General features: G+C 33.1%; 3 protein-coding genes and 1 long non-coding RNA gene across 5 annotated transcripts; 3 read left to right on the top strand and 1 right to left on the bottom strand.

The window, feature by feature from the left end:
- Positions 1-101,193: 101,193 nt before the first annotated feature.
- Positions 101,194-172,659, top strand: LOC132745332 (uncharacterized). Its single transcript, XM_060734225.1, has 5 exons — positions 101,194-101,230; positions 101,450-101,533; positions 131,419-131,597; positions 153,873-154,119; positions 164,941-172,659. Exons 1-5 carry the CDS (start codon positions 101,194-101,196, stop codon positions 166,617-166,619), a joined length of 2,226 nt encoding a protein of 741 aa, XP_060590208.1. The 3' UTR covers positions 166,620-172,659.
- Positions 172,660-176,219: 3,560 nt separating this feature from the next.
- On the top strand, positions 176,220-181,715 carry LOC132745331 (uncharacterized). The gene is made up of 2 exons (XR_009627825.1): positions 176,220-179,887; positions 179,939-181,715. It is a non-coding gene; the product is annotated as an uncharacterized LOC132745331 (long non-coding RNA).
- Positions 181,716-184,403: 2,688 nt separating this feature from the next.
- Positions 184,404-209,997, bottom strand: LOC132745329 (prostamide/prostaglandin F synthase-like). Its single transcript, XM_060734221.1, has 6 exons — positions 209,944-209,997; positions 206,922-207,057; positions 201,308-201,359; positions 197,985-198,048; positions 197,152-197,227; positions 184,404-188,965 (listed from the first exon to the last, which is right to left on the bottom strand). Exons 1-6 carry the CDS (start codon positions 209,995-209,997, stop codon positions 188,754-188,756), a joined length of 594 nt encoding a protein of 197 aa, XP_060590204.1. The 3' UTR covers positions 184,404-188,753.
- Positions 209,998-213,034: 3,037 nt separating this feature from the next.
- LOC132745330 (uncharacterized) lies at positions 213,035-226,496 on the top strand. Of its 2 annotated transcripts, none has more exons than XM_060734223.1 (11): positions 213,035-213,174; positions 213,882-214,006; positions 214,514-214,613; positions 218,786-218,891; positions 219,430-219,552; positions 219,818-219,925; positions 220,733-220,827; positions 222,014-222,098; positions 222,935-223,034; positions 225,819-225,893; positions 226,161-226,496. In XM_060734223.1, the coding sequence occupies exons 1-11, from the start codon at positions 213,122-213,124 to the stop codon at positions 226,319-226,321; spliced, it is 1,131 nt and encodes a 376-aa protein (XP_060590206.1). In that variant the 5' UTR covers positions 213,035-213,121; the 3' UTR covers positions 226,322-226,496. The 2 variants fall into 2 exon arrangements, with proteins under 2 accessions (XP_060590206.1, XP_060590205.1); XM_060734222.1 differs by having other exon boundaries at positions 222,935-223,085.
- The last annotated feature ends 2,288 nt before the right edge of the window (positions 226,497-228,784 follow it).

Raw genomic sequence — 228,784 nt, 5'->3', positions numbered from 1 at the left:
AACTTTGGGTTTACTTTAAAGATTAAGTGAGGCGATTTTGATCATGACTTGTGCATCGACCCATACTCGATTTGGAGGTCAGTTGGTCAAAGGTCAAGGTCACTGACCTTTACCTAAAAAAGCTTGTCTTGACAAATAACTAGAAAATGCTTCGGGTTTCACTTTAAAAGAGATTGATCATGACTAGTACATTACCCCTACTGATTCTGAGGTCAGTTGTACAAAGGTCAAGGTCACTATGACATTAACCCTTAAAAAGCTTGTCTGACAAATAACTAGAAAATGCTCGGGTTTCACTTTTAAGGAGATTGATCATGACTAGTACATTACCCCTACTGATTCTGAGGTCAAGTTGTACAAAGGGTCAAGGTCACTATGACATTTAACCTTAAAAAGCTTGTCTGACCAATAACTAGAGAATGCTTTGGTCTACAGTTCTTATATTTGATGCTGATCATGAGATGACCCCTATCGATGTTGAAAATCAACTGGTTAAAGGTGAAGGTTATTAACTGTAACCACCTAAATCATTAAATATTGGATATAATAGTGATTGTTATGACATTGGATTGAGAGTGATGTTATGATATTGGATTGAGAGTGATCTTATGACATTGGATTGATGATGTTATGATATTGGATTGAGAGTGATCTATGACATTGGATTGAGGTGATGTTATGATATTGGATTGAGAGTGATGTTATGACATTAGATTGAGTGATGTTATGACATTGGATTGAGAGTGATGTTATGACATTGGATTGAGAGTGATGTTATGACATTGATTGAGAGTGATGTTGTGACATTGGATTGAGAGTGATGTTGTGGCATTGGATTGAGAGTGATGTTATGACATTGGGATTGAGAGTGATGTTATGACATTAGATTGAGTGATGTTACTGATATTGGATTTGAGAGTGATGTTATGACATTGGATTGAGAGTGATGTTATGACATTGGATTGAGAGTGATGTTTATGACATTAGATTGAGTGATGTTATGATATTGGATAATGTTGAGAGTGATGTTATGACATTGGATTGAGAGTGATGTTATGACATTAGATTGAGAGTGATGTTATGATATTGGATTGAGAGTGATGTAATGACATTAGATTGAAGAGTGATGTAATGACATTAGATTGAGTGATGTTATGAACATTGATTGAGAGTGATGTTATGATATTGGATTGAGAGTGATGTAATGATATTGGATTGAGAGTGATGTTATTGACATTGATTGAGAGTGATGTTTATGATATTGGATTGAGAGTGATGTTATGGCATTGATTTGAGAGTGATGTTATGATATTGGATTGAGAGTGATGTTATGGCATTGATTGAGAGAGTGATTGTTATGATATTTGATTTGAGAGTGATGTAATGACATTAGATTTGAGAGTGATGTTATGACATTGATTGAATGTGCTGTTATGGCAATTGGATTGGATGTGATGTTATGATATTGGATTGAGAGTGATGTAATGATATTGGATTGAGAGTGTGTTATGACATTGATTGAGAGTGATGTTGTGACATTGGATTGAGAGTGATGTTATGACATTGATTGAGAGTGATGTTATGACATTGGATTGAGAGTGATGTTATGATATTGATTGAGAGTGATGTAATGACATTTAGATTGAGAGTATGTTTATGATATTGATTGAGAGTGATGTTATGACATTAGATTGAGTGATGTGATGATATTGGATTGAGAGTGATGTTATGACATTGATTGAGAGTGATGTTGTGACATTGGATTGAGAGTGATGTTATGACATTGATTGAGAGTGATGTTATGACATTGGATTGAGAGTGATGTTATGATATTGATTGAGAGTGATGTAATGACATTAGATTGAGAGTGATGTTATGATATTGGATTGAGAAGAGATGTTATGACATTAGATTGAGTGATGTTATGATATTGGATTGAGAGTGATGTTATGATATTGGATTGAGTGATGTTATGATATTGGATTGAGACTGATGTTATGACATTGATTGAGAGTGATGTTATGACATTGGATTGAGAGTGATGTTATGATATTGATTGAGAGTGATGTAATGACATTGGATTGAGAGTGATGTTATGACATTGATTGAGAGTGATGTTATGACATTGGATTGAGACTGATGTTATGACATTGATTGAGAGTGATGTTATGACATTGGATTGAGAGTGATGTTATGATATTGATTGAGAGTGATGTAATGACATTAGATTGAGTGATGTTATGACATTGGATTGAGAGTGATGTTATGAAACATTAGATTGAGTTGATGTTATGATATTGGATTGAGAGTGATGTTATTTGATATTGGATTGAGAGTGAATGTTATGACATTGATTTGCAGAGTGATGTAATGACATTAGATTGAGTGATGTTATGACATTAGATTGAGTGATGTTATGAACATAAGATTGAGAGTGATGTAATGACATTAGATTGAGTTGATGTTATTTGACATTAGATTTGAGTGATGTTATGAATTGGATTGGAGAGTGATGTTATGACATTGGATTTGAGAGTGATGTTATGACATTGGATTGAGAGTGATGTTATGACATTGATTGAGAGTGATGTTATGACATTGATTGAGAGTGATGTTATGATATTGGATTGAGAGTGATGTTATGATATTGGATTGAGAGTGATGTTATGACATTGATTGAGAGTGATGTTATGACATTGATTGAATGTGCTGTTATGGCATTGGATTGAGAGTGATGTTATGATATTGGATTGAGAGTGATGTTATGATATTGGATTGAGAGTGATATTATGACATTGATTGAGAATGACGTAATGACATTAGATTGAGTGATGTTATGACATTGATTGAGAGTGATGTTATGATATTGGATTGAGAGTGATGTTTATGACATTAGATTGATTGATGTTATGATATTTGATTTGAGAGTGATGTTATGACTTGGATTGAGAGTGATTTTATGACATTGGATTGAGAGTGATGTTATGATATTGATTGAGAGTGATGTAATGACATTAGATTGAGTGATGTTATGACATTGGATTGAGAGGTGATGTTATGACATTAGATTGAGTGACTGTTATGATATTGGATTGAGAGTGATGTTATGATAATTGGTATTTGAGCAGTGATGTTATGACATTGATTGAGACAGTGATGTAATGACATTAGATTGAGTGATGTTATGACATTAGATTGAGTGATGTTATGACATAAGATTGAGAGTGATGTAATGACATTAGATTGAGTGATGTTATGACATTAGATTGAGTGATTTATGACATTGGATTGAGAGTGATGTTATGACAATTGGATTGAGAGTGATGTTATGACATTGGATTGAAGAGTGATGTTATGACATTGATTGAGAGTGATTGTTATGACATTGATTGAGAGTGATGTTATGATATTGGATTGAGAGGTGGATGTTATGATATTGGATTGAGAGTGATTGTTATGACATTGATTGAGAGTGATGTTATGACATTGATTGAATGTGCTGTTATGGCATTGGATTGAGAGTGATGTTATGATATTGGATTGAGAGTGATGTTATGATATTGGATTGAGAGTGATATTATGACATTGATTGAGAATGACGTAATGACATTAGATTGAGTGATGTTATGACATTGATTGAGAGTGATGTTATGATATTGGATTGAGAGTGATGTTATGACATTAGATTGATTGATGTTATGATATTTGATTGAGAGTGATGTTATGACATTGATTGAGAGTGATGTTATGACATTGGATTGAGAGTGATGTTATTACATTGGATTGAGAGTGATGTTATGACATTTGAGTGATGTTATGACATTGATTGAGAGTGATGTTATGACATTGGATTGAGAGTGATGTTATGACATTAGATTGAGAGTGATGTTATGACATTGGATTGAGAGTGATGTTATGACATTGGATTGAGAGTGATGTTATGACATTGGATTGAGAGAGATGTTGTGATATGTGACTGAGAGGAATGTTATGACATTAGATTGAGTGATGTTATGATATTGGATTGAGAGTGATGTTATGACATTGATTGAGAGTGATGTAATGATATTGGATTGAGTGATGTTATGACATTAGATTGAGTGATGTTATGACATTAGATTGAGTGATGTTATGACATTGGATTGAGAGTGATGTTATGACATTTTGAGATTGAAGTGATGTTATGAACATTGGCATTGAGGAGTGATGTTATGATATTGGATTGAGAGTGATGTTATGACATTGGATTGAGAGTGATGTTATGACATTAGATTGAGTGATGTTATGATATTGGACATTGAGAGTGATGTTGTGGCATTGGATTGGAGTGATGTTATGATATTGGATTGAGAGTGATGTTATGACATTAGATTGAGAGTGATGTTGTGGCATTGATTGAGTGATGTAATGATATTGGATTGAGAGTGAATGTTATGACATTGGATTGAGAGAGATGTTATGACATTAGATTGAGTGATGTTATGATATTGGATTGAGAGTGATTGTTATGATATTGGATTGAGAGTGATGTTATGACATTGGATTGAGAGTGATGCTAATGACGGCATTAGATTGAGTGATGTTATGATATTGGATTGAGAGTGATGTTATGACATTAGATTGAGAGTGATGTTGTGGCATTGGATTGAGTGATGTAATGATATTGGATTGAGAGTGATGTTATGACATTGGATTGAGAGAGATGTTGTGATATGTGATTGAGAGGAATGTTATGACATTAGATTGAGTGATGTTATGATATTGGATTGAGAGTGATGTTATGACATTGGATTGAGAGTGATGTTATGACATTGGATTGAGAGAGATGTTAATGACATTAGATTGAGTGATGTGTTATGATATTGGATTGAGAGTGATGTTATGATATTGGATGAGAGTGATGTTATTGATATGGTGATTGAGAGTGATGTTATGACATTGGATTTGAGAGTGATGTTATGAAATTGGATTGAGAGAGATGTAATGACATTGGATTGAGAGTGATGTTATTGACATTGGATTGAGAGTGATGTTGTGACATTGGATTGAGAGTGATGTTATGGCATTGGGATTTATTGACTGTTATGATATTGGATTGAGAGTTGATGTTATGACATTGGATTGAGAGTGATGTTATGACATTGGATTGAGAGAGATGTTATGACATTGGATTGAAGAGAGATGTTATGACATTGGATTGAGAGTGATGTTATGGCATTTGGATTGGTGATCTGTTATGATATTGGATTGAGAGTGATGTTATGGCATTGGATTGAAGAAAAGTGATTTTATGACATTGGATTGAGAGTGATGTTATGACATTGGATTGAGAGTGATGTTGTGACATTGGACTTGAGAGTGATGTTATGGCATTGTTATTGAGTGATGTTATGATATTGGATTGAGTGATGTTATGACATTAGATTGAGTGATGTTATGATATTGGATTGAGAGTGATGTTATGACATTGGATTGAGAGTGATGTTATGACATTGTTGAGTGATGTTATGATATTGGATTGAGAGTGATGTTATGATATTGGATTGAGAGTGATGTTATGAATATTGGATTGAGGGTGATGTTTATGATATTGGATTGAGAGTGATGTTATGACATTAGATTGATGATGATTATGACATTGGATTGAGAGTGATGTTATGATATTGGATTTGAGAGTGATGTAATGATATTGGATTGAGAGTGATGTTATGACATTGGATTGAGAGAGATGTTATGACATTAGATTGAGTGGATGTTATGATATTGGATTGAGAGTGATGTTTATGATATTGGATTGAGAGTGATGTATTGATATTGGATTGAGAGTGATGTTATGAATATCTGGATTGAGAGTGATGATTATGATATTGGATTGAGAGTGATGTTTATGACAATTGGATTGAGAGAGATGTTATGACATTAGATTGAGTGATGTTTATGATATTGGATTGAGAGAGTGATGTTATGATATTGGATTGAGAGTGATGTTATGATATTGGATTGAGGGTGAATGTTTATGGATATTGGATTGAGAGTGATGTTATATGACATTAGATTGAGTGATGTTGTGACATTAGATTGAGTGATGTTATGACATTGGATTGAGAGTGATGTTATGATATTGGATTGAGAGTGATGTAATGATATTGGATTGAGAGTGATGTTATGACATTGGATTGAGAGAGATGTTGTGATATGTGATTGAGAGGAATGTTATGACATTGAATTGATAGTGATGTTATGACATTGATTGAATGTGCTGTTATGGCATTGGATTGAGAGTGATGTTATGACATTGGATTAATAGTGATGTTATGACATTAGATTGAGAGTGATGTTGAGACAGTAGATTGAGAGAGATGTTGGGACATTGGATTGAGAGTGATGTTATGATGTAGGATTCAGGGAGATGTTGGGACAGATGTTGGGAAATTTTCAAGCAATGATAGACATAGAGTGATGTAAAATTGCAGACATTAGAAGGAAATTGTTTTTCACAATTTGAGATAAGAGTTCACTGATAAAGAATGAAGTGACACCAGAGAAATGATGTTTGCAGCATGAGATGAGAGTATATGACTGTTGTTGTTGTGGCATATACTACAGACATGTCCCAGATTTCATCCAAAAAGGAAAGGACATGATGTGAAGATTGTATACAATTTATATAAGGTACAGTACTTTTATAATTAATTAATTATAATAATTTCTTCTGGATTGCAGTTAATTGTTTTTATTAGTTTACCTGAGCACAACATACTCATGTTGAACTATTTTGATTCCCCTGTGTCTGTCATTGTGGGTCTTTCTTCGTCAACAATTTCTTAAAACAACATTTCCTTAAAACTTGTATGGTAACTTCTACAGGTACAGGAAAATTACAAGAACCTCCCTACTAATATATTTGATCCCTTTTAACATACAATCCTTTCAGATGAACTTGTCAGAAAGAACTGTTTCAATTAGGTAACAATTAAGGTATCTAATAATTGTGAAACTTTGTTAAGGGATCTGATTTCATCTTATTTATGATGTTTTAACCACAAAGTTTTTTTGAGATAAAATAAAAACTTTAATTATTAACAGTTTATAGTTTAGACCTTGAAATTTGAAGAAAAAATAAGTTTCTTTGTTTCAATAACCATTACTTGATATATATTCGTTTTGGGCATCTCTTTTAAAAGAAATTTGTCTATTTGCTGTGATGTTGAATATTTGAAAATTATCATGAAATGGTCTTTACCTCATTAAATGGCCGATATTATCAATGTAGTAAAAAAAATGTACATTTTTTTGCCACAATTTTTATCTGGATTTATCAGTAATTTAATAGGGTAAAATTTGTACAAGCTTATATTTTTGCAAGCTTAGAGTATTATTTCACCTAAACCATTGAGATTTTTTATCCTTATCTTTAATAAAATTTTGACAAATAAATTATTACCAATAATAAGATTGACTTTGACAGTATTCAAACACTACAAGGCATTTACTATATTGTACAAGAATCTATGCTGATTATCTATATTTAAAGATATTTCTTGTTTTCCAGTTACATGAACATTGTGAATTCATGAAAGTAAAGTGCAGAAATATTCAGCTAAATAAATGAAAGATCAAGCAATGCATAGATGGGTACTTTGTGGTAAGTTTTATATCTTTTCCGAATTCTCATTTGGCATAAATTGGTACACCTAATGCCTTGCTTATTGATTAACCCTAATTTCATCTCTGCAGACTGGTAATGGTCTACATTGTTCACTATTCAGTCAGTTTATTTTGAAATTTTCCCTAAAATATGGTGAATGATTCTCTTTTTTTCACACAATATTACTACATGTATCATATTATAGAAAAAGAAAGTTTAGAAAATGTATTTGTATGTGATGGAAATATGATAATTAAATTAACTTTACTTGATTTTTTTTCATGACAGATTGCTAACAAATTTGTACATAAATTGTTCATTTCAGAAAAGAAGGAGTACAAATACAAATATCTCGATCTGAAGGATCAAGGTAAACAAGAGTATTGTCATACTGTATGGAAATGTTGATGCCTTATCACCTATGTTTGTGACATAAGCTGGCCTTTTATTTTCAGAGAACTACTTTACTGGATAGCAGGTACTTCTTGTTTACTTTACAATTTAAGACCGATTTTATTTGTAGCTCACCTGATTGCAATATGCTAAAGTTGATATAATGTGTTGATCATACAGTGTCTATTGTCCTTCGTACACATTCTCTCTGCTATAGATAAAGTTTGTCTTAAATGATAATTTGGGCAAGTGTGACATTGTAAAAAATTAAATTCATTGTTGTTTTTAGCTTCACTATATCAAGTATATCGAGAGCTGTCCTACTCGCCCTGGTGTCCACGTCTGCGTCCAGAATTCAGATTAAAATTTTGGTTCAGAAAAATATTTTTCACTATAACTTTTTCATTTCTTAAGGTATTAACTTTAAACTTCAAATATATGTTCCTTATCATCAACCACATCTTATGTGACAAGGTTCATAACTCTAGCACTTATATTTTATGATTTAAATCCCCTTGAACTTAAAATATTCCTTGAAAAAAAATTTTTTTTTTCTGTTACTTCTTTATTAGTCCCCCTACGGTGTACCGAGTCTACCGGTGTCCGTCGTTGTCCGAGCTCACTGAAATGACGATGTGGGGTGAATATCCATGTTAAAATCGTATAGAAGGTACTTGTGAGGAAAAAAGGTTTACTTATGGGGTGCAAATTACGTTGCTTATTGGGGTTTTAGAGATCAAGGAGATCAAAGAAAAAACCCCCATAATGTCGATCAGTAGGACGTCCGTCCGTCAGTCCCGTCCCGTCCAAAAAACTGGATCCCGGATAAACGCAAAAGTACTGAAATATTTTAATGAAACTTGATATATGGATTAGATGGCAGTATGGAGATTATGCACGTCTTTTTCTTTTCTTCCTATGTTGAAAATTCTGGTTGCTATGGCAACAAATAGACTGAAATATGGCAAATTCTACACATACCTGGATCCCAGCAGATAACGCAAAAAGTACTGAAAAAAATTTTTTAATGAAACTTGATATATGGATAGATGGCAGTAAGGAGATTATGCACGTCGTTTTTTTTTCTTCCTTATGTTGAAAATTCTGGTTGCTATGGCAACAAATAGACCGAAAATATGGCAAATTTTACACATAACCTGGATCCAGTTGATAAGCAAAAAAGTACTGAAATTTTTTATGAAACTTGACATATGGGTAGATGGCAGTATGGAAATTATGCACATCCTTTTCTTTATTTCCTATGTTGAAAATTCTGGTTGCTATGGAACAATAGACTGAATTTCAAGATTTCTGATTCTAGTTTTGACGTTTTTTTCACTATACGTTCTTTATTTCTTAAGGTATTTTCTTAAACTTTAAATGTAAGTTGCTTGTCATCAACGCACATCATATGTGACAAGGTTTGACAACTCTAGCACAAAATATATCAGAATTACTCCCTTGAACTTAAAATTTTCATGAAAAAAACATTTTTTTTATGCCCCCACAATGTTGGAGCATATAACGTTGCACTTGTCTGTCCGTCTGTCAGTCAGTCCGCACTACCGAATTGGGATAGAGGGCCATCTAACTGTAAACAGAATAAAAGAGAACATAGAGTTCATTCCGTAACAATAGAGTAAGGGGCCATTGGCCCTCTATTAAACAATATAAAATAAAAAAGAAATGGCCCATTTATTTCATTTCGGGCGGGACGTTCCGTCTGTCAGTCCGTCCGTCCGTCACTGTCAGTCCGTCCCGAATCTCTTTGTGAACGCAACTCCTCTTAAACCGGATGGAGATTTTTGCTTAAACTTACAGGGATGAACAACTTAATGTGTAGATGGTAGTAAAGGAGGAATTTTTGCTGGACCAAATTTAACAGAATTATGGCCCTTTGTTTGATTTTTTCACAAAGTACTATGTAAGAAATTTTGTGAACGCAACTCTCTTAAAACGCATGGAGATTTTGCTTAAAACTTACAGGGATGAACAACCTTAAGGTGTAGCATGGTAGTCAAAGGAAGGAATTTTTGCTGCAAACAAATTTAACAGAATTATGGCCTTTGTTGATATTTTTCATATATACTATGTAGAATTTTTGTGAACGCAACTCTCTTAAACCGCATGGCAGATTTTGCTTAAACTTACAGGGTGATGATAACCTTAATGTGTAGATGGTAGTAAAAGGAAGGAATTTTTGCTGCGTCCAAATTTAACAGAATTATGGCCTTTGTTGATTTTTTCACTATATAACTATGTAGAAAATTTTGTGAATGCAACTCCTCTTAAACCGCATGGGGCAGTTTTTGCTTAAAACTTACAGAGATGAACAACCTAAGGTGAAGATGGTAGTAAAGGAAGGAATTTTCGCTTTGACACAATTTAAAAGAATATGGCCCTTGTTTGATTTTTTCACTAATATACTATATAGAAATTTTGTGAATGCAACTCCTCTTAATACGGATGGCAGATTTTTGCTTAAACTTCCAAGGATGAACAACCTTTATGTGTTAGATGGCAGTAAAGGAAGGATTTTCTCTGGCAACCAATTTAACAGAATTATGGCCTTTGTTGTTTTTTTTCATTTTATTACTATGTAGAAATTTTGTGAACGGCAACTCCTCTTAAAACCGGATGGCAGATTTCCTTAAACTTCCAGGGATTAACAACCTTAATGTGTAGATGGTAGGAAAGGTAGGAATTTTTGCTGCGACCAAATTTTTAAAAGAGGAATTATGGCCCTTTGTTGATTTTTAGTTTTCACTTGTGGCAAACATGTAGTCCCAAAAAATATTTGACCTAGATTTCATTAAGATTTGACAGAACAGTGGCATCATGTGGAATTTTTTTGATGATCAAGTGGGAGATTTTACTTCAAAAAGAGGGAGATTTTAGAATTTGCAATAGACAAAGAAGGAAGTTCTGACTTCAAAAATAGGGAGATTTCTTTAATTTGTGAAAATACCGCTTATTTTAAAAAAAATCTTTGAAAATATTGCTGCAGAAAGTGGGAGTCTCCTGCTAAAAAAGTGGGAAGAGTTACATGTAGTGCAGTGGCGTGTGGGGGCATCCGTGTCCTATGGACAGATTTCTAGTTTTTTAGCTCGACTATTCGAAGAATATGAGAGCTATTGTAGTTGCCCCGGCGTCGGCGTCGGCGTCGCGTCGGCGTCTGCGTTGGTTAAAGTTTTTTGTAAGTCAAATATCTCAATTATTGCTTGAGATGTTCAATTGAAAACTTACAATACATTATTTATTAGTAACAAGGTACATCAGATTGACAAGTTGGATACTCTGTCTACAATATTGAACAGAATTTTGCCCCTTTTTACTTAGAAATTTTGGGTTAAAGTTTTTTGTAAAGTCAAATATCTCAATTATTGCTTGAGATATTAATTGAAACTTACAATACTTATTTATAGTAACAGGTACATCAGATTGACAAGTTGGATAACTCTGTCTACAATATTGACAGAATTATGCCCCTTTTTAACTTAGAAATTTTGGTTAAAGTTTTTTGTAAAGTCCAAATATCTCAATTATTGCTTGAGATATCCAATTGAACTTACCATACTTATTTATAGTAACAAGGTACATCAGATTGACAAAGTTGGATAAATGTGCCTACAATATTGACAGAATTATGCCCCTTTGGACTTAGAAATTTTTGGTTAAAGTTTTTTTTGTAAAGTCAAATATCTCAATTATTGCTTGAGATATTCAATTGAAATTTAAATACTTTTTATAGTAACAATGTACAAATCAGTTTGGCAAAAATTGCATAACTCTGCCTGCAATATTTGCAGAATTATTTGCCCCTTTGAAACTTAGAATTTTGGTTAAGGTTAAAGGTCTTCAAAGATATTTTACTTGAAACTTTACACATGCACTTAGGGTCATAATTGGAGGGTCATAATTGTATGTCACGACCAAGTTCATAATACTCTATCTTGCATTAAGGCTGATTCATATCCCCTTTTCTACTTAGTCTCTTGGTTATTTTTTACATGCAAGTTTTACATATCTCATAACTTATTAAAGGTATTTATTTAAAACTTCACATATGCATTTAGGGTCATAATTGTAGGTCACTGACAAAGATCCATAATTCTATCATTGCATTTAGGCTGATTTTTTTCCTTTTTCAAACTTAAAGAAAATTCATGGTATTTTGCTTGTAAGCTGTGTTATCTCATAATCTACTGAAGGGCTTTGTGCTGTTTTTGGGACAATTTTTATGCATTCATAATAATAAGCAGTGATTTAAACTTGATAAAACATCTTAAAGTAACAGGCCTTTTTACCTTTTTCTGATCAATTTAATGTATTCATGGTATTAGTATTATTATACTACAATAAAACACCTTGGGGATTGGAAAAAAAAACATTACTTTCCGAATTATAAAGTCAGCAATACTGTATAATTAGATTCTCTAAGGCTATAACTGAATTTATCAAAAAAATTAGCCCTTTTTGTGAACTTAAAAAGTTTAACATTATCAGGCTCTTTTTACTATCAAGCACTTAGAATAGTCCGAGCGTGCTGTCCTACAGACAGCTCTTGTTTTAATAAATTATTTTCTGAATGTATCTTACTTCATACTTCATTAAATAAATGTTTCATATTATACACTGCAACATTTGTGAGTGTTAATATCTTAGCAAGACTATTTCAGAATTATGCCCTTTTGAACTTAGACTTTTTTTTTGAGAAATTGGTATTTTTACTCCAAAATTCTTTCAATCATGGATAGGATTTTAAAAAATGTTATATTTTGATAACAGGGGATGTTTAAAAAAATATTTAGAGTGTCCTTCAGTCCCGGTCTGTCTGTTCTGTACATAAAAACTGTTTCCTGTGATCACTTTTAAAGAACTTTTTCAACAAATTTACTTAAAATAGGAACATAAGTGAATGGCCAATGGCCTTCAGAATGTTGCTTGGGCTCTAACCAGTAGCGGACTTATGGATTGCTTGCAATACTATGATAATTGCTTGTTTAATAAGGGATCAACTTCATACTTCAAATATATGTTCCTTATCATCAACCACATCTTATGTGACAAGGTTCATAACTCTAACACCGCTGAAAGATTTATCTCCCTTTGAACTTAGAATTTTCCTTAAAAAATACTATTGTTTACTGGTTACTTCTTTATTTCTTAAAGGATCAACTTTATACTTCAAATATATGTTCCTTATTAACCACATCTTATGTGACAAGGTTAACAATTCTAGCACCAATATTGCAAGAATTATCTCCCCATAAACTTAGATTTTTTACTTGAAAAATGTTATTTATTACTATAACTTATTAAGCTTTAAAGGTACCTACCTCAAACTTTAAATATATACCGTAAAATTCCTAATAAACGCCCCTCCCTGGAAAAAAATCTGCTCATGAGTGGTGAACTCTTTAATAAATCCGTAATCTTATTCAAATCCTTCAGAATCTATTTTATTTCATAGTAAACACAAAAATGTATCACACGAACTTTAAAATCTTAACACATTTTAATGTTATTACCAACCCATGTTACACTAAATGTATTTTCAATGGTTTTTGGATTTATGAAAAACATGTTGTTATAATAGCCCCCCTTTTGGAAAATGTTTAGCCCCCGGGGGCGTTCAATAGGAATTTTACGGTTTCCTATATAACCAGATCTTATGTGATAAAGTTCATAACTCTCGAAGCAATATTTTCAAATTTATCCTCCTGTGAACTTAGAATTTTCTTTAAGAAATATTATAACTTCTTTATTTTTCAAGGTATCAACTTCAAACTTCAAATATATATTTCTTATTATTACACACATGTTGTGTGACAAGGTATATAACTTTAGTGTGACTATTTCCAAAAATTTTCCCCCTTTAAATTGGAATTTATGTTTACAACTTTAACTTCTTGTCATAAGAAGAAATATAATTATGTCAGAATTGATTTTTCTTTCATAGTTTTATCTTTCTTACTGCATCCAGTATTTAATTAGTCGAGCTTCGCTGTCTCCTGTGACAGCTCTTGTTTTGTCATATATTTCTATGTCTTATTCTTATACTGTGATATTGATTGCGTTTTGATGAATTTTTATTCCATTTCATTCAATATTACAACTTTTATATCTAGAAAGCAATAAAATTATTGAACATTAACTCTGGGCATAATAAAAAATAGAATTATCAGCAGTTATGTCCCTTTTACATTGAATCACATTTTATATAGAATGTTTTCAAGTTTATCCAATCTTTATTTAGCTAAGAAGGCAGCTTTTTCTTCAAGGTAGGTGGTGATAAGTTGTGAAGGCAGGGTGTTGGGAGGAGTCAAAATTCAAGTAATCTTACAGTTTTTGTACAATTTCATCAAATCATGAACACCAATCAAGGACCAGTGCCTATTTTCCTTGGTATGTTCCATGAACATTTCCCGGCTCTTTGTTGTTATTTTGTAATGAATGCAAGATTTGTGTATAATCTTCTCTAAAGGTTTAGCCAAGGGAGGTAATCCATGTTAACTTCATTACCCCCCCCCCCCCCAAAAAAAAAAAAATAATAAATAAATAAAAAATAGTGAAATAAACAAACAATTTTTTAGTAAAAATATATAAGAATATATAAATGATAATGTTAATCAAAATAAGATTAATAATATATTCTATAAATAAAAGATATTATGACTTAGAACAAAATTAAGCTCTTTAAATATTAACCTCAGACAAGAAAGTTTGAATTAGAGGACAATTGTTGAGTACCGAGAACAATAGGTAACAGTTAATTCCTTTTATTATTTATGTACTATTGGGAACTTTTATGGCCTTATTGGGTAATAATTACTTAAAAAATAAGAATTTGGGCGAAATTCCGTACAAGACTGCAGGTTTCACAAAAATAATAGAGCAGAGGACTTGGTAACTGCAAACGAATCAAAAGAATACGATGACATTGATTATGTAACAATAGAATAATGGGTTTTAGCCTTTCTACAATTTGTCAAAAGAAAGAGAAAAGAAAGGATTGACCCCTTGTTTCAATTTCTTGGCATGTCCAAGGATTGTTGTATAGCAATCAGAATTTGCTTGTGCCAAGTAAATTAATAAAAAAGTATTGATGAAATCTGTTTGATACTTCATAGGAGGTAGATAAATTTCATCAAGAAGAATTGGTCGTTCCCATTACAAACCATAATTCAGTTTTACATAATTTTGTTATATTCACAGTCTGTAGTGTTTCACATTTATTTTTTGCCCATGGCATAACTCACAAACTATCAGGAGGTATGAAACTTAATGTTTTTAGGCAAATAAATTTGATTGTTGAGATTTCAATGCCTAGGAACCGTAACTGCTTATTGGATGTTAAGTTATTGCCCTTTGTAACTCTGTCAAGAAATAATTTTCCATTTTAGCAAGCTATTATGATTGCTGTGTTGTTGTGCAAAAACTTTATATAGCCCATTATTCAAGCAGTTTAAAAGTTATCAATATGAATATACTGGCTTATCATGACAAGACGCAGTTGTTAGACAAGGGGCATATATTATTATTATTTTTGTTTACGCCCCTGTGTGGCGGGCTGGCGAGTGGACAGTGTCCAATTTTGTCCGGAGCATATCTCCTACATGCATGGAAGAATTTTAATGAAATTTTAATGTCCACTCTGTAAAGTTAAAGGTGTGGGGTTTTGTCCACTCTGTAAAATTCATGTGTGGGGTTTTGTCCACTCTATAAAATTTCTAGGTGGGGGGTTTTGACATGTGGGGTTTTATCTGTCTTTCAAATTGTGTTAGTGCACTGGTAAAACCAAACAAAACAGACAAATCAACAGGTTCAGTGTTGTGTCTTTGATGAGAATAATTTAAACAAAAAAAAAACAGACAGGCAAATATAGCATTCCAAGCAAAGAACTTTTAAATATTCCCATGTAAGAATGAAGTGTGGTACTATCATTAACAGAAATGTTTAAAAAGGCTGTTCTATAGAAGACTGTATATTGCCTCTCTACTGCAATTATGCATTAACGTTGTTGCAATATTTGAAAGTAATTTTGTCTAGACTTTCAATAACCCACCAGTATATTACATCTACATCATAACCTTAGGGATTTACTACTATCATATTTGGATAATTAACCACATTTTCAAGGTAACATTAGCTTGACTATTTGAGAAAAAAGTGACGATATCCAACTCAACTATTTTGTTTAGTGTCAGCTTGTTGTGACACTTGGTTAAAGTTTTTATGTGCAACTTCTTGTATGACATTCTTATCTCATCAACCAACTGACGACTTTTACTTAAAATTTACACATGTCTATGGTCTTTGAACTCAAAGTTAGGCTGTCACTTTCCAAAATTTCTAGCATGGATTTTTGACTGAATTGTGGCCCTTTGTAAACTTAAAAAAAGATCTTGGTAAATGTTTTGCATGGAACATCAATTGTCAAACAACTTAAGGTATTCACTTGAATCTTAAAATATGTCTTCATGAATGTCTTCATAAAGATTATAAATGGAGGTTACTGTGTCCAAGAGCACATAATCTGTCAAGGATTTAATTGATCTACCCACCCTATCTGGATTAAAAAATTTGGTTAAAGTTTCTGGTTAAAATTTTGCAATTGCAACATCACTCTTCAAAACTTCTGATACTTAACAGTTGCATCAACTGTTTTGAGGATCATAATTGGAGGTAACTGTCAAAGACCCATAACTCTAGTATAGATTTTGACTGATGTCTATGGCACTTTGTTAAATATGAAAAATTCTTTAGCTATTATCGCAAAACTCATCAACAAGGAGTCATTATTATGTCATGTATTTTGGAATAAAATCTTCCTGTTTGTTAATTCCGACATTATCTAGGCTATTATTTTATTGTCAAGCACTTAGAATAGTCCAGGGCTATGTCCAGCTGACTGCTCTTGTTTTGCTAAGAAATCTCAATTTATTATGATGAATATTTCATTAAATTAACTAAAAAGTTGTTTTTCAAGTGGTCAGCTTTATTATGAGATTACAGGGCAATTATTTATGTAAAAAAAATATCTTTAATATTACACTTTCATATCCTTATCCACAGTTTATTGCCAAATAACATTTCATTCATGCATTCATAAGCAAACTCAAGTGAAATATATGTCAAAGTTTATTGGTACATGATAGTCAGTCACTTTTTTCTGTAGTTGACCATTTTGTAACTACATGTATATAAGCATTGGTCTTGGTGGTTTTTTTTTACCATTTTGTTAATGCGCATTTAAACCAAAAATTGATCAGACTCTATTGAAACATGGTCTGGTAGTTGACTATATAGTTGTAGCCTTTTGTCCAGTCCTCATAATGTAAGCACAGTTTTTGCTGCACATTATCTGTAGTATTTTCTGTTCATTGAGACCGCCTCCGTGGTCGAGGGGTAACAGTTAGAGTCGAGTTACCTCTCTGGCGTGGGTTCGATCCCCTGGAGATGCTTTGGTAGTTTAGCGCGGAGGAAGGTAGTCTAGTACTGGTGTTACTCTCCAGGAATGATGGTTAGGAAACTACCCGCCTATATGACTGAAATACTGTTAGAGAAAGGCGTAAAATGAAACAAACAAACAAACTTCTGTTCATTGACCAGTTGATTGCAATGATCTAAGGGAAGGCTATTTTCAGACCACCTAAATCCACTCTTGCTTGTTTTAAATTCTTTTATTTTAGTATCTAAAGGTTCAAAAGAAAGAGCAACCTGTTACGAAAGTCCCATCATGCCAAAGAATGCTTTTATTTTGTTTTTCAAAGTCTTTAATTTTGGTGTCCTGTTTGAGTTTCCAAATCATTACCCATAGGCCAATTACCTGAACCTCTTTTAGTGCTGGCGCAATTTTTTGGCAATAATAGTAAAGTTATAGTGATTAAGTATATTGTATGGAAGTCAAAATTCTTCTTTGCTTACATTTTGCTACTTAAATAACAAATAATTTCTCATTCAGTTTTACTTTTCAGTTCTAAAACCATTATTTAATTGTTATAACGCTTGTATGTGCACTTTGTAAAGAAGGAAAAATTTATTCATTTCTGAGTTAAGATTTTCAAAACAAATAAATATGCATTGTTTATTAACCAGGTTTTCAATTTTGAAAATCCTGGTTATTAGATTGGGGTATGGCGGGCGGATGGGCGGATGGGCGGATGGGCGGCTGGGCGGATGGGCGGCTGGGCGGATGGGCGGGCGTCAAACGAAATTGTGTCCGCTCTGTAACTCTTCAACCCTTTGAAGAATTTTGATGAAACTTCAGACAAATGTTTACCACATCAAGATGACGTGGCAGAACGCATGTTCCGCATGGCTGGCTCCAAGGTCAAGGTCACAGTGACATTAACATTGAAAATCCTGTCCGCTCTGTAACTCTTCAACCCTTTGAAGAATTTTGATGAAACTTCAGACAAATGTTTACCACATCAAGATGACGTGCAGAACGCATGTTCCGCATGGCTGGCTCCAAGGTCAAGGTCACAGTGACATTAACATTGAAAATCCTGTTTACATGATTTTAACTTCGGGCGTCAAACGAAATTGTGTCCGCTCTGTAACTCTTCAACCCTTTGAAGAATTTTGATGAAACTTCAGACAAATGTTTACCACATCAAGATGACGTGCAGAACGACATGTTCCGCATGGCTGGCTCCAAGGTCAAAAGGTCACAGTGACATTAACATTGAAAATCCTGTCCCGCTCTGTAACTCTTCAACCCTTTGAAGAATTTTGATGAAACTTCAGACAAATGTTTACCACATCAAGATGACGTGCAGAAAGCATGTTCCGCATGGCTGGCTCCAAGGTCAAGGTCACAGTGACATTAACATTGAAAATCCTGTTTACAATGATTTTAACTTCGGAGCGTCAAACGAAATTGTGTCCGCTCTGTAACTCTTCAACCCTTTGAAAGAATTTTGATGAAATTTCAGACAAAAAAATGTTTACCACATCAAAGATGACGTGCAGAACGCATGTTCCGCATTGGCTGGCTCCAAGGTCAAGGTCACAGTGACATTAAACATTGAAAATCCTGTCCGCTCTGTAACTCTTCAACCCTTTGAAGAATTTTGATGAAACTTCAGACAAATGTTTACACATCCAAGATGACGTGGCAGAACGCATGTTCCGCATGGCTGGCTCCAAGGTCAAGGTCACAGTGACATTAACATTGAAAATCCTGTTTACATGATTTTAACTTGATTTGGCAGTCAAGAGGTCATATCATCTTTGGAGGTAATTAAAAAAGATATGATATATTATTTCATGTCTACTTTGTAACTTGTTTTTCATTATACAGAATTATCAATATAATATATAGTGAACAAATTCTTCTGTGCTGAACTCGTCCTACATTTCTCAACGGATTTTGTTCAAACTTTCACAGAAGCTTTGTCATCAAGCACCCTGGCACATATTGTCGGGTTTTGTGATTGGATAGTTTTGACCTAATTATGGCCCTTTGTTTTTTTTCCTTATACATAATATTATAGTGAACACTTCTTCAGTGGCAATTCCTCCTACATTATTCATGTTTTACATTGCACATAGTTACATTGTTTGTTGCTTGTATTTGTATTTCAAATACAACATATTTATCTACAATGGTGATAATTGAAAACCTGGTTTCATGGCATTGCCATGTTTCTTGTGTTTAGATCTCTTTTGAGAGATTGAGAAAGGGAAGCAACTCAAACAAAAAGTGTATGTATGTGTTGCTTCCCTTGTTTTATTGTATCACTGAAATGATACAGGAAAAGTTATAATATGGAAAAAAAAGTAAATGTGATTTAAAAAAGGTGCATAATGATATATAACCAACTTTCAAGGTGCATTCCTCCAGAGTTGGTTTTTTATTAGCTCACCTGAGCTTGCTCAGGGTGAGCTTTTAGGATCGGTGAATGTCCGTCGTCCGTCCGTCCGTCGTACGTCCACAATTGCTTGTGAACACTCTAGCGGTCGCATTTTTGCCTCAATCATCATCAAACTTGGTCAGGATGCTTATCTAGTTGAAAGCTTGGATGAGTTCGAACATGGCTCATCTCGGATGAAAAACTAGGTCACAAGCGCTAAAAATAGAAAAACCTTGTGAACACTCTAGAGGTCACATTTTTGACCCAATCATCATCAAACTTGGTCAGGATGTTGGTCTAGGTGATAGCTCGGATGAGTTTGAACATGGGTCATCTCGGATGAAAAAGTAGGTCACAGGAGCTATAAATAGAAAAACCTTGTGAACACTCTAGTGGTCACATTTTTGAACCAATCTTCATCAAACTTGGTCAGAATGCTTGTCTAGTCAATTGCTTGGATGAGTTTGAACATGGGTCATCTCGGATGAAAAACTAGGTCACAGGAGCTAAAAATAGAAAAACCTTGTGAACACTCTAGTGGTCACATTTTTGACCCAATCATCATCAAATTTTGTCAGGATGCTTGTTTAGATAATAGCTCGGATGAGTTCGAATATGGGTCATCTCGGATGAAAAACTAGGTCACCGGAGCTATAAATAAAAAAACCTTGTTAACACTCTAGCGGTCACATTTTTGCATCAATCATCATCAAACTTGGTCAGGATGCTTATCTACTTAATAGCTTGAATGATTTCAAACATGTGTCATCTCGGATGAAAAAGTAGGTCTTAGGAGCAAAAAATAGAAAAATCTTGTTAACGCTCTAGCGGTCACATTTTTGCATCAATCATCATCAAACTTGGTCAAGATGCTTGTCTAGGTGATTGCTCCGATGAGTTCGAAGATGGGTCATCTCGGATGAAAAAGTAGGTCACCGGAGCAAAAAATAGAAAAATCTTGTTAACGCTCTAGCGGTCACATTTTTGCATCAATCATCATCAAACTTGGTCAAGGTGCTTGTCTAGGTGATTGCTCCGATGAGTTCGAAGATGGGTCATCTCGGATGAAAAAGTAGGTCACCGGAGCAAAAAATAGAAAAATCTTGTTAACGCTCTAGCGGTCACATTTTTGCATCAGTCATCATCAAACTTTGTCAAGATGTTTGTCTAGGTGATAGCTCGGATGAGTTCGAACATGGGTCATCTCGGATGAAAAAGTAGGTCACCGGAGCTAAAAATAGAAAAAACCTTGTTAATACTCTAGCGGTCACATTTTTGCATCAATCGTCATCAAATTTGATCAAGATGCTTGTCTAGGTGATAGCTAGTATTCAGTCCCAAAAATAAATCATGTTTGATCCATAATTCACGGAATACAGCCCCAAAAATAAATAATTTTTGAGCCATATTTCATGCAACACAGACCCAGAAATAAATACACAGCCCCAAAAATAAATCATTTTTGATCCATATTTCACGGAACTTAGCCCCAAAAAAATAAATCATGTTTGAGCCATATTACATGGAACACTGCCCCTAGAAATAAATCATATGTGAGCCATATTTCACTGAACACGGCCCCAACAGTAAATCATGTTTGAGCCATATTTCATGGAACACAACCATAAAACAAATCATGTTTGAGCCATATTTCACTGAACAAACCCCCCCCCCCCAAAAAAAAAATCATGTTATATAGAAAAACACTTTTCAATCTTATTGTGTGAAACTACAAAGCCCAGAGCTTAAATTTTTGACATTTAGCATCAATTTGTAGATTTTTACAAAAGTTATATTAATCATTAGATCTACCCACAGATCAAAACTGGCCCTGTCTCTCGAGTCACTTGCTTTGTGTAGACTTATGTATATGAAAACACATCTAATCTTTTTTGGATACTGTATGTGTATTTAAATTCGCGGAAGCAAATTTTCGCGGAAAGGTCCACTTTGGGGGTCTATACAAATATTCGCGCTATTTTGAATTCGCGGAGTTGACAACCGAAAACCATAAATTCGCGTAGACCACTCAGGTTAAAAAAGGAAAATAACTGTTATCATCATGGGAGTTCACAGTTATTTTCAATACCAGGTGTCAAACAATACTCTATTGTATAGAAACAAAGACATTATCTAACGGACAGATTATAGCAAACAAAAGAATGCCCGTTAACGTGCATAATTTTTCACAGTTTGCGTCATAAACGTCTTGACATCTGATCAGATCATGTTTTGGTTTTTCTGACCAAACAATTAAAAAACACAAACATAAACGATTTTAAATAATGAATAACTTGGAAAACAAAACACAATTACTCATAAAGATTTAAATGAAAAATGTGAAAGCATATCACACACTGATATACATTATTCTATAGAAGCGCGAAAATATGACTATTAAGAAATTATTGGTGTAGAAATATTCGCGCTAAACATGAATTCGCGGATCGAATGTCACCGCGAAGATCGCGAAAATTTGAAGCCCGCGAATATTTCTACACATACAGTAACTAAGCCTCTATTTTGGGCATATAGTAGAAATTGCCTTATTAGAACTCTATAAAAGTTTTATGAATCATGCATGTACACCTAGTGTAAAAATGCCCCAAACTTGGAGGTCATATAGTAACATAAGGATAATTAAGATAAAACAATTTTCAAACAAGTTTCTTAATTGGGTCTCTAATTGAATGATTAATTTTGATTACTCAAATTTGCATTTAAGCATATAGTGCCCCGCCATTATGGAACTCTTGTTTATATTAGTCACGATACTTTTGTTTACACTTTGCACATTGTCAGAAATATCTATGTTTACATTTGATGATTTAAATTTGTTGTTCTAGTGACAGTTTCAGTGTTCATCAACACTATATTAATTTAGTAGTCTCCCCAGGTTTATTCTTTCATCAACAGTTCATTAATTTATATTCTCCTCTGATGTATTCTGTCATCAACAATTCATTAACATATATTCTCCTCTGATGTATTCTGGCATCAACAATTCATTAACATATATTCTCCTCTGATGTATTCTGGTATCAACAATTCATTAACATATATTCTCCTCTGATGTATTCTGTCATCAACAATTCATTAACATATATTCTCCTCTGATGTATTCTGGCATCAACAATTCATTAACATATATTCTCCTCTGATGTATTCTGGTATCAACAATTCATTAACATATATTCTCCTCTGATGTATTCTGTCATCAACAATTCATTAACATATATTCTCCTCTGATGTATTCTGGCATCAACAATTCATTAACATATATTCTCCTCTGATGTATTTCTGGTATCAACAATTCATTAACATATATTCTCCTCTGATGTATTCTGGCATCAACAATTCATTAACATATATTCTCCTCTGATGTATTCTGGTATCAACAATTCATTAACATATATTCTCCTCTGATGTATTCTGGCATCAACAATTCATTAACATATATTCTCCTCTGATGTATTCTGTCATCAACAATTCATTAACATATATTCTCCTATGATGTATTCTGGCATCAACAATTCATTAACATATATTCTCCTCTGATGTATTCAGGCATCAACAATTCATTAACATATATTCTCCTCTGATGTATTCTGTCATCAACAATTCATTAACATATATTCTCCTCTGATGTATTCTGGCATCAACAATTCATTGACATATATTCTCCTCTGATGTATTCTTGTATCAACAATTCATTAACATATATTCTCCTCTGATGTGTTCTGGTATCAAACAATTCATTAACATATATTCTCCTCTGATGTGTTCTGGTATCAACAATTCATTAACATATATTCTCCTCTGATGTGTTCTGGTATCAACAATTCATTAACATATATTCTCCTCTGATGTATTCTGGCATCAACAATTCATTAACATATATTCTCCTCTGATGTGTTCTGGTATCAACAATTCATTAACATATATTCTCCTCTGATGTGTTCTGGCATCAACAATTCATTTACATATACTTTCCTCTGATGTATTCTGGTAGCAACAATTCATTAACATATATTCTCCTCTGATGTATTCTGGCATCAACAATTCATTAACATATATTCTCCTCTGATGTATTCTGGTATTAACAATTCATTAACATATATTCTTCCCTGTTGTGTTCTGGTATTAACAATTCATTAACATATATTCTCCTCTTTTTTGTTCGGGTATCAACTATTCATTAACATATATTCTCTGTTGTGTTCTGGTATTAACAATTCATTAACATATATTCTTCCCTGTTGTGTTCTGGTATTAACAATTCATTAACATATATTCTTCCCTGTTGTGTTCTGGTATTAACAATTCATTAACATAATTATATTCTCCTCTGATGTATTCTGGTATTAACAATTCATTAACATATATTCTTCCCTTTTGTGTTCTGGTATTAACAATTCATTAACATATATTCTTCTCTGATATATTCTGGCATCAACAATTCATTAACATAAAAATATTAAAAAAAAAAACCTGAAGGTCAAGTGGGTTTTTGTTTATTTTTGTAAAGGCATCAATATGAAATTAAAATATAAAGCAAAATTAAAGAGGTTATTTTAATTTTAACTCCCCATTTAAACTTGGATGAGCATGTCAATTAAAACTTGCATTTTATTATCATTGCATTGAGTTTTTTATAGGTCCTTTTAAGATAATCGAGGGCTATAATTAGAACAACTTCTTCTCATATATCTTTATAGTAGATTTATTACTTGAGTTGTCTCAAAAGATAACAGTTATGTACATTTAAAATATTTAAATAAAAATTATCTTATATCTTCAACAAACCATATTTAAATACTACATATATGTAACACAAAGAAAACACAATCAAAGAAAAGACAAACAAGTAAAGATAGCATTTTGAAACAACTGATGATATTTTTTGGGGAACCTGGATTAAAAGACTCCCTGTCATATGTGACCTTTTTGATATGGTCCCATGGAAAGTCACACATGACAAGTTTTACTGTACTCTAGGAATGTAATGAATCATTCAGTACCAACAATATTTATAGATATACCTGACCTTCTGTTAGCACATGAAAACGTTCTGTCAATGCCTATTTTGGGATTGAAATATAAAGTGATCAGCATAAGTACATCATAGTCTCTGAAGGTAATTGGACAATAATTCAACAAGTGCACAAGCTGTTAACAATATCAGGGAATTTTTTGGGGGAAATTCTTTTGTCTAGACTTCCTTTAATCAGCAATTTATGTACAAAAATATTTATATGAAGATTATTTCCTGGTATTTGTGTAAAATCCTATTCTATCCAAAAAGCATACACTGGTAGTGACAAAATAATCAGAATGTATATCATGTACAAATTTTGCCTTTGCGACTAGTACAGAATTTCAATAGAAAAGTTAGTTATAATTACCTATTGATGTCACCAATGAAAGACCAACAGTAATAATTACTAAATAATGTCACCAGTATAGAGCCATATGTGATAATGACTTGATGATGTCACTAGTGTATTGCCAGCAGTGATAATGACTTGATGATGTCACCAATGTAGAGCCAGCAGTGATAATGCCTTGATAATGTCACCAGTGTAGAACCAGCAGTGATAATGCCTTGATAATGTCACCAGTGTAGAACCAGCAGTGATAATGACTTGATGATGTCACCAGTGTAGAGCCAGCAGTGATAATGACTTGATAATGTCACCAGTGTAGAACCAGCAGTGATAATGACTTGATGATGTCACCAGTGTAGAGCCAGCAGTGATAAATGACTTGATGATGTCACCAGTGTAGAGCCAGCAGTGATAATGGCCTTGATAATGTCACCAGTGTAGAACCAGCAGTGATAATGACTTGATGATGTCACCAGTGTAGAGCCAGCAGTGATAATGACTTGATAATGTCACCAGTGTAGAGCCAGCATTGATAATGACTTGATGATGTCACCAGTGTAGAGCCAGCAGTGATAATGACTTGATAATGTCACTAGTGTAGAGCCAACAGTGATAATGACTTGATGATGTCACCAGTGTAGGGCCAGCAGTGATAATGACTTGATGATGTCACCAGTGTAGAGCCAGCAGTGATAATGACTTGATAATGTCACCAGTGTAGAGCCAGCAGTGATAATGCCTTGATAATGTCACCAATGTAGAACCAAGCAGTGATAATGCCTTGATAATGTCACCAGTGTAGAGCCAGCAGTGATAATGCCTTGATAATGTCACCAATGTAGAACCAGCAGTGATAATGCCTTGATAATGTCACCAGTGTAGAGCCAGCAGTGATAATGACTTGATGATGTCACCAGTGTAGAGCCAACAGTGATAATGCCTTGATAATGACACCAATGTAGGGCCAGCAGTGATAATGACTTGATAATGTCACCAATGTAGGGCCAGCAGTGATAATGACTCGATAATGTCACCAGTGTAGAGCCAGCAGTGATAATGACTTGATAATGTCACCAGTGTAGAGCCAGCAGTGATAATGACTTGATAATGTCACCAGTGTATAGCCAGTAGTGATAATGTCTTGATAATGTCACCAGTGTAGAGCCAACAGTGATAATGACTTGATAATGTCACCAGTGTAGAGCCAGCAGTGATAATGACTTGATAATGTCACCAGTGTATAGCCAGTAGTGATAATGTCTTGATGATGTCACCAGTGTAGAGCCAACAGTGATAATGACTTGATAATGTCACCAGTGTAGAGCCAGCAGTGATAATGACTTGATGATGTCACCAGTGTAGAGCCAGCAGTGATAATGACTTGATAATGTCACCAGTGAATGGCCAGCAGTGATAATGTCTTGATGATGTCACCAGTGTAGAGCCAACAGTGATAATGTCTTGATGATGTCACCAGTGTAGAGCCAGCAGTGATAATGACTTGATAATGTCACCAGTGTAGAGCCAGCAGTGATAATGACTTGATAATGTCACCAGTGAATGGCCAGCAGTGATAATGTCTTGATGATGTCACCAGTGTAGAGCCAACAGTGATAATGACTTGATGATGTCACCAGTGTAGAGCCAGCAGTGATAATAACTTGATAATGTCACCAATGTAGAGTCAGCAGTGATAATGACTTGATAATGTCACCAGTGTAGGGCCAGCAGTGATAATAACTTGATAATGTCACCAGTGTAGAGCCAACAGTGATAATGACTTGATAATGTCACCAGTGGTAGAGCCATATGTGATAATGACTTGATAATGTCACCAGTGTAGAGCCAGCAGTGATAATGCCTTGATGATGTCACCAGTGTAGAGCCAGCAGTGATAATGACTTGATGATGTCACCAATGTAGAACCAGTAGTGATAATGACTTGATGATGTTGTAAGTGTAGAGCTAGCAGGTATGTTGCCTTGCCTCTGACACTTTTGGGCACCTGAGAAAAAAACCTTATTCTTTAAATAAGCTGGATTCTTTCTTTAAATGCAAGATTATAATATATTATAGTCCCAGAGCCATGCAAATGGTTATTTTGAAAAGTAAAGAAAAAAACTTATTAAATTTGTTGTAACTTTGTTGACTTTTTAAGAATACAGAGCTAGGTACATGTTCATAGAAGAGAAAGCATAATATGTCCAAAGTCTGGTTCAGTAGCAATGTCTCATTCAATGTTTCGTTTAAAGTTATTTTTATTATTGCCATTATTTTATTTTATGTACATTAGTAGTTACATAAATTCAGTCTGGTGCACTTTTATATGCAAATGGTTTACATTATGTGTAATGATTTTATAAAACAATCCCTCTTATAATTTTATGCAGTTGAGTTTCGAAAAGGAACATATTGCTGACAAGTTAGTAATCTTGTTTTGTAATATAGGTAGAATTGCTATTTTAGCAATGTTGGTTCATATATATTTAGCTCTTCTGTTTTAAAGAAAAAGTGGAGCTTTTATAATAATGGCACCGTCACTATTGCTGAAGTCAAAGTACAAAAACTTTAATAAATCTTATTTCTCAAACAGTTTTAAAAGTGTCAACAGGAAGCTATAAAAACTCAATAATCATGATAAGATGTAATTGTAAGACAAAAAAAGAAATATATTTAGAGCTACGCATCTTTTTAAACAAGTATTTTCATCAAAATTATCTATTAAGTAGGATAATCAGAAATTATCAAAGGTGTCTATATGATAATTTGAACACTTGATTATCATGACAAAAAGGAATAGTTGTTAAAACAAAGGGCATGTTATGTTGTTAGGAGTTATGCCCCTTTTCAGCTTGGAATATTTATGGCAATTTGAAATCTACAGATGAGCGTGCATTAACACCTCTTGCGATGTTCTTGTTGGAGTTTCCATTTGGTTAAGTTAAAATGTCCTCACTCATGGGCACTTTAAACTTAATACCCTGTTGTTCTTGAAATATATTATAATTGTTCTTTTAACCAAATTAGAGAAATTTTTATATAACAGAGATACTGAACTTACTATTTTGTTATTGTTCCCATAGCCACTTTTGTAACAGCCATTACTTATAAGGGCTGGCTTTTTATTCACTTTTTATTCACCATGCTTCCAGTCTCAATAATTGAGAGGACTTGATGCCTTTGTATCAATCTGTAAAGACATCAGAAACCTGATACATTTCAAACATTACGAGAGGAGGATATTATACTTGTTTTTTTATATAATATTTCCTGATGTTTTCCACTGGGGGTTGTAGAAATTGAAAAGATATTCATTTCATAAATTTACACCATATGCAGAAAAACTCAAAATTGGAATTTTGTTCATATAAACCGTGTCTTGTTAACAATAGATGCAGAATTGCATGTGGAAGTTGTTGCTTGTATGTAATTATCTGATATTTTACAAAAAAGAGAATTGAAATTGTATTCAGGTTAAATTTCCTTTGTAAGTTGATCAATGTTATAACAAAATGAGTATTCAAGATTTATATGTTCATTAAAATACTGATTATATTGTTTTTACACTCTGTGAAAGTGCCAATATAGCTGAAATTTTAATAGACCTTTCATTTTGAATCTATGTCAAACATACAAATAAGGTATTAAATTGTTAAATAGTTTTGGCCAAGCAGGAATATGCATTATGAAAAATTAGTTACACTTTTTTCTTGCAGCTTAATTACCTTAGAAAAAACAATATTGACAGTGTTACAAATTAAACTTTTTATCTTCTTTACTGATACCATAATGTAAAATCATTTCCTGAAATAGAAATAATTTACACCTAGCAAAAACAACAACTCTGATAATAGTGTTTAATAAATTAAAGTCCAGATATTAAACAAATATTAGTACTATCAAACATATCTTTGCCACAGGTTTAGGTTGTGACGTAAACAAAAGAAAATTAAAAAATTCAAATCTTCATTTTATTGTTTAATACACCTATAAAATAATGATTTGATCCTTTTAACATAAGAAGAACCAATAGTAATATTAACAAATGTGCTAGTATAGTCAATGATTTTGAAAATTTATGGAATGAAACAAAATTAGATATAATTATAATAACCTGAGGAGCATTGAACTTCAGTCTGTAACACAATTTTAACAAGGACAATGGTCTTTTGATAATTACTGATGCTAACACTTATACAATACTAATGCTAACACTGGTACATTACTAATGCTTACACTTATACAATACTAATGCTAACACTGGTACATTACTAATGCTTACACGGTACATTACTAATGCTTACACTGATACATAATTAATGCTAACACTTGTACATTACTAATGCTGACCCTGGTACATGACTAATGCTTACACTGGCACATGACTAACACTGATACATTACTAATACTAACACTTGTATTATGCTAATCATGATACAATACTTACGCTAACACTTGTACATTACTAATGCTTACATCGGTACTTTGTAAGGCTAACACTTGTACATCACTAATGCTTACACAGGTACATTTTTAATGCTTACACTGGTACATTACTAATGCTTACACTGGTACATTACTAATGCTTACACAGGTACTTTACTAGTGCTAATACTGATACATTACTAATGCTAACACAGGTACTTTACTAATGCTAATACTGATACATTACTAATGCTAACACTGGTACATCACTAATGCTTACACTGGTTCATTACTTATGCTTACACTGTTACATTACTAATGCTAACACTGGTACATCACTAATGCTTACACTGGTACATTTCTAATGCTTACACTGTTACATTACTAATGCTTACACTGGTACATTACTAATGCTAACACAGGTACATTACTAATGCTAACACAGGTACATTACTAATGCTAACACAGGTACATTACTAATGCTAACACAGGTACATCACTAATGCTTACACTGGTACATTCCAAATGCTTACACTGTTACATCACTAATGCTAACACTGATACATTACTAATACTAACACTTGTATTATGCTAATCATGATACAATACTTATGCTAACACTTACACATTACTAATGCTTACATCGGTACATAGTAAGGCGGCTAACACTTGTACATTACTAATGCTTACACTGAAACATTACTAATGCTTACACAGGTACATTGCTAATGCTAACACTGGTACATCACTAATGCTTACACTGGTACATTGTTAATGCTAACACTGGTACATCACTAATGCTTACACTGGTTCATTTCTAATGCTTACACTGGTAAATTTCTAATGCCTACACAGGTACATTCCTAATTCTTACACTGGTACATTTCTAATGCTTACACTGGTAATTTCTAATTCTTACACAGGTACATTACTAATGCTTACACTGGTACATTACTTATGCTAACACAGTTACATTACTAATGCTTACACAGGTACATAACTTATGCTTACACTCATACATCACTAATTCTTACACTGGTACATTACTAATGCCAACACTGATACATTACTAATGCTTACACAGATACATTACTAATGTTTACACTGGTACATTACTAATGCTTACACTGGTATATAACTAATCCTTACAATGATACATTACTAATGCTTACACTGGTACATTACTTATGCTTTTACTGGTACATTACTTATGTTTTTACTGTTTCATAACTAACACTAACACTGTTACATTACAAATGATAATACTGATACATTACTAATGCCAACACAGATACATTACTAATAATTACACTGGTACATTACTAATCCTTACAATGATACATTACTTATGCTTACACTGATACATAACTTATGTTTTTACTGTTTCATTTCTAACACTAACACTGTTACATTACAAATGCTAACTCTGGTACATTACTAATGCTAATACTGATACATAACTAATGCTAACACTGGTACATTACTAATGTTTACACTGGTACATTTAATGCTTACACAGGTACATTACTAATTCTTACACCAGTTCATTACTAAATCTAACACTGATACATTACTAATGTTTACACTGTTATATTACTTATGCTTAAACTGGTTCATTACTAATTATTACACTGGTACATAACTAATGCTAGCACTAATACCTTATTTGTATTGTTTGTGGTACATTACTAAAACTAACGTTGTTATCAGTTTTTAAATGCAGATGTTCTCTGCTCACAGGTAATTTTAAACAGAGGTTTGCATGTTGGAAGATTGTCTTAAATTATTATTTAGTGACACACATATACATACCAGAATAATGCTGTATAATTATAATTATAAGTTATTTCATTGCATGTTCTTCATAGAGTTGTTTCCCCTGGACAATGTTTACATTATATTGTCTATATACTCTTCATGCCCTGTTTGTGAATATATATAATTATAATGATAAAATATTTAACCCTTTTAAAAATGAATGTTGACCAAAATAAAATAAGGGATTATGCTTGTCAAGGTCAAACAGTAACTGAAACAGGCTGTAATACAGTTACAGAAAAAAAGAAAATCAGCAATTTTAACAATAACAAAATAATTATACAGCTACTATTACTCTTTGATATATAATTCTGTTTCATATTTAACTTGTTATATTGATGAACTAAAGGTGCTGGGGTTATTGTCTTCCAAACCATAACTTGTAGGCCTCCACAGGTACTTTTTAGTATACTACACAGAACCTACCTGTGTAAAAAGGTACTCATTGGTACCCAAAAATACTGAACTGAGAATTAAAACCTGCAAAAATTGATGTTGTAAAGCCGAGTTTCTATCTCGATTGCATTTTTTCCCATTCCCGGACCCCTTCCTTGTTGCTGTAAAGTTTAAGGCCATACAAATAAGAATACAAGTCAGTGTGTTTGACTTTAGACTTAATTTAGTTTCAGTGCTTGATTTATCTTCTTTCTATTTTATGACATCTCAAAAATATATGCACAAGGCTCAAAATTGTTGATTATAAAATATTGTAAAAACGGCGGTGATAAAGTTTGAGAGTCTTTTAGTGTTACTTAGTACCAAAAGGTATTCGCAGTTAATGGGAGTGTCGCGGTATATTTCTATGTACAAAAATGAAAAATTATTTCTGTTTGATGAATGAAATTTTGAAAGTCTTCCAGAATGATGAGTCCTAATAATTGGTAACAACTTAACTTGCTTAAACCAAGTGACCAGCCTTAGTCACACATATAATGCCAGGCTAGTTTTTGTCACAAATATACAGCCAGACCAGGCCAGCCTTTGTCACACATATACCGCCAGGCCAGCCTTAGTCACACATAATGCCAGGCTAGTTTTTGTCACACATATACCGCCAGACCAGCCTTAATCACACATATAATGCCAGGCTAGTTTTTGTCACAAATATACCGCCAAGCCAGCCTTAGTCACACATAATGCCAGGCTAGTTTTTGTCACACATATACCGCCAAGCCAGCCTTAGTCACACATATAATGCCAGGCTAGTTTTTGTCACAAATATACTGCCAGGCCAGCCTTAGTCACACATAATGCCAGGCTAGTTTTTGTCACACATATACCGCCAAGCCAGCCTTAGTCACACATATAATGCCAGGCTAGTTTTTGTCACAAATTATACCGCCAAGCCAGCCTTAGTCACACATATAATGCCAGGCTAGTTTTTGTCACAAATATACCGCCAGACCAGCCTTAGTCACACATATAATGCCAGGCTAGTTTTTGTCACAAATATACCGCCAGGCCAGCCTTAGTCACACATAATGCCAGGCTAGTTTTTGTCACACATATACTGCCAGGCCAGCCTAAGTCACACATATAATGCCAGGCTAGTTTTTGTCACAAATATACAGCCAGACCAGGCCAGCCTTTGTCACACATGTACCACCAGGCCAGCCTTTGTCACACATAATCATACAGCCAGGCTAGCCTTTGCCACACATATACTGCCAGGCCAGCCTTTGTCACACATATGGCCAGGCCACCCTGTGAGTCCGTGTAATCTGACTAGGCTCTATTTCTAATTTCAACTGGTATTTTCATTTTTGTATTTTGATAGTTACTGGAATTCCATAAACTTCAGTAGGTTTTTTATGAAATACAGGATTGTTGATGTTTTTTTGGTATTTTTTTTCTTTATCCTGTTTTTTTATTACTTATATATGGATTAAGTATGATCATATGTAACTGTTTCTCATGAATAAAAAAAACTTTTGAAAAGTTAAGATTGGTCAGGATTGAATTTCATTTATACAGAAACTTAGTAATCTGAGAATGTTATGAAGCAGACGGCTAAAAAAATCATTGACATAGAACTTCCTTCATTCTATTTTACTACAAAAATGAAGCAAAAGGAAACGTTTTCATGATTTTTTTTCCAATGTAACACAGACAAAGTTTGGCCTTATTTTTCAAACCCTCCATATTAAAACAGTTTTGCCTCCGTGCCCTGTGTTACATCCCAAGATGTGAAATTAAAGAATGAAAAATATCACTTTCAGTGAAAGCAATACAGACTATATAATTATCCCTTTTTATTTCCTTATTTTAATGGTGCTTCAAGTTTTTATATCTCAAACATGCATCTTGACCTAATGACCCTGTTTTTTGGCTCGTTTGTTATTTGGAGTCTGCCATGAATAGATGTCTGTTGCACATGCACCCAATATTTCTTGCATTTTAAAAAATCAATTGTCGTCTGCTAGTGAACAGAAAAGTCGTCTGCTGTGGAGAGCAGATGCAGTTTTCTGCAGAAAAAAAAACATTTGGCACTAATCCAAGATAACAAATTTTGTCACAAAAGTGTAGAGTGGGCTTTTATTATTTTCTGTGCATGCTTTATGCATACATGCATTTAATATCAGTTAAGACCAGATTTAATACATGCTATCATATGACACAGTTGTATTAAAAAAATTGATGCAGAAAAAATAACCCTTCATGAGAAAAATTGTAAACTCTGCATTGATATTGTAAAAACATTAGACCAGTCTAGACACCACTTAATGAGAGACTCACTTTAATTGGTGAATCTCTTCTTTTCTTTTTTCTTCTTTTTAATTTTTAATTTTTTAGCTGAGGATGTTAAATGCATGAAAAAGAAAATTGACTGACAGGTTTAAAGTGTGTTATATATTTTTTAGACAGAATACATAAGGAAAGGGTGTGAAATGGCTTAATTACCTTCAATTATGAACTTGATTTTTTACAGGTAAGTTTTATTTGTAGCATGTTTAAATAGTTTAAAACTTATTTTGTGAGGATGAATTTAATTTAGGTGTATAAGTTAATCCAATTTTCTCCCATACCTGCCTGTCATTCAAGTTATAATGCATCCACGTTCTCTATATGTTTGTTTTTTTACTTTCTGTCTATCTGTCTTTTTATATTGTTCTTATGTTGTTTCTCTGTTTTCATTCTTTCTCTCTATTGATATATCTATCTCTGTTTGTTTGTTTTCATTCTTTCTTTCTATCTTTCTGTATGTCTGTGCTGTTGTTGTGTTATTTCTCTGTTTGTTTTCATTCTTTCTTTCTATCTATCTGTTTGTCTATGTTGTTTTTGTTATTTCGCTGTTTGTTTTCATTCTTTCTTTCTATCTTTCTGTATATCTATGTTGTTTTTGTTATTTCTCTGTTTGTTTTCATTCTTTCTTTCTATCTGTATGTCTATGTTGTTTTTGTTATTTCTCTGTTTGTTTTCATTCTTTCTTTCTATCTTTCTGTATGTCTATGCTGTTTTTGTGTTATTTCTCTGTTTGTTTTCATTCTTTCTTTCTATCTTTCTGTATGTCTATGCTGTTTTTGTGTTATTTCTCTGTTTGTTTTCATTCTTTCTTTCTATCTTTCTGTATATCTATGTTGTTTTTGTTATTTCTCTGTTTGTTTTCATTCTTTCTTTCTATCTGTCTGTATGTCCATGCTGTTGGTGTATGATTTCTCTGTTTGTTTTCATTCTTTCTTTCTATCTTTCTGTATATGTCTATGCTGTTTTTGTGTTTTTTTCTGTTTGTTTTCATTCTTTCTTTCTATCTTTCTGTATGTCTATGCAGTTTTTGTGGTATTTTTTCTCTGATTGTTTTCATTCTGTTTCTCTGTCTTTATGTCTTTGTTGTTTTTGTTTTATTTCTCAGTTTGCATTTGTTCTCTATCAAATCTGTATGTTTATGTTATTTTTATGTTGTTGTTCTATTTTCATTCTTTTTTCTCTATCTGCATATTATTGTTGTTTTGTGTTGTTTATCTGTTTTCATTCTTTTTTGTCTTTCTGTATAGTTTTCTATTTTTTGAGCTCACCTGAGCTCAGCACAAAGTGCATAGAGGTGAGCATTTATGATGGCAATGTGTCCCTTGTTTGTTGACCATCTAAAATTGACCCCATCTCCTAACTTCACAAAACTTTACAGATGTCTGACTACAAAAGTAATATCAATGGTTCAAGACTGATGCAAAAGTAGGTCATAAACTTTGAAAAACTTTCTTCTCAGAAACTACAACACCTAGAGCTTAGATATTTGGCATGGTAGCATCATCTTGTGGTCCTCTACAAAATTTGTATAAATTATGCTCTTAGGGTAAAAAAAATGGCCGCACCCTATGGGTCACTTAACATACATTTATGACTTCTTTTATGAAACTGCAATGCCCATTGCTTAGATATTTGACCAGTAGCATAGAAGTGGATATCAACAAAAGTTAAGTAAATCATGTCAAGGGTCAGTCACAATTGGCACCCAGGGGTCACTTAGTTTATATAGACATGTATAGGAAACTACATTTATGTCTTCTTTTGTGAAACAGCAATACCCAGAGTTTAGATATTTTGCATGTATAGCATTGCCTAGAGGAATACTTGAAAACATCACACAAAGTCTAGCCCCTTGGGTCAAAAATGGACCAAACTTTTACATAGTTTACATAGACTTGTATAGTAAATAATTGTCTTAGAAAGTCTTCTTTTTTGAAAGTTTAGATATTTTGCATGTATCATCATCACCTTGTGGTCCTCTACAAAAGTTGTATATATCATGGTCCTGTTTCATTGGCGTCCGCGCCGAAGCGCGGCGCCCTTATGGAATGAAATCAGATTTTGTGAAAGGGCGACAGCAACTTCTCGAGCCTTTTAGTCGGTCATGATAAAAGCCGATCATTCCGATCGGTATGAGGGTGCTTGATTATTAATTAAGAATGAAATGTCGCGATATGTTACAATGAATAGCGAACTGGAGAATTTCGCAATGCAAACATTTTCAAATGAAATAACCTTTTCCGTCAATAAATCGCGCTCTTCGGGTTTTTTTATTTATCATTTTGTAGTACACAGTGGGTTATCATGGTCTGTTATTGTTGTACATGTATCTTAGAATGATCAGTTGATGACCTAAATATTCCAAAAATCTATTTATAGATATATCTATTTATCACTCCTATCGGTAATTACCGGTCTCTCCCGGTCTATTTTGACCGGTATTTACTAGTGACCGGCGAATAGTACCACACGTTTATTGTCCAGTCTCTCCCGGTTTTGGAGTAGATGTTTGATATCGTTACAATTAGAAAAAAAACAAAACAATAGCATGTTTCATTTTATCTATATGCGATAAAAACAATAAATATGTACACGGATTTATATGTAATATAAATCCGTGATATGAAAAAGGTACATTTTTATGGTATTAAAATGACATTATCAACTTTGAAACATTTTATTTAATATGTTATCCGTGTTTAGTAAAGATATCGAGGAATTATTCAAAGTAACAAATTAGATTTTATGAATTATTCAATTGATTGATAATTAAAAAAAAATGATAAAGAACAAATACAAATGTACATGTACATGGTTTAAGAATAAACAATATAATATATTGAAAGATAAACCATAATTTACTGACTTTTTCCAGTTTAGCTTTGACTTTTAATGGTCGGTCAATATGAAAATTGAATTCTTAAAATTTATTTTACAATTTAATAAAAAAATGAGTAGTAAAAACTCAGTATTAGAATAGCACATAAAACACAAAAAAGAAAAGAAAACAATATTCATAAAATTTGTATTTTTTTCATTAAAATTAATAGATATTACAATTATTGTATAATAAACAATTAAGCTCAACATGATCAACATGGTAATTATAATAATAACCAGTGTCATATTTTTACTAACTTAAAGTGTGAACAGATACCTTAAGAAGGGGTCTTCGCTAATAGCGAAAACATAATAAGGGACAATTACAAAGGTGTGGAACGTGTTGATCATGCATATGGATTATAAATTATTCCATACATGTATCTCCGTTGCTATTAATAACCACAATCATAAAGAAATGACAAGTAATATTCTAATCTCTAGCATGCCAATCAAAGTTCATAATGAACAATGTCTTTCGTCTGCTCATTCATTTATTAAGTGATATACATTTCTGGTATAAGAATATCTTGTCATCATATGTCTACTAGTTCATCTTCACTTGCTGCATTTCTTGCTTGGACGCCCTTTGATGCTTTGCATCAAATCAGTGCTTTTCTTGTTTAGTTTATATAATGTTGTATAGATTTGTGGCATGTATCATTGCCTATTGGACATCTAGAAAAAGTTGTATATATTATGACCCTTGGGTCAAAAATAACACAACCCCGTTATAAGTTAGTTCATGCAGACTTGTATATCTATGTTGTTTTTCTGTGTTGTTTCTCTATTTACATTTTTTCTCTCTATCTATCTATATATCTATGTCATTTGTTTTTTTGTGTTGTTTCTCTGAATGTTGTAATTCTTTCTCTTGGTCTGTCTATGTATCTGTAGTGTTCTTCTCTTGCCACCCAGGGTCATATTTGCACATTTCATAAATTTGTTTAGTTAAAAACTTTTAAATATTTTCCTTAAAAACTACAATGATCAAAGCTTTGATATAATTATGCCACATAGCTTGTGGAACTCCTCAAAAATAAAATAAATCATTAAAGAATTGTGTTTTATAAAAACCTGAAAAGGCTCCATGCCAGGTGACTTTACTTTTTTTAGCTCACTTGAGCAGTGCCCAGAGGTGAGATCTTATCTTTTTCTAGCATTGAATCTCAGGTGAGCAATGTAAGGCCATCATTGTTCTCTTGTCCTCTAATGTTATGTTACCATAATACCAGGAATTTTCAGAAGAAAGACAATATCATTTGTTTTATATTAAAAAAAAAACTTTCATAGAAAACAAAAAAAATTTATAAATTAGTGGAATACAGTGGTGCAATTTTTTGTATTAAAAACGCATTACTTCATAGCATGTGAAAATAAAAAAAGATATTTTACATAATGGCTTTCATAGGAGGTAGAACAATTGTGTTATATTATTTTGACAAATAGCACCATTTATTAGGTGTCAAAACATAATGAAACATTTATTGTTGATTTGATATGGTTTTAAAGAAAAATATTTAAAAATTTTTGACATGGGTTCAACAAGGTTATTTGAATAAATAAAAAAATATTCTTAACCAGCATCTTTATATATACATGAACATGATAATAAATATCATTCATTGAGTCTCATCTGCATCTATTTCATAATCATTAAAATGTTCTGAAATTCTGATCCAGGAAGTTGAATTTGTGATGTTAGTTTTGCTATCTATCCAGTATGGTGATAATGTCCTCCTGGTAATAATATATTATATGTGCTGATAGTGACAGGACTATGACATCAGTGCTGATAGTGACAGGACTATGACACCAGTGCTGATAGTGACAGGACTATGACACCAGTGCTGATAGTGACAGGACTATGACACCAGTACTGATAGTGACAGAACTATGACACCAGTGCTGATAGTGACAGGACTATGACACCAGTGCTGATAGTGACAGAACTATGACACCAGTGCTGATAGTGACAGGACTATGACACCAGTGCTGATAGTGACAGGACTATGACACCAGTACTGATAGTGACAGGACTATGACACCAGTGCTGATAGTGACAGGACTATGACACCAGTACTGATAGTGACAGGACTATGACACCAGTACTGATAGTGACAGAACTATGACACCAGTGCTGATAGTGACAGGACTATGACACCAGTGCTAATAGTGACAGGACTATGACATCAGTGCTGATAGTGACAGAATTATGACATCAGTGCTGATAGTGACAGAACTATGACATCAGTGCTGATAGTGACAGGACTATGACACCAGTACTGATAGTGACAGAACTATGACACCAGTGCTAATAGTGACAGAACTATGACATCAGTGCTGATAGTGACAGAACTATGACACCAGTGCTGATAGTGACAAGACTATGACACCAGTACTGACAGTGACAGAACTATGACACCAGTTCTTATAGTGACAGGGCTATGACACCAGTGCTGATAGTGACAGAACTATGACACCAGTGCTGATAGTGACAGAAACTATGACACCAGTGCTGATAGTGACAGGACTATGACACCAGTACTGATAGTGACAGAACTATGACACCAGTTCTGATAGTGACAGGGCTATGACACCAGTGCTGATAGTGACAGGACTATGACACCAGTGCTGATAGTGACAGGACTATGACATCAGTGCTGATAGTGACAGAACTATGACACCAGTGCTGATAGTGACAGAACTATGACACCAGTGCTAATAGTGACAGGACTATGACACCAGTGCTGAAAGTGACAGGACTATGACACCAGTGCTAATAGTGACAGGAATATGACACCAGTGCTTATAGTGACAAGACTATGACCACCAGTACTGATAGTGACAGAACTATGACACCAGTGCTGATAGTGACAGAACTATGACACCAGTGCTAATAGTGACAGGACTATGACACCAGTGCTTATAGTGACAAGACTATGACACCAGCTATGATAGTGACAGGACTATGACACCAGTGCTGAAAGTGACAAGACTATGACACCAGTGCTAATAGTGACAGGAATATGACACCAGTGCTTATAGTGACAAGACTATGACACCAGTGCTAATAGTGACAGGACTATGACACCAGTGCTGATAGTGACAGAACTATGACACCAGTGCTAATAGTGACAGGACTATGACACCAGTGCTTATAGTGACAAGACTATGACACCAGCTATGATAGTGACAGGACTATGACACCAGTGCTGAAAGTGACAAGACTATGACACCAGTGCTGATAGTGACAGAACTATGACACCAGTGCTAATAGTGACAGGACTATGACACCAGTGCTGATAGTGACAGGACTATGACACCAGTACTGATAGTGACAGAACTATGACACCAGTGCTAATAGTGACAGGACTATGACACCAGTGCTGATAGTGACAGGACTATGACACCAGTGCTTATAGTGACAAGACTATGACACCAGTGCTGATAGTGACAGAACTATGACACCAGTGCTAATAGTGACAGGACTATGACACCAGTGCTTATAGTGACAAGACTTTGACACCAGTACTGATAGTGACAGAACTATGACACCAGTGCTAATAGTGACAGGACTATGACACCAGTGCTTATAGTGACAAGACTATGACACCAGTACTGATAGTGACAGAACTATGACACCAGTGCTAATAGTGACAGGACTATGACACCAGTGCTGATAGTGACAGGACTATGACACCAGTGCTGATAGTGACAGGACTATGACACCAGTGCTTATAGTGACAGGACTATGACATCAGTGCTGATAGTGACAAGACTATGACACCAGTGCTGATAGTGACAGGGCTATGACACCAGTGCTGATAGTGACAGGACTATGACACCAGTGCTGATAGTGACAATACTATGACACCAGTGCTGATAGTGACAAGACTATGACACCAGTGCTGATAGTGACAAGACTATGACACCAGTGCTGATAGTGACAAGACTATGACACCAGTGCTGATAGTGACAGGGCTATGACACCAGTGCTGATAGTGACAAGACTATGACACCAGTGCTGATAGTGACAGGACTATGACACCAGTACTGATAGTGACAGGGCTATGACACCAGTGCTGATAGTGACAATACTATGATACCAGTGCTGATAGTGACAGGGCTATGACACCAGTGCTGATAGTGACAGGACTATGACACCAGTGCTGATAGTGACAGGACTATGACATGAGTGCTGATAGTGAGAGGACTATGACACCAGTTCTGATAGTGACAAGACTATGACACCAGTAGTGATAGTGACAGGACTATGACACCAGTACTGATAGTGACAGGGCTCTGACACCAGTACTGATAGTGACAAGACTATGACACCAGTACTGATAGTGACAGGGCTCTGACACCAGTACTGATAGTGACAAGACTATGACACCAGTACTGATAGTGACAGGACTATGACACCAGTACTGATAGTGACATGACTATGACACCAGTTCTGATAGTGACAAAACTATGACACCAGTACTGATAGTGACAAGACTATGACACCAGTACTGATAGTGACAAGACTATGACACCAGTACTGATAGTGACAGGACTATGACACCAGTGCTGATAGTGACTTGACTATGACACCAGTTCTGATAGTGACAAGACTATGACACCAGTACTGATAGTGACAGGACTATGACACCAGTTCTGATAGTGACAAGACTATGACACCAGTTCTGATAGTGACAAGACTATGACACCAGTACTGATAGTGACAAGACTATGACACCAGTACTGATAGTGACAAGACTATGACACCAGTTCTGATAGTGACAAGACTATGACACCAGTACTGATAGTGACAAGACTATGACACCAGTGCTGATAGTGACAGGACTATGACACCAGTGCTGATAGTGACAGGACTATGACATCAGTACTGATAGTGACAAGACTATGACACCAGTACTGATAGTGACAAGACTATGACACCAGTACTGATAGTGACAAGACTATGACACCAGTACTGATAGTGACAGGACTATGACACCAGTAAAATCTAATACCTAGTTTCTTGAACTCAATTATCATGTACTTTGAATGTTATTGCAAGTCCATTGAGGGCAATTATCATGATGGTATAAACATCCAGTCATTTGCCTTTAATTTTTATTTATGTGTTCTACTATGTAGATCAAAAGTAAAACCAATGTTTAAAAGTTACATGCAAGCTACTTTTAGAAAGTGGTTTTAAAAATGCATATTGTACAGTTAATGCACAGTGAGCATCAGAATGACGGATCATTTTAGTGAAATATTTGATGGTAATTGTAATTCTATAAAAGGCTTTAATGTGTTCCATTGTCACCAGGGACTTTGAATTCTGTCAGGTGATTAACCTATCCAGTCACCTATCCAGGTATGGCAGTTCACAGACAAGTCACTGGTTTTTATACTTGGGTGCTTGCTTGTGTATATTGCAATACCTGATGTATTCCTTCATTAGTGTAACATGACTTTATCATTGCGTATGCTAAATATGTACATGTAAATAAATAAATAAATAAAATTTTTTTTTTTTGCTAGTTCATATTTTAATAGTTCATAGAAACCATCCAATTATTATTAATTGTTATTATTTTGAAATTTTCCCCTTCATTGATGAATGATTTATTCATTTGAGATAATTAGCATGGTTTTGTTTATTTGTTTTGGGTTTAACGTCACATTGACACAGTATAGGTCATATCCCAACATTCCGAGTGCACTTCCATGCATTGTTTCAGGCACAAATGGGCACCTGAGTAGAACCACCTACGTTCCGTCAGCTAGCTGGATAGCTTCCCCACATGAAAGTATCCAAAGTCCCTGTAGGGATTCGAACCCACAGCGGTGAGGGGCAAGTGGTTTGAAGTCAACCACCTTATTTAGCATGGTATGGGTTAGAGCTGGAGTTGGGGGGGTGGGGAGGTTGCCCTCTTAATTTTTTCATTATTCTAGTAGGTCATCTGTGTTGTTGTATAATATTCCCAAAAGAGACATTCAATTATTTTACCAGAATAAATCTTAATTATTTATAATGATAATCAAATTAAAATATTTTTGTGAAATAAGCAAAGTTGTGATAGGCTGAAAAAAAGTGGTCATAAATATTTTCAATGGAACATTTCTGGTGAAATACATTAGGAGACTTTTACTGTTTGTCAATGATAGTTTGAGGGTGACATTTAGGAATATAACATGTTTGCTTCTTCTTTCAAAAAATGCATGCAAGAGGTCTTTTGGCAGCTGTGAAAGATTTTTTTAATTGTTCAAACGGGCGGTAAAGTAAGAATTTATGATTGGTCAAATTGAATCTTCAAACAATAGCAACATATATTGGCCTTTTCCGCTAGTTTCCTGATAAGCTCTAATGAGGGATAATCTGTGAGGTGTTCCAATTTAGTAAATGAAGCAGAAAATTTCGGTACACATACAATAGTACTTGGTGATAATTTGTAGCTATAGCATTTACTGTTACTTATAATTTTTGAAATAGTAGAACGCTATTCAGAAAGCAATAATCCATTTATACAGTTTAAAGGATTAAAAATGGAATGAACCAGTAGATGTAACATAAATGATATTTTCTGATTTTTCCTTCACTTTGTTTAAGTAAAGAAGTATTTTGAAGCAAAGCATAATTATGCATAACAATTTATGTAGAGTGGTTCTAATGATTTGAAGCAGAAAATGAGATTCATTAACTTCAATTTGATACACAAAAATGGATTAGGAATAAAATATTTGTATTGTCCTCACCAAATTAGGAATAAAATATTTGTATTGTTATTATCAAAATGGGGATGTAATATTTATATTGTCCTCACTAAGTTAGGAATATTTATTTGTATTGTCCTCACTTATATTAGGAATATTTAATTGAATTGTCTTCACTTAAAATAGGAATATTTCATTTGTACTGTCCTCATTTATATTAGGAATATTTAATTGAATTGTCCTCACTTATATTAGGAATATTTAATTGAATTGTCCTCACTTAAATTAGGAATATTTTATTTGTATTGTACTCACTTAAATTAGGAATATTTCATTTGTATTGTCTGTACTAAATTAGGAATAATATAAAGTTATTATGTATGCATTGTTGAGACAATACTGAGTTATGTTGAAATAGCCAAATAGGTTTTGCAGCTCACGGTCTACAAGTCCTTTAGAATCAGTAACGTTCTCAAAGGTTTACTATGACCTCTTTATTTCACCCCAAATATTGTATTACATTTTGACAGAACTTTGTTCACATTATAAAACATTCATTGTAAGATAACATCCAATCATTTATCATTAAGCATTTGATGATACAGAATTTTTTAAAGAGAGATAACTCATACAAGAATAATTAACAATGACATACAGAGTTACTTCAAGTACAATATGGATTTGAATATAATTTTTTTGGACAATGAAAATGAAAACAAGAATTAATTGATTAGATTGGAACCTATAATGATATATATTGGAAGGTCACATGAAGCGTATGCTGGCAGTTCATTGGTTACATTTAATGTAGGGAAGACCTGTTGCTAATGTTGAGAGAACTTGTGGGTCAACCCTTTTGCCAAATATGTCATGTCATTGTATTGTAACTGTCTACATGTATGTATATGTCTTATTTTTGGCAATAAAATATGTTTAAATGTGAAATAATTCATACTTTTGCTGGTAATTTGTAATTAAGTTATTAAAGGGACTCCACTGAGGTTTTTTTGACATGATGGGACTGAAAATATTTTTTCCAGATAAATGTACCATTTGATGTAGGTTTAGATCACTAATTTTTGTGCAAAATTTCAGATCATTCGCGCACTTCGTTTTTCCAGAATTATTATTCAAATTGTAAAAAAATTACCCAAAATAAAAAGCGTTTAAACGCATTTCACTTAAATCGGGCTAAGGAAAGCATAAAAATACAATTTTCAATTTATTTCAAAGTATATTTCTTAACATTTTTTGCATATATTTCTGTTTAAAGTGCCCCAGCTTATTTATGTAAGAAATTCAAATTTTATGTTTTAAGGCTTTCAACCCTCAGTGGAGTCCCTTTAACAAAAAAAAAGAAAAACAGATTTAAAGTGAAGGCATTAACATGCATCATTTTTGGCATGAAAAATTGTTCAGTACTTCTAACATTACGAGGGATCTTCCTTCACCAAAACCAGTGGAGATGAAAAGTCACCATATGTCTTAAAACAGTGTCATTTTGACTTAGACAATGTTTTTTGTAGATTTGTATATAACTCTCTTTTATATCAGAAAAACAATGCAGTTAGAATTTGTTTTGTGACACCTCATGCATGGAGAGATATTTAGAATAGTTAATTATCAAGCACTAATATCTGTTTTCTGATTGTTTGATTGGGAAAAAGTCCTGTTGCATAATACTTGCCTCAAGTGATGAGACAGCTGTTACCTAAACTAGGAAAAATGTTCGAAAATACACAAAAAACAACAACAACAAAAAGCCATGTACAGATATAGATATACCCATGAGTGTTTTAGGTGACTGATATAATATGATACAGAATGCATATCACCGGTATCCTTTTTGACTGCTATAGTCGCGATAATTTACTATCCCATATCACATTTATACAGACACACCAGACTAAACCTCACTCAGTTTCACATTGTATACAGCCAGCTGCTAGCCTTTTTGACATTGTATTTTACAGTATGTTCTATAGATAAGCAGATAATCACTTTCACTGATTAAAACCATTTTGATTTTGTTTTTCATTTTTAGCTCGACTATTCGAAGAATATGAGAGCTATTGTAGTCGCCCCGGCGTCGGCGTCGGCGTCCGCGTCGGCGTCTGCATTGGTTAAAGTTTTTTGTAAATTCAAATATCTCAATTATTGCTTGAGATATTCAATTGAAACTTACAATACTTATTTATAGTAACAATATACATCAGATTGACAAGTTGGATAACTCTGCCTACAATATTGACAGAATTATGCCCCTTTTTAACTTAGAAATTTTGGTTAAAGTTTTTTGTAAACTCAAATATCTCAATTATTGCTTGAGATATTCAATTGAAACTTACAATACTTATTTATAGTAACAATGTACATCAGATTGACAAGTTGGATAACTCTGCCTACAATATTTACAGAATTATGCCCCTTTTTAACTTAGAAATTTTGGTTAAAGTTTTTGTAAGTTCAAATATCTCAATTATTGCTTGAGGTATTCTATTGAAACTTACAATACTTATTTATAGTAACAATGTACATCATATTGACAAGTTGAATAACTCTGCCTATAATATTTACAGAATTATGCCCCTTTATAACTTAGAAATTTTGGTTAAAGTTTTTTTTTGTAAAGTTAAATATCTCAATTATTGCTTGAGATATTCAATTGAAATTTACAATACTTTTTTATAGTAACAATGTACATCAGTTTGCAAAATTGCATAACTCTGACTGCAATATTTGCAGAATTATTTGCCCCTTTGAAACTCTAAGAAATTTTGGTTAAAGGTTAAAGTTCTTCAAAGATATTTACTTGAAACTTTACACATGTGCTTAGGGTCATAATTGGAGAGTCATAATTGTATGTCACTGACCAAGTTCCATAACTCTACTCGCATTTAGGCTGATTCATCTCCCCTTTTCAACTTAGTCTATTGGTTAATGTTTACATGCAAGTATTACATATCTCAATAACTATTAAAGATATTTATTTAAAACTTCACATATGCATTTAGAATCATAATTGTAGGTCACTCACCAAGATCCATAATTCTATCTTGCAAAATTCATAGTAAAGTTTTGCTTGTAAGCTGTTATCTCCATAACTACTGAAGAGTTTGTGCCTTTTTTGGGACATTTTTATGCATTTATAATAATAAAGCTGTGATTTACTTGATAAAACATCTTTATAACAAGCCTTTGTACCTTTTCAGTCAATTTTATGTATTCATAGGTAACTAGCATTATTATACTCAATAAAACACCCTTGTGACAACATTTTGAATAGTCGAGCCAATACTGTCCTCCGACAGTTCTTGTTAAGAAAATGCATGTGAGACTGGAGGGATGTTGCTGTAACTTGTAACCCCTGCCCCGGTACATTTGTATTTATTAAATGAGTTAAAGTTAAATTATAGACAGCAAAATGTTCATAGATTACCACAGTCTTTAAACTGGTTCAATCAGATTTTAAATTGCTGCATTTTTTTGCCACATGGGTTGACATGTGGAAGGTTTCTATTTCAATGTTTTTTTTTGAATATAAGTTAGACACTCAAATATAATGCACATCTGTGATAGTATCATGTAGCAGTAATGTGGAAACTATTTTTCTTCATAATTGGTTTGACTAGATGTTAAAGGAGCGTGCCACCAGATTTGGGTTTGTTTTTTTCAAAAATGATATAATGATCAGTGATCACATATGTGGCCTGATTATAGCCAATAAAACAGTGGTATTGAGGGGCGATTGGACAGTTTGAACTGTGTAGCAAGAAACACAAAAAACATTTACTTGCCAAATCACTGTCTTATTCAAGGGCCATAACTCTTTTTAAAAGTTTAGTGGTAAGATTTTTTCTTTGTTTGCAATTAAGTAAGTTATTCTAAGACTTAATCACCTGCATTGCAGATATTTACTATCACCTGTTCATACCACCACTAAACTGTTTGTGGTAAGGGGGGGGGGGGCTAAATAGGAATTAATCATCCCGTCCCATTTTGGAAATCAGTAGAGATATTAATTTGAAACTTAGTACATCAAAGTCATATTACAATGCAAGTTTCATAACCCTGATAGTTACTTTTAGTTTGACAGAATATACCCCTTTTTATTAACTTGGAAAATATCCAAAAAATGTACCAAAGTGGATATTGCTTTGTTGTCTTCAGTCCTTTGATATGACCAGATTGACCTTGACCTTGAGTCATAAATGACCTCGACCTTCAAGGTCAAATTTTGCTAAAAAAATTTATTAAACTGGCTAAAATTTAGTTATTTATAAATACATTGTCTTCATATGAAGATTATACTATTAACATCCTTAAGAACAAGACATTTATGAAGATCCAACTAAATTTGTGTTTTAATTTTGATATCACTGATAATTTAATTATTTGTACACAGATGAAACATCATTAAATATAGGTCCAGTTAAATTTTGCCTCTTACAACTTAATTTTCAATTAGTTAATGTTCTTGTCCACTGAACAACATTTACTACCATTGTTGAAAATAGATAAATAAAGGTTTAAATGATTTTTTTTTATTAAACTGATGGGCACATTTTGGTCTACACAGAATTTATTTTAGTTAGATTGTGTAGGAAGCTATATGCTTATAGACACACTTTCAAATCCGTTACTGGAACCAACCAGTACTGAGCAATGAGTGTAAAGTTTCTTCCTCAAGGAAACAACGACTTGCCCCTGACGGGGGTTGAACCCAATTGTGGCTAGCGATCATGAGATTACTAGTCCGACGCGTTAACCATTCAGCCATGGCACATTTCGATGAATTAAAATAGAAATAATCCTTTGAATGGTACTTGAATAGACTAAACTAAAATTGTTCCAGTCTGCTGAACAAGCAGTCAGTTCTAGAGGTAAAAACTACAAATTAAATTATAATTTACTTCTCATGAACCTGTTGGCTCAAATTGATCTATATAATTATGATTTTTATGACATTTTATGCTTTTAGAGCTTTTGGACATCAGTGGATCTATTTTGACATTTTATGCTTTTAGAGCTTTTGGACATCAGTGGAGCTTTTTTGACATTTTATGCTTTTAGAGCTTTTGGACATCAGTGGATCTATTTTGACATTTTATGCTTTTAGAGCTTTTGGACATCAGTGGAGCTTTTTTGACATTTTATGCTTTTAGAGCTTTTGGACATCAGTGGAGCTATTTTGACATTTTATGCTTTTAGAGCTTTTGGACATCAGTGGAGCTTTTTTGACATTTTATGCTTTTAGAGCTTTTGGACATCAGTGGAGCTTTTTTGACATTTTATGCTTTTAGAGCTTTTGGACATCAGTGGAGCTTTTTTGACATTTTATGCTTTTAGAGCTTTTAAACATCAGTGGAGCTATTTTGACATTTTATGCTTTTAGAGCCTTTGGACATAATCAGTGAAGCTGAGCTTCTTTAAGTTTATACTGATTGCTTGTTTTTCTCTCCAATCCTCAGATTCTTTATATTCCATTTTTTCCTGCCAATATAAGAGATAGCAAAGATTCTCGATTATGTATTTTGTTAGTATTATTGTTTTTTTTTCTTTCTTATTGATGTATAAGAAGTCACATAAAATAGTGCTTTTAACAATAACTATTTTTATTTTGTTAATTCTCTTTGAACTTTTAAAAAGTAATAGGATAAAAACAACTGGTCCATTACGTTTTAAATGTTAACTATTTCATATTGAAGTTCAAAAACTTAGAATTGTAAAACAATATGTTTTGAATGGTATGTTTTTTGTTAGATCTTCCAAATTGATTTTATTATTGATACCATTTATGAAAAAAAAAATTGAAATGTTTAATACATGTAATTTTTGTTTATTGTTTTTTTGTCAAAGTAAAACAAAACAAAAAAGAGCAGAAGACTGAATGTTTATGACGGATGGCTTTTTTTAGTTGTATCCTTGGAAATTTAATAAGTATACATAAAGATATATGATAAACACCTGTCATCACTTAATGTGTAAATGTTTTTATGTTTTGTTGTCACGGTTTGTTTTATTTCTGTATCTTGTTGTTGTTTTTTTCTTTTAAAGAAAAACAATTTATGATTTTCTATCAACTTTTCAATACCATGATACCAGAAATCTTTTTATACGATTAGTTCATACTGGTTGCCAGAATGTACCGTAATTGGGCCTGACCTGCACGTGACGGTCAAGTACTGCACTTCACCCGTAATAGTGTATTCTCAAACTGTTGTTTGGCTACCGTTCAGCCCTTCCTGTATTCATCAACCGACGCAGTGTGTCCTTCAGAATGGCTCTATTTTAAGAGCAACCCTCCTGAGTTAGTTATGACAGGTTTCAAATCATCCCTGGTACATATGATGAATTGACCATGACCTGCCACGTGCCAAACTGCGACAAACATGCCTAGAGAGTGATTTAGTGAAGACCCTTACTTGTAAATTTTATTCAAATTGCTAACAACTTGTTTGTTTTCCATGGAACAAAATTTTAAATTAGTTTTGTACAAACTGTATAAGATAGATGACAAAAGTTCTTTTTTGATTCAACACATGAACAAAAAAGCCCTAGAAATGTTTTTTTATTTCCTATTTGTTTACTGTCTCATTTCTCTTGCCCATATCTGTGATACCACCTGGAGAGTAATTATTGTTTCTGTTATGGGGTTGCTTGGTGTAGATTAGCAAATGGGTGCAGCATTTACCCCGGGCATTCCAGATTTGACCCTGGATTTCTAACATGCAGTGTGTAATACCATAAGTACTGTAAGTCATGGAGCAAGAGAACTTAAATCTGCCTCCCTGTGATCACAAGACTAGCACATTGTGACCACTGAACCGAAAATCCATTTCAAGATGGAAAAGAAACTTGCACCCAAGTGATTAGTCAAAAGTTTCACTGACTCTCCTCAGTGATTGGTCAAAAGTTTCACTGACTCTCCTCAGTGATTGGTCAAAAAGTTTCACTGACCCTCCACAGTGATTGTTCAAAAATTTCACTGACCCTCCACAGTGATTGGTCAAAAAGTTCACTGACTCTCCTCAGTGTTTGGTCAAAAAGTTCACTGACTCTCCACAATGATTGGTCAAAAGTTTCACTGACACTCCACAGTGATTGGTCAAAAGTTTCACTGACTCTCCACAGTGTTTGGTCAAAAGTTTCACTGACTTTCCTCAGTGATTGGTCAAAAAGTTTCACTGACTCTCCACAATGATTGGTCAAAAAGTTCACTGACTCTCCACAATGATTGGTCAAAAGTTTCACTGACTCTCCACAGTGTTTGGTCAAAAGTTTCACTGACTCTCCTCAGTGTTTGGTCAAAAAGTTTCACTGACTCTCCACAATGATTGGTCAAAAGTTTCACTGACTCTCCTCAGTGATTGGTCAAAAGTTCACTGACTCTCCACAGTGTTTGGTCAAAAAGTTCACTGACTCTCCTCAATGATTGGTCAAAAAGTTCTCTGACTCTCCTCAAGTGATTGGTCAAAAAGTTCACTGACTCTCCTCAGTGTTTGGTCAAAAAGTTTCACTGACTCTCCGCAGTGATTGGTCAAAAATTTCACTGACTCTCCACAGTGTTTGGTCAAAAAGTTCACTGACTCTCCTCAATGATTGGTCAAAAAGTTCACTGACTCTCCTCAGTGATTGGTCAAAAAGTTCACTGACTCTCCTCAGTGTTTGGTCAAAAAGTTTCACTGACTCTCCTCAGTGATTAGTCAAAAATTTCACTGACCCTCCTCAGTGATTGGTCAAGGCTTACATTGACTATACACAATCATTGGCCAGTAGTGCCATTGCTACTCCCAAGTGATTAGTCAATACATGTAGTTACACCCCCTTTTTCCTGTGATTGGTCAATAATTATTCTGACACTCCCTTTCCTTGTCATAATCTTGTAGTATGTAGTGATTTGAATTTGAGGTGAGAACATCTGTGTATCTATAGCAAAAATAAAACTTTCTCTAAAATATACAGTTGAATTGTTTTCTAGGAAACATCAATTTTGTGCACAGCTTGTCATGGTAAGTTGGCAAATTAAAATAGAATCAACAACCGTATTAAACATATATCCTACCTAAAAATGTACGCTTTTCATAAAAATAAGGGATAATTTATACTAGATGAATTTTTGTTCTGTCTGTAATTTAAGATGGCATGACTTACACAAATCTAATATTTATTTAATTTTTTTTTAACCAAAGAACTTTTATAACAAAATATGATTTAATATAAATATAATTTATATCATATTAAAATGATATAGATGTATTTATTTTTTCCAGCCATCCTGGTATATGCTGCAAATGGCCACCTGGGGTCTTTAAAACCATATCACCATTTATACAGCATTGTGTCACTGAAATCCAATAAAAGAAACAATATAATGTAATTAACTTAACACCTAAGATTTAAGTGGTTGGTTATTAACTTTTTTACCGTGCTGGTGTGACCTCTGAACCTACAAATATGATGAGTGCTGATCAAAATCAAGGGTTATGGTCTGAATTGTTTGCTTAATTAAGTCAGTAATTGAAATTTGAAATTTTCCCTAAATATGATAAATGGTTTTGTTCAGATCAAAAGATGGAGTCTTTAAGTTCACTTTAGATATTTTGCATGGTAAAGGTTAAAAATATAATTGAGCCGCGTCATGACAAAACCAACATAAAGGGTTTGTGACCAGCATGGATCCAGACCCTGATCAGGATCCATGCTGTTCCCTTTCCAACTCTATTAAAAGTGGAGAAACTGACAGCAAACAGCATGGATCCTGATCAGACTGCGAGGATGCGCAGGCTGGTCTGGATTCATGCTGGTCGCAAACGCACTTATGTTGGTTTGTCATGACACAACTCATATATGATAATCTGTACTGATCAGTGAGTGCTCAAGTACTTTTAAAGATTACTTCTGGTATGATTCTACGGGGTGGAGGCTCAGAAGTTATCTGGGAGGTAATGTTTAAAGCCCTCCTCTTTGTGGGCACACAATTTTATCTTACTGATGGTTTAGCACATTAGGGTTTCCACAACGAATGAGCTTCTAAATAGATTAGTGTGGGTATAGGTATTACATAAGAACAAAAGAACAAGAGTAATTACAGCTATGACGATCTAAAATGTTCAATGTTGAAAAGTCAGTGTAAGATTTCACTTTGATGGTATGTCTTTCATGTTTAGGTGTCAGGTAAGCAGTTGGGTCCACTGTTGGCACATTACTGCCTGCTATCTTGTAGAGCATCACCAACAGGTTGTACACATGGCCTTCTTGAAGAGAGTTAAGTTTCAATGTAGAAAGCATATGAATGACACTTCCTTCTTCTTTGGACATGTAGTTTTCATAATAAAACAAGCACCGAGGCGTTGAACTTTTTCTATTTTTCCAATACCCTTATTAAGGTATGGGTCATAGAACCATATTCTAGTTGAGATCTCACTTAATTGTGCTATGAAAGCTTATGACATTCAAGTGGACTGCCCTGAGTGCTTGATAAGTTCCTTCTAAGGAAATTGAGTTTTGAGTTGGCCTTTTTGCAAATGTTTGTAATATAATTTGACCAATTGTTAGGTATAAGTAAACTGAGGTAGGGATTTAAGTCCACATGTTTTAATAATTGGTTTTATTCAATTCATAACAAATACTTTTGCTTTTGACACTAAGAATGTAACACTTCTTCGCATTAAACTTCATAAATATATGACCCGTCCCTAGATTTGCCACTAAAATGCCACCCTTTTCAATGGTGGAGTATTTAGACAATTTTCCACCAATAATGCCACCAAAACGCCACCAAAACGCCACCCAAATCATGAAAATGGTGAAAAATTTGAGCAGGACTGATGTTATATAATTTTCCAGTTAATTCCACCTTTTTTACACTAAATGCCACCAATGAGTGGAAAATTGGTGGAGTATTTAGACAAACTTTCACCATAATGCCACCATTATGCCACCTTAGGGTGGCAAACTCATTTTCCACTAGATGCCACTTGTTTCCACTTATTGCCACCATAATGGTGGAAAATTGGTGGAGTATTTAGACAAATTTCCACCATTATGCCACCATTGAGTGGCAAACTTATTTCCACCAAAATGCCACTTATTTCCACCTTTTGCCACCATAAGGGTGGAAAATTGGTGGAGTATTTAGACACTTTTCCACCATTTTGCCACCAGATAGTGGCAAATTCAGTTTCCACTAAATGCCACCTATTTTACACCCTTTCAGAAATTTTCCACCTTGTGGGTGGCAATAGCTGGAAACTGCTTGAAAGTCACCCTGTACCCTAAATTTGAAAAACAAACTAAATTTAAAAATAATCCTTTTTAATGTTTCCATATGAAATTATATATTGTCTCAAAAGATAGCAAAGACATTAGTCCATTTATTTTCTTCAGTTTATCTTGCTATTCCTGGACGGTTTGAGTTCAGTCCTTTAGGTTGTCGGCAACTTTCGAGCGCACAATCTAAAACAAAAAAAATTATGAATGATTAATACAATAATTAAAAACATAAGCTTACATTTTTATATGACTATTGGATATTTCTATATTCAATTTGAGTGCATAGATATGATTAAAACACTTTAAAAAACAGCACTGCAGACGTGGAAGAATCAGACTTTTCTTATTTACTCCAAGGCAGAAAATATACGCAGAATCAAAACTGATATTTTCATTCAGTTCATTAGTTACCTTCCAAGAACTTAAGTTTTGCCTTGTCTGCACAAGAAGGTCTGGCGTCAGACTCTCTGTTCCCTTTCTCATACCAAACAATGAGCGGCCTTTAATCTCTTCTATATTGAATAGCATTCTGAAGAGCTTTGCTGTACCTTTCTTACTTTTGAGGCATATGGCATCAGTTCTGCCATTCACTTGGTCCTAAAATATGATTAACAATATCAAATAAGTAAAGACAGAAAATGATTATCAATATCTAATATGTAAAGACAGAAAATGAAACACTTTTATAAGACCTTGGTATATGTATACAACTCTAAAATTTTAAAATAAGAAAAATAAAGAAAAACAACACATCAACACCAGTTGCAGGTTGAGTAATTAATAATCTTCCCAGTTTCAGTTCTTACGAACCTTCATCAGGATAAATATTTGAATAAAATTTTCAAGCTAAAATGTACAAAAACTCTAAAATTTGTAAAACAAAATGTAAATGCAAATTAAAGTGTCATAAAGAGTTTGAATTAAAGTAGGTTTGTAAAAAAGTGACTAATAGCTATATTTATCAAGAACTGAAAAGTGTCTTATTGGGTACTGTGACACTTCTTTCCTATTAATTCTAAAATAACTTTGAATTAACAAGATACCTTTGTAAAGCCACTGAAGATCAAATGTGTTGCTCCAGGCTGCTCCTCATTGCTTTGTGTCTGCAAATAATAATTCTTATTTAATGCTGTTTCTGTTATGAACTGTCATTCTCCTAATAGCATGTTACTCTAGACTGTCTAGTTATGGTTATATAATTATCTACTGCACCATGAAAGCTGAATTACAACAATGAAGGAATGAAAATCTTACTAATAAATCAGTTACTGTTAATCTGCTCCACATGTGACACACAAGGAAAATTGTTTATAGCATGAAAGTTTGTAGTAATAGGTACCCAGGTTATCTATAGTTGATTGATGTAATATTGTACATAATGATATTGTACTTACTGATTAATTTCTATAATTTTTTTCTCAAACTTAAAATTTCTAACATATTGTATTTAAGAAATGATGAAGATCTTCCTACATTCTTTATATTCCTACATTCTTTATATGTACATTGTACATGCAGCTTTCTTTTTAGTCAAGTTACAAACAAAACAAATATAAAACACAATTTTATACAATACCACTTCATATTTTTACTGTCAAAAAACTAAACAGTTTCTGCATAAATAACAATAATTATTGTATGTAAAAGTTGTTTACCTGAAACTTTGACTGGGAATGATTCTGCTGTTTATCTTCTTGTCTACACATTCACACTTCAGTTAAAACTTCTCATTTCTATTTACCACACTAATAAGACTTTAAATGTTTTCTTTGAGAAATCAAAAATATGCACCCTTACATTTTAAACAAAATATCTCCAGAATTGCTACAATATCAATAATTTCCTTTGTGTTTGCAAGCTTTAACTGACCTCAATTCCTTTGAATTCAAACTTTACAACGGTGTAACTGCATGGACAGTCCATTATAATTTTAAATTGTGAGGGATTTTCCAAAAACCATAGCACCCATCATTTTATTTTTTACATTCATTTGAATGTATAACTATATCTAATACCTAAATAGATTGAGTAGAAATAAGCTTTTGAAAGATAATTTAGCATGCTATTTTAAGACAAATTCTACATAAAAACATGCATAATGTTGCCTCTCCCAAAATAATCAAATGGAACATTCTGGTCAGCATGAGTAAACTATTAGCCCCCATTCATAGATTACTAGATAAGAGGGCAGTAGTTTTATCAGATCTGAAATGTATGCTGTGTTAGAGGATGCAGTATTTACTAGCTAGTATTTACTTATCCTGATTGTAAGAAATTTATCAGACATTATGACTTATTTACTTTTCACACATTAATTTTTACAATAGATTTAAAGCCTCTGAAAGCATAGCACAAAAGATGTTAGAGACAATAATTTTAAACTCCACATATAACTAAATCTCATTTATGAGCAGTTACAATGCCAAGGAACCATAACTTTTTATTGCATGATTTGGGGTTTATTGCCATTTTTTACTTCTCTATGCTTAATTTTTGTCTTGATCATTAAGCTTAAAAAGTACTAGAGATATTAATTTGAAACTTCACAGATATAGATATTTTTGAGTAATGTGCTGTGTTTAAGAACCATAACTCTTTGCATACTTTTGGAGTTATTGCCCTTTGCATTTTTCACTTTTAATTATTGTTAGCATTACATGAAAAGTGTTAGTACTCACCAGATATCAGTTTAAAGTAATATTGAAGAGACAATTTATTATGTCAATTAGAAGAAAAGACAAAAGTCAAACTTATTCAAGATTGACATTAAATATCATAGAAGAAGCAACAAACTTTATGCAGAGATATGCATTTTCTGGGCATAGAAGAACATTTCAACTATTTAATTAATGTACAGATTATAACTAAAGAACAAAGTACACTTTAAAAGCTGTAATTTTATTTTACAAGCATAGAATGGAACATAAACATTTTGACTTGAAAGTCAAATTTTACATCCCTAAAGAAAAGTACTGCCATAAAAAATGGGAAGTTAAGTAACCCCATACTTTCTAATTTTCCTGATCATAATTATATGTGTTTAACGCCTGGAAAGTGATTTTACGTCCAATTTCTGTGTTCTTTTCCTGCTACTTTACAGCTGGAATTATCATACAGTTACTGTGAGGCAGTGACTTTGTATCAGAATTGTGTTCATGGTATTCTAGTATGTTTAAGAAATATGAGTTTCTGATAAAATTTTCTAACTGTTCAACTTCAATAAATTATATTTTTGATAAAAAGTTCACTTGATGCTTTGTAGAGTACAAAACTATAAACCGATTTATTTCAGTTTGGAGCTTTGACTTAAATAAATCTTAAACCCTGCAATGCCACAATTATTAGATTTCTCAGTTTTTTCCACCAATTTTTATACAACCCAGAAAATAGTTAAGAGTTTCCCTTTTTGACTAAAAGTTATTCACAAAAATTTTCTAAGTTTTTTCCCACTATTTGCCACCCAGAAAATAGTTAGAGTTTCACTTTTCCACTAAAAGCACTCATTTTCCACCTTCAAAAATAAACTAAGTTTCATTTTTCACCAATTTCCACCCTTTTGCCACCATAAAAAAAGTCTATGTTCAAATTTCCACTCAATGCCACCTAAATGCCACCAAAGGATAGTGGCATTTGGTGGCAATTTTGCCACTACAGTGGAAAAAGAGTGGAATTTTGTCATTTTCCAGTTAATGCCACCTTTTTTACACTTAATGCCACCCTTTTCAGTGGAAATAGCTGGCAAGTAGTGGCAAATCTAGGGACGGGTACTTCCTTTTGCCTAGAGTCTGAAGGTTACTTAAAGGTTATAAGACCAAAACCACAAAATATCTATCATGTTAACATTAGAGGTTTAAGAATTAAAAAAAAAAAAGAAAATAGATAAAAAAAGGTTTATTTCATTTCATTAAAAGCAGTATGCATGCATATTTATGATAGATTTTATGAAAATTAGAATTTGTTATCATGAGGGGTACAAATGAAGTGATTTAACTAAGTGTAAGGCAGTAAGTATAAAAAATATACTTCCAACATTTATAGAATGATATGCAGAAATAGATCCGAAAATTTGGGTTTTTCCCATCTAATCCTGGGGTACAAACAAACTTTTACAGTTATAGCTTTATGATGTACTACAAAACACAAAACAATTGTTCATAACCCGGTATTAGATTGGAAAGACCCACATTTGTCGAGTTCCGGCTTTTGTTTGTACCTTGGTATTAGATTGGAAAAACCCACATTTGTTGAGTAAATCCGGCTTTTGTTTGTGCCCTGGTATAAGATGGGAAAAACCTACATTTGTTGAGTTCTGGCTTTTGTTTGTACCTTGGAATAAGATGGGAAAAACCCACATTTGTTGAGTTCCAGCTTTTGTTTGTACCCTGGTATAAGATGTGAAAAACCCACATTTGTTGAGTAATTCCGGCTTTTGTTTGTACCCTGGTATAAGATGGGAAAAACCTACATTTGCCAAGTTCTGATGTTTGTTTGTACCCTGGTAAAAGCTGGGAAAAACCCACATTTGCTATGTTCCGACGTTTATTTGTACCCCCTTATTAGATTGGAAAAACCCATAATTTGCCAAGTTCTGGAGATTGTTTGTACGAGAAAAACCCTTATTTGCTGAGTTCCAGAGTATTGCTGTTACCCTTACTAAGTAAGAATAATATCATATATTGTATAATCCATTAAGAAAGTCACTTGTATTGTAAATATTTATACCTTCTTTAACTATCAATATATTTTGTTACTGTTGAGTGCACACCTGACTTCATTATTTTAAGTACAACCTCCGAGAATGGATTTTTTGGCTTAGAGGTCTAGAGTGTTGTTATATTTACTTGTTAGTGATTGCTCACAAGTTTGAATCCCAGTCACAGCAGAATCTATTCTAAAGCAGTTACATCTTTCTGCTACAAAATTTAAATGTTGATACAAATTTTTACTCCTACCACATAAAATATCAGGATCTCAGTACAGCTGATATCAGAATTGTAGTTAATATCAGGAGCAGTGTGTGATATCAGGAGTTGTGTAGGTGATATCAGGAGTTGTGTAGGGATATCAGGAGTTGTGTATGTGATATCAGGAGTTGTATAGGTGATATCAGGGGTCGTGTATGTGATATCAGGTGTGTAGGTGATATCAGGAGTTGTGTTGGTGATATCAAGAGTTATGTAGATGATATCAGGAGTTGTGTAGGTGATATCAGGAGCTATGTAGGTGATATCAGGAGTTGTGTAGGTGATATCAGGAGTTGTGTAGGTGATATCAGGAATTGTGTTGGTGATATAAGGAGTTGTGTAAGTGATATCAGGGGTTGTGTAGGTGATATCAGGAGTTGTGTAGGTGATATCAGGAATTGTGTTGGTGATATAAGGAGTTGTGTAAGTGATATCAGGGGTTGTGTAGGTGATATCAGGAGTTGTGTAGGTGATATCAGGAGTTGTGTAGGTGATATCAGGAGCTATGTAGGTGATATCAGGAGTTATGTAGGTGATATCAGGAGTTATGTAGTTGATATCAGGAGTTGTGTAGGTGATATCAGGAGTTGTGTAGATGATATCAGGAGTTATGTAGATGATATCAGGAGTTGTGTAGATGATATCAGGAGTTATGTAGATGATATCAGGAGTTATGTAGATGATATCAGGAGTTGTGTAGATATCAGGAGTTATGTAGGTGATATCAGGAGTTATGTAGGTGATATCAGGAGTTATGTAGATGATATCAGGAGTTGTGTAGGTGATATCAGGAGTTGTGTAGGTGATATCAGGAGTTGTGTAGGTGATATCAGGAGTTATGTAGGTGATATCAGTGTAGGTGATATCAGGAATTGTGTGGTGATATAAGGAGTTGTGTAAGTGATATCAGGGTTGTGTAGGTGATATCAAGAGTTGTGTAGGTGATATCAGGAATTATGTAGATGATGTCAGGGGTTGTGTAGGTGATATCAGGAGTTGTGTAGGTGATATCAGGAATTGTGTTGGTGACATAAGGAGTTGTGTAGGTGATATCAGGAGTTGTATATAGGTGATATCAGGAGTTATGTAGGTGATATCAGGAGTTGTGTAGGTGATATCAGGAGTTGTGTAGGTGATATCAGGAGTTGTGTAGATGATATCAGGAGTTGTGTAGATGATATCAGGAGTTATGTAGGTGATATCAGGAGTTATGTAGGTGATATCAGGAGTTATGTAGGTGATATCAGGAGTTATGTAGGTGATATAAGGGTTGTGTAGGTGATATCAGGAGTTTATGTAGGTGATATCAGGAGTTGTGTATGTGATATCAGTAGTTGTGTATGTGATATCAGGAGTTGTGTTGGTGATATCAGGAGTTATGTAGGTGATATCAGGAGTTATGTAGGTGATATCAGGAGTTATGTAGGTGATATCAGGAGTTATGTATGTGATATCAGGAGTTATGTAGGTGATATAAGGGTTGTGTAGGTGATATCAGGAGTTATGTAGGTGATATCAGGAGTTGTGTATGTGATATCAGGAGTTGTGTAGGTGATATCAGGAGTTGTGTTGGTGATATCAGGAGTTATGTAGGTGATATCAGGAGTTGTGTGTATGTGATATCAGGAGTTGTGTAGATGATATAAGGGTTGTGTAGGTGATATCAGGAGTTATGTAGGTGATATCAGGAGTTGTGTAGATGATATCAGGAGTTGTGTAGGTGATATCAGGAGTTGTGTAGATGATATCAGGAGTTATGTAGGTGATATCAGGAGTTGTGTATGTGATATCAGGAGTTGTGTAGGTGATATCAGGAGTTGTGTTGGTGATATCAGGAGTTATGTAGGTGATATCAGGAGTTGTGTATGTGATATCAGGAGTTGTGTAGGTGATATCAGGAGTTGTGTTGGTGATATCAGGAGTTATGTAGGTGATATCAGGAGTTGTGTATGTGATATCAGGAGTTGTGTAGGTGATATAAGGGGTTGTGTAGGTGATATCATGAGTTGTGTAGGTGATATGACCTGGATTCTATTTATTTTATGATACATTTTATCACCTTTTAATGCCCTTGTTTAAAATATTAATTTTTTGTCCATCTACAAGTTGATGCAGCTGAATAACTTTGTTGCAACTGTTAATGTTACAATATCTCAATATAGTATATTAAATATGTTTGTTATAGTTTGTTACATGCTAAAAACACTGTAATGTTTAAGTAGAATTTATTGGTCAAATCCTGGGTTAAAGTGTGATCAAGAGATGTAAACCAAACTTGTCCCTTTAAATATCTACACTATATATATATTATGATGCAAATAAACATATAATTCTACTGGCCTTTAAAATAAATTTGTGCATTGGCTTGTAAATGAGATGCAGACATTTTTTTTTCCTTTTCATCTTAAAAAGTAACTGATGCATTAAAAATGTACATTAACAGTGAAATTAATGCATGAAAAAAATGCACATTGGTAAGAAAAATGCAACTTTAAAACCAGTCTAAAAAATATTTCTTGAATAACGAAAAAGAATAGGAATTAACTTTTTTTAAATATTTATTCTTTAAAAAGAAAGAAAAAAATTGTTCAGAAAACATCAGGTGCATTAAATAGTCTTTAGCCAAGCTAACTGAAATATGATTACTTTACTGGAAGGCTCTTTTAATTTAGCTAAAGAAGTTTTATTTTCCTATTACTAAAAGTCCTCCTACTTGTTCCTCAGTTCCTGGTTTCCTGTTTGTTGCTTTGGAATCCTGTTTGTTCCTCAATCCTGGGAAGTTCTGGTTGTTTCCGGGAAGTTGTGGTTGCTTCTTGGAAGTTCCGGTTGTTTCTGGGAAGTTCTGTTTGTTCCTCAACCCTGGGATGTTCTGTTTGTTTCTTTGAAGTCCTTTCTGGAAGTTCTGTTTCTTTCTGGGAAATTCTGTATTGTTCCTTGGGAGTTCTGTCATCATTAAAAACCACTTTTGTTCTTGTATGACTGAAAATTCAACTGTATATGTTAGAAATATATCTACCTCTAAGAATGAAGAGTGAGTTTATATTCATGGTATAATCTAGGCACTATACTCATAACACAGGCTGGCCATTTACTCATGGCATATGTCTGGGTTTATACTCATGGCACAGGTGTGGCCCTATACTCATGGCATAGACCTAGCCGTTTACTCATGGCACAGACCTTGCTCTACACTCATGGCATAGGCATTGAAATTTACTCATAGCATAGGCATGGCCTGATTTCCTCTTGGCATAGGCCTGGCTTATAGCAGGTTGCACTCATAAACACATTAGAATTATCTGTGATGTGATTTTCTATATTATATAACTACATCAATACTTTAATACCATAGTTTTCAAGATTTGTTTTTTTTTTTACAAATATCAATTTGAATAATAAAAAAAAAAGTCAAAGGAAAATTGCCCTTAAAAATGTGGCATTTATGTAACACAAAACAGGCAGGTGTTCCCTTCAAGTGGGTTTTCTCATGCACTTTTTTATTTGTTCTTCTTTTTCGATGTAATTCATTATCACCATCTTAAAGCATGCTGCAGAATAAAAACCAACCTGTACAATAGCTTTTACTTGCCAAATGCAACAAAAAAATCCACCAACTTGATTTATCTATTTTTATGTTAATAACACAGAACTGCGCAGTAACCTATACTTGCATGTGAAATTATACAAGGCTGGGTTTTTATGTCGAGCGGCTAATTTTTATGATGCAAAAGTTTAAAATTATAAATTACATAAAAATGGAGCCTTACAGTATCTGTAGGGGGAACGAATATGGAGTTTTAACACCTGTCCTATTTCTATTTTATTTTTTTATATTTTTTTTTAAAGATTGAAGAAAATTTTAATTAAAAAAGTGTTTAAAATGTGAAAAAAATGTGAAAAAATAAGAAAAGCAAATTTAGATTTAAATGAGATAATGCTTTTTAATTCAGTGTATTTTTTGTCAAGTTCAAGTTACATAATATGATTTAAGGCAAAATAAATCTGTTAAACCAAATTTACTAATAGTGAAAAAATTAGGCCAATAAAATAAATTCATTTTTTCTTCTTTTTTTTTAAAGACAATTTTTTATGCCTCAGAAATAGATAATTTTTTCCTTCTCTAGAAAGGGCACACATGAGTTTTATAATGTTTCAAAAATGGTTAAGAGCATGTTAGATGCTTATCACATGCAGAAAGTAGCAATAAATGTGAAATAATTTGTCATAATTTGTGAAAATGTAAATAAGCTAGTATTTTGGTGTCCATACAAAATAAAAAAATCACCATTAACTGTACTAATTCAATATTGCCAAAAGCAGCCAGAAGAAAAAGATGGTTCAGGTAATTGGCCAATGATTAACTTTTTGGAAACTAATTTACAGGAAACCAAACATAAAAATTTAAGCTTTAAAGAAATAAAAGTAAAAGTATTTCTGGGGCAAAATGGGCCTTTTAAAGTGCAAGTATAAGGCCCATTGGCCTTAAATCTTTTACATAAACTTTATCAAAAGTGGAAATGTATAGCAAATGAAAAATAAATCTTACTAAAAGTGCAAAGTATAAGGCCAATGAAATAAAATCATGATGTTAAATTTATTAAATTATTTAATATGCAGGTATTTAAACCAATTAAGTGCATTTAGGATGTTAGATTAATTAAAAGTGCCGGTATCACAGTAATAGAATGCATTCATAAATGATTTGTTTAAGGCTGATAAAATTTGTCCCTAAAAGGTTTGAGTTTTCTTGTTTACAATGAAAATATAAAGTGGATAGTGAATGTGGGTTCAGAACTAAATAAGATCGTGTTGAATAGAACAAATAATGCAAGTCTCTAACGAGCAAAACATTGTTTTATTCAACAAGTAGCAAAACATTGTTTTAGTCAACAAGTAGTTAAACATTGTTTTATTCAACAAGTAGCAAAACATTGTTTTAGTCAACAAGTAGCAAAACATTGTTTTAGTCAACAAGACTAGTAGCAAAACATTGTTTTATTCAACAAGTAGCAAAACATTGTTTTAGTCAACAAGTAGCAAAACATTGTTTTATTCAGCAAGTAGCAAAACATTGTTTTATTCAACAAGTAGCAAAACATTGTTTTATTCAACAAGTAGCAAAACATTGTTTTATTCAACAAGTAGCAAAACATTGTTTTATTCAACAAGTAGCAAAATATTGTTTTATTCAACAAGTAGCAAAATATTGTTTTATTCAACAAGTAGCAAAATATTGTTTTATTCAACAAGTAGCAAAACATTGTTTTATTCAACAAGTAGCAAAACATTGTTTTATTCAACAAGTAGCAAAACATTGTTTTAGTCAACAAGTAACAAAACATTGTTTTATTCAACAAGTAGCAAAACATTGTTTTATTCAACAAGTAGCAAAACATTGTTTTTCAACAAGTAGCAAAACATTGTTTTATTCAACAAGTAACAAAACATTGTTTTATTCAACGAGTAGCAAAACATTGTTTTATTCAACGAGTAGCAAAACTTTGTTTTAGTCAATGAGTAGCAAAACATTGTTTTATTCAATGAGTAACAAATCATTGTTTTATTCAACGAGTAGCAAAACATTGTTTTATTCAATGAGTAGCAAAACATTGTTTTAGTCAATGAGTAGCAAAACATTGTTTTATTCAACGAGTAGCAAATCATTGTTTTATTCAATGAGTAGCTAAACATTGTTTTATTCAACGAGTAGCTAAACATTGTTTTATTCAACGAGTAGCTAAACATTGTTTAATTCAACAAGTTGCAAATTATTGTTTTATTCAACGAGTAGCAAAACATTGTTTAAATCAATGGGTTAAATAAATTTGGTATAAAAAATTTTTTTTTAATTTTTTTTTTATAAAATATTTTAATATTTTTCTATTCAACTTGTAATAAAAATTGAAAATTTGAGTTGTACAGTGAACAATATGTACATATTGTTTACTGGGTACATATTGTTCACTAAGTACATATTGTTCACTGGAGAATTCAAAATTTCTATTTTGTCATGTTCCCCACAGAAATATGTTTTTAGCTGGACATAGCAGTGGACATCCAGGTTAATGGCAAGTATATGTATCAATTTTGGGGCAGCATCTAAGTTTTGGACATAAATAATTATGGAGTCAACAGAAACAAAAAGAAACTTGTACTGTATTCATTTTCCTGCTATGCTAGGTGTGAAACTTGTACTGTATTCATTTTCCTGCTATGCTAGGTGTGAAACTTGTACTGTATTCATTTTCCTGCTATGCTAGGTGTGAAACTTGTACTGTATTAATTTTCCTGCCATGCCAGGTGTGAAACTTGTACTGTATTAATTTTCCTGCTATGCTAGGTGTGAAACTTGTACTGTATTAATTTTCCTGCCATGCCAGGTGTGAAACTTGTACTGTATTCATTTTCTTGCTATGCTAGGTGTGAAACCTGTACTTTATTCATTTCCCTGCTATGCTCAGTGTGAAACTTGTACTGTATTCATTTTCCTGCTATGCTAGGTGTGAAACTTGTACTGTATTCATTTTCCTGCTATGCCAAGTGTGAAATTTGTACTGTATTCTTTTTCCTGCTATGCTAGGTTTGAAACTTGTACTGTATTCATTTTCTTGCTATGCTAGGTGTGAAACTTGTACTGTATTAATTTTCCTGCTATGCTAGGTGTGAAACTTATACTGTATTCATTTTCCTGCTATGCTAGGTGTGAAACTTATACTGTATTCATTTTCTTGCTATGCTAGGTGTGAAACTTGTACTGTATTCATTTTCCTGCTATGCTAGGTATGAAACTTGTTCTGTATTAATTTTCCTGCTATGCTAGGTGTGAAACTTATACTGTATTCATTTTCTTGCAATGCTAGGTATGAATCTTGTACTGTCATTTTCCTGCTATGCTAGGTGTGAAACTTGTACTGTATTCATTTTCCTGCTATTCTAGGTGTGAAACTTGTACTGTATTCATTTTCCTGCTATGCTAGGTGTGAAACTTGTACTATATTCATTTCACTGCTATGCTAATTGTGAAACGTGTACTGTATTCATTTTCTTGCTATTCTAGGTGTAAAACTTGTACCGTATTCACTTTCTTGCTATGCTAGGTGTGAAACTTGTACTATATTCATTTTCCTGCTATGCTAGGTGTGAAACTTGTACTGTATTCATTTTCTTGCTATGCTAGGTGTGAAACTTGTACTGTATTCATTTTCCTGCTATGCTAGGTGTGAAACTTGTACTGTATTCATTTTCCTGCTATGCTAGGTGTGAAACGTGTACTGTATTCATTTTCTTGCTATGCTAGGTGTTAAACTTGTTCTGTATTCATTTTCTTGCTATGCTAGGTGTGAAACTTGTACTGTATTCATTTTCCTGCTATGCTAGGTGTTAAAACTTGTACTGTATTAATTTTCCTGCCATGCCAGGTGTGAAACTTGTACTGTATTAATTTTCCTGCCATGCCAGGTGTGAAACTTGTACTGTATTAATTTTCCTGCTATGCTAGGTGTGAAACTTGTACTGTATTCATTTTCCTGCTATGCTAGGTGTGAAACTTGTACTGTATTCATTTTCCTGCTATGCTAGGTGTGAAACTTATACTGTATTCATTTTCTTGCTATGCTAGGTGTGAAACTTGTACTGTATTTATTTTCTTGTTATGCTACGTGTGAAACTTGTTCTGTATTTATTTTTCTGCTATGCTAGGTGTGAAACTTGTACTGTATTCATTTTCTTGCTATGCTAGGTGTGAAACTTGTACTGTATTCATTTTCCTGCTATGCTACAATCTGTTTGCAAATGATGTTGATATTTGTTATGGTATATGGAGAAAGGCCATGAATTTATGGAAAAATGGAATGTACATGTATTGGTGCAGAATTTTCAACATATTTTTAAAAACAGGTAGTACTACAACTTGCAAAGTATATGATAACAAGAGCAGGAAGGAAACAGCTATTTTTTTTTTTTTTTTTTTTTTTTTTTTTTTTTTTTTTTTTTTTTTTTTTTTTTTTTTTTTTTTTTTTTTTTTTTTTTTTTTTTTTTTTTTTTTTTTTTTTTTTTTTTTTTTTTTTTTTTTTTTTTTTTTTTTTTTTTTTTTTTTTTTTTATATTTTTAAAAACAGGTACAGAACAGGAAAACTATTATCAGGTACAAAGCTAGTTAACTACAACTGGGAAAGTATAAGACAGTACTTTATGACTTTTAGAATATTTTTTCTCCCCATGTCACTTTGACTATTAAAGATACAGTTATGTCTCTTTAGTAACAGGTTTCTATCTGTTAACACCAGTCATTTATTTGTTCCAGAGTTACAATGCAACTGACTTGACGACTGCCTTTAATGTAAGCATTGCGAAGATATTGGAAATTATTTTACATCTGAAGACGCAGGTATGATCTTTTAAATCTATTCATTATTTTATAATTATTTTCTCTTTTACAAACTAATTTTAAAATGAATATGATAAAAAATTACATATTAAATGTAAGTAAGATTTTTAAATGAAAAAATATTTATTCAATTGTATAATAAAGTTACGAGGGATGGTCCGAAATAACGTAGATATTAATTTTTCTGTTGCTTAAACACAGGTGGATTAAATCTTAGGTAAACTATATATTGAAATCAATTTAATATTTAAATTATAAGATTTGATGAAAATAATATATTTAGAATAAAGTTAAGTGCAAACCCGCCATGCAATTCTATATCCATAGTAACATGTATGCAGCGCACACAGATTATGCGTTACGTTACAAACTGGAAATATTTTTTAAACAGTTAATTATCTCAACAGTGAAAACTATGATTAGTTGTGTTGTTAAGTGTCAAAATAGGTACATACATGTGAACTCTCCAACATTTAGCGGGAGACTCCCACTTTCTGCAGCCATATTTTCAAAGATTTTTCTTAAAATAAGGGGTTACTTTATTTTCACAAATTAAAGAAATCTCCCTATTTTTTAATGTCAGAATTTCCTTCTTTGTTTATTGCCAATTCTAAAATCTCCCTCTTTTTGAAAAAAAAATCTCCAACTTGATCATCAACAAAGATCATCAACAAAATGATTTTAATATCATGCTTGTTTTTAAAAATAAAATTTAAAAAAAAAAGAATATTTTTATGGGTATAAGTTGTTTTCATTTTAAGTTACACTCACTTACTGAATAAGTTTTGTTTGTAAGTTTTGATATCATGGAGTACAGAAGTGGTAAAAATAAAAACTTATTTGGTTTTTGCAATCATAGTATTTTAGCCATACCATTTTAGCACAAATTACTGTTTAAATAAACAAATTTTATATGAAGATTGAAGTCTGCTTCAAAATATTATCACTGCAATTTCTCTAATAATTCTTTAATAATTGTCAATATATAATTGACATTAAATAATTGAAATTATTAGAGTTATCTCCCATGTCCTAATGCTAGTTTTTTCTTTCCTATAGTTTTTTTTTCAAAATAATTTTATTTCATCTTTCATTTTCTGGCTTGTCTGTTTTCCAAAACAGAGTTGAGCTCTAATGGTCCCTGTGTCCTTGCTGTCATTGTACAAACACTGGAATATACCCCCCATTATTAAAACAATTAAAATCTTATCAACTAATTGCTAATCAGGACAAAACACTGTGCTCAGACAAGGGGCGTTATTCTGACAGCATTATATTTGGAGTTATGCCCCTTTTTAACTTATTTTTTGTGAAAATTGCTTAATATATAGGAAGATAGGTATTAAAAGGAAATTTGGAATACTTTCAAATGCACCCTTTTTAACTTTGTCAAGGTTTTTTTTTTTGCATATTAGAAGACTAATTTGAGAACTATAATGAAAGTTATTGATAGAAAACTTGGAATTCATGATAACAAGGCACTGTGGCTTATAAGACAAGGGACATTATCCTGTATGAGTAATCCCCTTGTTTAGTTTAGCATTTTTGTTAAGTGAAATGATTTCAAAACTTTCAAAGAAAATTTCTTTTCAGAATATAAAATAGAGCTCGTACATTGAGAAATATGAAGCATTGTTGTTGATTTCTACAAAATTTGTTGGATAAAAACTAACAAGTATTCCCAGGGTTGATATTGTTATGGAATTTTGTTTTGTAAAAAAAAGAAAGGCTCCATGTCAACTATTTTTTTTTGTATTTCTAGCTCACCTGAGCAAAAGGTGATCTGAGGTGAGCTTATTTGTGATAGCATGTTGTCTTCTCTATAGATATAAATCTCAGATGAACAATATAAGGCCATCATGTTCTTCTTGTTCTATGTTTTCTTAAATCTGTTAAATATAAATTTATATTATACCTCATTTGCATACGCCCTTCTATATTTAATATGGCGTCATCCGGTCCATAAACCGCATACAGAACGGGGCGGTCCATAATTCTTATATGGACTGGATGACGTCATACTAAAAATAGAAGGGCGTATGCAAATGAGGTATAATATTTTATTTTGTTGTAGTTATATGAATGTTTTTACTGAATTTATTGTTTTGTTTCACATAAATTTATTACAAGTTGATCAAAAGTCATGAAATGTCTTTCAATTGATTATAAATTTTTAATTTTATTTATACAGTTTGTGAAAATATTAAAGTTCGTTTTTTTTGCCTGTCTAATTTGATTAACAAAAATTTAATCACAAAAGAAGAGCATGATTTTTTGCTGTATTGCTTGAAAATAATAATAAAAAATCTGACTAGGGTTTGAGATATTTCACACACTGAACAAATAAATTATTATTTAAAAGCAAATTATAGTAAAAATGACAGCAACAAAAGGGATGAAAGGATTTAGATTCGATATAATATAACAAATAAAACATGGCCTTTCATGCACAGCTGAGGGCCATATACCTTTCAAGGTCTGACCAACCAGTCCGTAAACTTGCATTTTGCCCAAAAGGCCATTTTTTATTTGTTAAATATTTATATTATGGAGAACCATTTATGTAAGGTTTTAAACATTTATTATATTATAAATGACTATCTCACATAATATTGATGTCTTGAACAAAATAATGTTATGCATGTATTTATTTCTGAACCTTTTGGATAATATTCCAAGCATTCAATACACTTTAGTGTTAAATAGGTATTCACCATGAAATTTTCTTAGATGGATCTAAGTTCAACCCTCATGTAAATTAAAAGCTTATGAAATGACATAAATTTAATTGTTAAATATTCTTTGTTTTAAATTTCATTCAAGAGAAAAAAACAACAACCTTGTTAACACTCTGAAGATCACAATTTTGATTTTATAATAATCTCTACTTTAGTAAATCAGACCATGTCTTGAAATAATTTAGCAAAATTAGCGCAATTATTTCACATATATTTATTATATATGAAATTAGAAATGAAAATAGAATAAAATAGTAAGGTACAAAATAAGTAGTTTTATGTTATATAGCCATGATTTCTTGCATGTATCACACAATTTACTTGAAATGTACAATTATTGTTCTATCAATTTATGTACTTTGGTATAATTTTCATATTTAAAAAATAAAATACCATGCTTAGACAATTATCCCAATATAGCCTTACAGCCTAAGTTTGTTCTTACTGTGTAATTTAGTCCTGTTAAATTAATTGTAAGGTGCTAACCAGTTACTGCACTAAGGTGTCAATATATGTATCTGATGAGGTCATCATGTCCATGAAACTAGAAATATTTAGTGGCAGGGTAATAATATATGATGGACACTTTTGTCACTTTTTGTGGCAAGTTGTTTTAGTTATTATAGTATAACTCGTGCAAAACAACACCTTTTATTGAGGGAAACATTTTGTTTGTTCTTCAGAGGTTTTGCTCAACAGAGGTAGAGTATAGTGGAAAACATGGAAATGTAAATCTTAACTTTGGGGATGAATGATAGTATTGTTGTACCTGTATACAGGTACGCTCTAGAGTATTGTTGTAAACAGGTATGTCTGCAGTTTTGTTGTAAACAGGTGCGCTCTGAAGCGTTGTTGTAAACAAGTATGCTCTGAAGCATTGTTGAAAACAGGTACGCTCTGGTGTATTGTTGTAAACAGGTACACTCTGCAGTATTGTTGTAAACAGGTGCGCTCTGAAGCGTTGTTGTAAACAGGTTCGCTCTGAAGCGTCGTTGTAAACAGGTGCTCTCTGAAGTATTGTTGTAAACAGGTACGCTCTGAAGTATTGTTGTAAACAGGTACGCTCTGAAGCATTGTTGTAAACAGGTACGCTCTGCAGTATTGTTGTAAACAGGTACGCTCTGAAGTGTTGTTGTAAACAGGTACGCTCTGAAGTATTGTTGTAAACAGGTACGCTCTGCAGTATTGTTGTAAACAGGTATGCTCTGAAGTATTGTTGTAAACAGGTGCCCTCTGAAGTGTTGTTGTAAACAGGTACACTATGCGGTATTGTTGTAAACAGGTAAGCTCTGAAGTGTTGTAAACAGGTGCGCTCTGCAGTATTGTTATAAACAGGTATGCTCTGCAGTATTGCTGTAAACAGGTACACTCTGAAGTATTCTTGTAAACAGGGACGCTCTGCAGTATTGCTGTAAACAGCTACACTCTGAAGTATTGTTGTAAACAGGTACGCTCTGCAGTATTGTTGTAAACAGGTACGCTCTGAAGTATTGTTGTAAACAGGTGCACTCTGAAGTATTGTTGTAAACAGGTATGCCTCTGAAGTGTTGTTGTAAACAGGTGCACTCTGAAGCATTGTTGTAAACAGGTGCTCCTACTGTATGTTGTTTCTGTAAACAGGTAAGCTCTGAAGTGTTTGTAAACAGGTACCACTCTGAAGTGTTGTTGTAAACAGGTACACTCTGCAGTATTGTTGTAAACAGGTATGCTCTGCAGTATTGCAGGTGTAAACAGGTACACTCTGAAGTATTCTTGTAAACAGGTGACGCTCTGCAGTATTGCTGTAAACAGCTACACTCTGAAGTATTGTTTGTAAACAGGTAAGCTCTGCAGTAATTGTTGTGCACAGGTGCCCTCTGAAGTATTTTTATAAACAGTATTCTCTGAAGCATTTGTGTAAACAGGTGCGCTCTGAAGTATTGTTGTAAACAGGTACGCTCTGAAGTATTGAGGTATGCTCTGAAGTATTGTTGTAAACAGGTATGCCATGAAGTATTGTTGAAAAAAGGTATGCTCTGAAGTATTGTTGTAAACAGGTACGCTCTGCAGTATTGTTGTAAATAGGTATACTCTGAAGTGTTGATGTAAACAGGTGCCCTCTGCAGTATTTTTGCAAACAGGTGCCCTCTGCAGTATTTTTGCAAACAGGTACACTCTGCAGTATTGTTGTAAACAGATGCCCTCTGCAGTATTTTTGCAAACAGGTGCCCTCTGCAGTATTTTTGCAAACAGGTGCCCTCTGCAGTATTTTTGCAAACAGGTGCCCTCTGCAGTATTTTTGCAAACAGGTGCGCTCTGCAAGTATTTTTGCAAACAGGTATGCTCTACAGTATTTTTGCAAACAGGTGCCCTCTGCAGTATTTTGCAAACAGGTGCCCTCTGCAGTATTTTTGCAAACAGGTACACTCTGCAGTATTGTTATAAACAGGTACACTCTGCAGTATTGTTGTAAACAGGTACACTCTGCAGTATTGTTGTAACCAGGTATGCTCTGCCAAAAACATTTTAAGGGTCTAAAATATGAATATGTCAATCAAAGTTATAAAAGTCTTTGAAGACTGAATAGCTGAGCATAGTATATAATTGGTAAGTTTAATTACCAAAATGCACAACAACTACCAATATTCTTCACAAATCTTATACACTGGTTATATACCTTCAACTTTTATCTGTTTTATAAAAATTAGATTTTATAAATGATATATAATGATGTGCTCTTCAACATTATGCTTATGAGAGGGAAAATATGACACTTCTGTACTAGTATTTTTAACCCTTTTGTACTCAATACTTTGTAACCAATTAGGACAAAACTACAACATTTTTAAATAAAAAAAAAGGCCTTGATTATGTTAAATTGTCATTTTCAGTAGATCGAATCTAATATTAATTTGAAGATCTAGACTCTGTGAAGTAAGATTGGTGGTTTTTGCTGCTGTAAACACTTTTTAAATGCTCTGAACTGTTTGCTTGAAAACTAATAGAAATATTACAGGGCTGTAACAATAACTTGGATATTTGGATATTCACAAAACAGATCTAATCTTAATACAGATCCGGTATTCGTTAGTCTTAAGATAGCTGGATCGTGATTCGCAACTATATAAGGTTACCCGACTGGGTAATGAAAAACTCTTTGAATTATTGCATAAACCCATCATTTTACTGTTAAATTTTCCTCACTTGTATTTACCCTTTTCCCCAAACATTTATTTTCAGCAAAACTTCAATTCCAAAATTTGTTATAGGAACCATGTGAAACTCTTTTATATGTATTTCTTTTTTTTTCATTTAAAATGTTTTTAAACAGGATTGTTTTTCTTTCGGTATTAGAACAAGTAGAAAGTAGAATTGATTCCTGATACGAATTTGTGTCTCATCAGGTCTGAATTGTGGATCAGATAGCCACCTCAAAATACGACAGCCCTAAATATTTCACTAATATAACTCACTCTCTCAATTATGGTATGTTTTTGTTTTTTTTGTTTTTTTTTTTAATATAGCAAGATTGCGTTTTTTAGAGGAACCTATCTCCAGGTTGAATACTACCAAAAACTTACCTTCTTTATGAGAAACAGATTTACTACTGCAGTGTTTAAGTACACCCTGGCACTTCTCATGTAGACTGTTCAATAGAATTTTTTTAAACTTATTATTAATGCTTTTAAGGGGATTTTAATATTGAGCAGTCGGCAGTATAGAGTCATAGAGACCTCACAGATGTAACAGGCTAGCCTGACCTTCTATACAGGTGGCAAAGGTTAAATCACTTCCTGTTCCATCATGTTTTATTATGCTCCCCGAAAAAATTTCGGGGGAGCATATAGTCGCCGCCTTGTCCGTCCGTCCGTCCATCCGTCCGTCCGTCCGTCTTTCCGTCCGTCCGTCCGTCCGTCCGTCCCCTTTTCTTGTCCGGGACATAACTTTGAAACAACAAGAGGTATCAACATGAAACTTTGTAGGTAGATAGATCTCATTGAGTAGAAGTGCAGTGCACAAGAACCGTAACTCTGCCTTGCCTAATTTTGAATTATTCCCCTTTGTTTATTTTTACAATTTGAACTTTGTCCGGGACATAACTCTAAAAGTATAAGAGGTATCAACATGAAACTTTGTAGGTAGATAGATCTCATTGAGTAGAAGTGCAGTGCACAAGAACCTTAACTCTGCCTTGCCTAATTTTTGAATTATCCCCCTTTGTTTATTTTACACTTTGAACTTTGTCCGGGACATAACTCTAAAAGTATAAGAGGTATCAACATGAAACTTTGTAGGTAGATAAATCTCATTGAGTAAGTGTGCAGTGCACAAAAATCGTAACTCTGCCTTGCCTAATTTTTGAATTACCCCCCTTTGTTTATTTTACACTTTGAAATTTGTCCGGGACATAACTCTAAAAGTATAAGAGGTATCAACATGAAACTTTGTAGGTTGATAGATCTCATTGAGTAGAAGTGCAGTGCACAAGAACCGTAACTCTGCCTTGCCTAATTTTTGAATTATTCCCCTTTGTTTATTTTACACTTTGAACTTTGTCCGGGACATAACTCTAAAAGTATAAGAGGTATCAACATGAAACTTTGTAGGTAGATAGATCTCATTGAGTAGGTGTGCAGTGCACAAGAACCGTAACTCTGCCTTGCCTAATTTTTGAATTATCCCCCTTTGTTTATTTTACACTTTGAAATTTGTCCGGGACATAACTCTAAAAGTATAAGAGGTATCAACATGAAACTTTGTAGTTAGATAGATCTTATTGAGTAGGTGTGCAGTGCACAAGAACCGTAACTCTGCCTTGCCTAATTTTTGAATTATCCCCCTTTGTTTATTTTACACTTTGAACTTTGTCCGGGACATAACTCTGTATAAGAGGTATCAACATGAAACTTTGTAGGTAGTTAGATCTCATTTAGTAGGTGTGCAGTGCACAAGAACCGTAACTCTGCCTTGTCTAATTTTTAAATTATCCCCCTTTGTTTATTTTACACTTTGAACTTTGTCCGGGACATAACTCTAAAAGTATAAGAGGTATCAACATGAAACTTTGTAGGTAGATAGATCTCATTGAGTAGGTGTGCAGTGAACAAGAACCTTAACTCTGCCTTACCTAATTTTTGAATTATCCTCCTTTGTTTATTTTTACACTTTGAACTTTGTCCGGGACATAACTCTTAATGTATAAGAGATATCAACATGAAACTTTGTAGGTAGATATATCTCATTGAGTAAGTTTGCAGTGCACAAGAACTGTTACACTGTCTTGCCTACTTTTGGAGTTATTGCCCTTTGTTCATTTTAACACTTTGAACTTTGTCTGGGACATTACTCTAAAATTATAAGAGATATCAACATGAAACTTTGTAGATAGATAGGTCTCATTGGGTGGAAGTGCAGTGCTTAAGAATCATTACTCTGCCTTGCCTTATTTTGAAGTAATTGCCCTTTGTTTATTTTTACTTTTTGACTTTTGTCCTGGACATTACTTTAAAACTATTAGAGATATCAACATGAAACTTTGTAGGTAGCTAGGTATAATTGGATAGAACTGCAACGCTTAAAGAACCTAAACAAAGCCTGGTCTAATTTTGGAGTTATTGCCCTTTGTTCATTTTTTTTATACTTTCCTGTGTCCAGAACCTTCTCGGGGAGCATCACCCGGTTCAACCGGTTCTTGTAATACTGCATGTTTGTAACATCACTTTTCGATAAATAATCATTGGTGTTTACATATATAGCTTTATATACACGGCCACTGTCAATTTTCTCAGAAATCTCACTTTTTAAAAGAAAAGAAAAAGAAAAGGAAGTTTGCTGTATTATTAATTTGTTATAAATATTCCTGACAGGTTATATGACCGTATATAAATGGTTCTATGCATTATATAGTCCTCCCCTAGGGGTTTCATCTGGTGACTTTAATATAGTTCTGGTGACTTTTTTGTTCTCAACAAATGTTGCAACATGCACTATAACAAGCAAATCAAAAATTCACCCGGCAGTATAATTATTGTTTTATATAAATGGTATATTTCTGAACAGCTGTTTGAGTGAAATTTACAGTTTTCTGTAAACATAAAGCCTTAAATGGATATAAAATCTGGTAATAACTGCATAGAAATGTATGCACAAATTCATTTTTGAAATAATAAAATTACAAGATCAAGAGATAATTTGCTCACAACTTTGAATAAAATATCCCATTATAATAATGACTGTGTTCAGTTTTTACATGCATATATAATGGATTGCGGCAATTCTGCTTTTATTTTATCAAAGGGATTTTCTACTAAAAAAACTCCTCATAGATATTTCTTCTAAATGACTTTGTTAAAGCTGGAGTTAAATCTCCTGGATTGAATAGTTGAACAATATTATAATGTACTGATTGTACTACTACTAGACCACACTATAGGTAATTTACTGTCTTTAAACTTAAGTTAATTAAGATATTGTTGCCCAAAATGGTCACTCCAAAGTGTTTTCATAGTAATAGAAAGAGCATCCAAACACAAGGCTATCTGATTTGTACGAGGGGGCATAGCCCCCAAGTATTAATCAGATTGCCAAGTGTTTTGATATTCTTTCTCTTTTGTATCATAGTCAAACATAAAAACACGTCCTGTTGTCACAATATGAAACCCCAGAAAAAGGAGGAAGCTATCCAGCTAGCTTACGGAACGTCGGTGGCTCTACTCCGGTGCCTGTTCATGCCTGAAATAATGCACGGAAAGGCACCTGAGGTCTTCCTCCACCAGTAAAGCTGGAACATCGCGATTTGACCTATACTGTGTCAATGTGATGTAAAACCCAAAACAAACAAATGGTCGATCTAAAGTGTTTCTATAATGAGATGTTAATGGTCGGTCCAAAGTGTTTGCATGAGACTCCAAAGTGTATTTTTTTTTATTTTGAGACCTAAACGGTCAATCCAAAGTCTTTTACATAATGATTTCACGTCAAGGCTGTATATAAATTTAAATAAGTTAATAAAATTAGGTAGCTAGAAACAGAAAACAACATTGTATCACCACAACAATGTTAACAATAATGAAGCTATCATGATGAAGTAAAACGTAATATACCTGCAGTATTTAAATCTTTTCATTATTGTTATTCTTTGCAAACATTTAATAACTCATGTATACTATATTTATATGTCATTATGAAGTTTCCAAGTAATTTTTAATACTTTGACATTGGAGAATATAAATTTACTGCAGCATAAGGGGTAGAGCAGAATTAAGAATCAAGAAGCTTTAGTGAATGACTTCATTCCAACTTATTACCCCTCTAAAAATGTTTATTCAAATGCAAACTTAAACTTACCATGAATAATTTTTTAAAGCTCAAAAATCACCTTCCATCAGTGCTTTAAAGTACTTTTGAGCCGCATCACGACAAAACCAACATAGTGTGTTTGCGACCAGCATGGATCCAGACCAGCCTGTGCATCCGCGCAGTCTGATCAGGATCCATGCTGTTTGCTATCAGTTTCTCTACTTGTTATAGGGTCTATAAGTGAACAGCATGGATCCTGATCAGTCTGTGCTGATGCGTAGGCTGGTCTGGATCCATGCTGGTTGCAAATCCATTATGTTGGTTTTGTCGTGACGCTTCTCAAAAGTACATTAAATGTAGAATCTGAACAGATGCTCATCATTATAAAAACAGGATGTGGCTTAAAAGAGACAAGTTAAACTAGCAAGAAAATTAAGGTCATAGTTAATATTTGACCTTAGTCATCAGTATTTCTATATATAAGATAAAGATATGATAGAACATAATGTGCAGGTCATGAATTAATAAAAATGCATAAGATTTGGCAAACTATCCTGGTTACAAATTTGCTTTAAGAAATGTACCATTACCTAGAATGTGGTCTTCCATAGTTGCCTTATCTACAAAAGTGACTTCCCTGACATTTTGCTTTTGTAGCATCATCTACAAAGGTGACTTCCCTGACATTTTGCTTTTGTAACCTCATCTACAAAGGTTACTTCCCTGATATTTTGCCTCATCTAGCCTTATCTACAAAGGTGACTTCCCTGACATTTTTCCTCATCTAGCCTTATCTACAAAGGTGACTTCCCTGACAGTTTGCCTCATCTAGCCTTATCTACAAAGGTGACTTCCCTAACATTTTGCTTTTGTAACCTCATCTACAAAGGTTACTTCCCTGATATTTTGCCTCATCTAGCCTTATCTACAAAGGTGACTTCCCTGACATTTTTCCTCATCTAGCCTTATCTACAAAGGTGACTTCCCTGACAGTTTGCCTCATCTAGCCTTATCTACAAAAGTGACTTCCCTAACATTTTGCTTTTGTAACCTCATCTACAAAGGTTACTTCCCTGATATTTTGCCTAATCTAGCCTTATCTACAAAGGTGACTTCCCTGACATTTTTCCTCATCTAGCCTTATCTACAAAGGTGACTTCCCTGACAGTTTGCCTCATCTAGCCTCATCTACAAAGATGACTTCCCTGACTTTTTGCTTTCTAGCCTCATCTACAAAGGTGACTTCCCTGACATTTTGCTTTCTAACCTCATATATAAAGGTGACTTCCCTGATGTTTTGCTTTTCTAGCCTCATCTACAAAGGTGACTTCCCTGACATTTTGTTTTCTAGCTACACGTACAAAGGTGACTTCCCTGATATTTTGTTTTTCTAGCCTCATCTACAAAGGTGACTTCCCTGATGTTTTGCTTTTCTAGCCTCATCTACAAAGGTGACTTCCCTGATGTTTTGCTTTTCTAGCCTCATCTAGACATCTTGCCTCATCCAGGAAAAAGACTTCCCTAACATGTTGCCTTAGCTAGAAAGGTGTTTTCCCTGGCTTTTTTACTTACCCCAAAAGAAGGTGACTTCCCTAACACTTTGATTTAAATAAAATGGTGACTTGTTAATTTATAAGGAAGCGGACTTCCCTGATTTGATGACTTACCCAGAAATATGACTTTATACGGTCACGGATGGTGTCCAAACGAAAAATATAGCTCCAAGTCACATGACAATTAGACCTTGTCATTGACATTGACAATGTCATGGAAAAAAGAAAGTGCAGAAAACGAAAGAGGAGACATGAAAATAAAGAAGTGAAAGAAACTTCTTATGAGTTTTCTGAAAATGAAAATGTCTTACCCAGAAATATGACTTCCCCGACTTGTTGTCATGCTTCATACCTTTACTGCATTTTCATTAATTCCCTCTGAAAGTTTAACAATATGGACATTAAAATCAATTCTATTTCATTGTGTATAGAAAAATGTCCATAGGAAACACAAAAAAAAAAGATAAGAACAATTTTTACAACAGCTTAATTACAGCAAAAATAGATAAGCAACATTTTTTGACGAGAAAGAAAATCGATATTTATTTATGAGGCAGTTAAAAAGTTTTGGGAAAGTTCTATGATAATAGTTCTTTATCAGTATGTGTGAGCCCTTCGCTGAATGGTTTTGAATCCTGCCAACAACTTTGAATTATTTTGTTGCCAAACCTAACAGTAGATGATAGGAACAGGGATACCTGATCTGAAAGTTATATAAATTGTCACAGTGAATCATGTACAAGGTCACTTGGGCTAAAAATATATTTTAAAAAATCAAAACTTTTAGTTTAGTGTTGTTGTTTTTTTTGTTTTGTTTTTTCAGAAACTCATGCATGCATCAGATAATTATGTTGTTGTTTTGTTTAGGTGGTCTAGTGAGTGTTGTTTTTATTTTTATTTGTTGACAGATGCCTAAAATAGTAAAAGAACCTGTTTTTAATTCCTGAGATTAAAGGAACTCCACTGAGGTTTATAAGCCTTAAAACATAAAATATTGATTTTTCATATAGATAAACATGAGCATTTAAAACAGAAATATAAATGAAATATAACCAAGAAATATACTAGAAATAAATTGAAAATCATATGTTTGTGCTATTCTCAGTCCGATTTGAGTGAAAACTGTTTAAACGCTTTTCAATTTTTGGTCATTTTTCACTATAATAAAATAATTATTCTGGAAAAACGGAGCGAGCTATTGATCTGAAATTTTGCACATAAGTATAGATTTACATCAAATGGAGTAATAATCTCAAAAAATTATTTCCAGTCCCGTCATGTCAAAAAACCTCAGTGAAGTCCCTTTAATAAAGTCATAGCTTTTCACCTTATCTTGTAATTGAAATCAGGCACAGAATTAAACCATGCAACACTTAAAGGTCGAAAAATAACAGAAAAGTTAAGCCTACTAACCAATACAGTTGGTCTGAAAAACCAATAAACTAAAATTTTAAAAACCAATTTACTAAGGCCAAATTTAAAGGCAATTCACTCAGGTAAAAAAAGGCTATTTTCACTTTGTGCTTATAACCAAAACACAAAGACAAAAAAAAATGTTGAGCCATAAAACCAATAATTTCTTAATATTATACTATTAGATAATATTAACTTAGAATAATATGAAACACAAATATTAACTTATTATTTCCTCGACCCTTAGTCTTAGGTACCAATGATTAAATTTTTTAACTATCTTATATATGGTCTACTCATAAACCACTCCCCCCTCACTGTTGTAGGTTCAAATCCCGACAGGGACGTTGGATTCTTTCATTTGAGGAAGCTTAGATCCAGCTAGCTTACGAAATCATCATCCTAAACCTTTAAATTATCTAATTTCTATCATAGATTAAAAAAAATTCAAACATTTCAATTCTCTAATAATTACCATTTTGTATGTGTAAATTTAATAGATTAAAAAAAAAAAGGCTGAGAGAATTTACACCTCTTGATATTGTTAGGCCTAACATATTTTATAATTAGATTTACATATTTTCTGTAGCTTTATTTTATTTGGGGTATTTTTCTAATTTTTGTCAAGTGACAGGTAAAAATAACCGGAGAACAGAAGTAAATAACTGGAGAACTAGAGTTAAAACAGGTAAAATAACTGGAGAACTAGTATTAAGACAGCTAAAAATAACTGGAGAAGTAGTATTAAGACAGGTAAAATAACTGGAGAACTAGTATTAAGACAGTTAAAAAACTGTAGAACTAGTATAAGGATAGTATTAAGACAGCGAAAAATAACTGGAGAAGTAGTATTAAGACAGGTAAAAAAAGTAACTGGTGAACCAGTATGAAGACAGGTAAGAATAACTGGAGATCGAGCATTAAGATAGGTAAAATAACTAGAGAACTAGTATTAAGACAGGTCAAAAAACTGGAGAACTAGCATCTAGATAGGTAAAATAACTGGTGAACCAGTATGAAGACAGGTAAAAATAACTGGAGAACTAGTATTTAGACAGGTGAAAATAAGTGGAGAACTAGTGTTAAGACAGCGAAAAATAACTGGAGAACTAGTGTTAAGACAGTTAAAATAACTGGAGAACTTAAGTATTAAGACAGTTAAAAAACTGTAGAACTAGTATAAGGATAGTATTAAGACAGCAAAAAATAACTGGAGAACTAGTGTTAAGACAGTTAAAATAACTGGAGAACTAGTGTTAAGACAGTTAAAATAACTGGAGAACTAGTTTAAGGATAGGTAAAATAAGTGGAGAACTAGCATTAAGAGAGGTAAACTAACTGGAGAACTAGTATTAAGACAGCTAAAAATTACTGGAGAACTAGTTTTAAGATAGGTAAAATAACTGGAGAAATAGTGTTAAGACAGTTAAAATAACTGTAGAACTAGTAAAAGGATAGGTAAAATAAGTGGAGAACTAGCATTAAGGCAGGTAAAATAACTGTAGAACTAGTATAAGGGTAGGTAAAATAAGTGGAGAACTAGCTTTAAGACAGGTTAACTAACTGGAGAACTAGTATAAAGACAGCTAAAAATTACTGGAGAACTAGTTTTAAGATAGGTAAAATAACTGGAGAACTAGTATAAACATAGAAGTAAATAACTGGATAAATAGTATTAAGACTCATAAAGATAACTGGAGTCCAGTTTTAATGCAGGAATAAATAACAGCAGAATTAGTATTAAGACAGGTAAAAAATAACAGTAGAACTAGTATTAAAAAAATAACTGGAGAATGAATTTAAATATAAAAAAAACTAAAAAAACTGCAGTCAAATTGTACATATTAACTCAGAGAGGTTTAAATAAATGGAGAACTATTTTTAAGAAAATAAAAATAAAAGCAACTGCAGAACTAATATTAAAACAGGATTAAATAACTGAAGAAAAAAAGTTTTTGAAAAAGGAAGGAGAACAAATATTAATGTAGATATAGTGTGAAAATAGAAAACTATTTTGCCTATATTAAGCATTAAAAATGAAAATATTTGTCTGTAATAATACACCCTCTGTCTAGACATTTTTATTTGCTTGGCCTGATTATATTTTTTTTTCATTAAAAATGCACCAGCAGTTGTTACAGAGAGTAGACCTGTCTGGGATGTATTGATGCATTTTCCCCATTACATTGATATTTTTCAATGCGCACCACAAAAATATCGTTTAGAAAAAAACTCATTATTACATCATGCATGCACACTTTTAGTATGGTATACACTACACCGGTCTGAATTTTTATTAGCTGCATTTGGTGCAGTGAAAATGCTTTTTTTTTATAAGTGTCACTTTTTATTGCAAGTACCGTACAATCATTTATTTTTGTGGCTGTCTTAATTTAGTGATATAGCTGACCCTTATTTGTCTGAAAATTTCTCTCCCAGTATGCACACGTTGATTTTTTCTCATTTATTTTCATGTAATTTTTTGGGGCATTTATTTGACATTTTTTATCCTTTAATCAGTGAAAAAATTGTCAAAAAATTAGGCAAAGACGAAAGAAAAAGTTTAGTGACAATGAGGAAAAAAGTTGTTTAAACCTTCCTACCTTAAATTACTTTTAAATAAAAAAAAACACATTGCAGTTTGATTATATGAGAGGGAAATATAAAACTTGTTATTGGAAAAAGCTACTGACTGCAGAAGCAGGGAGTTTTTATCTTACTGCAGACGTACTGCAAAGCATTATGCAGGGAATGTATATTATAACATTACATATTTTTCTCCCAACTGTCTGGCTGGCGATGAGGGTTTTTTTTTTCAATGCAGTGAAGTAATACGTCTATTTTTAGAAAGGAAATAATTTCTCGGTCTTAAAACTCGAAGCATTGGATGAGATACAGTATAGATGTAACTGTACGTGCAGTAGAAATGCATATTGCATGCCGAACACCGGAGGGGTTCATCGGATAGTCTACGCGGATAAAAATATATTAAAATGTACAAAAAATTTCAAATTTTTATATTTTTAAATTTACTTTTTAAAACATTCCATGGATTTATTTTGTGAGAACTAAATAAGGTGTTAGAATAGGAAAGTGACATTTTTATATTATAGGATTTCTCTCTTAGTGTTAAGTGTCTGTCCCAGGCTATTTAAATTGTCTACTTTCACAGGTAAGAGATTTTAATTCTTGTAAGATAAGTTGAATACTCATTTATAATCTGTCATAGTTTTTGTTTATGTTTATTTGTAAATGTGACCAATTGTGTATTAGTAATTTAGAAGAAAAAAATCAACAGAAAAAAGTAAATGATACAGTTTGGTGAGATAAGGCATTTGTAAATGAGTTCATATTTCTAAGTGTACATAAAATGTCCCATGTAATATAAATTCTGTCCCATATAACATAAAAAAGTGTGCCCTATATACATGTATATATTAAATAATGCCTCATTACATAATTAAAGTGTGCCCTGTATAAATTGAATAATGCCCCATATAACATGAATAATTAAAGTGTATACCCTATTTATATTAAATAATGCCTCATATTACATAAATAAAGTGTGCCCTATATATATCTAATAATGCCCCATATAACAGTTATAAAGTGTGTCCCATATAATAGTTATAATGATAAAGTACCGGGTATGTTACATATAATATAAAGAAAGTGTTCCATATAATGTAAATTAAGCACCCCTTATAGTATATATAATATATTGTCAGCATCCCATATATATTGTTCTATATGATATAATATGTGTTTATATATTATACATAAAGATAGAGTGGCCCTTGTATTTTATAGGCAAACTGTCAGTGTCCCATATAACATAAAAAAGTGTCCCATATACTTTAATATAAATATTCAAATATATCCCATAGAAATGTTTGTCCCATATACATGTATATTTATGTCCCATGTTCATTATGTCCTATTAATAAATAAACATCATGTCCAGTGTTCATACACATAATGTACTATTTACATATAAAAAAGTATTCTATGAACAGTATATAATATATAAAAAATAGTCAAATCTCACATTTGAATTGTATTTAATAGTCTTTTATTTATGAAACAACAACAGTGTCCTATGTACATATAAACAAAATATATCACATAGATATAAACACAGTCAGTACTAGCTGTATCTGTACATATAAAAACAATGTCTCTTTTCCATATAAAATGTATCATGTACATATAAACACAGTACTCGCTGTACCTCTACATATAATCACAATGTCCCTAGTACATATAAACAAAATATATCATGGACATATAAACACAGTGCTGTATGTACCTGTACTTATAAACAAAATGTCCCTTGTACATATAAACAAAATATATCACGGAAATATGAACACTGTACTTGCTGTAACCAGTACATATAAACAAAAAGTCCCTTGTACATATAAACAAAATATATCACGGAAATATGAACACTGAGTACCCTATGTACATGTACATATAAACACAATGTCCCTAGTACATATAAACAAAATATATCATGGACATATAAACACAGTGCTGTATGTACCTGTACTTATAAACAAAATGTCCCTTGTACATATAAACAAAATATATCACGGAAATATGAACACTGTACTTGCTGTAACCAGTACATATAAACAAAAAGTCCCTTGTACATATAAATAAGATATATCAGAGACATATAAACACAGTGCCCTATGTACATATACATATAAACAAAATGTCCCTTGTGCATATAAACAAAATATATCACGGAAATATGAACACAGTACCCTATGTACATGTATATATAAACAAAATGTCCCTTGTACATAAAAACAAAATATATCATGTGACATATAACCTCAGTGCCTGAGTCTTATAAACAGGTTGATATAAAATAGTGTCCTATGTACATGTATATCCCTAACACATATAAACATTGAGTCCCATCAATATAACATGTACTCTTATTCAAATTTAAACAGTGATCTTAATATTGCCATATGATCTTATGTAGTCCTGTACACATGATTGACTTGCCAACTTGACTAGTTAATTCTTAAGCTGAATAGATTTGTCCAGTTTTGAATTTGGAACAGTGCATTTGAAATTTAAGGGATGTCAATACTTAAAAACCAAAAATTAAGTTTTACAGTAAAGAGCCTGGTTGAGACTTCACAACTTTGCAGGCCTGACTGAATACTATCCATGCAGTCTTATCAGAGGCTTTGGTACTTTGTTTTGTATTTTGGTTTTGAAATCCCTTATAACAGTGAATGGACTGTTCCAAATTCAAAATAGGGCAAATCCATTATACAAATTCAGCAGATTCAGGGTAAAACTTAAGGACTTATTATTGGACAGTTCTTAATTAGAAAGACAAGTCTGTTTTAAATAGAGTTAGTGTTACATATTAATTTTTTGTCCATTAGGATTGCAGTGTTTGAAATTAATTGTAACATATTTTCTGTGGTAAATCAGCTATTTTTCTTTACATGTTTGTGTTGTATGGTTAGGTTAATGAACAGGAAATTTTTTATATGTTATTTTTTCTTACTTAATTTTATTAAACATCTGTCAACCTCGTCTATCAATAGATATATGTGTTTATCTTTATAGTTAAATATCTACATATCTGTCTCTATAAATTATATATACTCTGTAACTCATACTAAATTAAAATGTTTACAGTAACTTTTATTATGCTAATTTACATTATTGCGTACTTAATACTTTTCATATAAGGTAAAAGTGCGCTTTTTTTTCTTCTAAAACTTACAGGTGGCAGGTTTTTTATATTTAAATAGTTCAAAACAGGAACCAGGACATTTCAGGATGTGGTTGGTATTCTATACTATAATTGACATCACTTGTGATTCTTTTTTTATTTGAATCAGCATGATAATGCTTTACTAGTAGTGACTAAAAATTTTTGTCTAATTTACATATTATGTGATTTAAACAAGTTTAAGCCTTTACTATCTGTAGAAATCATCTGTAACTTGTAACATTGTATATAATCAAAATATGTTGAAAATTCTCAACTCTTATAGTAACGGGGTAGATACTTAGATTTATTTCAATAATTATATAATAGAATCACATGGCACATTATAAAAAAATGAGCCGCTTCACGACAAAACCAACATAGTGTGTTTTCGACCAGCATGGATCCGCACAGTCTGATCAGGATCCATGCTGTTCGCTGTCAGTTGATAAGTGAACAGCATGGATTCTGATCAGACTGTGCGCGCAGGATGCGCAGGCTGGTCTGGATCCATGCTGGTCGCAAACGCACTATGTTGGTTTTTGTTGTGTCACGCGGCTCAAATGTACAAAGACAGATTCAACATGTATGAATTATTTTGGGTATAATAAATGCACTGAATAAATTTGTAAATTCTGCCATATTTATATAATTCATTCCAAGTTTCAATCATAATACAAGATTTATATATTTCTTAAACTGCACATATATTCCTTATATTCCTTATATCTATAGATTCTTTACATGTTATAGGGCTGTATAAAAATGTTTGTTTGGGATAAGGGCCATATAGCATGTCAAAAATTGTTAAATCTAATAATGTAAAAACTGGTATATGGTTATAAAGATGTGGTGATTTTAAAAGTGACCAGACTTGTACATTAAATTACAGATGTGGTAATATTAAAGTACTAAAGATAAATGTGGTAATATAAAAGTGACTAGACTGGTATAGGTAAATGTGGTAATATAAAAGTGACTAGACTGGTACAGATAAAAGTGGTTATATAAATGTGGTAATATAAACATGACTTGACTTGTACTGATGAATGTGGTAATATAAAAGTGACTAGACTAGATGGGTAAATGTGGTAATATAAAAGTAACCAGACTGGTACAGATAAATGTGGTAATATAAAAGTGACTAGACTGGTACAGATAAATGTGGTAATATAAAAGTGACTAGACTTGTACAGATGAATGTGGTAATATAAAAGTGACCAGACTGGTACAGATAAAAGTGGTTATATAAATGTGGTAATATAAACATGACTTCGACTTGTACTGATGAATGTGGTAATATAAAAGTGACTAGACTGGTATAGGTAAATGTGGTTGGAATTGCCGACAGGTAGATCTGTCATCGATAATAAGAAACAATATTCATGTATCGTCAAAAATATATTTTTGTCAACAATAACTGATACAGATTTGAAAAAAATTATAATTTGGGCTAATATTTAAAATGTCTAAAAATTGTGAAAATTCAGCGATAACATTTACAGAAGCAGTAAACTATGCTGGATATGTACAAACATATTTCAGAGCAGTGATGACCAAAAAAAAGTTTGGATCAGAAAAATTTAAAGTGACATGCAAGGGATATATTTTTACAACATTTAATTGTATGACTAGAACATTTATTTAAATTAAATCATTCAAACAGGTAAGAAAGTGACTTACTTACAAATGTACTTATAAGACCAGTAATTATCAATATATCAATTTCCTAGATATTTGTCATCAATATCTAAATAATTATTCTATATATCGTAGTTATGATTTGCACCGACTCGGTGACATTTCTGTCGACACCAGACTAAGATACCACCGACAGTTATGAAATCTGACACATCATCATCAGCAGTCTGTGTCATTTTCTAAAACATAATAATCAGCAACTAAATAATATACAGTTTACTTATATACATGTATAATTAAATAAGGCTGATAGTCAAAAGTACAACGTAATAAAAATAAATAAGGTACATTGTTCATCATATCAATAGTCTTAATGATAGCATTACTAAGATCGAACCAGAATACCATATATTTTACAGTCATTGAATTTAAGATTTGAATTTACTGGCCCGAATTCCAGTTTTTGACTTTATTCTACTATATATTTAACTAAATATTCTTAAAATTTACACTGGCCCAAACTAATTTTACACTGGCCCATACATGTGAACTTTTTTCAATGATCAAGTGGGAGATTTTTCTTCAAAAAGAGGGAGATTTTAGAATTTGCAATAAACAAAGAAGGAAGTTCTGACATCAAAAAATAGGGAGATTTCTTTAATTTGTGAAAATACCCCTTATTTTAAGAAAAATCTTTGAAAATATGGCTGAAGAAAGTGGGAGTCTCCCGCCTAAAGAGGGAGAGTTCACATGTATGCTGGCCCAAACTAATTTTCACTGGCCATGGACCACCGGGACATGCCAAATTTGATGACTGATTTTACTATTATTGTGCTCTGGTTCATAATCTGTAGATGGGAGGAATACTGTCTGAAAAAGTCTCAATTTATAAAGAAAAAAAATAACTGAAACCTCTGTGTGGCATAAAGAAAAATAGTAGATTGCTTCATCCTTTCCTGAAATTAAAATTGAAAAAGATGAAAAGGAGAAAGAAGTGTAAGCTTTTAAAGTGATGTAACCAATTTTGTAGTCATAGTCACATGACTACTTCTTTTTCCAACATCCGCATTAGAAATAGAGAAAAACAGGTTACTGTCTTTTGAGAAAGGGTTTCTCAGACGAGGTTAGATATGGTCCTGGAAGGGGCGATGCCTGCCGAGCCCCTTCCGGACCATATCTAGCCGAGTCTGAGAAATCCCTTTCTCAAAAGACAGTAACCTGTTATTCTTTTTATCATGCCTCTATTATGATTTTGCATCTTATTTTTTTTTAATTCGGGGCGCTAATTTCTGAAAGTAAGGTAACCACAAGAGGGGTATACGCCAAAAAAGTAGTCCGAGGGTTTTTACCAATAATTTTATAACACAACACAATTTTTGGTACAATTTGCTTTAACAATTTATTTACTGTGTAATATCATAAATATTCAGCAAAGTCAATTAAACAATACCAACAATAAACATCATCAGTGCTGATCTGGCGTAGGAACATAGTGTTCTCAAGTCACTGACTGAGAAAGGTTGCTGTTCTCAGACAGGCTTTATCAGGCAGTTGTCATAGTAATGGCATGATAAAATAGTACCACAGGTTGATTTTGAAAGAATGGGGGTATACTTTATTGGCCAATCAAACTGAAAAACTAACAAATTATTAATTATTAAATATATAATACATCTACGCAAGTTTCATTTATTAAACTACTGATAAATGTTCGTAGTATTTATAGTTTATTGAAACAATCCCTAAGGGGCGTCTGCGTCTGAGTGGTTAAGGTCATTGACTTCAAACCACCTACTTTTTAGTGCTGTAGGTTCGAGCTGAGCAAGGGTTGTTGGATATTTTCATGTGAGAAAGCTATCCAGCTAGCTTAAGGAACATTGGTGGTAATCTACTCTTCGACTCAGGTGCCTGTTTGTGACTGAAATAATGCATAGTAGCGGCACCAGTAATGTCTTGTTCCGTCAGTGAAGCTGGAAAGTTTCCCCAACATGACCTATACTGTGTTGGTGCGACATAAAACCCATAGAAGTAATTGGTTCAGACCATCATCAAATGGTACACAAAAATCTTGGAAAAATATTTCCAGTCCCATAATGCCAAAAAACCATATTGGAATCCCTTTAAAATCATCAATGAGCTCAAAAAATAAACCAAATACTGAATACATGTATAACAGTATTTTTGTATGATTTTAAATTTATTCTTTTTCGCACTTAAATCTTTTTATCTGCAAGTGTCAATTCCAGAGCTGTCATTTTACTTATTAGCATCATCCTCTGAATGTCACATAAGTGTTGTCTTGTTCTTGTCTACTTTTTGCTGCTTATAAAATCACATGACTATGTGATACAAGCATGTTGAACTTGCAACAAAACAGTTTCTTTTGTTACATTTGCATTATATTGCACTTTCCTGGTAGAATATGTACATGTGCTGGAGACAGGTGGTAAATGAAAGTGTTATAGCAACCAGTCTGTTTATTATATAGTTTTTTTTAATGTTTGAATAAAATAAGCAAGTGTGTTAAAACTGACAACCCAATACTCTGTCTGTCTGAAGTTTTCATTGATACTACGTTCTGTAATTTATGCCCCTTTATATTTAAGATACCTGCAGGTAAAGTGCAAAAATGTGACAGTACTAGAAGACTTTCGAGCTTCACTATTGAAGTATGTCGGAATGACAGTATTTGTAATGTAGATTGCTTAACCTTCTTGCTTCAAAAGATTTCATTATAAGGCATGTCAGCTGGCATCATTTATTAAAGATACACTTTCTTTATGTATGATTGCATCATTATAATATCACTTTGAAAAAGGCTAGTGAATACCTGAAACTAGTAGATTTTTTATAAATTTTTAAAACTTTTTCCGGCATTGTTGTGGGTGTTCCTCACATATTATTTACTGTCATTTTATATCATGATTGAAACAAATTGATGAAAAAACAGTTTGTTTGATGTTTTTTTTTCTCATCTGTTTGTTTTGTTTTTTTTTTTTAATTTTATTGGGGGGCGGGGGGGGGGGTCACTGTCCTCAGGTATTTGGTGAGTTATCTGCCCCTAAATGTGAGTTTATTGCTCTCTTAGGTCATTTTCAAGGGAAGATAACTAAAATCTGTGGCAAGCAGCACCTTATAATTATGATTTTAAATTTGTGTGTGTTAGTTTATTCCCTGCCATGGAGTCTTCCTGAAATTCTATATGACAGATTTTATTCTATAGTTGCTCATCTCTGAAACGATAGAAATTTTCTTTGAAAGATGCCTCTTTTTTGAAGAAAAATGCAGTATGTTTACACTTCTAGGCATAGCAAAATATTTTTTTTTTCAAAGAACTACACGTAATAACTGAAAATGAAGTAAAAAAAATTGAAATAAAATAGAGCAATTGGGAATGCTTGATTTTGTGTTAGACTGCTCCTTATATAAAGGCACATTATGCCTCAGAAATAAATAAATGTTTTTAAGAAAGGGCAAAGACATATATTTTATTATGTTATAAAAATAATGTTTTTCTTAATAATGTTAGAGGCTTAAAACCTACAGAAAGTAGCAGTAATGTGAAATAATTTGTCATAAAAGTAGCAAAATGTAAACAAAGTAGTATTTGACTTCCATATATAATACTAATTCACGGTTCAGGTAATTGGCCAATGAGTAACTTATTGGACACCAAATTTAATAAGCTTTTGAGAAATAAAAATAAAAGCATTCTGAGGCATAATGGTGAATTGCATTGTTTTTTGATATACATGACCCAGGGTGCCATGAAAAAATAGCTACAATGACTGCCCTGGAAATATCATTTTTAAAACATAACAAGCATGAAAAAAGGTTTCGCTATGGGAAAAACAAATAACAAAATGCGGAACTACATAATCAAACATATACATTCATGCTAGAATAAGGCTTATGCACTTTTTTTCATACCATAAACTGCAGGGGTCCTCAAGATTTATTTGAATGGATTTCATGTGCATCTGCAGTCATGTAAGTTCACAAAAAGGGGTGCATTACCCTCTATAATTGTTTATTCTAAAAAATTTTAAAAAATTATTATCTTTTTATAAAAAAAAAATTGTTTGGTGAGAATGAAGTGTTGAGTTACTAGCAGGAGCTTAACTGTATTTGTACTTCTTTGGTCAGAAATGTGTTGTATGCAGTAGAGGTTTAACTGTATTTGCAACCTGTATGTTAATAGGGTTTTATTAATTACTGTTTGTGTAATCTTGTCAGAAATGTTTGAGGTCACATCAGCAGGGGTTTAACTATATGCATGTACTTTAAATCACTAAAATTTATACAAAATAAACAAATGCAAAGGTAAACATATAGCTGCCAATTCTGTAGATTTTTGTTGTGGAAAAAAAACAATGCTTTTATTTAAACAAGCATTTTTTTCCACTTACACTATTTAAAAAGATAAATAAGCCTTTTGTTGCAAGACACATACATAAGGGTGTGCAATTGAATACTGATGCACTGAAATGAAAGGTGAAAAGTTAAATTTAGCAAATTTGCACACAATATTTAATTTTGAATTTAAAAGGAAAATATTGATCAAAGTTTTCCTATGGCATGCTTATATATATTAATGTTAAAGCCATTCAGTAAAGTATTTATATGATATGGTTTTCAGAGATCAAATGAGCCGCGTCATGACAAAACCAACATAATGGGTTTGCGACCAGCATGGATCCAGACCAGCGCAGTCTGATCAGGATCCATGCTGTTCGCTTACCAACTCTATTACAAGAAGAGAAACTAATAGCGAACAGCATGGATCCTGATCAGACTGCGCAAATGCGCAGGCTGGTCTGGATCCATGCTGGTCGCAAACACACTATGTTGGTTTTGTCATGGCGCGGCTCAAATCATGAAATGAAAAAAATCGTTTTTTTTTTTCATAAAATTTATAGTGAACTAAATATATACATTATCATATTAAATGTACAACTTCTCTACTGCATTTTTAGATTAAGCTAATGTACAACTTTTCTACCAAATTTATAGATTGCTTTAATGTACAACTTCTCTACCATATTAATTTTATAGATTATAGACTTCATGTACAACTTCTCTAGCAAATTTATAGGTACAACTTCTCTACCATATTTATATATAATGTTTAAACCACATAGATATGGCTAGATCATGATGTCACGCATTTATAGTCCATAATTTATTATCGTAAGACATGATACTTTTACATTGATGGTTAAGAAATCTTTGAACTAAGTTAAATTTTGTACCGGTCATTTATATTACATTTATTCACAATTGGAATAAAAAAAATATTAAAAGGTGTGTTAGGAAAAAAAGGTTAACACAATGAGCAACAACCTAGGCATTTGTTTGTGAATAATGCTTTGTACTTAGTAAACCAGGTAAAAAGTAAGATGTATGGCACTGTAAAAAGACAACCTGTCAAAATATCAAAATAATGGAATGGAACAGGTATTACAATTATTACAATGAAGAAGTTACCAGTTTCCTGATTTTCATGCATTAAAAAATAAATATATTTGCGTCAAGAAAAAAAAAAAAAAAAAGATATAAAAAGATAATTATGTTTTCAAAACATGAAACCTTAAAGGGACTCCACTGAGGGTTTTTTTTACATGGCAGGGCTGGAAATATTTTTTTCCAAGATTAATACTCCATTTGATGCAGGTATAACCCAATAACTTATGTGCAAAATTTCAGATCATTCACTCTTGATCTTATTAAAATTGATCAGGCTTAGAATAGCATTATGATAACATTTTCAATTTAATCTGAATATATATCTCTCTTGTTTTTGCATTTCTTTCTGTTATAAATGCCCCAGCTGATCTATATATGAGCTGTGTCACGACAAAACCAACAAAGTGGGTGTCCGACCAGCATGGATCCTTGCATGGATCCTTGCAGTCTGATCAGGATCCATGCTGTTCGCTTACAAATCCTATAATAAGTAGAGAAACTGATAGCGAACAGTATGGATCCTGATGAGACTGCGCGGATGCGCAGGCTGGTCTGGATCCATGCTGGTCGCAAACGCATTATATTGGTTTTGTCATGACGCGGCTCATATGTATATAACTGGAGTTTAAACAGAGCCTGGTCAACTGCACTTATTTGAAGGCTGTCATTTATCATTTTTATGGAATTTTTAAAATATGACTGTACTGACTGAATAGCAAACAGTGCAGACCATGATCATATCCTGGCCTGCACTTGTTGCTAGGGTATATTTCCTAGGCGCCAGCAGGCTAAGAGGTTAAAACAATAAATCTGAATTAATTCTTATAAACAATAGAGACATTTACAGCAATCAACCCTGACAAAAAGTTCATCAATTAAAATTTTATGATGTTTAAATTGTTAAGCTATTTTTAGTTTCACACATTTACATATTTTGTATATAAAAGAACAGTAGTTAAATACAAGTCCTTTTCTTTCAAATTTTAGATTACAGTAAAAAGTTTGCTTTACATGTAAAAATGTTTCATATGGCTTATTGATGGTCTCTCAAATCTTAACATATATTTTATAATGTCCCTGATTGTACTGTACAATATCCTTCATTGTACTATACAATGTCCCTCTTTGTTCAGTACTTTTATCCTCAGTGTACTATACAATGTCCCTCATTGTACTATACAATGTCCCCTCATTGTACTATACAATGTCCCTCAATGTACTATACAATGTCCCTCATTGTACTATACAATGTCCCTCATTGTACTATACAATGTCCCTCATTGTACTATACAATGTCCCTCATTGTACTATACAATGTTCCTTATTGCACTATACAATGTCCCTCATTGTACTATACAAAGCCTCTCATTGCACTATACAATGTCCATCAATATACTCTACAATGTTCCTCATTGTACTTTAAATGTCCCTCAATGTACTATACAATGTCCCTCATTGTACTATACAATGCCCCTCATTCCACTAAATAAAATCCCTCATTGCACTATACAATGTCCCTCATTGCACTATACAATGTCCATCAATATACTCTACAATGTTCCTCATTGTACTTTAAATGTCCCTCATTTCACTATACAATGTCCCTCATTGCACTATACAATGTCCATCAGTGTACTATACCATGTCCCTTATTGTACTATACAATGCCTCTCAGTGTACTATACAATGTCCCTTATTGTACTATGCAATGCCCCTCAGTGTACTATACAAAGATGAAACTTTAAAGTTCAGAGTCAACAAAAAGTTAAGTGTCATCCCTTTCCCTTATATAATATAATTTTATAATTCGGGAAAAAAACTGATGGTCAACATTAAAATGTTAAACATAAGCAGCTTATAATTATATATGCATATATTTTTCCCCTATTGTAATAATGCAATATGAAAGTAACATTGTTTTCTTCTACAATATTAATTAACAGCCTATTCACATTAAACAATCAATTATCATAATAAATTACCATCAAACGCTTATCTAAATATGAAACTAAAGCCATTCAATGATTTACTTTTGCAGACTTGAAAGTTCATTATCCATCAGATTTATCATTTAATTGCATGTAACTATTTTCTTCAAAAAATTAATCACTTTTTGGCCCTTAATCTTTGTTAACTTTTAAGGCATTTAGCTTTGTAATGGCAATGCATAGCTAATATTAATTATCAGATTAGTGGATACAATAAGAAATTTACCACAACCTATTTATTAACAACAGAACACATGTCAATTTTTGTGGTTTAATCTATTGTTATTCAAATAAAAGGTCAGAGTAGGGATCTATCAATTGTTAGCTTAAGTGGTTTCAATTGAGCTTTCAGTGGGCAAATATTTACTTGAAATTATTTGAGCCGTGTAACTACAAAACCAACATAATGCGTTTGCGACCAGCATGGATCCAGACCAGCCTGCGCATACGCACAGTCTGATCAGGATACATGCTGTTCGCTTACAAACCCTTTAACAAGTAGAGAAACTAATAGCGAACAGCATGGATCCTGATCAGACTGCTCGGATGTGCAGGCTGGTCTGGATCCATGCTGGTGGCAAACCCATTATGTTGGTTTTGTCATGACGCCGCTCATTTTATTTACCTATAACTATCATTTAAGGAATAAATTTTTATTGAGTTTTTAATGGGAAATTGATAACATTAGGAATAAAATCCTATTGAACTTTATTAAATAGGCAGTTGTTAACTTCTATTAAGTTTTTAATGGGTAATTGTTAATTTAAGGGACTAATTTCTATTGAGCTTTTAACAGGCAATGGTAAACTTAAGAGATAAATTTCTGTTGAGCTTTTATTTGGTAATTGTTAATTAGTCTTGATTTTGGCAAGTGTTAAATAAAGTTGAGCTTTGTTTTGGGCATTCAAGGGAAAAAGTTTACTTAAGGGTTAAATTCTATTCATCTTTGAATGGGCAGTTGTTAATTTAAGGGAGCTTTGTTTTTAGGCAATCAAGGGATAAATTTCAATTGAGTTTGTTTTTGGGCAATCAAGGGATAAATTTCTATTGAGCTGTTGTTTTTGGGCAATCAAGGGATAAACTAAAATCTATTGAGCTGTTGCTTTGGGCAATCAAGGGATATATTTCTATTGAGCTGTTGTTTTGGGCAATCAAGGGATAAATTTCTATTGAGCTGTTGTTTTTGGGCAATCAAGGGATAAACTAAAATCTATTGAGCTGTTGCTTTGGGCAATCAAGGGATATATTTCTATTGAGCTGTTGTTTTGGGCAATCAAGGGATAAATTTCTATTGAGCTGTTGTTTTGGGCAATCAAGGGATAAACTAAAATCTATTGAGCTGTTGCTTTGGCAATCAAGGGATATATTTCTATTGAGCTGTTGTTTTTGGGCAATCAAGGGATAAATTTCTATTGAGCTGTTGTTTTGGGCAATCAAGGGATAAATTTCTATTGAGCTTGTTTTTTGGCAATCAAGGGAATAAATTTCTATTGAGCTGTTGTTTTGGGCAATCAAGGGTTGAGCTTTTTGTTTTTGGGCAATCAAGGGATAAATTTCTATTGAGCTTTGTTTTTGGACAATCAAGGGATAAATTTCTATTGAGCTGTTGTTTTGGGCAATCAAGGGTTGAGCTTTTGTTTTTGGGCAATCAAGGGATAAATTTCTATTGAGCTGTTGTTTTTGGCAATCAAGGGATAAATTTCTATTGAGCTGTTGTTTTGGGCAATCAAGGGTTGAGCTTTTGTTTTTGGCAATCAAGGGATAAATTTCTATTGAGCTGTTGTTTTGGGCAATCAAGGGTTGAGCTTTTGTTTTTGGACAATCAAAGGATAAATTTCTATTGAGCTTTGTTTTTGGACAATCAAGGGATAAATTTCTATTGAATATAATTATGAAGAGTCTTTTTTCTAGTACTTTGATTTGAGACATGTATCCTGTCAGAGCTTGAGTGGAATATGATTTGGATTGGAAAGCTGCAAACAAACATTCCTTGGATCCTTAGTTTGTGTACATGTCTGGCAACATGCAATATTGTCCTTCTGTAGCAGTGGCTCTTGAGTAATTTTTTGATACAACAAGTTTTATTGTAACCAGTGTTGCGAGTCTAGTTTCAGGGTAATTACTAATAGGTTAGCAGTGAGGATACATCCTCAGTGGAAAGGGCATGGGAATATCTGTATTGTGACGGCCCTTGTTCTGAGTCGCGGTCACATTTTCATACATTTACAGTCATATAATCTACAGGCACAGACATATTATGTAAAAAAAAAAATTAAAACAACAACTAACTTTGTACTATAATATCATCATTATATATCCTGCATGCCCTTGAGGAATTGATGTCTTTAAAGTTATACATTATCAAGGCATGCCTACTGTATACTGTAGATCAAATGTTATAGACTTGTATGAGTATTTCTTATATTAACAACGATCAACAATGAGGCATGTAGAAAAATGAGCCGCGTCACGACAAAACCAACATAATGGGTTTGCGACCAGCATGGATCCAGACCAGCCTGCGCATCCGCGCAGTCTGATCAGGATCCATGCTGTTCGCTATCAGTTTCTCTACTTGTTAAAGGGTTTGTAAGCAAACAGCATGGATCCTGATCAGACTGGCTGGTCTGGATCCATGCTGGTCGTAAACCTATTATGTTGGTTTTGTCATGACGCGGCTCAAATGATTATCCTGGGAAAACAATGCTATTGACAAAGGGGAATTAAACAGTTTCATCTCAGAAATAATAAAACATGTCTAGACAGAGTACAGTGCTCCCTAAAGGGAGGTAATAACTTGTTTTACATTATACTGACTGTAAAAGACTAGCTTAAGGCTTTAGTAAGAATTTGGCAAGACAGAAAATATTTGAAGAATTAAAAAAAAAAATGACAAACTTGTGTATGGGAACGTATAATAACCCTGTGAAAAGAGTTTGTGTAAATACAGAATTTATTTTAGTTTGATTGTGTAGGAAGCTATAAGCTTATAGACACACTTTCGAATCCGTCCCTGGAACCAACCAGTACTCTGTCGCTGGAACCAGCCAGTACTGAGCAATGGGTGTAAAGTTTCTTGCTCAAGGAAACAACGACTTGCCCCTGACGGGGTTTAAACCCATGCGGCTAGCGATCATTAGATTACTAGTGCAACCAGTTAATCAGACCAGCTAGTCTGACTAGTTAACCACTGGGCCTCCACACCATTAAATCTGCTTGTCTTTCGAATTGCAAACACAATACAAACACATTTATTTATAAGTATATATAATTTTATTTTGATGTTGGACATTCATTTATGATATTTCAATGCCATCATGTCAATTTTAATTTCGGTGTCATATCAATTTTGATATTAATGTTGGCCATTCATAGATGATATTTCAATGCCATCGTATCAATATTAATTTTGGTGTCATATCAATTTTGATTTTGGTGTATGATATTTCATTGCCATCATGTCAATTTTGATTTCAGTGTTGGACCATTCATCTATGATATTTCAGTGCCATCATATCAATTTCTTTTTTGGTGTTGCATTCATAGATGATATTTCAATGCAGTTTTAACCCTTCATTAAATAAGTGTCTTATTTTTTGTGGTGTTTACTTGTTTACACATACAAAGTCAGCTTGTATATATTTTTGAAAAATGATTATTTAATTGTCAGATAAAATAAGAATTTTTTTCCCCCATAAAGATCAGTAAGGAATCCTTTTTACACAATGATCATGTTTTTTATTGAAGATTTTGAAGCACCATGATAGAAATAGAATGGAAAATTTTTTCTGCTTTTTTTTTTTTACTTAACAATGCTAAAATTAACCTCCAATATTTTGTTAGGGGATTCTCATTGGTCAAGTGTTTTTATTTTTTTATTTCTTGCTTATTTGAATCGTTGACCCGTTATTGTTCTTGGTTTAAGTATCTCTGGGTTATATTAATGTGAGAAAGCATTGAGGAGTTCATTATACTGGGCTTTCTGTGCAAGTGAAGAATAAACGGGGTTACCCAGTTGGGCCTCAAAAAAAAAAAAATTAACATGTTGACCTTTACAGGGTTGTTGTAATTTGAACCCAAACCAAAAGTTTTTGCTTAAAAAATTCTACTGCTTAATATCTGAAACACACCCTATAACTCTTTCTTATAAACAATTATTTTTGATGTGTAAAGTATATAGGATTAAGTATATATATATATATATATATATACTTATGTATATATATATATTTTATTTTTTGGGCAGGGGGGGGGAGGGGAATTTGGGGGTGGGTTTTAGAAACTGAAGAGAAAAATAATAACTTTTATTAAGCTCCCTAGCAAAGAAAGATTTGCTTAAGCACCTGCAGCGTGCCACACCCATGTATAATAATAAATACTAATATGATGTGGAATATTTGAGAAAGCTTTTAATTATTGCAGTGCTGTAAATTAAATTGCCATTTTTTATATATTTTTTCCAGGGAATCAATGGAATATGAGACGAGAGATGATGAAAGATGAAAGGACATGAAAAAACTGACTACAAAAGATGCGAAATTACAGAATAATAGAAATAAAGATAAAAAATTACATAATATATACACAATATTGACAATTAAAAAGAAACTTCTTTAGATGATTACAATTAATTGGGAGAATGTGGTTTTAAACAAGTACAATACTGACTTTAAGGAGAATAATTGTTAAATATATTTGTTTGTAAAGTATTGTGGCAAATATCGTTAATCTAGTGATGATTCACGGTAGTTTGTAGAGCTGGAAATATGATTAAAATTGGAAGAAAGACAGAGATTTGTATGCGTGAGTGAAACTAAGCGTGTTATTAAACTTACTTGCTTTACTGATTTATAAGAAAAAAAATCGGATGTAGAGGAAGAAGAAAAAAGATTACATTTCGTTGCAGTAATAGATGCAGGATATTATGGAAAATGAGATGATGAAAAAATCATTTTTAATAGATTGTCATTTTTTGAAAAGGAAAATGTAATGGAGAAGAAGACAAAAAAAAGTACGTGTCATTAAATTGTTTCACAGTTTTTCCAAGTGATCTTCAGCAGAAAAATATGGCTATGAAAGTTTTAGACGTTACAATGTTACTCCTGAGACTAACCACTTGTTGTAGAAATGGATGGGAAACTCGGATTGCAGCACATTTGCTAAAGTTTAAATTAAATGGAAAGAAAATTTTATCATATATATCGTTCTAACAAGGTTAGGACAGGATACACTTATTCATGTGATAAGTTGAAAAGATTTTAATTCAGTGTTATTTTGTATTTTTACCGTTTTTATTACTTGATGATATTTTCAAATCTAGGTTTCTAATTGAAAGAAATAGAAACTGGTACTTTGATTATTTTTATTAAATATTATACTAAATAATTGCTTGACAACTTTTCTTGAAAAAATTATTTCGTCAATTTATTGTCCCTGGAAAGGAATTGTAAAAATGTTTTTCTAAAAATGGCACAATTTTGTGAACTTTAATATAGGAAATAAAAACTGTATAAGAATCGGTGTGCAGTGATTACAGAGCATTATGTACCGTCACCAGGGATGGGAGTAGATCCCTGGTATGAAAATTTCAAGTTTTTTTCTCACATACTGGCTTCTGTCATCGAACAACAGTAGAGCGGATGGGGAAGGTTGATCAGTTGCCACCACTGGCACAATAGGGGCACAAGAATCCTTTATGTCTTCCGCCCTGCCACTACCACAAAAGCTGGTCATGATTGGCCCAGGCTCCTCGAAAACCAAAATTAAAACACGCGAGTCTGGCCCAAGCTTTCTGCCGGCATTGCTCAGCAGAGATAAATGGGACGCACATTGAGATAACCAGTCGTTCTGTGTAACTCGCCAGGACATGGAGGACAAATCATCGCTCACTAACCAGTACATAGGTTAGTTTGAGTAAACAGTTCGCTCCGCCACATAGTGGACATAATTCCATGGGAAGTCCCAGGAATGTCATGGACAACATCCTGATGGATATGGTCGGGTAAATCAGTTGCATTCCGAAATATCTAGTCATGACAAATGATCGCCGACATGTTTGTCCCCACCTGTTACAGATGAGGTTTTGCGTAGTCCACGCTTAAATAACATAATCTGGTTATTAGGCTGCGGATATTACCATTGTCTGTATTGTGAGAGGGCATTTAAACAGTTGTCTCACCTACAGCAACATCACAGAATTCATACAGGTAAAAATAATTTATTTAATACTTTTGATTTAATAACCTGCCTTCATGTAACATACTTTATTTTTGAATTAACAAAATCTACCTTTTTACAGGTAACATTTATATTAATGTTGAATTAACAGTATCTCCTTTTTTGCAGGTAACAGTTTATGTTGAATTTACAAAATCTCCCTTTTTACAGGTGACATAGATTAATGTTGAATAAACAACATCTTCTGTTTTACAGGTGACATAGACTAGGATCAGTTGATTAGTTATGATCATTATTAAAATTGTTTAATGCTTGATATACATGTATGTATCTTCTTATTCTTTATACAGCTTCTTCTGTTCTATACATGTATTTTACAAGACAACAGTAATTTATTGATATGCCCTGTTTAAATTGTGAAATGATATATGCCCTTTTTGTGTCGCCTTGAAAAGGTGACATGTAGGGGTTACTTTTGTCGGCGGCGTCTGTGTCTGCAGCGTCTGTGTCGGCGTTGCTGTCGGCGTCGGTGTCCCCTTGTCTGGAGCATAACTCAGTCACTATAAGTCTGATTGACTTCAAACTTGGTATGCATGCTTTTTTCAATAACCCGAAGTGCAGTGCACAAGGACCAGTACTCTGCAGTTCTTATTTTTTGAGTTATTGCCCTTTGTTAATTTTCATACTTAAGTTTTGTCCTGGCCATTTCTCTTCAACTAAAAAAGCTATGGACTTGAAACTGCATAGGATGATAGATCTCATTAAGAAGAAGTGCAGTGCATAAGAACCGGTACTCTGCACTTCCTAATTCTTGAGTTATTGCCCTTTGTTAATTTTCATACTTTATTTTTGTCCGGGCCATTTCTCCTAATGTATAAAAGCCATGGACTTGAAACTTCATAGGATGATAGGTCTCATTAAGAAGAAGTGCAGTGCACAAGAATAGGTACTGTGCATTTCTTATTTTTTGAGTTATTGCCCTTTGTTAATTTTCATACTTAATTTTTGTCCATGCCATTTCTCCGAAAGTATAAAAGATATAGACTTGAAACTTCATAGGATGATAGATCTCATTAAGAAAAAGTGCAGTGCATAAGAACTGATACTCTGCATTTCTTGTTTTTTGAGTTATTGCCCTTTGTTGATTTTCTTACTTTATTTTTGTCCTGGTCATTTCTCCTCAAGTATGAAACATCATAGAATGAAAGATCTTATTGATATGAAGTGCAGTGCACAGAAACTGCTGCTCTGCACTTATAATTTTTTTAGTTATTGCCCTTTGTTATTTTTCATATTTCATTTTTGTCCTGGCCATTTCTCCTAAACTACATTGTTCACAAGGCGACACATCCGACTAGCGGAGTTATAGTTAAATCGTGAAATTGATATGCCCTATTTAAATTTGTAATTGATATGCCCTTTTTCAATTTGTATTTGATAAGCCCTGTGTAAAGTTGTTTTTGATATGCCCTGTTTAGATTTTGTAATTGATATGCCCTGTTTAAATTTGTAATTGATATATGCCCTGTTAAAATTGTGTAATTTTAATGCCCTTTTAAATTGTGTAATTGATATGCCCTGTTTAAATTGTTAAATTGATATGCCTTGTTTAAATTTTGTAATTGATATGCCTTGTTTAAATTTTGTAATTGATATATGCCCTGTTTAAATTTGTAACAGTTTTTGGAGTTTAAGGCATTTCAATATCAAAATAAAAAAAAACAATGAGAAGTCAACAGTAGATTTCATGAAAGTACGGGTGGACTGGCTCTTGTAATACAGTTGGCAGCTAATAACTGACTGTTCTGGAAATAAACAGTTAAATATTTACAACTTTCTTTTCTTTTGATCATGTGACTTAGTCTATTTTTCAGAAAACATTTTTTGTTGTTGGTTAAAGACCTTTTTATAACTATTTTACAGAAAACACTTTTTGTTGTTGATTAAACAACAAATTATTTTACAGGAAACACAGTTGTTGACTAAACAACACCGACTATTTTACAGGAAGCATTATTTATTGTTGTTTAAAAACCTCTCTTACTATATTACAGGAAACAATGTTTATTGTTGACTAAACAACACATTTTTTATACAGGATCCACTGTTTGTTGTTGATAAAAAATACTTATTATTATACAGGTAACATAGATGTTTATTTGAAAAAGAACTACTTTTTGTAGTACCATAAATTATTTTTAATTAGACAGCATTTACTTTGATACAGGTAACAGTTTCATGTATTTAAAAAAAAAAAAAAAAGAACCACAACTATTTCCTACATGACTTTGTTTATTGACTTCATGAAATATGTTAACTGTTGTACAGGCAATACTAGCTATTGTTTTATAATAACTAGTACCAGAATGTATAATATGAGTCGCGTCATGACAAAACCAACATTATAAGTGCGTTTGTGACCAGCATGGATCCAGACCAGTCTGCGCATCCGCAAAGTCTGATCAGAATCCATGCTGTTTGCTTACAACTCTTTAACAAGTAGAGAATCTGATAGCGAACAGCATGGATCCTGATCAGACTCCGTGAATGTGCAGGCTGGTCTGGATCCATGCTGGTTGCAAACGCATTATGTTGGTTTTGTCATGGCGCAGCTCATATGTAGTTTTACATAGTAATCAGAATGGATTTTAAACCCATGCTGGAAAATGTAACCTTGCATATCAGACTGGTGTTTCCTTTAGTTTTACCCATGCAGGAAATTTCTTCTGGCATGGGGGGTGCCAGGCCAGTTGCTTGCTGTAAGATGATGTCATTTTAGTGCATTTTATGAATGAACTGTGTGAAGTCATTTCAGGGCATTTTAAAATAAAACTGCGTGCCTAAGATGTCTTCATTTTGCAATTATGAAGTTGTCAATTCATACAGATAAAATGATAAAACATTTAAAATATAAAAAATTATTATATAATTTATTAATAACTTTGAAATGCATTTCTCTGATTGGCTTAGAAGTAACTTTTTGTAAAAAATAACAGGTCAATATCAGTGTATATACACTTTTTTTGCAGTATATTCACCATTTTTTTCCTTTTAAAATATAGATTTTCTTGAAATTCTCCAAAAACGCGACAATTATTGTTCACAGTCACCATTGTCATCTGCTACATTTGGTCACTATCAGAATTGTTCACAGTCACCATTGTTATCTGCTACACTTGTTCACAATCACAATTGACACCTGCTACACTTATTCACAATCACAATTGTCACCTGCTACACTTGTTCACAATCACAATTGTCACCTTTTACACTTGTTCACAATCACAATTGTCATGTGCTACATTTGTTTTTGGTTTGTTCCTTATTTTTAGGACTTTGTGTAAGTGAAAAATTAGTTTTCAGCTACATTATCAAGTGCAGGCAGGTATGTAGCTATTGCACTTCTCTATTGATTGTATGATACAGACTTGTATAACAATGATATCCGATACTTCTATCATTGACAGCTTTTTTTCAGATGTTGCAAAGATAAAAAAATAGATTTTGATTTATAGCTAGATGTCTGGAAAATGGAATAAACAAAGTAGGTCAGATGCATTTTGCAGATTTTTAATTAATTGTTTCTAACACATTCACTGCTTATTGATTCCTCAATAGCATTGCTTACCTATGTGCCAAACTTTGTAAATATATTTTAGGTGTGCATATAATACATATGTACCTGTTATGATTGAGAATACACAGCTTCTAAGATTACCACATACAACATCTGAAAAATGCATCAAGGGTTTGATTTTTTTTTTACTCCAAGACTTAGTGATCTAAAATATTGATCTGTGACTGTTGGTGGTTGTTAGTTTGAATCTCAGAGCAGTTTTCTTCTTCCTGATACATTTGCATCTTTATACTACAAATTATTTAGTCTGTTTCTTAGGAATGACACCCATGCCTTACTCCTATCTATATCATTTCCTAGGAATGACACTCATGCCTAGCAGCCTAACACCTACATTATCTGTTGTCAAGGTATGACAGTCATGCCTTACACCTACATTATCTGTTGTCAAGGTATGACAGTCATGCCTAACACCTACATTATCTGTTGTCAAGGTATGACAGTCATGCCTAACACCTACATTATCTGTTGTCAAGGTATGACAGTCATGCCTAACACCTACATTATCTGTTGTCAAGGTATGACAGTCATGCCTAACACCTACATTATCTGTTGTCAAGGTATGACAGTCATGCCTAAAACCTACATTATCTGTTGTCAAGGTATGACAGTCATGCCTTACACCTACATTATCTGTTGTCAAGGTATGACAGTCATGCCTTACACCTACATTATCTGTTGTCAAGGTATGACAGTCATGCCTAACACCTACATTATCTGTTTTCAAGGTATGACAGTCATGCCTAACACCTACATTATCTGTTGTCAAGTATGACAGTCATGCCTAACACCTACATTATCTGTTGTTCAAGGTATGACAGTCATGGCCTAACACCTACATTATCTGTTGTCAAGGTATGACAGTCATGCCTAACACCTATATTATCTGTTGTCAAGGTATGACAGTCATGCCTTACACCTACATTATATGTTGTCAAGGTATGACAGTCATGCCTAACACCTACATTATCTGTTTTCAAGGTATGACACTCATGGCTAACACCTACATTATCTGTTTTCAAGGTATGACAGTCATGCCTAACACCTACATTATCTGTTGTCAAGGTATGACAGTCATGCCTAACACCTACATTATCTGTTGTCAAGGTATGACAGTCATGCCTAACACATAACATTATCTGTTGTCAAGGTATGACAGTCATGCCTAACACATACATTATCTGTTGTCAAGGTATGACAGTCATGCCTAACACCTACATTATCTGTTGTCAAGGTATTGACAGTCATGCCTAACACATACATTATCTGTTGTCAAGGTATGACAGTCATGCCTAACACCTACATTATCAGGTATGACAGTCATGCCTAACACATACATTATCTGTTGTCAAGGTATGACAGTCATGCCTAACACATACATTATCTGTTGTCAAGGTATGACAGTCATGCCTAACACATACATTATCTGTTGTCAAGGTATGACAGTCATGCCTAACACATACATTATCTGTTGTCAAGGTATGACAGTCATGCCTAACACCTACATTATCTGTTGTCAAGGTATGACAGTCATGCCTAACACCTACATTATCTGTTGTCAAGGTATGACAGTCATGCCTATCACCTACATTATCTGTTGTCAAGGTATGACAGTCATGCCTAACACATACATTAACTGTTGTCAAGGTTTGACAGTCATGCCTAACACATACATTATCTGTTGTCAAGGTATGACAGTCATGCCTAACACATACATTATCTGTTGTCAAGGTTATGACAGTCATGCCTAACACCTACATTATCTGTTGTCAAGGTATGACAGTCATGCCTAACACATACATTATCTGTTGTCAAGGTATGACAGTCATGCCTAACACATACATTATCTGTTGTCAAGGTATGACAGTCATGCCTAACACCTACATTATCTGTTGTCAAGGTATGACAGTCATGCCTAACACCTACATTATCTGTTGTCAAGGTATGACAGTCATGCCTAACACCTACATTATCTGTTGTCAAGGTATGACAGTCATGCCTAACACCTACATTATCTGTTGTCAAGGTATGACAGTCATGCCTAACACCTACATTATCTGTTGTCAAGGTATGACAGTCATGCCTAACACCTACATTATCTGTTGTCAAGGTATATGACAGTCATGCCTAACACCTACATTATCTGTTGTCAAGGTATGACAGTCATGCCTAACACCTACATTATCTGTTGTCAAGGTATGACAGTCATGCCTAACACCTACATTATCTGTTGTCAAGGTATGACAGTCATGCCTAACACCTACATTATCTGTTGTCAAGGTATGACAGTCATGCCTAACACCTACATTATCTGTTCTCAAGGTATGACAGTCATGCCTAACACCTACATTATCTGTTTTCTAGGTATGACACTCATGGCTAACACATACATTATCTGTTGTCAAGGTATGACAGTCATGCCTAACACCTACATTATCTGTTGTCAAGGTATGACAGTCATGCCTAACACCTACATTATATGTTGTCAAGGTATGACAGTCATGCCTAACACCTACATTATCTGTTGTCAAGGTATGACAGTCATGCCTAACACATACATTATCTGTTGTCAAGGTATGACAGTCATGCCTAACACCTACATTATCTGTTGTCAAGGTATGACAGTCATGGCTAACACATACACTCTGTCTGTTTCCTAACAATGACCCTCGAGCTTACCCTTACACTTTTTCTTTTTCCTTTAAGAATGATACTCATGATATGAAAAGTCCAAATATTTTTTTCTCATTCTTTTTATTTATACTTAAAGGAAAAGATTAATATAAACATATTGTGTAAATGTACTGTAAACACTTGACGATAAAAACATATATTTTTAATGAGCTGTTATGGCTTTACATGGAATACTCCTCATATTGTTCATAAATTTCTTTTGTATTACTGGTGTCTGTTCATACAATATAAGGGACAAACCTTATATGGATCACCATGATTTGTTTTGACTGAAAAAAATGTGGATATGAGAGTCAAACATTTATATGAGCCGCACCATTACAAAACCAACATAGTGCGTTTGTGACCAGCATGGATCCAGACTGCGCAGTCTGATCAGGATCCATGCTGTTCACTTACCAACCCTATCACAAGTAGAGAAACTGATAGCGAACATCATGGATCCTGATCAGACTGCACGGATGAACAGGCTGGTCTGGATCCATACTGGTCTCAAACCCACTATGTTGGTTTTGTCATGGCGTGGCTCATATGCAAAGCAAACAGCATCAAGTGGCAAAACATGATATGGTAACTATAAGAATATACAAAAGGGTCCAATAGCATTTTGATTATTTTCTTGAAAAAAACATTTCATGTTAAACAATAATTTTTTGAAATGGTAAAACTCATTTTTTTTCATATTCCACCCTCTTTGTGCTACCAAAGGCAAACATTTTTTATAACCCAATTAACACTGGTCCTCAAGGAGTACATACTTTAAAAAAGCACAGTCCTATCATAATTTAAACATAAACTATCTTCATGATCTTTTTATTTTATGAAAAACTGTGTCAAGTCTGTATTTATCACTTATGAAAACAAACATGTCTGTCTAGCTCTTATACCATCAGAATATAAACACTGCCTTGTCTGTCTGTCAATAAAGTATATTGTAAGACCAAATTATTCTATCATTTTAAATTTACACTCTGTCTGTATAGTCTTCAGAGGCTATATAATTGTCTATGAAATTATCATATGATAAGCAATAAGTAAAAGGATGAGACACACAATTGTTATATGATATCAACAGACATTCTTCCATAGTAAATTGTGAGAGAATCAAAGAGAAATGGAGTTCTTCATTGCAGACAGTTATAACTGGTTATATATGTAAAGTGAGGCTTCAGATCTTGATATTATTTTGTTCTTGTTGACATAACATGTTATATGGCTTATTAACCACTGCCGTTTTTGAACGCCCTCAATCAAAAACAAGCTTGCAACCTTTTTAAATTATGCTTTTTGTAGTAACCTTTAACAGTCCCATTTTACTATCTTGTTATGTTACTGAAAAAGGTCAAGTCCAACTTGACATTTTTGGAATATTTTAAAAATGATTTCAAGGTAAATGGGCTCAATGTTAGTGGTTGAAGTAAGTATGGTGGGTGGACAGTTTGGGTTTGGTGTAGTGTCGTGGCATTTTGAGTTTCCCAGTCTCATCTGATGCTTAGTTATGCGTCATTTTGGTAAAAAAAAAGCTCATTTCTGTGTCATTTTGGTAAAAAAGCTCATTTCTGTGTCATTCTGATAAAAAAAGCTCATTTCTGTGTCATTTTGGTGAAAAAGCTCATTTCTGTGTCATTTTGGTGAAAAAGCTCATTTCTGTGTCATTCTGATAAAAAAAGCTCATTTCTGTGTCATTTTGGTGAAAAAGCTCATTTCTGTGTAGTTTTGGTGAAAAAGCTCATTTCTGTGTCGTTTTGGTGAAAAAGCTCATTTCTGTGTCATTCTGATAAAAAAAGCTCATTTCTGTGTCATTTTGGTGAAAAAGCTCATTTCTGTGTCATTTTGGTAAAAAAAGCTCATTTCTGTGTCATTCTGATAAAAAAAAGCTCATTTCTGTGTCATTCTGATAAAAAAAAGCTCATTTCTGTGTCATTTTGGTGAAAAAGCTCATTTCTGTGTCATTTTGGTGAAAAAGCTCATTTCTGTGTCATTTTGAAACAAATGTCTGATGTCATTTATATATCATCAAAGGATGAAAAACAGATACCTCAGTCTTGATAGACTGACAATCTGCTGTCATATACTTGCATTTCACTGCAAACAGATGTAGCAGATGTTAATTTACTTTTTCCAAAGTTTCCCAAAGTTTCAGTTATGAGAACTGTTGCAAATTAGAACAAATAGGTACTGTAACTGTGTCCCTAGATATGGCAATTTATTATCTTTTTGTAATAGTATTTTATTTGTCTGACTGAAATATTAAACTAATTTTATCAGATATTTCTGACTCATTATTGATGTTATAGTAAAATTTTAATTAACAAAATACATAATGAAAATATGATCAAACAGGGTTAGCAAAGATTAAGTAAGCATAGGGTTTCAGTGGTATTCAATGGATCCCATTGGATTTGACTGAATCATATTGGATTTGAATGGACCACATTGGATTTGAATGGACCACATTGGTGTGGATCACAGTGGATTTGAGTAGAGTACATTGTGAGTTTCAGTGAATCACTTTTGTCCTTATGACAACATTAAAAGCATAGTGTTTAGATATGAGGAAAAGAAGAAAAGCCTATCTTTAGCTTCTGTGACCTTGACCATGACCCGTTTTCCCATTAAAACCTTTCAAGGGTGCAGCGGTCTATGAAAGGCACACAAATAATATATAATAGCACATCAGTTAATAAATGAAGGTCCCATAAGAATTTGTAAGCAAATGTGATGGAAGGAATTGTCAAATTATGTTTATATTGACCAAATTTAAACTGTTGAGACTGTTAATTAATCCTGCAACATTTTATACTCTGTTACTAATACATGTACATATGTATATTAAAATTACATATAATTACAGTGTTCATGTGACTGAAAACCTCAACCAAATAATCTGACTCACTTTGTGGTATACATATTGTTATAATTATAGGTCATCCAGCCTAATTTTATTATATATGCGTCTGAGCCCTGCGTTTGCCATATAGAGAGTGTTATAAAGGTCTTTTGACCTCAGATTTATTATATAAGAGTCTGAGCCCTTGGTTTGCCATATATAGAGTGTTATATATAGGTCTTTTGACCTCAGATTTATTATATAAGAGTCTGAGCCCTTGGTTTGCCATATGGAGAGTGTTATAAAGGTCTTTTGACCTCAGATTTATTATATAAGAGTCTGAGCCATTGTTTGTCATATAGAGAGTGTTATATATAGGTCTGCTGACCTCAGATTTATTATATAAGAGTCTGAGCCCTTGTTTGTCATATAGAGAGTGTTATAAAGGTCTTTTGACCTCAGATTTATTATATAAGAGTCTGAGCCATTGTTTGTCATATAGAAAGTGTTATATATAGGTCTGCTGACCTCAGATTTATTATATATTAAAAAGTCTGAGCCATTGTTTGTCATATAGAAAGTGTTATATAGGTCTTTTGACCTCAGATTTATTATATAAGAGTCTGAGTCATTGTTTGACATATAGAGAGTGTTATAAAGGTCTTTTGACCTCAGATTTATTATATAAGAGTCTGAGCCATTGTTTGTCATATAGAGAGTGTTATATAGGTCTGCTGACCTCAGATTTATTATATAAGAGTCTGAGCCATTGTTTGTCATATAGAGAGTGTTATAAAGGTCTTTTGACCTCAGATTTATTATATATTAAAAAGTCTGAGCCATTGTTTGTCATATAGAAAGTGTTATATATAGGTCTGCTGACCTCAGATTTATTATATAAGAGTCTGAGCCATCTATTTGTCATATAGAAAGTGTTATATAGGTCTACTGACCTAAGATTTATTATATAAGAGTCTGAACCCTGTGTTTGCCACATAGAGAGTGTTATATAGGTCTTCTGACCTCAGATTTATTATATAAGAGTCTGAGCCCTGTGTTTGTCATATAGAGAGTGTTATAAAGGTCTTTTCAAGTTTTGACCTCAGATTTATTATATATTAAAAAGTCTGAGCCATTGTTTGACATATAGAAAGTGTTATATATAGGTCTGCTGACCTCAGATTTATTATATAATAGTCTGAGCCCTGTATTTGTCATATAGAAAGTGTTATATATAGGTCTGCTGACCTCAGATTTATTATATAAGAGTCTGAGCCATTGTTTGTCATATAGAGAGTGTTATATATAGGTCTGCTGACCTCAGATTTGGATTAAAAGAGTCTCCAGTTGTCGGCTTGGTGTGTCTAGAGAGCTTAATATAGGCCTTCCTACCTGCATCTGGCCGAAATTTGTTTGACTTTTCTCTGTATAATTTTACACTCACAGTTTTCTTTCATGACCCCTAAACATGATGGCTACTTTTGTCAAAGAAAACCATGGAAACTATCTATAAACATGGTAGTTTCCTAACCTTGGTACCTGAAAAATGCCTGTATAAAGAAATATGAAAGTATTTCATTAAAACCCAGCTGTCTGAATGTCATTAGAATAGACCATTTCAAGTGTTTCCCCAACATCTATCTCGTGTGAGGAAATCACCCTTTCCTGTTCATTGTATGGAATATGTTACTCTCCTTCACGACACAAAGGTCTTCAGTTCAATTTCTTTGTTTTCTTTAATAATAGTGGATAAATCATCCCTGTGTTGATGTCTTGGGCTGGGCTTTTTTATATTAATAACCTTACTTTTCAAGAGAAAGTTTGAATGTATGTGTAATAATATCCAATGACGTTTGAAAGTTGTTACTATTTTTTGAAAGTGCATGTTATACTATATACAAGTATACATATTAAATGCATAAAAACCCTCAACATTTCTCACACCTCTATATGCTGCACTATATACATGCAGCAATTTATTTCACATAACAGCCTCAGGCCTGACTGCAAATTTTTATGTCTGCTCTTGAATTAAACAATTGATGCATTGCAGTTCACCTATAAAGTTTAATGGATTTTTTTTACATCTATTGCACCTAAATTACAATTTTTATGTATTAATATGTCTTTTTCTCGGCCCGTATTTCCTTTTCAAAGTAACATTTATGATTTTTTACGCTCTGTTGATAGCCTGTGGTTTTTTTGCGTTGTGCAAAATACTGCAGTATATTAATCGTGTAAAGAATGCAAATGTGCAATTGCCAGCACCTTTTTATGTCTCATTTCTTATGAGTGAATGCACGCGCATTTTTTATATGCATCAACGCAAGGTAAAATGTAAATGCTGGTATAAAATATGCATCGCAACTGTCATTTAGAGATTTTATTGCATTTAAAATGCATCTTAGCCATGTCTGTATCTAAAGTTTTTAAATTATGCATAAAATTGATATGATTACAGTCGTTTATAAAGCTGTATGTCTGGTTGAAATTGATATAGTAACAGTCACATATAACCCTATATGTCTGGTTAAAATTGATGTGGTAACAGTTACATATAACACTGTATGTCTGGTTAAAATTGATATAGTAACAGTTACATATAACCCTGTATGTCTGGTTAAAATTGATGTGGTAACAGTTACATATAACACTGTATGTCTGGTTAAAATTGATATAGTAACAGTTACATATAACACTGTATGTCTGGTGAAAAAAGAAATGGTAACAGTCACATACAACACTGTATGTCTGGTTAAAATAGATATGGTAACAGTTACATACAACACTGTATGTCTGGTTAAAATTGATATTGTAACAGTCACATATAACACTGTATGTCTGGTTAAAATAGATATGGTAACAGTTACATATAACACTGTATGTCTGGTTAAAATTGATATAGTAACAGTTACATATAACACTGTATGTCTGGTGAAAAAAGAAATGGTAACAGTCACATACAACACTGTATGTCTGGTTAAAATATATATGGTAACAGTTACATACAACACTGTATGTCTGGTTAAAATTGATATTGTAACAGTCACATATAACACTGTATGTCTGGTTAAAATAGATATGGTAACAGTTACATATAACACTGTATGTCTGGTTAAAATTGATATGGTAACAGTCACATGTAACACTGTATGTCTGGTTAAAATTGATATAGTAACAGTTACATATAAACACTGTATGTCTGGTTAAAATTGATATAGTAACAGCCACATATAACACTGTATGTCTGGTTAAAATAGATATGGTAACAGTTACATACAACACTGTATGTCTGGTTAAAATTGATATTGTAACAGTCACATATAACACTGTATGTCTGGTTAAAATAGATATGGTAACAGTTACATATAACCCTGTATGTCTGATTAAAATTGATATAGTAACAGTTACATATAACACTGTATGTCTGGTGATATGGTAACAGTCACATGTAACACTGTATGTCTGGTGAAAATGGATATAGTAACAGTTACATATAACACTGTATGTCTGGTTAAAATTGATATTGTAACAGTCACATGTAACACTGTATGTCTGGTTAAAATTGATATAGTAACAGTTACATATAAACACTGTATGTCTGGTTAAAATTGATATGGTAACAGCCACATATAACACTGTATGTCTGGTGAAAATGGATATAGTAACAGTTACATATAACACTGTATGTCTGGTTAAAATTGATATGGTAACAGCCACATATAACACTGTATGTCTGGTTAAAATTGATATAGTAACAGTTACATATAAACACTGTATGTCTGGTTAAAATTGATATAGTAACAGCCACATATAACACTGTATGTCTGGTTAAAATAGATATGGTAACAGTTACATATAGCACTGTATGTCTGGTTAAAATTGATATTGTAACAGCCACATGTAACACTGTATGTCTGGTTAAAATAGATATGGTAACAGTTACATATAGCACTGTATGTCTGGTTAAAATTGATATTGTAACAGTCACATATAACACTGTATGTCTGGTTAAAATTGATATGGTAACAGTTACATATAACACTGTATGTCTGGTTAAAATTGATATTGTAACAGTCACATATAACACTGTATGTCTGGTTAAAATTGATATGGTAACAGTTACATATAACACTGTATGTCTCTGGTTAAAATTGATATAGTAACAGTTACATATAACACTGTATGTCTGGTTAAAATTGATATGGTAACAGTTACATATAACACTGTATGTCTGGTTAAAATTGATATGGTAACAGTTACATATAACACTGTATGTCTGGTTAAAATTGATATGGTAACAGTCACATATAACACTGTATGTCTGGTTAAAATTGATATGGTAACAGTTACATATAACACTGTATGTCTGGTTAAAATTGATATGGTAACAGTTACATATAACACTGTATGTCTGGTTAAAATTGATATGGTAACAGTCACATATAACACTGTATGTCTGGTTAAAATTGATATGGTAACAGTTACATATAACACTGTATGTCTGGTTAAAATTGATATGGTAACAGTTACATATAACACTGTATGTCTGGTTAAAATTGATATGATAACAGTTACATATAACACTGTATGTCTGGTGAAAATTGATATGGTAACAGTTACATATAACACTGTATGTCTGGTGAAAATTGATATGAAAGTCACATATTCAATATCATTGTGCTTAAATTAATAAAGCTGATTGTATAAAATATGTTGACTTAGCAGGACTCTGAATTTATTGCATTATAATTACATGTATACAGTTTTGCTAGAACATTGACAATTTTTATAAATATAAAAATAGATTGAAAATGGACATGTCTGTTGGACTATTGAAGCATCTAGATTGTTTACATAGATTGATATAACATTAAGCAACTTAATATGTTATATTTGTATACTAGTATATTATGTTAATGACCAAGTGACAATTCTGAATAATTTCAATACCTACATTTATAATCCTACTGATTTGAAATTTCCATGGCACAAATAATTTTTATTATGGCCAATTATAGATGTGCATGTATGAAAATTGTCACTAATTCAAGCTTTAGTGCAGGGTGGGGGAATAAAACAGGAGGCTGAGTATGTATATACTACCATAAATTTTAGGTTTACTGTATGACAGCATTTTAATAGAATTTAGACACTACTGTACTTTATGAAAATAATGGAATTATCTCTGGAACAAATAATTTTCTTCATGGCAAATCATGGATGTGCATGCTTGAATATATCCATAGAATTTATAATTTTCTTCACTGCAAAACATGGATGTGCATGCGCTTATTTGCCTATGTCAATAAATCTTTGTCCTCATTTTCAACTGAAACGAAAGAAAATTAAATTCCTGATATTTCCTTTGGGTTCAAGCCCTTATCTTGATGAGCACTACTTTACATACATAATTAAAACTTACAAATGGTTTTTCTTTGTTTGATAAATGTATCAGGGTTGTAGAAGTTCATTAATGTATACTTGTCTTTAACAGTGTATGCAGCAACAAAAAACTAGTGCATAAAAAAAACAACGTAATATTTAATACTGATGCCCTAGTGTGTAAAACCATATACAGGAAAATGCTGGCAATTGCCTTACAGTCCCGTTAGGTATGTGGAATGATTCTCAAAATAAGTCAATTAATGAGAAAAAAGTATGAAATACAAAGAAAATTGATAATTGGATTTTGGAATGGTAAGGGAGGTAATTTTATAATCTTTTCTCCAAAGGGAGAATTAAGTAGTGGAAGATATTTAAAGAAATGATTAATTATGTTATATATTAATATATTTGGCAACATTGATGAATCTTTTGTCAAAAGTCAGAATTGTTCAATTACAGTATATGGGTAGGTACAAAATTAATCTTCCATGCGATAAAAAAATTAGGTATAAAGATGGTTCTGTTTTTTGAAGTTATCAATAATTGATTCATTTCTATTGATGAGTTATAGAGGGTTTGTTCCTGCCAGTTGTGGTAGGAGCAGAGGAGGAAATGGGAGGTAGTGACCTCATAAAATTGACAATGAAAAGAAATGGCCTGGGGAATAAAAGGGGAAATTAAGATAAATGGGGAGATTGTAACCTAATTAAAGGGGAAATGAAGAGATTTTGGGAAGAATTGACCTTATCAAAGGGGAAATGAAGAGAACCAGCATAGAGTGACCTAATAAAAGGGGATATGAAGAAAATTGTGAGACAATGGCCTCATAAAAGGAACCCATTTAAGGGGATATGAAAACAAATGGGGAGGAAGTAACCTAATTAAAGAAATGGGGAGGAAGTGAACCCATTTAAGGGGATATGAAGACAAAAGGGGAGGAAGTAACCTAATTAAATGGTGATGAGGAAGAATTGACCTTATCAAAGTGGAAATGAAGAGAATCAGAGGAAGTGACCTCATAAAAGGTGATATGAAAAGAAATTGGGAGGAAGTGACCCCATTAAAGGGGACATGAAGAGAAATGGGGAGGAAGTAACCTAATTAAAGGGGATATGAAGAAAAATTGGAAGGAAGTGACCTCATAAAACGGGAGAAAAGGAGAAGAAAAAGTGTTAGGGGGAAACATTAGGAAGTGGAATGAAAAAGGACAACAGCAACTGGGTATATAAAATAATGTAGTTAAATGTATGTAGAAGAAGGGGAGAAAGTGAGAGGAGTTTGTGTTAAAAATGGACGGAATTAGAAAAGGATGGAGAAAAAAACAACAACAAAAAAAACAGAAAAATAGGAAAATAAGGAAATGGAAAGGTTTATGGTTAAGACATAAAAGACTTTAGGCTCTGAGAAAGAAAATATACATAACATGTAATGATAAAATATCTTAGAAAAAAAATCCTCTGACATTTCTTAACTATATTTTTTTTATCTGCTGATGCAAATTCCTGCACATAAAATCCGTCTGCTGCATACGAAAGTCTATTTTTATCAATGCATTGACTTACATCTTGCAGGCAAGGTTATATTGATTGGTTTTTTGAAAAAGAAAAAAAATCGTGCAGTTTTTATGTTAGCATAGCAGACAAACTTTGTATTTGCAACTCTCTATATTGGCTCCTGTTATGTATTAAATCAGTCCTGCAATTTTTTTTCAAGTATTGATCAATTGATGACAGAATTGTAAGTAGGTTTATGTTATAAAATTGACCCTGAAGGTGCACATAGCTTATATTTAGCTTATGTGAGTGGGTTTTTTTTCCCCAGGACTGTATGTATAATTTTACATGCAACCATGCATGTTAAAACTTAAAAAAGATTTTTTTATCATATGTTTGTAAATGTAGACAGCTGTTGTGTCTGGTGTCGTAACAACATGTGTCATACTATTGAGATAATATATATATATATATTTTATGTTTTCATTTTGAATTTTGTCTGTTTTTCATTATATATAACTCATGGCCATTTCATTTTTTATTATAATTATGATTGTTCTATATATAAACATAACATAATTGCACTGTATATTTGTATGTTTACAGATGTTAGTATATCATTGTCCATCTGTTGTGTGTGACTGTCTGTTTATTTTTGTTTATTTGTTTGTTTGTGTATCTATCAATTTGTTTGCCTGTCTTTTTATATATCTGTCAATATACATGTTTTATTAATTGTGTTTGTCTGTGTGTATGTGTCTGTTTAAGTATATTATAGTTTGTGTGTCTGTTTGTTAGAGTATTATGTTGTCTGTCTGTCTGTCTGTTACAGTATTATGTTGTATGTGTGTCTGTTTGTTAGAAAATTGTGTTGTCAATGTATATGTATGTTAGAGTATAATATTGTTTATGTGTGTGTCTATCTGTGCCTCTGTTTGAGTATTATATTGTCGGTATGTCTGTCTGTTAGAGTATAATATTGTTTGTTTGTGTGTCTGTATGTCTGTCTGTCTGTTAGAGTATTATATTGTCTGTGTGTCTGTATGTCTGTCTGTTAGAGTATTATATTGTCTGTGTGTCTGTATGTCTGTATGTTAGAGTATTATATTGTTTGTGTGTGTGTATGTCTGTCTGTTACAGTATCATGTTGTATGTGTGTCTGTTTGTTAGAAAATTGTGTTGTCAGTGTATATGTCTGTTAGAGTATAATATTGTGTAAGAGTATAATATATTTTGTGTGTCTATTTGTAGAGTATTATATAGTTTAGGTGTCTGTTTTATTACATTATTATGTTGTCAGTGTGTCTGTCTGTAGAGTATTGTATAGTTTGTACTTCTGTCTGTTGAGTATTATACATGTATTATTTGTATGTATGTGTGACTGTCTGTTAGAATATATTATTGTTTTTTTGTCTGTCTTTTAAAGTGCTATATTGTTTGTGTTTGTGTGTCTGTTTTGTGTGTGTATCTATCTGTGAAATTACTATACATTGTTTATGTCTGTTTGAGTGATATTTTGTTCTTGTGTCTGTCAGTTAGAATATCTGTGATTTTGTCTATTTTCCATTTTGTCATTTATCTATATTTATCTATGGTTCTGTATTTATATCTATGTCTGTTTGTCCATTTTGTATATGTATCAATGTATATTTGTCTGTCTATATATAATATACATGTATACAAGTCTGATTGTCTGTTTGTGTATGTTTGTATGTTAATGTCTAGACTTTTATTTCTGACATACAGTTCAGATATATTTATCAATGAATCCTCTCAGGAAGTATTATAGTTATAAGATTAATTTTATTATGATAAGCTTGAGTGTTGAAATAATTGATGCTTTAGCCGGAAGTAAGTTGTCACTAAGAACTGAACAGATTGGCCAACTCCATGTTCATACATATATACTCTTACCTATCATTACGTTATAATATAGCCCATATATGAATCATGACATGGTTACTTGAATATTTTCTGAAATGAATAAATACAATTATATTATAGTTACATATATACATGATAAATATATTTGTGGCTGGTCATATTTTATTTTTCCTTATCATCTAATGGTAGCTTGCAGTTACTTCTCCTTTATCTTTCCAGTATTCCATATAGAGTTACCTCCCTTTCAGTATGTTTTATTACTATATGCCTGTAAATTAAGTTACATACTACTGTTGTTTCCCTCATGAATTCCATTGCAAATTAACAAAGAAATATATGCATATTTCGTAACAAATACACTAATAATACTTATATTTTTTTCGGAAGTAAATTCCATGTTGGTAGATGAGAGCTAAGGGTTTTGAAGGGGTAAACGGTTTGATTTTCATGGTTCCATATTTATTGTAATAATGCAACCAATGATGTATTTCAACCTCCCTCTATTTTATTGTTCTGGCTGGCATGTTCTGCTCAGTAGACCATAGATTTTGGAGTTTGGGTCCTGAGTTATTCCACAGGTTCAAGTTGGCGGAAGAAGATATATCAGATACCTATCTTTCATTTACCTTTGTTTAAAAGTACACATTGAGGAGGATATTTGTGTTTACCATTTGCTTCTACTGATATTTTGTAAAACTTGGCAAATGGTGTTTTTTCCAGCCTAACCAAGGGGACCGGTGGCCTAGTGGTTAAGGTGTCTGCCTCTCAACCCAGAGATCATGGGTTCGAGCCCTACTCAGGTCACGACCATGTTTCTTCATATGACACCAGTACTAGTTGGTTCCAGGAAGAGGACTCGAAAGTGATTGATATAAGTTGTAAGAACTTGTTTCGCAATCGAGCTTAAATAAATATGTTTAAAGCAATCCTGGGGTACAAGTTAACACATGTTTGTTAATCCAAAATCGAGGGTTGATCCCAAAACTGTTGTTAGTCCTTCTTTATTTTATACAAGATATTGCAGTTTTGTGGTCAACCCTCAAAATATAATTGTAATAAGGGTAACATTTTGATCACTATATTGTGAAACTCATAATTGGTGAGCTTATAATAACAGTAAAAAATTGTTTGTACTCTGGGATTTACTGGGAAAACCCCACATTTAAACTACTAGAAGTAAGTTAACAAAGATACTATTTTAAAGTCATCACTTGTCCAGGAGCTTATGAAAGGTCTGTTAACGTCTGTTATTTCATCTGCTCTGATATTGATAGTAATACAGCATGTACCAGTAACTAAAAATTTGTCCCCATATCAAACTTTAACAGTGTGTGTGTGAAAAACCCCATCTTTTCTGTAATTAGTGTGTTGACCGCAGCATTACGTTAAAGATGAAATTATCATTATATAATGTAATCATGTACCAGTTTGTTCACACTGATTAGTAATGATCAAATGAATCAACTATACATTATTGCACATAACCTTCACATAACCTTCACCACCAAAATAGACTTTTTTAAAAATTATATATATTTATATACCTTGAAGACATTTTTAAAGTTGAATAGTTCATATTACTACATTTAGGTTTTTAACTTTTCAAAAATATAAATGTAAAAGCTTAGTAACCTAGTTTATCTAATTGGTGGTTTTTCTTATTTGCTGACAATTTTCATTGTCGCCGTTGCTAGACACCCGTTCTAGACGGCGACATAGACAATTTCTACCCGTACCCGTAAGCCAATGAGAATTGCAAATTTAATGCTACAAACAAAAAAGATGACAAAAGACCTCAGGAAAAGGTAGCCTACCCTATGTTTCACGCCATTTGCCATGTTTTATTTGGTTACCTACATACTGTCTTCATGTAGCCTGAAAACAGTGTTTTAGGCTCCTGTAGGGTGTTCAGTATTTGGGATATTTCTCAATAAAAAGAAGACTCAATTGTGCTCTTATGGTTAGGAAGAAGTCTATACAAGAAAACAAATTTTCAAATACCCAGCAAAATGACAATTCCTAGCATTTTTAGAAGTGATAATACTTCTTTGAACATAAAATTTGTCCTTCCTTATCCAGTCAAATATTTTTACCCAAACAGCTATAATTCTGAACAGACAATTTTAATGATGTATCAAATAAAACTAATATATAATGCATTAGAAGTTTGGGTAAAATATTACATGCAATGTATTTTATTTCTTTTCCTTTTAAATCTTCAGTATTGTGTCACTTGTGCAACTCTTTTTATACCTTGCACTGAGTTCTCCCTAAGTGTTTTTATATGTGAAATTAATGCACTGTCTACTATCTCTAGACTGGTTATAATTAAATAAAAAATTAATGGAACCAGTCTGTGATGGTAAAAAAATCCTGTAGAGAACCATTCTGGAGTTTTAAGACAGTGGAATTATTTAAAATCAATATGTGCAGAAAGATGCAGAATTTGGCACTTCCTTAAATTCCGCAGCGTCTGATTCTTACATCGAGGGAACTATTTTTTGTGCAATCTCAGACATTAAGAACAGTGTCTGGGTTTTTTATCATGTCTTAAATATTTGATAATGAATTTAGGTCAAAAAAAGGAGGAATTGTTTAAAGAAAAATGAGCTCTATTGAACAACTGTCATGTAATTTGCTTGTGGCTCTCTAGGCTTGTGCTATAAAATAGAAATATACATGTATGTAACATAGATGGTTCAATTTAGTGTACACTTAAATTTAGAAATGTACACTTTTTGCATGAATTAGCAATTGAGCAATCTAGTTAAATTATTTCTTTAGAGATAAAAAAAATGGTTGTCCCTGGCATTAAAACAAATTGTTATAAAAATTGAATCTTTCAAAAATAATACAATGTATATCTTTCTTTCTTTATATTGGCCACTATCTACACAGTGGCCTTAAGATGATTTGTATTTGATACCCCTCTTCATACAGGCCATCAAATAATTTATATTGATCACCTCCTGCACTGTGAGTGACCATCAAGTAATTTATTTTAGTTACCCTCTGAATAGTGGCCATCAAATAATTTATATTGATCACCTTCTTCTTTAATAAGTGACCATCAAATAATTAATATTGTTACGCCCTGCAAAGTGACCATCAAATAATTCATATTGTTACCCTCTGCTTAGTGACCATCACATAATTTATATTGATCACCTTCTGCTTTGTGACCATCAAACAATTAATTGTTACCTTCTGTTTAATGGCCATCAAATAATTTATATTGATCACCTTCTTCTTTAATAAGTGACCATCAAATAATTAATATTGTTACCTTCTGCAAAGTGACCATCAAATAATTTATATTGTTACCCTCTGCTTAGTGGCCATCAAATAATTTACATTGATCACTTTCTGCTTTTGTGACAATCAAATAATTTATATTTACTACCCTCTGTTTATTGACCATCAAATAATAAATATTGTTACCCTTCTGCTTAGTGACCATCAAATAATAAATATTGTTACCCTTCTGCTTAGTGACCATCAAATAATTAATATTTGATATCTCTCTGCTTAGTGTCCATCAAATAATTTGCTTTTACTACCCTCTGAAGAGTGGCCATCAATGATTACCCTCTGAATAGTAGAAATCAAATAATTTTTATTTTAGTGGCCATCAAATAATTAATATTGATCACCCTCTTCATAGTGGTCATCAAATTTTTATTTACTGCCCTCTGCGGTGGTCATCAAATAATTTATATTTTAGTGGCCATCAAATAATTAAATTTGATTACCCTCTTCATAGTGGTCATCAAATTTTTATTCACTGCCCTTTGCAGTGGTCATCAAACAATTTATATTTTAGTGGCCATCAAATAATTAATATTGATCATTCCCTGCATAGTGGCCATCAAATTTTTATTTACTGCCCTCTGTATAGTGGTCATCAATTAATGATGATAGTAAACAGTAACTTATTACTGAAATTCTTTATTTTGATTGAATTCTACCAGTAGTAAAGAAGTTACATTATTTTTTAAAGAAATCAACTTATTTCAATATTAATATATATTCATGCTTCTGAAAAAGGAATAATGTGTTTGATCTATAAAGAGGACTTGGATTATCTTTCGACCTCTGAATTAATTAATTTTGACATCAGTGATATATATGTAAACATAATGAAATTAGAATAATCACGACAAAACCAACATGTGTTTGCGACCAGCATTGATCCAGACCAGCCTGCGCTTCAGCGCAGTCTGATCAGGATCCATGTTGTTTGCTTACAAACCCTATTACAAGAAAAGAAATTGATAGCGAACAGCAGGGATCCTGATCAGACTGCGCTGATGCGCAGACTAATCTGGATCCATGCTAGTCGCAAACCTATTATGTTGGTTTTTTGTCATGGCGCGGCTCATATATATATATATATATTTAAAAGAATCAAATGATTAAGATTTACTTGAATTTTTAGAAGAGGAATCAAATAAATGATATTTATTTTAAGAATCAAATTATTTATAATTGTTTACAAAATGTACTAAAACTTTTCACAAAAGGATTGAAATTACTTAATATGTTTACTTTAAATAGAAGTAAAAGGAATCAATTTATTTCCGTTTGCTAGAATTTTCAGTAAAAGAGAATTAAATAATTTATATTGACCACAATTATTTGTTTTACAAAGGAGTTTCATTATTTATGTTAACCTCAATCATTACTAATGAAATAATATTATTCAAATAAACTTCATTTAGTGATAAAAGAATCAAATTATTTATACTTGTTTTATATGGAAATAAATAAACCAAATCAATTGATTCATGTTGGCTACATTTAGAAAAAGAGAATTTAAATCATTATCATCTGATCATGGTCTGTACTTAATGTGATCATGAACAGGGAAGGACTGAATATGAGAAGAATGAGGGAAGTAGTGAATAACCTCCCCTGAGTACTCCCTATAAATAGATAGGTCCTTAGCTATTGGATTTCTCGGACTTTTTCGCCTATTTCTTTGTAGCAAACTAAATTAATTAGGACTAATTATGATCAATTGTAATATTCAGATTAGATATTGCGATAAGATGTAGAATCTGTTGACATAAATGAAACATTTTTTTCTTAAGGTTTACATATTTGTTGATGCATGTGTAAATAATTGATTAAGACATATCCACCTGTCTTATATAAAACTCAACGATAAAAGCAAAGGATTCCAAATATTTGGACCTACTTACATTTTGGTTAACCTCGGTTTTTATCGAGGGAAGATAATCCACTATTGTCCCCCATTGTCATTGGTCATTTTAAAAATTACAAACTGAAATCTGTGAATCGCATTGGTCATTCTAAATTAAATTGTAAAGGACAGTTCTAACCATATCAAAATAAAATGTAAAGGAAAGTTCTTACCATTAAAAAATAAAATTTTAAGGACGTTTTTGGGAGTTTTCATATAGACATATAGGCAAAATTAAAACTGTTCAATAGAATTTCTTTAAACTTGGCATGTTGTTAGAATATGATAACAGAAACATTTTAAGTGAAAAAAAAATTTGGGGTCACCATTCTCATTTTTGAGTTATCTGCCCTTGAATTCAACTTTTTTCGTTAAATTCAAGGGCAGATAATTTACAATGAAGGGAAACAATACATTTTTTTCTTATTTTCATGGAGCTTACCTTCCTTTTAGTCGATATGCAAAATTTCAAGAACAAATTTAGAGTGGATAGTTTTTTTTCCACTTTTTCTTTTTACCTGTGCACTTTTTCTTAAAAAATGCCCTATTTTTAAGAATTTAAAGTACCTTTATTTTCATTGAAAAAAAATTAACAGAAACGATATAAGGAATTGCATGTTATTATGTATTGTACTCAACAATAAAAAGAAAAACATAATCCAGAAGTAAAATCAAGAATTTGTTTAAGTAAGTATAAGTTATCTGCCCTTGAAATGACCTCAAATAAGTAGAAAATTCTGATTCAGGGGCAGATAACTCAAAAACCAGAACGGTGACACCAATATTTTTTTCGCTTAAAATGTTTCTGTTATCATATTCTTACAACATGCCAAGTTTAAAGAAATTCTATTGAACAGTTTTAATTTTGCCTATATGTCTATATGAAAACTCCCGAAAACGTCCTTAAGATAAAATGTACGGGTTAGTTTTGCCACTATAAAATAAAATGTAGAGGATAGTTTCTAAAACAAAATGTACAGAAATGAGGATAGTTTTTTTAATTTTTAGGTTAATTTGTAAATGATTACAAAATTTATAAAGTCAAATGGAAAACAAATAAAAAGAACACTTTAAAATAGAAGTTGTTCATCTTTGAAAAATCATCAATATCAATTATGCTATAATTTAACTTCAATGATAACAAAATGGGTATTTTCTTAATAGCTACAAGAAATAATTATCATGTCATTGTTATAAAATTTAGCATTGCTTACATTCTTCTTGTATTTAAAACTTAAAAATAACATAATTTTGCATGTTAAACAGATTTTCTCCGGCTGAGTATCGTTTTAAAGGATATTTCTTCTTGTTTAATATTTGCTTAGAATTCATTCAAGCCCCAGACAATCTTTTTTTTTTTAATAAAACAAAATTTCTATATGTTGTTCATTTTTATGTCTTCATTAGTTCTATTCAAGAAGCCATTTTTAGTCAAAGTTTTTGTCTCTATGACAATATGCCAGTCCTATTTAATTCTGAAATGAAACCAGGTCATCTGCTTTGTTCGTAACTGTCATTTGTCTCATATAGAATACAGTAAAAAAACTGTATCAGGGAGGAAATTTTTTATGATACTGTAACACCTGTCTATCACGGACTATCCAGGGAGAATCACACATTATAAACTTTTTTGAACTGACCATCCAACTAGAGTTGAAAAAAAGGTCTTTATTTTGAATAATATTTTCAGAATAAAATTGCAAATAGCATTGCAAATGCTGAATTGGAAGCTTGTTAAATCATGTTGTCTTAGATGGTTGGCGTTCTGTATTCATAGGTGATCAGCATCATACAGTTTGACTGTTGGCAAATTATCACATACTCCTGCTACATTTGTGATTCCCTTATACTTTGATGTGACATCATTTGCATATACAAAGTTAACCTATCGTAAAGACGTGCTAATGTTAAGTTTTATACTAAGTTCATCAATGAAAAAGTGATTCTTTATTATTGTAAACAGTTCTTCCTTGTTTTGGATATGTGATAAATAGAAAATTATATTTGTGTAGGTTCAATACTATTTATTACCCTTATTGAATAAAACAAAATTATGCTTACCAGCACAGGCACGAGTATCGGACCTGGGATGAAAAAAATATGACCAGATTGATAATAAAACCTGTGTTCATCTTAAAAGTGTCAAAAACCAAAAAAACAAGAGGGCCATGATGGCCCTGAAGTCGCTCACCTGTATATAGCCCCCCCCCCCCCCCTGGTCCAATTTTTACCCAAGGGCTTTTATTTGTTTATTTGAAACCCATAAGAAGATGTTTCATGCTAAACATCTAAGTTCTAGCTCATTGGGTTTTTTAAAAGAAGCTTTTTAAAGTTTTTACCATACACATATAGTTAAAAACAATGACACCCCTGGGGCAGGGCCAGTTTTGACCCCCGGGCTTTTATTTGAAAAAACTTTGTAGATATTTACTTAAAGATGTTTCATGCTTAATATCTAAACTCTAGCTATTTGGGTTTTTTCAAAGAAGATTTTTAAGTTTTTGCTATACACATATAAGGAAAAGCAATGACCCCCCCCCCCCCGGCGGGGCCAGTTTTGACCCCAGGGCTTTTATTTGAACATACTTGGTAGACACCCATTAGAACATGTTTCATGCTAAATATCTTAGCTCTAGCTCTTTGAGTTCTTTAAAAGAAGATTTTTTAAGTTTTTACTATATGCATATAGGGAAAATCAATGACCCCCTGGGGCGGGGCCAATTTTGACCCCAGGGCTTTTATTTGAACAAACTTGGTAGACACTCATTAGAAGATGTTTCATGCTAAATATCTTAGCTCTAGCTCTTTGGGTTCTTTAAAAGAAGATTTTTTAAGTTTTTACTATATGCATATAGGGAAAATCTATGACCCCCTGGGGCGGAGTCAATTTTGACCCCAGGGCTTTTATTTGAACAAACTTGGTAGACATTCACTAGAAGATGTTTCATGCCAAATATCTAAGCTCTAGCTCTTATGGTTCTTTAAAATAAGATTTTTTAAGATTGTAGTATATGCATATAGGGAAAATCAATGACCCCCCGGGGTGGGGCCAATTTTGACCACAGGGCTTTAATTTGAACAAACTTGGTAGACACTCACTAGAAGATGTTTCATGCTTAATATCTTAGCTCTAGCTCTTTGGGTTCTTTAAAAGAAGATTTTTTAAGTTTTTACTATATGCATATAGGGAAAATCAATGACCCCCTGGGGCGGGGCCAATTTTGACCCCAGGGCTTTTATTTGAACAAACTTGGTAGACATTCACTAGAAGATGTTTCATGCTTAATATCTAAGCTCTAGCTCTTACGGTTCTTTAAAAGAAGATTTTTAAGTTTTTACTATATGCATATAGGGAAAATCAATGACCCCCCGGGCGGGGCCAATTTTGACCCAGGGCTTTTATTTTGAACAAACTTGGTAGACACTCACTAGAAGATGTTTCATGCCAAATATCTTAGCTCTAGCTCTTTTGAGTTCTTTAAAAGAAGATTTTTTAAGTTTTTACTATATGCATATAGGGAAATCAATGACCCCCTGGGGCGGGGCCATTTTTGACCCCAGGGCTTTTATTTGAACAAACTTGGTAGACATTCACTAGAAGATGTTTCATGCCAAATATCTAAGCTCTAGCTCTTAGGGTTGTTTAAAAGAAGATATTTAAAGATTTTTCTTTTGGTTGCCATGGCAACCAGAGTTCTGCATGGAATTAAATTCTTTGAACAATTTTTAAAGGTGACCACCAAAGGAACATTCCTGTGAAGTTTGGATGAAATTGGCTCAGTGGTTTATGAGGAGATGTCATTTAAAGCAAAAGTTTACGGACGACGGACGGACGGACGCCGGACGAAAAGCGATCACAAAAGCTCACCCTGTCACTTTGTGACAGGTGAGCTAAAAATTGTAAAAAATGACCCCCTTTAAAATATACCATAAGTTAAGAGAAGGCCGGAAACTCCAGATTCGAGCCTACGAGCAAGGGATTCATTTCCCGAGCCGTTGTGAAAACAAACTGGTTTCCGGCCTTCTCTTAACTTATAGTATATTTTAAAGGGGGTCATTTTTTACAATTTTTTTTTTGGTTTTTGACACTTTTAAGATGAACACAGGTTTTATTATCAATCTGGTCATATTTTTTTCATCCCAGGTCCAATACTCGTGCCTGTGTTTTAAAGGGGGTCATTTTTTACAATTTTTTTATTGGTTTTTGACACTTTTAAGATGAACACAGGTTTTATTATCAATCTGGTCATATTTTTTTCATCCCAGGTCCGATACTCGTGCCTGTGCTTACCAGAGGCTTTTTTGCATAATATAATTTTATTCAACTCATTGAACAAAGTCATTATTGAACCTACACACATTCAATATGCTATAATTATTCTTCTTGTCAAGAAACTTCAAAAGTTTAATCTGACAAAGGAAGGAGACATTTGAGCCGTGTCACGACAAAACATGCATAATGGGTTTGCAACCAGCATGAATCCAAACCAGCCTGCCCATCCACTCAGTCTGATCATGATCCATGCTGTTCGCTTACAACTATAACAAGTAGATAAACTGATAGCGAACAGCATGGATCCTGATCAGACTGCGTGGATGCGCAGGCTGGTCTGGGTCCATGTTGGTCTCAAACCCATTATGTTGGTTTTGTCATGACGCGGCTCATTTATTTTTTAATTTAGTGTTCATAAGAAATGATAATGTAAAATATAATTTACCAGGCCAATATTAATTATCTTAATTCGAACAGTCTCATAATTATAATTGATTTAAGTAAATAGTACATTGATATAAAGATAAAATATATATTTTAAATTGTAGTACATGTAACTGTAGGTTTTATTCTTTTTCAAAATTTCACCATTAACATGATTAAATGTTGAATTCTACTTAAGCAGGTACTAGGGGCTGTGGATGGTAACTTGCACATTCCAATACTATCCATGTACAGGCTCAATCAAACCGAGCCAGCTTCATTTTTAATTTTGTTGTTTTGAGCATTCTTTACGGGTTCTGTTTTTCTCTATTTTGTTTTGTTAACCACCAATTTTATTACCATTGCGATGCATGCATAAAGTTGTGCTACACTGTCCGTCTGTCTGTACAGATATTTCATACTCATCACTGACTGGAATTTATCAATTTTATCAAAAATATTTATGAAGACAATTAACTCACATTAATTCTAATACAGAACACCACAGATCAGAATCATTTGAGCCATGCCATGACAAAACCAACATAATGCGTTTGCAACCAGCATGGATCCAGACAAGCCTGCGCATCTGTGCAGTCTGATCAGGATCCATGCTGTTCGCTTACAAACCCAATAACAAGTAGAGAAACTGATAGCGAACAGCATGGATCCTGATCACACCGCGCGGATGCACAGGCTGGTCTGGATTCATGCTGGTCGCAAACGTATAATGTTGGTTTTGTCATGGCGCGGCTCATTTACAAAGTTTTAGAACAGAATGTTCATATGTATAATATAGTCATAGTACAAATGCATGTAACCAGAGTCATGCAAGAATGATGTGGAAAAAAAGAAGACATATTTTGTATCTGAACATGATATTGCTGCCATGGATTGAGTAGTGTAAACAGTATCTTGAGCTCTTTAAAGCATCTACTTTACATTTAAATATGAAACTGTTTTTTTTATAATTTCTTTGAATTATAATGCTAGTTGTGATAAATATGCCATTGTTTGTGTAGCAGATAAAAGAAATGCAACAAAAGAATCAACTGGTTTATGAGACATTAGATCTTTCTCCTGATGATAAAAAATATGATGAAGCGAGTTTAGTTAATTTATGTTTTATAATGGAAACATTTTGTATATTAAAACATAATCTTGCAGTGATAATAAACAGTATTTCACAACATAATGTCATAATGGATAAAAAAAACATCTGCGCAGTCTGATCAGGATCCATGCTGTTCCCTTACAAACTCTAACAAGTAGAGAAACTGAAAGCGAACAGCATGGATCCTGATCAGATTGCACAGATGCTGGTCTAGATCCATGCTGGTCGCAAACCCACTATGTTGGTTTTGTCATGGCGCGGCTCACATGATCTTAATCTTGTACACTAAAGGTTCTTGTTTCTATGTAATACTAATACATTATAAAACTAGTGACTAATCACAATTTTATTTTTAACCTGATGCTGATATATAGCAGGTTAAGATGGTTGTGATCAAACTTTTTGTTTAGAATGTTTCACTAAGGTTGATATATATATATTTCAGGTGAGAAGCCATACAGATGTCCACTAGATGGTTGTGATCAACTTTTGTTTCAATATTTCATTAAGGTTGATATATATATATTTCAGGTGAGAAGCCGTACAGATGTCTACTATAGATGGTTGTGATCAAACTTTTGTTTAGATATTTCACTGGGTTGATATATATATATATATATTTCAGGTGAGAAGCCGTACAGATGTCTACTATAGATGGTTGTGATCAAACTATTGTTTAGATATTTCACTAGGTTGATATATATATATTTCAGGTGAGAAGCCGTACAGATGTCCACTAGATGGTTGTGATCAACTTTTGTTTCAATATTTCATTAAGGTTGATATATATATATTTCAGGTGAGAAGCCGTACAGATGTCTACTAGATGGTTGTGATAAACTTTTGTTTCAATATTTCATTAAGGTTGATATATATATATTTCAGGTGAGAAGCCGTACAGATGTCCACTAGATGGTTGTGATAAACTTTTGTTTAGAATATTTCATTAAGGTTGATATATATATATTTCAGGTGAGAAGCCGTACAGATGTCCACTAGATGGTTGTGATAAAGCCTTTGCTCAAATGTCAAACCTGCAGCATCATATGCGTCAACATGATAAAAGCACGTTTGGACAAAAACAGTGCATGTGTCCATTTTGTGACCGAGGTTATGCTAGTGAAAAAAGTCTCAAATCTCATCTTAGCAAGGTATGTTGAACAAAATGAAAACTTATATAATTTCATTTGCCTACTGGATGGAAGTTTTTTGATTGTTTGGAAAGAGTTTTTACCTCCGTGCCTTAGAGTTTCTTAAAGGTTTAGAAAATCTCATGATGGCTATAAAAAACTTTAAGTAAAGTAATTGTTCTTTAAAAAAGTATTAAGAAATATTGGATTTACATAAAAGTCATTTTGTACTATATCTAGGTAAACTAGTTATGAAACTGTCCTATTGTATAGTATCTGGAAATTTAAAATATATTAAAATATCTGTCTTGCAGTACAGTATATGAAAATATTAAATTAAATTATCTGTCCTGTTATAGTACAGTATCTGTAAATATAAGAATAAGATATTCTGTCCTGTAGTACAATATCTAGAAACACTAGGTTTGTTTGTCCTTCTATAGTGCAGTATCTAGAAACACTAGGTTTGTTTGTCATTCTATAGTGCAGTATCTATAGTGCAGTATCTAGACACACTAGGTTTGTTTGTCATACTATAGTGCAGTATCTATAGTGCAGTATCTAGACACACTAGGTTTGTTTGTCATTCTATAGTGCAGTATCTAGACACACTAGGTTTGTTTGTCCTTCTATAGTACAGTATCTAGAAACACTATGTTTGCTTGTCATTCTATAGTGCAGTATCTATAGTGCAGTATCTAGAAACGCTAGGTTTGTTTGTCATTTTATAGTGCAGTATCTAGACACACTAGGTTTGTTTGTCATTCTATAGTGCAGTATCTAGAAACACTAGGTTTGTTTGTCATTCTATAGTGCAGTATCTATAAACACTAGGTTTGTTTGTCATTCTATAGTGCAGTATCTAGACCAACACTAGGTTTGTTTGTCATTCTATAGTGCAGTATCTAGAAACACTATTGTTTAGTTTGTTTGTGCAGGTTTTATATAGTGCAGTATCTAGAAACACTAGGTTTGTTTGTCATTCTATAGTGCAGTATCTAGAAACACTATAGGGTTTGTTTGTCATTCTATAGTGCATATATCTTAGAAACACTAGGTTTGTTTGTCGTTCTATAGTGCAGTTCCTATAAACACTAGGTTTGTTTGTCATTTTATAGTGCAGTATCTATGAACACTAGGTTTGTTTGTCATTTATTTAGTGCAGTATCTAGAAACACAAGGTTTGTTTGTCATTCTATAGTGCAGTATCTAGAAACACAAGGTTTGTTTGTCATTCTATAGTGCAGTATCTAGAAACACTAGGTTTGTTTGTCATTTTATAGTGCAGTATCTAGAAACACTAGGTTTGTTTGTCATTCTATAGTGCAGTATCTAGAAACACAAGGTTTGTTTGTCATTCTATAGTGCAGTATCTAGAAACACTAGGTTTGTTTGTCATTCTATAGTGCAGTATATAGAAACACAAGGTTTGTTTGTCATTCTGTAGTGCAGTATCTAGAAACACTAGGATTGTTTGTCATTTTTTAGTGCAGTATCTAGACACACTAGGTTTGTTTGTCATTCTATAGTGCAGTATCTAAAAACACTATGTTTGTTTGTCATTCTATAGTGCAGTATCTAAAAACACTAGGTTTGTTTGTCATTTTATAGTGCAGTATCTAGAAACACAAGGTTTTGTTTGTCATTCTATAGTGCAGTATCTATAAACACTAGGTTTGTTTGTCATTCTATAGTGCATTATATCTCGAAACACAAGGTTTGTTTGTCGTTCTATAGTGCAGTTCCTATAAACACTAGGTTTGTTTGTCATTTTATAGTGCAGTATCTATGAACACTAGGTTTGTTTGTCATTTATTTAGTGCAGTATCTGGAAACACAAGGTTTGTTTTTACATTCTATAGTGCAGTATGTAGAAACACTAGGTTTGTTTGTCATTCTATAGTGCAGTATCTAGAATTACTATAGGTTTGGTTTTTACTGTTCAGTAATACAGTATCTAGAAAAAAGAAAAAGTAGGTTTAATAACTATTCCATAAAAAAAACAACCAAGCAGACAATTTGGATATGAAAGCAGTTATAATTTGAAGATGAAGGCTGAAGCTTCAGTTTTCATTTACAAGAGCAAGTGTGCATTTTTAGGAGTTAGGAGAGAACTGTTGCTGTTTTGAAAATAACACAGGTCATTTTCTTTGGTGTATGCTTTCTCCAAAGTCAGATGATGTTTTGAGCACAAGACCCTTAGTAATAATATTGTACTTCAAAGTGGAGTTCAAAGACCTATCAAGCTTATAACTTTGTCATTATGGGATAGATTGTGGATATATTTAATAAACCTATTTTTAGGTCACCTGGTTAATTTTGTGACAATTCTTGTAGTTTGTTCATGCTTTAAATTGTCTGGCTGAATACTTATTGGTGATATCTATATTAAAAAAAAACATATAATAAAATTTGATATTATCAACATTTAATTTGAAATAATATTAGTAATGAGGAAAAAATATTCTTTTGTATTTTAGTAAATTAAGTTTTGCGCGTCCAATCCTGAAAAACTATACATCCTTAGGGAGTGATAATTGCGTCACCTGATAAAATCCTCATTATGAAAGTTATGGTTTTTTGTCATGGATTTCATTGCACATTTCTTGTGCTTCTTTATTAAACTTCCGCCCTCTAGCTATATATTAAAATCAATGAGAAAATAGCAAGGCGTGTGATTAAAACAAAAAAATTCTCCTAGCTTTGAAACCTTAGTTTCAGAAAGGCAGTATGTCGGAGATTTCTGTTTCTGTTTTATTTTACACTGGTGACTTGAAAACATTCCTCATTATTTAATCTGTTAGAATACATATACAAGGAAAACTTGTGCATTTTCAAAGATCAGTTTCAAGCAAAAACATTTTAATTGCTGAAGTATGAATGTCTCAGGATTAAATGACAAGTCCTGATAATAGAGCAATTACAAAGTAATAACAAGTATTTGCTGGAAGAAATGAGACAAAAAACAAAACTCTGTAAGAATTCCATATTATAATTATGCTGGGTATATGATGTTGGGAAGAAAAAACTATTTGTTCATGGGAAAATATATATATTCCTATTTGTTCATGGGCAAATATATATATTCCTATTTGTTCATGGGCAAATATATATATTCCTATTTGTTCATGGGCAAATATATATATTCCTATTTGTTCATGGGCAAAAATATATATATTCCTATTTGTTCATGGGCAAATATATATATATATATTCCTATTTGTTTATGGGCAGATATATATATTCCTATTTGTTTATGGGAAAATTATATTCCATTTATTCACGGGCAATATCATTTCCCTATTTATTCATGGCAATATATATATTCCTTATTTTTCATGGGAAATTAATTTTTTTCCTGTATGGAAAGTTATTTAAATTATACTTGGATCAACTTTTTGCTTACCTGCTGATTTTTTGATGAAATGCTTTTTCTTAAAATTCTTTTGAATTTTCCTATTTCATTTCCTCTAAGTTTTAGAGAGGTAACCAATAGAAATAGAGTTGCGGCCACAGTTACACAAGGTTTAATGCATTTCTGACTGATTTATTTAAATTTTAGATTTTATTGAAATAAAAGTAAATGGTGATATATAATATGATCTGATGCAAAATCCTCAATGCCTGCTAGAACTTGCACATTGCTGGGTTAGTTTGGGTTTTTTATTTTGGTTTGCGCTGGACATCACATTTACAGGCATCTTATGACAATAAAAAATGTTTGTCCATAAACATTCATTTGCTGGCAATTTTAACAATTAAAATACACATGTTTGTTTTTTTATATTAATTACAATAAAGTATGGTACAAAAACTGTCAAGAAGCTTAGAATGTGAGGAAAGATATTGATATAGTTGGATTTTAAATTGTCGGTTTTAAAATGAATGTTAGTTAAAATATTAGAATGAATAGATGACAATATGTAGAAGATGCATGTTATTAAAATTTGTTTCTATGGCAGGCAATGTTAATAACCATGCAAAATAAAAAAAAATGACCAAAAAAAAAAATCCAAATTCCTAAAAATCTGGAAAGGGATACTTTTTTAAAAAAACTTAAATATGGCTAAAGAATAAAGGAATTATTTATATATTATTATATTTTTTGTTGCCTTTTTTGGGTTTACTGCAGAAGAAGGAGTAGTAAAACATGAACACTTTTGTTGTAAACCCCAAACAGTAAGATTTTACTTTTTTGGGTAAAAAGACATTAGTATGCAGCAACTAGTTGGTATAAACTTAGTCATGCAGTCACTATGTAGGTATAAGAAAAATGTCATGCAGTATAGTAGGTATAAGAAAATGTCATGCATCATATGTAGGAAAAGCTTATCATGCATTACTTTTTGAATAAACAATAGTCATGCAGTAACTATGTTGGTATAAGAAAATAGTCAGGGCATCAGTATGTATGGTATAAGACAATAGTCAGGGTCATAGATGGTTTAAACTTTAGTCATGCTTCTTTATAGGGTTAAGACAGTAGTCATGCAGTCACTTTTATGGTAAAAACATTGTCATGCAGTTACTTTATATGTATAAACAATGTCAGCATAACTATGTATGGTAAAAAACAATAGTCATGCATTACTAATTTTTTTTATAAGCAATAGTCATGAAGTTACTATGTTGATAAAGCAATAGTATGCATTTACTTTTATGGTATGAGCAATGTATCATTACTTATTGGGTATAAACAATAGTATGCTAACTATTATGGTAAAGAAAATATTCATGCAGTCCTATTATGTTATAAGCAATAGTCTGCAGAAAATATTTTGTTATAGACAATAGTATGCAGTTATATGTAGGGTTTAAGACAAAGTCATGCAGTTACTATGTTGGTTTAAGACAATAGTCATGCTTTACTATGTATGTATAAGACAAAGTTGATTTATATGTATGGTATAAACAATAGTCATGCAGTCACTTTATATGGTAAAAGAAAATAGTCATGCAGTCACTAATATGTTATAAGAAATAGTCGCAGTTACTATGTAGGGTTTTAAAGAAAAAAGTCATGCAGTTTACTATTATATGGGTATAAGACAATAGTATTGCAGTTACTTTATATTGGTATGAAAGCAAATGTTCATGCAGTTTACTATTATATTGTATAAGCCCAATAGTCATGGCAGTTACTTTTATGTATATGGTGTCAAGACAATAGTCATGCATTTACTTATTATTGGTATTTGAGTACAATAGTCATGCAGTTACTTTATATTGGTGTAAGACAAATATTCAGCAGTCACTATGTGATTGGTTATAAGACAATAGTCATGCAGTCACTATTATGGTATGAGACAATATCATGCAGTTACTGTTATATTGGTATATAGACAATAGTCATGGCAGTCACTTGTATGGGTATAAGACAATGTCATGATAGTACTGTTTTATGGTATAAGACAATAGTCATGCAGTTACTTTATATGGGTTAGAAAGTAGTTCTGCAGTTACTTTATATGGTTGTAAGCACAATAGTCATGCAGTTACTATATATGGTTATGTAAGACAATAGTCATGCAGTTACTTTATATTTGGTATAAGGAATAGTTCATCGCAGTTACTTAGTATGGTATAAGACAAATAGTCATGCAGTTACTATGTATGGTATAAGACAATAGTCATTGCAGTTACTATGGCTATTGTATAGACTAATAGTCATGCAGTCACTTTATATGGTAGACAATAGTCATGCAGCTTACGTTTTGATTGTATCAGACAGTAGTATGCGAGATAACTATGTATGGACAATAGTCATGCAGTTACTATATTGGTAAGACAATAGTCATGCAGTTCAGTTACTATAGTATAAGACAACTATGTCAGTTTACTTTATATGGTTTTAAGTCATAGTCATGCAGTTACTATGTATGTATAAGGACAATAGTCATGCAGTTACTATTAATATGGTATAAGACAATAGTCATGCAGTCACTATGTATGGTATAAGACAATAGTCATGCAGTTACTATGTATGGTACAAGACAATAGTCATGCAGTTACTTTTATATGGTATAAGACAATAGTTCATGCAGTAACTATGTATGGTTACAAGACAATAGTCATTGCAGTCACTATGTATGGTATAAGACAATAGTCATGCAGTTACTAATATGTTATAAGACAATAGTCATGCAGTTCACTATATATGGTATAAGACAGTAGTCATGCAGTCACTATGTTATGGTATAAGACAATAGTCATGCAGTTACTTTATATGGTATAAGACAATAGTCATGCAGTTACTTTATATGGTATAAGACAATAGTCATGCAGTTACTTTATATGGTATAAGACAGTAGTCATGCAGTAACTATGTATGTATAAGACAATAGTCATGCAGTTACTTTATATGTTATAAGACAATAGTCATGCAGTTACTTTATATAGACAATGGTCATGCAGTTAATGATGGTACAGAACAATAGTCATGCAGTACTTATATAAGATAAGAGCAATAGTCATGCAGTAACTATGTATGGTATAAGACAATAGTCATGCAGTTACTTTATATGGTATAAGACAATAGTCATGCAGTTACTATGTATATGGTATAAGACAATAGTCATGCAGTTTACTTATATATGGACAATAGTCATGAACAGTCACATATAGTATAAGACATAGTCATGCAGTTACTTTATATGGTATAAGACAATAGTCAATAGTCATAAGACAGTCATGCTTACTTTATATGGTATAAGGAACAATAGTCATGCAGTTACTTTATATGATATAAACAATAGTCATGCAGTTACTAATGATAAGACAATAGTCATGCAGTTACTTTATATGGTATTAAGCAATAGTCATGCAGTATAAGACAATAGTCATGCAGTAACTTTGTTATGGTATAAGACAATATCATGCAGTTACTTTATCTGGTATAAGACAATAGTCATGCAGTTACTATGTATGGTATAAGACAATAGTCATGCAGTTACTTTATATGGTATAAGACAATAGTCATGCAGTTACTTTATATGGTATAAGACAATAGTTCATGCAGTTACTTTATTATGGTATAAGACAATAGTCATGCAGTTACTTTATATGGTATAAGACAATAGTCAAGTTACAGTATAAGAACAGTTGTCATGCAGTAACTATGTATGGTATAAGACAATAGTCATGCAGTTACTTTATATGGTATAAGACAATAGTCATGCAGTTACTTTATATGGTATAAGACAATAGTCATGCATGTTACTTTATATGGTTATAAGACAATAGTCATGCAGTTACTTTATATGGTATAAGACATAGTCATGCAGTTACTTTATATGGTATAAGACAATAGTCATGCATTACTTTATATGGTATAAGACATGTTCAGCCAGTTACTTTATATGGTATAAGACAGTTGTCATGCACAGTATGCACTATGTATGGTATAAGACAATAGTCATGCAGTTACTATGTATGGTATAAGACAATAGTCATGCAGTTACTTTATATGGTATAAGACAATAGTCATGCAGTTACTTTATATGGTATAAGACAATAGTCATGCAGTTACTATGTATGGTATAAGACAGTTGTCTTGTAGTAACTATGTATGGTATAAGACAATAGTCATGCAGTTACTTTATGTGGTATAAGACAATAGTCATGCAGTTACTTTATATGGTATAAGACAATAGTCATGCAGTTACTTTATATGGTATAAGACAATAGTCATGCAGTTACTTTATATGGTATAAGACAATAGTCATGCAGTAACTATGTATGGTATAAGACAATAGTCATGCAGTTACTATGTATGGTATAAGACAATAGTCATGCAGTTACTTTATATGGTATAAGACAATAGTCATGCAGTCACTATGTATGGTATAAGACAATAGTCATGCAGTTACTATGTATGGTATAAGACAATAGTCATGCAGTCACTATGTATGGTATAAGACAATAGTCATGCAGTCACTATGTATGGTATAAGACATTAGTCATGCAGTTACTTTATATGGTATAAGACAGTAGTCATGCAGTCACTATGTATGGTATAAGACATTAGTCATGCAGTTACTTTATATGGTATAAGACAATAGTCATGCAGTAACTATGTATGGTATAAAACAATAGTCATGCAGTTACTATTTATGTTATAAGACAATAGTCATGCAGTTACTATGTATGGTATAAGACAATAGTCATGCAGTTACTTTATATGGTATAAGACAATAGTCATGCAGTAACTATGTATGGTATAAGACAATAGTCATGCAGTCACTATTTATGTTATAAGACAATAGTCATGCAGTTACTATGTATGGTATAAGACAATAGTCATGCAGTTACTTTATATGGTATAAGACAATAGTCATGCAGTAACTATGTATGGTATAAGACAATAGTCATGCAGTTACTATGTATGGTATAAGACAATAGTCATGCAGTTACTTTATATGGTATAAGACAATAGTCATGCAGTCACTATATATGGTATAAGACAATAGTCATGCAGTAACTATATATGGTATAAGACAGTTGTCATGCAGTTACTATTTATGTTATAAGACAATAGTCATGCAGTTATTTTATATGGTATAAGACAATAGTCATGCAGTTACTATGTATGGTATAAGACAATAGTCATGCAGTCACTATGTATGGTATAAGACAGTAGTCATGCAGTCACTATGTATGGTATAAGACAATAGTCATGCAGTCACTATGTATGGTATAAGACAGTAGTCATGCAGTCACTATGTATGGTATAAGACAATAGTCATGCAGTCACTATGTATGGTATAAGAGAGTAGTCATGCAGTCACTATGTATGGTATAAGAAACAGTAACAGTCACTGACTACATAACGTTGAAGCACAAGTTGTAAGTTATTATGCCCCCCTTCGAAGAAGAGGGGGTATATTGTTTTGCTAATGTCGGTCTGTCTGTCTGTCGGTCCGTCCGTCGGTCTGTCGGTCTGTCCGTCGGTAGACCACATGGTTTCCGCTGATTATCTTGAAAAGTATTTATCACAAAGTCTTCATATTTTACATAGTGATTGGTCATCACTAGTAGATGACCCCTATTGATTTTGGGGTCACTAGGTCAAAGGTCAAGGTCACAGGGACCTTAAATGTCAAAATGGTTTCTGCTGATTATCTTGAAAAGTATGTATCACAAAAGTCTTCATATTTCACACAGTGATTGGTCATAACTAGTAGATGACCCTTATTGATTTTGGGGTCACTAGGTCAAAGGTCAAGGTCACAGGGGCTTTAAATGTCAAAATGGTTTCCACTGATTATCTTGAAAAGTATTCATCACAAAGTCTTCATATTTCACATAGTGATTAGTCATAACTAGTAGATGACCCCTCTTGATTTTGGGGTCACTAGGTCAAAGGTCAAGGTCACAGGGACCTTAAATGTCAAAATGGTTTCCGCTGATTATCTTAAAAGTATGTATCACAAAGTCTTCATATTTCACACAGTGATTGGTCATAACTAGTAGATGACCGTTATTGATTTTGGGGTCACTAGGTCAAAGGTCAAGGTCACAGGGACCTTAAAATGTGAAAATAATTTCTGCTGATTATCTTAAAAAGAATTCATCACAAAGTCTTCATATTTCACATAGTGATTGGTCATAACTAGTAGATGACTCCTATTGATTTTGGGGTCAAAGGTCAAGGTCACAATGGCCTTAAATGTCAAAATGGTTTCCGCTGATTATCTTGAAAAGTATGTTTCACAAAGTTTTCATATTTCACATAGTGATTGGTCATCACTAGTAGATGACCCCTATTGATTTTGGGGTCACTAGGTCAAAGGTCAAGGTCACAGGGACCTTAAAATGTGAAAATGGTTTCTGCTGATTATCTTGAAAAGTATTCATCACAAAGTCTTCATATTTCACATAGTGATTGGTCATCACTAGAAGATGACCCCTATTGATTTTGGGGTCACTAGGTCAAAGGTCAAGGTCACAGGGGCCTTAAATGTCAAAAGGGTTTCCGCTGATTATCTTGAAAAGTATTCATCACAAAGTCTTCATATTTTACCTAGTTATTGGTCATAAGTATTAGATGACCTCTATTGATTTAGGGGTCATTAGGTCAAAGGTTAATGTCACATGGGCCTTAAATGTCAAAATGGTTTCTGTTGATTTTTCCATAATTGAACACTTCCATGTACCCATTTTTGGCAAGTTTCTTTAATAAAATTACCAATTATGTGAGTCAATGGCTAGAAAGGGGGGTATATGTGTCGTTCGACATTCTTGTTATGACATTGACGTCAATAACTTTTCAGAGTGCACAACAGTCGCCGATATGTGTTTATGTAAAATTAAATATTTTTGTAATATAAGAAGCTAGTAACATGAATTTTTGTATGTTTATTTGTTATTAATTCTTAGCAGTGCAAGAAATTCAAATCAATATCTCAAAAATATTTTACGCAGCAAAGAAAGTCCACGAATTTTTGGATAACCCCTCATATTAGTCCATCTACCAAAATGTATTTTTGACTAACAACTGGTCATTAAATAAAGGTTGTATTAAATTTATAGTATTCCCTTGTACATTATGTGAATAAAAGTGCCAAACCCTTACCTAGTTTTGTTGCTGTAGCAATAAAAATCAGTAAATTTCTTAAAGAATAAAATATTACAGTTTCATTAAAACTTTGTTGGCAATTATTTTGCAATTTATTGCATGCAAAAGTTCTGTATCAAAGGCATGTATATATATAAAAAAATTATATAGTATAAGCTAGCACACTGGAAATAAAATCCATGATGCTGTATGAACAAATGTATAATAAAATGACATAGAGACTTTAAGATGCTTGCAAATTAATTGAACATGCAGAATTCTGCAGAGGAAGAACTAAAAAGAAAAAAATTCTTTTTTTAGGTTTTGTTATATGCATACAATTGTTACCATAGAAACTTAGACATTATTGAAGAAGTAGGTATGACATTTAAATGCTTTAATACTTAAAATTTAAGTTGCTTTCAAATTTTAAACCTAACATATTGACAAGATCAGCATCATGACATTAAAATCCAAACAGATGATAGGTCAATTTTATTTTTACAATATATTTATATAGATGATTGTTGAGTCTGACCTATCATATCTTTACATAATTTGTTTAAACTTTATGTGATATGTGAATCACCTGTCAAAATCAAAGACTTCTTCTGGTAACCTGATAAACTCTTCTGACCTCTCGCCTCTTCTCCTTTAACATCTAGCATCTCTTCATCAACATCTTCCCTCTCCTCCTACTGATCCTCTAACCTCTCCCCTCTTCTGCTCTAACATCTAGCATCTCCTCATCAATACTCCAACTTCTCACCTCTCCTCCTATATCCTCTAACCTCTCCCCTCTTCTGCTCTAATATCTAGCATCTCCTCATCAATCCTCCAACTTCTCACCTCTCCTCCTAGATCCTCTAACCTCTCCCCTCTTCTGTCCTAACATCTAGCATCTCCTTATCAATCCTCCAACTTCTCACCTCTCCTCTTAGATCCTCTAACTTCTCCCCTCTTCTGCTCTAGCATCTAGAATCTCCTCATCAATCCTCCAACTTCTCACCTTTCCTCCTATATCCTCTCCCCTCTTCTGCTCTAACATCTAGCATCTCTTCATCAACTTCTCCCCACTCCTCCTAGATTCTCTTACCTCTCCCCTCTTCTGTCCTAACATCTAGCATCTCTTCATCAACTTCTCCCCACTCCTCCTAGATTCTCTTACCTCTCCCCTCTTCTGTCCTAACATCTAGCATCTCCTCATCAATCCTTCAACTTCTCACCTTACCTCCTAGATCCTCTAACCTCTACCCTCTTCTGCTCTAACATCTAGCATCTCCTCATCAATCCTCCAACTTCTCACCTTACCTCCTAGATCCTCTAACCTCTCCCCTCTTCTGCTCTAACATCTAGCATCTCCTCATCAATCCTCCAACTTCTCACCTTACCTCCTAGATCCTCTAACCTCTCCCCTCTTCTGCTCTAACATCTAGCATCTCCTCATCAATCCTCCAACTTCTCACCTTACCTCCTAGATCCTCTTACCTCTCCCCTCTTCTGCTCTTATATCTAGCAACTCCTCATCAATCCTCCAACTTCTCACCTTTCCTCCTAGATCCTCTAACCTCTCCCCACTTCTGTCCTAACATCTAGCATCTCCTCATCAATCCTCCAACTTCTCACCTCTCCTCCTAGATCCTCTAACCCCTCCCCACTTCTGTCCTAACATCTAGCATCTCCTTATCAATCCTCCACTTTCTCTCCTCCAAGATCCTCAATCCCATTACCTGTCCTCAATCCTTTATTCACTTTTCACTCCTCCACCCTTTACACTATGGCTTCACCTACTTTCTTCTGTAACCTAATAATTGCCACTCCTCAGTCCTTGAGTTTCTTGCCTCTTAACCCCGCTATCACCATCTAACATTCCTCCTCCCCTCCTCCCACTCTCTTATTCTCGATCCTTTATTAGAGAGGTTAAACCTCTCATCCTTTCTTCTCAATATATAAATATCATAGCTTTTTTTATTTTTAAAGAAAACAATATTAAATCATTTTCAAAACACATAGTTAAAAAGTTAAACCCAAAATTATTTTTTCACATGTAAGAAGTTAGATTTAAAATGAAATATTGTTACAGAGGATATAAGTCATTTCAGATGACAATTAAAACAGACATTACGGTAGTTTGTAATGAGAAGTTGCTCATTTTTTTGCCAATGAATAAGGTGTGTCAGGTAACATTTGATGACTGACAGATCAATACAGTGTAAGAAAGATTCTGTAAATTTTTGTAAGAAAATGAGAAATTCTGCAAATTTAATTTCTGAAATATACGATTGCATGTGCATAATTCTGCATGATGGTTTGATTTATGAACACGTAAAAAAACGGATTTTCCCTGCAGGCATTAATATATACAGCTTATTGGAAATATTTGAATGGCTTCTGAGGCTGAAATTAATATAAATTGCAAAACTGTTTTTATGCGAGTTTGCACAAAGGTTTTTATTTATTTTACATTCCCTGCATGCGCTGCGAAGTACATTTATATCCGTTTCTTGAAGAAAATTTCAGTGATGGCTGTCATTGTCATAGAATTCATTTGATTTACTTAAAACTCGGAAGTGAAATATCTGCCAGAGTTGATGTTTGATTTGTATATATATGAAAGTTTGTAATGTCAAACCATATAGCACCACAGCTTTACCTTATATATTAATCAAAGTTCAATGTTTTTAATCTAAAACAAAATATAAGCCTTTATGCTGATGACAAAATATAGTCCCTGATTGAACTTTTATAATGCTTACGAGGCATGGTTTAAAACTTTTAAGATAATGATACAAGTCATAAAGGTGAGATGTTATGATCACCAGTGTGTTCTAAATGATAAAATATCAAGTACAAATCTTGAAGATGAGATGTGATTGTCCTGTCATCTGGCCTCTGTTGTCAACATTTGAGCCGCACCATGACAAAACCAACATAGTGCGTTTGCGACCAGCATGGTTCCAGACCTGAGCCTGGGCATCCACGCAGTCTGATTAGGATCCATGCTGTATGCTTACAAACCCTTTAACAAGTAGAGAAACTGATAGCGAACAGCATGGATCCTGATCAGACTGGGCGGATGCTGGTCGCAAACCCATTATGTTGCTCTCCCGTGTGGAGGAAATAAAAGTATCTATCTGTCTATCTCTGCTCTAAACCTCATATTAAGCAAAACATGATGAAACTTTTGATACAGAATGATCCATAGATGGTCCTCAACATATATTGCTGAAATTGTTCCATTCCTAAAGATAGAAAAAATCTTAAAACAACATCTTCCATAACACATCTATGGATTTTGATGAAATTCTACAGAACTGAATGTTTGGTGGTCCTTCACAAAAACTTGCTAAAATTGTTACAATTGGCTATAAACTTTATAAATGCCATAACTATAAATCGAAATGAAACTTATACACAACGTCTCTTCCACAGCCACTTCAGGTAGATTTTGATTTGGACATTTGTCTATCTTGCTGATCTGTCAATAATATGTGTACGTGCAATCATAGCATTCATTTAAATTTTTCACTATAATTTCAGTAATATACATCTCATTTACTAGAATTTATATGAACTGTTATTGGAGAGGTCATCAGACCTCTCCACAGTGTTCAGACTGATTGCTGGCGGCATCCATTTTTGCGTACCTGATTGTAGTGAATGAATCTCATTTACAGCTTAAAACCATTAGAAGCAGTCTACAAAATTTGTTTTGCGCATGCTCCGTTTCAAAATACGACTTTACTTAAACGAAAAATTAACATCGAAGTGAACAAATCGGTACATAGAAAAATCGGAAAATATCATTTAGTTACTTAGCGCTACATGGACGTTTCATTTCGTTCTAAAATTTTAAAATTTATAAATCGATTGCAGTATTGTTTTCTGAATAGCGAACATTATAAAGTTGAACATTATAGCTACACTATTATATGACCGAGTGAACCGTGTACCGAAATTTTGCTACTCCCGGTATGACTAAGTAACGCAACGAGGATTTTTTGGCGCAAATGGCACAAATTTGACACAAGTTTGATTTTCCTTAAATATTGTGGTTGGAGGCATGCAGCTTTATATTTTGTTTATTCCAATCAAATGATATAAAACATTTTTATGTAAATCCTGGACTTAAAATTGTCTGATTAACATACTTTATGCCCGTTTTGGAAAATGTAGAGGAAATGTTTCCATATTCTTACCAAAACATTAACCGAAAATTTGCTTATTGAATTTTACAAGAAAATTTGATACTACTTTTAATTTACATATCATTTATTTAAATTTAGTTCCCTTTGTAGAAAAAGTATCCGTAATGCGCCAAAGAAAGTCCATTTCTCCGGCATATAATCTTTCAAAACATTAAAAAATGAAGTGTAAAACAAACTTTCATTATGATACTATATATTCAATTTATATTGTAAATTCTTTTTGTTAAATAATTGTAAGTTATAACCATTCATTGTGTCTTTTTTTCCAAACATTTTCAAATTAAACAAATCTTCTACAGCAGCAAAAAGACCTCTCACATGCTTCTTTTTAAAGAAGGAAACTTGTTAAGATCAGTGCCATATAAGTAATAGAGAAACTGCTTTGAATCAGGAGGTTATCTAATTTGTATGTTGGGGCATTGCCTTTATCTCTATATACTTAAAACATGCCCTTTGATTATCTACTGAAACCTAATCAGTTTAGTTCACTTTAGTAAGTGCACTTTGCACTAACAGAATATTGAATGTAAATAACAAAACAAAAAAATTTATTGCTAGTTTCTATGGATTTAGAAAAAATGAAGTTGAATCATTTTCAGTGAAAAGTTATTTTAAGAATCCCAGTCTGCATCAAGTTTTGACGTTTTTAACTCACTATATAATAATGGTGTATATGGCAGTTTCAGTTAGGATAAGTACAATACCTTATATCAGATTTTGAATATATTATTAATCATTTCAACTAGCACTATGGACACTACGGAAAGCCTGTTGAAGATATATATTTATGTGAACACTGATTATTGAAACAACACAATATGGATATACAGTCGAAACTGTACTAAAATAACAGTCACCTCTTTTTGGCGGTTACCTGACCTAAACTGCCACTTTGTGAAGACCCCGTCAAAAATCACTCTACTTTATACCATCAACAGTCACCTGTTGTAGGTGGTAAATGGTCACATAAAATGCTTCCCGAATCTGTAAAAGCAATCCATTTTTATCTTTTTATAAAAGAATATCAAAAACAAAAGTGCATTTTTTTTAACTTGGCCAAAATGGACATTAATTGAGGAGAGAAATCTTGCACCTTTCTAAACTGAAATAATGTCAGTCATGTATAAAACACCTTTCTGTGACAAGAACTTTGATAATTGAGGAAAAAGAGCCCTTCAAAGTTGAAGAAATCGTAAAACATTTGAGCCGTGTCATGACAAAACCAACATAGTGCGTTTGCGACAAGCAATTGGATCCAGACCAGACGGGTCAGGATCCATGCTGTTCGCTATCAGTTTCTCTACTTGCTATAGGGTTTGTAAGCGAACAGCATGGATCCTGATCAGACTGCGCGGATGCGCAGGCTGGTCTGGATCCATGCTGGTCGCAAACCCATTATGTTGGTTTTGTCATGACGCGGCTCATTTGCATGTTTGTTCAAGTGTAAATTCCCTAATTGCCTCTGCAGTATAAAATGCATATGATAAAAATATAACAAGCAGTTGCATACAGTTTATGTTTTATGCATAAGATGTTGCCAATCAATATTGTATTTTTTTTCCCCTGATGTGGCATATTTTTACCGTCTGGTGCACATGCATGCATGCATAATAAATTTAGACAACCTTGAACAAGCTAAAATTGCTTGATGAAAAACTATGAAGTTTGTAAGAATACATAGGTTATTTATATAATATATGACATTTTTTGATGGTATAATATACAAAATTATGATGTTTAAAATCTAGACCTGTGTTACATTATACCTTAGACTTTAAATCATGTCTTCTTTATAATTATGTTATTATACACCTGAGAAATATAGAAATATTGAATCATCATTCACTCTAACTAAAATATAACCCAAAGTCATGAAAATGTGAAATTTAAGTAAATATAACCCAAATTCATGAAAATGTGATACCTAAATAAATATAACCCAAATTCATGAAAATGTGATACCTAAATAAATATAACCCAAATTCTTGAAAATGTGATACCTAAATAAATATAACCCAAATTCATGAAAATGTGATACCTAAATAAATATAACCCCCAAAAAAAATATATATCAAATTCATGAAAATTAGATGTACATAAATATAAACAGAATTCATGTAAATCAGAAGCTCATAAATAAAATTCAAATTTATTAAATAAGACACACAAAAATATTAGCCAATTTATGAAAATGAGATGATGAAAAAATAAATGTCAGACATGTGAATATGAGATTATGGAAATTGTCACTATGTGAGAATAATGTGCAGTCTGACCCGGGGACTTATACCCGCGACCCTCGGAATACATGTAAGTATATAACAAAACAACAAATATAAATAAAAATGTATAAATAACACTTTTTATTAAAACCGGAATACATGAATATGAGATATACAAGAGTACATGACTGTACAACCTGAATTATTGTGAATTAATGAAAGTCTTTTAAATGAGATTCCTTAAAGTGAGATAATGAACCACAGTATCAGCTGAATACAAAAAAAAACAAAAACAAACAAACAAAAAAGAGTTGATTGTTTAGATTTCTTAAGGACAAAATGCTATTATTGAAGAATTGCGTTGGTGCCTTCTTGTAATTTTTGTACCTTCTGTTGCGAAAGCAATGTAATCATTTACAAATTAAGGCAAGCATCAATTATGTACCGTGTTGCTCATAATTCGAGCATTTTGATACCAAAAAAGAGTTTCATGTTGATGATGTCAAGCTGTAGTATTTTGTTTTCTTGATAGGTTGTTTTGATTTATTATAACTTTTTTTTTTCTAAAAGATATCTGACTAAATCTTGCTTCATCTGTTATAAATATAGTTTAATTTTGATATACCAAAATTTGTATTTTTTTTTTTGTTGATGGGCCAAAATTGACCAAAAACGTACGACGCCCAGTTTACCACAGTGTGTTGTAGCCATATACCCTGAAAGACATTCGTTATATCAAGATAACTGGATCTGACAGTGATGAACCTTTGCCATTTGCTACCATAAAATAGTTCACAAACCAAACTCAAAATATAGTGAAATGGAATCTCGAAATAAAGTCCAAAATGGCAAAATTGAAAATGTTGCAGGCTCAGTTTGATTGAGCCTGTTCATGAATGGTATGGGAAATTGCAAGCTGACACCCATGCCCCCTAGCACCAGCTTAAGCGGTATTAAACATTTATCATGAATTTGAATTTTAGAAACATTTGTAGATATTGTTTGTTGTTTATATCCTCAAAATTGATAATGGACAGTCCCTAAAATGGAAGCATCCCCAAAATTGATAATGGACAGTCCCTTAAATGGAAGCATCCCCAAAATTGATAATGGACAGTCCCTAAAATGGAAGCTCGACAAGTCTTTAAAAAAACTTGAGCAGGTTAAACATTACCCTGCAGCTATCCATGTGACTTACAACAGACCATTAGATAAGGTCACGACAGCTCATGGTCTAAACTGTTTGTTATTCAGTCTGTACATTTTTTTTTCAAAATTTTCACTAAAAATGATTAATGGTATTATTCAGTTATAATGATAGACCAGTCCATTTAAGATATTTTTCGAAATAAGGGTTGAAAGGTTAACCCTTAACCTGGTGGAAGCCTTTAGCCAGGCAAGCCTGTACAATCTTGCAGTCTGACCAGGCTCTATATTGTTGGCAGCTCAATTTTTGTATTTTGATATTGAAATCCCTTTACTTTTGAATGGACTGCTTCAAATTCAAAGCTGGACAGATCCATTATAGAAATATAGCAGGACTTGACCCATTAAGTGCTGGAACCAAAAGCGTTAAGCCTTTGCCACCAGTAGATAGCCAGGCCAGCCTGCACATCCATGCAGTCAGACCCAGGCTCTATACTGTTGGCTGACATTTAACTTTAAATATTCAAATTGATATCCCTAAAATTGATAATGGACAGTTCCAAAAATGGAAGTGGGACAAGTCCATTTAAAATATTCAGCAAGGGTTAAGGGTTAAATGGTTAAATAAAAAAATAAGCGTTGGTTCAAACAATAAAGTATTGTCTAATCAGCTTCGTTCCACCGGTTGCTGTCATTATACGATAACGGATAACTCATTAACATAATGTAATGATAGGTGTATTTCTGCTTTTGTTTCCATTTAATTATTGTAAATTTATGGTTAATGATGACAAGTTTTTCCTTAATTAAACATGGCAAAAAATTACTTTATGCAGTTTTCATTTGTTTGCCATAGATAACTGTCTCTGTATTATATAACAGGTCATATTTTTTTGCTAATTTAAATTTGACGTGCACTATTTTTATGTATTTAAAGTAGATATAATTGTTTTCAAATAGTATTATTTTAGTACATAAAATCTGTTTGATATCAATTTAATTTTGTCATTTGCAAAAAAATTAGCAAACAAAAAGCCTATATTATCCAAATAAAAATTGCATCTTCATTACCTCCCTTTATATACTTATATTTCAATTGTTATCAGTCAAAAACCTGCATTTTTTATTTTTATTGCGAGAGAAAAAATTTTGTCTCTTATTTTTGCATTTGCCAGTTAACAGACAGGTTTGACTATATTTGAAGTTACTGATTCAAAATTTCAAGCCATCTTACGGAGGTTGGTTCCCTCTTGTGCCAAAGGACATGTATTGTCTCCCTCCAAAGTTATCAAGAGGGACATGTATATCATTTCCCTCCACAGTAATCATGAAGGACATGTATTGCTCCCCCCACAGTAATTATGAGGGCATATATTATCTCCCTCCACAGTAATTATGAGGGACATGTAGTGTTTCCCTCCCCCCAATGTTATTATGAGGGGCATGTATTGTCTAATCTACAGTAATTATGAGGGGCATGTATTGTTTACTCTACAGTAATTATGAGGGGCATGTATTGTCTACTCTACAGTAATTATGAGGGACATGTATTGTCTACTCTACGGTAATTATGAGGGGCATGTATTGTCTACTCTACGGTAATTATGAGGGACATGTATTGTCTACTCTACGGTAATTATGAGGGGCATGTATTGTCTACTCTACGGTAATTATGAGGGACATGTATTGTCTACTCTACGGTAATTATGAGGGGCATGTATTGTCTACTCTACGGTAATTATGAGGGACATGTATTGTCTACTCTACAGTAATTATGAGGGGCATGTATTGTCTCTCTCCCACTCAACAGTAATCATGAGGGGCTGTATGTATCATCCCCACAGTAATTATGGGTGACATGTATCCTCTCCCTCCACAGTAATTATGTATTTCCTCCCTCGGGAATATAGCTTGATAGTCACCATACAAATTTCTAGTTATATAGACAATTTCAAAATATTGGTTACTGGTTTAAATATCTTAAATAGACTTGTTTCTTGTTTAAGAAAATTTACAAAATAAATAGGGAACAATGCAGACTATGATTAGATGGCATGGATGTGTATAGGTAGCAGGCTTGGGGATTAATAAGGTCCTTGTCCTATAGAATTAACAACATGTCCTCGTAACTGACTAGTATTTGAATCTGTCAGCGAGTGTATCAATAAATTAGTGCCTGCAGTCTGTCAAACTGCACAAATGTACATATTATAGACAATTTAACATAATGTACTGTCACACTTTAAATACCATTGTCTGTCTGCACAGTTTTAATATTTAATTGTACAGTTTTAATATTTAATATTAAAATACCTGAAATTAACTTGTAATTTTGCAATTTTACATATATCCATTGTTGAAATGATACTATTAAGATTTAAATTTCTCAATTTTCCTCAAACAAGATAATGTCGGTGTTACCTATTCTTTAATTAGTACAGACTGCTGGATATTTGAGACTTTTTTAAGACTTTTAAAGATTAACAAAAAAATTTAAACCACCAATTTGAAAAAAAAAAAAATAAACAAAAAAATACACAATGTCAAATTTGGTGAAAAAAGTGACAACCTCGTAAAAGTTTGCAGGTATTTCTTGCAAGAAGTATATTTGAATTCATTAATATGTCGGACATATCTCATTATGATATACAATCTTGATAGCGTAATGATGTAAAAATATGCAAATTTTCTCATTAAACATGTCACTTTAGTTTTATTTCACACGTAAACACATAACTTTACTGTTTGAAAATCTTTATAAAAAAAAAAATTGTTGATTTTTTTATTTTCTTAGAAAAAAAATCATGTGAACAATTTATTACAGTTATTTTTTTATTCTTTTATTTCGCAGGAAATTATGCTCTTAAAATCTTGAATTGATAAGGTTAACAAGTGAAATTCTATCTAAAAAAAACTTTTATAAATGTTGTGTACTTGTTGCAATGTATTCAATATTTTATTGTGCCTAAATGATATTGTTTGACAAGTGCAATATATTGACCCGAGACTCCTCAGGTCAGTATTGCCATGAAAGGGAAAAGTAAAAGGTTTAGCCATGTAAGACTTTAGATACATCAAATAAGTTTTAATTTCACTCTTGTTTGTATAATTTCATAATATCAGTTTATAAGTTCATGATATCAGTTTATAAGTTCATGATATCAGTTTGCAAGCTCATGATATAAGTTTACAAGATCATGATATCAGTTTATAAGTTCATAATATCAGTTTATAAGTTCATAATATCAGTTTATAAGTTTATACTGTCAGTATGGCTCAGTGGTTCATTAGGTCTCTTACTGTGAACCTCTTGTGCCTCACTGCTGTAGGTTTGAAACCCACCAGGTGTTTTGGATTATTACGTATTAAGATGATATTCAGGTAGCTTTGGTGTTCTAGTTAGGTAGGTGCCTGAAATATTGCACAGAAGGGCACCTGGCAAGTCTTATCCACCACCTGGAAAGCTGGAAAACTGCAATATGACCTACAAAATGTCTGAATGATTCAACCAATAAAAATAGACAAGTATGATATAGGAAGTGAAATAAAGATGTCCTCATATATCCTGGCTAAATGTAGTGATACATACATGTTCTTATTTTTTCATATTAGTGATAGTTAAATTACATGATAATTTGGTAGTTTAAAAAATTATTTGTAATAAGTTTAAATTCATGTAGATGTCTAAGAATATGTTAGTGTTTAGATACCCGGTACATGTAATTGTCTTAAGAAAAAAATGTTTAAGTGCATAAATATAATTATATTAGTGTAAAAGACTTGATATAATCTTTGTGCTTTAACTTTTAAACTCATTGAAAGATATAAGTATGAAATATTTACCTATTCATGAGTTCTTTTGATGTAATTTAATTTGAAGATGCTTAGTATTGAAATAATATTTTGTATGTAAAATTTTGTAATTTTGATAAAATATAAATTTTTCATGGATGAAAATAAAAACAAAACTTGTGAATATGTGTCATGGGAAAAACAACTGTATTGGACTGTGATTTCATAGAATAATTCTTGGCAGTAAAATCATATTATAAAGATTCCATTTTAATATAATAGAAATTACAATTTCATAGATTAATCTTGACCTAACTTTTTTGTGTGCTTCTAGAAAAAAAAAAAAAATGTAAATTTTTTCCATGTATTACAGATGCATCCAGACTCTAAACTACTTGGTCTTGGAGGACAGAGGAGTAATCTCCCTTTGATGGAAGGTCAAGGTCATCCAATGTTGGGCAGCCCACAACCTGGTGTAACGATCTCGCATCATAACTCTCTACCCATGATGCACCATTCAATGAAGTCTCCACTAACGCCACCTGGTGGTCCACTAGAGCTTACTGTAAATTCTCATCAACGAACGGCTATGGGTGGAGATGGGAGAAAATACAGTCTAGGTACATGTATATAAATGAGCCGCGTCATGACAAAAACAACATAGTGCGTCTGCGACCAGCATGGATCCAGACCAGTCTGCGCATCCACGCAGTCTGATCAGGATCCATGCTGTTCGCTTACAAACCCTATAACAAGTAGAGAAACTGATAGCGAACAGCATGGATCCTGATCAGACTGCACGGATGCGCAGGCTGGTCTGGATCCATGCTGGTCGCAAACCCATTATGTTGGTTTTGTCATGGCATTGTCATAAATGAGCCGCGTCATGACAAAAACAACATAGTGCATCTGCTACCAGCATGGATCCAGACCAGCTTGCGCATCCGTGCAGTCTGATCAGGATCCATGCTGTTCGCTTACAAACCCTATAACAAGTTGAGAAACTGATAGCGAACAGCATGGATCCTGATCAGACTGCGCAGATGCGCAGGCTGGTCTGGATCCATGCTGGTCGCAAACCCATTATGTTGGTTTTGTCATGGCGCGGCTCAAATAATTATACTTTATCGTGTAATTTTACAGAAAGATACTATTTAACAATGTTATAAATTGTTACTTAATGGGTAAGGTTACCCTTTGTTTCCATATAATAAACAACAGATTAACTAATAACTCCATCAGTCTATAAGTGCCGGGTTTGCTGCACAAATGATAAGTCTTTGTCACCAGTATAGAGACGGGCCAGTCTGAATGTCCACACAGCTTGACCAGACTATACAATTGGTAGCAAGCTTTTATATTTTGATTTTGAAATCCCTTGAAACGTCTGAATTTTGAAACGTCTGAATGTACCGATCCAAAGTCAACACAGGGCAAATTCATTTCATAAAGTCAATAGAATAAAGATAATTGTTGGTTACCAGGGTTGCGTTAAGTCTAAAATATATCTTATATATAAAGACCAAAACTGAGAAAATTTTTTATTTCAAAGTAAATGTCCTAACTTATGACTATTATGTTAAGACTCTTCAGCTTTCTGAATAGTGATGAAGATGAATATTTACACTTTGTGGATGAAAGGCCATGCCGTTGTATTTTGTAACTTTTCACAGAAGAATTAATTAAATTAAAGTCTTAAACTTTTACTGAAGATGAAAATATTTATTGAAACAGTCTTAAATTAGTGCCATAAGTAGTCGTAAGTCCTAGGAATAATAGGATACACTTAGGACTTTTTAATGAAACCCATAACCTGCTGAATTTTGTATAATGAATTTGCCCTATTTAGTCAATGTGTGGTTTAAAGGAGATCCACTGAAACCCAAAACCCTAAAAACATAAAATTTAATTTTTTTTTATATAGATCAACAGATTACTGATATACTTAAAATGGAACTATATGCAAATGCTAGAAAAGAAATATAGTTGGAATTAAATTGAAAATCAATTTTTAGTGCAATTCTTGGCTGTATTTGAGTTAGAAGTGTTCAAATGCTTTACAATTTTGGGTCATTTTCATTTTGCACAATAAAAACTGATCACTCTTGAGAAACATAGGGAGCAAATGAGCACAAGTTAATGGGGCAGATGTAAATCAAAATTGGTACAAAAATCTTGACAAGAAATATCTTTAAAAAAGACTTCGAAGTTTTCAATACTTATAGAATATACATATGGCAAGAACTACTCTTCAGATTTTATTTTTGAATGGCCAATGAGATTTCTAGATTTCAGTTTGTAATTTAAAATGATCACTGATTTAAGACGACCTTTGGCCAGAAATGTTTCCATGTCAATGTAAAAATACCATGTCAAAATAGCCTGAGTGGAGTCCCTTTAAGGAATTTCAATATAAAAACACAAAAAATGAGCTACCAACAGTATAGAGCCTGGTCAGACTGCATGGATATATAGGCTGCCCTGGCTGCTGGCTATGTACTGGTGGCAATTTAAAGGGCTATTCAAGTTTGGTTCCAACAGGATATGGGTTAAATACCTTATTCTATCAAATGACGATATCAAAGTAACTGTTTAAATTCCTTGATACATATTAAACAGGTGAAGGGTTGTTACTTTATACAAAAGAAGATTTTGTCCTGTATACTTAGCTTTGATCTTCTAAAAGTTGCTTACATAACTAAATTATTCAAGCTGTTTGGAAGTTTTGATGGAATTGGAGTTCAATGTTTTGTTTGTTTTTTGTTGTAAAAAAAAAACAACAAATTTAAAGGTGACCTTTTCCATAAAATTTTCACATCTTTAAATTATAAAGTTGTTTACATGATTCTCATAATTATTAATATATATATATATATATATATATATATACATGTGTATATAACTTTTTGCAATTTTTTTTGCTATTGATTGGCTTTGGGCAATTTATCATTTTTAAATGTGTTTGTCCATATATCAATGGGCAATTTATCATTTTTAGAGGCTTTTCTCGAAATATCAATTGGCATTTTGTCATTTTTAGAGGCTTTTCTCTAAATATTCAGGGACAATTTTTCATTTATAGAGGCTTTTCAAAGTTAACATATCAAGGGGCAATTTGTCATTTTTAGAGGCTTTCCTCTTAATATCAAGGGACAATTGGTTTCTTTTAGAGGCTTTTCAAAGTTTACATATCAAGGGGTATTTGTCATTTTTAGAGGCTTTTATCGAAATATCAAGGGGTAATTTGTCATTTTTAGAGGCTTTTATCTAAATATCAAGGGGTAATTTGTCATTTTTAGAGGCTTTGTCCATCCATATCAAGGTGGGGCTTTCATTCTTTTGTTTGTAATGTGTGAATATGACAGAGAACATTATTTGTGCTAATTGGAATATCAAGACTGCAAAATTAAATACCGGTATGCACCACAAATGATGTATCATTGACTGTACAACGAATAAGCACAAATGAAGGTGTCCCAGATTTACATTATATGGTATACAAAGGGCAGAACCTTTAACTTTTAACCTGTAGAGTTTCTTAAATGGACTTGTCCACAGCTTCCATTTTAGAAATGATCCAATTTAGGGGAGATGAAAATAAAGTATATCTGCCAACAGTGTAAAGCTTGTCAGACTGCATGGATGTGGCACAGGCTCCCAACAGGTTAAGATTTAAAAAAGAATTTGGAGCATGTCATGTATGTAACTAATATTTAATTAAGATATATCCTGTTTTATGTGATAAACCTAGTTAAATTGTACCTCAGTTGTAAATTAGTCAGTTATTTGATATTCTAAATGACAGCCAAAAGGCAAAAGGAGTACTGTTTAATCTTATTTTATACAAAAAAGATGTATGCGTTACTAAGGTATTAAAGACAACTTTAAGTTAAAAATGATTTTTAAAATATAAATAAAACAGGTGTTCTTCAGTAGTTTTTCAGTTGTAATACAGTTTGTTTCAAACGCATTATCTGTGGTGTTTTGAAACATTTTTGGCTAACAAAGTGCTCATGGGATCACCCAGTACTTGCTGTACAAATTTACAATTTAAATAGAAAATTGTTACAATATTTCATTTGGAAATATTTTGTGATATGAATTTCCTTTAATTAAATTCTTAATATGTAATAAATATGCAAATTAGATCATCTAACAATATTTAGAAAAAACACTATTAAATTTACAATATCCAGATGTCTGTAAAGTATAGTTCTGTAAGTTAAACAATAATATATGGTTATTTTCTACAGGATTTTTTTATATAAGAATAATAATATTTATGTATTTTAATTATTCATTTAAAATACAACCTGAACAAACTGGTATAAATGTTATATATAATTAAAAATTTCATAAAGGTAATTAAATATTTGGTCTGGGCTGTACCATTAATTAATTTACGGGGCCTAGAACAATAAGATGGGTGTGAATTCTGATGAGTTTTTTTTTAAACTAACCCCTTTTAGAAAACCCCAAAAACTTTTTTAAAGACGGGGAAGGTGGGTTGAATTTTTTTTATTGGGTTTTTAAACCCCTTTTTAAAAGACCTAAAGAACCCCAAAGACTGGGGTTTGTTTTTTAAATTTTTCCCAAGAATTTTTGATTTTTATGGCCCCTTAGAAACACAAGTTGGGGTGTATTCTGATTGACTTATTTACTGGGCCCCTAAAACAAAAAAGGGGGGGGTTTTGTATTCTGATTATTGGGTTTACTGGCCAAAAACAACAAGCGGGGGCTTAAAATTCTGATTGATTTATTAACTGGACAAAAACAAAAAAGCTGGGGTTTGTTTTGTTTTAATTGTTAAACTGGACTAGAACACAAAAGACTGGGGTTGGGTATTTTTATTTAAAATTTAAAAAATTTACGGGGGGAAGAAAAAAACACAAGACTGGGCTTGGTTTTTTATTTTGATTTTACTGGCAGCACAAAACTGGGTTGTTTCTATTATTAATTTGGAAGACACAAAAGATGGGGTTGTACTTTTGTGTTTAATGGGTTCAAGAAAACAAGATGGGGGCTGAAAATTCTTATTTATTATTTACTGGCCAAGCCCAACAATTTTGGGCTTTGCCTTATTGTTGTTTTACTGGGAAAAAACAAAACTGGGGCTTGTATTTTGTTGGATTGATTAATGGGCCTCCACTGGGGTTTATTTTTATTATTATTTATTTGGGCCAAAAACAAAAAATTTTTTTCTTTATTGTTTTGGGTTATAAAAAATAAATTGAACGCATAATACTTATTCAAACCTACTTATTTCAATGCATTATATCTTCAAGTTTTCATATTCCAACAATATTTGATATAATATTTGACACTGTGTGTTAATATTGATAAAACAAAAGAAACTTTTGAAATTGGCCCTTAACACAGAGCTTTGTATATTTATGAAGAGGAAGCTATGGGGTCATACAGTTAAAAATCTGTATCAGAGTATTATTATCCCTCAAGTTCACACTTTTGCGTAATTTTTCGGGACCATGTTTGACGCAAGAAAATTTACCAATACGTATTCCACCATGTATTATCTAAAATGTGTTATTATAATGAAAAGAAAATGGATGAAAATGGATGAAAATGTAAACACATTTGGTTATATAAAACAAGATGGCGGGAATGAATCTCTCGCAAGGGATTGTTGGTCTGGACGGGTATAAATTCTATCTATAGAGCTGTGCATTCCTTTGTAATAAAAGTAGCAGTGTTGGAACAGAAAGTGGTAGGCCAGCCTGTACACCCAGTATAGAGCCAGGCACAAGCCTGCAGCACAGTATAGAGCCAGGCACAAGCCTGCACTAACTAATGTACAGTATAGAGCCAGGCACAAGCCTGCACTAACTAATGTACAGCCTGACCTACAGATATATATACTATTGGCTGACTTAGTTTGGTTACCGCTTAAAGCTTTTACTTCACATCCAGGCAGTCTTACCAAACTCTACATTATTAGAAGGCAGCTTTGTTTTTTAAATGAACTGTTATGTACAAATCAAACTCCTAGCAGACAAATTCATATTGACATATTCAGCAGTTTATGCAGGTTTTTATACAATAGAACTCTTTGTAAAAATGCCCTTTTTTTTTTATTTCATTTTTTTAAATAAATTTCTAAAGGCAAAGTGCAGTTAAAATTGATTTTCATTAAAATTTAATTGTTTTATTGTACTGTGCTCTGTTATAAAAGTTGTCATACATAAAATGTTTAGCTGCAATAAGAATCATGTATTTACTCTATAAATATGTCAGTTTTCAAACAAAAGATTTTTTAATTTTGAAACTTGATCACGGTAAATAATTGGAAAATTTGTGTCTGACATTTCAATAGAATAAATTGAACAAATTTTCATTAATTTTTCACTAACAGTATCATAATCTTACAGTTGTAACTTATTGATGTGTAAAAGAAAAATGCAGCAATTTCACATAAAGTTCGTTTATTCAATAAAAAATGATACTATTATCTTTTCTTTATGATATTTATGATAGTTGGTATTCCATGAAGGCTTGCTTATAAATTATAATACTGAGGTGACCACTTGTGTCAGAAATAATGCACGGAGGGCCACCTGAGGTCTACCTGTCCACCAGCTGGAAAGTTGTCATATGACCTATAGATACTGTGTTAGTGTGATATAAAACCAAACCAAAACAAAACAAACAAAAAGAAACACTTGTTTATAAACACCACCTCATTCTCGAATATTATCAACAGGTTTCTTCACACATCATACTACTAATTAAGAACTTCTGGTTGCTATGGAAATAAGATATTGTCTCAAACTTTAAAAAAAAAATTCAGAGTGTATTTTTGTATATATAAAGGCAAAAGGTGCATAATTATTATATTCATTGACGTTGGTTAAACTTGAAATAATTCTTCTTTGATAAGAAATTGAAACTAAAGTTTTTTTAACTGAGAATATCATCTTCAAAATAACTATGAATAAATGAAATTTTATGTCTCAGAGTGAATTGTAAACTGTATAAACTTGAAAAAAAAACAAAAAAAAACCTTCACACAGGTAGGTATACAGATTCCTTTCACAGAGCAATGTATTAACCAACAAGACAGGAATACCTATGTGCCTGTTGTAATACTGTTGGTATTTCAACTTTTTGCATTTTGATAAACAAACATGTAGAAATCGCTTGAACTTTGGCATTACTGTTCCAAATGATCACTTCAACTTTGACAGAACTGTTCTAAATGGTCCCTTGAACTTTGACAGGACTGTTCCAAATGATCACTTCAACTTTGACAGGACTGTTCTAAATGATCCCTTGAACTTTGACGGGACTGTTCCAAGAGATCACTTGAACTTTGACGGGACTGTTCCAAATGATCCCTTGAACTTTGACAGGACTGTTCTAAATGATCCCTTGAACTTTGACAGGACTGTTCCAAATGATCCCTTGAACTTTGACAGGACTGTTCCAAAATGATCCCTTGAACTTTGACGGGACTGTTCCAAATGATCCCTTGAACTTTGACAGGACTGTTCCAAATGATCCCTTGAACTTTGACAGGACTGTTCCAAATGATCCTTGAACTTTGACAGGGACTGTTCCAAATGATCCCTTGAACTTTGACAGGACTGTTCCAAATGATCCCTTGAACTTTGACGGTACTGTTCCAAATGATCCTTGAACTTTGACAGGACTGTTCCAAATGATCCCTTGAACTTTGAAGGAGTTCTTGACAGGGACTGTTCCAAATGATCCCTTGAACTTTGACAGGACTGTTCCAAATGATCCCTTGAACTTTGTTCCAAATGATCCTTGAACTTTGACAGACTGTTCCAAATGATCAGGACTTGAACTTTGACGGGACTGTTCCAAATGATCACTTGAACTTTGACAGACTGTTCCAAAGATCACTTGAACTTTGACAGGACTGTTCCAAATGATCCCTTGAACTTTGACAGGACTGTTCTAAATGATCCCTTGAACTTTGACGGGACTGTTCCAAATGATCCTTGAACTTTGACGGACTGTTCCAAAGATCACTTGAACTTTGACGGACTGTTCCAAATGATCTCTTGAACTTTGACAGGACTGTTCCAAATGATCCCTTGAACTTTGACGGGACTGTTCCAAATGATCCTTGAACTTTGACGGGACTGTTCCAAGAGATCACTTGAACTTTGACGGGACTGTTCCAAATGATCCTTGAACTTTGACAGGACTGTTCCAAATGATCCCTTGAACTTTGACAGGACTGTTCCAAATGATCCCTTGAAATTTGACGGGACTGTTCCAAGAGATCACTTGAACTTTGACAGGACTGTTCCAAATTATCCCTTGAACTTTGACAGGACTGTTCCAAATGATCCCTTGAACATTGACAGGACTGTTCCAAATGATCCCTTGAACTTTGACGCGACTGTTCCAAGAAGATCACTTGAACTTTGACGGGACTGTTCCAAATGATCCCTTGAACTTTGACGGGACTGTTCCAAATGATCACTTGAACTTTGACAGGACTGTTCCAAATGATCCCTTGAACTTTGACGGGTCTGTTCCAAATGATCCCTTAAACTTTGACAGGACTGTTCCAAATGATCCTTGAACTTTGACAGGACTGTTCCAAATGATCCCTTGAACTTTGACGGGACTGTTCCAAATGATCCCTTGAACTTTGACATCACTGTTCCAAATGATCCCTTGAACTTTGACAGGACTGTTCCAAATGATCCCTTGAACTTTGACAGGACTGTTCCAAATGATCCCTTGAACTTTGACAGGACTGTTCCAAATGATCCCTTGAACTTTGACAGGACTGTTCCAAATGATCACCTGAACTTGGCAGGACTGTTCCAAATAATCCCTTGAACTTTGACAGGACTGTTCCAAATGATCACTTGAACTTTTGACGGGACTGTTCTAAATGATCCCTTGAACTTTGACAGGACTGTTCTAAATGATCCCTTGAACTTTGACAGGACTGTTCCAAGAGATCACTTGAACTTTGACGGGACTGTTCCAAATGATCCTTGAACTTTGACGGGACTGTTCCAAATGATCACTTGAACTTTGACAGGACTGTTCCAAATGATCCCTTGAACTTTGACAGGACTGTTCCAAATGATCACTTGAACTTTGACAGGACTGTTCCAAATGATCACTTGAACTTTGACAGGACTGTTCCAAATGATCCCTTGAACTTTGACAGGACTGTTCCAAATGATCCCTTGAACTTTGACAGGACTGTTCCAAATGATCCCTTGAACTTTGACGGGACTGTTCCAAGAGATCACTTGAACTTTGACAGGGACTGTTCCAAATTATCCCTTGAACTTTGACAGGACTGTTCCAAATGATCCTTGAACATTGAGGGGACTGTTCCAAATGATCCCTTGAACTTTGACGGGACTGTTCCAAGAGATCACTTGAACTTTGACGGACTGTTCCAAATGATCCCTTGAACTTTGACAGGACTGTTCCAAATGATCCCTTGAACTTTGACAGGACTGTTCAAATGATCCCTTGAACTTTGACAGGACTGTTCCAAATGATCCCTTGAACTTTGACAGGACTGTTCCAAATGATCCTTGAACTTTGACAGGACTGTTCCAAATGATCCCTTGAACTTTGACAGGACTGTTCCAAATGATCCCTTGAACTTTGACAGGACTGTTCCAAATGATCCCTTGAACTTTGACAGGACTGTTCCAAATGATCCTTGAACTTTGACAGGACTGTTCCAAATGATCCCTTGAACTTTGACAGGACTGTTCCAAATGATCCCTTGAACTTTGACAGGACTGTTCCAAATGATCCCTTGAACTTTGACAGGACTGTTCCAAATGATCACTTGAACTTGGCAGGACTGTTCCAAATGATCCCTTGAACTTTGACAGGACTGTTCCAAATGATCCCTTGAACTTTGACAGGACTGTTGCAAATTGTCCCTTGAACTTTGACAGGACTGTTCCAAATGATCACTTGAACTTGGCAGGACTGTTCCAAATGATCCCTTGAACTTTGACAGGACTGTTCCAAATGATCCCTTGAACTTTGACATCACTGTTCCAAATGATCCCTTGAACTTTGACATCACTGTTCCAAATGATCCCTTGAACTTTGACAGGACTGTTCCAAATGATCCCTTGAACTTTGACAGGACTGTTCCAAATGATCCCTTGAACTTTGACAGGACTGTTCCAAATGATCCCTTGAACTTTGACAGGACTGTTCCAAATGATCCTTGAACTTTGACAGGACTGTTCCAAATGATCCTTTGAACTTTGACGGGACTGTTCCAAATGATCACTTGAACTTTGACAGGACTGTTCCAAATGATCCTTGAACTTTGACAGGACTGTTCTAAATGATCCCTTGAACTTTGACGGGACTGTTCCAAATGATCACTTGAACTTTGACAGGACTGTTCCAAATGATCCCTTGAACCTTGACAGGACTGTTCCAAATGATCCCTTGAACTTTGACAGGACTGTTCCAAATGATCCTTTGAACTTTGACGGGACTGTTCCAAATGATCACTTGAAACTTTGACAGGACTGTTCCAAATGATCCTTTGAACTTTGACAGGACTGTTCCAAATGATCCCTTGAACTTTGACAGGACTGTTCCAAATGATCCCTTGAACTTTGACAGGACTGTTCTAAATGATCCCTTGAACTTTGACGGGACTGTTCCAAGAGATCCCTTGAATTTTGACAGGACTGTTCTAAATGATCCCTTGAAGTTTGACATCACTGTTCCAAATGATCCTTTGAACTTTGACGGGACTGTTCCAAATGATCACTTGAACTTTGACATCACTGTTCCAAATGATCCTTTGAACTTTGACAGGACTGTTCCAAATGATCACTTGAACTTTGACATCACTGTTCCAAATGATCCCTTGAACTTGGCAGGACTGTTCCAAATGATCCCTTGAACTTTGACAGGACTGTTCTAAATGGTCCCTTGAACTTTGACAGGACTGTTCTAAATGGTCCCTTGAACTTTGACAGGACTGTTCTAAATGGTCCCTTGAACTTTGACAGGACTGTTCCAAATGGTCCCTTGAACTTTGACAGGACTGTTCTAAATGGTCCCTTGAACTTTGACAGTATTGGAAGCTTGGCAATCCTGGTACATGATGTCAGCAGGTTAAAGATGACACCAACTTTAATGTTTTACAATTTTCTTCCCTCAGATAACCTCATTAGATAAAAGAGAAGAAATCGTCACTGTTATATTTTTTTTAAATCAACTGTTATTAAAATTTTTATCTTACAAAAGGTTATTAGATTGTTACTTTGCCTAAGGATGTCATTTTGTTCTGTTTAAATGAGTCATATTTTCCTTACTGTGCACATTATCTCTACAGATTATTCTAGTTTGAATTTAATAACTTGACTCAATTTTTAATGATATTATTATATTACAACTTGAAAAATTACAGTCGTTTTCATTTATATTTTCAGATTCTGGGAAGTTCTCAATGAATAATGAAATGCCACACGATAGCAAAATATTTCAGCGAAGTTTGTCAGAACGTTTACCAGAAAGAGGTCATGATAAGATAGACAGTATGTTTGAACAAAGATTTGGTTTACAGAATCATTTCCGCGATATGAACCGTTTCAATGACCGTTCATTTGAGCCATTCTCACCTAGCAGGTTCCATGATGCTGTACGATCATTTGATTTTAAGGAGCTTGAGGCGAAGTTGTTTGATCCAAGTGGGGAAAAGTTTCAAAGAATGGCAGAAAATTTCCAAGAATTTCGATCTCGATTCCAAGATCAGATGTTATCAATGAATCGTCGAGATGGCAGCCGACAAGCTGGTATGTCATTTGATGGTCGTAACATGATACCGGATATGAATGATCGAAGTATGTTCTTTAATTCAAGAAATGATATGGTAGATTTTCCTCCAAGAGATCGGTATGACAATAGTCGAAATTACAACGGTATGAATATTAACGGAATAGATAGTTACGCTCCGAACCGCCACGATGACTTGAGACTTCGAAGCCGTAATGATATGGGTAGCAGAAATAACTTGAGCAGTCCGAATTATAACAGATCTGATCGTGTCAACGAAAACATGGGCATGGGTATGGATGGTCAGATGTCGTTGGAGATGCGTAGAAGCAGTCTCAATTTGGATCAGAATATTAACGCTAGAAATAGTTCCGCCAATTCAGATATTATTATGAATCGCACAAATGATATGAATCCTAACCAAGATAATCATTTACGGTCAAACCAAAGAAATGGTATGCTTGGTACACAGGAAAATGATATGATTGGATTGCCTGGAAGGAATAGTATCGACATGAATTTAAATGGTGGACGAATAATGCCCACACAGATTCCAAGAACTGACTCAAGAAATAATTGTACTGGAATAATGGCTCAAGAAAAGACAATGATGTTAGGTAGTGGCAGCAGTGGTGATGGTGGTCAGAATCAGAAAGTTGGCATGGAGATGGTAGACCGTAACGCAGAAAGAGTTGATAATGATTATAGTGCAAGAATGCATAAATCTGATGTTAATAAAGCCAGTAGAAATGACTTTGACATGATGGATAGGGGCAATATAAGAATGAACACTGACAGAGTTATGTCAGAGGAGAAATTGCAGCAGAATGAAGATATGGTGATTGATGATAATATGAATATGGGGACCGTACATCGCGAGTCTGAGGAAATTCGAATGCAGAGTCGAAACGGAAATATACAGATGGGAATGTGCAATGACATGGAGCTGAGCAGTCCAAATAATGGTTACACAGAGAAATCTGAAATACATGCACAGAATATGATGATAGCTGATGGAAATTTGACCCCAAATATGCAGGATGACCTTAGCTACAATAGGGGAAACAATTTAACACAAATGAACAGTCAACATACAACTCCTAAACAAAATGGACACGGTAATGTTATACAGACAGTTCAAGAGTCAGAAATGGAGTTTGTGGACAGAAGTGATAATAAAAATTCACCCACTTCTAATCATATATCTGATCCTAATATAATAAGACAAAGAAAACAGCGTAAGCCAGCTAATCCCCAGCATGTCTTCATGCCTTCAATAGATCACTACACAAGCTTTGCTGCTGATGAAGTGGAAGAATGTGGAGCGCTGATGTAACTTATCCAATGAAATTGCTTTATTCATATACGATATCCAATCAGATTGGATTTAGGAACTTGTTATTTGTCAATCATCCAATCAGATTGGATTTTACAAAATGTCAGTAAATTTGACATTCTTTATATTTAATGTGAAGTCTCATTGGTGTATTTTTTTATGAAATAGAGTTTTAATTGCTAATATGTGACATTGATTCTGGTAACTCAATCCTGAAAGGAGCACTGAGTACCAGGAAACATTTTTGCACTGTAAATGTTATTTTGTTATTAATTCAGTCCTAAGGATACATTTTTTAAAGATGTTGTTGATACTAGAAAAATATTGTTTTCTTATCATGTAAACCAACCAATATAATTGGTGGAATTTTTAGAAATCACATTTTGATCTGTGTGCGTTTTTTTCTTCTTTTTCTTTTCATCCAATCATGTCCCATGTTACATAATTTATCACCAGAATATCTAGAATCAGAAAAGAACCATTTGATTGGCTGTACTTACTTCTTCATGATTGTTACTATAAATAGTTTTTATTTTTACTCAATATTACTTGAAACTGCTTTAAGAATCAAACCAAAAAAAGCAAAACAGACAAAACCATAAGTTTCGTTAAAGATGCGTGGAAATGAAAGCATTTGGTCAATAACAGTTACAAGATTACAACAGTCTCTATCTGTGATATTTATACACATTTCCTTCTACACGCTATAAACTTCAGGATTCTTGGTAGTCAGCTTGTGGAAGTAACAGAATGATTTTATTTAAAATTAAAAAAAACTGGACTTGCAATTTAAATATCATTCATCACTGGCATGAATCTGAGGTGAAGTTTTTAATGTATAATACAACAGCTATTTTCATTGGCTGTTGTAAATTTCAAATAAGCCAATGGCAGGATTGCATGTAAATATAGAAGCTAGGCAAGTTGTAACTGATTACAGCTCACATGATAATTATTTTTGTACTAAAGTATTTTTGAACATAGAATTGTTAGTTGAATAATAATTCTTTATACTATTATAAGAGGAGCTTTACGTTTAACAGAAATTAAAATTTACTTTCTTGTTCTAAATTATAGAAATTACTATTATTTGCTGGGAAACCCTTAAAATGAAAATTCCAAACAAAATAATTATACAATATGTCAAGATGTTTATTTCCCAGTATATAGAGGAAAGGCACTTCTTCTGTTAAAGTTTCTACAATTCCAGATAAGGGTGACTAATTTACATATACTTGCGTTTCCATAGCAATAAAAACGATGCTGCTCTTCAACTTCTATATGAAGATAATAAAACAAGTTAAATTTGTGTTTTTTTGGCTATTACCAATCTCATAAAATACACTTAATTGCTTGGAATAACTTCTGCACAGTAAAAATAGAGGCCTCATTTATTGTTACTGCGTAGATATTTTATGCATAAGATTCTATATGACAATTAAATGCATGTTGAGCATGTTTCAGAAACACCTGAGCTCTATTCTACAGATAAAAATTAGCGATATTACCTTATTTGGGCATGTGCGGATAGTTCTTTGAAATAAATTGTAAGAAAGGCATTATTTCATCTCGTATGACAGGAACAATAAACATATCAATAATTGCAACTTAAACCCGGCATAATCTGAAATGTGATAAACAAACGTAATCTTTGTTTTTGTTAGTGATAAAAAAGATCGCTTTTCAGAGCATAATTTATTAATATCTTACATTACTTGCTCTTTGCTTTGTATTATTCTGTTATGATTTGTTGTCTTTTATCCAAAAAAAAAAAAGATTTGATGCTTAATGTATGTTTTTTTTATTTAAGATAAAAAAAATTTCATTTACAAGATAGTTTTGGAATGGGTTGGAAGAGGGAAGGGGAGGCTATCAAGCTGGGGTCTGGAAGGGTAGGGGAGGTAACTAGGTTGATGGGAGAAGGTAGGGGAGGGTACTAGGTTGATATCTTGGTTGAGACAAGGTAGGGGAGGTTACTAGGGTAAGGACTGGGTTGAGACAAGGTAGGGGAGGTTACTAGGGTAAGGACTGGGTTGAGACAAGGTAGGGGAGGTTACTAGGGTAAGGACTGCATTGAGAGAAGGTAGGGGAGGTTACTATGTTGATTATTGGGTAGAAATTGAGTAAGGGAGGTTACTAGGGTAAGGACTGGGTTGACACAAGATAGGGGAGGTTACTAGGTTTGGGACTATGAGCAGATGTAGGAATTGTGGGTAAAATTTTATTACATAATTTTAAATTTTGCCAAATCCTAAATTATCACTTTTATGTGAGTTTAGAAAAGGTTACCTGAAAAATTGATCCCACTAAAGGTCTGTTGATGACCAAATGCTTTTGTTTTAATTATCAATAAATTATTCTTTAAAAAATGCATCATGATAATTCTTTACATACACATTATAAAAGATAAATAAAGACGATTTCTATGACGAGAGAAAAATATATTACAGACGGCATTTTTGCAATTACTATATCAGTTATTTGTCATGATTTTTTTGGGAATTTATTACGGAAATCGGTCACCATCTTAAATGGCCAGTGCATTTGAATACACATGTCTGTAGAATAATAATTATGATGATACATACAGTTTTATTATATTTTCATTGTTATTTGAATGTTTTGTTCTATTTTTGTCACTTATTTACATTCTATATTTCATTATTTACCCTTTGAGTTTTTTTTTAAAAACTTTTCCATTTTGATATAGACCGTATATTATGTATTAATTAATTTTGTAATATCAAGGCTTCTCTGTAAAATTGCAAATTGTTTAATTGTATGAATTAAATGTTTTAATACTAAATGATGCATGTAGATGTTTTATTGTTGCATAGCAACATATAAATTGTTGATGAAAAATGTTGCTAAGCAACCACTTTTTGAATATGCCTTTTGGGCTAAGTAAGCATATTGTGATGATAAAAAGAGTGGTCTTTTGGGGGAAAAAATCACTTTTTTTGCATCATATGATTTGTATTGTAAATACATATATAATATATAATATAAATCAGAAATCAGCTCAAAGCTAGTTTTGTGTTAATGTGCTATTTTTTTCCTTATATATTATTATACATTTATTGTATATTTTGGTCAATGTAAATTTATTGTGTATAATGCTTATAAAGCTGTGAATGGGGATCAGAGTGTAAGCTTATTTTTGTTTTAGAAACAGTGCTTAAAGCTATGTCAACAATGTTTAAATTTATTTGAGCCGCGTCACTACAAAACCAACGTTATGCATTTGCGACCAGCATGGATCCAGCTGCGCATCCGTGCAGTCAGATCAGGATCCATGCTGTTCGCTATCAGTTTCTCTTATAATAGGGTTTGTAAGCAAACAGCATGGATCCTGATCAGACTGAGTGGATGCTCAGGCTGGTCTGGATCCATGATGGCCACAAACCCATTACGTTGGTTTTGTCATGACGCGGCTCATTTTATCATTGAATGTAATGTCTGAATAGATTCAATCATAGGTTCTGCAGTGCTTCAATGGATTGATTCACATTTCCAAATTTTGTCTGCGGTTATTTATATATTTTAAGGTGTTATGTCACATCAGCGATATATCTGATATTGTTAAACAATGAAGATATCCGAACGCTGGGTGGCATACCTTAATATTTTGCCTTTGTTAAGCCATATCATGTTTTTCTTTTACAACATGTTTTTTTAAAATATGTTAAAGCTGTATATTGAGTAATATTTGTATAATTTTGGTCTCTACATACTCAAAATTCTGTGTAATTCTTTCTTTTTTTTAGTCCACATTCGCTGTTTAGGACTCTAAAATTTATGTATTGATTATTATTATTATATTGTTTTGTTGTACTCATTACTGTTGTGAAAATGTTTAATGTCATTGCAACAAAGAAAGTACTTTATATTCTTAAGGCATTTTTTTTTTCAAAGTGGAAATAAAGACAATATAGAAATTCAAATGTACTTGTTCTGCTATGGCTTGGGATCTCTGAATATCATGATAAAACATTTATTTTGCTTGACTCGAAATTTTTTGGTAAAAAAGTGAAGATATTTTGACTTCAACAACTTGTAATCAGAACAACAACATTATTATTTAACCAGGAATCTTGAAAACAAGTTTGATAAAGCCAGGGATGTATAAATCTTAGGAGACATCATGTCACATAAAAAATGAATAGGTTCATATCATGTCACATGAAGAAAGGGATAGATTCAGTTCTATATAACATACAACAACATTCAATACTGTTTATTTATTATTATTATTCATTATTTATTATTATTTACTTAAGAATAAAAATCTATGAAGTCTTAACATAGAAAATCAGTGAGAGAACATTGTGCCAGAAAGCATCATGCTTAAGGTCAAGGTCTGTTAATGAAACAAGGGCATATGGGTCAAGGGTCAGTATTCTAAATTAAGGAAAACAATTTATATATTCAGAAAACTGGCAATTTGTATCAATATAAAGTACTTTCTTTTGCAAAGAGATCATTGTCCATTTTTTTTGTTGAGGATTTGTTCAATAGATTACAACATTCTGCTGCCCTGTCATGTAACCTTTAACCTGTTGATCTTGTGTGATGGACTTGCCCTACTTTTAATTTGGAATCCTTTTGCAGTTAGGGATTTCAATACTAAAATACATAAATTGAGCTTCAAAAACAGTATAGAGCAACTATCAGACTGCACAGATTGCAGGCTTACCTAACTCCATATTGGTTACAAAGACTTGCCTAACTCTATACTGGTCATCTCTATACTGGTGGCAAAGCCTTGCCTAACTCTACGTTGGCAAAGGCTTGCTTAACTCTATACTAAAGTCAAAGGCTTGCCTAACTCTATACTGGTGGTAGAGGCTTGCCTAACTCTATACTAAAGGCAAAGGCTTGCCTAACTCTATACTAAAGGCAAAGGCTTGCCTAACTCTATACTGGTGGCAAAGCCTTGCCTAACTCTATACTGGTGGCAATGCTTGGCTAACTCTATTCTGGTGGCAGAGGCTTGCCTAACTCTATACTGGTGGCAAGCCTTGCCTAACTCTATACAGGGTCAAGGTTTGCCTAATTCCATACTGGTGGCAAAGGCTTGCCTAACTCTATACTGGTGGCAAAGGCTTGCCAAACTCTATACTGGTGGCAAAGGCTTGCCTCACTCTATACTGGTGGCAAGTCTTGCCTAACTCTATACTGGTGGTAGAGGTTTGCCTAACTCTATACTGGTGGCAAGGTTTGCCTAACTCTATACTGGTGGCAAGTCTTGCCTAACTCTATACTGGTGGCAAAATTTGCCTAACTATATACTGGTAACTCTATACTGGTGGCAAGGCTAATCTATTCCAGTTCCAGCAGGTTAAGGGCTATTGATTTTTTTGCTGTTCTTAATGAAGTTCTAGTCATTGCTTTCCTATATTTGTCCCATTTTTCTTATTGACATAAGCGACTGATCAAAGAAAGATCAAAGTCTCTTATAACAAGGAACAAAGAATATAATTATATAATGAATTGAATTGATTTTGATTAGGAAGAAAATGAAGTATAAATCTCATATGCATGCATGTTATGATTTTTTTCTGATTTTTTTAAAAAATTATTTCAAGACAATTTAAGCAATCCTTTTTTTAACATGATCATTATTTACAAGTTTAAATGCCAGTAATATAAGTTGACTAAGGAGGGGCAACACAGTTAAGGATGCCTAGTTTTCCCTATAATCCACTATCAAATGTTTATATTGCTTCCTAAAAATATAGGCTGTGTAACTGTCATTATTGAGCAACTTTGTTTGGTTAAAGCCAAAGGAAAAAAAAAATAATAATTTTGATTTTGTAGTCAAACTTTGAGATTTGCAACAACAGTTTAATATTTTTTAAGTTCAGATTTAAGTAACTGAAAAAAAAAACACATTTTATTTCTAATCAGAATTTTTGTCTTAAATTTAAAAAAATTGTAGTAAAAACTGAGTGTCAAATTCACCATTATTTAAAATTTACGTTTATAGTCCTATCTATAACTTATCTCAGAATTGTTTTGAGCACTTTTGTCATAAGAAAATATATTCAATTTTTTTTACTTAAGCTATCATTATCCAGGGGTTATTAATTATATAAAAGGAGTCATGCTTCTACCTGCTTGCAAGCTTGTTAAATGAAAATCTGTAATTACAGATACACTAAGATGGATTATTATAGAATTACAAAAGAAACCCGATAGATTCCCTTATAATCCCTAACATTGAAATCACATTTATTTTATTCAATAATTAAAGTGAATGGACACATAGTATTTCAAATATTGATAAAAACAAAAGAAATGTTTTATTTGAATATTGTTATAAAATAGTTCTTGAACAAAATTTTGATACAGTTTTAAAAAGGTTTTGTATTATGGACATTTATATGAATAATAATAATGTTGTGTTCTAGAACAAATTATTATCTTGCTATTTATAGATAGGTCGTATAAGATTATGTATCTGACACCAATACCATCCATGTATACTATTAGTTTTATAGATTTTTAACAGTTTAAAACTATATAAACGTCACGATTATCCATTGAAAAGCGCCGTTACAAACGTGCAGTATTATAAATGAAGTTATTTCGTGGTTTATTATCACATACTGTATGAAATGAAATTAACACCATTATTTGTGGAGTTACGGACCTTCCATAACCTGTACGAAATTTTGACACGGATTCTGGGCGGAATTGGCACGGAATTGACACGGAATCAGTGATTTCTGGGCGGACCAGGAACGGAAACGCAAATTCCGTGTCATTCCGTCTCACAAGAAAAATATTTTGTTCACTTTTCTGGGCGGAAAACTAGAAAAATTCCGGCTGGAATTTTATTTGGAGCAGAATTTATACTTAAACATTTCATCTTGGACAGAATTTTCAACTTTGAAATTTTCTTGGGAAGGAATGGTCTTCACTATGGGCGGAATTCTATACTTAAACATTTTTCTTGAACAGAATTTCACATATAAGATGTCTAAATCATAATTGTAATTAACTCTTGTTTTTGCACTTGCAGACATTGAAATTTTACCAACTGTACTTATTATTTTTGTTGAAACAATTGATACTTGACCAATAATTACAGGTGAATTTTTAGAATAATTAAATAGGGTTATTTTTTTAGACATTAAAATATGCCTAAACAATGTTTTTAAATATTGTGGCAAATGATATATTGTCAGACTAATTTAGCAAATCTTTTTTGTACTGAAAAACAACTGTAATAATCTTAGTGTAGAACTTGAAAACATTCACCTCCAAAATGCTTAAGTTTATAAAAAGCAACATTGAAATAAGAATGCTGTTTAAATTTGAGTATCAGGACAGCCACAGGACAAGATAGTGTGCTTGCCATTTTAAACTCTAAGAAATCATGATTTTGTTATAAAAAAATAAACAAAAACAAAACAAAAACAGTGCATGAAATAATCTCATATATTATGCCCTTTTCATCTATATAGAATTGATCAGCCAATATGCCCAATAATTGCTTTCATTTAGGTAAATAAATACTACAATATATTACACACTGAGATTTTACACTACACAGATCAGAGCTCTGATAAAACTCAACTGACCAGCAGTTTCCCACCATCTTAAACTCTTTGCATGACTAATTTACTCCACTGGTCATTCCAACAGATCAGGCTGTTCCATTGAATTATTTTGGGGAGAGATAACATTATAAATTTCATATGCAGAATTTGTCTAGGACATTGCAATTTTTTTTTGTTCAGAAATATGTAATGATTTTAAAATCTTATATATATATATCTATTTGTTACTTGAATTTTTGTTACATTCAATGAATGGAGGTTGAGATGATGAGTAAATTAACCCTGTTTTACATAATGATTGACCTGTCCATGCAGTTATACAGTTGTGAATTTTGAATTCTAAGATATCTGGGTCAGCAAAAAAGAGTGCAAATAACAGAGGATTTACTTGATATTTTAACAATTTTGGAGATATACTTTTGTTTAAGATCTCAAAGTGTTTTATTATTAATGGTATGATAAATAAGTGTGAAAACATGGGACAAGGAGATGAACAACATAATCTGACAGGTAATTATAAACCTTTAGTTACATTAATGCTGAAACAAGTTTTATATCAAACTATCAATGGTAGCAAACTAAAATTTGTAACAAGAGGTCAATGTTGTTTTTATATATTCAACTTCATACATTTGTTTTTTTCTGATAATTGTTTTAAATCTTTATTACATGTTTAATGACTGTAAAATATAAGTTATTCAATGATTCTATTATAATGATTGTGTGTATTGTATAAAATTAATAGCATGTAGTAGATTCTTTTTCATTTCCTGGAAATTAAACAAATTAAGTCAATTTGATTAAATGGGAATAAATGGTACAAATTCAGGAGTTTTGTACAGCTGAACAGGGTCATCATAATCATTTAATATTTTACATGTATGTGTTGTGTTTCCAATGGAACAATCTAAAATTACATTTTACACTCATATTTTCAGACTGGGAGTTAAGTGCTGACTGTGAGATGCAAGGTGTTTCAATAAAGATGTGCAGTATTAATCCTGAAAAGGTATATTTTTAAATCTCAATACTTTACTATTCAACATCTTTCTTTGAAAAAATACATAATCAGTAATAAATAGTGTCACAAATAAAGCAGTTAATTAATTCTTATACAGAGCAATTCTTAAACACTTGTGCACTGAAATAAGATACTGCGTAAGCTTTAGTATTTTTGAATATTCATAAGCACTGTTAATATTTAATACTGTTGAAACATAAAATATGATATTATCAAAAAATATGAAATATAACTGCATATAATTATGCAATCAAACATAATTCATTACTACATTTTTGTTTAATTAATTATTAATTTTATTATTAAAGGTGAGCACAACCACAAGAAGTTCTTGGAAACACAGGCAGTGGACTTAAAACAGACATCAATTAAAGAAATAGTAATTTAAATAATCAGAAACATTTGAAACAAATTTATGATTGAAACACTCTAAGCAAAAAATATGCAAAAAAACAAAGTGTTGGATTCTAAGAAAACCAGTACCTACCAAAACCTGCAGGTGGAAAAAAACTGTTTGTGTTATAGTGAATGTATGGTATTCTATTCTGTATTTGGACTAAAGGATATGTATTAAATTTTGTGAAAGAAAATTTAATGTGATACATTATTGATAATTTTATCCCAAAAAAATGTGATCATGTTAAACTCATAAAAATTCCGCCCCCATGAATTCTGTCCCAGAATTCCGCCCAGAATTTTGTTTGACAATTCCGTTCCAAAATTCCGTTCCGAAATTCCGCCCCGAGATTCCGCTTCAAAATTCCGCCCCAAGATTCCGCTTCAAAATTCCGCCCCAAGATTCCGCTTCAAAATTCCGCCCCAACTCATTTGCATATTTCGTCCCAATTCCGCCCAGAATCCGTCCCGTTTCCGCCTGGAATCCGGCCGGAATCCGTGCCAAAAGCAAATGGTTTAACACTTGTATATTTGGGGGAGAATTTAAATTTCTGGGCGGAATCTGCCATTGAATTCCGCCTCATTTCCGTGCAGAAAATTTCGTACAGGTAATGGACCAACTCACTTTAAAAACGCTCTCTTTGTAAATAAGTGACTTTAAAACATGCTTATTAGTAACAATTAAGTTGTTTCTATCTTTTACTCTTGGTTTTGTTTTAAGGTGCTCCACTGTGACCAATGGCCAGTCTTGTTTGATATTTTGTTTGAACTTTCGATTTGCAGGCATTATTGACACCCTTTCAGCAATACTTTTTCATGTTTGTTTTAAAATACTTACTTAGTTCTTGATTATTATGAATTTTATTTATGTATATTATGTGACCAGAATGTTATAGTTTTGTCACTTTCAAGAAGAAATTGTATCTTTTGTTTATGATTTGGACTGGGTAAAATTTATAAACTTGTTATAAAATGGAGGAAATAATCTCTTAATGATATTATGATAACAGATTTCATACATGCTTAATATCTTAATTGGACTTGTCTAAATTATAAGTATGAAGGGTATTAATATTGAAATGCTTTAATTATCTCGGGAGCCACCAGTAAACAGATTGGTCAGAGGGTATTATAGTATACATTGTAATCTGTCAATGTATAGTGCTGGTGTAAACTGAAGTAATTATCCCTGACTGTCAATGTATAGTGCTGGTATAGATTGAAGTAATAATCACTGACTGTCAATTGTATAGTACTGGTGTAAACTGAAGTAATTATCCCTGACTGTCAATGTATAGTACTGGTACAGACTGAAGTAATTATCCCTGACTGCCAATGTATAGTGCTGGTATAGACTGAAGTAATTATCCCTGACTGTCAATGTATAGTGCTGGTATAGATTGAAGTAATTATCCCTGACTGTCAATGTATAGTGCTGGTATAGATTGAAGTAATTATCCCTGACTGTCAATGTATAGTGCTGGTATAGATTGAAGTAATTATCCCTGACTGTCAATGTATAGTGCTGGTATAGACTGAAGTAATTATCCCTGACTGTCAATGTATAGTGCTGGCACAGACTCAAGTAATTATCCCTGACTGTCAATGTTTAGTGCTGGCACAGACTGAAGTAATTATCCCTGACTATCAATGTATAGTTCTGGCACATACTGTAGTAATTATCACTGGCTGTCAATTTATAGTGCTGGCACAGACTTAAGTAATTATCACTAACTGTCAATGTAAAGTTCTGGCACAGACTGAAGTAATTATCCCTGACTGTCAATGAACAGTGCTGGTACAGACTGAAGTAATTATCCCTGACTGTCAATGAACAGTGCTGGTACAGACTGAAGTAATTATCCCTTACTGTCAATGTATAGTACTGGCACAGACTTAAGTAATTATCCCTGACTGTCAATGTTTAGTGCTGGCACAGACTGAAGTAATTATCACTGACTGTCAATGAACAGTACTGGTATAGACTGAAGTAATTATCCCTGACTGGCAATGTATAGTACTGGTATAGACTGAAGTAATTATCCCTGACTGTCAATATATAGTGCTGGTATAGACTGAAGTAATTATCACTAGCTGTCAATGAACAGTACTGGTATAGACTGAAGTAATTATCACTGACTGTCAATATATAGTGCTGGTATAGACTGAAGTAATTATTCCTGACTGTCAATGTATAGTGCTGGCGCAGACTGAAGTAATTATCCCTGACTGTCAATATGTAGTGCTGGTATAGACTGAAGTAATTATTCCTGACTGTCAATGTATAGTGCTGGCGCAGACTGAAGTAATTTTCCCTGACTGTCACTGTATAGTACTGGTATAGACTGAAGTAATTATCCCTGACTGTCAATATATAGTGCTGGCGCAGACTGAAGTAATTATCCCTGACTGTCAATGAACAGTACTGGTATAGACTGAAGTAATTTTCCCTGACTGTCAATATATAGTGCTGGTATAGACTGAAGTAATTATCACTGACTGTCAATGTATAGTGCTGGTATAGACTGAAGTAATTATCCCTGACTGTCAATGTATAGTGCTGGCACAGACTGAAGTAATTATCCCTGACTGTCAATGTATAGTGCTGGCACAGACTGAAGTAATTATCCCTGACTGTCAATGTATAGTGCTGGCACAGACTGAAGTAATCATCCCTGACTGTCAATGTATAGTGCTGGCACAGACTGAAGATAATTATCACTGACTGTCAATGTTTAGTGCTGGCACAGACTGAAGTAATCATCCCTGACTGTCAATGTATAGTGCTGGCACAGACTGAAGTAATCATCCCTGACTGTCAATGAACAGTACTGGTATAGACTGAAGTTATTATCCCTGACTGTCAATGTATAGTGCTGGCACAGACTGAAGTAATCATCCCTGACTGTCAATGTATAGTGCTGGCACAGACTGAAGTAATCATCCCTGACTGTCAATGAGCAGTACTGGTATATACTGATGTAATTATTATTAGAGACATTCATAGGGTTAAACAAATAAATTAACTGTATAATACATAACGATTATGCAATTGCCATTTTCACCCTGGTAATGTAGCCAATTTTAACTGATGAGTTGCCATTTTTATGCAATAAAATGCTCTTAAATTAGATTTTTTATTTTCAGAAAGAGAGAAGAAAGAACTGCTTAGTAATAGGATATTTTTAAATCTTGATTCATATTTGACAACATATCCCCTAGTGGGCTTTCATTCTAATGGAAAAGTAGAATTCTGTCTTTGTTGACGTAAAAGACAAAGAAGATAGATCTATTTAATGATTTAATTTATTGTTTTGTGTAGCTTTTTCATAAAATAAGAAAAGAAAAGATGAATATTTATATCTATTAAAAGGGATGTTAAGAGAAATAATTATAAAATACAAAAAAAAAAGAATCACCAACAATATTACATAGCAATTAGTTGATCAGACTGACCTGTGTCTATACTGGTGGTCTCTATACTGTTGGCTAAACTGGTGGTAAATGGCTAATTGCTGTTGGTTTGTTCCAGCAGCTTAAAGGTTTAGTTACTACACTTATTAATGTTAAATTTACATGCTTGATACAACTAATAAAACCCATGTGACAAATGCAGACCAACATCAGCTGGCACATCTTCGCCATTTGATAATGGTCTGCACTGTTTGCTATTCAGTCAGTAACTATTTTGAAAGTTTACCAAAAATGATAAAAGGTTGTGTCTAGTTTGAAGGAAAAACAAGTCCATTTAAGATATTTAGCATGAAATAAATGTGACAGGTTGCTTTAAGTTTCTTTTTACATTCTGTAACATTTCTTTCTGTATTGCAGCTTTCAGCTATATAGTTATATTTAGCAACAATAACTAGTTCATATTGCAGTTAGATTTTGCAACATTTTCAAATAAATTTCATTTATTTCATAAATAAATTCAATATTTAGTGTCCCATACCCCAAGCATGACTATTTCCAGAACTTTGAGCAGCAGTTTTATGAATATTTCCAAGGAAAATGGCATTCTTGTTTTTGATTGGTTGTTACTCAACACATTTATAATTTTACAGTTGGTGGTGCTTTTGCTATATATGTTTCATGGCAAAAATTTGCAAGAGAAATAAAATTAATTATGAAACTTAAAGGAACTGAGGTCATTTTACTGTAATTCTAAAACTTGTAGCATAAATATTTTCTTTTGTACATATTATATATAACTATGATGTCAGGATTCAATACAACACTGTTATCACAATTATCAAGGTTTCAAATGTGCCACAATTATCAAGGTTCTAGTGTGACACAATAATCAAGGTTTCAAATGTGCCACAATTATCAAGGTTTCAAATGTGCCACAATTATCAAGGTTCTAGTGTGACACAATAATCAAGGTTTCAAATGTGCCACAATTATCAAGGTTTCAAATTTGGCACAATTATCAAGGTTGCAATGTTACAAAATTATCAAGGTTTTAAATGTGCCACAATTATCAAGGTTTCAAATTTGGCACAATTATTAAGGTTGCAATGTAACACAATTATCAAGGTTTCAAATGTGGCACAATGATCAAGGTTTCAATGTGACACCGAAATTAAAGTTTCAAATGCGACACTTTCACTGTGACAAAAAATACCATGATATAAGTTTCTTTTAAACACTTTTATTCAGATTTTAATCTTTACTTAAGGACTTTCTAAACTTTTTTATTTCTGTTTGGTATGGGGGATTCTTATTCAGATTTTTCAAATCTTGATATTTTTTACTTGCTTACAGATCATTTTATCGAAATAAACACAGTTTTCAATCCTGTAGCTATTTTGATGTCTTTAATATCAATATTTTCTTTTTTATTGAACATCTTAGTGCTAAGATTTTTAATAGAATTGTTCTAAGATGAATCGAACAAAAAATGATACTTGATTAGAATAGAGAACGTCCCTATTTAAGAATATGTTCTATCATTTAAACCTGAAGAGAATTATAAAGATAATTAAATAATATATCAGTAATCATTTCGTTTTAATGACCCAGGAATAAATTATTTTTGTTGTACGAGTAATGCTGTATTTCTTTTCTCTTGCAAATCCTTGTCGCTTTTTTTTAACAAATAAAAATGCCTATTGCACGGTCTGATAATTATGTCGCAGAAAGGACGTTGAAATGGTTGTTTATATATAGATTTGGATCTCATATCCTGTTAGGTAATTGTTTTGCATAAGTTTATCCTGTTAGGTAATTGTTTTGCATAAATTTTTAAAAAGAAAAAAACCTTATATTTTCAAAATCGATTTTTGAAGAAAAGAAAAAAAATTGTTGTTACACTCTGATGTTGTATTTTCGAATAGATTGGTAATTGTGAAGTATACACCTATAAGGCATAACTATAGAATCACCAAAAAGATGGAAAGAATCACTTTGGTTATATCTTATTAAATCTTTTACCATGTAAATACTTCCATGTGTTGGTATGTAAGCCCCTGTGTAACTGAAGATCTGAGCTCTTGTTGAAATATTTTAATTTCAAGAGCAAATTCATCTAAGAAGAAGCTTAACGTATTGTATCTGACTCAATATATTTGATGTAAATTATCTTGAGAGTGAAACTTGAAACTCTTTTTACGGAAACAAAGGAAATATAAGTTTTAACTGTCAACAAAGAATAAAAGTTTTCATACCTAACCTTAAAAGCCAATCAAATGTATTGAGTAGATTTATCTTTCTGCATTTTAATGGGCTCATTCAAATTTCAACCAATTGTATTAAGGTTTTCTCCCTTTGTAATGTGTATTCTGAAATTTTAACCAATGGTGAAAAAGTTTTTTTCAGTCAACATGAGATTTCTGTATTTGTGCTTTATAGGTCATACAAACTATAACAATAAAATATATATGTTCAATGAATAACAGTTGGTAACCAACTCCAAATTTATTTAATGTCTTTTTATAAAAAAAATAATGTTCGTGGAATCCAATGTTTTGATACAGAAAAGTTAAAAAAGAAGAAATTTTTTGTATGCAAATGAGGAAAATGTGATACTAATGCATAAAACATTTTTTTCACTTTTTTTCTGCAAATTTTGACAATGAGAAAATGATATGAAATAAAAGTATGTAGGCATTTATTTGTTTGTTCTTAATATTAAACGGAAAACTTTATCATAATCACCCAAAACACCATTTTCCATATCTCATTATCACCATTGCCCACCATTCATTATCACCATTGCCCACCATTCATTATCACCATTGCCCACAGCTCATTATCACCATTGCCAACAGCTCATTATCACCATTGCCAACAGCTCATTATCACCATTGCCCACAGCTCATTATCACCATTGCCAACAGCTCATTATCACCATTGCCCACAGCTCATTATCACCATTGCCAACAGCTCATTATCACCATTGCCCACATATCATTATCACCATTGCCAACAGCTCATTATCACCATTGCCAACAGCTCATTATCACCATTGCCAACAGCTCATTATCACCATTGCCAACAGCTCATTATCACCATTGCCCACATCTCATTATCACAATTGCCCACATATCATTATCACCATTGCCAACAGCTCATTATCACCATTGCCCACATCTCATTATCACAATTGCCCACATATCATTATCACCATTGTACAAAATTTCTTATAAACATTGCCCAAAATGTCTCATTATCACCATTGCCCACATTTCATTATCAACATCAGCCAAAATATTGTATTATCACCACTTCACACTTGCCCACAGTGTCACATATCACCACAATCCAAAGTGTCTCCTTATCACCATTTGCCAAAAACCTCAAATTATCATCATTGCCCACAAAGTGTCGTAATCACCTTTCTTAAATTATCACAATTGCACACACAATCTCATTATCACCATTTACCCCACAATGTCTCATTATCACCTGCAACAAAATGTTGCATCAGTCCATAAGTAATGATGCATGAGCAAAGGTGTAAAAATCTATTTTACTACACCCAAAGACCTTCAGGACATATTATGGTGTAGTGTTGCCTGTCCATCGGCACTGTTGAAAGTAAACAGCAGACCACCTAACTGTAAACAACAAAAGAGAGCAATAGAGTTCATTCCATAAGTAAGAAAACCAGAATACCCTCTAAGACCGGATAAAATTGGTCGGACGCACAACCAAATCCAGATAAAGGGCCATTTCTTTTGTTTAATAGAGGGTCATTGGCCCCTTCCTCTATTGTTACTCTACTGTTCTCTTTACAATTAGATGAACCCCAATCCCTATTCTGTAGTGCGGACAGATGGAAACACTATACACCAAAATTGGGCTTGACAAAAATGCTCTCACAAAAATAACCTTTATGAATAAAACGAATATCGCTCACCAAACTAATATTGCTCACCTGACTATAAATACTCTCCATGACAAGGAACAAGTAATATTTAAAACTTTAAAAGAAAGCAGATATAAAATCTTATCTTAAACTGATATTACAAATTTCATATTTGTATCTGAAAAAGGGCACATGTAAAAACATTACTGTTTGCTATCGCTAAGGAATACAATAGTTACATAAGAATTCAGTGGTTGCTATACAAAACAAATGGTTTCCTTGGAAGTCAGTGCCTGCTATGAAATTCAATGGTAAATTCACTTGTTGCTATGGCAAGTAAATATTTCCGATGGAAGTCACTAGTTGCTATGAAACTTTACAGTCTGCAATAAGTCTCTGGTTGCTATGGAAACTAAGCTTTAGTTCTTGTAGATTTAGAGAATTGTTTTAAAAACAAGAATTTGTAACAGAGTTACCAACGTCCTCCGCCTCAGGGAAGTTTTATATGAAGCTTAAAATTGTGCTATTTCAAAAGATTGAGGTATGGACTACAGGACTTTCAGTCCAAAAATTATGATCAATGCTAGATCTGCAAATGCAACAATAAATTTATTAAAGAAGTAAAATGAAACACTGAATTTAAAAATCTATCATGTTAAGGTTTGACCTCTAAGTGTGACCTTGACCTTGGAGGTAGGGGTGCAGGTGTTGTGCATGACATTATAATCGTCTTATTATTGTAACTATTTATGCAAAGTATTTTCAAAATCCCTTGAACTATGAAGAAGTTATAGATCGGACATAAAATATACCCTATAACAGACTATGTTAATCTTTGACCTCTAAGTGTGACCTTGGAGGTTAGGACCCATGCATAGTATTTAAAAATCCCTTGATCTATGAAAAAGTTATGAACTGGACACAAAATATACCCTATAACAGACTATCTCTAAGTGTGACCTTGACCTTGGAGGTAGGGACACAGGTGTTATGCATGATATATCATCTTATCATTGTTGCTATTTGTGCCAAGTGTTTTCAAAATCCCTTGATCTATGAAGAAGTTATGGACAGACACAAAATATACCATATAACAGATTCTGTTAACATTTGACCTCTAAGTGTGACCTTGACCTTGGAGGTAGGAGTGCAGGTATTGTACTTGACATATTGTCTTATTATTGTGACTATTTGTGCAAAGTTATTTCAAAATCCCTTGACTTATGAAGAAGTTCTAGACCGGACACAAAATATACCCTTTAACAGACTATGTTAATTTTTTTACCTCTAAGTGTGACCTTGACCTGGGGGTAGGGATGCAGGTGTTGCGCATGACAAAATCAACATCATAAAAAGAAGACACACTACGAACACAGAAAAGCTCACCCTTGAGCACTTTGTGCTCAGATAAGCTAAAAACAGCTGTTAAACATTTCACAATGTTACTTTGGTGGATGCAATAAAAAAATAGAAATTCAACACTACAAACAATGATTTTAAATTTTATTTTCAATAAGTAATAAAACCTGTTTTGAACACTTAAGATGAACAATTTAAAACTGAAAAATGAACTTGTCTCCAATGGCAACCAAAATAAATGGTAGATCAATCAGGTTTTACCATAAATGGTTACAAAACCTGATTTCATAATGCACATTTACTAAGACAAAGTTCATAAATCGGTGAAAAAATTGTTAACTTATGAGTACACATGAAGTGTTTATCATAAACATATATATGTATAAAAAATTCAATTTTCTACTTCAGTATTAAATATTAAGTACAAAAAGCATTGCAAATATACAAGGAAATATCATAATAAAATTGGTCCTTCATGTCATACAATCATCTTTAAATGAGATACTGAAATCATTTTACCTCCTAAATTTCTGTAACTTTGAGTTTGGATTATTCCATTTAGAGTTTAAAGGATTTCAATATCAAGGTACAACATATTGAGCTATCAACAGTATAGAGCCTGGTTGGACTGCACGGATGTATAGGCTAACCTAGCTCTATACCAGTGACAAGGGCATGTTACTTATTAATCCCAGAATGCTAAATTTTAAATTCTCAAAAACTTTTTATTTTTGGTATCTTGTAACAGTTTGAAAATATCACACACAGAAAAAAACAACCCAAAAAACTCATTTGCCACACAGATGAACTATGTTTTACTTCTTTTGTTCTGTTAGCAATTGGTATAATTATAAAGAATTGAGTATTTTGTACAGAAGTCAAAATACTACACCAGGTTGACATTTTGCTAGCTTTACCACATATTACTGCTCACTTAACGCAACTTCTTCAGTTGTTTAACATCTAATATGCTCTAAATTCATTTTTAAAACTTTATTAAACACATGTTTGACATTTCTAAAGAACTTGAAAATATATGGATTTCTGAGGCATAATGTGTCTTTAAATCAGAATGAGGGCTGACAATCATCCTGCAGCTGGTTGTCTTGAATAAATCTTTCAACAAATTCACTCATTAAATGTTTACTACATCATATCAACAATGAAAATTATCAATTTCTATTCAAGAATAAAAAGCTATTTAGCAATTTTGATATAGAGATTACCAATGTTAACAGCTTACAAATTGATTAATACATAATAATATAATTAATTATCATTTAAGCATTTTTGATAATTGACTTCTTAATTTTCTCAATATCATAACAAAAAGTATTCATATATAATATGTGTATTAACCATTTTCCTACTGGTCTTATGTAATTAGTTTGCCTTGCTTTGAATTCACAACTTTTTATTGTCAGTTTATTGGGTATCAAGAATCAGTTTGGTCAGAAACCACAACTGTGCCGCGTCACGACAAAACCAACATAATGGCTTTGCGACCAGCATGGATCCAGACCAGCCTGCGCATCCGCACAGTCTGATCAGGATCCATGCTGTTCGCTTACCAACCCTATTACAAGTAGCAAAACTGATAGCGAACAGCATGGATCCTGATCAGACTGCGCAGACTGGTCTGGATCCATGCTGGTCACAAACCCATTATGTTGATTTTGTTGTGTACGCGGCTCATTAATGCAAGTTTTCCTTACATTAGTCAGTTTTCCTAACACTGGACAGGAAACATGGATGTTTTCCTAACAATATTTACTTGTGTTATTGACCTACTTAACTTGCGAATCAAACAAGTACCACAAAACATCCACTGACAGACTGTGTTTCTTTGAAATTTATACAGACTAGGGAAAATATAGGTTAAAAAAAATTTCAATCATTATTTCCATACAACTATAAAGCAATTGTCTGAAGATTAAAATACCTTAAGGACATTATTATATTATATCTTTATCTTCATAAAAATCATTCATTCATCATTTTCTGAATTAACCCTTTGATGGAAACTTAAAGAAAAAAAATATTTCTGAAAATATATGATAACACTTTATTAAACCTTTTCAAACTGATCATTAAAATCCAAAATAAAATCTTTCCAGACTTTCGTATAGTTATAATTCCCCCATCCCCCACAGTACAAAATAGAAACATTGACTTTCAAATTGTCATTCTTATCAAATTTCCCTACATACGCAATTCTCTCACAAAGTTTATAATGATTTCATTAGGAGCACTTTAGTTGCACACACTAACCTTTCCCAACAAACAATCAGCTTAACATCATTTTTTGTCAGCAACAGAATATCCACCATGCTACCAGTACAGACCAACATTAGCTGACATATCTGTGCCGTCTGATCAAGGTCTGCACTGTCCACTATTTCAGTCAGTAATTATTTTCAAAATGTGCGCTAAAAAAAAAAGTTATGAAAGGTTTTGTCCAGATAAAAAGACCAACAAGTGAATTTAAGATATTTGGAATAGTAAAGGTTGTTTCTATGTTTTTGGAATACGCCTGGCATTATCGCCTTTCTTTGAACAGATAACCATGCAGTTCTAGAAATAATCTGTTCATTTATTTCAAGAAAATAATGCCTCCCATAATACGAAAAAACGTCAAGACTTTAAACTTGTATCAGAATGACAATGTTCTAACTTTACAGATACCTTAGTCCTCCAGAGCATCCTCATAAGTTGAGATTATAAAATCTTTTGCTTTTACAAAATTACCGAGGGACATCTGGAATTTCAAATTATAAGAAGAAGAATAATTCATGTGTAATAAACGCAGTAAAGTACGTGTTAATATCACACATAATTAAACATTTTTAATGTACACTGTCGTTATTTTCTAGGTGCCTGATAATAAAGTGATTTGAATATTTACACGATGCTGACATAGATACTGAAGATTTTCCATTTAACCGATTATTAAGAAATTTAACCCAATGACTTCAACAACTGCAATAAAAATTGTCCTAACGTGTTGCACATTAATGGAACACATCAGAAATTTCAGAATACATTAATGTACACAAGATGGCTGAATGGTTTCTCTTTTTTTTTCCATGTTATTTCTGTGTATTTTGTTCAAACCACCTCTTCAATCATATTTTAGCACCAATAAAATATTAATAATACCAAATCTCAGTCTTCTTCAAATATTACAAATATATTCATCTCCAACTTAATAACTGAAAGCCCAACAAAAAACATACTATTTTATCTATTCTTATACGACCTGCAATTTATCAGTGTTAAATGAGCCGATTTAATGGACACCGCCTATTAATATAATGCACTGGATTTGAATGGGCGGAGCTAACTGTTAGTCGGTTATAAGTTATATAATTACAGAATTTTGAAGAAACTTATTTTCTCACATCACTTCATTTGCTCGAAAATTAATTTCTTAAAACTCTGTATACAACCCATGACCTACATGTATATTTAATATGACAGTAATGCCAATGGCTTGATTGAATCACTTAATTTGTGCACTTGATGAAACAATTTCTTCTAAATAGAACAAGTTCAGATAGAACAAGTTCAGATATTACAGTTTTAGATTTTTTATGAAAATTTAATACAAATATCATAGAGGACCTTACAGAAATGTTGGTAAACTGTTGGCTCAGTGTGTCTTGCAGGAAGGTGGGTTTAGTCATTGTGTGGTAATATAATTATAATCTAAATTGAGAAATTTAACATCACATTAGGTTAATGGCTAAACACAGTGATAGTTCAATATATCATATTTATATGGTAATAAATTACTGTTAAATAAAGCACCTAAACATTTCAATGCCCTTAATAATAACTGACCATCCATTTCTCAAAAGAAAATAATTTCATAACAACAAAACATGGATTTTAACTATTAACTCTAGGATGTTGTGTTATTAACATAAAGCATTAAAGCGGCCTTTAATAGCTTTTCTAAAAGTTGAATATGTTATTTTAAGATAAATCTTGTAATATAATTGTCAAAATAAAAACAATTAAGGCATAAAATGAAAATTGTCATCACTAAAAAACATAAACAATATGGCAACCCCTCGATACCTCTAATCTACCGGTCTGCTGTCTATATGTAAATTCGTAAAGTGGATAATTATTTTCCCAACTTTCTATTTTTAGAAATAAATGTCACTGCATGCTATAAATAGCTATTTGGGCTCTGTTTTGAAAAAGGCTTATCAGGTATGATACTCTTTTCCCAGGTCATATTACTGAAATATCTTAATTACTTTTTAACAGCACAAAATTGTTTGTCCAACAAAAACATAAAAGCTGTAGGCCGCTTAAAACAATATTACCAAAAATCATAATATATTAGACATAATATATCTCATATATATCTTCAAATATCTCACGTATATAACTATACATCTGACACATACATACGTGTATCTTTATATCATACATCTCTACACAATTGTTACAAAGTTAACATAAGTTTAAACTTTTCTACACACATCCTCCTCACACACAACATTTGGCGGTTTCTCGTCACTACCTCCTGCCCCACCAGTGGCTCCATCTCCGGTTCCCTCACCTGTCTCTCCACCGGAACCGGTATCAACCGGTAAACCGAGGGCTTTTAAAACATCTTCGTTCTCAACATGGTCAGGTGCATTCTCCTGACGGAAACTTAGCAAGAGTTTACCACCTGAAATACCAAAGTAATACAAATTCTGGTAAAGGCCTGTAGTATATGTATATACGTTTTTCGAATCTATCTTTCTAAAATATAAAACAAACTAAAGAGAAATGAGGAAATGATTACAAAAAAGAACCAGTTCTGTATTAATAGCTTCATAATTATACTTGTATGTAAATAGCTCCATTTAAATATTGTTAACATAACTTTTGAAGTGTTGGGAATTAATTCAAGTCCTCTTGGGGCAACTTTAAAATTTGTAAAAAAAATTGTAATAGTTCTGTTGTAATAGCATCAAATAATATTCATAAAATGGATTTTTTTTATTTATTATGAAATAGGATCATGGGGGGGGATTCAGGTAAGTTCTAACTCCCACTTGTATCTACTTTAACAAAATAATCATGACCAACTTAAACCTAATATGTAGGTAGAACCAGTAAAGAATTATCACAAAAATGTAAAAATATCAAGATGTTGTGTCATAAAGAATGCATGAAAACTTTGAGGTATTGAGAAATAACTTTGTCTATGACTCTTACAATACCTCAAAGTTTTCTTGCATTCTTTATGACACTAAATATTATATAGCGCAAATGACGTCACATCAAAGTGTTATTACACAAGTGTAATATCGTTTTTTATTAAATGTCTTTATTACAGTCCTGTGCCGCGGTTTGTGTGATAATATGATTTATGAAGAGACATTGTTTGTTTGTTTGTTGTGGTGGATTTAAAATCACACCAACAAAGTAAGGTCAAACGGTGACTTTCCAGCTTTACCTGTGTCAAACAACCTCTAGTGATCCTTTAGTTTATACAGAATTTATTTTAGTTCCATTGTGTAGGAAGTTATCTCAAGGAAACAACGACTTGCCCCTGAGGGGGTTTGAACCCATGCGGCTAGCAATCATTAGATTACTAGTTCAACGCGTTAACCACTCAGCCATGCCACCACTTGTATTATATCAGGTAGTGTGAAGAGACATAATAGAAATCCTTTAAAGGACATGACTATTATATCACAAACACAGAAATTTATAGGCATCCTAAATGACTGTGAAAAAGGATTTTTTCACAAACAGGATTAAAATGTTTTACATTGAAGGATTGATTCACTTAAACCTCAAATTTAAATTAAACTGGAAAATTGAACGGGTTATTCAATAACTTTTTCATATTCATCACTGGATGACCCTAGTAACATCAACTGATTGATTTGAAAATTTTGTACAGGTCTATTCAAACTCAAACAGAGTACAGGAAATCCTTGGAGTCAGTCTATAAGCTACCTGAATATTTAAACATCAATGATGACACCACCTGTTATAACTTGGATCACAGATAACAAACTTGAGAAGTACTATACAAGTAAGCTAGTATAAAAAATATAAAAGATTATAGTACTAGGGGCATTCAAGGCTGAGTGGTTAAGGTTATTGTTACTTAAACCCCTCACCTTTGTGGGTTCCAGTCAGGGGAGTTTTGATTCTTTCATGTCAGGAAGCTATCCAGCTAACAGTAGGTTAGGGCATGTCAATGGTTTTACTCAGGTACCTGAAATAATGCATCGAGGGGCACCTGATGTCTCCCTCCACTAGTAAAGCTGGATAGTTGCAATTCTGACCTCTACTACCTGTGTTGGTGTGACATAAAACCGAACTTCTTCGAAACATTATCATACTATGAAGCAAGAGAATGTTAACTGTACACTAGAAACTGACTAAATGTTAATAATATATTTATATAAAATTAGCTGATTAAAACCATACTTTGAGAAAAACATTACTCAAATAAATAGGACTGTCTGCATTGCCATTTTATACTGTCATAATACAAGACTGTTATGTAAAAAAATCCTAATGCAGTCCCTTTTAAATTAACAATTAAGAAATTCTAAACACTGCTTTAATTAACACTGGTATTGTTTAATCATTACCGTACATGATAACCTCTAACTACTTGCTATGTTTTAAACCTAGTACCATCCCTGATTAGATGCGTCAGTGTTAGAACTCATTTGTTAACATTTTAAATACATTTGTATTAAATAGATACAATTTTTTCTAAGATATATTTTGACATGAATCTGTACACTAGATTTAAGAGAATGTAGATGAAATAAATTCAAAATAAAATATTAAACAAATTTGTGGGAGAAAGAAAATTCAAATATATTTAAAATTAATAAGAAAACCCACCTAAATGTATTTATAAAACTAGTAACATCCCTAAAAGAATGCAACAATGTTAGAACTCATCTGTTAACAGTTTAAATATAAAATAGATACAATTTTTTATATGATATATTTTGACATGGATCTGTATACTATAGTTAAGAGAGCTGTAAATGAATAAATTGAAAATAAAATATAAAACAAATTTGTGGGAGAAAGAAAATTCAAACATATTTAAAATTAATTAGAAAAAAAAAGACCTAAAGAGAATTTTATGGATATGGACTGGTGTGTGCCTATGTGTGAAGGTGAAGTTGGTGGAGGGGGGGTGGATATAATTTAATTGAAATGCCCTTTATTTGTACCTAATAACCTTTTTTCAGTATGTAAACTATACAAGCCGTTGAAAAAGAAACTGTCTGTTCTGAAACATCATAGATATTACAAACATATCCAAAAATACTCAAAATGATTCTCACCTTTGACCACTCATTCAAAATGATTCTCACCATTTGCCAGTCATTCATAAGATTCTCACCATTTGCCAGTCATTCAAAATGATTCTCACAATTGGCCACTCATTCCAAATGATTCTCACCAACGGTCACTCATTCAAAATGATTCTCACCATTGGCCACTAATTCAAAATGATTTTCACCAACGGTAACTCATTCAAAATTTCCCACCATTGGCCAGTCATTCAAAATGATTCTTACCATTGACCAGTCATTCAAAATGATTCTCACCATTGACCACTCATTCAAAATGATTCTCACCTTAGGCCACTCATTCAAAATTTCCCATCATTGGCCACTCATTCAAAATGATTCTCACCATTGGCCACTAATTCAAAATGATTTTCACCAACGGTAACTCATTCAAAATTTCCCACCATTGGCCAGTCATTCAAAATGATTCTCACCATTGACCAGTCATTCAAAATGATTCTCACCATTGGCCACTCATTCAAAATGATTCTCACCATTGGCCACTCATTCAAAATGATTCTCACCATTGGCCACTCATTCAAAATGATTCTCACCATTGGCCACTCATTCAAAATGATTCTCACCATTGGCCACTCATTCAAAATGATTCTCACCATTGGCCACTCATTCAAAATGATTCTCAGTAACAAGGTTATTCCAATTTTACTACCAGTTAGTAACAAGAGCTGGTTGAACCAGGTGATGCTCCCCCAATAGGTTTTGGACACAGGAAGGTATACCTCATGTAGTGTCAGAGTTATTTCACAGACAAAGTTCAAAGTGTAAAAACAACCCAAATGTTGTGTACGACACATTGTTTCAATATGTTGATCATTTCTGTGAAATAGTTGTAAAATCAGACTTCAAATAAGGAAGTTATGGGCTAGCCACGATTTTGCTGCAAGGTCATGCTGTGACCTTGACCTTCAAGGTAGCGCCCTAAATATGGTGATCATCCCTGTGAAATAATTGTTAAATCCGACTTCAAGGATTGAAGTTACTGGCCGAACGCCATTTTGCTGCAAGGTCATGCTGTGACCTTGACCTTCAAGATAGCGACCACAAATGTTGCGCATGACACGTCATCTCAATATTGTGATCATTTCTGTAAAATATTTTTAAAATCTGACTTCAAATAATGAAGTTATGGGCCGAACGCAATTTTGCTGCAAGGTCATGCTGTGACCTTGACCTTCAAAGTAGCAACCCAAAGGTTGCGTGCGACACGTCATCTCAATATTGTGATCATTTCTGTAAAATAATTTTAAAATCTGACTTCAAATTACGAAGTTATGGGCCGGACACGATTTTGATGCAAGGTCATGCTGTGACCTTGACCTTCAAGGTAGCGACCCAAATGTTGCGCACGACATGTCGTCTCAATGCCGGACACGAATTGGGACGTACGGACGGACGGACTGAAGGACGGACAACCCGACGACTATATGCTCCCCCGAAATTTTTCGGGGAGCATAACAAGGAATTTGCAGTTTTGCCTTTAGGATTATTCCATGAAATTTTCTCCAATAATGCCCAGTATAATACCAGTTAATTCCTAGTAAAATACTGTAAGGGAAGATTTCCTAATCTTCAGACAGAAATATACAATGATATGAGGAGATATCATTGATATGATAGAGTGTAATGTAATTTGATATGATGTCATGTGATATATAAAATGTAATATGTTTAATAAGATATGATGTAATGTGTTTTACAATATGATATATGTAATGTGGTATGATATATGTAATGTTGTATTACTTGATATATGAAATGTGATATATGTTATGTCATATGATATATGCAATATGATATATGAATTGAGTTATTATATATCTAATATGGTATGATATATACAATATGATATATGAAAAGTGATATGATATTAACATGGTATGATGTAGCAAATGTAATAGTGCAATACATGTAATGTTTTTGTTTGTTTGTTTTGGATTTTACGTCACATCGACACAGTATAGGTCATATCACGACGTTCCAGCTTTACTGGTGGAGGAAGACCACAGGTGCCCTTCCGTGCATTATTTCAGACACGAACAGGCACCTGAGTAGAACCACCATCGTTCCCTAAGCTAGCTGGATAGCTTCCTCACATGAAAGAATTCAAAGTCCCTGTAGGGATTCGAACCCACAGCGGTGAGGGGCAAATGGTTTGAAGTCAACGACCTCAACCACTCGGCCACGGACGCCCCTACATATAATGTGATCTAATATATTATGTAAAGTTAATATGATGTGAAACATGTTGTAATCTGGTAGATGTAATGTAATATAATAAATGTAATGTGATATATGATATATTATTGTTGTGATCTGGTAGATGTAATGTAATATAATAAATGTAATGTGATATATGATATATTATTGTTGTGATCTGGTAGATGTAATGTAATATAATAAATGTAATGTGATATATGAAATAATATATTGTTGCAATTTTGTAGATTTTATGTAAAATGATACATGCAATGTGATATATGATATAATATTGTTGTAATTTGGTATGTGTAATGTAAAATGATGTCATGCATGGAACCATCATAGTAGAGACAATGTGCTCAAAAGTAGCTCAGTTAAGGTTGCAGTGGTACAAAACATGTTATACACCAAAATGTTCATCAAGGTCTGTAGTATTTGAAACTGCCGGCATAATTTTTCTATGTGTGGTGCGAGCTGAGAAATCCAAGATGGCGTCCAAGATGGCTGCCAAAATAATATTTTTCCAGATTTTATAAAGTCCAAATTGAGGCATATTGTCATTTTGATATCAATAAATATTGGTTTTGTTATTTTTTGTTTGGACCTGAACATTAATTTAATGGTCTTTCATGATGTTTAAAAAGTCAAGGTCAAGATCATTTCAAGGTCATTGTTTAAAAATTAACCAAAAAACTTTAAAATTCCACCTTCTTCATGAATTTATATGATAACTAAAAGTTTCTAATGTTATTAAACAATTGTTTTCACTTGGCTTTTTCTTATTATGTGTGGTGCAAGCTGAGAAATTAAAAGGTCATTAATTTTCAAGGTCATTGTTTCAAAAATAACAAAAAAAATCCAACATGTTCTGAAATTGAGACATTCTCTCATTTTGATATCAATGAATACTAGTATTAGTTTGGTTATTGTTTGTTAGGAATTTAACATCAGTTTGATAATCCATCATGAGTTTTAAAGGGTGATGGTCAAGATAATTTTTTCCAGAAAAAAAAGCCCAAAACATCAAAATATTTCCTACAATTTGAATCTGTATCAGCTGTAAAATGTGCTACAATCACATGCCTTATGGTTAAATTGAGAATATGTTATATAAGCTGCAGCAAAGGTAAGTCATTCAATTAGAGAAAACAAATTGGTGGAATAATTTATAAGACCAAAACCTTTGCTTGTAATATAAAAATAAAACTGAGCAAAAAGCTATTAAAGAAGCTTTTAATTCATTTAAATATTCCATTTCAAATCAATTGAAAAATTCAAAATTTGAGTAAAAAGCCTGTTTTATTTAATAATCATGTCAAAAATATCTAATGTTTTATATAATTAAATAAAGACTTTTGGAAAAATATCAAAGGCTGGTATATTTTACATATTTAGCATTATATATCAAATCTACAAAAATTTCTCCGTAAATTGACATTTTCAACTTTGTATTAAGAATAAAACTGTGAGTTGATATAGTTACATACCTGACTTGTAGGTCAGTATCTGACACTGTAAACCTTTGATATCATTGTGACCCTCATAAATTTGTACTCATTTAATGTTACAAATGACCTTTGAATTCATATTTTAAGAAAATTATTTAATTGACCTTAATCCTGACTACAAATTTTGAATGACCTTGACCTTAATGCTAGATTAATGTTTCAGGGTATTCAGGTAACCTTGACCTTTATAAACAGCTGTTTGTTTCTGTTTAAATCTTAGACCTTCATGTCAGCTTATCTTTCAACACTGACCTAACAATGATCACATACTAGAATATTAGATTGAGACTAGAAATGTGTCCATAGGACACGGATGCCCCCACAAGCCACTGTTCTGTCAATCTTATGACTCTAGGTCAAATATTTTTTGGACTACATGTGCTACAAGTTGAAAACTAAAAATCGACAAAGGGCCCTTTAATTTTCGTAAAGTATTGGTCGCCAACAAAACTGCCCTTCCTTTAACTGACCACTACCATTAAGGGTTTTGTCATCCACTGAGGTTTGAGCAAAATACTGCCATCCTGGTATTTAACAGAGAGCATGAGTTCATCCAAAACTTCCACTGAGGATATATTTGTCAACCAACTGAACAAAGGCCCCATTAATTCTGCAAACTTTGACCATCGGGGCCAAAATTGTCCTCCTTACTGACCACTGACACATTTAAGTTGTCTTCACCCTTGAATAAGGCAAGAGTCATTCGTTTAAGAGGATTGCCTTCACCAATTGACACTACGGAGGACTGATGTTGGAAGTTCTGAAACCACGACCAGACCCATTTGGTCATTTTTCCATTGTTCTCTCTAGTTCCCTTTTGAGCCATAAAGAAAACGAACATTAGAGTCATTAACGGAATATGACACACAGAGACCTTTGAAGTCATTTCTGTACCACCACTTGAACCACTGAGTCTTTTAAACTTAACTTCCTTTAGTCTTTTGTAAACATGTTGACCACTGGAATCTCCTATTTGATCATTCATGTAACACTTGAACACGAGGCTTTTGAGATTTGTTAAGCACTTATTGAAGCCATCTAAGTTTTATCCCTTTGAGCCTGAGATTAGTCATTCTGTAACTTCAGCAAATGACATTTGATTTCAACAGTTGAACTGGGTTGAAGTTGAAAAGACCAAGTGAGGCCCCCTTTAGCATTCATATCATGTCCCAACTGGTCATCTGAGTCATTCTGTCACCACTTGACCACTGAGGCCCCCATTTGAGTCATTCTGTAACCACTTGACCACTGAGGCCCCCATCTGAGTCACTCTGTAACCACTTGACCACTGAGGCCCCCATTTGAGTCATTCTGTAACCACTTGACCACTGAGGCCCCCATCTGAGTCACTCTGTAACCACTTGACCACTGAGGCCCCCATCTGAGTCACTCTGTAACCACTTGACCACTGAGGCCCCCATCTGAGTCACTCTGTAACCACTTGACCACTGAGGCCCCCATTTGAGTCATTCTGTAACCACTTGACCACTGAGGCCCCCATCAGTGAGTCACTCTGTAACCACTTGACCACTGTGGCCCCCATCTGAGTCACTCTGTAACCACTTGACCACTGAGGCCCCCATCAGTGAGTCACTCTGTAACCACTTGACCACTGAGGCCCCCATCTGAGTCACTCTGTAACCACTTGACCACTGAGGCCCAAAGTGAGATTTTTATTATTATTTTCACTTATCCTTTTCTCAGAGCAAATAAATTTTTTAATATCCTCAAAATACAATCAAGTGACAGAAAACAAAACAACACATTAGGCTCAAAGAAATATATAAACCACTACAGTATACCTTGCCCCACTATCAAAGTTCCACCATTCTGCATTCCATCACCAGTCATATTTCCAGATATCTTTTCTTTTTTCACCTGGGAAATAACAACAATAAAAATCAACATACAATAAAATGTGTTTTCATAAATATTGCATTATGAGCAGCCTCTCTTTCAAGTAATGGAAATTAAATGAATGTTTGTGTCACAGTTAGAAAGTTTAATGAGTAAACACCATGTGCTTTTATATTTCATGAGTGGCTTGGTCAAACAGCTGATATTCCTGGATGAAATACAATAAATGAAAGATTAAATGAGCCACGCTATGACAAAACCAACATAATGGGTTTTGGACCAGCATGGATCCAGACGAGCCTGCCCATCCGCGCAGACTGATCAGGATCCATGCTGTTCACTATCAGTTTCTCTACTTGTTATAGGGTTTGTAAGCGAACAGCATGGATCCTGATCAGACTGCGCGGATGCGCAGGCTGGTCTGGATCCATGCTGGTCGCAAACCCAATATGTTGGTTTTGTCGTGACGCGGCTCATTTTAATCTTTCATGTATACTTAACAAATTTTGTATACAACAACATATGTGAACAATTTCAGGGCAATTCTTATAAGGTGTGTTTTAAAATGTGCACCTAAAAATGTACCAGAAGGCACAATTAAATATACAGATTTAAATTTAATCCCTGGCTACCCTATAGAGGGGACAAGTAAGGTTATTTGTCTATAACTTCAGTACCTCCAGGCAAACATTCTGACATCAGTGACTGCTTTAAGCCTATATGCATAACACTTAACAAATAAAAACAAGGAAATACATGTGACAAAGAATGTACCTACCCTTTCATTAAATTCCCTTGCCTTTTTCCCAAATATGGAAGGAAACACACTAAAAATATTCAGCCTGAAAGAAAGAAAATACATGTGATGAAATGAGCAAAACATAATAAGCCCTGAAAAATAGCAGACTTTTGTTAGTTCCTTATTTAGTTGAACAGACCTTTGACATGTAAACCATCTGATTCATGACTTCTTGCAAAGAAAAAATATGACATAAACTCACACAATGAAAAATAACCACAAATTCTAACACAAAACAACAGTAAAACATAACACAATTACTTTTACAAGAAATGACACAAAAGGATTAGGGAACATTATATTAACACCAAAACAGAAATGGTACCACGTATATCAACACTGTAACAGAAGTAGTTTAATATATACTAACACTTTAATAATGGAAATGGTACCAGTCATATACTAACAGTCTGTAACCAAATTGGTACTACATAAACTAACACTGTAACAGAAATGGTACCACATATACTAACACTGTAACAGAAATGGTACCACATATACTAACACTGTAACAGAAATGGTACCTTATATACTAACACTGTAACAGAAAAGGTACCACATATACTAACACTGTGACAGAAATGGTACCACATATACTAACACTGTGACAGAAATGGTACCAAATATACTAACACTGTAACAGAAAAGGTACAACATATACAACACTGTAACAGTAATGGTTCCACATATACTAACACTGTAACAGTAATGGTACCACATATACTAACACTGTAACAGAAAAGGTACCACATATACTAACACTGTAACAGAAAAGGTACCACAAATACAACACTGTAACAGTAATGGTACCACATATACTAACACTGTAACAGTAATGGTACCACATATACTAACACTGTAACAGAAAAGGTACCACATATACTAACAATGTAACAGAAATGGTACCACATATACTAACACTGTTACAGAAATGGTACCACATACACTAACACTGTTACAGAAATGGTACCACATATACTAACAATGTAACAGAAATGGTACCACATATACTAACACTGTAATAGAAAAGGTACCACATATTCTAACACTGTAACAGAAATGGTACCACATATTCTAACACTGTAACAGAAAAGGAATCACATATGCTAACACTGTAACAGAAATGGTACCACATATTCTAACACTGTAACAGAAAAGGAATCACATATACTAACACTGTAACAGAAATTGTACCACTTATACTAACGCTGTATGGAAAAGGTACCACATATAGTGATATACTTATACTGTAATGGAAATGGTACCACATATACTTATACTGTAATGGAAAAGGTACCACATATACTTATACTGTAATGGAAATGGTACCATATATACTAACACTGTATGGAAAAGGTACCACATATACTAACACTGTAACAGAAAAGGTTCCACATATACTAACATTGTATGGAAGGGGTACCACATATACAACACTGTTAATGAAAAAGGTACCATTTTTATATCACCACAACAGAGAGTAATATCTTAATATTTAAACCTTACACAACAGAAATGCAACAAAAAAGTGACATGTTGTACTAACTTGCAGAAATGCACAAACTTTATAGAAACTAAATTCAAATACAGCAATTGGAATAATCTAAAGGAAACCCATTAAAATAGGTCTTACATTAAATAATTTTTATTGTACAGAAAATCCTGCCTGGTACAAGTAGACCAACTTTGATTGATTTTATCTAATGCAGTTGTCAGACAAATAACCTGAACTTCTCTATTCTATATACAGGCATGTAATAAAATGTTCTTGCCGCAATATCTTAAAACAAAATATGCAAGGCTGATGCATCTAAATTTGTCAGGCACATGAACTTTTACTCCCAGCATAAAATAGAGGTCGCATGTAGGCCTTTTAATTACCTACTTGACAAAACTGTTGAAAATTACCAATTTTATCTTGAAAATGTGCAAAAATTGTAAAGATTTCCAAAAAGAAATCAGTTAACAGGCAAGTACTGTCAGCAGGTTATATTAAAGTTTTATGTTTTTTTAGGTACTATGCTCTAGACAATAAAATTTAGTATATAAATTCACAGAAGACAATAACTCAAATAAATATGCCAAAAAGAAAGCTATTTTAAGGAATACACTTCTACTATCTATAATTTATCCATGTTGGTTCTAACCTACTGTACTTTTGCGTTCTGCTTCAGACAAGACAAAGAGCATGTATAAACAAGAACTGTGCTGAGTGCTAGGCAACATACACCAGACAGACAATTTAAAAGAAGGCATCACAGACAAAAAATATCGGGTCAAAGTACATAAGGCTTTCAAGGCCTAACATTTCACAAGTACATAATGCTATCAAAGCCAAAAATTTAGTGTAAAGCATCGCAAGTACATACATGCTATCAAGGCGCAACATTTACTCTCAAGTGTAATGGGATGGAAAAGTGGTAAAACTAAACAGGTGATCTGAAATTCAGCAGTATAGGACTGATGACGGACTAAACTAGGAACTATAACTGAACTGGGTTTATATTCTCACTCTAACTCAATTTAGTGACCTTTTAGCAGTCCATTAGAAGTAAAACCTTATATGTTTATTGCTGACAATGTCTTGCCATGAAGCTATATCATAATTAGTTATTTGTTTAAAATGATTACCTTGAGTGCATATAAAGGAATATAAATCAGTAAAAGAGAGACAACTCTTACTTACTTCTTTTAGTATACAACAACAGTAATCCATCTTTATTAAAAAAAAACTATTCTGTTTTTGTTACATGATTTAACATGGATAAAATACATAACAACAAGTAGAAAGGTAGAAACAAGCATTAACAATTATATCTATACTATCATATCATAATACTATAGTGTATGTCCAAAAACTTATATTACAAGAGATTTCATTTGTTTTTTTCTCTTAGGCTGGGTTTTACATTGCAACAACACAGTATAGGTCATATGATGACGTTCCAGCTTTTACTGGTAGAGGAACACCTCAGGTGCCTATTTTGTACAATATTTCAGGCACAAATGGGCACCTGAGTAGAAATACCAATGTTATGTAACCTAGCTGGATAGCTTTCTCACATGAAAGAATTCAAAGACGCTGGCGCGGGTAGAACCTACAGCAGTGAGATGCAAGTGGTATAAAGTCAAGGACCTTAACCATTTGGCCACAGACACCCTTATTAATTTATATATTAGAATTATTTACTAGTATCTTGTATCATCTTTTTTAAATAAGATGTTAAAAAAATCAAACTTGTTTAAGTATAAGAATGAACAATGGGACTCCTATTTTTTTAAATGGCGAAGAAAATTTTTACCTTCTAAAGCCGAGTGCCTTATATGCTTCTTTCTTTGTATCAATATATAATTCTGAAAAATATAGTAACATAAAATTAAACTTAAATCACAAGTCTGATCTTGTCTGTCCCTCATCTGATCATTTATATCATGAAAGATAATAAACCATTCCAGTAAGTAAATTCCTGTACTTCCAGTGATGGTCTTTTCTTGCATACCAGACAGGATTATCTACTGTTCACAAGGGTGCTATTTTTAAATCCCCAATGTAAGACAAGTAAACAGTTATTCTTGAGCTAGATAGTCCGGTCTGTACCCACAGCAAGTATATGATCCTTTAAGTTCTACACCATTTAATTGTAGCTCTGATCCAACAGCCAAGAGAGATGTGTGAATAATAGTAATATACACTTTACCTTACTGATATCGCGACGTTCCAGCTTTACTGGTGGAGGAAGACCTCAGGTGCCCTTCCGTTCATTATTTCAAGCACAAACGGGCACCTGAGTAGAACCACCGACGTTCTGTAAGCTAGCTGGATAGCTTTCTCACATGAAAGAATCCAAAGTCCCTGTTGGGAATCGAACCCACAGCGGTGGGGGGCAAGTGGTTTGAAGTCAACGACCTTAACCACTCGGCCATGGACGCCCCACCCAGTGAATAAACTGTGTAATTTTACAGCTTTTTTTACAACAATAAATTCACATGCACTTAAAAGATCATATGATCACAGTGTCATGATAATATAAGCGATCACTTGCAAGCATATACAATTTACTATGAATCCTGTCTTGCGAGTACAAGTACATTTTTCTTTCAATCATTGTACCCTTCTTGGGGGCCTATATATTTTAACTTGTATCTTTCATGCTAGTACAGTAAGTAGACTGATTTATATACTGTGATGATGGAGACTTTCCAGATTTCCCCTATGGTCACTCTTTCTGACATTTGAGCCGCGTCACGACATAACCAACATAGTGCGTTTGCAACCAGCATGGATCCAGACCAGCCTTCGCATCCTCACAGTCTGATCAGGATCCATGCTGTTTGCTATCAGTTTCTCTACTTGTAAAAAGGTTGGTAAGCGAACAGCATGGATCCTGATCAGACTGCACGGATGCGCAGGCTGGTCTGGATACATGCTGGTCGCAGACCCATTATGTTGGTTTTGTCATGACGCAGCTCATTTATTCTGACAATTATAAGGGAGGACCTGAGTTGAGGGCTGCCATTGGTCAGCTGGATTGCTTCCACACATAAAAGAAAAAACTATAACTCTCATGCCAAGTCTTAAAACCAACAGCATAGACAGAACAATGATATAAAGATGGCTTGTGCCATTCCGCCCACAGCATTGACAAAACAGTCATAAATAAAGATTGTAAATATTTAAATTATCATTTTTATAAGTCTTAATCAAATGGACTTGTCCAGCTTTCTTTTTTTATGTTCCCTGCCATAAAATAGTGGGGCATATAGTGTTACCCTTGTTTTAAACCAAGATCATAATTAGTTTTGGGGGATATTGAGTCTATAATCAGTTTTGAGGGATATCAAGTTTGTAGTTAAAAGTTAGTAAGCAAACAGTAGACTGCCCGGTCAGGTCAGACTGCACGGATGTGTGGGCTAGACTGGTTCTATCCTGGAGGTAAACATTTTTTGATTTCAGTAGGGTAATGGCTAAATTAAAATATTTATGTGTTTGCTTGGTAGTCAATATTTGGTTAGTCAGAAAACAGAATAGCACTCGGTCAGGCTGCACGGATGTGCTGGCTCGACTGGTTCTATCCTGGTGGTGAACACTTTCAATTTCAGAAGGGTATTAAGGGTTAAATTCAAATATTTTTTTGTTAGCTTCATAGATGATATGTGTTAAGAGCTGTTAAATTCTCTTATTTCTGTATAAAATATATACTGTAAATATGGAGATAAACTAATGGTAAAATATGTCAATATAAACTATGTGTAACCTATACAATATACAATATACATGTACATGTATATATAGTTATAGTATACCATATCAACTTAACCATAGTTTTCAATTTATTGCCAAAATTTTATTTTATGACTATTTCATGAACTGAGTATTTGTGTTCATATTCAGTTACATGAACAGTTATAAGCAGTAAAATGATAAAAATCATAAACTTTCACATCACTATAACGATGCACAAAAATTATTCTATATAAAAAACTTTAACATAAAATGCTCAGATACTATCTCCCCCCATCCTCTATGACCCAATGACCAGGCTTATATTAAGCTGAAATATGTATCATGTATCATTTGAACTTGCTTGTTAGTTTGGACTATGATATCATTAATTTTATCTTAAGTAGGTCTTTACGGTTACCCTTACGTGATGACCAACAACATAGAGAATATTAGATTATAAAACAGGTGACAAGGTCATTACTATCATGCTGGACATGACATTGAAAGATACCATTCATATTGTCCATGCTTGTTTTATAAACAATTAAAATGTTTCATTTTCATATTATGACTACTCTATGTAATTGGCTTGATAATAAAATCCCCAACACTATAGATTATATATATTATTCTGACATTATGACTGGCGCGGATGTCCTGGCCTCAAAACACTCATCTGATGCAAGATATTTACGATTTGCCTGTAAATTTTATAGTCCAGTCAATTAATCAAAAAAAAATTATAAATTTTTTAAACACGACTGTAAAAAAAAGGATTAAAAATTAAAACAATGTTATTTGACTGACATACTTTTACATTATATTATACATGTAACAGCAATCATGACTGTCATAATTAAATTAGTCAAAATATATTGACGTGCCAAAGCTAGATTCTGAGATATTTTCATTCTGGGTCAGAATCTTGTTTCTACCCAGACACAAAATAGCACAATATCTTGTCACACAGTACAGTTAATTGGACTAACCCTGTAATAGGAGGTGACTGTATCTCAAAATGAATTTTGGGCCACATGACAGTGCCTGTTGGCCAAAATGATTGTCTCAAAACGAATTTATGGATGCATCATTCTTTGTTGCATGAGTGAATAATGACTGAATTTATTTTTGAAATGAAGTAATATATGAGCCGCGTCAGGACAAAACCAAAATAGTGCGTTTGCGACCAGCATAGTCCAGACCAGCCTGCGCATCTGCGCAGTCTGATCAGGATCCATGCTGGTCGCAAACGCACTGAAAATGTTGGTTTTAACAATATACTTGAAAAAATTTTTGATAAAGCCTTAGCTGATTTAGGATGAACATTTATATGATGAATAATAATATTTTGTTCCAGAACAATTTATCATCTGCTAGTATGTAAACATGTGTTACAACATCCATGTACAAAATTTGTTCGTGGTTTGTTGTTTTGAATGATACTAAATACAATCAACGTTTAGGAAATAGATATCAATTCTGAGTGCATTGTTGTAGAATAATGCACGGTTTGTGTTCAAATGCGTAGTAATATAATCACGAAGGCCGATAGGCCTGAGTGATTAATTACAAAGCATTTGAACGAAAAACGTGCATTATTATACAATAATGCACGAAGAATTAATATCTATTTCCATTCTAACACGTCAAGAAAAAATATAATTATCATTATAAAGTTGGACTTTATGTTTGGTGATTAAATTTGTTTTCGCCTCAGAGTTTCCAATAGAAACGTTCTTTAAAGGCTGTTCCAGTGGTATGAAAAAAACTGTCGTTAAATCTACCCTGTGTAGAAACATTTTGAGAATAACGAATTTTGAAAACGTTTATAAATTTTGTTTGTTTATTTTATTTCACTCTATAATTTTTCAAGCGAAATACAAATTATTAAAAGTGAAATAAATATAAAACTTAACTCGTTTGCGACATAAAAATAGCGTTCTCGATTTGATTGTTTTGCACGTGCTGTTTGGCGCTACATTGTGACGTCACGTAAACAACACTTTAAACGTCAGTACAGCGTTAACGACTGATTTAAAGATATTGGTGTTCGGATTAATTTTCTTAGTTAGACCATTTTCTTTCATTCTAGATAGTTTTCACAACAAAATTCGACAAAAAATTGTTTTTATTTATCAGATTTTTCAAACAAAATGGCGCCCTCAATGTGAAAATACACAGGGAGATAATGAGAACGGCGAGTGCATTGTTGTAGAATAATGCACGCTTCGGGCCTTCTTTGTTTATATAGAAAAATTTCCGATAGTGTTAGAATATTATTTAAGGTATTATGGGACTGACACAACATGATATTCTAGACACTGTTCTCTGAACATTTCAAGAATTGGATTTTTGAGCGTTCTGAAATAAGGATGACACATCCAGCATGTGATGAACTTCTAAAAAATGCATGACTAGCGTGTGTCTAACACACAGGAATAGTATAACTGTGACCAAGTAGGATACCCCTGAAAACCATAAGCCTGTGCCAATGTGCTACTGGCGCAAGATAAATGATTTGTCAACATTAGACGAGTAAGTTGAGCGTGTGACTAAAGTGTGAATAATGACAGCATCTTGCTGGCATGTTATTTTTATGGTCAAACAACAAAATGCTGGAAATTCCATTGTGAATTCAGCTGTTTTGTGAATTTGAACAGTCAGAATCATGCCACCATGACGAAAAATCAAAGAAGTGCTGCACAATGTGACAACCCCTGAAGACCCGCAACACCCTTAAACCCCCAATGAGGACGGTCTGACTATAACAAAGAGAGGGAAGAAACAGATAAAGAATTGCAGCATTATGGATTGGGCAATGAGGATAGTCTGGTAGAGTTTCCCCGCGAAAACAAACTGCTTTGAAACTCACATAAGACAGATTACAAGATCAAGGTAAAGAGGCAATGGATACTCAAGGCCAAGGCCACAGAACTGCAGATCAGCATGGACCACTTGTGCACCTGGTTCAAGTTCCTTTGGTAAAATTTCAGAATGGTATCTTACACAAACAGTAAACACCATATTTATGAAAAACAAGACATGAGCCGCCTCACGACAAAACCAACATAAAGGGTTTGCGACCAGCATGGATCCAGACCAGCCTGCCCATCCACGCAGTCTGATCAGGATCCATGCTGTTCACTATCAGTTTCTCTACTTGTTATAGAGTTTGTAAGCGAATAGCATGGATCCTGATCAGACTGCGCGGATGCGCAGGCTGGTCTGGATCCATGCTGGTCGCAAACCCATTATGTTGTTTTTGTCATGACGCGGCTCAAATGTGTTGTGTTACAAACGTTTTTCAGTGTAGTACTACAGATAATTATAAACACTAAAACAGTCAGTATAGATGATTAAATAACTGTCTGAATAATGAAATCTACTTGTATAAATGTATACATGTTCTTCTCTAATTCTCTGATAACAGGGTGTTCAGTAGCCATGAAATCCTGAGTGTCATATTGACTAAGTTTTACCAACTACAAGGCCAAATCCCCATGATTTTAACAAAATTTGACCCTCCAGTTAAAATCCTGAGGGTCAAATCAGACCTTTTAGAAAATTGAAGGGTCAAAGAGTCATTTCAAGGGTCAAACAGACACCCTGGATAAAAAACAGAATTAAAACTAGACAAGCAAAAAATACACTTTCATTTACAAAAACAATGAAATAAAACCTTACGTACATACCTCCTTTAAAGTACTCCCCTTTTACAAATTCATCAACGCCTACTTCCTCAAGGCCGATGCCAACAAGACGTACATTGTTTTCATCCAGCCGAGGTTTCAGCTCGCTCAGACGCTTAGCGCCAAGCCGACAGAAAGGTCATCCAAACCGTCGCAGGAATGTGATAACACACGGTCCATTCTGCCAGAATGATTCTATTGTAACATTCTGAAAAACAAATATAAAAACCTGTCTCATTGTTGCTTTATACTTAACCCTTATACTTAACCCTTAACTTACTCTATTTCTATTTTCTAATATTTCGCTTCAAGCTTCAATATTTGGAACTGTCCATAATTGGTATTGCCAATATCAAGATGAAAATCTTAAGATATTCAGCTAACAGTGTAGAGTATTATCAGAATGCACTGATGATGGTTAGACTTTAGTTCCAGCAAAGTTTGGGGTATAGTTATTCACTAGATGAACTTATATCAGACATTTCAGTAGGGTCTTGTAGCAGCATTTGTTGTGCTTATTTTCATAAATTTTTTTTAAAAAAAGTTCTAGAATGTACAGTCATGCCTTGTTATGTGTATAAATATTGTAACATTACTTACCTTGATAGATTAACTGTCCACAAAGTTATAAACATGGTAGTTAGAAAAACAATTTAAAGTGGTGAAATTAGCTATAATACATTTTCTTTCTTTAAATATCATGTGTTTGTACCATGTTTGAGTTGCTTTAATCTGGTTTGTCAATGACTCTTTCATTAGTTAAATCAGTATTTTCTTGTGTCTTAAATTTGAATAAATTAATTTCAATTTGTCAAGCTTGGAGTCCGAAAAGTTTTAGTGCTGTCAACATATCTTAACTAATTAAAACAAAATATCTGTGCATTATTCCTGACTGCCAGTATATACAACAAAACCATGTGGTATGCGTATTGATCCTGTCTGTCAGAATACACAATAAAAACATGAGGTATGTGCATTGATCCTGTCTGTCAGAATATACAGCAAAACCATGAGGTATGTGCATTGATCCTGTCTGTCAGAATACACAACAAAACCATGAGGTATGTGCATTGATACTGTCTGTTTGAATAAACAACAAAACCATGAGATATGTGCATTGATCCTGTCTGACTGAATATACAACAAAACCATGAAGTATGTGCATTGATCCTGTCTGTCAGAATATGCAACAAAACCATGAGGAATGTGCATTGATACTGTCTGTTTGAATAAACAACGAAACCATGAGGTATGTGCATTGATACTGTCTGTCAAAATATACAACAAAACCATGAGGTATGTGCATTGATCCTGTCTGTCAGAATATGCAACAAAACCATGAGGTATGTGCATTGATCCTGTCTGTCATAATATACAACAAAACCATGAGGTATGTGCATTGATCCTGTGTGTCAGAATATACAACAAAACCATGAGGTATGTGCATTGATCCTGTATGTCAGAATATACAACAAAACCATGAGGTATGTGCATTGATCCTGTCTGTCAAAATATACAACAAAACCATGAGGTCTGTGCATTGATCCTTTTAGACTATACAACAAAACCATGAGGTCTGTGCATTGATACTGTCTGTCAGAATACACAACAAAACCATGAGGTACATGTATGTGCATTGATACTGTCTGTCAGACTATACAACAAAACCATGAGGTATATGCATTGATACTGTCTGTCAGATTATACAACAAAACCATGAGGTATGTGCATTGATACTATCTGTCAGACTTTACAACAAAACCATGAGGTACATGTATGTGCATTGATACTGTCTGTCAGATTATACAACAAATCCATGAGGTCTGTGCATTGGTCCTGTCTGTCAGAATATACAACAAAACCATGAGGTCTGTGCATGCATTGATACTGTCTGTCAGAATACACAACAAAACCATGAGGTATGTATGTGCATTGATCCTGTCTGTCAGAATATACAACAAAACCATGAGGTATGTGCATTGATCCTGTCTGTCAGAATAAACAACAAAACCATGAGGTATGTGCATTGATCCTGTCTGTCAGAATATACAACAAAACCATGAGGTATGTGCATTGATCCTATCTGTCAGAATAAACAACAAAACCATGAGGTATGTGCATTGATCCTATCTGTCAGAATAAACAACAAAACCATGAGGTCTGTGCATTGATCCTGTCTGTCAGAATATACAACAAAACCATGAGGTATGTGCATTGATCCTGTCTGTCAGAATATACAACAAAACCATGAGGTATGTGCATTGATTGTGTCAAAATATACATGTACAACCAAGCCTTTGATACTGTCGGAATGCACAACAAAACTGTCAGAAATTTGATATTTAAAATAGGTTTGTGAATTAAATTGAAACTATCAGAAATTCTCAACAAAACTATAATATCAGTGCAATATTGTACTGTCCACATACTGTATATCTACAACAACCGTCAGATCTGTGCATTGACTATACTCACTGTACGGACATAAGAAAACCATGAGATTTGTGCATTAATTTGATATTGTCAACATTTCTTGTTAATCACAGGTTATCGGCGTGGGACCAAGCCCTACCCCTAAGGTACCATAGTTTATAGTATCAGTATTATATTTTTTGATAGAATTGTTTGATTTTGTATTGACATGTATTTTGAATGTATTGAAGTATATTTGGGTAGTATAGTGGGTCCTGGGGGTGGTACCTTAGGGGTAGGGCTTGGTCCCACGCCGATAACCTGTGTTGTTAATAGGCCCTAAAGTTCTATTCTGAACTTTGGTTGAACCAGGAAAACTTCAAAACTGCAAAGCAGAGACATGGGTAAAACATTGCATAATCTAAATCATGTACTGAATATATGACTATAACCGTAGATTCTATCATGCGCCGATGAGTGATGTACTAAATATTGTGCGGTTACGTAACTTTAAGTTTACATTTAGGGTAATGTAAATGACCGGTGAAATAATTTACAACTGATAACAAATCATATATGAGCTAAAATAGTTAATAGTAAATTTAACATTTACCTCGCCTTTGTCAACTGATTTCACCAGATTCTTTGCTATTTTAGCAATATCCATCTCTGTCTGTGTTCCGTTTCCTTTAGAGTGAAACACCCAATTTGATATAAATAGAAAAACTTTGTAAATTACCCAGATATAAATAACACCACAAAATTTAGCGATTTTCATTGGATTGTGGTCTGACATTCTGTCACGTGACTGTAAATGGCGTTTGTTTATCAAAGGGACACTACCTTTATCTTATGAGCCCGAGGAATAGGTATAACACCACAAATTATTATAATGACTTCCAACTTTTACATCACTATAATCCAATTAATAGAGGATATTAAATGAGTGTAGGTTCAATACTGAATTTATTGAACAAGTTAAATAAAATTATATTATATGATATTATATGATATTATATTATTAATTATACGAGTTCAATAAATTCATTAATGAACCTACACTTCTATTTATCACATACCCAAAATAAAGACTGTTTAAATTAAATTAAACAGAGTGACCAACGGATGTAACATTTTCAAGAGTGACGAAGAAGCAATACATGTACTGAAATACGTAGGAAAACTTACTTCTAAAGTACGTATAAAAGAGACCAAATCTTTTTAACTTTTGGGTTTGTTATTTATCAGATGATAAATTTCAATACAGTAACTGTTTCGTTTATACCAAATGTCGGCCACATCTCGCCGGGGGAAGCCGAAGAGTAGATGGCTTGCTTAACCTTTTCCCTTATATAAGCGTGTTTCGACGGCTTTTTGACCCCCCCCTTTTGAGGCCTCAAACAGTGAAAAAATGTCCTATTTAGACCCCAAACACTGTTTTTCGTTTGAGAAATGTTGAAAAAAAAAAGTGACCATTTATTCGGCGCCGTCCCCCATCCAAAGGGGGTTGCCAGGAGGGGGATGTGCCCCTTCTGTTTGGGGGGGGGGGGTTGAAGGGGGGCGGAGTCCCCTCATCGCCAAGAAAATTTTGGACTTGTGAGAGGCTTAAAATGACCCCAGGTTGATCATAAGGTAACGTGTAACCAACGCTGAAAAGCCTTTGACTCTATCTCTATCCCTTGAGAAGTTGCAGCACTTTGAAGTAAATTTTGATGGAAAAAATCGAGGCAAAAAAGTGATTTTTGGCAATTTTGAGATGTCCCCTCGTTGCCATGGTAACAGGAAATTTAAGACTGAGCATGTCGTAACAAAGGCAATGGTCCAGTCAACATTTGTGCCAAGTTTGATTAGTATTGAAGCATTTTTCATAGTTTCATAGCAGTTTGAACTTGTTAGAGGAGGCTTTTCAGTGAAAATGGCCATTTTTCACAATATGCTCATGGGGGAAAGGGTTAACTAAAAAAATTATAAATGTTACAAAACAACAATTTTTCACCAAAATTAGGTAAAAGATCACATGTTAACATGGAAAAAGTAGATTTTGGGTGATTCCTAAGTTTTTCATAATTTTTTTGTTAACCTTTTCCCTTATATAAGCGTGTTTCGACGGCTTTTTGACCCCCCCCCCCTTTTGAGGCCTCAAACAGTGAAAAAATGTCCTATTTAGACCCCAAACACTGTTTTTCGTTTGAGAATGTTGTAAAAAAAGTGACCATTTTTTCGGCGCCGTCCCCCATCCAAATAATACATGAGGGGGTTGCCAGAAGGGGGATGTGCCCCCTTCTGTTTGGGGGGGGGGGTTGAAGGGGGGCGGAGTCCCCCTCATCGCCAAGAAAATTTTGGACTTGTGAGAGGCTTAAAATGACCCCAGGTTGATCATAAGGTAACGTGTAACCAACGCTGAAAAGCCTTTGACTCTATCTCTATCCCTTGAGAAGTTGCAGCACTTTGAAGTAAATTTTGATGGAAAAAATCGAGGCAAAAAAGTGATTTTTGGCAATTTTGAGATGTCCCCTCGTTGCCATGGTAACAGGAAATTTAAGACTGAGCATGTCGTAACAAAGGCAATGGTCCAGTCAACATTTGTGCCAAGTTTGATTAGTATTGAAGCATTTTTCATCGTTTCATAGCAGTTTGAACTTGTTAGAGGAGGCTTTTCAGTGAAAATGGCCATTTTTCACAATATGCTCATTGGGGAAAGGGTTAAGCTGGCCAAGATACACTTTCTCGTTCGCCGGATAAACTTTCTTCATCCAAACATCAACCATGTATATATGTATTTTTTTTGCTGACGAGGTTTGAGCCCACACGGTTACCGATTTACTCGACAAGTTCTGTCAATAAAATCCTGATTTCTTTTGTTGCATTTTCTTCTGTGTGTATATTATCTTATTATATTGATGTAATAAAATGCATATTTTCATTTTCCGTATTTTCACAGTAAAAATTTATTTTTCACTGCAGTGAAACATATTTTCCGTATTTCACTTGTGTTTTGCCGGACTACTTTCTTTTAAATTCTGCCAGTACTCAAAATTTAACGGAAATTCATTCAAATTGTAATGACAAATTAAGAAATGCATATAATAAACAGAAAATTCAAGTTTTTTTTCTTTAAATACAGGATATATTTTCATCTTGTGGTATGAAAATTATCATATTTCACTCGTGGCCACCGCCACTCATGAAATATTTATGTTTATACCAGTCGATGAAAATAAATCCTGTATTTAGAGAAAAAACTTGAATATCCTCTATATATATCATAAATTTTCATAAATGTTTAAATTACATTCGATAATATAATTGATATTTGACCGCAGACTTTTGTAGAACACGCTATCATTTGACCAATGTCAAATATAAAGTGGCCTCCTCATCAGCGTCATTTTCATGGAACCTATGTAAAAATTAAAACTTTCAAATGGGCCGTCTCACGACAAAACAAACATAATGGTTTTGTGACCAGCATGGCTCCAGACCAGCGCAGCAATCCGCGCAGTCTGATCAGGATCCATGCTGTTCGCTATCAGTTTCTCTATAAGTAATAGGGTTAGTAAGCGAACAGCATGGATCCTGATCAGACTGCGTGGATGCGCAGGCTGGTCTGGATCCATGCTGGTCGCAAACCCATTATGTTCGTTTTGTCGTGGCACGGCTCAAATATAGACGAACGTCGTGTCACTTTAATCATTAACGTCAATAACTGACGTCATTTTATTATGACGTTATGATGATATTACTATGGGAACATGTGGATAAGTAAAGTGATCATGTATGACTGACGAGAGATGGAAGTTATCAAAATTCCACAGTTCAGCTTCTGGCACGAGGAGAATGAAATGTAAATATTTTATTACTTATAAAAAATACACGTAGCTCTATATGACACCTAAAATAAGCTTATATTTCATGTAAATATTTCTAAAACGAAACAAGTTCAGAAAAATATATAAAAACAGTGAGTTTCCGCACGGACTTTATCCATGATCTCCAGTAAAAGTTATACCTTTTCTTTGAAGAAAAGATTGATACCCACTTTACACATACTTTCTACAGGAGAAGATTTTAATGTCGCTGCACAAGAATAAAGTATTGCTTGTACATTTTTTTGTACTTGTAATGAAATTAAATACAGACTCAGTCTTAACTGGAAAATATTCGCGAGTGTAAGGGAGAACTCAAACCAACGACTTTTATGTTTAGACATCAGGACCACGAGCTGGTACAGCCCAGGAAGAAATATACATGAATATTTACATTATTTAGTACATGTCAATATATTGTAAATGTTTATAAGATTAACATTATGTTTATTTAAGCTCGATAGTGAAACAAGTTCTTTTAATTTAAATATACAACTTTTGAGTCCTCTTCCTGAAACCAACCAGTACTGGTGTCAAATAAAGAAACATTGGCGTTACCCGATTAGGCTCGAACCCATGAACTCTTGATTAAGAGGCAGACACCTTAACCACTATGAATGATATCACAGCCATTAATTGATACATGGCTACATTGTTCTATGTTTTATTTTGTTTTTGTTTTCAGATACAAACACTTGAGCTTGTTTATTTATTTAGCATACAAGCTAAAGCACGCACATTGTACAAATGGGAAACACCAGGGACCTGTCACTATACTCAAAGAAATGTCTATAACGAAAGATATACCAAGTAAGTTTACATGTAGTGAGTAAAGTTCAAATTGACAAAACAAGAAAAAAATTATATTTATTGAAGCTATGGTGATCCGAAAGGGTGGGGGAAGATGTGTTTGATTCGGTGTGAAGAGGCAGGAATCGAACTTCGTATAAGGTAGTCGCGAAGTATATCGAACTTAAAGGACGACCGTGGCCGAGTGGTTAAGGCCGTTGATCTTGAACCCCTTGCCCATCACCTCTGTGGGTATAATTTGAGTCCCGTCAGGGACTTTGGGGAAGCTATCCAGCTGGCTTTCAAAGCGTCAGTGTTTCTAATTATATGCCTGTTCTTGCCTGAAATTATGCACGGATGGTCTTCCTCCACCATTAAAAAGTAAAAAATCGCCATAAAAATGTCGAAATCGTATAAAAAATAACAGTACACAAGCGACCCCAACCACCACCATGGAGTTAAATATCTGTGCCACCACCATATCAACAACATCATAAACATCATATTAACTGTTTTAAATTGTTTCAGACAAAGAAATCGCGACGCTGTATGACTGTTTAAAGTATGCAGCGTTTGCATACAAGCAGCCAGAACACAGGTTTCTGAAGGAACTAAGTCCGAACATTTTGTGAGTATTACATATAAATATCAAAGCACTGAATGTACTGATGGGGAGGCTATGAGAGAATGTTTCAGACTTATAGTTTCTTTTCTTTTTGCTTAAAATATGCTACCAAAATAAAAAGATATGCACATTGCGCTATTTATCCTTACTGTTGTGTTCAACCATTCATATATATGGTTAATGAGGTTGACTATTCATTTTGTTAATATTCCAGAACATTTAATTAAGGTCTACATTCGGACTGTTAATCATGCAAATTTTGAAAAACCTAAACTGTCAATAATAAATGACATACCAGCAAGTATGACGACTGTTCATTATCAGATAACAATAACATTTTACAACTGACGGTTCCTTATCAAAATATTCTAGGACTGTTCATCATAAATATTTTATGTCATTTTAATATTATTGAATGATAATAACAACTGCACGTGATGCAACATTTTTATTGAACATAAAAATTATACACGTTTAGATGTACCATAATTGAGATCAATAACATACTGTCTTGTGATGAGTATTAACATTCATGCTCTACGGACAGAAGGTTGTCTTCTTCAGAAGCAAATCTCGAATAAAATCACGTTTCAGAAAATTAATCCCATTTCATTACTGACGGCGTCGGATAATATTAAAGCTAAATATTTCTTGAAAAAATACATCTCTGCAAAGCTTATTCAAAACTGAATCAACCTAAGTGAAAATTGATCAGGAAGTTATATCTTCTTTTTTTACCGCCAACACTCAACACTCAACCAACTTATGGTAGTTAATCGATAGATTCTACGTGTATTTTTAAACCTCACTAGCTTGAAATATATACTGCGGAAAATCTGTTGTTAACAGGGTGTGCGGTTATTACGTAGGGTTTTCCCTGTCGACCATTTCCCGCAAATAGATGAGAACATCGAAGCCGTCAGTGCTATGAATGGTGTTATAAATGGCGTGTTTTGGAAGTTTTTGTTGAAACTTCTCCAAATACCTCCAGAGGCGTGCACGTCGCGGAGAAGGCACACGGAAGGTCATAGTCAAGTCATCATTAGTACCAGAGGTGATTGGTTGACCTGTCGTGACTTACTCTGGAGGTTTGGCGCTAATAGATGCCGTTTTTGTTGTCGTCAGTCAGAAAGTTGATGCCTTGACGGTATTGTCGTCTCCTTTACCACCAAAGAACGAAGAATGGGCTTCCAGGAAGAATCTGCTTGAAAAAGACGTCCCAGATGCTATAATCTCGGACATATGGTTATTCCGGCGCCGAGTATAAATAAACTTAAAACACACACACTTTTGTTGAAAACAAAACAACAACACATTTTCTGTAGTAATTTTTCAAGTGTTGTAAAATGAATAAGAAATTCCTCTTATGCCGCCCATTATTTTTAGAACACAACCATAAAAGTTCTTTTTTTTTATTTTTCAAATAAACATTTATCACTTCAGCGCGAGCAAATATCGGTTTCAAATTAAAGTTTCGTAAGATATGTTAATGACTTCCCGATGCTCGACTGTAAGTAATTTGTATATGTATGCGGGTTTTTTTTGTTTTTGTTTTTGTTTTTTAATTAAAGCTTCTTATTCTTTAATATTTTTTATGTATCTCATAATCTGTATTGAAAATTTGAATTTTATTACAAATGGACTATCAAATTATGATGTATGCCCTAGAATTGAATAAACTTTCTAATTACACAATACGGGGTCATACTGATCTTTGCGTCTTTCTCTGAAATACTTAATTATTTCCTTGTTAAAACATATTTGACCACATATTTCTGTCCATTAACTGTTCACTTTACTTCCGATTTTGTTGTACGGAAACACATGTTTCTATTTGTGTTTTCTAATCAATTCGAATCTATAATCAGTTTAATGGGATCACCACCGGGTAAACGACTACTAGGTACTTTGGTCATGTTTTTTACCACAAATATTTGAATGTTTCTATTGGGATTAAAATGAGCATAGTTAACTAAACAACTGTTTGTATAAATTCCTGACCTGTCTTATTCTAATTATGAGATTAGTGAATATATAAGACTTTCACTACAAAATATTCCTAAACAAAAGAGCACATGTTTAAATTTATTCCTATACAAATAAAAGATCAGAGTAGGGATCTGTCAATTACCAAAGATACTTTTATGTTAAAAGTTTGATTAATGAATTATGTAAGATGAAAATATAAGTATTGCTTTTTTTATTTTGCTAATGTAAAATGTAATATTGTGCTGGGATTTTGTCGGAGGTCCTTAGGGGTTTTGTAGTTAAATAGTTTTTTTTTCGGCGATAATGGTTAAAGAATAAAATGTTTTTAAACTATATGTTCATCACCATCAGTGAATTTTTAGTTAAATGTATGCAAAATATTTACTAAACAGCTATATGATTTAGCGGTTTATGAGCGTTTTCCGCGTACAGCCTCCTGGGGTGTACAAATAAGTTAGTTTTCCTTAGTTATCACGCAAGCATGATCCATGTCTCTGATGTAAGCGACAGTTTACAATTATTTGTCTTTAAAAAATATTAAGGACTATTAATAGTTTATAACAACAAAAGCACATGCATGATATTGAGAATACGTAGTTGCAACGTTCTAGTTAATGACCCGTCATAAACAGTTGGTCGCTGCGTAGTAATTGGAAAATTGTTATCAAAAATAATAAAGAATATTTGCCACTGAATTAAAGCATTTACTTATAAATTTTCATTTATGCTTTTTGTTAAAAAAATATGGATAAAGTTATTATTTTGAAGGGTTTTCATACCAGAACTATTTAATACAGACGTATACGTATGCCTAAACCTGATTACCGCGGCAGTATGACGTCACAGAGTAGTGATTTAAACAAAAATCAAGAATTTTTCAGAGAATTATTATCTTTACAAATTGCAGATATGAAATTAAAGAATGAAAATATTTTCATATTGTAAATGTCTGTGATGAGTGATGAGTCAGCTTAGAAAAAATCAAGGTACTATTTTTTGACCTGATTACCGTGGCAGTATGACGTCACGGAGTAGTGATTTAAACAAAAATCAAGAATTTTTCAGAGAATTATTATCTTTACAAATTGCAGATATGAAATTAAAGAATGAAAATATTTTCATATTGTAAATGTCTGTGATGAGTGATGAGTCAGCTTAGAAAAAATCAAGGTACTATTTTTTGACCTGATTACCGCGGCAGTAAGATTTGACAGACAGTTATTAACATTGGGTCGGCATAGCCTCCCCAAAAATCACTAATTTGTCGTATATAATTTAAAACGCTGATTTGTTTTTTGCCGTAGCTTTCGGTCTTTCGGCCTTTCCCAGCAGCATTTATTACACATACAAATACATGTATAATCTGACAATACAAGGAAAATGACGTGATTATATATTCGTGAGTCTGATACATGAAGAATGCCAAAAAAGTCGAAAGCTACAGCAAATACAGATTAGCGTTTACAATTATTAAATATGATATAAATATCATATATCTGAAACAAAAATAAGACTGCGTTACATAACAACAGATAAGATTGATATCTAGAAAATATGAGTCGAATAACTAAGCATTTCAATTTCTTTTTGAATAGCTCATATATAGTTGATCGAAATAGTGTAAAAATTGTAGAAGTCGTAAATTTTAATTCGAAAAATACATTTATAGGCGCTTAATCCTCAAAATTACGACCAACATATTTTATATTTCCGTGTGTATACCATTGAGGTGCCGTTGTTATTGACAACAATGTTCAATAATTTTTCTAGTTCACATGACATGTACCACATTGCCTTTTTTGTAATTTGTAATAATAATGGTTTCAGCAGACAGGGATGTACATTGCAATATGTACAAACCATTGAGCTGCTAAATTACTTAGTTTCCATTTTTGGACCTATGATGATCAATTATATGGATATGAAGATGAAAATTTGGTCAGCCAACAGTATAAAGCCTGGTCAGACTGGTCAGATGTGCAGACCAATTGGAACAACCTCGGCTATTATTTATAATCCGAAGACTGAGGGAAAGGGCCGAAAAGTTGCGATTGATGTGCAGATCGGCCTCAACCACTTTTGTCAGTTTTCGGTTAAGGACCGAGGACGTTCCGATTGGCCTCGCAAAGCACCAATTGCTGATCCTGCATGTTGGGAGTTAATTAAATGATTTCTGTGTATATTAGATTTTCCACAGGAGACTTAACAAGAATGGAAAAACAAAGATCCGATATAAAGCGGTTAACAAAACAACACACTGAACTAATGGTTAGTTTAATGGACTGCCAAGAGGTATCTATCATTTCTAAATCTTTGCAATCGTCTATTTGTTTAATATATTCAAAACTAAAATTTGTTTACATGTCCTGGTGATTTGAGACACAATCTGGATGGAATAGAATAAATTAATCACCCGAAGGTGTTCGGAGCAACTAAGAAAATACACTTTTGATTGACAGAACATAAAGATGAAACATGCATTCTTAAAAGGTTGATATCGTTTTTTTATTTCATATTTTGTATAGATATCATTCATTTAAGCTCAGATGTATAGAATGCTTTCTTCCTGTAACTAACCAGCACTTGTGTCATGTGAGAAAAACATTGTCGGCGCCATAATTAGGGCTCGAACCATTAATCCCTGGGCTTAGGGGTTAAATCTTTCACCACAACACCACCAGCTTTAGTTTAGACTTGTAGTGTTGAACTGTATATGTTGTAAAACAAAATATGCTTAACAAAAGACGAGTGCTAGAAGCTAGTGATCCTAAAATGAGAAACACCACATGACTTGCTGTAAAATAGTTCTGTTTTGTTTGTTTGTTTCCAGAGATGTTGGAAGTCACGTGATAAAATGAAACAGTATGTGAGCATGTTAGAATGCGCTCAAATGTCACTACCATACCATACTGATGACGAACGCAATTATAATGCTAGAAAATATGCTATAAAGGTATGATTTGCCAGTGTTTTTGTACATCTTTAGCTTTAATAGCTCCATTTTATCACTGAGTGATCCGAACTTAAACGCAACGCTAATTCCAACTGCTACCATATAAAAGTTCGGTAATATCCGATGTGTTCCGAATTGAACACTACATTACCAAAGCCACATGGTAATTTATCACGAGTCTTTTGATGACTGTGCAGACATTTCAGTCTTTATATAATTGAAAGTCAACTAACTGACATTGTTTTGTATGTATTTTATCCTGCAGGAGTTGAAGAAAGACGTTATTTCTAGACAAAAAGTCCACTCCAAAAATGTTGGTGACTATCATACTGTACTAACACAGGAGCAGGAAACCAGGCAAGAGATGACAGAGGTATGATGAATGTTTGTGTTGTCCGCGGTCATTGGTATGCGGGATTGAGGGAACCCTAATTTCCTTACAATGACCTTTCCATTTCATAACCTCCTCTTATTTTAACGCTATTATGACAGCAACTTCAACTTTTGATAATAATAATGATGATAATAATGATGATGATAATAATAATACTAATGATACAATACAATAATACGATATTTTCCTACTTTGTGGTAATGATTTCTGTAACCTCCAACACTGTAGTGCATGAGTTTTGTGTTCTTGAAAACCTTTATTATAGTTTAAGGTAGAACGCGACACTTTGCGAACTTTCGAGTAGCGTCTTGAAAATTGGCATGCAGAAAGTTGACCATATTTCAGATTAGATTCCATTAATTTTATTTCAATATTTTAGCCAATTTTTGTACACACGACGTCAAAGTTGACCATCAAAGCCCGTTTTTGAACATGACGTCTTTGCGTATCCTTGGCAACTGTTACAGATATCACAACGCAATAGGCGGACAAAATATCACAAATTCTACTGCATTCGACAGAAATTATTTTTTCCTTTAAGCTGATATAAAATTTATCGTTTTACGCCGAAAATATTGGAAAATTGAAAGAAAACTGTCAATTTTGTGTAAAATTTGACGTTCAGTTTAGCCGCATTTTTCGGTTTAAAAGCGACTTATTTAAAAATTCCTGAAATAAATTTTTGAAATGTCCATTTTAGAGCTCTCGTATCATTTATTCTGGATAACACCCAGGGTGTTGAGATGTTCACGTTTTGTATTATATATATATATATAAATTATGTAGATCGCAAACAAACTTGAGCACAATATGTTGCGGCGGATGCGGGAACGTATATTGCAGTCATGGACAGCACTCTGCTCTGCCAGTGACCCGACCAAGTAAGAGTTTTGAATTCCAGGTTACGACACAACTTATACTTGCAAAGTGACATTATTTTCTTTTTGTTTTCTGTACGTTTTGATTAGTAGAACTATAACATTGTCCACTCATACAAGATCGCCTGAAAACACGAGCTTGTCCGAACTTAAATATTGTCCAAGTAAAGGATACGAGATTGTCCGAACATGCGAGATTATCTCTCAACAGGAACATATGCTCTCAGATTCCACACATTTTGTGTCTCGGTGGTACAGTCTTTAAACGTTTTAGTTTTGTAAACATTTTCGTATTTTGAAATACATGAAACAACGCGTAATTTTTATCCTCAAAAAGCTTTCTTAAGATTAGTGTTTAACGAAACCGAAAATAACATGTTCAAATACATTTTGCAAGTTACATTTACTTAAATAAAGCAATAGCTATAGGAGTCAATTTCAATTTGAATCTTCTGACTTTTCATTACATTGTACTTATCAAAACCAACCATTCTGTTTCCAATACTCAAGGGGGTGAATTAATATAAGCACGAGTATTTAAATACTTGTTTTTTTATATCTATTTCTAAAATTAAACAGACACAATAACATGTGATACTTGTGTATATTGAAGATTGGTATCCTCCTTATTATTGTTTGTAATGTACATGCAATAAAATACTATTTAAACTGATCCTTGCTGAATGAAATAGTCTTGTACCTTCTTTTTATTGATATTTTACTCATGGCAACAGTCCAAATGGTAGCCAAACGGTTATTATTTTATGATTTATTATATAAAAATTCATGGGGTTTTACATATACCTTAATCAAATAATTTAGAAATATTTCTAAATAAGATATCGTACATATAGGGCAAAATCATTTGTTACACAATAATTTGCCTTATTTCTAATGTAAACTATTGTATAGTTAATAAGATATGTTTAAATATTGTGTGTATATAGAATTTATTTTAGTCCAACTGTGTAGGAAGCTATAAGCTTATAGACACACTTTCGAATCCGTTCCTGGAACCAACCACTGAGCAGGCAGTGTAAAGTTTCCTGCTCAAGGAAACAACTACGTGTCCCTGAAGGGGTTTGAACCCATGCGGCTAGTGATCATGACATTACTAGTCCGACGCGTTAACCATCCCGGCCATGCCGCCACAAACAAGTATTTATTTAGTATTTGTGTTTATTTGTAGGTTTAGCTACATATTGGACCCGGATCATATAAGCAAGTCACTTTACGATACCACATGCAAGACATATATATTGATAACACCAGCTGTAAGTTTATCTGATTTCAAACATCAAACTATGGAGGGAAGGTGTTATATAGGTCATTGGTTCTAGTCACGAACAAAATTATAAGTGCGATATTTTTAAAAAAAGTATATGTGTAGAAATGTATTGACGCATAAATGGCTGCTTCCGATATCCAGCTCTACCACTAACGTCACTATTATATTCGTACAATTATACAATAAAATTAATGTGTAAATGCGGGAGTAAATTATAATAGCAGTATTTTGTCATAGACTGATAATCATTAATATGTTGCTTTGCCACAAATATTCCTCTCCATTGCATATTGTCATATTTCTATGCAAATTAATTGACATTAAGTAGCAGAATAGTCATTCAAATAGAAGTCGAATGAAAAGTTAATACGGCTGATTTAGATTTCTTCCAACTTTATAATTATAATACATGCACTCTTTTTCATGTGGATTTAAAAGGGAGAGAAAAAAACTACAAAAAGCAGGTCATGCCCTTCAAGACCATGTATGATGGGAATTTTGTGTCTTTTTGTCAAATTTTAACTCGTTGTAATATTATGAATTTAAAGTAAGTAAAGTCCGACTGCGGCTGTGTTTACCTACAATTTTCAAGTTTTGTTTATTCAAGGACATATGAGCCGCGTCATGACAAAATCAACATAAAGGGTTTACGACCAGCATGGATCCAGACCAGCCTGCGCATCCGCGCAGTCTGATCAGGATCCATGCTGTTCGCTTACATATTCTATAACAAGTAGAGAAACTGATAGCGAACAGCATGGATCCTGATCAGACATTTACAAAAAAAGTTCATTTAATAGTAAAATAAATAATTAATTTCAGAATGATATATCTAGTTCTGATTTCAACGTGAAAATTCAGCGACCACGCCTACAGGACTCCATGTATTCCTACAACGATGTTACATACAGTACATATGGCGGTAAGTTGTCCATGTATACCTACAACGATATTACATACAGTACATATGGCGGTAAATTGTCCGTTAATTTGATCAACAGAAACAAGTAGAGATTTTGATGCTAAAGCATCAAGTCGCCGGATAGAAAAATGATTGAATTATCATAAATATAAGAAAATATCAGTTTAATAAATGGTTCAAGTTTAAAGAAAAGAGAAACAATATGTTAAGTAACTGAACACAATAAAACATATATGAAGCAAACTTGCTTAGCAATATTGTCAAGGAACTGCTATGATTATTAAATAAGCAAGTATTGTCTGGCAATATTGACCTGAGACTCATTAATTTTCGGGTGGTGTTTCGTTAGTTTACGTAACTAATTATGATTAATGCTAAAGATTTTATTGATAGTATAGATCTCGATATTAAATCAATTAATATTGCTCGATGGCCTAGTGGTGGTAAGTATGACGAAGTTGTGACCTAGTAGGCCAAGTTCGAATCTTTGAAAATCCCTTTTGCAGTTTTCACAAAACTATTTTTTTATTATTTCTTTTAACTTTATGAAACATAAGTTGATAAATCGTGTTTCATTTCTAGCATTTTTTTATTTCATAATTTTGACTAATCTTGTAAGGCGAGTGATATTCTTGTAATTCTATTTGTAATTCTACCTTATACATATACCGTTATACAAGACATCGAAATCCTTATTGTATACCGCCAAATAATTAACGGTCATCGAATATTTGAAAATATATATGTTTTAATTATTGCATGCAGTGATTTTTCACAAACTCACCAGTGTGGGTCCTAGGACTCGCTGGGCTATAAATATATGAGTCCCAAAATTTAGCCGACAAATCCAAGTTACAAGGCTTAATATTGCTTTAGTGATATGAAAGGTATATTAATAATAAAAGGGAGAAAAATGAATTTGATTTATACAATAATTACAATGCAATGATACTGAAATTATTCAAAACTGTCAAGCAATTTAATAAGTTTATTTCCATTAATTTAGTTTGATATTAATCAAAACTTCATCTTTTTATGCTTATCTACATGCAGTATAGCACATTATTATTTCTTATCTGTAGAAGATTTGCATACCTAGAATATGATTGACATAACTTGAACACAATTTGGTATTTATTACTGTCCAAAAAATGCACATTATTTGAAACTTTGCATCAACAGCAAATTCATTGAGTTCTGGACTCAGGATGCAGAGGTAAAAACATTATTGTGCATGAAACAATGCAATTCTACCGTAAAAGTGGTATCTGCATAAACAAATATTCTTATGCGCTATCGAAAAAATATATAATTTAGTTGAAATCAATATTCCTGTCGTTACAAACGATATATAGTTAACGTTTAAATGCCTTTCATTTCGATAAAATATCAAAAACAAAAATATATTTTATTATATAGCTTTCTTAATGTTTCTAATACGATTCTGGATCCCTACCGTCATACCGTTTTGGTAACCTGCGCGACGGAAATCGACGGAATATAACGAAGACGACGATTACCACTATTTATTTCTATAAATGTGCCTCTTTATTGTGATGTTCAACCTAAACTAAATTATTGAACGTTAGTTTAAACAATATTTTATTTATAAGTATTACATTTACATGATAATTGACAAATAATAAATAGTACGGATTGAGTAGGAAGCTAAGCTTTTTTAGAAACTCTTTCCTATTGAACGTTGTAAGAAATGGCCAAGTTTAACCCTTTACCAAGAAAAAATGAAAAGGTTTTGAAAACTTATTCTTTGATGTGTAAATTATGAGTATACAGACCTTTCTAATGATATAAAATATGAAACTGATTAATGAAAGATAACTTTGTAATTATTTATACATTTGCATCTTTTCAGTCGCGATACCTTTTGCCAACTATTCACAAGTTATTTGTATGTCTTATCAGCAATCTGTTACTTTTAATAGATTTTATAACAATAACACACCACGTGTAGTCACGTGATTCTTACAAAAGATGAGGGAGAATCTGTTTATAATTAGATAAAATAATGAAATATAATAGGTCTCATAAAAATAAACAACCAAATAATTTACATGTGTTATTTCAAATATCATAAAATAGCAACGCTTGACACTTAGAAAAAAGTAAAATTATCTCTAAATTCAATGACTGGTCCATAGGGATACATTATTAATTCATTTTATGAAAATTGTAATGTTGCTTTTTAAGGTGTCAATATTTGTATATTTCATTTCATTTAGCAACGTTACTTTATGTTTGAATTTTTAAGATTATGAAAAATAATTGTGGTCCTTAATTGTTCAGTAATTGATTTGCTTTTATATTCAGATTTTAAGGCCTTCTCCTACCATAGATATAATATTAAACTGTTACAAATATAGTCGCCGGTTTCTACCGGCGACTAATGGGTTTGGCTGTGCATGTGTCGTGATCTTTTACTATGAAATTTAATGCTTAAATAGAGCTTAATAGCTTTACAAATACATGATGGAACACAAATTACACTCGGAACACCTCGGACTATTCCGATACGTTACGAAGTTGCCGGAAATGAAGCCGAGTTGTTACGAATGCTCAAATCATGTAGATGATGACTTAAACGCTTCCGTCATAACCGTAAAAATTAAAATGATTCTGTCAAAGTCTCGAGTGTTAAAAATTGTCACTTTTTATAACACATGTATACTCAGATTTAGAGAGAAAAAAATTTAGGAAAATTTTCAAGACATGAGCGTAAGCAAGTATGAAAGTAAGACTGATTTCTTTGTTTTGTTTTTATTTCAGACTCGTTTAATCGAACAACTACTTTGATAGAAGACGCGGAAGATGTGCCGGACTATTTTCTTAAGTTAAAGAAAGGTAAATTTTTAACGAATAAAGTTCTGCAAGTATTGCAGAAATTTTATTGATTTACGTGTTTTCTATATACAATTCAGATAAAATACTTTTGACTGTGTCATTACGAGTACTACTACTGCTGCTGCTGCTACTGCTACTGCTACTGCTACTACTACTACTATCATCATTATTATTATTATTAAATAGTTCAGGAAGAAATCTCTAACTCTCTGACACATATGAATTATAAGCATTACCTGTGTTATTAAAAATACTGTTTCGTTACAGGAGACAAAGTAAAACTGAAACTACTATCACCCGATGGTAGGGTAGGATTTGGACACTACAAACAATCAAAGATGTCGGTGAAAAAATGGGGATTCATTAACATGCACAGCGTTTTAACAGACGAATCTGAATCTACTTTAAGCATTCCAAATTCTTTGTAATTGTGTGCTTTTCTATTTTATATTTTAGTAACTATGAAAACGGTATAATAATGACATTTCAATAATTTCAAGCTTGTTGAATTTAGCGGCGACAATATAAAACCTGATCAGACTAAACTTCCGTACATTCTTGCTCCATCCCGTATTCTGTAATAAAGTAAATAACTTCACAATTTCTTTGTCTTGGTACATAGCTAAATCGAACATTGGTAGTCCAGTACATGTGAGACATGGAACGGACAACTATCGCTTTTTATTGAATATGACCAAGTACAAAAAGTACGACGATGATTTTTCGACCCGTGAGAAGTGATGCTAGATAATCCATTTCCAGAGCTATCTTACTATATTTTCTACCCCCTTTGTGGTTGAGAGATTGCCTTTAAGAGTTGATGCATCAGAATTGCAGCAACCGTGTATCCCTGCGTGATCGTTTAAGACGACTATAGTCACTATACTGGTGTCTTAGGATCTATTAGCTCTAGCAGGTGATGTGGTTGTTATCCCTTTATCCCTAGTGTTGCATTAAGTTTGTAACGCCCGATGTTAGCCAAAATTATCATTTCTGTTTCGGCGCCATATAAAAAAGAAAAAAGGAAAACAAACAAAAACAAAGTACATTTGTATATTTACTATAAAACACTAAGAAATGTTATTATTTTCCATAATCCAAAATTCTATATTCTGACAGAATATCAAAATGACTATGAGGGTTTCTGTCATCATCGACTTCCTCGAAAATACATTTCTGTCTTCAACGGCCAAAAATTTTACTTCGTCCGGGCGAGTTTGGACGCCCGTAACATTCTTAAGAAAAGACACACTTGGTTGATATTTTTGCTTGCGTGAACCTAAGTGATGATTGTTAATGTTTATAACATGAAATCACGTCTATTTATTTCAAACTTGCGATATTTTGAACCAAAAATTATTTTCAAGGATTTTCCAAGGCTGTCATTTTTAAACGGCTCAAAATTATTAAATGAAAGATTGAAACAAGTCCAAATTTACCGTATAGTATCTCCAGTCAATGGACAGTTGGTCCAAACCTATTTGCGTAATATAAATATACCGACCAAGCTCATAACCTACCTGTAGTATTCAGTATACTTCAGATTTCTGTCATCACTGCAGAAAGCTGTAATCACTAGCACCGTTGAGGGGTGCGGGGGGTGCGGGGCCTACATGTAGTGGTTAAGGTGTCTGCTTCTCAACATAGGGATCAAGAGTTCGAGCCCTTATCGGGTCACCACCTTGTACATGTACCTTCATATGACACCAGTTCTGGATGGTTCCAGAAAGCGGACTCAAAAGTGATTATAATAAGTTACAAGAACTTGTTTCGCAATCTTGATATGATAAGGCTGAAGAGTTTGTTAGAAAGCAGTGGAATGCGTTGTCATGTACCCTTATTTTATGAATGAACAATTCACAAAAGAACGTGTTGACAAAAGGAAATAACTTCTGACCCATTTCGAAGGTAAAACATCATGGACACATGACGATACCTCTTACATCAACAAGAAACCGGTACGAGACTAGGGATACGAGGAGGAGGATCTATCTATACTGTCATGGAACATCAGTAGATTGAGTAGATCTAAGAGGGACAATTCGGAATTAGTTGGCATCGTCGTCTCTTATGGAATGCCTTTTTTGTAGCACATGGTAGGAAATGGTATTATTAATCTGTTATGTCATGTTGTGTTACTAACTTTTATTTTGATAATTATGTTGTTATATTTATATTTAATAACTTTATTTGAAAAGCATGTGACTGCTTCTGTCTCATGCATGTTCTTCATACATGTATGTAATTCATGTACTGATTTACAGAATTGACTCTCGAGTGTTATTTAATTTTCCCAATCTAAATAAATATCATTTTATTAAATTCTGTTTATTTATTGAAAAGAAATGTTTGCTTGACAATCTTGTATTTTGTACATTATATATTTTATAGCAATGATGTACTTTAAATGAAAATCGTTTAAACGTTAAACTTTTACATACATGAAATTTAATCAGACATCGATTTTGTTCGTTGAAATTCATGCTAAATAATGTTATACGATACTGTACAGAAAAAAAGCAAATACATGTACAAACTAAATGTACATGAAATTATTGATAAAAATCGTCATTTAGTTTTACTTGTTTGAAAAGCAATTTTATATATTTACTTTGATAAAATAAGAAGAATATTTCTGTTCTATTCTATTCTATTCAAACTAAAAAAGTCGCAAGATTAATTGCGTATTAATATTTACTATATATATAGTTTCGGAATTTCCATTTTTACGTGTTCGCCGATTTGTTAAAATACTAGAGCTTTGACATAGATAATTTTAAATGGGAACAAAATGTTGAAATTTGTGAATGTGTTATTACAATTTTTTTTATTAAGCTATTTACCAACAATTTTGCAGACAGGTACGCTGATTTCTCTGTTTTGGTTAGGTT

This window comes from Ruditapes philippinarum, unplaced genomic scaffold (genome assembly GCF_026571515.1).
Source record: "Ruditapes philippinarum isolate M1 unplaced genomic scaffold, ASM2657151v2 ctg1227_1_1_1_1, whole genome shotgun sequence".
NCBI lineage: Eukaryota > Metazoa > Mollusca > Bivalvia > Venerida > Veneridae > Ruditapes > Ruditapes philippinarum.
This window is presented reverse-complemented; position numbering and strand designations above follow the sequence as displayed.

Bases quoted from the DNA above. Each gene is read 5' to 3' on its own strand.
- LOC132745332 (XM_060734225.1), top strand. From the start codon at position 101,194: ATGGAGGACAAATCATCGCTCACTAACCAGTACATAG. The intron at 101,534-131,418 runs GTAAAAATAATT...TATATATTTCAG, and splicing joins ACATCACAGAATTCATACAG to GTGAGAAGCCGTACAGATGT. The intron at 154,120-164,940 runs GTACATGTATAT...TTATATTTTCAG, and splicing joins TGGGAGAAAATACAGTCTAG to ATTCTGGGAAGTTCTCAATG.
- LOC132745329 (XM_060734221.1), bottom strand. From the start codon at position 209,997: ATGGATATTGCTAAAATAGCAAAGAATCTGGTGAAATCAGTTGACAAA. The intron at 197,228-197,984 runs GTAGGTACATTC...GTTATTTCCCAG, and splicing joins CAAGGGAATTTAATGAAAGG to GTGAAAAAAGAAAAGATATC. The intron at 188,966-197,151 runs GTATACTGTAGT...TTGGTATTTCAG, and splicing joins AACTTTGATAGTGGGGCAAG to GTGGTAAACTCTTGCTAAGT.
- LOC132745330 (XM_060734222.1), top strand. From the start codon at position 213,122: ATGGAAGTTATCAAAATTCCACAGTTCAGCTTCTGGCACGAGGAGAAT. The intron at 213,175-213,881 runs GTAAATATTTTA...TTTTGTTTTCAG, and splicing joins TGGCACGAGGAGAATGAAAT to ATACAAACACTTGAGCTTGT. The intron at 219,553-219,817 runs GTATGATTTGCC...TTTATCCTGCAG, and splicing joins CTAGAAAATATGCTATAAAG to GAGTTGAAGAAAGACGTTAT.